At 39.4% G+C, this 234,249-nt stretch overlaps 11 protein-coding genes and 1 long non-coding RNA gene across 14 annotated transcripts; 8 read left to right on the top strand and 4 right to left on the bottom strand.

The window, feature by feature from the left end:
- The first annotated feature begins 45,376 nt into the window (after positions 1-45,376).
- On the top strand, positions 45,377-46,857 carry pomca (proopiomelanocortin a). Its single transcript, XM_053509921.1, has 3 exons — positions 45,377-45,453; positions 45,793-45,932; positions 46,066-46,857. Exons 2-3 carry the CDS (start codon positions 45,795-45,797, stop codon positions 46,567-46,569), a joined length of 642 nt encoding a protein of 213 aa, XP_053365896.1. The 5' UTR covers positions 45,377-45,453; positions 45,793-45,794; the 3' UTR covers positions 46,570-46,857.
- Positions 46,858-50,549: 3,692 nt separating this feature from the next.
- On the top strand, positions 50,550-59,596 carry dnajc27 (DnaJ (Hsp40) homolog, subfamily C, member 27). Its single transcript, XM_053509190.1, has 7 exons — positions 50,550-50,911; positions 52,022-52,104; positions 52,713-52,782; positions 53,945-54,109; positions 54,230-54,352; positions 55,388-55,548; positions 57,052-59,596. The coding sequence occupies exons 1-7, from the start codon at positions 50,825-50,827 to the stop codon at positions 57,182-57,184; spliced, it is 822 nt and encodes a 273-aa protein (XP_053365165.1). The 5' UTR covers positions 50,550-50,824; the 3' UTR covers positions 57,185-59,596.
- A 6,744-nt stretch (positions 59,597-66,340) lies between these two features.
- xdh (xanthine dehydrogenase) lies at positions 66,341-116,846 on the top strand. Its single transcript, XM_053509189.1, has 36 exons — positions 66,341-66,581; positions 66,759-66,816; positions 68,010-68,106; positions 68,373-68,481; positions 68,576-68,702; positions 68,897-68,958; positions 69,635-69,706; positions 69,968-70,054; positions 70,776-70,917; positions 71,177-71,269; positions 73,388-73,539; positions 73,774-73,867; positions 74,159-74,268; positions 74,376-74,560; positions 75,148-75,310; positions 76,225-76,314; positions 76,412-76,581; positions 82,315-82,441; positions 83,156-83,278; positions 84,529-84,625; positions 84,768-84,892; positions 86,823-86,956; positions 87,034-87,121; positions 87,247-87,333; positions 87,466-87,657; positions 87,890-88,035; positions 88,187-88,268; positions 89,698-89,793; positions 111,206-111,334; positions 112,406-112,480; positions 112,689-112,741; positions 113,954-114,068; positions 114,307-114,372; positions 114,456-114,644; positions 115,668-115,835; positions 116,652-116,846. Exons 1-36 carry the CDS (start codon positions 66,522-66,524, stop codon positions 116,700-116,702), a joined length of 4,014 nt encoding a protein of 1,337 aa, XP_053365164.1. The 5' UTR covers positions 66,341-66,521; the 3' UTR covers positions 116,703-116,846.
- Positions 116,847-119,268: 2,422 nt separating this feature from the next.
- On the bottom strand, positions 119,269-120,372 carry LOC128535334 (adenosine receptor A2a-like). Its single transcript, XM_053509205.1, has one exon. It carries the CDS (start codon positions 120,271-120,273, stop codon positions 119,269-119,271), a length of 1,005 nt encoding a protein of 334 aa, XP_053365180.1. The 5' UTR covers positions 120,274-120,372.
- A 12,802-nt stretch (positions 120,373-133,174) lies between these two features.
- Positions 133,175-142,719, top strand: zgc:162964 (uncharacterized protein LOC560569 homolog). Its single transcript, XM_053509961.1, has 8 exons — positions 133,175-133,467; positions 136,942-137,083; positions 137,261-137,401; positions 138,329-138,436; positions 138,809-138,956; positions 139,455-139,599; positions 139,848-140,111; positions 141,184-142,719. The coding sequence occupies exons 1-8, from the start codon at positions 133,239-133,241 to the stop codon at positions 141,405-141,407; spliced, it is 1,401 nt and encodes a 466-aa protein (XP_053365936.1). The 5' UTR covers positions 133,175-133,238; the 3' UTR covers positions 141,408-142,719.
- Positions 142,720-143,582: 863 nt separating this feature from the next.
- LOC128535333 (epithelial cell-transforming sequence 2 oncogene-like) lies at positions 143,583-161,611 on the bottom strand. Its single transcript, XM_053509204.1, has 21 exons — positions 161,483-161,611; positions 161,263-161,375; positions 160,020-160,182; positions 159,214-159,466; positions 158,907-159,028; positions 158,726-158,808; positions 158,079-158,163; positions 157,704-157,872; positions 154,720-154,848; positions 154,540-154,632; positions 154,071-154,247; positions 153,790-153,893; positions 153,565-153,684; positions 152,749-152,954; positions 152,427-152,574; positions 152,198-152,271; positions 151,956-152,112; positions 150,719-150,784; positions 150,484-150,572; positions 149,521-149,693; positions 143,583-144,235 (listed from the first exon to the last, which is right to left on the bottom strand). Exons 1-21 carry the CDS (start codon positions 161,609-161,611, stop codon positions 144,108-144,110), a joined length of 2,781 nt encoding a protein of 926 aa, XP_053365179.1. The 3' UTR covers positions 143,583-144,107.
- Positions 161,612-166,139: 4,528 nt separating this feature from the next.
- Positions 166,140-171,966, bottom strand: ccdc28a (coiled-coil domain containing 28A). 2 transcript variants are annotated; one of them, XM_053509371.1, is made up of 6 exons: positions 171,801-171,966; positions 170,788-170,949; positions 168,768-168,925; positions 168,513-168,667; positions 168,132-168,154; positions 166,140-167,223 (listed from the first exon to the last, which is right to left on the bottom strand). In XM_053509371.1, the coding sequence occupies exons 2-6, from the start codon at positions 170,946-170,948 to the stop codon at positions 167,166-167,168; spliced, it is 555 nt and encodes a 184-aa protein (XP_053365346.1). In that variant the 5' UTR covers position 170,949; positions 171,801-171,966; the 3' UTR covers positions 166,140-167,165. The 2 variants fall into 2 exon arrangements, with proteins under 2 accessions (XP_053365346.1, XP_053365345.1); XM_053509370.1 differs by having other exon boundaries at positions 166,141-167,223; positions 170,788-170,952; positions 171,801-171,964.
- Positions 171,967-172,699: 733 nt separating this feature from the next.
- On the top strand, positions 172,700-175,794 carry LOC128535315 (uncharacterized). The gene is made up of 3 exons (XR_008361846.1): positions 172,700-172,881; positions 173,064-173,105; positions 175,505-175,794. It is a non-coding gene; the product is annotated as an uncharacterized LOC128535315 (long non-coding RNA).
- A 2,166-nt stretch (positions 175,795-177,960) lies between these two features.
- On the top strand, positions 177,961-193,050 carry LOC128535659 (synaptosomal-associated protein 23-like). 2 transcript variants are annotated; one of them, XM_053509699.1, is made up of 8 exons: positions 177,961-178,080; positions 185,171-185,282; positions 186,896-186,937; positions 187,018-187,066; positions 188,635-188,752; positions 188,903-189,061; positions 189,538-189,682; positions 191,805-193,050. In XM_053509699.1, exons 2-8 carry the CDS (start codon positions 185,226-185,228, stop codon positions 191,862-191,864), a joined length of 630 nt encoding a protein of 209 aa, XP_053365674.1. In that variant the 5' UTR covers positions 177,961-178,080; positions 185,171-185,225; the 3' UTR covers positions 191,865-193,050. The 2 variants fall into 2 exon arrangements, with proteins under 2 accessions (XP_053365674.1, XP_053365673.1); XM_053509698.1 differs by lacking the exon at positions 177,961-178,080 and adding an exon at positions 178,137-178,363.
- A 796-nt stretch (positions 193,051-193,846) lies between these two features.
- rin3 (Ras and Rab interactor 3) lies at positions 193,847-205,841 on the top strand. The gene is made up of 10 exons (XM_053509745.1): positions 193,847-194,425; positions 195,355-195,999; positions 196,091-196,190; positions 197,148-197,220; positions 197,325-197,416; positions 197,518-198,906; positions 199,110-199,418; positions 200,512-200,643; positions 203,830-203,993; positions 204,159-205,841. The coding sequence occupies exons 2-10, from the start codon at positions 195,433-195,435 to the stop codon at positions 204,495-204,497; spliced, it is 3,165 nt and encodes a 1,054-aa protein (XP_053365720.1). The 5' UTR covers positions 193,847-194,425; positions 195,355-195,432; the 3' UTR covers positions 204,498-205,841.
- A 3,217-nt stretch (positions 205,842-209,058) lies between these two features.
- Positions 209,059-210,644, top strand: pth2 (parathyroid hormone 2). The gene is made up of 3 exons (XM_053510453.1): positions 209,059-209,338; positions 209,831-209,928; positions 210,014-210,644. The coding sequence occupies exons 2-3, from the start codon at positions 209,831-209,833 to the stop codon at positions 210,369-210,371; spliced, it is 456 nt and encodes a 151-aa protein (XP_053366428.1). The 5' UTR covers positions 209,059-209,338; the 3' UTR covers positions 210,372-210,644.
- Positions 210,645-212,666: 2,022 nt separating this feature from the next.
- Positions 212,667-213,745, bottom strand: tmem121aa (transmembrane protein 121Aa). The gene has a single exon (XM_053510399.1). It carries the CDS (start codon positions 213,743-213,745, stop codon positions 212,795-212,797), a length of 951 nt encoding a protein of 316 aa, XP_053366374.1. The 3' UTR covers positions 212,667-212,794.
- Positions 213,746-234,249: the final 20,504 nt, after the last annotated feature.

Raw genomic sequence — 234,249 nt, 5'->3', positions numbered from 1 at the left:
AACTCGTCTTTACCTTTAAATCTTGTATAATCCACAGGCAGCTGCAATTGCATTTAAATGCAATTAAATCTTTTTTGATGTTTCTGTAAATCAGTATTTTCAGGAAGTTAGCACTGTGTCCAAGAACCTTCAGGATCCAGGTTCGATTCCCGCCTCGGGTCTGTATGTGTGGAGTTTGCATGTTCCCCCGTGCTTGGTGGGTTTTCTCCGGGTACCCCAGTTTCCTCCCACAGTCCAAAAACAGATTAGGATAATTGCTGTTCCCAAATCGCCCATAGTGTGTGAATGTGTGTGTGTGTGTGTGTGTTTGTGTGCACCCTGCGCTTGATTTATAATGAATTGGCACCTCGTCCAGGGTGTATCCCACTTACATTTACAGCATTTTGCAGACGCTCTTATCCAGAGCAACTTACATTTTTATGTCTTTATACATCTGAGCATTTGAGGGTTAAGGGCCCAACAGTGCCAACTTGGGGGTTGAACCTGGAACCTTCTGACCTTAACCACTGAGCTACCCTTGACCCCACTTCATGCCCTGAGTCTCCTAGGATAGATAGGCTCCATGCTCCCTGCGACCCCGTATACAGGATAGAGCGGTATAGATGATAAGAATGAGTATTTTCATAATTTTTTTGAATATTCGGTCGATCGAATATTTTACAATATTATATGGTTTATTTACAATCCTTTTATGTTGAGCTCTATGACGAAGCTCTAATACACGTTTATTTAAGCCTGGGTATTTCTTGGGGTTTGTTACAAGTTCATGTACAGGGTGTTTTAATGGGCCACTCACTGGGCAACAGGCTTTTATTTTTTTTTCTATGAAAAGGCTCCTGTGAGCTAATATGAGCCCTGTACTTTTGACACCTATGTAAATTTAAAAGTGAGTACTTTGGTACTTCTGCTCAACTACACAATGGAATTGAAGACATCTACTTTTACCTAATTAATACTTACTCTCTATTTTAACTCTATTTTAATTTGCCCACTTCTGCTTTTATTGGGGGGAGGGGGGGGGGAAGGGGGGGGGTCACTAGATTCTACAAGTTATACAAGTTAAACAGCAAACAGCCTCTCAATCAACTTCACCAGGGAATGATGGAAGTGTTTGTTGCTCGGCAACATTGGACTCTAAACTCTGTACCGACTATCTTTTTTTAGGTGGAGAGTGAAAGAAGCAAAATTAGATTGCATAAACATAAACACACCGTCTGGTGTCTTTAGACGCATTTTGTTGGTAGAAGAATTGTTGTATAAAAGCAATACTCTTATTCGTTGAGTTGACAAAGGAGACGCCCGTGCTACATCTGTAATAATATTAGGCCCTGTTATTTATTTTGTAAGGATAGACAGATATGAATATAAAAGTCAGGAAAATATAAGCTTAAATACTTATTGGATAAAAGTCCACTTCCAACATCTATGTAATGTTGACCAAAATTTTTTTGCAGAGACTGTAAAGTCAACAAAAAGGCAAGCTTAACCCCCGAGCTTGTGCTTCAAAAGTCTGGGGAAAAAAATAAAAGAGCTTTTAGCTGTCAATCACATCAATCAGTCGTGCTTGTTATAAGTCTTTGATTAAGTGGATCGTCGACCGTGTAAGTCATTCTTCTGTTACTATAGAAATGACAACGTGATAATCCATGTTAAATGGGTAATAAGTAACGTAACAGACAGTTGTGCTTCCTCTTGTTGAATAACCAGCAGCCGTCTCTGGTATATACTGGTATTTGTTTTAGATCAATCATCATACAGTCTTATCTTTACTACACAGTTCACCGTTTTTAGGAGAGTAATACATCACTAATATCACTAACATTAATTGACTGGATTCAAGATAAGAAAGACAAACATGGAAACATCTATGTTTTTTCCGTCATGTGGCTCAAATGCATATAAATAAATAAATAAAAAATTAAAAATGACATAGTTCCAAATTTCACCCACCCATTTCCAAATCAAATAAAAATCAGACAACCATATGTGCCTCGCCTACAAACAGCTTATTTGGAAGGTGATATAATATTTCTCCTGAATACCAAATAGTGTAAAGTCATAAACGAATCTGAAACTGTGTAACTGTCTGTCAGCAATGTCTACGTAAAAAAAAAAAAAAAAAAAAAAGCCTGAGAGCAGAACCAAAGCAAGACACAGGAAGAACTTAATAACAACAACATCATCGACCGATTACCGGCGTAACGGAAACCTCGTCGGGACTTCATTGATGTACTATAAGCGTGGGGCAGATGGAAATTTATTGTGACTGAGGTGTCATTTGAGTTGTGATCATGTGCACGATTAAATTAACAACAATATGATAGACGCGTTCAGAACCTGGAGGGGACGCAGCTAGGAAGTAGCTTGATAAATTCCCTGCTCTTGCTGTGTTCTTAGATATTTTTGGATGCAATAGTAACTTCATGGTCTTCATCAGGGTTTGACGGGGCCTTAGTTTTATTAATGTTAAGAGATTATTGTCAGGGATAACGTGCTCTGTGATGCTCCGTGCCCCATAGAGTTTCATGTTTTTTTTATAGTTTTCATGGTCAGTGGTATCTAAGTTGTTACGGCAAGTTGTGGGCAACTTGGGAACGCCAATTAGCCTAATTTACGTGTTTTTTGACCCTGGGAGGAGACCGGAGTACATGGAGAAAACACACCAAGCACAGGGCGAACATGCAAACTCCATGCAGAACTGAGACAGGAATCGAACCCATGAACTGGAGGTGCAAGGCAAGAGCTCTAACCACTAATCCACCGTTCCAACATGTACAATTCAGACCATTAAATTTTTCCGTTTTTTTTGTGTTGTTGGGTTTTTCTTATTACATTTACATTTAGGCATTTGGCAGATGCTCTTATCCAGAGCGACTTACTTTTTTTTTTTTCATTACACATCTGAGCAGTTGGGGTTAAGGGCCGCGCTCAAGGGCCCAACAGTGGCAACTTTGTGGTTGTGGGGTTTGAACCTACAGCAGGATCTTCCGAACTGTAGTCCAATGCCTCAACCACTGAGCTACCCCTGACCCTTTATTACATACCATGAAGTGAACACAGAATGTCAGTATCTACTCTAACACAAGTGAATATGGAGGACCAACAGGCACATCATTCCTTGAGCATTCGTCAGTCACATCAAGTGTCCCTTCCTGTTCCAAGACAGAGCAAAAACAACATTCTCTGGATCAGCATCGACAAGCATGCCACAATCACTGATCTCAAAGTTTATTTTCTTTTCCATTCGGATGTTTGATGTGAACATAACCTGAAGCTCCCGACCTGCATCTGCATGATTGTATGCATTGTGCTGCGTCTGCATGATTGGCTGATTGGATAATTGCATAAATGTGCAGGTTAAAATGATAATTTTATGGCTTAGAAGAATAGGCTACACTGCTGCATTTTTTGTTTTTTTTGTTGTCGAATGAATACAAAGACGAGTGTCTATGTGTGATATAGAATTTGCTCTGGTTATTGAGTTCCAGAATTCAGCTAAAAGCTTAAAGACGGTCGCAGAGTGCATGAGCACGAGGCTTATATGAATCAGAAGTTTTCCCTAAGAGATAATGGCTGGAAGCGTTCTTTCAGCACAAGGTCACAGTTCAGCTGCATGCCTCAGGATCTTCCCGAGCAGTTTACAGGTAAGCAACCCAGGCACATCATTCATCACTTGCTAGTCTATTTCCAGCTGATTAGCCACTCCACAGATGTCCTTCACTAGAGCCGCAGAGACTGTTCACTACAGCAGACACCTTTATTGAACACACCTTGATAAAATGTCCTCTAATCACTCCAGTCCTTCAGAACAAACGTCCCACACACCGACCTCCACTGATGAATACTGTTACCTAAATGTAAACCTTGTACTTTTTCCAGTCTAGTTTTCCAATGACGTTAAAACATGTCATGAAAAGGAAGAGCGTGAAAAGTGATATGCATTAGGGAACCTGTTGAACTGTGATGAAGCCCATGCAGCTCCCACGGCATCCTACAATGATCAAAGGAACGCAAAGGAATGCAAACGCCTTTACTGTTTATACTCCTTCATAGCTGCAGGTTCTCGATGCCTTTATCATGTTTGACTAATTTGTGACCATTGTATTTATTACCATTTTCACAACCGAGGTAGGACCTCCGTTAGCATTCACAAACTCCTCATGTCTTTGGACTGTGGGAGGAAACCGGAGTACCCAGAGGAAACCCACCAAGCACGGGGAGAGCATGCAAACTACGTGCACACAGACCTGAAACAGGAATCGAACCCGGACACTGGAGGTACGAGGCCAAAGTGCTAAGAACTACACCACCATGCCGCTTATAAATGTACCTAATTTAAACCTTCTTTAGCAAAAGGAAACCAGCGTATTTTATTCTGGTTTACCAAGCATACAAATTTCCTATTGTTCTACAAATAGTCGGTTCAATTAAAGAGATAAAAATACATGCAAATAATGTCTTCTTCAAACGAGTCTACTGTACATAAGATTCTTTCAATGAGTTCAAGATAAAGAATTGTAAAAGACGAAAAGAAGGCAGTACAAAAAGGACTCTTCCTGCCCCTCTCCTCCAACCTTGGTGTGTAGAAACACCAAGAACTCCAAACACACACACACACACACACACACACACACTGCACATAGTTCCTGAACCACTTTGCCTAATCCCCTGATGTTTTTTTTTTGCTTCTTATTGGAAATTGAATGTGGAAGCAGTACCTTATAAAAGATAATTAATTAAAATAAATTTATAAACTGTGCTTCATTCAAATAAAAAAAGAGAAAGAGATACCAAATTTACTGTCCTTCTCAAACTTTTTAATTAAAATACTGGGAATTAAAATATTTTTTTCTTCCATCCATAAAGCAGAAATTATGATTGTCTTTTTTAGCCCTTGAAATTTGTTTAGCCAAGGATCTTGGCTTTATTGCAATATTTCCCTCTGTGTCTTTCAGTGCAGAGTGTTGGGATAACTTGCTTTCACCCTGTATGTGACTCTTTTGAGAGCATTCTTTACTTGCTAATGAGTGAGTCTCCCATTCATTACAACACAGCTTTCATTAGTTAAATGCCTGCTCCTTGGGGACGTAAGATTTTAATTACTGTCAGGCAGTTCATATTTCTGATTACTCTGAGAAACATGCCTGGAATAGTCACCTCTTGTCTTTATCTTTATTTATTACAGCTGCATCTTTGTATTGAAGAAGAACTTCTCAGAAGAAATTCCTGAAATGTCCTGACTATTTAAATAGATATTTACATCAAATAAAAACTATGGAAATGTGTATAAAAATTTCTAAAGGTATTTATTAAATACCACATACTGTACATATGAGGTGTAATAAAAAGAAGAAAAAAAAACTTAATCAAGTTTGCATTCCGGAATCTGAAATATGTTGTCTTTAAGTTACAGAGAGTTCAGACTCGCCTGACCGAGAGCCACAACAGCGACGTTTCCAAAGTCACTAAAGTATATAAAGTTTACAAAAAAAAACCCAACAAAAAACACCAGATGAGAACGGCTAGATGGGTTCAAGGTCACTGGAAGGCTACATTAACTCAAACCTCCACTGAGATGCAGTAGGGAATCTCTTGAAAAAAACACAACATGCCAAGCCTTTAGAAAGCTGAGCTACAGCAGCACGAGATCACGCCGGAGTTCACTTCTGTAAGCCAGGAGCAGGAGCTTACTATTAACTACTTCTTCTTATTATTTCTTCATTTATATATATATTCGCATTTGACGTAGTGAACTGTTGCTGTTCTTCTATAATCCTAAACTATTTGCCAAGTTTGTTAAGAATCGTACGGAAATCTGAAAAATGTATATGCCGGGTTCTTAAGGTGAATTCTTTAGGCGGAATTTTGTATTGCGAAACTTTTCTTCCCATAGGAAATAATGTAAATGCAGATAATCTGTTCCAGCCAACCGACAATATTACCAATATTACCAAATTTCCAACACTATAATCATATTTTTTACACATGAAAACAATTAAAACATTTAGAAAAGGTATGTAAACAAAGTAAAATATAAAATTAGATAAACATTAAACTTGACTTAACCTTAAATTATAATTCCTCTTGGCATCGGCTGCTTTAAAAACCAAACTGTAAGCGGCTCTGTTTTCTTCTTGCCACTGGTCTTGCTAACGTTCTTGGTGCTACGTCTTCTCTAAATCTTGCACAAAATACAAAAAAATTGCAAACTGTGAAATGTGAACTCGCTTCACTTGGCTTTTTACTGAAACAAACAAGTCGCATAAGGTCTAAATCGCATTTTACAGAACGTATTGCAGATGCTATGAGACACATACCTGTAATTAATAACTCCTGGAATGACTGTAATAACATAAACTATATAAAAATGCCTTTTTTCTTGGCTTCAATATTCTCCGAAAAATCCACTGAACACATTTGAAAAAGTTGGCACCTACAGTACAGTATGGTACGTATCGTGCCTTTGTTCCAAAACATAGAATTTGAAAGCTTCAATAACAAGGTTATCCAGCAGTTTTTAACTTACAATGAGTAAAATAACTGTTTAAAAAAACGGCATTTACAGCATTCCGCTGTGAAACTAAGGAGCTTAAAATGTCCTGTTATTCTCTCCAGGGGAAGCAGTCACAGAATATTTGTAAAAGCACTTTAATTTATACATTTAACCATAGTTGAATATTTTTTTCTACATGGTCCCCCTTTATGTCTGAGCACAAAATATCTCTTGTTATCTATAAGTATTCTTTTTTGTGTCACTCATGGTGTGTTTTTCAAAAGCTTTACTACCCATTACATAAAATTTAAATTTATATTTTTTGTATACATTGTCATGACATGATTGATGCCTGGCCATGTCTTTTGACGTGACCTTGTTTTGTCGGCGTGGAACCAAGAGATCCATGTGTTGTGTTCTTTTTGCTCCACCATCAATAGACATCAAACAGGCAGCACTTTACAGACTTTAACAATGTTGGACTTTAAAAAATTAAGCTTTTCAGATTGTCACGTTATCCTAGTTTAAGTTGTCGGTTTCTCAATTTTCAAAAAATTATAAATGCAAAACAGCATTAAAACGCTTCCCAGCAATACAGACGGTACTGTATATACTGTACCATTAGCATCCTAGCAGGTACATTTAATAGAATAGTTTTTTGTTTGTTTTAGTATGTTTGCATGTTTGTGTGTTTCTTTAGAGAAGCATGTGCACAGTTTGAATGATTATCACAGCCATGCTTTTTTTTTTCATTGGTACAAATCTTTCTAAATTACCAAACAGTCATTAAATCATACAAAAAATACAAAAATACATGAAAGGGAACAAGATAAAAGGGAAAAAACCCCAAGAAGAATAATTTTAGGCTAAATGCATGTTGTGCTTCGCTGGCATCAAACCAAGCAAGAAACTGAACAAAATTCTCCTAATTGTGTGTGCATTATCCAGTGATTTCCAAACTGTTTGTAATTCGAAATTTACAAAGGATACGGGTGCTAGCCTACTGCATTTGTAACACTTCCGTCTAGAGTAGCTGTAGGCTAAAGCTGAAGACTGGGCAAATGGGCACTGACCCTCTTCAGCCTTAGCAGATGGATGAGAAGCTGGCGCTGCTCAGTTTGGCACCGAAAGTGCCAAATCAGAGCAGGAAGCCAAGATGTATACCCTTTGTCTGTTTTCATAAACAGTCATCTGCCTCCTGTCACAAGTGTGAGACTTTCCATGTAGCAGGTAAATGTTTCTTACTGTAGTTGGGACTTATAATAAAACTTAATAAAAAGCTTCTAAGATCTATAATAAGTTTGTATGAAAACTTTAATTGAACAACAGTAGCTGATTTAGTTATATTACTCCTGTCTTTTTGGAGTAAATATTTGCTTGGGCCTTATACATGTAAAATGTTTGTTATGGAATTCATCAGAAGTACAGTAATAATAGTCGTGCGTGTCCCAGTGGCATAGTGGTTAGGACTAGGGCCTCGCATCTAAAGGGTCAATGGTTTGATTCCCATCTTAAGGCCCTGCTAGTGCCCCGAGTACCCCTGGGATATGCTCCAGGTCTTCCTGCGACCCTGTACAGGACAGTCGCTATAGAGCATCATTGGGCATTCAGATATTTACCCACAATGTGTTTCTACTGTCAGGCAAATCTGTTTAAAAAGCTGAAACCGCAGAGAAGCCCGGCTGTGTCCATCCTGCTGAAGGACACTTTAGTGAAGCTGCTCGAGTGTCGGCTGGCGGGAGGAGTCATGGAGAATAAGTGGGTAATGGGTGAGTGTTTACATCTGTGTGTGGTATATGGTGGCCTATTTATGTGTGTTCTTCTCTTTTAGTTTGCTGCCAGATGTCAGAGAGAGACAGAGCGAAGTGTATCTGATCTATCCTCAGCTGGGCTGAAATGGAGCCAAGCACAGGGACGGAACTGTACTGTATGTGTATTTTTCTCTATGTACGTTTCCCCCATTTTCTATTTCATGTCCTTGGTGTTGAACTTCCTGCAGTATGATAATCACATCCCCTGCCAGCCTTGACAACAAATAGATCTTCAAGTGACTAAAAGGTAAAACAATCAACAAAAAAAGAAAGTAGATCAACACAAATGCATCACAATGTGGAGGGAGGCAGTACCTGGTACTTTTCTATGAGGGGAGGACATGCATGTCCACTGGGTTAGGAAGGAGATAATAGAAGAAGATCCTTCTATTGCTCAACAATATCATAAGGAGAGATCAAGACTATCTTGTTCTATCTTAGGACAACTTGTGGGTGGTCTCATCTCCTTACAATATGTCCAAAGATGTCCCTCACCATTGGTGGAAATCACTTTGTCAGATGAATATGCCAGTGAAGCATCCTTCTGGCCATAACTTCTCGCAGCTTTCTCCACTATTGAACACTTGATCATAAACAGACCCAAACCCAACTTTTTATGCAAGGCAGCTTCATGACTTGTCCACATGGGCAGGTGAGAAAGAACCCCACCATATACTATATCAGCTGTTCAACAACTGTTGATCCTAATAATCTCTTCTGAGTGACCAAGCACAAAATTAAAGTTTATAAAGAATATACAGTATAAACTATGGTGATGTCCCACAATCAGGGTGTTCATTACTCCATGTATGTCCTGCGATGCTGACTAAATTCTTAATATTCAAGTGCACAGACAACTGGCATCATCAATGATAAGGGAAACATTTACTGGATAGAATACTGGATACTGTGCAAAAACCATAATACAGTATAATATTGTACATACTTGGTGACATGGTGGCTGAGTGGTAAGCATTGCTGCACAGGTTCGATTCCCACCTCTGAGTCTGTGTTCATGGAGTTTGCATGTTCTCCCCGTTTTTGGTAGGTTTCCTCCAGGTACTCAGGTTTCCCGCCACAGTCCGAAGACTGGATTGAATGTTGACCGGAGGTCTCACTACAGGAATAAAATGGGAATAAATACAACTGTACTCACCATGGACTCCACAGTTCCTAGTTGGATTCCAGAGGTTCCTGGATGGATGGATGGATGGATGGATGGATGGATGGATGGATAAATGGATGGATGGATGATGGATGGATGGATGGATGGATGGAATGCACTGTAGACTTAATAAAGCCATGGTACGATGCATTGTATCTTCAGATCATGAGAGCAACATGTTGAAATTGTGAGCTACTGTATATCATTTACTGATTGTTCTGTTCCGCTCTTCTGTTTCTTTGCTTCTCCACTTGAGGTTTCTGATCTACTGTATTTATAAAAACTTAAGAGGTCACAAATGTAATGTGATTAGACATTCAGATGTTAAAGTAAATATGATAAATATCTGAATATTGCACAGTACTCTGTATATGGGACATTAATGGAGGTGTTCAGATTTACAATTACTGTATCTTTCTCACTTACTCACTCACATAGACACATCATCATGTTTACTTAATGAAAAAAATGTGGAGGGAATTGAGAGAGCACCTACAGTACAAAGGGGACAGGCCTCATATTGCAAAGTGTATGTGTGTGTGCATCCAGTGCAAGCGGGCCACACCTGAGCCCCTTCTGTAGGACAGAGAACAACTAACATTTTTCATAAAAAAAATAAATAAATACAGTCACTGGCTCAATAAGACATGTATGTCTAATAAAGTGGCCATTAATATATTTTCTTTATAACTCTGGTGCACCATAACGCAGCTATTGTCACTGACATGCTTTATTTTTGCAGACAGATTCTTAGTTCTTCACGTGAACCAAGTGTAGCCAGTCTGTTTAACAATAGCGACACACATTGTTAATATATCTTCATGCATCCATCTTAAATAAAGACAGCTGCACACCATGTGCTCCCCTCTGTGAATCACGAACAAACTACTGAATGGCAGGGCAATGATAAAAGGGAAAGAAAATTATGCCCGTGATTCCTGCTCTTCTTCTGAAGTTCCTGGTTGCCCAAGAACATTGTTCAACTGCTTGTCATTTACTGTATATACTTGTTCCAAATGTGGGGCATTGCTTGTTTTATTTATTTAACAATAATAAATAAATAAATAAATAAATAAATAATTGATACAAATAGAAAAATCTGCCTTTTTTATTGGGGTGGGTGTCACCCTCTGGTCAGACAGTGTGCAAGTCAGTGTAGTCAGTGCAAGATAGAAAGAATAATCATAATAATAATAATAATAATAAAATATTATTATATATTTTTATTATTATTGATGTTGATCGAATTAACTCCATAAAGTGCAAAAAAAAAAAAAAATCTCTTTTACCAGGGCCCCAAAACAAGTGATACAAATCTGTACTCGTTTACACATTTTGATTCACTACTGCTCAATACTGCTTCTACAGGGCGGGCAGAAGGAAGTCTTCTGAAGGAAATCGTTTAGGATGTTACTGAAAACCTGCTGGATCCGTGCCTCCAAGTCCTCCAGTGTGCGAGGCTTTGACCTGTACATCTTCTCCTTTGTGCAGCCTCACAGGAAAAAAAAATCACATGGAGTGTAATCTGGACTTCTTGGAGGTCAATCATGAGGTCCACATCATCCCAGGCAACGTCATGGAAAATGCTGGCCTGATAATCTGATCCTAATTACTATTGTCTATTTCGAGACTGTTTTCATCATGACTCCAGTAATACTACAAGTTCTAGCTATTCAATTAAATATTGCCTAGTTAATGTTTCCCCACCCGGTATATTAATAATACACTTGAGTAAAGTATACATACTGTAGGTTCAGAAGGTGAACAAGTGGGGAAATCCCAAACTTACCAATGAAATTTGTCTAATCTGCATGTCCTTGGACTGTGGGAGGAAACCCGAGCACGGGGGGAACATAATAGTTCATGCAAACTCCACGCACAAAGACCTGATATGGGAATTGAACCCTGGAGCTGCAGGACCACTGTGCTAACTGCTATACTGTACCACTGTGTTGTAGCTGAAGAATGTTTTCTGATGCACAACCCTGGACATCGGAGGCTCAAGTCATTTAACCTCATCCATGTGATTTGACGAAGGAGCATTTTACTTCATCCGTAAGTCGCTTACTGTATGCTCCCTTCTTTTTTACCCCAGTAATGCCCAGTGAAGATCCTGCTGAGGGACTGGCCTGTGAATCACCTACAGCCCACCTGAACTTGTACTGTATGCACCTTGACCTCCAACATTTCCTTCAACAATCCTCTCCCATCCCTGTGTATTTGTGTTTTTATTTTCCTGTACTTGCCTCATCTTCTTCCTCCAGTGCACAGTGAGCTCCTGCAGCACGATCTTCTTCAATCTTCAGCTGTCTTTCCATGTCTGGACAGGTCTCATACAGTATGTCCCAGGCAACCATGGATCCCTTTGTTCTGCACTGATGTGTCAATCTCACAGTTCATCAGTAGGAGGTCTGACTTTGCAACAATGGCAAAAACATTTTTACTTTCAATGCTGAGCAGAGACCTAATGCAAAATTAGTTTATACTCTCCAGTCGCTCCTTCTTGGGTATGCAAACTCTTTCCGTGTGTTTCCATGCCTCAGCAATGTTTCTTCCAGGGTTACTGTAAGTGAAATTTAGGAGTTTGGCAGGCTTGTCAAGAAGGAATGTCCTTCTTCCCCACATCTTTCTCTGCCTCCTTTTGTGCCATTCCACTTAGTCATACCTAGTGACTGGAGCTTCTTACTTAGGACTGTCCAAAGTTCTATCAAAGCAGACCTCTCAGTTTCCCTTGCAGACCTCACAACTATCATGGTTGCTACCTCTCTAGCTGTTTGGCTGTTCGGTGTGATGTATCATCAGGAAACATCACACCGGAGTTTCAGCAACTTGAGTTCTGTGCCCTTCCCATCTTCCTCCAGACTCAGAGACCTTGGTTTACAAATGAAATGTAAATTTTGCTTTCTGACTTTGGACAACTTTGGTCCAGTTCTTCTTCTCCTAAGCCCAGGTAAGATTAATTTTAATTCTATTAAATTGTATTTATATACTGTAGCACTGTATGGTCATTGTCACAGAGCGGATGTAAGACACTTTTAAACACTCCTGCCATTGTCTATGGTTCGTTAGTGTCTACCCAGTAGGAATGCAACGGTTGTAGACTAGTTCCTGAAGATGGCTGTGTGTGTGTGGTGGCTCTTGATGAACTGACTCCAGCCTCACTCCACTCATTGTCAAGCTCTTCCAAGGTCTTGAATCAGCAATGTTTAACATTTTTCTTAAGACTGTGGTCATCCCTGTTGCTTGTGCAGGTTTTTCTTACCCTATGTTTCCTTTCCAGTTTCCTTTTCATGAATACGCTTCAATACCGCACGTTCTGTGGCTTACTCTCCTAGTGGAGGGAGTCGATGTTCACCATCTGGAAAACTATCAAGTCAGCAGTCTTCCTCATGCATGTACTGAACCAGACTGAGAGATAAATGGTATTTATACTGTATGAATAGTGATTACAGGAACAACAATTGAAATATTACAATATTTTGAATACTCGATTTTCATGAGCTGTACACTTCAAGTTTCAAGTGTACCTCCAACGTTTCAAGGTTCACTCCGAGAAGCTTTTCTGCTCCTCACAGTTTATAAGCATAGTTACAGTATTTATTCATTTATTTATTTATTTATTTTGGTTTGTTTTAGTTGCCATAGCTTTCCTGTCATCTCAAACGAGGATGTTTCTGTGTAAACTCCAGAGACAGTCATTTGTTAACATCCCAGGAGATCAACGTTTTTCTGAAATAGTCAAATGAGTCCGCCTGGCATCAACAGCCACAATCAAAGTCGGATCCAAGCAGGTGGAGCATAATCCACTAACTGCCCCCTTGGGGTAAGGCAGGGTTATGTCCAACACCCTACGCATCCGGGCACTGGCTGACTGCAGTGGAAATATGAGCAGATAGATTCAGCATGACAGGTTAAGCCTGTAACATCTAATGAGTCTGTTATTTCTTATTGTATTATGTACATCATGTCCAAGATAAAGAAAAGTTTAAAGTTGGTAAAATTATACATAATCTTCTTTTTCTTCTTCTTCTTCTTCTTCTTCTTATTATTATTATTATACTTTTTAACATTATTATACTACACGCTCAGGGTTTTAGACACATTTTGAAGATGGAAAAAAATTTATGTAATTATTCTCATTATTCTGTCTTGCCCACGATAACCGTTCACCATTTTCTTGTTTAATTTTTATGATCACAGTATGGTCCCTGTCTGTGAATGAGCACTTCAATAGCTGGCAGATAATCAGACACAAACCCACACAAACAAAAGGAGAGAACTGGAGAGGATTTGGGTCTCTAACTAGTACATAAAGAGCATCCAGCACATGTCTCCCCCTGCTGGTGATCAGGAGTCATTGCAGGCAAAATTGAAAGAGAAAGAATGAATGATTAAGTGTGGATCAGATACAGATACAGTCTTGTCCTGAATATGGTTTTACAGACTCGAATCACTTGCAGCTGATAGCATTTAAAAACCTCTCCACGATATTTTCATGGCTAACATTGTAGAAGGTGGCACATCAGGTACGGGAGCTGCGTCGTGGCTCCAGTGCTGTGGGCTCTGATCCCGCCTTCAGGTTTCTGTCTCGGTGGAATTGTTCAGGTTCTCCGCATGATCACATAGGGTTACTCGGGTTACCTCCCAAAAACATGCCAGTGGGTGCAATGGCTAAGATTAATCGGCCCAGGTGGAAATGTGTGTGTATGTGTGTGTGGTATCCCATTTTGGGTAAAATCCAAAAGTCACATAAAATCTTGAATTTGTTCAAACTAGTGGTATGAAATGTCTTGTACATTTTCTATATAATTATGTGATGAAAAGATTCAAAATAACGAATGCTCAGAGTGTGAAGAGCACAGTGTGTTCACTAGGAGAGAGGAATATGAAGAAGGAGTTTCAAAATCACCTCGAAATGCCCGGCGCGGCATCACAACGGCTAGACGAGCAGACTCTCAGATGATGTAAAGGAACAGACGCCGGGCGGTGTGCTTCTAATGACAGAACAAAGGTGACTGTGTAAGTTTGAAGGTGTGAGTGAGAGAAAGAAGAAAGACAGTTCAGCTGGAGCTGATAGATGGAAATTGGCTTGGCATAGAAACAGAGGGAAGCAGCAAAAAAAAAAAGAGACCTTTGTCTAGTTGCATTACAAATTCCTTCTTTTTCAAAGCTATAAGATGTTGAACATGCATATTCATCTATTCATTTGCATGCAAACTTTTGGCTTCATCCAAAATTACAAGACATTTTCAAAAAGCCCTTTCATGTTGCCAGTGGTATCCTACAGTACCTGGGGCAAACCTACTCGCCGTTTCAATTAAACCTTCAAAAAGCTGTTTTGTTCAAATTTTCCTTTTGCTTAAGCGACATGTTACTGTAGTTTATACACAATCAGGTGTAACTCACTCACTCACACTCACACTCACTCACTCACACTCACACTCACACTCACTCACTCACACTCACACTCACTCACTCACTCACTCACACTCACTCACTCACACTCACACTCACACTCACACTCACTCACTCACACTCACTCACACTCACACTCACTCACACTTACACTCACTATTGTGTTTATGCTGTATACAGGGTCAAGCGACGCCTGGAGTCTACTCCAGGGGACTCTGGGCACGAGGCGGGGTACACCCTGGACGGGGTGCCAGTCCATCTCAGGACACACACACACACACATGCATACACACTACGGGCAATTTGAAATTGCCAATTAACAGCCTAATCTGCATGTCTTTGGACTGTGAGAGGAAACCCACTAAGCACAGGGAGAACATCTCCACACACACACAAACACACACACACATGCAGACTCGAGGCGGTAATGAACCCTTCATCTTTTATATAGAATCAGAATAAGTTTATAAGCAGAATAAGAATGCTCCTTTACTATTAGATTGACAAAATCTAAATAAAATAGTCAGTATTTCGCTTGAACCTACAGGGTCGAGGGTTCGAATCTCACCTCGAGTTGTTGTGTGTGGAGTTCGCATGTTCCCCCCGTGCTTGGTGGGTTTACAAACTCTGGTTTCCTCCAACAGTCCAAAGACATGCAGATTAGGCTAATTGGTGTTTCCAAATCGCTTGTACTGTGTGTGTGTGTGTGTGTGTGTGTGTGTGTGTGTGCGCACTGCAGTTGTCTGGCACCTGATTCAGATTGCCGTGTACCCCAATAAAAGTAAAAGTAATACGATGTAAAAGTATTTTTCATGAAATAATTATAATAATAATAATAATAATAATAATAATAATAATAATAATAATAATAAACATCATGCATATTTTCACAAAATTACTTATCAATTATCAAGTACACAGTGGCTTTAAAAATACACTGTTTAATTACATTTTATTATAGAGTCAGGGTATTGATACCGTATAAGGCACACACTGTTTCATCGTCACACATGCACTGGACACCATGTTGCATACTGTAATTAAATCTGAAAGATTTATCTAAATATTAAAATGTGTGTGTGTGGGGTTTAAAAAATATTGTTTGAATAAACTGAATTCGCATTATTATTTCAAATATTTATAAATATCTATTATCTGAGCATAATATACTAACTGTGTACAAAATAAGATGCGATTATGTAGACTACAGTATTACACTCACTGTGGGGTGGATAAACTTTTTCATAGACCAGAAGATGAGTAAGATCTGCCATAAAACTGCTCAGTTTTTGTTGCCTCGGTGTAACTAAATGAAAGTAGTTGACAGAAATCAAATGAAAAAAAACGTGCAAACATGTCCCTAACCTGAGCCGGTATAAACGTTAATTAGGTCCCATGAACATCTTTATACTTTTTCCAGCCCTTTGTGTATCAAAACACATCATTGCACATAAATGTTCCTGGTTCCAGAGCAGAACAGCTCAGATAAAGTCAGTGATACAGTAGATTATATTTTATTATTGCATTTTCAGACTTAAGGACGTACTGTATGATTCTTCCAGTGGTAAAGTGAGGATCATTCATTTATTATGATTTAGATTTGTCATATACTATGTTCACAACCCTCTGGATGCAAAATGATCTGTGGGATGTGTTTTTCTTTTTGAGAGAGCTTTTGGTCTGTGTGTGTGTGTGTGTGTGCTGAGTTTGCATGTTTTCCCCGTGCTTGTTGAGTTTCCTCTGGGTTCTCCGGTTTCCTCCCACAGTCCAAAAACATGCAAAGTTGGTGTTCCCAAACTACCTGTAGTTGTGTGTATGAGTTTGTGAGTGTGTGTGCGTGCCCTGCTATGGTTTGGAATGAATTATACAGTAGTTTTGCCTTTGCCACATTTTTTCAAGGTTCATTATGTTGTGCATTTTGAGATGCTTTTCTGCTCACCACTGGTGTAAAAGGTGGAAAGTTGAACTACTGGACCCTGGTCTCTGTGTATTCCCAACTAGTCTGGCCTTTGTTCTCTGACCTCTATCATTAACTGGCGATTTCTGCCCACAGAACTGCTGCTTACTGTGTTGAATATTTTTGGTGTTTGAAAAGCCAAGGAGCTCAGCGGTTTATAAATCCTTAAACCAGCCCGTCCTCACCTGGTCCAAGAATGTGGTGGTGATGGTGGTGATGGTGGAGCATCTACAGGACAAATGGAACTGATGATATGTATATCAGATAGGAACATCATATATCATTCATTCAACAAATATTTATCTTTATAAACTCTATATTATTCACAGAATTTTATTTTATGGAGTAATTATTACATATATTGGCCCAAATTGTGAGCTATAGCCCAAATATTATTATACATACACACTGATCAGCATTAAAACCTGGTGAAGTGAATAACACTGATATACATCTACATCTATATATACACACACAATTTTCTTACACACTTTTCGCTCTCCTGTTGAGAATAGGATCATACCCAGTGTTGTAGATTTGAATACACCAAGCTGACAGGACGAATCCAAACAGTTTGTCTCTGCATGCGGTTCCAGCAGAAGTGAACAATAATTATTCCTTTGTAGCTAAAAACAGTATCATTAAGAATAATGGCATCGTTAAGTACTAGAAGCTATTACTGCGGCCAAATTTGCTGCATTGATAATGAAGCTTCAGACAGGAAATGAAGATACTAATTATGGGCTAAAACGCCTACTCAGTTAATTGGAAGCAAAGAGCACGGTGAAAAGAAATGCATTTGCACAGGGGGAAAAAAACACACACACACACACACACACACACACACACAGAACGTAAGTTCTCGACCTTTCCTAGGGAGAGTGATGGCACAATATAGATCACAATATATAATTCAGCTCTTGGCAGAGACATTAGAGAACATTCTGCATTATCTGGAGTTTGTGTTATACATAATCTAACATTTTATACTGTATATTCTTCCATTTGCGAATTTAAAAAACAATGTTTCAAATGTATTTTATAAATATTTAGGATAACTACATTGCCAGGATTTGCAGTGTGAGCTGTCATGCACCTGCTTCTCATGTTTGTTTAATAGGAGACTGTTTAGGGGACCAGATTTATGGTAAAGCTGTAACATACAGTAAGACAGACAAAACACAGTAAGAGAGAGAGAGAGAGAGAGAGAGACAGTACAAACACACAAGAGATTTTACTGCGAGTCTGTTCTAATCTCAGGACCGTGTTGGGTTTCTGTATGTGCAGTGCTGTGGGTCTGTAATTAGCTGATCCTGATTGTTTGTTTATAAAAAAATGGAAATTCTTAAAAAACACTGAACTGTTTTATTTCATATCAGCCGTTAACCCTGATCGTGGAGTGTGAACATGGGCGTCCTCATGACCAATTTATTATTGAAACTTTACATAAAAGCAGACGGTTTTAATAAAGGAGATACACATATGTGTTAAAGAGTTTTTTTATTTATTTATTTATTTATTTATAGCAGAATTGAGAAGCAGAATCAATTCCACTAATCAATTCTATGCTTAAAGGTCATAAGATGGGGAACTACGTACAGTATATGTATACATGCCTGAAATAGTACAGTATTTAATTTTTAGCTAAATATATTGTTAATTATTCATTAATTATTTTTTCTTTTAAAACAATTATTTGGTTCATTTGGGATTTTATTTATTTATTTATTTGTTTGTTTGTTTATTTATTTACTTACTGACTATTTCTTTAATTATTCTTCATTAAATTTGACCTTGACCTTCTTGAACGTTCCTCCTGGAAAAGTTACGTCACAATATATTGATAACATGTTGCATATTTCTTATTAAATAGTGTTAAACTGTCTGAATTCTACTAATGTTGTAAAGAGTGTGTGAGTTTATAAACAGAAGGCCGGGCATTAATGGTCTAATCAGTATGAACAAGTGTGTACAGTATTAATGAGTCTAGAAAAGAAAATATGTCTGGTTAATTAAAAAGGTTGTACAACTTGAAACCGAGTGGTTATTTAGGCACCAGTGATGCTGCATTGATGCACTTTCCTGTGCAACAGTCCTTAATTAACACACTGCAGCTGACCATCATCTACACACAATACACACTCACACTCACACACATTTATGCAGATGTTCTAAACGTGAGCCAAAAAACGTGAGCAAGCTGTCCAGTTCAGAGGAAGATTAGACATCAGAAAGAGTCAGATGAAATTAAATAGGTGTGTGTGTGTGTGTGTGTGTGTATGGGGGGGGGGTCATTTTGGTAGAGCTGAAATCTTTAGTACTTTTGTCTAAGGTTCTTTATTTTATTCACTTTTGGTAACACTTGATTTGTCCCCTGAAACACCGGACACCAGGTGGGAATACACACGCTACACACCAACAAACACTCACACACATTGGTCTTTATTCATGTACTGTGCAAAAGTCTAGAGCCCCTGATTTCTGATTTCTTCATATTAAATTTAATAATGTAGTTAAAACATTAAACTGCAAGAGAAGTTTAATAAAGTGGCTAAATGTACGATTTAAAAACTGCTTGTTTCTGTACCAGCCTCAGCAGCGACCTCATTTCCCCTCTCGTCTGGTCCAACCCATCAGCATTCAGCATCAGCAGTTACTAATCACCTCCTGATCATCTCTCATCATCTGCACCTGATTCTCACTGGGTCAGGATGTTTAAATGATTCATAGGTCAGTGTGTGGCTTAACAAACCAAACACATTCCTCTGAAACTGCTCAGGTACAGCGACTGGAGTGGTGAAGAGAGATAAAAAAGTCCTTTAGTTGGAGAACGACAGTATGCTGGTGCTTCCTAACTAACATGTTGAAAATTTCTTCCTTTCTTTATTCATTTTTTTTTTGCTCTTACTGAATACTACTTTACTTACTATAGAAAACATAGTATACATATTATTTCTTATATATGTTTTATATATTTTTTTAAATATATTTTTTAGGGTGTTTAAATACAGTTTATTGTAAGGTTTCTTACACACTCGCCGACGTAAAAAACTGTCGATCTGCTGGTGCCGTACAGACACTTGGCTTCACTGGAACAGATTAATAAGGACATCATGTGTGCTTTCTTCAATGAAAAAAAAAATTCTATTTATATTTAATGAATGAAATGTAATTATTTCCACAACAGGTGTACCTAATAAGTTAAAAAGTTACTTTCATGTGTTTATTTGTTTGTGCGGGCCTACGTGATTAAACTGCTCGGGTTCTTTCCTTTTTTTTAAGTTGCATCACTTATGGGGTTTCCATGTGACGATGGCATGAGCCCTGGACTGTGGACCACACGGACCCAGATTTGACGTAGTGGTTCACACCGTATACTGTATATACATTCATACATTTGCTACAACCAACATTCTGTTGAAAAGCACCAGCAGCCACTGGCGTTCCACTTGTTAAGACTTTTAACGTCTTTCCTGAGATTTCATTAACATCTCCATACTGTATAAAACCTAATACTAGGAAACTGCATGATGTGTGATTTGCAGTATGCATGGATTTCTGTTAAATAAATATGCATCTAAACACTTGGCTCTATAAGCAAAACCTTATGTATATAAAATGTTCTGTATGTTCGTTTTACTGGTTTACTGGAATTATAGAAAAATAACAAGGATTTGAACATCACTACCGTTTTTTTTGTTGTTTGTTTTTTTTACAAAGAGGTTTTACATTTTAATTCCAAGAGCGAGCGTTATGAAATGCCTGCACGTTGTTTATGTGCCAACTTCGCCCCGAACAGTTGCAAAGCATCGCATGTGAAATGGAATGTAAAAGCAAAACGAGATAAGGTCAGCCAGGAATTCAAATGGAAGACATTTGCAGTTCCAACAAGACTGGGGAGTGTGAGTGCACTTCTGAACCTGAGTTCTTGCTGGAATAATTGTGGAAGCACATCTGGTGCACTTTGAAAATGAATTGGCCCGGCACTGCTATGATAATGACGGCACAGTAGTTTAATAATTTAGGGAATATTGCATTCCAAATGTCAGCTCGGGCTGGTCCAACACTTAGTTCGTTTATTGCAGGAAGTTTCGGTCCAGTTTTATCCCCTTATGGCAGCGGTTTCGTTCCAGATTTTGGAAACGGTCTTATTATGACACGCAGGTGACAACGCGCTTGTATTTATAAATCCATGAAAACTAGATGCAGCTTCATCTTAAGCCAGTGATTATATGGAATGTATGTTTATCACTGTCAGTAAGTGGAACGTTTAATGACAAGAAGGTGCTGAGAACATTCAAAAAGACGCCTCGGTGCCTTGTACTCTGATTTTCCAGCCTGACGGGCATCCTCGGGTTCAGTCATTAGTCTGACTAGTGCTGCAAGTAATCTTGCAAGAATACCTGCCACCGAGTTACACAGCTGACCTGCACCGAGTCTCTGTAATCAAGCAGAAAACCTCAGGCAGGTCTGTGCAAGGAAAGTGTGTGTGCATGTGTGTGTGTGTGTGTGTGTGTACTGATCACAACCTGTGGTGCCACCTGCTGTAGGGGACTGAAGCCCTGTGTCTCGATGCCCTCTCAGTAAAACATCTGTTCGATCCTAAGGCAAAGTGAGAGGAGTAACAGAGCAGAATAAGGAGAGAGAGAGAGAGAGAGAGAGAGAGAGAGAGAGAGAGACGAAGGCCCCTCGCAGCAGTGCCCCTTCTGTCAGACTGCACTGACTTTGATGTGCCATTCCCCTGATGCCTTCTCGCTAGTCCATGCAGTAAATTAATATAATTAAGCACAGTTTTCATCTGGGTCCATGTGGGTATTGTTCTGAATACGTGTTCACTGGAACCTTAATTCACAAAGCTTGATGTTTTTCAAGGAGACAGGAAGGGAGCGAGAGAGAGAGAGAGAGAGAGAGAGAGAGAGAGAGACAGAGAGAGAGAGAGACAGAGAGAGAGACAGAGAGAGAGAGAGAGAGAGGTTATGTGAGGTGGCCAGCCTTTTGTTTTAAATGTGACACAGATGTGTTCATTTGCAAGATGAGCATTAAAGGCTGGCTAATCTATTTGTGTTCATGTACATCTGGCAGACATCAAGCAAGGTAAATTAAACACCAAAGTTGCGCGGCCAGACTTAGCAAAACCCTCACGCTTCATGTCATACAGAATCATCCACTGGTGAGCAAAACGAGCTGTTAATTATGGGGGAATTGTCACTATGACCTTCTCATGCTACCTTTGGAATCATTTATATGGCATTCTTCCCAAAGTGTGGGCAAAACCAGGTGCCAGTGGGAGGTCATTAGAAGCTGTTGTTCTATCAGCATGTAAAATTGACTACTGGAAATGTTTGTTCCACCTTTGCCGCTTGACATGAGAACCAATCAATGAGGAATAATAGAATCTAACCTTTTTTTTTTTTCTTTTTTGCCTCCGAGTCAATATTACTGGCCGCCACTCCCTGGGTACTTAGCAGATGTAAACTATCCCACAGTCAAGCTCGCACTAGCCTTAACCTTCATTTGCTCAGTGTGCGTTTAAGTGTGTCTTTTTCCACCCCGCCAGGAGCTATAAAAAAAGCAGTGGCAGTCGACAAGACACAAACAGTGTGAAGCACTTAAAACAAGCTCTCCTTTCCAGACGGGTGCCACTTCCACTTTAGTTAAAAGCTGCCAAGACCGTGAAATGGAGGGAGTTTGACATACAACCCTATCCAAGATGCCACCACGCTCACACCACGCGGCTTCTTTAAGACTACAATAGAGGTATAATATCAACATCCCGGTCACCATGGGGTCATGAAAAGGTCTGACGATCCTTTCCATCCCGGGAACGAGAATGAAAAGGGCTGAAACAAAAGCAGCAGCGACTAATTTAGCGGCGCTGCTGACCCAAGCATAGCGCTGAGTCTTTGCGGAGTGAGACAATGTGGTCCTGCGGAGGGGATCTGTTTTCCGGGGCTCACCATTCTTCAGAATGATGGTCATTTTTGTACTTTGCCGCCCCCTCTCCGCAGCGTCCCCCTCTGCCCCTGACAGTGAACAAAAAGGTCAGTTGTACCCTTGGCTGCCTTTGGAGCCCACTGTGCACCATGTTTATCAAGCGCGCTAATCTATTCTTGTTACTTTCCACTTCAGAGGCAGGCGCTCATCTGTGCCCCCCATCATCCCCACGATCGTCTCCCTCCTCCCCTATCCCTCAGGGGTGGGGGGATGTATGGGGGGGGGTGTCGGGGGGAGGGGTGGTGGTGCTGATGGCATCTGGCTGGCATCCAGCCATTGCAGGAACGATGGCACAGAACTGCCATTAAAATCAATTACATGGGTCAATGTTTTTATTAGAGGATTTCTACACAAACTAACTCATCAGCATGATGATAGAAGATGTTCTCTCTGTCACCTAAACTCAACTTCTGTGCAACCCTTCTGTATACACGCTAAAGAATTAGCAAAGTATGGACACACACACACACACACAATAAGGACAATTTTCTTATCTCCTGTTGTAATACTGTGTAGTGTTTATTTCCTGCAGCGGTGGCCCCAGATGGACACTGAACATGATCATTTTGTTTGTAAAATAAGTGACTAAAACCAGAGTAACGGACTGCAATGATTTATCAGTCTATTTAGAAATGTGAATTTGTATTTCTTGACAGCTTTTAAAAAGGACATATGGTGCATCTTCTTCTGCTTTCATGTCCAGCTTCAAAGTTAGAAGGGTCAGATTATTGTCCTGCATCAAGGGGAAAGAAGAAAAAAAAAGATAATTTGAGAACTGTCCAATACTTTAAACAAAATGAGATAAAGCACAAAGTATTGCAAACTCATGAGCGTGTGAAAACCACACATGCTAAAATATATATTTTTTATTATTATATTAATATATTTTATTATTTTATTTTTATAATATTATTTTGAAAATGTTCCATTTTGTTCCATTATATCAGTTTGAACTTTGCATAATTTTGCAAAAAGCTACAACTCCGCCTGCATTATATACATATATATATATACACCCTATGTCCTTTAAAAAAGCTGTCAAGAAATGCAAATCCACATTCCTGAATAGACTGATAAATCATTGCAGTCCATTACTCGTTTTTTTTTTTTTTCACAATGCATAAATCAGACTACACTTTTGTTTTGTGTATGCACTAATTAAATTTTTTTGTGAATAATATGTTGGTTTTATGTTTATTGTACATAAATCAGTCATCCATCTTATAGGTATTATAACATTATTTCTATGCTTTTCAGAATATATATATATATATATATATACTATAAGTGCATTTCTCACATATAGGAAAAACCAGTGCAAATTAAAGCAGTAGCAAGCGTGGGGGGGGAAAAGGGTCATATCATGAACTAGCACTTTCACCACAGTGCTTATACTGTACTACAGTGTCTCATATAATTTTGTTAAGTATAACACCTATTTACAGAACATATTATGGACTTCAAGCAACAATTCATTACTGTCGAGGTGACTGCAATGGCAGTAAAAGTGTTAAACATCCTTTTTCTGGCCTTCAACATTCTTCAAAAACTCACTGAACACGTTTAAGTCGTTCACGGCAGCTGCTGATCACACGACAGACAGAAGTGATGAGTTGGTAAAGTTTCATTATCTTTTTTTTTTTTTGCTGCTTTTGGCCAGGCTGTGCCAGGCTCTTCACAAACACTATATAGATCTTTATTAAATTGATCTGAGCACCACAGGCAAATTGATCACGCAGAAAAAAAAAAAGTGTTAAAGGATGTTTAGGATGTTTAGGATGTTAACTATGTTTTCCTGTAAATGAAAGTCATACAGTTCTCATTTTAATGAACCCTTGACCATGATGTCTCGGACCTCCTCAGCCGTCCATTTCTTCACATTATGGAGAAGCGGATGTGTTTAAGAAGCATGTTGCGGCTGTGAAGAAGCGGCTGGAGAAGCTGAAGTGCACTCTTTCCCTGCTGAGCGAATCCCTCCCGCATGGTGCGGAAGAGCGTGCTTCAAACGGACCCACTCAGCGCCCTGACCTTTCACAAAGAGTGTGTGTGAGCTTGAGAACGAGTACGAGTACGAGGGAGGGAGAGGGTCTGTGAGAGCTGCAGCTACGCTCAAAGTACTACACCCAACTTGCTCGCTATGAGCCTTCACAGTGGCGACAAAAATCCTGTCAATAACTCAACATGAGAGGCGCCGATGATGACGGGTTTAGACCGGCATTAAAGCACCATATCAAAGCACGCTCCACTCAAAGATTCTTTTTTTCTTCGGGCCTGTTTGTACTGCACCACCGCCTTTTTCTTTCTTTCTTTTTTTCAGCGCACACCTGTTTGCTCTTTCAGACAGCTTACAGCATTCGAGACTTTCGCGGCACTCCACACCTGGCCCCTGACCCGCTGTATCTTTTTTCACCTCACTGAAACAGGTGTTATCTAAATGATTATAAATCAGGAGCTAAGTAAACATTCATCATGGATACACACAGGGCCGGCACTAATATAATTAGAATTCAAACATCAGGGCAGTGAGGCCTCCCCATCTGTCCGTTTTGTTCATCGCCGTAGAACATTAAGACAAAAAATGGATGAAAGGATGGGGGAGAAGACGAGCGCCAGTTTCTTCTCACCCTTTGCCAAAGTGTTGGGCAGCACACTCAATCTGAGACTGGTGACAGCTGGCCTATACCTGCGAGCATCTTGAAGCCGGGCACTAATTCTAAATGTGTGTGTGTGTGTGTGTGTGAGTGTGTGTGTGTGTTGGGGTGTTTTTCGCTGCCATGATTTAGAGGACAAATGGCAAAATAGAGTCCTGAGGGAAGTGGGGGAGATCAATCTCAAGGACAGGCAATGTTCATCACCCATGCCCCTCCACTACCATCACCCCTCACTGCTGCACTTCTCCCTCACCATGCTTCACCTTGCCTGCTTTAAATTAGATTTCATCAAAAAAAAAAAAACTTATTTTGGGTCCAGTCTCCCAAAAAGTACGTGGGACTTTCACAATGTGAGGCTTTTTCTCAATCATCAGGGCAATTTTCGAGATAAAATCATATCCCGTTTTTTAGACAAGGACAGTAAAAAAATGGACACTGGAAAATGTCTTTTTAATCAGCAACCCGACCGATTAGTAAATAGTTACATTAGATAGAGCTTATCTATAGATGGCTCTTGATGGCATTTAGGTGTCTGACTTTCTCTCTCTCTCTTTCTCTCTCACATGGAGCAAGGCAAGGTCTTCTGCACTGCTGAGTCTTCATTTGATACACTGGCAGAAAAAAACCTTCGGAAATTAACACCAGCCTGACCAGCAGAAGCCTGAAGGTCCACCATCTGCCACCGTGCTTGAGTCTCTGCAGCCACCTTCAGAACATATGCATCAAAGCCCTGGGTGAATGAAAGAGTCCTGCAGAAGGCCGAGGTCGAGTACACCAAGGCCAGTAGAAAAGGAGCTGGTGGCTATCTCCACTTGCCCACTCCCAGTGGTCTCATTTCCTTTTTCTTTCTGTCCCTCTTTCATTTTCCAGTGGGGCCCACAAAGGTCAGACAGGACAGTGTGGTGATGGGGACCCGGCAGCAGAGAAAGTAGTTTGGCAGAGGTACACTAAGTCTCTCTCTCTCTCTCTCTCTCTCTCTCTCTCGCTCTCTCTATCAGCCCGAGGCATGCTTTTTAACAAAAAGCTCACAGAAGGTCCAAACACAGAGGGATTCCTTTATACTTCCAGCTTTCCCTCTTTCTCTCCATCCTGATAGAATGTTTGAAGGAGGCACTGGGCAGGCCATGACAGCTGAGCCCATTTGTTTAAATTACAAAAGAAGTATGTTCATGTGTTATCAATACAATAATGAATAATTATCCTTGTTTCCTGCCTTCAGTACTTGCCCTTCTCAGCTCTTTGTTCCGCGTCGTTATGGCACCAGTATAATTTTAATTATAGTGCAGGTGGGGACAAAAAAAAGTCCTGCTTGTTTACAAACCCTCACCCTAACCATTTTTTCCCCCTAAAACAAACAACTTTATGTAAAACCGATTAGACCTGCCAATGCTGCTGCTAGTGATATATAATTTATCTGTTAGCAAGTCCTTTTTTACAAAGATGAGGAGGGTAAAGTTGAAGTTACTGCTGTAATTGTTTTTTTGTTGTCGTTGTTGTCATTGTTGTTGTTGTTGTTGTTTTGCTGTTTTACACCTTCATTAGGTACACCTGTGCATTTAGGTTTGTAGACATGGTCAAGACGATCTGCTAAAGTCCAAACCGAGCATCAGAAATGGGAAGAAAGCTGATTTAATGGACAGTGTGGCGGGGTTGTTGGTGCCAGACGGGTCTGAGTATTTCCTAAACTGCTGACCCACTGGGATTGACACACACACACACACATACACACACACACACACACCTCTCTAAATATCTAGGGTTTACAAAAAAAGGTGTGAAAAAGAGAAAATCCCCAGTGAGGGCTGCTCTCTGGGTGAAAATGCCTTGCTGATGGCAGAGGTCAGGGAAGAACAGCCAGACTGGTTCGAGCTGATAGAAAGGCAACAGGAACTCAAATAACATCTTGTTAAATCTGAGGAGCAGACCTTATGTTCAGCAGCAGAAGATCACACCGGTGCTGCTCCTGTCAGCTAAGAACAGGAAACTGAGGCTACAGGTCAAGAAAAACAGGTGTAAGAAAAACATCTGATGTGTCTCGATTTCTTCTGCGAAATCATTTGGATGGTCAAAATTTGACGTAAACAACATGAAAGCGTGGCTCCATCCTGCGTTGGTCCATCAGTGGTTCAGGCTGCTGCTGATGGTGGTGCAATTGTGCTGGAGAGATGCAGTACTCATCCTTGGGCGCCTTAGTACCACTTTAGCATGATTTAAACCTTTATGGCCACAGGAGCACACGCCATGTCACAAAGCTAAAATCACCTAAATCTGGTTTCTTGAACATGACAGTGAGGTCACGGTACTCACACGGCCTCCAAAGTCTCAATCCAACAGAGCACCTTTGGGACGTTTCACATCGTGGATGTGCAGCCGACAAATCTGCAGTAACTGCGTGATGTTTTAATGTTTGTATGGAGCCAAATCTCTAAGGCATGTTTCCATCACCTACAGGTGAATCTATGCCATGGAGAATTAAGGCTTTGAGGAGTGATATCACGGGATTTATAATAATTATACTGTATTGTTATGCTTGCTTTTCTTTAAGTTTTCTGATTTCTCTTTGATCATAAAAACCATATGAGAAATCTGATCAAATATTCATCTCTCTCTCCCTCAATCTCATCGCACAGGTAAAAATGCTTGCCCTATGTGGCACTGAATAAATCAGCACAACCTTTGGCGTGCCCTTTGCTCATCCCACGAACTTTGCCTGACCTACAAGACATGCTCGGATTAAAGGCTCCTTTTTTCTGGCTCCCCGGTAACCTGGCACCTCCACTCCTCCTAAAGACCACCCTCCTGACTAGGCTGCCTTCTTTCCCCCTGTAGGCAAATGAATCCAGCCGCAGTTTTGTTTCATATCCTTAAGATCTTTCACTTCAAAAGCCCCCGAGCCCACAGTGGCCACCACTGAACACCCCAAGTGGCCACTCAAGACTCACCTCGATCAGCGCTGCCGGGACCCCGAAGACCTTCAGCTCCTCAGTGGGGGTACCGCCCCTGTCTGCCTCTAAGCCCTGTGGCTCACAGGAGCCAGCTAAACATTATCAAAGATGAAACATCAATGGGAGGCACTTGAAGGATGTGAAAAGGTAGAGGAAAGGCCACATCAAAAAAAGCATGACGTCTGAATGAACATCAGAAAGCCTGGAGAGAGTGAGAACAACGCTTTTAGAAAAGGAGCAACAATAATCCAGCAATCGTATTCGGTGCGACATCAAGATAATGACACGTACAGAAATATAGAAATCGAATATAGAAATATAGAAAGTAAATTAAACTCTCAAGGTTGATGTAGTTATTATTCAGGTTCTGTTGCAACAAGTGAATGAAACCAATGCAACATCACATCACAGTGTAATGCCGCCTTTCATTAATTCTGACAGATGATAGAACACAAGTCGTTTGATTTTAATTGTGAGTCACACAGGGGCTATAAAGCGTATCTACTCTCATATACGCGGAATACTCACATCTGACCACCGAGGGTGCGGATACGTTACTGATGAATGATGATCATACAACCATTAGTGATATATTTCAAGTAAAGGATGCCAGTTATAAACCAGTTTTGTATTTTAAAACATACTGTATTTCACTTCGCTGTCACTTTCACAGCCAATTTATTAGCAATAATCTGCTCGTCATGCGGCAGCGGCACACAGTCGTGCACACGCAGAGCTTCAATTAAAGTTCACGTCAGACATCAGATCATAGTGCAGGAGCGCTGTTGCAGTTCGACCGTGGCTAATCTCCTTGGATTTTCATTGCAGAAATGCATTTAAGACTGATTAAGACAAAGTGATTATCACTGATAATTCCAATGATGAAACGTTTATTCTGATATGATGGGGTTTTCCTCAGGCCACAGGGGCTCAAACTTCAGCCACTGCAGGCCTACAGTAAATGCCCGTGGGAGAATTTAGATTTAGCAGTTTTATTAAGACAGCTCTCTTCATTAACATCATCAAAAATAACTCCAGCTCGGGGATTTTTTTTTTCTATGACTTTTGCTACCGTTTTCCAACACAGTTGTGATGCGATGTAGTTCCGGTATGTCATGTGAGATCCGTTAGCGTGCTGCACATTGTCAGATTCAGGTTCAATTTAAGTGATTTCTTGATTCAACGGGTCTGGCAGTAATCAGACTTGGGTGTGACAAGTAAAATTTAACTCGGCTTTTTAAAAATGTGGCTAATTACTGTTTATTCATGATTTGGGTTGTGGGTGTTGAATGTTAATTCAGGCAGGTTTGGACAGCTTTATTAAATAAATTAATTTAAAAATTAATATTTTTTCCCTTAAACACACTGCATTATGTATTTACTCTGGTTATCTTTGTTTAATATAAAATTTTAGTATCATTTAAGTGTGGCAAACATGAATAAATGTAAAAATGAAGAAAAGGATAAATACTTTTTCATGGCACTGTATACTGTAGCTTTCACTTTAATTAAGTATTCCGTTATTATTATATCCAGTATTTCAAATGTTCCATTGTGACACTTAACTGTGACCAGGGACCATTTTGCCCAGTTGCAAAAACAAGTAAATTACATTATGATTTTTTGTTTTGTTGTTGTTGTTAATATGATTATAAAGATCATATTTTACAACTACGCACATTAAAATTTTTTAAATAAATCAAATAAAGAATAAATCTTATAATAAATAAATAAATACCTAAATTTGTGAGCCAAGATAAGGACATTGAAAATGCTAAAGTCTACTGTATATCCTGTCATTAAGAACAGATAGGTGTTCACCGCCCAGCTCGGTCTAAACCAGTTGTTTTACTGCCATTCAGTTATATTTTCAGTAAAAAAAAAAAAAAAAAAAAAACTGCCAGTGTGCATGAAGCAGCTATGATTTGCACAAATAAGCATAAAAACAACAAACAAACAAACAGTCCATTATCACTTTCTGAAATGTATAATGTATAATTTCTTCATCTTGCTGATTTTGTGACTTTGTGCTGCTTCAGTGAAAAACCTCACGCTTTCCCGTCTACGAGCAACAGGAACCACAGAGGAATATAAAATTCTGTGTTTAAAAACATGAGGGTGGTCAGACACCGGAGTGGGGCGATAATAACTTTGTTAGGATGATCCTTTTTGCCTCGGCTCCATTTTCTCCAGCTGCATCGCATAGCTTTTCTCTGCATGAATGAAGGTGAATCTGCAAGAAACCTCCCACTTATTTTATTTTCAGCTCGCTTTCCCATAATTACTCCCCGCTAAACTGTTTGCACAACAATGCCACAAAACATCTGCAAAAACAGGTAATTATTGTGTCAAGGCAAACTAATGCATTTTGTATGGAGACTATGCTTCACCGACAGCAATTATAACACATTTCCCTTTTCTGTCCTCCCAAACCACCACCACCACCACCACCCCACACCGCCCCCCCCCCCCCCCTTCCTCCCATACACAACAGAAATGATTGCCTGTTGGATAATGCTTGGCATCACATATGAACAAGTGCTTAGTGAAGTGTATCAGCTTAGTTGCATTTGCCACCTTGATAGTTTACTGAGCACAAAATACACACACTGATCAAGCCAGCACCTAATGATGGGATAAAAAAAAATGATTATTATTTATCATTTGGTGATTATGTTATAAAGGTACTTTAAACAAGAAAACTGTGCTTTTGGAAAGTTTAAACTGACCCCAACATACAAAGCGCTTATAAATTCTACTGTAGATTTTCATGTAACATGAAATAGTTAGTGTTATTTTAATATTTAAAAGGAATTACTATACAGAAATTCTGATAAATTAGGGTAATTTATGCACTTACTGTAACTCTTGGCATGGCATTGAGACAATCAGCCATTAACTCAATCTGCGATACTGAAAACCAGGTTGCTTTTATATCAGCCTTCAGCTCGTCTTTATTTTTAGATCAGGTGTTTCTCATCTTCCATTTGGCAACAGCCAATCAACTCTTAGTTATATTTTGCAAATCGTTTAATGTTAAGCATATTTAACTAATATTAAATGATACTGTGATTATATTTTTATTAAACAAACCTCTGAAAAGCATAAAAAAATAATAAAATGTGAAACTGCTGATGCACATTTTAACCTCTTAATTTGTATTAAAATAAGTAATATTTATTATGGGATTGTAAGCAAATACAATATTATTCAGCATTTAACATGTTCCAAGCTTTGAATATTTGACAGACAATTTAAAACATTTTAAAAATGAATGATTAATAATTTTGGGGGAAACAAACTGCTAATAGATACCTATTTAAATGTTTAAAATAATGTGTAATAATAATATATTTGTTTTGATTTATTAATATAAATATTTTGTGAATAAATTCTCTATTATAAATATATATAAGTCTTTTTTTCAGTATTGAGCTATAAGGTGTTGAGATACAGGCATGTTGTATGTGTTCTGACGCATGGTACCTATGAGGTGTATTAAAATTTTAAATGTTATTAATATCAGTGGTAACCGAAGGTAGTTATTTTAAAATTAAATTTTGCTACAAAATTAAAATATTAAACCCGGGTCAATGAGTGCCTTTTACAAAGTGCAAAGAGCATAAATAATTAGTTAAAAAACAAAGAGCATAAATGAGACACGGGCAGAACTCAGTGTTTTAACACAAATCATGCAGAACTTGAGGTTTAATAATTGACCTTCAAATATCACCAGCAACACTGTCAAGCCCATTATTGCCATTTGTTTTTGTAGATCATGAATAGTGGTGCTGAAACACAGCACTCAGGCTGTGTTCCTGTTGAGAGAATCATTTGGCGTGTGGCGGAATGTGGGGCAGCCAGCAGGGGAGGTGTCCAGGCAAACCGTAGTGCCAGCTGGGGGTTGCACACTCCTGGGGTAAAAAGCAACTTCAGCTTCCACCCCCTGCCACTTACATCATTCCAGACCCAAAGGTGGATTTGTTTATAGACTTTTGCAGACTCTCATTGCAGGATAAGCAGAGTGAACTGTCTGTCTATCTGTTGATCTTTCTGTTTACCGATGTACTGTAGGTAGTTTATGATACGATAAGAAGAAAAAAAAACACAACATAAATGTGTAGTAATCTATTTGGATGCCACAAGCTGCCAGCTTCCGTTAGCCTTGGCATAGTTTTATATAAATCTCGGGGATCGTACTGAAGGGGCTGAACAACATTCTTTTTAAAAAATTCCTTTTAACTGCTGATTTAATGATTGCACTAACAAGCACTGGCTAAAACATAGACACAAAACTTCTCTTAGTTGTTATATTAGTTGAGATCTGGTGACTGGGAACAAAGCTTAGCTTGTGATTTACATTATTTTTATCCTAAAAAGAGCACTCGTATACTGTAGCGTCTGCATTCGGCACACAGTCTGGCCAAAAAAAACACAGATTTTAAAATGGTCTACCTTTACCTTCTGAACCTTATGAAACATCACAATATTTAGTTCCATCCAAAACAGCACAAAGTTTTGGCCAAGATCTCGTATCAATGCCAAGACAGTCGAACCACATTATAGTCTTTTCCAGCATCCCAAAATCTTTCAATGGGATTAAAACTTAAGGACTTTTTAGGTGTAAAAATGACTCCTCATAATCCCAGAACCATTATTTCACAATTTAAACCTGATGAATCTTATTATGGAATCCACCTGCCCATGTCATCAGGAAAGGGGAAAACTCCATAGATGTGATGACCTGGTGATTCAGTACATTCAGGTGGTCAGCTGACTTCATTTTATTGCCCCATAACGTTACTGAGTCTAGACCTGAGTAACTGATCAACCCCAGATCATAACACTGTCTCCAGAGGCTTGTACAGTGGACACTATGCATGATGGGAGCATCGCTTCATGTCCTTCCCTTCTCACCCTGACACGCCCATCACTCATCAGGTCACATGACCTTTCTCCATCACTCCAAAGTCCAGTCTTTATGATCCCTAACAAACGGAAGCCTTTTATCTGATGAGTCTCACTAACAAGTGGTTTTCCACTCAGCTCTTTAGTCTCAATCCTGTGAGTTCTCATCACTTTGGGTGCGCGTATGGAAAAGCTCTTGCCTTTACTATTAAAGGCAAAACTATCAAAGTTCTGATTTAAAGTCCATTTTTTATGATGCAATTTCACCATGTGTTTAAGTGATATTCATGACTCTTGGGCATTTTTTGGGCAAAGTTAAGGGTTCAGCACGATCCCTCCAGGTTTAATAATGACTCCTATTCAACCACATCCCAAAGGTGCTCTATCAAATCGAGATCTAGTGACTTTGGAGGCCGTATGAGTCCAGTGACATCACAGTCATGTTCAAGAAACTAGTTTAACAACTTTAGCTCTGTTAACCCATGTTGTTGTTTACGCAAAATTCTGTCCCTACCTTCTAAATGTCACAGCAGAAATCGAGACCCATCAGACCAGACAGTGTTTTTTCCAATCCTCTTTTGTCCAGGTTTGGTAAAGCCCACATTGTAGCCCTGGGTCTCTGTTCTTAGTTGACAGGAGCGGCACCCGGTGTGTTCTTCTGCTTCAAGGTTGTTATTGAGTTACTTTTGCCTTTCTATCAGCTAAAACTGATCTGGCCATTCTGCTCTGACCTCTGGCATCAACAAGGCATTTTCACCCAGAGAACTGCCCTCACTGGGTATTTTCTGTTTTTCACACTAGAGATGGTTGCGCATGAAAATCCCAGTAGATTAGCAGTTTCAGAAATACTCAGACCGGCCCATCTGGCACCAACAACCAAGCCACGCTCAAAGTCACTTAAATCACCTTCCTTCTCCATTCTGATGCTTGTTTTGAACTTTATCTGATTAGATACTTGTGTTAAAGTGCAGTTGAACAGAGCAGGTGTACCTGTCGACCAGCGAGTGTGAGTTATGTCTATTCATAACACAGTCACTGTAGAAGATCCTTTCCAGCCTTAGATTGTGTTAAAAGTCCACATTAGTAGAAGATATTTACGTGCAGGCAATATGTAAAGATGTGTTACGTAATAAAATATAGAAAATAAATGCACTCCATACAGTGTCTTTACCGTACGCTATCTAAAATACATTTCACCAAAATCACCATTGACTCCCTGCAACTCACTGACTCCCTTCAACTTTAAAAAATAATTATTTTTAAGTGCAGGCCCTCGTGTCAGTCCGGACATCCATAATAAACCATCAGTAAACTCACTGGAGACTTCATGGTGACACAGGAAGAGAGCAGAAACCAAGGGCAATCCATATTCATAAATAAGAACACAGGCGTGGGCCTCGATATGGAACATGGAACAAGAGAAACAGGACTGTGCAGCTACAATCGACAAGGTTTTGTTGTAAGACAAAGGAACAGGAGGGGAGATAACGACAAATAAATCAAGGGCTGAACCGAGAACAGGTGCATTTATTGGGGAACAGACCAATGACGGGGTGGAGACAAGACGAAAATCTAAACAAAGGCTTTTAAAAAAAGGCACTTAATGTGGATTTAAATGAAAATATAAATATGGTGCTCTTCGTGCTCTTAAATGGGGAACCGGTGACATTTGTGAAATAAAAGATTATATAGGAATAGAGAGAAATACTCGAAACTAGTCTGAGCTATTACATTTTATTAGTAGTAGTGGTACTGTAGTAGGATCAGTATTAATAATAGTAATAATTAGTGTTAGTAATAATATTTCAGACATTTTTATTATTTATTGTGATGCTATTAATTATGTTTTATTATAAGATAAAGATATGGGCACATGGTGATTTTGCACTAACCTGTGCTTGGTGGGTTTCCTCCGGACACTCTGGTTTTCTCCAACAGTCCAAAGACATGCAGGTTCGGCTCCCATTGGTGTTTCCAAAGTGTGTGAATGATCGGACAGAAATGACGGATAAATCTCCAGGGTGGGGAGAACCCGTCGCCCGATGTGCTGGATGGCATGTGGACAAACCAAAATACCAAATAAACAAACAAACAAACTAATTAATTAATAAATAATTAAATAAATACACATCTAAATGTTAAATCTGTGAGTCTGGGAAAAAATCTTCATGGACTTTGAAAGATCTCCACACAGACAATAAAGAAAACTCAAGATCGAACCAGGGACCCTGGATCTGTGAGGCCTTATTTTAATTCAAAATGCTTATTTGTAATTAGTTTTTCAGTTTGGGATTGGTGTTTAAAATAATTTTTTTAAGTTATAAATATTTATTGCTATGATATGATAATCTGTTTCTCTGAAGTCGCGCTGTATCTCAGGAATGCTAGAGGCATCGAAAGTCTGCACGGCTGCATTCACACACACGTGAGTCACACCGATGAATCAGAGTTAAGAGGAAACCAGACAGCCCAGAGTACTAGAGTTAGTGAAATTAATGAATGTAAATGTTGAAATTAATGTTTTTCAATATTTACATTTATATTGAGGCCGACGCTCTTATACAGAAACAAAAAGTTTCAGATCTTTGTAAATGTGTTTTTCATGTTTTATGTTGTTTAAAATGACCCTCAAATAATAATAATAACCCGACATTTTATTTTTTTTATGACACGTATCATCATTTTTTTTATCACTCGTGCATCACAGGTTCATATAGACAATAGCCAACAATAGGAACATCTGAACCTCTGATTATCCATGCAGTTATCCGAACAGCCAATCACAACACCGCAGTACAAAGCATTGAATAAAGTGTGGACTGAAAAGCACCAGAGAAAAAATACTGTAGCATCAGATTCATTGTTCAGGGCCGACAGGAGCAGATATTCCCCCGCTGCCGGTACCCCGTCCATCTTAACGTTTAACATGTAACTTAATATTTGTTATAGGTTGAAAAGGTTGTGCTAAAAAAAATCCTTGCTAGAACCTAAACATAAATTACAATAATTGTTGATTTTGTTGATTCTAAAATATTAAAGAAAGAAAGAAAGAAAGAAAGAAAGAAAGAAAGAAGTACTCAGTAGGCCATTACACATACAGTACACAGTTTAATCAGAAGATTCGCGCTATGGTTTGTTTAGGCTGTACTCTTTTTAAGTATGTATAAGGAAATAACTTGAGAGAAATTTTTGCGTTAGCTAGTAACAATACCTTAAATCTAGTCGATTTCTACTAATACATATAGTTATTATATATTTGATTAGGTAAGTTTAATTTGAATAAATATGTCTTAATTATTGTCTTGTATTTCCATAATAATAATAATAATAATAATAATAATAATGTTTATTCAATATATCATCACTACTGATATTACACCAGCTACTAATATTCAGTGCTCAAATAATTTATTAACTTTTTTTTCTTTTTTTTTTGAGTAATGGGTTTTGTAAATGGATCCACAGGGCCATCTACTGTTGAGGAAGGAAACGTTGGCAAAAAGTGAGAAATGTCTGATAATATCTTATATATCTTAAAAATCCTTTATTATTTATATACTCTTATATAGGCAAAATGAACATTATTTCATATAGTGTATAGAAAATGTTTGTTTGTTTGTTTGTTTGTTTGTTTAAAATGCCCTTGTATATTATAGTAGTTTGTATTTTGCTGTTCTTGTTTATTAGTCAAGGTTATTTGCTACATGCCATATTTATGTGGCATAAATATATATATATAGATATAGATATAAATGACATTTTCTTACTTTACTATATTTTTGTCTATTACTTCATTATTTTATAAAACCATTTCATAAAATAAATCTATCTATTTGACATTGTGCTATTGGCTGAATTCATATGTAACGGGTTCTGATGTCAAAAGTTATTTCAGCTTGGGAATAATGTTTATTAGATCTATATTTTGTTCTGGATGATTTATATCTGGATAAATTATGAGGTTAAGGAATGTAGCTATTTCGTATTTAATTAATAAACAGCATGCATACACCTAAAACTAGGAAATATTCATAGGCCGATCATACATAAAACACAACTCACTCAATTTTAATCTTTAATGAATCCACACTGCAGTGGAGTAGTGATGTAGTGGTGTAGGTCTTAGGTCACGCACCTGCAGGGTCGGGGGTTCGAGCCCTACCTTGGGTCTGTGTGTGTGTGTGTGTGTGTGTGTCTTTATGTGTGTGTGTGTGTATTTCAAATTCCCCGGTGGGTGAGTGTGCCCATGCTTTTGTGCCCCAAAATGTATTGGCTCCCCCTCCAGGTTGTACCCCACCTTGGGAAAGGTTCCTGGGCCCCTGTACAGGATAAACACTATGGAGAAGGAGTGGGAGAGAGAGAGCCTGAGTAAATCCACTGATGTAACAAAGCCGTGCTACAGCGACCTCTTCTGGATGAAGTTTATACTTAATCATAGTTTTTTTCCTGCCCATTTTTTTTAAATTAGAGTCAGAATTCAAGTGATCTTAAATTAAAAAAATTCTGTCCAATTAAAATAAGTTCTATATTTATTTTTTTATATATACACCCTGTCCAGGGTGTACCCCGCCTCATGGCCCAAGTCTCCTGGGATGGGCTCCAGGCCCCCGCGACCCAGAATACAGGATAAGGTAGTATAGACCATGATGAGTAATAATTTGAACAGTACTTTATGTTATAGTACAACAAAAACTATTTAAATAGGTTTACAGAATAGTGTGGTTTTGATTTTTTTTTTTTCTCCTTTGTTTAATTAATTTATTTATTTATTTATTTTTAAAAAGGGAAAATATTTAAAATTCTAGCAGGATAAGTTTTCCAGAAGGTCATTTGTCTGAAGTACCTTCTAGACTACAAATCTAAAAACAATTCAGGTTCTTGATATAAATCCTCGAGAAATATTCACATTTATAATGAATCTTTTTAAAGGTGAAAGAGCTTCATAAAGTTCTCAGGGACAACACGGTTAAACAACACACGAATAATAAAGCCCTGGATTTAGAAGATTTCACGATGCAGGTTAATAAGGAGATCAGACACAAGAAGCCAGCAGTGATCTGCAGAAATATCTCTGGCCCTAAACACTCTGCAAGAACTTCACAACCCGACAAGTCCTAACCCAGTATACACTCTGTTACCTGTGATCAGCTGTCATATGTTCTCACAAAAGCTGTAACATTTAGACTATAGTTATTTCAACAAGTATAAAACCGTAATGACTCTATTAAAGGTAATAAAATGAAAAGCATGATGTCCAACTCGGCTCAGAATCAATCAGATTAGATGATTCAATGCAAGTTCTTTCACTTCATCAATTTCAAAAATGTTGTATTTTATATTTTTGACTTTTGATAGAAAGAATTAATGTAAACAGATGAATCAGAAACATTTGCTTGAGACGGTACGGTTTAACAAAAGACAAACTTTCTTCAGCTCAGTGAACCTTCTCATGCTGGGTTTTGGAGTTTGTTGTCTTGTAATTTTTGTCTTTCTGTAGAACTGCGAGTGATTTGATTTAATTATTGCTTGTGCAACTGTCCCGTGCCACGTTTTTTATTGTTCTGGTTTGTAATTACTGCTGCACTGACATCACTTCCTGTGTGTATCACTGACAGAGCTGTAGATTTGGGCATCGCTATGGCCATGTTCTACATGTCGGAATGAGCTTTGCTTTACTGAAGGACGGTGAAGCGAAGAGGAAAAAGGCACCAAAAAGTCACACAATGCAGCAAGATTGAAGACGAAAGACCATCCAGTTAAATACTTCTTAAGATATTTTAGATTGATATCAGTCAGCAGCATTAATCTAAAGATCTGTAGTCGCTGAGACTATTTGTCCCCTATAATCTTCTCTACATTAAACAGACAAGCAAGCAAACAAATAAATGAATAGCATTAATGTGAATTGTGTTACTTGTGTATAATGCTTTTGTGCCAGACCACTATAAATAGCTAAGCTTTTTTAAAATAATTTATTGCAACCCGCAAAAATCCATCCATAAATTTAGTTGGTTTAAAAATATTATCCTGTTTAAAAAAAAACATTTGCCTTCTTTCATCTTTACATATTTTATACCTGAATTTTTAAATTATTATTATTATTATTATTATTATTATTATTACTGTTGAGCACATTGGGTGATGGGTTTCATCGTTTCTATGGCAACGCTGGTTTTGACAGGGCCAGGTTGCTACCCTCCTCCTTTTTCATCCAGGCTTTAGGACCAGCAAGAGCAGAGTAGTTTTAAATGGGTGTGGGGTTAAGGGCCTCGAACCCTGACCCTCTGATAAGCAGCCCAGAACCTTAACCTGCTGTTGCCCCATTGCCCCTGATAATAATAATAATAATAATAATAATAATAATAATAATAATAATGCCATTTTCAGACATATATTTTTTTTATCAAGATTGTAATATATCTAATAAAATATCTACTAAATATACATTTAGCTGAAATTGGTTAGATTTAATGTATTGTTAATAGCTAAGACATTAATTATTTAAAGTGTAAATGTCCTCTGAAGTGATTTCTTCACTCTCAAAACAGACTAAATCCTAAACAAACCATAATTGAAATATTAAATTAAACTGTACATGATTTTGGTGAGACATGAATGTTTTTTTTTTTTTTTGGATAAAATCTGGAATATTTTTATTATTTATTTATTACACTATTTTAAATAAAAAAGGCAAAATCTAAAGAATCTGGATTTGAATAATTTATCCGTGAAACATTTAACATGATCTAATTTGCTTGTATTAACCACACTGACACTATTTAGTGGGAAAAACTAAACCTGGACCATGAACTTCAGCTCTGGTGTAATAAGTTATAGAGAAGATTGCAGTGGAGATTAATTTAAAGTTATGTGTTGAAAAGAAATAGTTCCTATTTGAAATATAATATTCTTAATATTAAAATAAATTTAAGACACACTTTTTACATACTGTACATTAATCATCCAAATCATTAGGATCTCAATCTAAAACTGTGTGAGCCTTCAGAGATCTGTGTCTGTTTACAACAGAGTCTTTAACATGAACCATGAATCTGATCATTCTCCTCTGAGTCTTTCATAAACTAGTTGTTTCTAGTGTATCAAAAGATTTGATCTCTTTACAAGCTTTGTTTTTTTGTTTTTTGGTATGTCCACACTCAGACGCCTTAAAACCTGGCCTAAAAATTAGCTATTTGACAAATTCTCTATGCACATTCTCCAATAAGTCATTGTCCATCACATGCACTTGGTCAAAACCGTTCCGTAAGACACACCGACAAAGGCAGCACTGTTATGGATTTTTCTCTGACGATCATCAGACACAAGTTGACAATCGGTTTCGACATTTTCAAACAACTTTCACATTTTCTCTTTGTTTTAATTTGCTGTGTGTGATAAAATAACAAACGTGTTAAAGTCACATGGTCAGAACAGCACCAGTCGCACAGCTCCCGATGTACACAGGACAGTATACTTTGGCTTCTGAAGCTCGGTGTTGTGCAGCCGTGTGCTGCCATCTGTTGGCGTGTTACTGAACTAGTCTCGAAACTTTTTGATACTCCCTCGTACTGCCCACTGTATGCATGTATTGTGCTATGTGTGGTTTTTTATGATTGTGTGTTAGAGAATGTTATGCATCAAAGTCCTAGGAGATCCACTGTTTTCAGAAACACAAAAAGCACCAACAACCAAATTCCTGTCAAAGTAATTTATAATCACTCAAATACAGGACATTTGCAAAAAATATATGCACAATAAATATACAAGACAATAAAACTGCAGATTATGGGAAACCTGCATTAGTTTGTTTGGCACATAAAACAAATGTGTACATACTATATATACACACACTATTCCAGCTGCTGGTTGGAAACTGACTAAAGGAAAATTACAAAGATGCACAGCAGACAATATTTAAAAATTACAGATCACATTAATCATAAATGTTAGGCATTATTTTATCGCTTTTGGTGTTACAGCTCTTTCTGCAGTTAGAAGAACGTGTGCTTTGGGATGCGGTTTGTTCAGAACATGTCAAAGTGCTGGCCAAAAGCCGTAGCTGTGTAATCCCCCAGAAACAGAATGATTCACTGATGTTAAAGGCGAACTGACAGCGTACCGATAAACACTTGAGTAACCTTGTGTTCCAGATAAGTTGGTATAAATGGTTTTAAGCGTCGGAGGCTCAAAGAAAGCCTAATGCTTTCGCCCAGTGATGGGTCCGGTCCTATGGCAGACCCAAGGTTGGCTCCATTGACAAAATGGACCATTAAAGTCAAGCCTGAAGGACGGCAGAAAAAAAAAGAATTCAAAAGACTTGAACCTTTCAGGTCCTCTTGTAGCCACTGCAGGTCTTTTCACCCTTCTCTCAGCGCGTAAGCTAGAAGATGTTTTCAATAGTTGAGTACAATAAGTCCATTTGCTGACACTTATCCATTATTGACTTGTCTGTTATTGACTTTTATATAAATAACTGCAGTAATGACGTCACTGACTGTCGCTTAGCTTTGTATATGAAATCCTTAGTACATAAATAATTGATCATTTTTCTATACATTCTCTAAAGGTATGAAAAGAAAAATAAAACACAGTGTAAATAACTTGAAAAGAAAATATGCGGCCGTTCTGTTCTAACGAAGTTCACAGAAGACCGAACTGGATCAGTCAGTGTGTTTACACGCACAGTTAAGTGGAGCTGTGGTTATGGCTTGACTAGACCTTTTAATTGTACTATGGCTCTTATCACGATATAAAAGCACAGCATTGACCAAAGTAAACCACAAGTCAAAAGTTTGTACACCCTTTTTCCACCTCCATGTTCTTTCCTAATGTTTATTTCTCTCTACACTGTAAAACAATACTGAAGGCGTTTATCCATAAATACACAATAATCTCCTCTGAACAGTTGATATTAAGATGTATATCTGCTCCTTCTGCTCTGTAAAGCTTCATAACGGCTCTAATCTGAGGTGCTGGTTGTTAATTGGTGATTTCTGAGGCTGGTGACTCTAAATGAACTTCTCCTCTGCAGCAGAATTTTTCAAACTAATTTTTACAAATTCTATTCCTTGTGTTTATGGTTTATCAATTTAGTTAGAAGCTTCATCACCTGTTACGCATTATGTTTGACTTCCGGGTAAAAGCTGGGTGGGGGCGATAGGCAGGAACTAAGGAGCGTGCTGATTTCAGGATCCACGCAATGGAGGCTGTTGAAAAAAAAACCAAGAAAAGTGTCATTTCATCATTTTTATATTTAATTAAATATATTTGTTTAGAAATATACAAATACTTTAGATATACTGTATGCTACAAATTAGAAACAAGCGTCACTGTTAACTTGTTTCCCCAAAAAAGAATAAAAAACTTTTCTATCCTTAGGATCACCAGAGCGTAATGGATAAGACAAAAAAAAAAAGAAGAAAGAAAATTTCTTTGATTCTCTCAGTTTTATTTAGTTTATGATTTTTTTAAACTAAAAAATAAAGTCGAGGCGGGTTTTTGGTTCAAATCTGGCAAATTGTCCCTGTGTTAAATTAAAACCCTCAGTTAAAATAAAAGAAAGAAATAAAATCCTAAAACAACAATTACACACACAATTACACACACATTTGGTTTATTAAGGGGAAAATACAGCACATATTAGTATAACCTTGGATTACGAGCATAATTTGATCCAGAAGTGGGCTCGTCTTCCCAAACACTCGTAAACCAAATTTCATTTTCCCATAAGAAATAATAGAAACTCAAATTATTGGTTCCACAGCCCAAAAAAAGTATTACATAAAAATAAGTAACACAAAATATAAAGAAATAATAAAACAAATTAACCTGCACTTTACCATTTAAAAAAAAGTTTTTAAAAAATCCCGACAGAAGTGTTTCTGTTTAAGTATTATAATAATATAATAATATACATCTAATTTACTGTATTCTTATATTAGTTATACTTAGAGTGGGTTAGCAAAAAGCCCACAATTTTTCTTATGATTTCTTATAATTTTTCTGATTATTTTTGCCTGCAACTTAAAACTGGTGGCAAAAATACACAATCACGGAATATTCCAAAGTGTAGTAACCTTAGCAATTTGTGGACATATGTTTTGTAGAAGATAGTCCAAAAGTATGTGGACACTAGACCATCATTCTTGTATGTGCCCATTCCAATGAAGTTGTTCCTCCTTTTACTGATGTAATACTGTAACTGTTTGGAAGGCTGTAGAGTTTGGAGTGAATCCGTGGGGACACAATTTAATCCACAAGAGCATTAGTGATGGCAAGCACCACTGTTTGGTGAGAAGGCCAGGAGTGATGTCAGTGTTCCAGTTCATCCCAAAAAGGTCAGGGCTTTCAAGGTCTTCCACACCAGCACTGGCAAATCACGTGTCCATGGGACTTGTTTTATCCACAGGCACACTGACATGCTGGAACAAGTTTTGGCGCTTCTACTTCAACTGAAGGCAAATCTTAATGCCACAGCACGGAAAGTTTATATAATACTACATACTATACCAATATATACATATATACAGTATATACTGCATATATGTATAAAAAGTTTTCTTTTGTAATTTATTTCAAATGGATTAGTTTAAATACTTAAACAGAAGTAGAAGAATTCAAATAGTGAAACTCTCATACTGTATGTTCTGGATTTATTACACTTTTTCACTTTAACTTTGATGATTTTGGCGTACAACTTATAAAAGTGAAAAAGCCAGAAATTTAACATTTCTATAATGTAAACACCTTTTTTTATTGATCTTAGGAAATATTCTAACATTTTTGATATACTGGGTTTTTGATTTTTATGAACTTTAAGCCAAGAAAAAGCTTAAAATATTTCACTTTCCATGTACTGTAATGAATCTAGAATATGTGAGTCTCACTGCTGCAATTAAATAAAAAAATAATAATTGTGGTATTTCTTTTTTTTTTTTTTTTGCATGTTGTACATACTAAAACTAAAACAAAAAAAAAGAACAATTAAAATACAATTTAAGAATTCATTATCATGTAAGGTTTAGTTGAAATGTAACACCTAACTATTATTTGAAATGTTAAAAATAATTTTCTCTTATTTGAAATCAACAAACAGGCTCTGGACATTTATCTTTCCCAACTCTTTCTCATCGTTTGCCACTAAAAGCTTTTCCATTTACCTAAAAGTATCTGGGTGGCTCCTAAAGCACAAAAGAGCAATATAAAAGGACTGCAAGGTCATAATTCCAATATAATGACGTTACTTGAGACAGAGATTATCCTTCAGTGGTTGTTCTTTAGCAAAGCTACAAGCAGCAGCTGGTCATCCAGCAGGTTTAATTCTTAGCCTAATATTTATTGTCATGTTTAAATGTGGAAATATGTTTTTACAGTCATGTTTTTCATAGTCCTTAAAGGACAGTATTTTTCATTTGTACCTTACACGATCGTAAATTCCACAAAAAGTGTTCTGAGTACGCTGAAGCACCAGGTCAGCAATAACCGATCACATCACGTTGATGTCATTCATTCAGAATCCCACCGAAAATACGATAAGGAGGAATACATTTGTCAATTTGACCTTTTTTTGTCAAACCAAATCCAGGAATTAGCACATATGCATCACTAATTGAGAAAAAAAATGACCTTCCTGATTAACAGCAGGTGGATTTCATGCTTTATAAAGGCTGACATGGTCGTGGCGTAAGTAAGTCGTGTAAACCGACCCTTGTGCCCTTAACACAGTGGAAAACAGCATCATGATTTTTTTTTTTTAAATGACAAACACATGTTAATCCACCGCAGCAGGAAATGAACGAGCGGTGACATTTTGATGTTGTTTGGGAAATTTCCGCGGATTATTCTTTGGCACGGTTCATGATTCGGTTCCCCGGTGTGCCTGGGAGCCTGAGGAGCGATTTGTGTAGCGTTGTACCCTTGAAAGGTGTGTCACTTAAGGGGTCCTTATAAAGGAAAAGCAGAGGGAGAGAGGGTTCAGACATCAGAAACACACACACACACACACACGCACTTACATAGCCGGACGTCGAGTGGAAGAACTTGAGTTCAGGTGCGCTGTCGCAGAGGGAGCTTTCACACAAACCGGAGAAGGGCGACTTTCTTCCTGGGTTGCATGTAAGTAATCACAAATGTATGTCTTCACATCTGAATTGTAACTGGGTCTCAGACATTTGGGTCAGTTTTAGTACTTTTTGTTTTGTTCTTTTATTAGGTTCCACAATTTGGTTGGATTAAGGATGTGTAGCCAGAAAACATGATTTGTATTTAATTATTGTAAATATAACACCGGAGTTTTTAAATTTTTAGTTTTTAATTTAATGACTAAATTGATAAATAGATTGTACTACATTTGCACAATCATGAATGAATAGATTTGCATTTCTTGCTTGGAAGCATAGTTTTTAATTGACTTATTATTATTATTATTATTATTATTATTATTCTTTTTCCCAGTAATGGCTAAAGAAGTGAGAATGGGGTATCCTGTGTGGATGTTAGCTCTGGCTATGCTGTGTGCACGTGGTTCTGAGGTTAGAGCCCAGTGCTGGGAGAACACCGACTGCAGAGATCTAAGCTCTGACAGAAATATCCTGGTGAGTATCAGCTCTAATGGAAGATTCCTTCATTTGTTTCTACTGTGTTTTAATGTTTAGCTTACCTTTTCAAAGATTCACACAACTTTATAATTGCAACTACTTCATTCTGCTGGTTGTGCTTCTTCACCAGGAATGCATCAAGCTGTGCAGATCTGAGCTCACAGCAGAATCTCCCATCTACCCTGGAGATGCCCATCTCCAGCCCCTCTTGTTCTTGCCCAATGAAATCCCCGCTGCCACACTGTCCACTCCACAAGACGACGAAGCTCCAGAGTCTGGTCCACAACATGAAGACAAGCGCTCCTACTCCATGGAGCACTTCCGCTGGGGCAAGCCCGTGGGTCGCAAGCGCCGACCCATTAAGGTGTACGCCAACGGGGTGGAGGAAGAGTCAGCCGAGGCCATGCCGGCGGAGATGAGGCGCGAGCTGGCTGCTCCCGAGGAGAGCACCATCAGCCAGCAAGAGAAGAAAGACGGGCCCTATAGGATGAGTCACTTTCGCTGGAGCAGCCCACCCGCCAGCAAACGCTACGGAGGCTTCATGAAGTCCTGGGATGAGCGCAGCCAAAAGCCGCTGCTCACGCTTTTCAAGAACATCATCAACAAAGACGGACACCAGAAGAAGGACCACTGAAGAACTGTTCATTAACCTGCATTATGCAGAAAGGTGTTTATTTCCCCATAGATGAATCATATTAATTGAAGATTAAGCCTGCTGTACTGAGTAGACGTTGGATTAAGTTGAGAGACTTTAAAGTTAACTAATATTACTTTGTTCTTTGTTGTAGTCAGCAGTACATTCACCGTATAATCTAAAATAACTGCAGAAGTAATATGTTGATCACTTACTGCCGCTGTATTTAATAAAATGTACTATATTGTAAAATATGAAAATGATAGCTATAAAAGAATTGTTTTTCAAGCAGGAAATGTCAATGTAATTATTTTCAATGGAAATCCACTGATGGCATTAAAAACGTTTAAGCGCATGATCTAAAACAAAATCGTCATTTATCTATGTCCTGTTCACCCCAGGCGACGTTCCTCACCCGTGACCTCGGTAAAGGTCGAAATGGTAAAGGGCCATGTGCCTCATCGCACCAAATGTGCTTTATAACTATGATTACTTGTCGTGCTGTTGGTATCTACATATTGTGGACAGATTAAATGCTGGCGAGGACACTGTAGGGGTCGAAAAACATAAAAGTATCACACAAATGTAAAGACAATTTTTTTTTTTTTAAGTAAACACACATATATAAATTAGGGTTGTCAAGCAAATAAAAACTCTGATTAATTGAATTAGTTGCAGAATTAATCCAAAATTATTACATGATCTGTGATTAATTAATCCAAATTAAATACAAACTTCATTTTTTTTTAACACGGAGGTGATAAAAAGTCCAGTCAGCGCAATATACTGTATTTACGGCTCCTGTCGCTACTGTACATCTTCTCCTGTTCCCTCTTCTGTGCTTTAAAGCTGCTGGATTTTGTGTGTGATTTGTGTTTAAATACTCGGTCCAGTGTGGTCAGGTTTCTCCTGGCGTAAGCATCAGAACCCGTGTTAGTCCGGACCCTACTTTCACAGCCTTATGTATGCATATTATATTACAGGGCGTTATTAAGGTTATTTATGAGTAATGTCACATCAGTGATGCATATAAGAAGAATTAAAATAAACATTTTTTATGGATTTAATCAACTTATAACAGGTTTTTATATGGAGTAAGTGATTCAAACAAAAAACCATAAGGATGATCCATGAGATCAGTGTAATCGAGATCAGGGAGCCTAGGAAGCTGTGCGTTCGTGTCGGGGACGACCCTGGCTTGATGAGGACGGCTTAGAAAGAGTTGTTTATTACTAATGTGTTATAGTGATCTATTATATTGATTGCTTCGCTAACTTTAGACACATGCATATTTATATATAATATATTTTTAAGATGCACAGGAACATTTAGTTTTAGATTATAAAGTTTTAGATCGTATTGGGGAAAAGTAATCTCACTGATATTTCAACATCTTTCTCTCTCTCTTTCTCTCTCTCTCTTTCTCTCTCTGTCTCTCTCTCGCTCTCTCTTGTGCTAAGGTACCAGCTTCACCAATTACAGATGTGCCAACACTTAAAAGCAGGGCTAAAACATCAGTATGGAAACGTGTGTAGTGGGCAGGGAGGATAAGAAAAATGTGCAGTAAGTGTACAAATTAAGTTCAAGTGAACACCAAAACACTTCTAAACATTTCCTTGTACAACCCATTTTAAAACACACACCCGGCCTCACCATAGAATTACAAAAGTCTAATACATTAAATATTTATGGGTATCACCATCCTGGGAAAGTAGAGCACATTTTATATAATTAGGAGAGAGCGGGGTAAGTTGTCACACGGGTAAGTTGTCACACTGTTCATAACTCCAACACTAGAGGCTCTATCTCAAAAATGAAATAGCACGGCAGTGAAGCAGCAACTAGAAAAAGAAAAGAATAAAGCTGAATCTAGCAAAAAGCTGTTTCAAAAGAGAGGGAAGCGAGGGGGGGGAAACATCTGGACCTACGAAGAACAAGGCAGCTAAAAGAAGAAAAATCATTCAAGAGTCATCATCAAATGATGAAGAGTGCTTCTGCCTTGTCTGTGTGGAGCCATTTTCAAACAGTCGTCCAAAAGAGACCTGGGTAAAATGCGTAAAATGCAACAAATGGGCCCAGGATGCTTGCACCTCAGGCCAGGCAATTTATGTGTGCCAGAACTGTGACTCTGAAGTTGAGTCTGATTAATCAGAAATAGGGCATCTGTTTTGTTCGGAGGATAAACATGTTAAGTAAAGCAAGTTATTTGCAGCATTCCATTAGTTACGATGGATTTATGTGCAAGCCAGAGAACATTTAAGTTTTAAGGTTAAACTAAAGTTTTCTACTTAATGTTTTGATTAAAATGTGTATTGGATTGAAATAATTGTTTTTTTTCGAATTCTCTTGGCATAATTGTTTAAATTTCCAGTTTTGGTTTGAATTTAACAATTAAAATCAATATCCACAATTAAGTATTTGTGTTCTTATTTTCAGATAATCTAGTGTGACAACTTACCTGCCGATGGGGCAAATTGTCACAATTGCACATTCTCCATTCAACAGTCCACAACTCCGTAATGAGATAAGATATGAAAATGTAATGAATACATCATATCTGCCCAAACTTCTTTCTTTCATTTGGTGAAAGATTTATTAGGTTGTGATGTATGGTGCTCAGTAAAAGTTAGTCAGTGTGAAAAGTGTGACAACTTACCCCGCTCTCCCCTACTGTACAGTACATACTATGAGAAGTGGTCTAGTAGTAGACATTGATCACGTTTCCAAGAAAGAAACCAGTGAGAAACATGTGCAGATGATGACAGATGATCAGGTGATGATTAGTAACTGCTGAGCGGTTGGAACAGACGAGAGGGGAAATGAGGTCGCTGCTCAGGTTCTTACATTAGATTAGATTAGATTAGATTAGATTAGATTAGATAAGATTCAACTTTATTCTCATTGCACATAGTTACAAGGCACTGAAATGCAGTTAGCATCTACATGAACATACAGTTTTTAAATTGTATTGTTTCAGATAGGCTCGTACAGTATAACACCATTTTTAATAACACTTAATGATTATTATCATCCATGCTTTTTTATTTGTAAATATGCATACACGTTTATGTTTTTATCAGATAAAAAGAAACACATTTGCTTAATACAAATTCATGCCCTTTTATGTTTTACTGTCTGTAACTTTTTATTATTTAAATCTTTCAATGATCTTAATTGTCATTCAGATGAAACTTGGCAAATATAGACTTCACATGAAAAGACATAAACCTGAAAAAAATTTATTATTATAAAATAAAAATTATTAAGATATTCCAACATGAATGTGACATGGTTATGGACACTACAGATTTTTTTCTTTTTGAAACTTTTACCAAAAACCAATTTAAGCAACAATTTTTACAGGTCACATGCTTCTAAAAGTTTACACCAATTTTAGTATCAATACTCATAAAGAAATATGAATAATTTGCATTTTAAATGATTATTGTTTGAAGCGAGACAGTAAAACGCTGAAAAATGGCGTTTTTTTGGGGCTCATATAAAATCATCTCTTCAAACCGGCTGAAGTTAGCAAATTGTAATTTTACGGAAGCGAGATCGGTCACTTCCATGTTGTATAAACTTTAGAAGTAGCTTCTTTGGCCACTCACATTTTCTGTATTATACAGTATGTACAACATAAAAAAAAATAAAATTAGCACCAATTTTGCGTTTTTGTTTTATATAACAATATAACAATATATATATATATATATATATATATATATATATATATATATATATATATATATAAATGATAGTGGAGGGTTTAAGAATCTTAGCACAGTACTGCATGTAAGAAGAAGTAATAACACCCTGATGAAAGAAATAAAGAACAGATTTCAACCTTCCTTGGGGTTCAGCTGTAGGTGTGCAGTGTGTGTGAAGTTTATTTGATGTGCCAGTAGGGGGCAGTGCTGCTCTCTGCTCTGAACTGATCACCAGGACAACGAAGAAGGCGTGTTTATACCAACTGAGGCGAGTCTCGAGCAGCACAGGGAACAGAAAGATCCAGAAATTTCTCAAGCGTTTGTTTAAAATGTCATGAAAAAAAAAAATCATTGTTTAGAATTTACAGAGAATAAATGATTAAACGAATGAATGAATGTGTTTAGTCAGGAGACTCGCACTGCCATGTGTGTGTGCTAGAGACTGGATGCTAACTTTACTGTCAGTAAACAGAAGAGAGAGAGAGAGAGAGAGAACACTACTGAGAGATTTTATTTATTATCCATTAAAGATCATCTGAGTGAAAATGGACACGAATGTACAGAAAAGGAGAGAGAATAAGAAATCTCTGCGGATCAAGGTTATTAGCCTGGGAAATGCAGAGGTTGGTAAGGTGGGTATAAACACCTGAACAGAGACAATAAACCTGTAAATAGAGTCAGCTTGGTGCTGCAGTTACAGTCTGATTAGTGGACTTTCTGTGGATGTGTGGTGCTGTAGAGGTGAATAAGTGTGTACAGGCTCACTAATGAGTGTTTACTCACATTGTGTTAGATATAACACTCTTAAGGGCATGCTGACACAGGAAAATAATCAGTGACCGGCTGATCTGACTGTGACCGGGCCAGACATGATCATTTTAATGGAACAGAAAATTGAGTCATGAAGAATAAGGGATGTCTCGATGCGATATAATCACGATACCGCTGTGCTGATTCGATTAAAATTGCGATTCTATAAATATCATGATTCGATATTACATATTACCCAGGTTTTTGTTACAATTTGAAACCTTTAAAAAACATTAAATGATTAATTAAACATCACTCGTTCCTTACAACATTAGTTTTCCCACTTTTAAACACTACAGACTAACTTCTAACACAAGAGTTTAACAGTATGAATTTTTTTTTTTTGATATACATCAATTACCACAAGAAAAAAAAATCCTCTTGCCTCCTGCCTCTTTTTTATTTTTCTTTTAATTTGTCTAAGCACACAGTGTCGCATTACTGAGAAACCTGGAAAGCTGTCCTGTGGCAGTAAGTGTCCCATCCGTTAGAAAGCCCTGACACTGCAGACTCCTTCCATAAAAGTCATAAAAGTATAAAAAATAGTTTTAGATCACGCCTCTGTGGTGAGCTCTTACTATAGGAATGGTAGCGTGTTAAAATAAGCACAGTAATATAAAGCCGTAATATGAGTTACAGCTGGAACACACACACACTATTAGAGCTATTTTATAGAAAATAAGTCATGTAATTCATACCCAGTTAATCTGTCTGCATGATTCAGTTTATTCAGCTCCTCGTCTGGATGTCGTGTGTGATTCTGTACGCCAGACAGTAAGCACTGACCCTGTCTAGTCGAGTAGGTACAGTACACCAAAAAAACAAGCGTTCTTTATAGACCTTATGATCAGATATTGATCAGTTAATAAGAAAGTTGTCCTGTTTACACTTGTCGATGTTTTGATCTTTTTTTTTACCTTTTTGTCTTTCAGAGCTGCATCATTAAGCGATACTGTGAGAAACGATTTGTACCCAAATATCTGGCCACGATTGGGATCGATTATGGTGTGACCAAGTGAGTGAAGTGAAGAGATTGAGGATAAGTTGTTATTTGTTATTCCGTTTTATTTTGCTGATTATTTACTGTATATTTTTTTTATGAATTATTGAGCATGTTGTATAAATATTTTAAGGGACAGGAATCACCAAGGAACAGACAATACGATATTATCACGATATCCGGGTGTCGATTTGTATCGTGATATTTTGTTACGATTCTACACAAATATAACAGATAATTCTCTTTTACCTGCCTGCCAATGTGTGAATAGTCTGGAGTGCACCACCTGCAGGATGATGGACGAACTGCAACATTTTTCAACCTCTAATGCAAACAAATATAAATATAAAAAAATACATATTTTTAAATAAAATAAATCGATTTTAAAGTCAGTGTGGTGATACGTGAATCACCACACAAAAGACTCGTTATACGTGAAATTTATTTAGCATTTAAATGAGGAAAATATGGCACTAAATGTTGTAATGGTGATTTTATCTACCAGCAACTCAACGTAAATATTACACGAATACTGTAGATATACTGTAGATATCTTTTTACATAAATTGTCATGATATTACATCTAATGGTTCTCTCTCTCTATTTCTTGTCTCTCCTTCAAGGGTTCAGGTACGGGACAGGGAAATAAAAGTCAACATTTTCGACATGGCCGGACATCCCTTCTTTTATGAGGTAATGTAGTAGCAATTCTAGTTTCCATCTAATTTGTCTTGATGAAAATCTAATTACAATCATGTTAGCATTAGACTGTTTCAGCAGAAGGGGCAGTATAATAGGTACAGTATAATTCAACAGAAACTGGAGGCTGAGCTGCGTTCTGATCACTCAGTAGTAATTTCCTGAGAAATGGACAACGTGAGACATTCAGCCATGTTGAGTACGATGACAAACTCTGGGAAGCGAAACAGCTTAGTTCAAAGGAAACAACTAAACAATCATTGTTTATCATTTCGCCAGAGTCTGATTACCCATCAGTACCCAGAGAAAAGGAGTTTATCCCTCACATTCATTATCAGTAGTGGTGAACGTGCATCCATCCATTTTCTACCGCTTATCCAGGACCAGGTTTCAGAGGTAGCAGAGATGCACAGACTAAACAGACACAGGCACACCCAGGCGCTCCCAGGTTAGACGTCATCTATAATCTCTCCATCTAGTCCTGGTCCTTCTCCCTGTCAGACAGGCGTAAAACACCTCCCTAGGCGTCCTTATCAGATGGCAGAAGAAAAAAAGTAGCAGCTCCGCCCTAAGTTCGCCCGTGTGTCTGAGCTCCTCACCTTGTTTCTCAGGCTAAGAAAACCATAAAAGAGCTACCAGGGATGATCTTCCTGTTGGGTCTCCACCTAAAGCAGGAGTAGTGAGAGTCCGATGCATTATGGCAGGCGGAGCCGGAGGAGGAGGCGGACCAATCTTCAGCTAAGCGATGAGATTACATAATAATATTATACCTAATGTGTATAAACCTGACGTAATTAATCAGTTAATTTTTTAAAATTACATAAACTGGTAATCTTTACAGTAAACTGCATCATATTAATCTTTTTAGGAATTACATCATACATCTTTGAAAACTGGTTTACGTTACCAAGGTAACGCAGTGATGGAGTGATGAATCGAATGAAGATATTTTGTTGAGAGAAGTTCCCTTATGTGACATTCCCTAAACAGGGAGTAGGGAGTAAAAATCTGAGTTTCTGTTCCGTGTGGAATAGAACGCAGCCCTAGCCTCAGTGTAGACCTGTACATGGATTTGAAGTCAATTTAAACCTAAATGCCTTGATGTAAATACGCCATGACTCAGATCATGAACAGTGAATTTATCCCGGTTTTCCAGGTGCGCAATGAGTTCTATAAGGACTCTCAGGGTGTGATCCTGGTGTACGACGTCGGACTGAGGGAGAGCTTTGATGCCCTGGACAGCTGGCTCACAGAGATGAAGCAGGAGATGGGCTCTCAAGCCAATATGGAGAGCATTATTTTTGTCGTTTGTGCCAACAAGGTCAGGTTTACCCTCTTACTTCTTTATCTAATGTGTTCTGTTCATTAAAAATAAATACAGTAGTGAACTGTTTATCCCGAGTTCTGTGTGTGTAAATGAAGCTCTGACTCTTTCTTGCAGGTCGACTTGACTAAAAGGCGAGTGGTAGACGAGAGTGAAGGCAGGTTGTGGGCGGAGAGCCGGGGTTTTCAGTATTTTGAGACCTCCGCTCAGAGTGGAGAAGGCATCAGTGAAATGTTTCAGGTTTGTATTCTGCCTCAGCTCAAGTAAAGGCTGATACAGGCACCAGTTGCTATCAGTAGTCCTAGTGGTACAAGTAATACCAGTTCCAGTCTGGTTCCTTGATGTTATCTCATTGTTTAATAAGTCGCTTATTATTGTCCTGCTTGTGTGTAGATACGCTACATGGCCAAAGGTTTGTGGACACCTGACCACCACACCAATTTGTGGAACCCCTAGTTAGGGACAGGGGTAGCTTTGGGGATTAAGGTTCTGGGTTACTGATCAGAAGGTCATTGGTTCAAGCCCCAGCTTCACCTCCAAGCTGTTGCTGTTGAGCGCAGGTACAAAGCCCTTAACCCTAACTGAACAGAGAAATTTACGGTTTATGTGACAAAGTGCTCAAATAATTTCTTCCTCACAAAGTGCACAAAACAAGCTCCATTAAGTTTTGAAAGAGTCCTGAGCTGAAATTCCACTGAACATTAACGGGATGAACTGCAATACTGACTGCACCCCAGTTCTCTTCTGATCTCAATACTGCTCATGTAGCTGAGTGAACAGCAAATCCCTACGGACGCAAGTAGGGGCAGCGGTGACTCAAGCGGTTAAGGCTCTGGGTTACAGATCTGAAGGTTGGGGGTTCGAACCCCAGTACTTCTAAGGAGCCACTGTTGAGTAGCCACTCTTAAGCAAGACCTTTAACCCTATCTGCTCCCGGGGGCGCTGTATCCTGGCTGACCCTGCCTTCTGACTCCGGCTTCGTAACTGGGATATGCGGGGAAAAATTATTTCACTGTGCTGTAAGGTACATGTGACAAATAAATGAATAAGACGTAATCTTAGTATTAACTGTAACAGCAGAGGTGTCCACATATTTCTGGTCATACAGGGTATTTTAGAAGTACGAGAATGAAGTAAAGCATAATGCATTTTTTTATATTTGTGTGATTGGAGTTTGTATTTACAGAATGAACAGAAAAGTTTAAAAAAATATGGGTATTAAGTTTAAGGGTTGACCGTGTGTCTAAAAGTCTGTGGCTTGTTGTACTCGATCAGGCCTTTTTTTCCTCGATTACTGATATGTGTGAGAATGGAGGGAAGAGACCAAACCCAGAGGTCAGTATCGGCTTCACCAAGGAACAAGCTGACACAATCCGGCGTATCCGCAACAGTAAAGACAGTTGGGACATGCTGGGGGTAAAACCCGGGGCAACAAGGTAAGGGACAGGATTACATTTTTTTTTTTTCTTGAGAACTACTATTAGCAAAGTTCCTTTAAAAGTGAGATCAAAATGTGTTTTAGAGATTTATATATTATTTGTACGATTCTTCTATTTTAGACTTTGTCCATGAGGTGAAGGATTATTTTCATTCTCAGGACTTTGATTGTTTTCTGAGTAAATGCACTGCACGCTGTCTGCTGTTGCGCAATACTAAGGCCATGTTCGAATATTTTTTTACCTTACAGTGCACTAATAGAAAGATAAAGGAGAGCAGTGATGTCACTAATTATTTCTGGATGAATCTGGATGAAGAGTTGTGCTAATTACAATCAGCTGGTTTAGTTACTGTAATGGCTGGAACAAAAATGACTTTCTGAAGCCGGGGTGTCCATGTCTGCACAAAAATTGGTAAATCAGGCATTGAATAATTAAGCGAGCGACACCAGAGTACCGCAGACGTCTTTTTAACTCTATGCCCAGCCAGATCCAAATTAAAATAAAAATTCTACTTTTATTTGTCACATACAGAGCATGATGTGCAGTGAAATGCTTATACCATCACCCGTGACCTAAAATTTAGGAAAGGAAAATAGAGTAATCAAGTAAAGAAATAAAATATGAAATAAGAGAAAATTATATAAATATAGAAAAGTTGGACAATTAACAATATTTACAAGGTTGCTAATAAAATATAATAATAAAAAATATAAGTTAAATGTGCAAGTTATACAGGACACATTACAGCTGAGTGCAGTTAGTCCTCATTTGTGTGAAAATGACCAATGTCCAAACGCGAGCAGAGCCAGGATCCAGCAGGTATGGAAGAACAGAAGACTTCATACTAAATACTGATTGTTGAAGAGCAATTTCATGGTATTGATTTTCATAATTTAAAAAAATTTGAGAACGTCATTAAAACATTAAATTTCCCTTTTGTCACCACTGTAAGACAAAGTGAGGACACAGCTGAAGGACTGAAGGAGTGCTAACATAAAAACAGACAATAAATAATATAAAGAGATTATTATTCCTTGTTCTTGGTCCTGGAGTATCGCCCCAGCCACATTTTGGCCTTTTATCACCTTATTACCAACTCATTTTAATATTCTTCAGGCTTGTTAATTAAGTTTTTGTTTAATTAAGATAAATAAATACTTTAGATCAATAAAACCATAACTGGTGATCCATACAGATCCGTCTCCACGGTTTGGCATCCATGTGTGAACTTCAGATTTAAGAGTTTAGAATTTACTGCAGTTGTATGGTGTTATAATGGTGTTATAATTGGGCAGATTCCTAAGCAAAACAACTAATTTTTTAGGTCCTCATGTCATATTTTTCTCTTTTATGCACTTACTTTGTACAAAAATAAATAAATAAATAAGAAATGAATAATTGCATCTTGAGCTGCAACTACAGCCATCATGCCTCAATGTGTAAAATGGGTAAAGATTTAAAAGCTGGTCCTGATACTAACTTTATCACCTTTGGTTACAGAGAGGAAGTAAACAAGGCATACAGGAAGCTCGCGGTTCTTCTGCACCCGGACAAGTGTGTGGCCCCGGGCAGCGAGGACGCCTTTAAGGCCGTGGTCAACGCACGAACATCCCTGCTGAAAAATATCAAGTAGTCCGCATATAAACACGAACATACCGGTGTGAAGAAAGAGTTCGCGAAAAAGAAGGGCACGACATTAACGGTGTGAACGAATGTCATCCAGCTCTGTTTTCATCCGTGTGCCGCGCTAACTGTGTTTAGTGAAGTGTTTGATTTAAGGTTTGTTTTTAGTTAATTCTTTTGCGTGTGACAATTATAAAACATAAGCTATATATTTTAAAGTTTTTTTATGAGAAATTTAGTTATATATGATATGATATACGGTATATGAAAAAAATACATTCATGCTTGTATTTAATAACCTGTTCTGGTTTATGTAGGTCGGATCATTATATAATTTATTAATTTAACATTTAACCTTTAAATGTGACGGGTAGCTACTTAAACAGGAAAGTTTAAGACACCATGGTTTACATGTCTCATTTTTCCATCTGATTATAGATTAATATACTGTATATTAGTTTAGTATTAGTATACTTTATATTAGTATATTTTGTAGTAAAACTACTGGATCAGCTTTATGGTGCTGCTATTTTTTTTTAACTAGCCTCCCCGCCTGCGTCCATAGCGCTTTTTTTGTGTCCAGAACAGGAAGTAAATTTTAGCGAGTTTAGCCTAAAGCCAGTCTACAGTTGCCACCTCTGGATGTCATACACGTAATCTCAATTTCAAGACAAGATTGTGTCACCATTTTATATTATTTATTCTCAAAAAAAAAAAGCAATGATGCTATTATTGCTCTGCTATACACTAATCAGCCAAAACATTATTATTATTATTGTTAACATTACATTAATATTAATTACAGTGGTTTCCCTTTTGAACGGGTGATTCACAGACTCCACTAGACCTCTGAGGGTGTGTGTGAGCGTGTGTGTGTGTGTGTGTGTGTGTGTATGGTATCTGGCACCAAATACCAAATGGATCCTCCATGAATCAGACTTGTTTTTCCAGCACATTAACAATCCTGCGGAATTGACATCTGGTGAATATTGAGAGGCCAAATCATCACCATGAACGTTTTGTCACTGTCCTTGAACAATGTGTGTGTGCAGTGTGTCTTAGTGCTTTATCCTGCTGAAAGAGGACACTATATGTAAAAGAAACCGTGATTGATCAGACCAGGCCACCGGGGTACTCTGTGGTCCAGTTCTGATGGCCGTTGTAGGAGCTTTTTACGGGTCAGCATGGGAACCCTGATCGCTCTGCAGCTACACATCTCTATATGTAACAAACTGTGCTGCACTCTTTACTCTTTACCTGACCCCTGAACACTTAAAACTTTCCATAAGAGCTTTTTTTTTTTTTTTTTGACTTTGGGGACAAAATGTTCTCTCGCTGTATAATAGTGTATCCCATCCACGTCCAAGTGCCGTTGTAACGAGATATTTAATGTTATTCACGTTACCTGTCGGTGAACATAATGTGATGGCTGATCGGTGCGCATTTGTGCAGATTTAAATTACTTCTCTATAAAAACAATAAAACACTCTCTCAGACAAACTTGACACAATGGAATTTCAGTTGATAAAAATATATATTTGGGGTTTTTCCTTGTCGTTAAACCACAGGGAATTTTAAATTACAGTAAAATTTATTCCCTAAAAATATATAGATACATATATTTTTAATGAGTTGTTGTGGCAATGCAATTGACAATGAGTTGCGTTCCCTTTTAAACGTTCTCTTGTGCTCCGTTTTTTGCTCGCATGTCGTCTCCTCATGGGTAACCTGATATCGGTGCCAAGTATGATTTACTGTTTTTGATCTAATGTTTTTGCCTTTAAGTACAAACTGTGGAGTTTAATCTGAAAGTTAAAAAAAAAATGATTAGGAAATCTAATTGGTAAGAGCACATGACTTTAGGTTTTCATACATTTTACCTCACTGTTCCACTGATAGAACTGATTTTCATCTCCGATCTTGTTTGGTAAGAATATATATATATTTTTTTTTAGTTTCTTTAACACTAAGAATGTGCATGGTGTATAAATACAAAGCCACGATTACAGAAACGAATTGTTTTGATGTGACCTCGTGGTGAACTCGGTTTCTTTGAGAAGGACATGTTCATGAAATATTTCTTTTAATAAACCCATTAGTCACTAGTGCATGCTTCCTCAACTTTCACTGGTGAGTAGAAATGATTTCTAATATGCAACAGCCTCGGGTGATTTAAATTTTATTTTATTTTATAAAGTTGTGTAAAAGTTTTATAAATCACAATGTGATGATGATAACAGACATAATAAAAAATGTTAAAAGGAAAACAAAGGTCCTCAGTAACGTGTTCTACTTAAAGATGGCGTGTTCGTCACGTGGATACTGTACTGTACGTTTGAACAGTTGTAAAATGTTCGTGTAGGTCATCACTGTAAAGCAAGCGTGTATGTATGTTGCATGAAACTTCAGAGCCTGTATTGTGTATAAAAAGTGTAAGTTTAAGGAATGTACTGTCCTGCTTTGTTGGTGTATTATTGATTATTTTATTTATTATGTATGTTCATATAAAATATTTATTCTGGCTGCAAATGTCTTATTAGATTAATTAGTGTGTGGTTTATTATCTGTATTTAAGCATCATTGTTTGAGTCTTTACAAAAATGGACTTTGCTTCAGCAAGATTCAGTCGGGATTGGGGGGGGTTCCACAACAATTAGCTAATGAGTAAAGAGTTTTTTTATACACACATGTATACAGTACATATGGTATCAGGTTGGCCACAGCTTCTAATTCAGTGTTTTTTGTTTAGTGATTTATTTTCTACATGACATCTACTTGAGAAATACTGGATTTTTGCAAAACTGAAATACCACATATGGCATTCGGTTATTTAAGTAACAACAACATCAATCAGTTATTATGTTAAGACACGAAAGTCAGCTGTTCTTGCAAAAAAAAATATTGTGCATCAAGTGCATTTGCAAAACTCATCAAGTACCATGATAAAACTGGCTTTCACAAAGACCTTCCCAGGAAAGCACTGTGGTTTGCGCGGTTGCCTCGCACCTCCAGTAGTGAGGGTTCGAATATCACCTCTGGTCTGTGTTCGAGAGTTTACATGTTTTTCATGTGAATGCTGGGTTTCCTGCCACAGTCCTCAGACATGCACTGATGGCCTTCCAAACATTTGTATTTGTAGAATTTGGCCAGGATTATAGTACCTGAACACTCCACAACAACGTGCCTTAATGACTATCACCCAGTAGTGCTCACCCCCATCATCACCAAGTGCTTTGAGCGGCTGGTCCTGGCACACCTCAAAGCCTGTCTTTTTGCCACCCTGGACCCCCACCAATTTGCGTACTGTCATAACAGGAGCAGAGAGGACACAGTTTCCACCACGCTGCACTCAGTCCTCTCTCATGTGGACAATAAAGAAACCTTTGCCAAATGCTTTTCCTTGATTTTAGTTCAGCATTTAACACTGTCTTTCCCTACAAGTTAGTCACCAAACTTGGACACCTGGGCATTAGCGCATCACTATGCGACTGGCTTCTGGCTAGTCTATCTTCGCCCATAACTATATACATGGTTCTAATACAATAATCAAGTTTGCGGATGACACCACAGTGATTAGACTCATCACAGACAACGATGAGTCAGCTTATAGAGGGATGGTGGCCTGTTTAGCTGAATGATGCGCTGGCAACAACCTGCTGCTCAACACCAAGAAGACCAATGAGCTCATAGTTGATTTGAGGAAGGAGAAAGGTGACACATACACACTCATTTACATCAATGGAGAGGTGGTGGACCGTGTCATAAGCTTCAAATTCCTGGACATCCATATATCTGAGGATCTCTCCTGGACCACCAACAGCTCTAGTCTGGTCAAAAAGACTCACCAGTGCTTCTTCTTCCTGAGGGCTCTGAAAAAGAACTATCTCTCTTCAGACATTCCGGTGAACTTCTATCGTTGCACCATTGAAAGCATCCTGACCAGCTCTATCACAGTCTGGTATGGGAACTGCACTGTGTCACACCAGAAATCGCTGCATAAGGTGGTGAAGTTCACCAGGATGTCTGAAGAGAGATAGTTTTTCTTCAAAGCCATCAAGAAGGAAAGAGGTGCTGGCGATCCTTCTTAAATTGGAAAAGTTGCTGCTTAAGTTTTTATAATAGCAATTTGCATATACTCCAGAATGTTATGAAGAGTGATCAGATGAATTGCAGAGTCCTTCTTTGCCATGAAAATGAATCCCAAAAAAAACGTTTCCGCTGCATTTCATTGCTGTCATTAAAGGACCTGCTGAGATCATTTCAGTAATCGTCTTGTTAACTCAGGTGAGAATGTTGACAAGCACAAGACTGGAGATCATTATGTCAGGCTGATTGGGTTAGAATGGCAGACTTGACATGGTAAAAGGAGGGTGATGCTTGAAATCATTGTTCTTCCATTGTTAACCATGGTGACCTGCAAAGAAACGCGTGCAGCCATCATTGAGTTGCATAAAAATGGCTTCACAGGCAAGGATATTGTGTATACTAAGATTGCACCTACAGTAAATCAACAATTTATAGGATCATCAAGAACTTCAAAGAAAGAGGATCAATTCTTGTTAAGAAGGCTTCAGGGCGTCCAAGAAAGTCCAGCAAGTCTCCTAAAGAGGATTCAGCTGCGGGATCGGAGTGCCACCAGTGGAGCGGAGCTCGCTCAGGAATGGCAGCAGGCAGGTGTGAGCACATCTGCACGCACAATGAGGCGAAGACTTTTGGAAGATGGCCTGGTGTTAAGAAGGGCAGCAAAGAAGCCACTTCTCTCCAAAAAAACATCAGGGACAGATTGATCTTCTGCAGAAAGTATGGTGAATGGACTGCTGAGGACTGGGGCAAAGTCATATTCTCAGATGAAGCCTCTTTCCGATTGTTTGGGGCATCTGGAAAAAGGCTTGTCCGGAGAAGAAAAGGTGAGCGCTACCATCAGTCCTGTGTCATGCCAACAGTAAAGACCATTCATGTATGGGGTTGCAAAAACACAGCCATGAATAAAGAATGGCACCAAAACACCCTCCAACAGCAACTTCTTCCAACAATCAAACAGTTTGGTGAAGAACAATGTATTTCCAGCACGATGGAGCACCGTGCCATAAGGCAAAAGTGATAATTAAGTGGCTCGGGGACCAAAACGTTAAAATTTTGGGTCCATGGCCTGGAAACTCCCCAGATCTTAATCCCATTGAGAACTTGTGGTCAATTCTTAAGAGGCGGGTGGACAAACAAAAACCCACTAATTCTGACAAACTCCAAGAAGTGATGATGAAAAAATGGGTTGCTATCAGTCAGGATTTGGCCCAGAAGTTGATTGAGAGCCCAGTCGAATTGCAGAGGTCCTGAAAAAGAAGGGCCAACACTGCAAATACTGACTCTTTGCATAAATGTCATGTAATTGTCAATACAAGCCTTTGAAACGTATGAAGTGCTCATAATTATATTTCAGTACATCACAGAAACAACTGAAACAACGATCTAAAAGCAGTTTAGCAGCAAACTTTGTGAAAACTAATATTTGTGTCATTCTCAAAACTTTTGGCCACAACTATACATAACTCTTTTCTGTGTATATGTTCATATGCATATAATTTTATCATGACACAACTTTCTTAATTGCACTCAATGTATGCAAACCCTTCTGTATATAACCCTTTCTGTGTACAGTAACATATACATTTACTAATTATTATAGTATACAATATCTTCTCAGTGCATACATCCTTATCATAGTATATAATTACTTCCCTTCGCTCGTTTGCACTCATAATATTACCTCCCTCACTGTATAATGTTTACATACTGTAGGCAAATTCTTTGTCATGGTATACAGTACCTTCCTTACTGCACCACCTACTGTATAATCGTTTATCATTTGCACCCATTGTAATTTCTCCACCTCTATATATACTATTTATATATGCAAATTAGTCTGCACTGTGAAATAGCACTTCCAGTTAGATGTTAACTGTATTTCGTTGCCTTGTACCTACATGTGCAATGACAATAAAGTTTAATCTAATCTAATCTAATCTAATCTAATCTAATCTAATCTAATCTGAGGGATTGTTTATTGCAGCAATAAAAAAGGTGGGAACTGGACTGTGTTGGTGTTTCCCATCTGATGCAGGAGGTTAAAGAAAGCTGAGATGAGAGTGTAGTAATAAGGTTGTGTGAAACAAGTGTTGCAGCTGCATTCTGCATTAATTTTAGGGGTCAAACAGGGGACAGATGCAAACCGGGCAGGGGCCAGTTGCTGCAGTAATCCAGTGGAGAGCACCTGAGCGCCCTCTGTGGACAGAAATGGATGAATAATCCAGATGTTGTAAATAAGAAATCTGTCTTCCAGAGTCACTTTGGTGATGTGAGGCAAAGGCAAGAGGCATAGACATAAAAGTCAGAGAAAATAGAGTAAAAAAATATTTTTTATTTAGTGAGCTTGAAATATTGGGGTAGTTATTATTTGTGTGTGTTTTGGCAGGGGGATAGGGGTTTTCTCTGTTACAAGCTAATAATAATACTAATAAGTATTAATTCAAAAGCAATTTAAGTTGAAGGACTGATCTGAAGTCACAGAGAAAGAGAGACTCTACATAAGATCTCGCTCGACACCAGGCGCAACCTAAAGTGTTTTCCTCTACGCTGCTAAGAAATCAGAAAGTAAAACTTTTTTGCTGAACAATTAAAAAAAATCATTGCCATTATTTTTTACACATTGTGATTGCAATCTAAACTAAAAAAGTCAGAATAAAGAGTAAGTAATTTTTTTTATTTAAATTTAAATTTTTATTTCACACTTAAATTCAAATTTTATTTGTCACATACATGACCATACTCAGTACGATGTGCAGTTAAATGCATATATACGACTGTACGTGACCTAAAAAGAAAGATAGGATAGAATAAAAAGATACTGTAATTAGGAAAAACTGCATTAAGAGAAATGTAAAATTTTACTTTCTCACTCATCGTTTTTACTGCTTTTTCCTGTATACAGGGTCGCAGGGGACCTGGAGCATATTCCAGGAGACTTAGGGCATGAGCAGTCCATCACAGAATTGCATCGCAGTCCATCACAGGGCACACACACACACCTGCTCATTCACACCCTACAGGTAATTTGGGAACACCAGTTTGCCTTACTTGCATGGAGTGTGTAAGAAAACCGAAGAACCCGGAGGAACCAAGCTCGGGGAGAACATGCAAACACCATGCACACAGACCCCGAGGCGGGAATTGAACAAAGACTATGGAGGTGCACGGCAACAGGGCAAACCATTACATCACCGTGCCTAAATGTCAAAGTTAAAAATTTGAAATGAATGTCCCTCTGTTTTTTTTTTCTCTGTCTGTCTCCTTCTCCCACGTTTTTATATACTCTACTACACATATTTCTACTGATTATAGAAATAATAATTAAATAATAATTTATGCATACAGGCAGACTGAAATAACACTAAAGCCTAAAGGGATTTTGTTTACTTGATGTTTACAGTATATTTACCCACATTCACTTTAATATATAGAAATATGCTCAGTATTTTAAAGTAGCTTTTTTCATAGAGCACATTCTTACATTCTGCTTAAATTTGCACATTTTTTATGTTTACAACAAACCAACTTCAGGAAAAAGATTACCCTGCTGCCCAATTACCCAGGGGGCTAGGGGGATTACCCAGGGAGGTCTGATCTGAGGAGGTCTGAAGATCTGAGGCAGGGGTGGATTGGACCAAAAAGTGGCCCTGGACTTTCTGGCCCACAGCTGCCCACCACATCCCACGTCATAATACATTGGCTCATTAATATGGAGATTTATTTTTAACACAATTTACTAGTATAAAAATATACCGCAATACAGAAATAAATGCTTTTTAAGCATATTATTTGAAGTATCACTAAATATATATTTGGTCGTATTTGTAAAACAAAGGAAACGACATTAAGACAAACAACATATAAAACTATAAAGACAATATTTTAGCTATTTAAGATATATCACTCATCAGTGTATAAGATACACCACTCATCAGTGTAAGCTGCAAGTGCAGCAGGTCAGTGATGATGAACCAGCGCCTGCTGATGATGACCAACACCAACCCCCTGATCTACCAGAGTGAAAATGATGCCAATCAAACAGAACAGGTCATCTGGTATAAAATCAGTAGCAGCATCAGCTCATGCTAGTAATTATTATTGTAGTCAATATTAATTCAAAATAATATTTTCTCAGCCTTTTTTTGAATTAATATTGTCTACAATAATAATTACAATGAGTAACTAGTTTACTAGCCCGAACTAATGCTGACTCTGATTTTATTCCAGTTTATCTGTTCAGTTGATTTTCACTTGGCTCAGGTACAGAAGGGGAGAGGTGTTGGGTACAGAAGGGGAGAGGTGTTGGGTACAGAAGGGGAGAGGTGCTGGTCATCATCCCTGACCCTGAGGCTGCTGGATTTAGACTCTCTGTCCCTGACCGTAATGTTAGAGCTGTCAGAGCCTGTGGAACTGTAACTTCTCCTCATGCAAAAGGCATAATCTGTTAATTTAAAGAATTTCACAGCATCTGCTTTTAAAGCTTTTTCTTCTTGTCGCGTAAATTTTCAGCTCCACCTTTTGATTTTGATTTTTCTCAATTTTCATCCATGGCATTGATTCATTCTTTGCTGTATTGAGAAATGATCCATATCTCTCCCTCTGTAAATTAAAAGTGAAAGGGGGCGTGGTTTCAGAACACGTATGGAATAGGATTACAATACATTCACACGCACACAAACTGATAGCCGGGAATAAAAGAGCTCAGAGCCAACAATAGCGTTCAGCACAAAACCTTCATCAGCGTCACAAAATTATAACACAACACATACAGTAAAAGTAAAGACAAGGGTAAAACTATAGAGTGTTTCGGTCGGAGGAGGGGGGGGGGGCAGCACAGCTGAGCTCCTGCTCCGTTCTCTCCTCCTCACGCGCACACACACACCTCCTCAGCGGACACGCGCAGCAACTCATTAAGGGCAACAAACATACATGATGTGATGATATACAACATAGTGGTGGCCGTTACAACACACGCACTTGCGCGCGCTCGCTCGCCACCCACAGCGCGCGCCTGCTCCTGCTCCCGTACCAGAGACTCCGCGTGCCCTCTCACCGCCCCAGGGCCCCACGGCGCGCGGCTCACTCTCACCTCTGCCCAGGTAGATCAAACACAACTTCAACCGCAGAAATAAGAGCTAAACTCTACCGCGCGCTTCCTTCGCGCTCTCCACCCAGCGCATGCGCAAACACACACAGAGAGAGAGAGAGAGAGAGAGAGAGAGGTCTCTCTTGTGAAACGCAGAGTATCAGGACAAACCTGCAGTATGGAGGAACCGCGCAAAACACACCGAGATGATTTGGTTCTGTTTGTAAATGGAAAAAAGGTAATTCCAGAAATACATTTCTTTATACTTAAACTTTATACGTCATATAATTGACATGACATTTTAATTATTTTATTTAAATTATGTCTATTAGTGGCAGTGTTTTCGTGTGTGTGTGTGTGTGTGTGTGTGTGTACTGTATATATATGTAGTGTACATTTTGGTTTATTTCTATAGATCATTGAACATAATGCTGAGCCAGAGATGACCCTGTTGACCTTTCTCAGGAGAAAGTGTATCCTCTACCTAGAGTCACACTCACACACTTGTGTACACATTTGTGTGTGTGTGTGTGTGTGTGTACAGCATTTATTTTAATAACATGTAATTATAATTATTGGATTTCAGCATTAGACTTAATAATATTATTCATTATTATTATTATTATTATTATTATTATTATTATGAATCAATTATTTACCTAACTTAAGTATAACATGATTCACATTTGTCTTAGAACCACAAACAAAATAAAAACCCTAAGGCGGGGTAAAGTTTGAATCCAGACTCATTAAGGCTAAATGTAAGATAGGGAAGGTTACTTTAAAAAAAAAAAAAAAAAAAAGAAACAGTTTACTTTATCTTTGTGATTGCAATAGTAACTGGGCAAACAGGTTAAATTAAATGAAACTGGGTGTGACCCTTGACAGTAATGTGCGACCTGGATCTTTTGTGGAATAAAAAATAAAATAAAATAGAATGTCGAAAATCAGCCTTGGCGCCGAAGTAGGGTAACCTGTTTAAACTCTGCTTTACAACTTGATAGAATGTACAGTAGATGAATGAAGGATTAATAATATAGTTATACTCCTAAAGCTGCAAAGAACTTAGCAGCTGCCTGTATTATTTCTTCTTAATGTAACTGCAAAACAGTTTCCCTCCTTTAGAGCACTGAGCACTCAATAATAGTGATTTAAGATGAACGCCTTCTTCTAAGCCCTCAATTACTTTGAATTATTATTATTATTATTATTATTATTATTATTATGGATTGGTACAAATCTCTGTAATTTTTTTTGCACAAAACATCAAATTTTACATTAAACTTAATTAGTTCCTGCAAAAATGTGGCTTAAACCCAAAGTGTGTATTTATCTTTAACAGCTTGATTTTAATATTATTATTTGTTTTCATCAAAATTGCAAATGCAGCGCTCTTATAATCATAATTGTAATTTTAATAAACCAAATATAAAATTATTAAATGCCTTTCTAGTCACGTTTTACTAAAGTAATTATAATTTAATTAATCTTTATGTATAATTTACAAAAAAAATCAAAATATTTGTTATTTAAATTATAAAATTATTATATTAATTATATCATATTATTTTTATTTTTATTATTATATAACACTGCTATAATGGCAGCATTTGCAAACCTTGTGATTGCACTTTTTTATAATTTTCCTTAATATCGATGAACTCAGTGGGTTTAAAAGGGACTAAACTGGGATGCGCTGAAGGTGGATGTGGTGCCTGTACGGTGATGGTGTCCAAATTCCACCCACAACATCACAATATTGTGTATCCTTTCCATTAAACTTCAAACATAGTGTGACTGTTTGATGATTAGCCATCTTCTGGTATGTGCAGTTTAAAACATGTTGATTTACAGCAGAAATAAAGGCCGTATTTATTATTATTGTTTAATTAGTTCATTTTTATTATACATATGTTTTTCAATCAAGAACACTGAGTCTGTATAATGAATAACTGTATAATTTATTTTAATACGTACAGTACAGACACTTCACTAGTCAGATTTGTTATCCTTGATGGCCCTGTTGCAGTCACCAGGCTGTTAATGCATGTCTGGCACCGTTATGCTCATTGCACCACTGCGCAGTCACTACAGTGGAAGGAATCGGCAGCGTAGCCAGTAAACTTCATCCTGTTCAGGTATGGGGAAGGAAAAAAAACAATGATGTTTTTTTTTTTTATCACGGCATGCTGCTTAATGTGTTGTGTCTTTTTCCATGTTGTGTTTGAGCAGGAACGGATTGCTAAGGCTCACGGATCTCAGTGCGGTTTCTGCACTCCGGGACTTGTCATGTCCATGTATGCCCTCCTGAGGAACAGCGCCCAGCCTACAATGCAGGACATCGAGGAGGCCTTTCAAGGTATTACTTTAATCATCATCCAAAACAGAAAGCCAAATTATTAGGCTTTAGAAGGTGGAATCAGGTGTGGTTGGTTCTGCTTGGGTGGAACTGAAAACCTGTACACCGACACAACTCTGGATCTAATTGATCTAAAAACTCATTAGCCATAAGTTAAGATCATTTATGTCTGCTGTTTATGTTTATTCATGCAGGTAATCTGTGTCGTTGCACTGGGTATCGACCTATACTGGAGGCCTACAAGACCTTCACCAAGGTAATATACTGCAATAATATAAAATATTATAATATTATAATGCCTAATAATAAAGATAATTATCTGACGAGATGTTTTTGCTTTTTGAACTTAAAATTCTTGATTGGTCTTTTGCTTTTTCTCTTGTCACTGTGTATGCGCTTGCTGTTCCTTGCGCCTGCCGTTACTGCTGCATGTGGAGGATGGGTCGGGCGCAACCAAGTGTTACACGGGCGAGGAGGATGTTATTCTGTGCTGGCCAATTACGTTTAATAGAGAAAGCCACCACTTTATTATGTTTTATAACAGTTATTCATTTAATTCATCATTATGTTATTGAGGCGGGGGAGGTTGTTAAACTGGCTGGTTTTGATTACTGGGGGTTACAACCCTCATCTCCTGTAAATTATAGGCATCTTTGACTGCCATCATATTATGATTTAATACTTTTACCGAAGCCTACAGTAGAGTATTTCAAGGACTTTCTACAACCTGTTTAAAAACTAAACCATTTTAGTCAGGAGTAGAGGAACCAATGACATCCAAGCCTGGGTGCATCATCATGTCACCTTAAGCAACTCATATTCTATTATATGGTCAAAAGTATCTGGACTCCAGAGCATGACAGCAGTATGTGCTTGGCATGACGTTACGATAATGTTGTCCCATTTACAGTGTATTATCTTTGTATGACCAGGGCGGAGGATGCTGTGGAGCAAAAGGAAAATCCAAAGACTGCTGTTTGAACAGTGAAGACACAACGGAGCAGGTGAGTGTAAAATGCAAAACCGCGTCATTTCTGTTCTAATCAGTTCTAATTCCGACTCCGTAGCAGTAATCAAGGCATCGTTGCTTATTTATGAAATCAAGTGTGCTTGAGAGTGTTTACAGAAATGTAAACCAGGTGTAAACTCATGCCTACTAACATTTCACTTCTTCTTGTTCTTGGTTTTGCACAATGTAAAATTTGCTAACTGTAGTTCTATTTAACACAGACGTGTGGTTTATTAATTCTCAGTATGTTTTACAGGGAGATTGGGGACAACAACTGTTTGACCCATCAGAATTTATGCCACTGGATCCAACACAGGAAATCATCTTCCCTCCAGAACTGATGGTACGTTCAACCAAAATTAATGTTTTGTAAATATGCTACATAAATATAAGCTTTAAATTTAGTCTTAGATGAACTCATTAAGTTAAAATTGAACAAAATGTATTATTATTATTATTATTATTTGTCTACCTTTTATTGTAATTTATGAGGGGTGTTCAGGTCAAACCGGGACTCTTTTCCGGAATTTCCGGGATTTTAGCGGGCTTTCTGGTGAATCAAGGCGTAAAACAGGTGAATGACATTTACAAAAGACTTTAGTCACCGTACGGTAATGAGACTCTTAGTCGCAGTAAAACATCTGAATGGTGCAAACGTTTTAAAGAAGGCCGCACGACTGTGAACGACGATCCCGGTGGAGGCCCGTGAAGATTCATGTGAGTGGAACGCCTGATCTTTAGACATCATTTACCAACACATTCACAAGTTCGAGCCATTAGAGGAGTTCCTGGGAGGCCGGCGTTTCAGACGTTAATCAGAAAACGTTATACCTTGCCGTTGTCTAAGTACAAGTTAAACACTGGGGTAAGTGCATTAGTGTAGCAGAGGATTATATACAGAAATAAAGCGAGTTTTTACTCTCCGAACTGTGTTCTGTTCTGTATTCTGCACTGTTATCGAAAGTCCCGCTTTGACTTGAACATACTGTGTTTGTTTAAATGATTATTTTACCTAAAACAAACTAAATGCATACCTGAAGTGTAACTGAAATATTGCGCTGCAGAGTCTTTATAAGACCCCGCGACGTCAGCTGAGATTTCATGGTGAAAGAGTTTTATGGATTCAGCCCAGTTCTCTGGAAGAACTTCTGGAGCTAAAGTCATCGTATCCTTCAGCCAAGCTGGTGGTGGGGAACACTGAAGTTGGTGAGAACTTTAGTGAAAATCTTTGTCTTCATGTTATATTAAGAATGTTATTTTACAGCTGCGGCATCTTTATTAACAGATTAAAATAATCGGCTTGTTACTGTATATCGGTTATTTTACCTTAAACGGATAGATAGATAAATAGATAGATAGATAGATAGATAGATAGATAGATAGATAGATAGATAGATACTTTATTAATTATGAAGGAAATTCCAAATTGTGATTAAATTGTTGTTCCTAACTTCTGCTTTTTAAGGTATTGAGATGAAATTTAAAAACCTCCTGTACCCTGTGATTTTGGCACCAGCCTACATCCAAGAACTCAACACCATCCAGTACACAGAGACTGGTAAGTGTACATTCGTGTAATTGCAGTCATTTGCACTGCATACACTAATTGCATCAAGGACCATGAATTTAATCCCACTTTAATCTCTGCAAAGAAACAAGACCTACCTGTAACCAAAAGACATCTTTCTATTTCAGCCTGACTGTTGTTAAAACCATTCGTTTAAAGTTAAAAGTTTTTTTTTTTTCCCATGATCACAGCACATGCACGAAAACAGGGCATAAAACATTATATTATATACTGTATTTCAGCACGGGGGGACATTAATGCTGTGGATATGAAGTTTAACGAGCAGCAGAGGTATAAAACAGGGTTGGGATTAAATTAACACACTGTCGAGGGGTGGTGAGGTGTTCAGCTCATCATCATCGTCATCATCATCATCATCATCAGATTCTGTTGTTCCCTTTAAGAAACAAGTCCTAAGAAATAAGAAATTCGACTACGATATATTTCACTTGAATTTCTATTGATTTTTAGTCTAAACATCTCACTTGACTTACAGATCATTTGTCTTCTGCACTTGTGTCTCTTTAGCTTTTATGTTTCAGTATCAGTAGTAATGTCTGAACCACTAAGAGATTTTTTAAATTTGTACATTTTAATTTTAAATATGGTAAGCCAAAAAAAGAATTAAGTGTATACATACGGTGTCTCACAAAAGTAAGGACACCCCTCACATTTCAAATGTAAAGAGACAAACCTGCAGAAATGAAAATTGGATCTACTTTAGAGTCGTCAGTGTGCAGCTTGTTTAACAGTACAGATTTACTGTCCTCTAACAATAACTCAACATGCTCAACATAACTATCAACGAAAAAATGAGTACACCCTAAGTGAGCATGTCAAAACTGACAAAAATGTCCAAAAATCCTCCTGGGCCTGGATTGACCAGAGCTGCACATGTTGTTGCTGGGATCTTCTTCCACTCCTCCATAATGACATCACGGAGCTGCTGGATGTCAGACACCACCTCCCGCTTGAGGACGTCCCACAGGGACTCGATAGGGTTCAGGTCTGGAGACACACTCGGCCACAGACACACACATGATGAAGATGATGAATAGGTCCTGTGACTTTGCACGGTTAAAGATGTACAGCTGTTATCACTGACCCTCAGTACTCACTGATGGTTGCCAGCTACAGTAGTTTGACAATAATGGCTGTTTGTTGAGTTATATTCAGAGGACAGTAAAATCTATACAGTCATGTTTCCGCAGCATAAAAACATGCAGATACAAAAACTCACAGAATATGAAGAGATCAAAAGCTTGAAGAAACGCCCAAATGAAAACATCAGAATGAAAATGAAAGACGTGAGGAGGCACGTTCGCCTGTGGTGTCGTTGTTGGAGCTTAAATAGAAAATAGTAAGATAAACAATAATCACATAAAAGGAAGTGTGTGTGTGTGTGTGTGTGTGTGTGTGTGTGTGTGTGTGTGTATTGAGGCAATTCACTTACAATATAAAGAATCTGGGCGCTGTTGCACATCTGGCCTCATGATAATAATCCTCTGAATCAAAGTTAAAGAACAAAACTTCAAACACAAATATTTTTATATTGCCTTCAGCATACGTTGTCAGACGCCTACAGTACCCTACTGGAGTCTGGGTGTACATTCGATCTCTAGCACTAATAAATAATCGAGAGGTCTAGAGGTGACAGTATCAGACTCTCTGCCTTTTATGTTTTTAATTTAATGTCATATATATTTAATATACATGTCATTTGTTTAACACATTATCAGAGTGAACTTCAAATGGATCTGTTTGAAGTCTTTTATGAAGTCATGCTATGTATTTGCACCCTCGCCAGTGTGTACCCTGTCTCGTACCCTGGGATAAGCTCCAAAATGTGTCCAGATGGTCAGTGTTAGGACCTGAGTTTGTTTTGTCGATGTAATTCCCACTTCCTTGACACTGCGGCGCGTCTTGTTAAAGTCTGTGCCTTGTTTTATTTGTCTGTGTTTTACTTGTTTTCTAAATATGTATTCTTCTTTATTTAATATTGTCTGTTGGTCTCTAAACGTTGATGATAATGCATCGATAACTATCACACTGAGAACTTCATGCACTTGTGTCCAAACGGTTCCTTATGAGCACTGTGTACACTTTTAGGGATCGAGTTTGGTGCGTCTGTGACACTGACTGCGTTGAAGGAGGTGCTGAGTGCGGCGGTGAAGAAGCTCCCCAGCTACCAAACAGAGGTTTTCCAGGCCGTACTGGAGCAGCTGCACTGGTTCGCAGGACAACAGATTCGAAATGTTGCAGTGGGTTATTTGGCCATTGATCAGGGTTTTTCTTTCTTTTGTTTCTGATGATCACATTAACACCAAACATCAGCCTTTGGGTTTAATAAACTTAAAATTACTATAAACATTAGAAATGCTTTATTAAACTGTTGTTGATGTAGATAAATATGTGAACTATATTTCCAATGTTTGTTAAACGTACGTGTGTGTGTGTGTGTGTGTGTGTGTGTGTGGTGCTGAATGTACTGTCAGGCTATTGGTGGAAATATTATCACAGCAAGTCCTATCTCAGACCTTAACCCTGTGTTCATGGCTGTGGGTTCTAAGCTAACTCTAACGTCCAAAGGTAAAATAAAGACTTTTTTTTTTTCGTTTATGTTTTCGTAGTTGCGTGATCAAAGGTTGACTGTCTATCTGCATGTCCTGTTAAAAGCAAATATAGTGCAGGCTGAGAAAACAGTATGAACTGATATCATGTGCGCAAATGTTATTTATGTGTGCTTCATTCTCATGCAGTATACTAGATATATACACAGAGATATGTACGATATTGATTTTGCATTAGTTGTTGTTTAATAACTACTTTTATGGTTCATGGTCACATCTTAGGGATAGAAATCTTGCTTTATTTTTGCAGAGGGCAAACGTGTGCTTGAGATGGACGACAAGTTCTTCCCCGGTTACAGGAAAACTGCTTTAAAACCAGATGAACTTCTGTTGTCTATTGAGATTCCATATACGAAAAAGGTCTGTTTTAGCACAACACACAAAGGTCTGATTAACTGCACACATGGCTGAACGCCAGAACTGGATAAACACATATTAAAAAAAATAAAATCCTTTTTGTTTATAAGGGCCAGTATTTCTCAGCCTTTAAGCAATCACTTCGCAAAGAGGACGACATCGCCATTGTCACGTGTGGGATGAACGCGGTGTTTGAGGAGGGGAGCAGCGTGGTGCAGGACATCCGACTCAGTTACGGCGGAATGGCGCCCACCACTGTTCTCGCAAAAACGACATGCCAGAGACTAATTGGCAGGTAATTTAGATCCTGTGCATTCATAAAGTCAAAGGTTCCCAACCCTGAAGTTCTCTCTGACATAACACGACTGAATTTACTTTTATATTTATTGCATTTGGCAGACGGCCTTACCCAGAGCAACTTACGTTTTTTTTTTTTTATTGCATTATTGCATCATACTGAACATCTGAGCAGTTGAGGGTTAAGGGGGTTAAGTTTTATCTGCTGCATAATAATACTGTATATCCCTTTAAGAATAAATGTTATATCATTTTTCTTCTATTTTACATTAATACATATCGATACTCCAACCCATATAAATGTACCCATATGCTCTCTGAGCATTCAAAACAAATATTTGCTTGACCTTAGATAGGAAAAATTCAATACGAATCCAATCGATTATTTGTGAGCTCACAATTCATGAATGTTTTGTGAACGCAACAATAATAAATCGTAGTACTATGGAACGTGTTGCAATACTTTAAGCACCACAACAACATGCAGCATTCCAGTGTTATCTCAAAAAAAAAAAAAACGTATAACTATATCTAGCAACTATACCTGAAGAATTGATGTTTCTCTGGCTGTGTCCACGTGTACAGACAGTGGAACGAGGAGCTGATGCAGGATGCGTGCTCTTCCTTGGCTGAAGAGATGACCCTGTCTCCGTCCGCGCCGGGTGGCATGGTGACATATAGACGCACACTGACGATCAGTCTGTTCTTCAAGTTCTACCTCACCGTCCAGCACAAACTGGCTCAGGAGGTAAGAACACAGTATGTTAAAACTACAGTCGAATAATATCTGAAGCAATCTGCAGCTGACTCGTAAATCAGTTTTGTTCAATTAAAATAAACATGTTGAAGCAAATTGCAGTATTTATTGCGATTAAACAATTGCCCAGGACCACACTAACTGATAGCGATGTACCAGGTGCTAATTTATGTTTGGGTAATATCACACTCATGGTCACGCTGTTGTACTGAATATCATAGGAATGAGGCTGCAGAAAATATCATAGCCGTGCTGATATTCAGCACAACAGCACGACCTTGAGTGTGATATTGCTTTTATTCAACAGTCACACAAACACCATTTATTATCAACAGATTATGATTTGTTTCTTGATTTACCCATGTAGTATTTTGCTCCGCCCACACATATGCCTGGCTAACCACGACTAGCGAAGATGGCAACCACCAGTTAGTGACAGACGGTTAGTGTAATTAGGGATTGTAGAACACACGGAATACAAAGTGATACATATAGTTAAACATCCCGGTGCTGTTATCATCCATTATCAGCACTCGTTGAGCGCCTCTCGTCCAATTAGATTACACGGTTGGAACGTAATGTTGTATAATTCTACAGATTTATCAACATTAGACCTAACAACATTAAACCTAACTGTAAATGGTTACAATTATAACATCATTCAATGATAAAAAACTGATATTCAAATAATATATTTTAAAAATAGTCGGGATACAAGTGAAATAAAACACTTTGGGTCCTAAATGAAAAAGCTTTGGGGTGTCACTGATTATTTTTCTGAAAACCCAGAATTTTACATATAAAAAAATCCAGTACACAGTTTCTTGGTAAACACCATTTGAAATGCAGGTTGTTGTTTGTTTTTATATTAATTACACACCTGATGGTTAACTGTGTTTCTACAGTACGTCTTTGTACAGGATGTCAGACCAGATTTTGCCAGTGCTATCGAAAACTATCACCAGGACTCACCGTGCAGTGTTCAACTGTACCAGGTGCACATAGAAAAAAAATCAATTGCAAACGGAAATTGAATTACAGTTTTGTATTTTTCTGTATAAAGTATTATTTTCTCCTTCAATTTTAATAAAGGCGGTCCCTCCTGGTCAGAGCCCAGATGATGTGGTGGGTCGACCTGTAATGCACCTGTCTGCTCTGAAGCAGGCCACCGGAGAGGCCGTGTACTGTGACGATATTCCTCACTATGAGAACGAGCTCTATTTGGCCCTCGTCACCAGCACTAAAGCTCATGCTTTTATTAAGTGAGTATCAACCAACCGATCATTCGTACGTTGTGTCAGATACAGTAGCACTTAATAATCAGCTGTTGTAGAGCTTAACTTCTTAGCTACTGTGAATGGTATACAAGTTATTTCTATTTCTAACGATTGAATCAGTGTTCAAGAGAATTCTAAAGGGCAGTTAATGAAAGGAACCTTTGCCACTTTTTACATATATATATTTTACATAATCTTCATTTTAGGGACACTTAAAATACAAAGAAATCATGTATCTATTTGATAAAAGTGTGGCTTTCCATTTCTTTTATGATTGGTTCTAGAATCCTAGAGAAACTTACCTTCCTACTTAACATTACACTTCATTTTATTGCCCCATAACGTTACTGAGTCTAGACCTGAGTAACTGATCAACCCCAGATCATAACACTGTCTCCAGAGGCTTGTACAGTGGACACTATGCATGATGGGAGCATCGCTTCATGTCCTTCCCTTCTCACCCTGACACGCCCATCACTCTGGAATAGGGTCAGTCTGGACTCATCAGGTCACATGACCTTCTTCCATCACTCCAAAGTCCAGTCTTTATGCTTTCTAGAAAACTAAAGCATTTTTTTCTGATCAGTCTTACTTACTAAGTGGTTTTCTTATGGACACACAGCTGTTTAGTCCCAATCCTGTGAGTTCTCATCAGGGAAATGCTCTGACCTTCACTACTTCAGTACAGAGAGCTAACAGATATAACAGTAAGTTTTAAATCTCCTTAGTTGTTTTCCTTGATGCAGGTGAGTAACAACACAGCTAAAGATACTGAAGGCCAAGTCACTTATGTTATAGTTTTAAGTGACACTTTTATTATTGTTTTTTTTTCTTATTGTCCCCAAGCCTTAATACCAAACAGCTGCCCAACCACACTTTAGCAGGTACAACCAACATACTGTACAGTATAGGTACATATGTCTGTTTTATGATCTGAGTGATCTTCCTGAATAGAGTCTAACAATCTGAGGCATATTGGAGCAAGATTTTTAAAAAATCAGTAAAAGTATAAAAAAATATATATATATATATTATGAGCCACTGATAGAGAATGCAGCTGTTCAAGAAAATGTACATGTAGATTTCTCCTCTTATCTGGTGAATCAGATAAGAGCGCTTTGATTCAGGGGAGTTGATACAAAGTAGTGATTGATTTTCTTATTATCAGAAGTTGAGAGAAGGTCAACAGACTTTGGATTTGTCTCTGAAGTGAAAGGTTGAGGTCTTGTGGACGTTACAGATCCAGCATGTATGTTTTCTGGTTTCCGATCCCAGTTAGACGTATATTGTACAGTACTTACATACACTCATCATGAACATGGATTTTTTGGACCTGGTTTTTTTCTGGGAACGAATGAATGTTTAACATACTGAAGAAGAAAAAAAATGAAAACAAATGAAGCATAAGGGTTTATTTCTTCTGGATTTGTGTTATGGTCAAATGTCCCAGCAAGTTTCAGTGATACTTTAATAGTCCTCAGCAAACCTCTGGCAGAATTCAACAAACAGTTTGTTCTTTAGTTGTTGAGGACGTAATAGACATAATGCTACATATAATGTATCTGCCCTATCTGTAGTTAGGAAACTTATTGTGAAGGGGTTAATATTTATGTTTTTAGAATTTATTTCACTTCTAAAGAGCGCTGCAAATTACACTTCTCAATACAGATACATTTTGATGGTGCGTGAGTGTCAGTTATCAGCCTAATTATCGCATTTCCAAAATACTGTACTTAGACAAATGATTCAGTTAACTTCGGAAAGAACATAGACAGTCAAAAGTGGAGCAAGAGGAAGCAGTTCTGTAAATGATTTAAGATATGAGATCATCATAAGACATTGTCATTTCTTTAATAACATCATGTCGTACAGTATGCCTTGCACATCTGCTAGATTAATGATTACACTGAGTTTTACTTAACAGAATGAAAAGGTCAGAATGTCACTTAGTTTTGAGAAAGAGAGAGAGAGAGAGAGAGAGAGAGCAGGACAGTGAAACCACATGCACGGTAAGATAAGAGCAGTCAGGTGAGAGGTTTTTATGCAGTGTGACTACATACGTATGGTGAATTTGTCCTTTTTGTCTGACAGACTATATGGAATTGAGTTTAAAGTTCTTTCTAGGGAATTCATGTACATATCATATTGTTCAAGAAAAAAAAACAAAAAAAAAACAAGTGTTTACTTAAAAAAAGTTTTCTGTTCCCCTTCTACCACCAAACTTCTGACCCCTTAAGTCAGGACCTCTGATGGTTTGCTGTACACTAGCGCGGATCCTTAAAGTTCTGTAAGGTTCACAATGGGGCTTCCGTGGATCGGACTTGTTTGTCCGGTGCATCCCATGTATTTGGAATTTAAGGGCCGGATCAAAAACCTTGAATCTTGAGATGCTCTGAGTGTTCTGGTGCCTTTCTAACCTGAATTAACAAATTAGCGTCTGTGGCGTACTGCTTTATCCAGTGAACAGGGTCATGGGGCCTGGAGCCTCTCCCAGGAGACTCAGGGTGAGAGGTACACCCTACTGTGCTGCCAACCTGAATTAATTACATAAGTACACTTATGTATTGGGGCACTGACCACAGAGGAGCGCGCTAACTGATATTTACATTTAGGCATTCGACAGACACCCTTATCCAGAGCGGCTTACATTTTCATCCCATTATACATCAGAGCAGTTTAGGGTTAAGGTCCTTGCTGAAGGGCCCAACAGGGACAACTTGGTGGTTGTGGGATTTGAACCTTCTGAACTGTAGTTCAATGCCTTAACCACTGAGCGACCCCTGACCCTATATTAGACTGTGGAAGATTATTGTGGTGATTAAATTCTCACATTTTCTTAAAATAAACAAACAAAACTGATTATCCTAAAAAAACTGTTCATGGATAAGTCTTGTCGCATCTTCTCTGCAGGCCTGGCTGGAAAGAGGCCATGAAAAAGAAAGTGGATCCGCTCAAACTACAGCAATTAAATATGTTCCGTGTTAGTCCTTGGACCCAGAGGATGTACTCACTTGAACTTTGTGATAAGATTCATGTTGTAACTTTAGAGTTTCAGTTTCAATTAAATAAAAATATATTTGTGTAGTTATCAACATCAACATCATATACCTATTAAAAAAAACATATACTGTACATGAAAACATGACCCCTTGGAATTAATAACTGGTTGACCCCGCCCCCTTGGCAGCAATAACCTCAACCAGGCGATTCCGTTCAGGAGGAATTTTAGCCCATTCTTCCCGGCAGAACTGCTTTAACTCTGTCATATACTTTGGGCGTCTCATGTGTGTGTCTCTTTTCAAGACATTCCACGGCGTCTCTATTGGGTTGAGGTCTGGGCTCTGACTCGGTTGATCCAAAAAGCGGATTTTGTTTTTTTTTAAGGCGTTCTGTTGTGGACTTGCTCTGGTTTTTCGGGTCATTGCCCTGTTGCGTCACCCGACTTCTACAGAGCTTCAGCTGATGTACTGTACAGGCACTCTCACATTACCCTGAAAATGTTTTTAATACACTTGGGAATTCTTGGGGAATTCTTGGGGAAATCTTCCCCTCTATGACTGCAATCTGGCCACACCCTGATTCATCAATGCAGGCCCAAATCATGATGTTTCCTCCACTGTACTTTACAGTTGGGATGATGTTTTCATGATGATATGCGGTGCCCTTTTTACACCAGATGTAGTGCTGCGTCTTCAATCTTAGTTTCATTAGTGTACAAAACATATTTACCAATACCGCTGTGGAGTGTCAATGTGCGCTTTCACAAACTTCAGGCGTGCAGCGCTGTGCTTTTTAGTAAGCAGCGGCTTCCTTTGTGGTGTCCTGCCTACTCGTTCAAGGTTTTACGTACTGCCGGGCGCACACTTTTTGGTAGAGTAGCCACAGTCCCAAAGTGTTTGCCCAACTGTAGACTAGTGAAGTTTTGGAAATCATTTTATAACCCTTTTCAGCTTTATGTACGGTAAATTGACAATTCTTGATTGTAGATCCTCTAAAAGCTCTTGTTGGCGATGCGTGGCTCACATTAGCGTATTATATTCATCTTGTGTGGCACAAACTCAAAAAGTTTAAATGGTTTTAATAAGTCAGAGTAGCTGTAGTCCACACCTCCAAACTGATTTTCTTTACATGACTCCAGGTACTGTATGCTAACACCCAGAGGTATCAAGTAACGAAGTACAAATACTTTGTTACCTTACTTAAGTAGAAATTTTGGGTAATTATTTTTTAGCTGACTTTTTCCCTCTACTTCTTACATTTTCACGCAATTATCTGTACATTCTACTCTTTAAATTTTAAAAATAGCCTCGTTACTCCTATTTTATTTCAGCTTGTCATTTAAAAAACAAACAAGAAAAAAAACTTCCGGATAAATCGCGCCATCTGGATGGAGCGAATTTGATTGTGGTTGGGTGAGAAGTATAAACACACCATTCCGACACCCTATTAGTTGGTACGCGATCCATCGCACCTGCACATGACGTCACGTCACACACTTCAGCAAGGACGTTTGAATAAAATAGCATTTTCGGTTGATAAGGTTGTGATAAGTAGATGAAGATGTCCGTGATAGAGACTCAAGATTCGAGCGAAATGTCACAGGAATGAGATAGATATATATTTCATATGTGTGTATATATATATTTGGATGAATCACTTGGAATAATCCTTCATTCTGACAGCACTAATGTTTATTGTAGACAACCATACAAGGGTAATTGTTACTAAGCCTGCCCTGGGTGCACTAATTTTCCTGTATGTTGCCCTCACAGATTCCTGCAGCTAATCTTGGATGTACATTTACATTCCAATAAAAGTTACTGATGACACGCCTCTGAAGTTTGACTTTTTGCACCATTAAAATACTTATAGGCAACTAGTTATCATATCTTCTTCTCCATGAAACATGTTAATGCTCAGTAGTACACTTATATGGTTCTTTAATGTATTTGCATTGTACTAAAATGCGTTCTTTTTCAATTGCCATATACAGAATCCCAAATCACTATGGCCGTTAAAAATACAACAAAAAAACAACACATTTTTCTTTTTGTTTATGAGGTGTTAGTGCAGTATATAGGCCCGTGGCACAGCCTAAGCTTTTATCCTTAATGCTCGGAATAAGCACAGAATCGTATGGTCTTTATGAATCTCTATGGCATGTTTTAACATGAGCTGGATTCCAGCATGTTGGTGAACCACTTTGTTTGCCAGTGTGAGTTAATGTATGTGTGTGTATGTGAGCTCATTACTGTGTAGAGTAAAGTGGCTTCAGTGTAAACGTACAGTAGCAGTTCGCATAATACTTAATAAGAAACATCGGCTTGCTAAATTCAATATGCCTTGAATATTCACTTATCGTTTGTTCGTATGAAGAACCCACATGATCCTGAGAACGGTAGCAAAAGTCTATCTGGGGTTTCATGAAATTATGAAATTCTGTTTTTCCTTTCTGTCTTATCTGTGTTGCATAGCTCCTACTTTCCAAAGCTTCATGTGTTGGAATGTTGGCAGGCCTGTTTGCATGGAAAACACATCGGGGCGGGAAGGAATAATCTAAATTTCCTGCTGTGGAACGGCACGCTAATGCATCTCTAGCAAACATTTATTAGCTAGAGAGCTCTGACCATATACATTTTTATTTATTGTATTCATTTTCCTCCTTTCTCAATTGCATAGAATTATGTGTATATGTCAATTTATCTTGTCTTCTGGCAGATCTATTGATATTGATGATGCCATGGCACTTCCAGGAGTGGTTACATTTGTCTCTGCCAAGGACATTCCTGGCAGCAATAAGACCGGCCCGGCTGTGTATGACGAGACTGTCTATGCTGATGATAAGGTTACCTACGTGATTTATTTATAATGTCTATTTAATGTCCCTAATAAATACAAACATTTTAGGAATTTGTGAATTTATGAATATTGACTGTCGTTAAACAGTGGTAAAGGGATAGTTCAGAGTTTTTCAAGTTTCAAGTTTTTTTCATGATATACCTTTATTCGTCCCACAATGGGGAAATTTGAGATTCTAATTGGGGCCAAATTCCACAACCCTCGTTCCATACAAAAATGCATTTCCATTGCAAGAAATAAGTTAAATTTGTATTAAATGTAGCGTAACCATAATTCTATAAATATAATCCCAACTCGATGTAGCTCAGTGAGACATGCAGAAGCATCATATGGGTTTCAGCTGAATTTAGGAATGCATTTTCTTTGGAACAAGGTGCGTAAATTTTGTACCTGCGCTCGCATTAAAGGTGCCAAACTTCCCAGCTGGTGTGCAGAGCAGGAAAACTCCAAACAACCAAGATCTATTGTAATGCACCTCAATTCTGCTTTAAGACAGACTTGAAAAACCTGAACTGTCCCTTTAAGTCTTGATAACTAGACTTGTTTTCATGCATTTGTCATGCATAAGGACTTGAGCTTTTAATTTGAGCCTCTACATTGGTTCTGTTTTTTAAAGGATTACACAGATATTTATAATGCTTATTATTATGGCGATGACAAAGTCTATAAATCATTATAAATAACGTTCCTCTTTGTCCAGGTCACATGTGTGGGTCATATCGTGGGAGCCGTTGTAGCAGACACACAAGTCCACGCCCAGAGGGCGGCCAAAGCTGTGAAGATCTCATATGAAGAATGTCAACCTGTTATTGTCACCATACAGGTGTGAAACCTTTCGAAGCTCTTTGTTGATCTAGTTTATGTAATGCTTTCTCTGTTTATTATTACATTTGCATGTGACTAATAATCAGAATAATCAGTAATATCAGAAAGCCAGTGAAGAGTGCAGTGTGAGTGCTTTGTCCTACTGAGTATCTCCGTGAAGTAACCAAACCCAAAGGTTATTGATGGTTTTCATGTTTCTAAATAAGCAAACTCTCAATCTTAATGGACGACTAACAAATAGTTATACTTCAAAGCTGTAGTTTAGTTACTTCTAAACAGGACATAACACACACACACACACACACACACACACACACACACACATTACAGACTCCCTTACTGTATACAGTATAGCTGACATTACCGGTTTTACTGGCTATTGGAGGCTTAGATAATTATAATTAAGCATGCGTCACCTTGTTGTATACATTATATAATCTTCCTGTTACGGTACAATAATACTGTGAGTCTGGGGGTAAGAGATGGACAACATGTTTACTTATTATGAACCTTTAATCTGGGATTGAGAAGAGCTTTTATCGTGTTCTTCTTTAGCCTTCAGGAGGTGAGGTCTCTCCGATAATCATTAACCTCGGGACATTACTTCGCTTCATGCAGTTTTGTTCATTCAGTGTCAGAAGTGTCCTCGGGAGTCTTGACACCGTATCTACAGTCACAGTCACAGTTATATAATACAGTCATTTGGGTTTTTCACAGAAACGGTGAATGCGGGTTAAAGATATGCACTAAAATGAAGACGGACACAGTTATTGTGAAAGACATCGACATGTGGAAAAAAGTAAAATAAAATAATAAAAAGATCACCTTTCTAAAAATAACTTAACTCAATCAGGTGAAGCTTACAGTATCACCTTCCCCATTGCACATAAAGTTTTGCACGTCTAGACTTTGCAATATTTGCCTGCTCTTCTTTACAGAACTGCAAAGAAGTTAAATTTGATGGTGACCTTTTGTGGGTTAAACACCCCATGTCAAATACCCGTCAAATAATTGTCATCATAACTATCCGTCCATTATGCCGACTCACCCAGAAGTTGTTCACCCCGTCTCTGCAAAATCTTTACGTCATTGCTGTTAAATAAATTGGCCTGAGCTACAGTGGATTAATTCCGTTACATTTCCAAAGACAATCCAAGTGCACACATCAACTCAGTGTGTGTGTGTGGGTGTGTGTGTGTGTAATTATAAACAGCTTCTCAGCTTTGTCTTTATCCTTCTTGTGTACAGGACGCCATTGCCAATCAGTCATTCTTCCAGCCAGTGAGAACAATAGAGCGAGGAGATCTTACGCAGGGCTTCCAGGAGTCTGATAGCGTCCTACAAGGTATATCATACTACATAAAAACATAAGGAAGACCAGTGAAGCAGTAATAAAGTGCATCTAAAGATATTTTTGTATAAGTTATATTTGTAAGAAACCGTAATTTCTCTGAATCCTGGAAGATTCTCTGGTTTGGTGTTTTCAGGTGAAATTCACATGGGTGGACAGGAACATTTTTACTTGGAGACAAACTGCACGCTCGCTGTCCCTAAGGGAGAGGACGGAGAAATGGAGCTGTTTGTGTCCACGCAGTCGGCCAGCAAAACACAAGTACTCAAAAACTAATTTGCAGTTCGTAAATTTATATATTGTTTACCGCAGGACTTATAACGTACAGGTGGTCCCCAACATTCAAGTTACAGATGCGAATAAACTGTAGTTCTACTTCCGGTTCAATCACAGAAGTAGCTCACGTGTATCGTACAAAATTGACACTGCAGTGCACCAGATACTAATATTTACAATTATATACAATATTTTCAGTGTGTGTGTATGTAGTGAATGTATAAAATAGCAAAAGATCCGGTATATTTAAATTTTTCTTGTTCCTTGGCTGCATTGAGCATGCTTGTGACAAAAGAATTTTCCTTGGGATAAATAAAGTTCCTCTTATCTTATCTTATTTTATCTTATATTGTATGTATGTGTGTTTGTTGTTGATGGGTTGTTTGGTGTGTGTGTGTGTGGGAGAAATAAGTTGGCCTCACCGGTTTCAGTGAATCAGTTCGGGAGCACAATGATAGAAAATGTCTGTCCTGTACAGTATTGGGTGTTTAACTAGAGTTAGAGTACCTGGATTACTTTTTTAATGTAACGAGTAATCTAATGCGTTGGGTCCAATATTTAAGTACTTAGTTATTTAGTTTAAATTTTAAAAATGTAATCCTTGAGCCCCCGATAATAGGGGAGATAGGGGTATTAGGGATAGGGGGATTAGTAGATGAGATGGGGGTATTAGTAGGTGAGATGGGAGATTAGTGATGAGATAGGGGTATTAGTAGGTGAGATAGGGGTATTAGTAGGTGAGATGGGGGTATTAGTAGATGAGATAGGGGTATTAGTAGATGAGATGGGGGTATTAGTAGGTGAGATAGGGGTATTAGTAGGTGAGATGGGGTATTAGTAGGTGAGATAGGGGATTAGTAGGTGAGATGGGGTATTAGTAGGTGAGATGGGGGTATTAGTAGGTGAGATAGGGGTATTAGTAGGTGAGATAGGGGTATTAGTAGGTGAGATAGGGGTATTAGTAGGTGAGATGGGGGATTAGTAGGTGAGATAGGGGTATTAGTAGGTGAGATAGGGGTATTAGTAGGTGAGATGGGGGTATTAGTAGGTGAGATAGGGGGATTAGTAGGTGAGATGGGGGTATTAGTAGGTGAGATAGGGGGATTAGTAGGTGAGATGGGGGTATTAGTAGGTGAGATAGGGGGATTAGTAGGTGAGATGGGGGATTAGTAGGTGAGATAGGGGTATTAGTAGGTGAGATGGGGGGTATTAGTAGGTGAGATGGGGGTATTAGTAGGTGAGATGGGGGATTAGTAGGTGAGATAGGGGGATTAGTAGGTGAGATAGGGGTATTATTAGTTTAGTAGTTTAGTAGTTTGTTAGATTATGGGCCAAACTTGACTGAGTGATGATGGTAGAATAATTATAAAGGTCTTGACTAAAACAACATGCATGAGGAATCACAAAGGAGTTTTCATTTTCCTCAATGGAAAAGTACTGAACTAGTTACTTTTATCAGAAAGTAACTCTGTAATGTAACTAATTACTTTTTAAAGACGGTAATTTTGTAACGTAATTAGTTACTTTAAAAAGTAACGTCCCACAACACTGGTCCTGTAAAGCTGTCCTGGTGTTGAATAATCCTAATTTTGGAAAATCCTCAACAAAACAGAGTTCACAGTCCAATACAGTGGAAAACAGCTCTGAGATAAAATGGCGTCTGGGATTTCCCCTTTTATTTCAAAGGCGCTGAGGCAACACTGTTAGATTTGTGTGAGGTTTCCTTAGGCACGGTTACAGTTACTAATACACATTAGTGTGTTGACTTGAACATATCTGGTAAAAAAAAAACACACACTCATTACCACTTAACTTTAAAGCTAAATAGCTTCATTTTTAGTATATTCTGCTAAATGATCTGTGATTTAGGCAGCTGCTTTTATATGGTTAAGCAATTTTTATTATTTGGTTTTAGAGTCTTGTGGCCAAAGCGTTAGGAGTACCAGCCAGTCACATCGTGTGTCGAGTAAAGAGAATGGGAGGAGGATTTGGAGGGAAAGAGTGCCGCAGCACCATGCTCTCAACAGCCGTGGCTGTCGCTGCTCACAAGTAAGAAAAGAAATGTTGTAAATAATCATTAGTGCTCAGAATTACATACGTGAACAGTTCCAATTCCCTTTCTGTAGAGTCAGGAGACCAGTCCGTTGCATGTTAGACCGTGATGAGGACATGCTGGTTACTGGAGGTCGACACCCATTCTTTGGAAGATACAAGGTGAGATTATTACATAAATATAACGTATTTAAGGCTGCATTTGCTGAAAGTGGTAATCAACATTGATTAGATGATATCAGTCGTAATTGCCTTTTTGCCCGTCTCTTTTTTTATGGTTTGTGAAGGTTGGATTCAAGAAGAACGGAAAAGTTATGGCTCTGGATGTGACCTACTACAGCAACGCGGGAAATTCCCTGGATCTCTCCCTGTCTGTCAGTGTCAGAATCATGATGTTAAGTCATAGTTTTATATCCAGATGTTTGATTAGTCAATCCAGGCTTTTGCAGTTAAACTTTATGTTCAGGTTCCAGCATGAGTTTGTTTGTTTGTTTGTTTTCCTTTAGATTATGGAAAGAGCACTATTTCATATGGACAACTGCTACAACATACCTCACATTCGTGGCACTGGTTACATGTGTAAAACTAATCTGCCCTCCAATTCTGCATTTCGGGGCTTTGGTGGGCCTCAGGGAATGATGGTAGCAGAGAGCTGGATAAGTGACGTCGCTCTATCTTGTGGCCTCCCTGCTGAACAGGTTTGGATTGAAATATCAGACTTTTAAAAGTATCAATTAATGTCTGCTTTAAGATTAAAAAAATATATTTAATATCTCCTATTGACAGTTATACTCTTCTATACTAATTCTGCATTGGTAGACTAGAGTTTGGAGATATTGCTATATGCTGTCACCTGATTTAAAGCCCTGAAGCTCATTTTTGTTTCATCACTGGCAAAAAAATTCTGATTGAATCTCTTTGAACTTGCAGGTGAGGAAGATGAATCTGTATAAAGAGGGAGACTACACCCCCTTTAACCAGTGTCTGGACCAGTTTACCATACAGCGCTGCTGGGATGAGTGCATGACCATTTCAGACTTCCACCAGTGGAAGGCCAAGGTGAAACAGTATAATGAGTGAGTGACTACAAGTCTTTTTTCTAACCGAGGAACAAAAAAAAGTGTGTCAGTTGGAATTCTTAAGCTTTAATGGATAAAAGAATTTAGAAAAAAGAAATTGTTTTGAAGAAACCTTCTGAGTGGTGTTATTGTAATTTTTGTGATGCAGGCAGAATCGCTGGACCAAAAGAGGGTTGTCCATCATTCCTACCAAGTTCGGCATCAGCTTCACTGCAGTCTTCCTCAATCAGGTTCTCTTTTTTTTTTCACTGTGTGCAATGCCGTGCATTTGTAGTGCTACGACCTGCAAGTAATTTGTACATAACTGTGATATTCTATTTAAAGGAATATGTCCAACATCTCACTGTTACACAAAGTTTTTTTTGTTTGTAGGTTCTTAGTTTCGAAGCATTGGCGTGTCGCTGTGAGAGTGTGCATAAGGCCTTGGTCATGTTAGAAGGTTAATCTACTCCCTGGCCTCACACAGTACACTCATACAGAATGATGGCGATTTGGTAAAGCAGAGGCGTCAAATGTTCTCCAGAAAGGGCTGGCGTATGTGCAGGTTTTCATATCAACCATAATACACTTACAGAGTATTATGGCTTTAGATGTTTGATGAGCTGACTTTCACATTCTCCTTCAAAATTACAGTAGTTTTGGTCTCTTGGTGGGTCTTTGGCAGATAACCATAGATTGTAGTATAAAAAGAAGCTGACAAACCCTCCGTGACGTCACCAAAAGATTGAAGCTCAATTGTGGGAGCTCTGTTTATCACCATCTTGCAGTGACCCTCTAAAAGGCCATAAATGGCTTATAAATCGCGTTCATCTTTACTCCACTTTGTATTTATTCGAACTCGGTCGTCCGTCGTCCCCTACAGTATGTACCTTGCGGTGAGTTAAACTACAACTATTCCAGTTAGCTAAAGTGATGCACAGCAGACAGATAACAGTTTTACACCTACAATGCAGCTGTCACTCAAATCAGCCACACCCAAATTTTATATCAATTTTATAACTTAATATAATTTTATCTGATGAGTTACATAACCATTCACCCCTGTACAGTTGTCATAAATTGAAAATCTAGCTTTTAGGGCCACAACAGGTTTTGTACAAGGCTGTAAACCTGTTTATTTCTGTTGTAAAGTTGGACATTTTAACATGGGCCTGTATGGGGATTGACTTGCTTTTGGTCATTCGAGGAACTGAACATTTTGCCACTTCCTGGTTGGCCTTATTTTCCAGAACTGAAGGTTAGCCTTGCAGATAACCTTCTTTAGGTATAATCACAGTTGTGCTATATAATTTACATGTTTTAAATAATAAAATTCAAAATTCAAAATGACCTCGATTGGACATTTTTATAAATGGTCTCGTCCTTGCATTGTCCCCTCCTTGGTTTCTATGATGATTGTTTCAGTATAAGAAACCAGAGGGCTTTCCTGAAACTAGTGACTTTACAGTCTGTCGATATTATGTGACATTTAATTGCACACAGTTTGAGATTATTTCACTAATTATGTGACAGGGTGGCAAAAAACATCGAGTTTTTTAGTAACTTTGAAACAAGCTTAATTAGTGATTTATAACAAATTAAGGCAATATCAGTTCCAGGGTGTCATTACTTATGCAAGGAAGTGAGAGTTTTGATAATACTGTATATGATTTTTTCCAGGCAGGAGCACTGGTTCATATCTATACAGATGGTTCAGTCCTTCTTACCCATGGAGGAACAGAGATGGGACAAGGCCTGCACACCAAAATGGTTCAGGTAAAAAGAAAGAGACACACAATCTTCTACAGACACATCTGCTGCGTTTTAGGAGATTTCTCTTCTTATTTCTCTTCTTCTAATCATATTTGCAGACACATAGTGGGCGGGGTCCAAACGTCTAAGACAACATTAAAAATATGGAATCTTTAAAAATTTCAATAGAAAGTAAATATAAAGATTTAAAAGTAAAAAATACAAGAAAAAAAGTAAATGTTCAGCATGTTGTGGACAGGAGGACAAAGTACATAAATCATGTGCTTGAGTTAAAGTAGAGGTAGACTAGGTTAAAAATTACTCAAGTACAGCATAAGACATCTATTTATCTATTTATTTCCACATGAGTAAAAGTATAAAAGTCCTTGTCATTAAATTTACCTAAGTATGAAAGTATCTCTCTCTCTCATTCTCTTTCTCTCTCTCTCTCTCTCATTCTCTCTCTCTCTCTCTCTCTCTCTCATTCTCTCTCTCTCTCTCTCTCTCATTCTCTCTCTCTCTCTCTCTCTCTCATTCTCTCTCTCTCTCATTCTCTCTCTCTCTCTCATTCTCTCTCTCTCTCATTCTCTCTCTCTCTCTCTCTCATTCTCTCTCTCTCTCTCTCATTCTCTCTCTCTCTCTCTCTCTCTCTCTCATTCTCTCTCTCTCTCATTCTCTCTCTCTCTCTCTCTCTCTCTCTCTCTCATTCTCTCTCTCTCTCATTCTCTCTCTCTCTCTCTGGTGCATGCTGGGAGGTGGTGTGAGAGTAGCGTGTGGAGTGTGGTGTGAGAGCGAATGAGCGTTTTCTAAACTTTTGGAAAACTTTTCTAATACTTTTGAGCTTTTCTTTTTCTAAAGCACAATATTATTATAAACATCTATAAACAGCAGCGCGCGCGGTGTTATTAGTTTAAACCCGCGGGTGTGTGGAGCTGTTGACTCCCGTGACGGGGTGCAGGGATGGCGGCTCACCCGAGCGGTGCGGTCCGTCCTCTCTCACTCCGTCACGGGGTGCGCTGTGAGGTGAGCGCCGTGGTGTCGGTGGAGCAGGTGTTAATGGCGGTAGGAGAGTGTATCGGCTGTGAGAACATCGTGTCGGCGTCGCGGATGAACAAGGCCGTGGTGGTGTTCGTTAAGGAGAGGGAACTCGTACATCAGCTGATTGAACACGGAATAAAGGTGAGTGGAGAACTTTATTCCGTTACTCCGCTGGGTGTAACAACAATGAAGGTCACCGTGTCGAACATTCCTCCTTTTATCCCCGATGAGGATATAGAGAGGGAACTGTCTCGATTCGGGAAGATAGTGAGCAGTATAAGAGTGGTTTCTCTGAACTGTAAAAACCCCGCGCTGAAGCACGTCGTGTCCTTCAGGCGTACAGTGCTCATGTTCCTGACTGAGTCCACTCTGGACATCTCATTCAGAGTCACACATGAGGGAAAGTCATACATGCTGTACGCCAGCACTGGGAACATGAGGTGCTTCGAATGTGGGGACATCGGGCACAAAAAGTTCAGCTGCCCACATAGAGCACAGGGCAGGGAGGAGGCGGGGCCTAGTGGGGTCAGGGCAGTGGGGCAGGACGGAGCGAGGTCCAGTGTGGAGCAGACTGGTGGTGTAGTGGTGCAGGGTGGGGTTGTAGTGGTGCAGGGTGGAGGTGATGTGGTGCAGGGTGGAGGTATAATGAAGCAGGATGGAGGTGTAATGGTGCAGGATGAAGGTGCAGTGGTGCAGGATGGAGGTGTAATGGTGCAGGATGGAGGTGTAATGGTGCAGGATGGAGGTGTAATGGTGCAAGATGGAGGTGTAGTGGTGCAGGATGGAGGTGTTGTGGTGCAGGATGGAGGTGTAATGGTGCAGGATGGAGGTGTTGTGGTGCAGGATGGAGGTGCAGTGGTGCAGGATGGAGGTGCAGTGGTGCAGGATGGAGGTGTAGAGGTGCAGGATGAAGAGAGCTCCGGCAGGGAGCGTGCAGGTGGAATGGTGGTGTTGGGTGCAGTGAGCCCCAGTGTGCAGCAGTCAGCTGCTGCAGAGGGGCAGGATGGGAGCCAACCCACTATAGAGAACAGTGAAACAACTGAAGATGAGCAGACAAGAGACTTACGAACAGACAGTGAACTGGTGATAGTTAAAAAAACAAAGCAAGGGAAGTTAAATGATGTGTCATACAGGGAAAAAAGGGCCAAGGAATGTGAAGAGGTGGAGAGGGCTGAGGAGCCCAGAGCAAAAAGAAGCACTCGGAACACTCAGAAGGAATCGACCTCATTGGGGGGATTTAATAGCATGGGTGGGGCAAGTAGTATGGAAGGACTAACATCACCCTTAGAGCAAGATGATGATTTTATAGATGATGATTATGAGGAGGACAGGTATTCTGATATATCAGACATTAGTGTGTCACAATTTGGGGGAGAACAACAACTCTACACACTTGAGGACATAAAAGAATATTTGAGAAAAACATATAAAAAACCAATAAGTATTGAAGACCATTTCACAGACGTTAAAAAATTTATAGCATCAGTGGCACACTTACAGCGTACCACAAGTCATGATCTCTTGAGTAAAAAAATGAGATGGCGTTTAAAAGATCACATACTGAAATGGCAGCGGTCTCATCCCAAGCGCAAATGAACACACCACACTGGGTGCTCTCTGTTGTTCTGATCAAACTTCATCACATGGGTGTTGTCTTTCTGTATACAGCTGTTCTCATATGCGTTTCTTTCCTTATACCGCTCTTCTTCATAGATAGGCTAAGAGTAGGTACCCTAAACATTAACGGGGGCAGGGATAGGAAAAGACAAGCCGTAGTCATACAATACATTAAACAGAAAAACATAGATGTTGCTTTCCTACAAGAAACACATAGTGACGTAGACAACATGACAGAGTGGCAGATGAGGTGGGAAGACCAACTTTTTTTTAGTCATGGGACAAATTTTAGTACCGGGGTAGCAATTTTAATTTCAAAAAGAATAAAAATAAACGTAACCAGAAGCATTGAGATAGAACAGGGTCGTGTAATAATGGTACAAGCCGAGATTGAAGGCCAAAACTTTTTACTTTTTAATGTCTATGCCTCTAATAAAGGAAGTGAGAGAATGAAAACATTTTATAAAATAAAAGACGCAATCACACAACACGGTAACAACCACATTGTAGTCATGGGTGGAGATTGGAATTGTACAGAAGATTTTACAGTAGACAGGAACACAGAAGAACCGCACTCTCAATCTTCTGATGTACTAAACAACATAATCAAAACATGTGGACTAGTAGACCCTTGGAGAGAAAAGAACCAGGGAACAAAACAATACACATGGATAAAAACCACTGAACAAAGAATAAGTGCTGCAAGACTGGACAGAATTTATGTTACAAAAACTTACAGAAATAAAATCCTAATGAGCTCTATTCATCCTAGTGGTTTTTCCGACCACCACATGGCTGCAATAGATCTTACACTGTCTGAAAACACAAAACCTCGTTTTTACTGGTGTTTTAACTCAAAACTACTTCAGGATCAAAATTTCTGTTTTAAATTTTTAATCTTTTGGGAAGAATGGAGAAGGAGGAAAGGGGATTTTACATCCTTAGGCACATGGTGGGAGGTGGGGAAAGTACAAATTAAAATATTTTGTAAACAATATACAGCTCATACAAATGCAATAAAAAAAGGTGCAGTTGAACAATTGGAGAGGGAGATAATAAACATAGAAAGTGAGATACTTGCTAAAAATAAAGGGGAAAAAAGAAACTTTTTAGAACAAAAAAAGAAGGCACTAAGCTCCTTTTTACACGAACAAGCCAAGGGAGCCCTAATAAGATCACAAATCTCCAACATCAAAGACATTGATGCCCCAACCACCTACTTCTTTAAATTGGAACGGAAAACCCGACGACAGAACCAAATGCTGTACTTAAAACGTCCGGATGGCAGCACAACTACATCCTGTGAAGAAATGAGAAAGATTGCAGTGGATTTTTATAAAGACCTGTACCACAAGGAGATCACCGACCCACAATGCAGTGAGGAATTAACAAAGGATTTACCAAAACTAACAGAAGAGCAAAGGGAAGCATTAGACACGGACATCGAGCTGCAGGAACTGAGCACAGCAGTAAAACAACTCTCTACTGGTCGAGCACCGGGCATTGACGGTCTCCCAGCCGAATTTTATAAACATTTCTGGGAAACACTGGGAACAGATTTACACGAGGTTTTTAACTGGTCTTTTAACAACGGGAAATTACCGACAAGCTGCACACGGGCGGCTCTATCTTTGCTTCCAAAAAAAGGAGACTTGGGTGTTTTAAAAAATTGGAGACCTGTAGCTCTTTTATGCACAGACTATAAAATTTTATCAAAGTGCTTGTCAAACAGACTAAAAGAATATATTAGTGAAATAATACACACAAGTCAGACATACTGCATACCTGGACGCACGATAATAGACAATGTTTTTACAGTACGTGACATGATAGAATTGTGTAAAATGAATTCTTTTGACTTGGGTTTTTTATCTTTGGATCAAGAAAAAGCCTTTGATAGAGTGGACCACACGTACTTATTTAACACACTAAAGGCATTTGGAATGGGAACAAGGTTCACAGCGTGGGTCAAGCTTTTATACACAGATGCATGCATCATATTGAAAGTTGGAGGAGGGCTTAGCTATCCTTTTAAGATACAACGGGGGATTAGACAAGGGTGCCCACTGTCAGGGCAGTTATATAGCTTGGCCATCGAACCGCTTTTACAACAACTAAGAAAAAACATGAACGGGTTATCAGAATATGGCATGCCAAATAAAGTAGTGACATCGGCCTACGCAGACGATATAATGGTTTTTATCACCAAACAAGAAGACATGCATGTCCTCTCCAATAGCCTAAGAAAGTATCAGGCCGCATCCTCAGCACGTGTCAATTGGAGCAAATGCGAAAGTCTAATAGCAGGTCAGTGGAAAGAAAAACAGATTCCCAAACTCCCAGAGAACCTGCAATGGGGAAGAACAGGAATTAAATACCTGGGAATACATTTAGGGGACGAGAACTACATGCAGAAAAACTGGGAGGGCCTGGTGGAGAAGGTAAGTGCAAAGTTGTCTAAATGGACCTGGGTCCTGCCCCAGCTGTCCTACAGGGGGAGAGTACTGGTCGCCAATAATTTGGTCGCCTCGATGCTGTGGCATAAGTTCACAGCTCTTGACCCCCCGGAAGCAACAGTCAGAGAGATTCAGAGAAGGATGGTCGACTTTTTCTGGAACGGACAGCACTGGACACGGGCACCAGTTCTCTACCTGCCGATACAGGAGGGAGGCCAGGGCTTAATCGACATACAAAGCCGAATAAAAACATTCCGTCTTCAGACCGCACAAAGACTGCTTTATGAGAATGAAACAACATGGACTCACACAGCAAGTCAGTTATTTCAAAAAATCGAGGATCTCAAATACGACAGACAGCTGTTCATCATGAACTTAAACGAGATCAATACATCCAAAACGTCAAAGTTTTATCAGACAGTTTTAAAAGCGTGGTCTTCACTACTGAAAATCAGCAGAACGGGGGGCCAGCCGTGCCTTTCTGTAAATCAAGAACCACTTTTTAGCAACCCACTGATTCCAGCAAAAATCCTGACATCAAGGAACATACGTCGGCGTTTCCAAGAAGCTGGTATTATGAAACTTGGGGACTTGAGGGCTGGTAGAACATGGAAACCCACAGCTACACTAGTGGAAGAGACGAAAATCCAGTCTCATAGAATACTGCAGAGAATAATGGGAGAGGTGATTCTAGCACTGCCTCGAGAGTTCAAGGAGACTTTAAAACGGGACTCCGGAGGGGACCAGCAACCTTTCCCCCCTCTCTCCATCTCTGCAGCAGCAGAACGACCGGAAACCAACGGAGAAATACTGTCCTTCAAGATACCACAACTGACGGACTTTGAAAACGCCACCAAGAGAGCCTTATACATTACCAGTGTGAAGGTGACCCATCAGAACTCTCTGGCCGGGGTAAAAGAGTCGAGGTGGTCGGATCTGCTGGCGCCGGGTTCTTCCCCACGGGGCAGCTGGAGGTCCCTGTACAAACCCCCTGCGGAGAAGCGTACAGCTGATCTGCAGTGGAGGATCGTGCACGGGGCCGTGGCCACAAACAGACACGTAGCACATATCGACCCTACCGTAGCTACAGCATGCCCATTCTGTGGGAGGGATGAAACTATAGAGCACCTCTTTTTAGGATGTGAGAGGTTAAGGTCAATGCTCAACACCCTGAGAGTATGGACAGCAAGTTTTGAGCAAGCCTTAACAAAAGAGTTGTACATTTTCGGCCCAAAATACTCAGCTAACAACAAGAAAAAGATCTGCATAATAAATTTTTTAATTGGCAAAGCAAAACTGGCCACATGGCTTACAAGAAAAAACAAAATTAAAAACGATGGCACCCTAAATGCAGAAAATATGCTTAAAATTCTTGTAAAAACCAGACTAAAAATTGAATTCGCATATGCAACAATGACACAGAAGCTGCAGGATTTCCATGAAGTTTGGGGACAGGGGGGAATTTTATGTAGTGTAGAAAATGACTTGCTTTTTTTAACCTTTTAATATAAATTTATGCACTATACATGGAAATGTCATCTTATCTTACTGTATTTATTAACCTTTTATTGTATTTTGAGCGTGTCAATGCTGTTTTATGAACTCGTGATGATTTTACTCCACTACCGTTTCACATGGACTATAAGATATCTGTGCTCCTCTTGGAACATGACAAAATCAAACCAATACAGACCGATATCCTGTGATTATACTTTTATTGATGCTCTGTCTACTATACAGGTTTTATTTATTTATTTATTATTATTATTATTTTTTTTTTTTTTTCTTACACTTACCTATTTCATGAATGTTAAACTGTCAAAAAAAAAAAAAAAAAAAAAAGGGGGGGGGGGGCGACCTGGTATTACTAGGTGCAAGTATGTACATGTGTGAATGTGTGTGTATATATGAATGTATGTGTGTGTACGTTTTTTTTTTTTTTTTTTTTTTCCCAGATCTTTGTCTTTATCTGAACACTTTTAGTTTTTTACCTAGTTTTTTTTAACCCCATATATATATCCAATGGGATGGATATGACATGATTGTTTAAAAATAAAAGACCCCTAAAAGTCAAAGTCTCTCTCTCTCTCTCTCTCATTCTCTCTCTCTCTCTCTCTCTCTCTCTTATTCTCTCTCTCTTTCATTCTCTCTCTCTCTCTCTCTCTCATTCTCTCTCTCTCTCTCTCTCATTCTCTCTCTCTCTCTTTCTCATTCTCTTTCTCTCTCTCTCTCTCTCATTCTCTCTCTCTCTCTCTCTCTCTCATTCTCTCTCTCTCTCTCTCTCTCATTCTCTCTCTCTCTCTCTCTCTCTCTCTGGTGCATGCTGGGAGGTGGTGTGAGAGTAGCGTGTGGAGTGTGGTGTGAGAGCGAATGAGCGTTTTCTAAACTTTTGGAAAACTTTTCTAATACTTTTGAGCTTTTCTTTTTCTAAAGCACAATATTATTATAAACATCTATAAACAGCAGCGCGCGCGGTGTTATTAGTTTAAACCCGCGGGTGTGTGGAGCTGTTGACTCCCGTGACGGGGTGCAGGGATGGCGGCTCACCCGAGCGGTGCGGCCCGTCCTCTCTCACTCCGTCACGGGGTGCGCTGTGAGGTGAGCGCCGTGGTGTCGGTGGAGCAGGTGTTAATGGCGGTAGGAGAGTGTATCGGCTGTGAGAACATCGTGTCGGCGTCGCGGATGAACAAGGCCGTGGTGGTGTTCGTTAAGGAGAGGGAACTCGTACATCAGCTGATTGAACACGGAATAAAGGTGAGTGGAGAACTTTATTCCGTTACTCCGCTGGGTGTAACAACAATGAAGGTCACCGTTTCGAACATTCCTCCTTTTATCCCCGATGAGGATATAGAGAGGGAACTGTCTCGATTCGGTAAGATTGTGAGCAGTATAAGAGTGGTTTCTCTGAACTGTAAAAACCCCGCGCTGAAGCATGTCGTGTCCTTCAGGCGTACAGTGCTCATGTTCCTGACTGAGTCCACTCTGGACATCTCATTCAGAGTCACACATGAGGGAAAGTCATACATGCTGTACGCCAGCACTGGGAACATGAGGTGCTTCGAATGTGGGGACATCGGGCACAAAAAGTTCAGCTGCCCACATAGAGCACAGGGCAGGGAGGAGGCGGGGCCTAGTGGGGTCAGGGCAGTGGGGCAGGACGGAGCGGGGTCCAGTGTGGAGCAGACTGGTGGTGTAGTGGTGCAGGGTGGAGGTGATGTGGTGCAGGGTGGAGGTGATGTGGTGCAGGGTGGAGGTATAATGAAGCAGGATGGAGGTGTAGTGGTACAGGATGGAGGTGTAATGGTGCAGGATGGAGGTGCAGTGGTGCAGGATGGAGGTGTTGTGGTGCAGGATGGAGGTGTAGTGGTGCAGGATGGAGGTGTTGTGGTACAGGATGGAGGTGTAATGGTGCAGGATGGAGGTGTTGTGGTGCAGGATGGAGGTGTTGTGGTGCAGGATGGAGGTGTAATGGTGCAGGATGGAGGTGCAGTGGTGCAGGATGAAGGTGTTGTGGTGCAGGATGGAGGTGTAATGGTGCAGGATGGAGGTGCAGTGGTGCAGGATGGAGGTGTAGAGGTGCAGGATGAAGAGAGCTCCGGCAGGGAGCGTGCAGGTGGAATGGTGGTGTTGGGTGTAGTGAGCCCCAGTGTGCAGCGGTCAGCTGCTGCAGAGGGGCAGGATGGGAGCCAACCCACTATAGAGAACAGTGAAACAACTGAAGATGAGCAGACAAGAGACTTACGAACAGACAGTGAACTGGTGATAGTTAAAAAAACAAAGCAAGGGAAGTTAAATGATGTGTCATACAGGGAAAAAAGGGCCAAGGAATGTGAAGAGGTGGAGAGGGCTGAGGAGCCCAGAGCAAAAAGAAGCACTCGGAACACTCAGAAGGAATCGACCTCATTGGGGGGATTTAATAGCATGGGTGGGGCAAGTAGTATGGAAGGACTAACATCACCCTTAGAGCAAGATGATGATTTTATAGATGATGATTATGAGGAGGACAGGTATTCTGATATATCAGACATTAGTGTGTCACAATTTGGGGGAGAACAACAACTCTACACACTTGAGGACATAAAAGAATATTTGAGAAAAACATATAAAAAACCAATAAGTATTGAAGACCATTTCACAGACGTTAAAAAATTTATAGCATCAGTGGCACACTTACAGCGTACCACAAGTCATGATCTCTTGAGTAAAAAAATGAGATGGCGTTTAAAAGATCACATACTGAAATGGCAGCGGTCTCATCCCAAGCGCAAATGAACACACCACACTGGGTGCTCTCTGTTGTTCTGATCAAACTTCATCACATGGGTGTTGTCTTTCTGTATACAGCTGTTCTCATATGCGTTTCTTTCCTTATACCGCTCTTCTTCATAGATAGGCTAAGAGTAGGTACCCTAAACATTAACGGGGGCAGGGATAGGAAAAGACAAGCCGTAGTCATACAATACATTAAACAGAAAAACATAGATGTTGCTTTCCTACAAGAAACACATAGTGACGTAGACAACATGACAGAGTGGCAGATGAGGTGGGAAGACCAACTTTTTTTTAGTCATGGGACAAATTTTAGTACCGGGGTAGCAATTTTAATTTCAAAAAGAATAAAAATAAACGTAACCAGAAGCATTGAGATAGAACAGGGTCGTGTAATAATGGTACAAGCCGAGATTGAAGGCCAAAACTTTTTACTTTTTAATGTCTATGCCTCTAATAAAGGAAGTGAGAGAATGAAAACATTTTATAAAATAAAAGACGCAATCACACAACACGGTAACAACCACATTGTAGTCATGGGTGGAGATTGGAATTGTACAGAAGATTTTACAGTAGACAGGAACACAGAAGAACCGCACTCTCAATCTTCTGATGTACTAAACAACATAATCAAAACATGTGGACTAGTAGACCCTTGGAGAGAAAAGAACCAGGGAACAAAACAATACACATGGATAAAAACCACTGAACAAAGAATAAGTGCTGCAAGACTGGACAGAATTTATGTTACAAAAACTTACAGAAATAAAATCCTAATGAGCTCTATTCATCCTAGTGGTTTTTCCGACCACCACATGGCTGCAATAGATCTTACACTGTCTGAAAACACAAAACCTCGTTTTTACTGGTGTTTTAACTCAAAACTACTTCAGGATCAAAATTTCTGTTTTAAATTTTTAATCTTTTGGGAAGAATGGAGAAGGAGGAAAGGGGATTTTACATCCTTAGGCACATGGTGGGAGGTGGGGAAAGTACAAATTAAAATATTTTGTAAACAATATACAGCTCATACAAATGCAATAAAAAAAGGTGCAGTTGAACAATTGGAGAGGGAGATAATAAACATAGAAAGTGAGATACTTGCTAAAAATAAAGGGGAAAAAAGAAACTTTTTAGAACAAAAAAAGAAGGCACTAAGCTCCTTTTTACACGAACAAGCCAAGGGAGCCCTAATAAGATCACAAATCTCCAACATCAAAGACATTGATGCCCCAACCACCTACTTCTTTAAATTGGAACGGAAAACCCGACGACAGAACCAAATGCTGTACTTAAAACGTCCGGATGGCAGCACAACTACATCCTGTGAAGAAATGAGAAAGATTGCAGTGGATTTTTATAAAGACCTGTACCACAAGGAGATCACCGACCCACAATGCAGTGAGGAATTAACAAAGGATTTACCAAAACTAACAGAAGAGCAAAAGGAAGCATTAGACACGGACATCGAGCTGCAGGAACTGAGCACAGCAGTAAAACAACTCTCTACTGGTCGAGCACCGGGCATTGACGGTCTCCCAGCCGAATTTTATAAACATTTCTGGGAAACACTGGGAACAGATTTACACGAGGTTTTTAACTGGTCTTTTAACAACGGGAAATTACCGACAAGCTGCACACGGGCGGCTCTATCTTTGCTTCCAAAAAAAGGAGACTTGGGTGTTTTAAAAAATTGGAGACCTGTAGCTCTTTTATGCACAGACTATAAAATTTTATCAAAGTGCTTGTCAAACAGACTAAAAGAATATATTAGTGAAATAATACACACAAGTCAGACATACTGCATACCTGGACGCACGATAATAGACAATGTTTTTACAGTACGTGACATGATAGAATTGTGTAAAATGAATTCTTTTGACTTGGGTTTTTTATCTTTGGATCAAGAAAAAGCCTTTGATAGAGTGGACCACACGTACTTATTTAACACACTAAAGGCATTTGGAATGGGAACAAGGTTCACAGCGTGGGTCAAGCTTTTATACACAGATGCATGCATCATATTGAAAGTTGGAGGAGGGCTTAGCTATCCTTTTAAGATACAACGGGGGATTAGACAAGGGTGCCCACTGTCAGGGCAGTTATATAGCTTGGCCATCGAACCGCTTTTACAACAACTAAGAAAAAACATGAACGGGTTATCAGAATATGGCATGCCAAATAAAGTAGTGACATCGGCCTACGCAGACGATATAATGGTTTTTATCACCAAACAAGAAGACATGCATGTCCTCTCCAATAGCCTAAGAAAGTATCAGGCCGCATCCTCAGCACGTGTCAATTGGAGCAAATGCGAAAGTCTAATAGCAGGTCAGTGGAAAGAAAAACAGATTCCCAAACTCCCAGAGAACCTGCAATGGGGAAGAACAGGAATTAAATACCTGGGAATACATTTAGGGGACGAGAACTACATGCAGAAAAACTGGGAGGGCCTGGTGGAGAAGGTAAGTGCAAAGTTGTCTAAATGGACCTGGGTCCTGCCCCAGCTGTCCTACAGGGGGAGAGTACTGGTCGCCAATAATTTGGTCGCCTCGATGCTGTGGCATAAGTTCACAGCTCTTGACCCCCCGGAAGCAACAGTCAGAGAGATTCAGAGAAGGATGGTCGACTTTTTCTGGAACGGACAGCACTGGACACGGGCACCAGTTCTCTACCTGCCGATACAGGAGGGAGGCCAGGGCTTAATCGACATACAAAGCCGAATAAAAACATTCCGTCTTCAGACCGCACAAAGACTGCTTTATGAGAATGAAACAACATGGACTCACACAGCAAGTCAGTTATTTCAAAAAATCGAGGATCTCAAATACGACAGACAGCTGTTCATCATGAACTTAAACGAGATCAATACATCCAAAACGTCAAAGTTTTATCAGACAGTTTTAAAAGCGTGGTCTTCACTACTGAAAATCAGCAGAACGGGGGGCCAGCCGTGCCTTTCTGTAAATCAAGAACCACTTTTTAGCAACCCACTGATTCCAGCAAAAATCCTGACATCAAGGAACATACGTCGGCGTTTCCAAGAAGCTGGTATTATGAAACTTGGGGACTTGAGGGCTGGTAGAACATGGAAACCCACAGCTACACTAGTGGAAGAGACGAAAATCCAGTCTCATAGAATACTGCAGAGAATAATGGGAGAGGTGATTCTAGCACTGCCTCGAGAGTTCAAGGAGACTTTAAAACGGGACTCCGGAGGGGACCAGCAACCTTTCCCCCCTCTCTCCATCTCTGCAGCAGCAGAACGACCGGAAACCAACGGAGAAATACTGTCCTTCAAGATACCACAACTGACGGACTTTGAAAACGCCACCAAGAGAGCCTTATACATTACCAGTGTGAAGGTGACCCATCAGAACTCTCTGGCCGGGGTAAAAGAGTCGAGGTGGTCGGATCTGCTGGCGCCGGGTTCTTCCCCACGGGGCAGCTGGAGGTCCCTGTACAAACCCCCTGCGGAGAAGCGTACAGCTGATCTGCAGTGGAGGATCGTGCACGGGGCCGTGGCCACAAACAGACACGTAGCACATATCGACCCTACCGTAGCTACAGCATGCCCATTCTGTGGGAGGGATGAAACTATAGAGCACCTCTTTTTAGGATGTGAGAGGTTAAGGTCAATGCTCAACACCCTGAGAGTATGGACAGCAAGTTTTGAGCAAGCCTTAACAAAAGAGTTGTACATTTTCGGCCCAAAATACTCAGCTAACAACAAGAAAAAGATCTGCATAATAAATTTTTTAATTGGCAAAGCAAAACTGGCCACATGGCTTACAAGAAAAAACAAAATTAAAAACGATGGCACCCTAAATGCAGAAAATATGCTTAAAATTCTTGTAAAAACCAGACTAAAAATTGAATTCGCATATGCAACAATGACACAGAAGCTGCAGGATTTCCATGAAGTTTGGGGACAGGGGGGAATTTTATGTAGTGTAGAAAATGACTTGCTTTTTTTAACCTTTTAATATAAATTTATGCACTATACATGGAAATGTCATCTTATCTTACTGTATTTATTAACCTTTTATTGTATTTTGAGCGTGTCAATGCTGTTTTATGAACTCGTGATGATTTTACTCCACTACCGTTTCACATGGACTATAAGATATCTGTGCTCCTCTTGGAACATGACAAAATCAAACCAATACAGACCGATATCCTGTGATTATACTTTTATTGATGCTCTGTCTACTATACAGGTTTTATTTATTTATTTATTATTATTATTATTTTTTTTTTTTTTCTTACACTTACCTATTTCATGAATGTTAAACTGTCAAAAAAAAAAAAAAAAAAAAAAGGGGGGGGGGGGGCGACCTGGTATTACTAGGTGCAAGTATGTACATGTGTGAATGTGTGTGTATATATGAATGTATGTGTGTGTACGTTTTTTTTTTTTTTTTTTTTTCCCAGATCTTTGTCTTTATCTGAACACTTTTAGTTTTTTACCTAGTTTTTTTTAACCCCATATATATATCCAATGGGATGGATATGACATGATTGTTTAAAAATAAAAGACCCCTAAAAGTCAAAGTCTCTCTCTCTCTCTCTCTCATTCTCTCTCTCTCTCTCTCTCTCTCTCTTATTCTCTCTCTCTTTCATTCTCTCTCTCTCTCTCTCTCTCATTCTCTCTCTCTCTCTCTCTCATTCTCTCTCTCTCTCTTTCTCATTCTCTTTCTCTCTCTCTCTCTCTCATTCTCTCTCTCTCTCTCTCTCTCTCATTCTCTCTCTCTCTCTCTCTCTCATTCTCTCTCTCTCTCTCTCTCTCTCTCTGGTGCATGCTGGGAGGTGGTGTGAGAGTAGCGTGTGGAGTGTGGTGTGAGAGCGAATGAGCGTTTTCTAAACTTTTGGAAAACTTTTCTAATACTTTTGAGCTTTTCTTTTTCTAAAGCACAATATTATTATAAACATCTATAAACAGCAGCGCGCGCGGTGTTATTAGTTTAAACCCGCGGGTGTGTGGAGCTGTTGACTCCCGTGACGGGGTGCAGGGATGGCGGCTCACCCGAGCGGTGCGGCCCGTCCTCTCTCACTCCGTCACGGGGTGCGCTGTGAGGTGAGCGCCGTGGTGTCGGTGGAGCAGGTGTTAATGGCGGTAGGAGAGTGTATCGGCTGTGAGAACATCGTGTCGGCGTCGCGGATGAACAAGGCCGTGGTGGTGTTCGTTAAGGAGAGGGAACTCGTACATCAGCTGATTGAACACGGAATAAAGGTGAGTGGAGAACTTTATTCCGTTACTCCGCTGGGTGTAACAACAATGAAGGTCACCGTTTCGAACATTCCTCCTTTTATCCCCGATGAGGATATAGAGAGGGAACTGTCTCGATTCGGTAAGATTGTGAGCAGTATAAGAGTGGTTTCTCTGAACTGTAAAAACCCCGCGCTGAAGCATGTCGTGTCCTTCAGGCGTACAGTGCTCATGTTCCTGACTGAGTCCACTCTGGACATCTCATTCAGAGTCACACATGAGGGAAAGTCATACATGCTGTACGCCAGCACTGGGAACATGAGGTGCTTCGAATGTGGGGACATCGGGCACAAAAAGTTCAGCTGCCCACATAGAGCACAGGGCAGGGAGGAGGCGGGGCCTAGTGGGGTCAGGGCAGTGGGGCAGGACGGAGCGGGGTCCAGTGTGGAGCAGACTGGTGGTGTAGTGGTGCAGGGTGGAGGTGATGTGGTGCAGGGTGGAGGTGATGTGGTGCAGGGTGGAGGTATAATGAAGCAGGATGGAGGTGTAGTGGTACAGGATGGAGGTGTAATGGTGCAGGATGGAGGTGCAGTGGTGCAGGATGGAGGTGTTGTGGTGCAGGATGGAGGTGTAGTGGTGCAGGATGGAGGTGTTGTGGTACAGGATGGAGGTGTAATGGTGCAGGATGGAGGTGTTGTGGTGCAGGATGGAGGTGTTGTGGTGCAGGATGGAGGTGTAATGGTGCAGGATGGAGGTGCAGTGGTGCAGGATGAAGGTGTTGTGGTGCAGGATGGAGGTGTAATGGTGCAGGATGGAGGTGCAGTGGTGCAGGATGGAGGTGTAGAGGTGCAGGATGAAGAGAGCTCCGGCAGGGAGCGTGCAGGTGGAATGGTGGTGTTGGGTGTAGTGAGCCCCAGTGTGCAGCGGTCAGCTGCTGCAGAGGGGCAGGATGGGAGCCAACCCACTATAGAGAACAGTGAAACAACTGAAGATGAGCAGACAAGAGACTTACGAACAGACAGTGAACTGGTGATAGTTAAAAAAACAAAGCAAGGGAAGTTAAATGATGTGTCATACAGGGAAAAAAGGGCCAAGGAATGTGAAGAGGTGGAGAGGGCTGAGGAGCCCAGAGCAAAAAGAAGCACTCGGAACACTCAGAAGGAATCGACCTCATTGGGGGGATTTAATAGCATGGGTGGGGCAAGTAGTATGGAAGGACTAACATCACCCTTAGAGCAAGATGATGATTTTATAGATGATGATTATGAGGAGGACAGGTATTCTGATATATCAGACATTAGTGTGTCACAATTTGGGGGAGAACAACAACTCTACACACTTGAGGACATAAAAGAATATTTGAGAAAAACATATAAAAAACCAATAAGTATTGAAGACCATTTCACAGACGTTAAAAAATTTATAGCATCAGTGGCACACTTACAGCGTACCACAAGTCATGATCTCTTGAGTAAAAAAATGAGATGGCGTTTAAAAGATCACATACTGAAATGGCAGCGGTCTCATCCCAAGCACAAATGAACACACCACACTGGGTGCTCTCTGTTGTTCTGATCAAATCTCATCACACGGGTGTTGTCTTTCTGTATACAGCTGTTCTCATATGCGTTTCTTTCCTTATACCGCTCTTCTTCATGGATAGGCTAAGAGTAGGTACCCTAAACATTAACGGGGGCAGGGATAGGAAAAGACAAGCCGTAGTCATACAATACATTAAACAGAAAAACATAGATGTTGCTTTCCTACAAGAAACACATAGTGACGTAGACAACATGACAGAGTGGCAGATGAGGTGGGAAGACCAAATTTTTTTTAGTCATGGGACAAACTTTAGTACCGGGGTAGCAATTTTAATTTCAAAAAGAATAAAAATAAACGTAACCAGAAGCATTGAGATAGAACAGGGTCGTGTAATAATGGTACAAGCCGAGATTGAAGGGCAAAACTTTTTACTTTTTAATGTCTATGCCTCTAATAAAGGAAGTGAGAGAATGAAAACATTTTATGAAATAAAAGACGCAATCACACAACACGGTAACAACCACATTGTAGTCATGGGTGGAGATTGGAATTGTACAGAAGATTTTACAGTAGACAGGAACACAGAAGAACCGCACTCTCAATCTTCTGATGTACTAAACAACATAATCAAAACATGTGGACTAGTAGACCCTTGGAGAGATAAGAACCAGGGAACAAAACAATACACATGGATAAAAACCACTGAACAAAGAATAAGTGCTGCAAGACTGGACAGAATTTATGTTACAAAAACTTACAGAAATAAAATCCTAATGAGCTCTATTCATCCTAGTGGTTTTTCCGACCACCACATGGCTGCAATAGATCTTACACTGTCTGAAAACACAAAACCTCGTTTTTACTGGTGTTTTAACTCAAAACTACTTCAGGATCAAAATTTCTGTTTTAAATTTTTAATCTTTTGGGAAGAATGGAGAAGGAGGAAAGGGGATTTTACATCCTTAGGCACATGGTGGGAGGTGGGGAAAGTACAAATTAAAATATTTTGTAAACAATATACAGCTCATACAAATGCAATAAAAAAAGGTGCAGTTGAACAATTGGAGAGGGAGATAATAAACATAGAAAGTGAGATACTTGCTAAAAATAAAGGGGAAAAAAGAAACTTTTTAGAACAAAAAAAGAAGGCACTAAGCTCCTTTTTACACGAACAAGCCAAGGGAGCCCTAATAAGATCACAAATCTCCAACATCAAAGACATTGATGCCCCAACCACCTATTTCTTTAAATTGGAACGAAAAACCCGACGACAGAACCAAATGCTGTACTTAAAACGTCCGGATGGCAGCACAACTACATCCTGTGAAGAAATGAGAAGGATTGCAGTGGATTTTTATAAAGACCTGTACCACAAGGAGATCACCGACCCACAATGCAGTGAGGAATTAACAAAGGAATTACCAAAACTAACAGAAGAGCAAAAGGAAGCATTAGACACGGACATCGAGCTGCAGGAACTGAGCACAGCAGTAAAACAACTCTCTACTGGTCGAGCACCGGGCATTGACGGTCTCCCAGCCGAATTTTATAAACATTTCTGGGAAACACTGGGAGCAGATTTACACGAGGTTTTTAACTGGTCTTTTAACAACGGGAAATTACCGACAAGCTGCACACGGGCGGCTCTATCTTTGCTTCCAAAAAAAGGAGACTTGGGTGTTTTAAAAAATTGGAGACCTGTAGCTCTTTTATGCACAGACTATAAAATTTTATCAAAGTGCTTGTCAAACAGACTAAAAGAATATATTAGTGAAATAATACACACAAGTCAGACATACTGCATACCTGGACGCACGATAATAGACAATGTTTTTACAGTACGTGACATGATAGAATTGTGTAAAATGAATTCTTTTGACTTGGGTTTTTTATCTTTGGATCAAGAAAAAGCCTTTGATAGAGTGGACCATACGTACTTATTTAACACACTAAAGGCATTTGGAATGGGAACAAGGTTCACAGCGTGGGTCAAGCTTTTATACACAGATGCATGCATCATATTGAAAGTTGGAGGAGGGCTTAGCTATCCTTTTAAGATACAACGGGGGATTAGACAAGGGTGCCCACTGTCAGGGCAGTTATATAGCTTGGCCATCGAACCGCTGTTACAACAACTAAGAAAAAACATGAACGGGTTATCAGAATATGGCATGCCAAATAAAGTAGTGACATCGGCCTACGCAGACGATATAATGGTTTTTATCACCAAACAAGAAGACATGCATGTCCTCTCCAATAGCCTAAGAAAGTATCAGGCCGCATCCTCAGCACGTGTCAATTGGAGCAAATGTGAAAGTCTAATAGCAGGTCAGTGGAATGAAAAACAGATTCCCAAACTCCCAGAGAACCTGCAATGGGGAAGAACAGGAATTAAATACCTGGGAATACATTTAGGGGACGAGAACTACATGCAGAAAAACTGGGAGGGCCTGGTGGAGAAGGTAAGTGCAAAGTTGTCTAAATGGACCTGGGTCCTGCCCCAGCTGTCCTACAGGGGGAGAGTACTGGTCGCCAACAATTTGGTCGCCTCGATGCTGTGGCATAAGTTCACAGCTCTTGACCCCCCGGAAACAACAGTCAGAGAGATTCAGAGAAGGATGGTCGACTTTTTCTGGAACGGACAGCACTGGACACGGGCACCAGTTCTCTACCTGCCGATACAGGAGGGAGGCCAGGGCTTAATCGACATACAAAGCCGAATAAAAACATTCCGTCTTCAGACCGCACAAAGACTGCTTTATGAGCATGAAACAACATGGACTCACACAGCATGTCAGTTATTTCAAAAAATCGAGGATCTCAAATACGACAGACAGCTGTTCATCATGAACTTAAACGATATTAATACATCCAAAACGTCAAAGTTTTATCAGACAGTTTTAAAAGCGTGGTCTTCACTACTGAAAATCAGCAGAACGGGGGGCCAGCCGTGCCTTTCTGTAAATCAAGAACCACTTTTTAGCAACCCACTGATTCCAGCAAAAATCCTGACATCAAGGAACATACGTCGGCGTTTCCAAGAAGCTGGTATTATGAAACTTGGGGACTTGAGGGCTGGTAGAACATGGAAACCCACAGCTACACTAGTGGAAGAGACGAAAATCCAGTCTCATCGAATACTGCAGAGAATAATGGGAGAGGTGATTCTAGCACTGCCTCGAGAGTTCAAGGAGACTTTAAAACGGGACTCCGGAGGGGACCAGCAACCTTTCCCCCCTCTCTCCATCTCTGCAGCAGCAGAACGACCGGAAACCAACGGAGAAATACTGTCCTTCAAGATACCACAACTGACGGACTTTGAAAACGCCACCAAGAGAGCCTTATACATTACCAGTGTGAAGGTGACCCATCAGAACTCTCTGGCCGGGGTAAAAGAGTCGAGGTGGTCGGATCTGCTGGCGCCGGGTTCTTCCCCACGGGGCAGCTGGAGGTCCCTGTACAAACCCCCTGCGGAGAAGCGTACAGCTGATCTGCAGTGGAGGATCGTGCACGGGGCCGTGGCCACAAACAGACACGTAGCACATATCGACCCTACCGTAGCTACAGCATGCCCATTCTGTGGGAGGGATGAAACTATAGAGCACCTCTTTTTAGGATGTGAGAGGTTAAGGTCAATGCTCAACACCCTGAGAGTATGGACAGCAAGTTTTGAGCAAGCCTTAACAAAAGAGTTGTACATTTTCGGCCCAAAATACTCAGCTAACAACAAGAAAAAGATCTGCATAATAAATTTTTTAATTGGCAAAGCAAAACTGGCCACATGGCTTACAAGAAAAAACAAAATTAAAAACGATGGCACCCTAAATGCAGAAAATATGCTTAAAATTCTTGTAAAAACCAGACTAAAAATTGAATTCGCATATGCAACAATGACACAGAAGCTGCAGGATTTCCATGAAGTTTGGGGACAGGGAGGAATTTTATGTAGTGTAGAAAATGACTTGCTTTTTTTAACCTTTTAATATAAATTTATGCACTATACATGGAAATGTCATCTTATCTTACTGTATTTATTAACCTTTTATTGTATTTTGAGCGTGTCAATGCTGTTTTATGAACTCGTGATGATTTTACTCCACTACCGTTTCACATGGACCATAAGATATCTGTGCTCCTCTTGGAACATGACAAAATCAAACCAATACAGACCGATATCCTGTGATTATACTTTTATTGATGCTCTGTCTACTATACAGGTTTTATTTATTTATTTATTAATTATTACAATTGGGTTTTTTTTTTTTTTTTTTTTTTTACACTTACCTATTTCATGAATGTTAAACTGTCAAAAAAAAAAAAAAAAAAAAAAAAAGGGGGGGGGGGCGACCTGGTATTACTAGGTGCAAGTATGTACATGTGTGAATGTGTGTGTATATATGAATGTATGTGTGTGTGTACGTTTTTTTTTTTTTTTTTTTTTTTTTCTTTCTTTTTTCCTAGATCTTTGTCTTTATCTGAACACTTTTAGTTTTTTACCTAGTTTTTTTTTAACCCCATATATATATCCAAATGGGATGGATATGACATGATTGTTTAAAAATAAAAGACCCCTAAAAGTCAAAGTCTCTCTCTCTCTCATTCTCTCTCTCTCTCATTCTCTCTCTCTCTCTCATTCTCTCTCTCTCTCATTCTCTCTCTCGCTCTCTCTCATTCTCACTCTCTCTCTCTCTCATTCTCTCTCTCTCTCTCTCTCTCTCTCATTCTCTCTCTCTCTCATTCTCTCTCTCTCTCTCTCTCTCATTCTCTCTCTCTCTCTCTCTCTCTCTCATTCTCTCTCTCTTTCATTCTCTCTCTCTCTCTCTCTCTCATTCTCTCTCTCTCTCTCTCTCATTCTCTCTCTCTCTCTTTCTCTCTCTCATTCTCTCTCATTCTTTCTCATTCTCTCTCTCTCTGGCTTCTTAAACATCCCCTTGTTCAACATGTTCAACAGTTCTGGAACGCCCACATATGGGCGTGATGTTCAGGTTTCACAATGTTTGGTTCTATAATAAACTACCAGCATAAATATTGTCATTATTTATTGAATATTGTAGAAGTTATACTAATTTTGTTGTACACTGTATAATGACAATAAGGTAGTCTTATTATTTAAAAAAATAATAATAAAGTGCTACAGACTGTGTCCCATACACTTTACAATTAAAGTATGTTTTTGCTTCATTACATTGTGTAAATAAGTGCTGGCGTTAACAGCTGTCTTGCGGGATCCAATCATAGCAAAGCATGTAACTATTAACATCTGCCAGTTTTAGTGCTTTTCCAGTGACCTTGCTGCGTTCTGTAGGTCGCCAGCCGAACTCTGGGAATCCCCAACACGAAGATTCACATCAGCGAGACCAGCACTAACACGGTCGCAAACACAAGCCCTACTGCTGCATCGGCTTCATCAGACCTCAATGGCATGGCTGTCTATGTAAGGGTCACTCTACGCTACAGTAATTAAAGGTTTAAAACACAGCAAAAAGTTGAAGCAGACTTCAGGATCGATGTAATGCCAGATAAGAGATATTGGTTGTTCAATTCAGTTTAATTTTGTCATTGTCTCAAAGCAGCTTTACACAATCAAAAGAATTATTTAAGTTTGTATGGAATGTGAATGTGTATAAATCAAAATGATCAGATCGTCCCTGATGAGCAAGCCGAGGGCGACGATGCTGAAGGAAAATCCCTGAGATGGTAATAGGAAGAAACCTTGAGAGGAACCAGACTTAACAGAGAACCCCTCCTCATCTGGGTGATAAAAGATAGCAGGGATTGATCTGCACTCATACTGTGTCTTAGTAGGCTGGAAGTTCAGTATAACAGGAGATGTGGAGAAGTTAAAATTTAGTCCAGTCTGTTCCTGGAGCCTCGGGTAGACTGTAGGAGACTCCAGTCCTGAACTATCGAGAGACTGCAGTCACGAGTCCTCAGAGAACAGCTGTCTTCATCAGCCGAGGACAGGACCGTCTTCATGGTAAAGAGGAACCGTCCCCAGTCACCACATGCATCCCTAGCAGACCACACGGGGCGTCCATGTGACCAGATCTCCAACCAGAAGCAGGACACCAGGACGAGTCAGACAGGTCCAGAGGACAGAGGGTGTCAGGATCACTGGCAGCTCAGGAAAGACATGTATAGTGAGACGGAGAGAGAGAGTGAGAGATAACAGTTAGGTCTGGTCACAGTCTCACAATGTAAAGTGTAAATGTATATTTAGTGCAGAGTGCAAGCAGGGACTCCGGCAGGACTAACTATGACATCATAACTAAAAGGGAGGAGCCAGAAGGAAACACAAACATGAGGGGGAACTGGGATGTAAAGCGATTAATCACCCCTCCGTCAAACATCAATGATATTGATGAATTAGAAACAGCTGGATAAAGCATGATGTTATGTTGATGTTACGGTATGTTACGTTTAAACGGGTTGACATTGAACTGAGTGCATGAAACACTGAACAGTGAATGCAGAAAATAACACTTAATCCTGCAATGTGGTACAGAATGCATGTCAGACGCTGCTGCAAAGACTCGAGCCATACAAAGCCAAAAACCCGAAGGGAACCTGGGAGGACTGGGTCAGTAAAATCATATTTATATATATTTATACTCTATATTGACAGTAAAGGCAAAGTTTTCCCTGAAGAAATGCATTTGTTGAAATTCAAGCCAGAATTTAATGTAAAAACATGGGACAGGTGTACAGAAATACCATCCTGTAGGTGTTTTGGGTGTTATTACATCTAAACTCTCTCATAGTAATTATATTTCCTTTTTTTTTTGTAGGTGACGGCAGCGTACTTTGACAGGGTGAACTTATCAGCCAATGGGTTTTATAGGTACTGTATATATTAAAAACTTTTCATGTTTAAAGATTGATTCAGACTAAACACAAATACACGATAAATAAAGAGAAAATTCATAAAAATGACGAGTGATACCAGTATCGTCTTGGCCTTGCACATCAATCTATCATTATAACTACTTTTTAGTATGCTAATTAGCATAGACAACAGACACACACACACACACACACACACGCACATATTCACAATCACGTTTTTTTTTTTTTTCAAAACCACTATCAGGGTGGACACAGACAAAATTTGCCAAAAAAATCTTCACTTGTTTGGGTTCAGACATCTTGTTTGTTTTGACACTTTGTCATGTGACCATCGCATTAGCATACTCATTAATATACATTAGCGTCTACCAAGGATGGGCGTGTCCACAGGATCAGCCTTGTCTGTGTTGAATTTTTAGGGCCCAAGTATTTTTTTTCCCCACCATTCAGGGTTTTGGGGGGTCTTTGGGGGGTCACACACACACATGCACACACACATCACAAATATTAACTCACACACTTATATCTCTCCCTCTCACACAGACACACACACGCACAGACACACTCATACATCACAGAATTACATACACACACATCACAAATGTTAACACACACTCACATCCTTCTCTCTCATACACACACGCAGAAACACACACACACACTAACATATTTAAAATATTTAATAATTAGTCACGTCTCACACACACATAATTACACACACATCACAACTGTTAACACACAGACTCACACACCACACACACAAACATGCACAAACACATTTACTCATCACACACACACACACACCTCTCTTTTTTACACTCACATGTCACGCACACACACACACACACACACACACACTAACACACTGAACTGACATTAGCCCTATATAGTGTGTGACGTGTGAAAGTTGTGCGGTGCACCCGGGTGGCGATGGCTTTTTGTAACACACTCAGGCTGTGCGGTGGACCCGGGAGGTGACGGCACAAGGTGCTTGGGCCCGTCATTGTTGCTTGCAACTATCTTTACCACATACAGTATTTGTATTTGCTATAGTGACTTTACTATAAATTTCTCTTCATTGTAACACACATTCTTACACGTGTTACATAGATTTGGAGAACCATGTATGGTCTGTGTCAATCTACAAAACCAGGACTTTAATTTTAATTCTTGTTTATTTGTTTGTGTATACCTCCTGATTTTGCAGGACCCCAAATATTGGCTACGACTATAAAACTAATTCTGGTCGCCCATTTAACTATTTCTCTTACGGCGTGGCGGCCTCAGTGGTGGAGATCGACTGCTTGACTGGCAGACACAAGGTAAAAAGCGCCTTCACATCTGCCATTAATCAGTTTATAATAAACTTCTGCGAGATGTATTTAATGCACCATATAGGTGATTGTTACTGCGCTGGTGTCATTTGGATAAAGATCCTCTAGAACATTTCTGGCCGTGGTTTCATCCTGGTCATCTACTGATGATATTAGGTGTTATATGTTGGTGATGTGTTTTTTACGTCTGTTGACAAAATGATCCAGAACATCTTAACTTCTTCAGAACCTGCACACTTCAGTTGTTATGGACGTGGGCAAAAGTCTGAACCCAGCGCTGGACATCGGTCAGGTACGCAGGTTGTCACTCTCAGCTTGACCCACTGGCTTGACGATGCTCTGCGTATGGGAGCTCACCTGTAATTTCATGTGCAGGTGGAGGGTGCGTTCATGCAGGGCGTGGGTCTTTTCACACTTGAAGAGTTGCGCTACTCTCCAGAAGGTTTCCTCTACACCCGTGGACCTGGGATGTATAAGATTCCTGCTTTTGGAGATATTCCAACTGAACTTAAAGTCTCGCTACTTAGAGATTCCCCAAATGAGAGGGCTATCTTCTCCTCCAAGGTAATACTTATTGCTTTTTATTGTTTGTTGCTCTGCTTTGGTCTTTCCCAAAGGTCTACATATGAAGCATTGCTTAAGACAGAGCCTTTAATTATTGTAAGTTATTTAAGTGTTTTTGTGGCTTTAAATGCCACCAGCTTGAGTTAAACAGGTTATTATGTAAAAAAAACTCACGAGGATTACAAATGAACAGTTTGACAGCAGAACAGGCTAAACTGCATTTTCAGACTTTTACTCGTTTCGGCAAATTCCCGTATGAGGGCTGTACCGGCGCTGGGAGCTGTCATCATGTACCAAAGTACAATCGAAACTGGGAGAGTTAAAGGTTATCTGTTTCATGAACTGGTGTTCAACAAAACTCAACCAATTTGCCCAATTTGCTGCCAATGCTTTCTGTTTGACAAAATCCCAATCAAAGCTTGAGTTTGCATACAAGTAACCAATGCATTAGTGATATTAAACTGCATCATTAAATAACCACAAACACAACTGCAGGCTGATGTATGTATTGTGCCAAATCTGTGGCAAGAGGATTTATAGCTTTTTGAAAAAAATCACACAAAAAATGTATATAATATTTTGCCATTTGTTCTCTTTAACATCCCTGTGTCTTAAAGAAAACATGCACAAAATATTTTAAATTAGTGCAAAATGCAGTACTTCATTTTTTCTAAAAATGGATTTATCTCATTTCGCTGTCAAACTGTTTAAATAATGTCAGCTTGTATCTCGTTATAATTTAAAAGCTCCAAGAGCTCTAAAAGAAATATGCAAAATATTGTACAGATTTAAACAATGTGCCTGTTATTTATAAACTATCTATGTACTTTACTTTTAGTTTATTTGAAATGTACAGTATAGGGCACTCAGAGGGTTTAATATATCTGTAAGATTATACGCAGTATTACTGACTTGTCATAGTCACATTTTCAATAAAGTAATCCATAATTCATTCTTTTGTTAATGTGAAAATATCAGTGGAATATATATTTTATTAATTTTTTCCCCTTTCACTGTATTCAGGCGGTTGGTGAGCCCCCGCTCTTCCTGGCAGCGTCGGTCTTCTATGCTATAAAAGATGCCATCACAGCTGCCAGGGCGGAGTCTGGCCTTACAGGAGCCTTTAGACTGGACAGCCCTGCTACACCCGAGAGAATACGCAACGCTTGTGAGGACAGATTCACCAAACTCGTACGTCACTGAAGCTTCTCTTGTAATAGACAGGTTTAGTTTATTACAGTATCAAAAAGTAAAAACTGCAAAACTATCCTATACAGTCGTTAGACGTTCGGAACTGACCAGGATTTGCACCTTTTCTTTTTTACTTGAATCTTAACACTAAAGGCTGAAAAAAAAATACAGACATGATTAAGACCTTAAAGAAGGAAGTAAATAAAACAGGTTTTAAACAGATTTGTCTTTTAAATTTGTGACTATTCATTTATAACTTGTAAAAACTATAAATTAACGTAATTTATTTAAATAATAATCTAGTGCCACTTTCAGTCATGTTTGGTTCAGTATGACTTTAAATAATGATTTTTATTTAAAAAAAACGTTCGGTTACAGAAAAGATTAATATGAAAGACGTTACCTTCGAACTACTTTAAGTGAATGCAATGAGAAAAAGTGAACAAGGTGTGCTGTATACACGGCCTGATATCTTATTAATGATATATTGGTCCATTTATTTTTAAACATTTCATGCATGTACTGTACTGTATAAAGGTTTCTGAAATCAGTACAACAACAGCTGTGTTACTGTATGGTGTTGCCTGATGTGTACTATATTGCATTTCCCAAAAAAAAAAGGTTCAAGTGTTAAAATCATGTGCAGAAAAATGTCTACAATTTTAAAATAATTTTGAGTGAGTAATATTTTAGGTCACATCTAATGACTTGAGACATGGAGTTTCATTTATAATTTCAGTTTTTTTGTATTCAAGCATTATGTAATCATCATAAACTATATTGTGTGAATATCTGACGCTCTTTGTTTTGTTCCAGTGTCCTCCTTCAGAGCCGGGAACTTACACACCGTGGGATGTCAAGGTTTAAGACACAGAAGTCCTAAATGTGTGGTGCTTACTGCTGAACATTCAGTGCCTCTTACTGCTCATATCTAAATCCAAAGACTCTTGTTCTGTACAATTACTGATGACCAAAATTGATTCGAATATTCATTAAAATCATATGACTTTGTGTGCCGAGTGTCGCGTCCACACCGGAATCAACATTGCTTCACGACATCCACTTGCGACCACAAACTCCAAAATGTTCATGCTCGCCATCTCCTACTGATCACACACACACCTGGACACACCTGGAAAGGTATATTTAGTAAGTGAAGATTTAGAAGAAAAAAAACATCCTTGTTTGAATTTCACAATAAACTTTGCAACTGCAGTACTTATTATCTTTAAAATCCAAGAGGAAAAAACGCCCAGAACATTTGTCTTGCATTACTGAGTTTAATGAAGGGTTCAGAACGTTTATCCCGTATCACATGTAGCTTTCTGAAAAGTTTGTAGAGATCATCTCATCTTTTTTTGCAGATGTGGATTAATTTGATGTTTATTTACATAATAAACATTGTAAATTCACATAATACATTTAGTTTCATCTGTACAGACGATTTGTACTTTAGAAGAGGAATGTGAATACACACACACTTTTAATCTTGCCAGTAATAAAGCCAATACCGCCCACAAATTATACATTTCTTATTCTTTCAAGACAAAAACAAAATGTTTAGTCATGTTTACTCATGTTTGGGACACACACTTTAATTGTTTTTGGTTTAAACATAATGCTTATTAAAGTTAATAAATCAGATTTATTTCATTAAACCTTATCCAAATGTGTCATCACAGTAATCCAATATTCTCTGAACATAAAAGAGTACAATTATTTACAGCAGAGGTATAGAGAATCATTATTTTCCAGATTTATAACCAGTTTTTGAAACATTTACTATGTACATACAGAAGTGTATTATTTAATTTATTGCAGTAGCAGCATAACTCACTATTTAAAAAAAAAATCAATGTCAAATTATATGAACACAGTTCAGTAAGTAAATGGTTCGAATACTCAGCTGTAGGTATGAGTAACATTCTGTGCTTTCCAGTCCATCTTATTGCCCTGACCAGATCCTGAATAAGACATTAGATCTTTATAGAACAGCAGCTTAGAATAAAAACATAGAGACTCACACCGTAGAAGCCTCAAATGAAAAGTATTTTAAAAACAGTGGTTCCCAAACTTTTTTTCCTTGGAGCGTCCCCTGCTGGTGTCTATGAAAAGCTGAGCCCTCTCACAACAAACCCCACCCGACCCAACCCCACACCAGCCCGGGCCATATGCATTTACTTTTACATTTACATTTAGGCATTTAGCAGACGCTCTTATCCAGAGCGACTTACAAAAAGTGCTTTGAAGTTTCCGTCACTGGAGAGATACTTACACTGGGTTACTTCCTGTTAGTTATTAGTCCAAGTATCGAAGAAACAGATACATTTTATGTCTATGTGCAAAACAAAATAACAGATTGATTGTTTTTAAATAATTATTGCAAGTTATTAACATTTATTATTAATTATACTGAATGTCTGTAAGTATGATCTTATTTAATACGTCCAAATCTAACTCCGACAACCTCGCGGCCTCCGAGCAAACAAAGACCTGTCCACCTTCTGTGATTTTTTTAGACCTCAGGTTGGGAACCGTGATTGTAAAAGAATTTCAATGTAGGATGAGGGTTTTCGGGTTTCTCAGTAATATGACACACTGCATTATTTTTTTCAAGCATCAAGAGAAACAAAAAAGAGGGGATTGTTCATCATTCTGAACAATGAGGGATGGTAGAAAAGAAAAAAATGAAAATGCATTAAGTTTGATTAACATGCCAGGCTTAAAACTAGCCTTTATTAAATTAATAGAGCAAGTTGACCGTACTACATACTGTATATACAGTAAACTCACAGAAGGTGCAAACCCGCTGCTAAGTCCTTCCAGGTAAATGACATGTGTTGTCAGAATACGATAATTAGATAAACCCACAATTTCATGTTTCTCCTCCATTCAGTTTCTATCCACACAAAGTAAATACTCGCCTGTTGCACACAAGCATGAACATAAAGATATACTTTATATGTTATTTATTGGAGTAGACGTTTATAGCACTCACATCGCATTCTGAGTGTAGATGAGTTCTTTCTCATTTAGCCTCTCAGTGATAATTATTCTCTATTGTACAGTACAATAAAAGATTTTTATTTACACCTTAACAGAACTTTACAAGTTTAAAGCAGCTTGAAGTTCTTATATAAAATTAAACTTGCCTCAGAGCTGCTTCATATCATGTATTGCACCACCAGTGCCGTTGTCTGCGTCTGTACTGTGCTCGTGTGTGATTTCAGCCAGAAGTGGGCGTGGCTGCATTAAAATCCTGAACCTTAGCTAGATCATTTTTATAAGAGTTCATAATCAGTCTCGATCAGATGCCATGTGAGGCTTTAACGTGACTATAGGATAATATAAAACATTAGCATCTTGAAAATAATGTAATTTTAATCATTAAAGTAAATACGGTATTGATATTGTTGTGTACATTATTTCACATTTATGTTTTTTTCGACGTCCCGTTGCTGTCAGTAGTATCACTTATTGGAGGAGCAACTCGACAACAAAGGAACATGCCTTTAAACGCCTGACGGAAGGATTTCATCCTGTAGGCATACAGCAGAGGGTTAATGGCCGAATTGGCATGAGAAAGGATGACTGCTGTCAAAATAACAGGCAGCGGCACGGCGCACTGCGGGCAAAACTGCTGCAAGCAGTTGGTAATGTGGATCGGCATCCAGCACAGCACGAACAGGAAGATCAGCAGGAAAATAGACGTGGCCTTCTTCGCTTCACGTCGCATCGCTGAAGTTTGCCTAGCTTGCACTTCCAACGCGCTATGCAGTGCCGCGATGCGCCTCACCTGCCTTCTGACGGTAATGAAGATGTGAGCGTAAACAAAAAACATCACCAGCAGGGGAATCAAAACACAACCGAAGAAGTTGAAGTACACCAGTAAGGCGATGTCCACCACACAGGAGAAGAAGCAGTAGTCTATATGACTGGATCTGTCCTGAAGGCCCAGCAGCGGCACCGAGCTCAGAAGGAAAGCAAGAAACCAGGTTAGCACTATAACTAGCCTAGCGTTGCTCGGCTTCAGGAGCCTCTGGTAGTGAAACGGCAACAGGATCGCCAAATAGCGCTCGATGGCTATGGCTAGCAGGCTGAAGACAGAGATCTGGGTCAGCGTCATGAGCATGTAGACAATAACAGTGCACAGGTATAGATTATGGTGGGGGAGACCCAGATCTGCCATGATAGCGCAGGGGATGGCCAGCGTGCCTACAAAGAAATCGGCTGCTGCCAAAGAGACCAGGAAGTAGTTGGTGACTGTTCTGAGCTTCTTGTTTCGGCAGACTGCGATGCAAACCAGCAGATTTCCGGATGTAGACAGGACGGAGATCGTTACTTCGGCTGCAATGTAAGGTCCGTGAAAAAACTCTTGCTTAGCCGGGATGAGCGCCCGAGTCGATCCGTTCGGAGTAATCACCAGGCAGCTGTTCATACTTCCATGAGCGTGGACCTCCTCAGCTCCAGTCCTGAGTCCAGGCCTTAATCACTGGAATAACAGGAAGAATTCAAAAGCGATTAGGTGCAACGTGAACTTCATAATGGACTAAAAAAAAAAGGAACAAACATATTGTTATTAAATAAGCAGACACTTTTTGTCTTTTTGTAAGGATATTTGCTCTTTTCAGGTTCAAAACATTTATTGTGTCTTTTTGTTGGCTGTTGATGTAGATACGTTTATTAGATTTTGTCACGTTATCCAGGAGCAATATGTTCCTGATCAGGTTTCTCCTGGCCTTTGTGTTGTTTGTTTATTCAGCCTTTAGTGCCTTTGTGCCTCAATCTGTTCCCGGACCACCTGAAGGTGAGTTGTCATGTTATAAACATGTAATTATGCACTCTGTTTTGTTTTTAAAGAAAAAGCCTTACAGTAATATCACTTATAAATAAATCTCAAATCTGGTGCATACAACATTACAGTGTTTCTACAACTGAAAAAAAATTACTTGTGAGACATAGTTTTGGTTTATAATAATTCTGAGAGTGTATTAGTATAACTGTTCATGTTTATGGTTCCTATATTCTACTATATTATCCAACTAGCTCTAACGGAAAAGTTCTAAATAGAAATGAAGTATTAAATGTAGACTAACATACACAGGTGACAAATTAAGTAGGAAAAATGTATTCATATTCATCATGTTCTTTCTGTGGTTAAGTCATATACACTCATTGGCCCCTTTAATAGGAACACATGCACAACCACGTGCAGTTACAGCCAACCATGTGGAAGCAGTACGATCAATATAATCATAAAAGTTTCAGTTAACATTCATATCATATAATAAATAGATAGATAGATAAATAAATAAATAAATAAATAAATAGATCTCTGTTGTAGTAGCTGCATATGTGAAATTTAATGTTTTAATGTTAATTAAATTTATTTTATTTTAACTGGAAAAGTTTTTAATCATCAGTATGAGAATATATCCCAAAAGTTTATAATTCAGTAAATATACCAGACCTGCTCGCAAACAAGGAATATAACACGATTACCTCTGGCTCCCATCTGAAATGTCCACAAAGGTAATGTCGGATATGATCTGTCTGTAGCCCTAAGTCCAGCCGATCATACACGTAGTCTATAATCGCACTCCAAATATATGTCTATATGTTTATCCACCTTAACAAATGGCTAGAAATAAACAGAAGGTCTATCTTAAGCCAAATCTCTGTGGTGTTACACGAATGAGAGGTTAAGTAGGGTGATCTGATCTTGGATGCCTCCTCTTAAGTCCCGCCTCTGGATTTTATTTTGCCGAAAGAGCCTCTATAAGGAACAGTGTAACAATCGACAGTCTGTTAAATATGAATAGGTCACGCCTGAGCATTATTAAAGCAGAAGGCACGGTACAGTGTGTTGTGTTTGTGGAATTAGTGTGTAAATTCAACTAAATGTGATGAATCCTACATTAGGACTCGTCCTTATAATAATCAGTGTTGAGTGTAAGGCGTTACAAAGTAACACGTTAGAGTACTTTGATAACTTTTTTGATGTAACAAGTGATCTAACGCGTTAGCTCCGCCATTTAAGGACTCGGTTATTTTGTTATTTAAAAAAAAATGTAATCTGTTATTCAGACAATTTATGTAGTTCTGTTAGTGTGTGTGTGAAAGTCGTCCTAAAAGCCCCGCCTCCAATAACCCCTCTCCCTCTGTCATTCCTGCTGTCTCACCTATATGGTTTGACTATGCGAGGGCCGACGCGTGGAAATATGGAAACCTAATCACAGCGCCAAAACTCGCGGTGAATCATAATGAACCGTACTTACGGCCACCGCGCGAAACCGCGTAGGTGAGATGGGGGTATTAGTAGGTGAGATGGGGGTATTAGTAGGTGGGATAGGGGTATTAGTAGGTGAGATGGGGGTATTAGTAGGTGAGATGGGGGTATTAGTAGGTGGGATAGGGGTATTAGTAGGTGAGATGGGGGTATTAGTAGGTGGGATATGGGTATTAGTAGGTGAGATGGGGGTATTAGTAGGTGAGATGGGGTATTAGTAAGTGAGATAGGTGTATTAGTAGGTGAGATGGGGGTATTAGTAGGTGAGATAGGGGTATTAGTAGGTGAGATGGGGGTATTAGTAGGTGAGACGGGGGTATTAATAGGTGAGACGGGGGTATTAGTAGGTGAGATAGGGGGATTAGTAGGTGAGATGGGGGTATTAGTAGGTGAGACGGGGGTATTAATAGGTGAGACGGGGGTATTAGTAGGTGAGATGGGGGTATTAGTAGCTGGGATAGGGGTATTAGTAGGTGAGATGGGGTATTAGTAGGTGAGATAGGGGTATTAGTGGGTGAGATGGGCGTATTAGTAGGTGAGACAGGGGTATAAGTAGGTGAGACGGGGGTATTAGTAGGTGAGACGGGGGTATTAGTAGGTGAGATGAGGGTATTAGTAGGTGAGATGGGCGTATTAGTAGGTGAGATAGGGGTATTAGTAGGTGAGATGGGGGTATTAGTAGGTGAGATGAGGGTATTAGTAGGTGGGATGGGGGTATTAGTAGGTGAGATGGGCGTATTAGTAGGTGAGATAGGGGTATTAGTAGGTGAGATGGGGTATTAGTAGGTGAGATTGGCGTATTAGTAGGTGAGATGGGGTATTAGTAGGTGAGATGGGGGTATTAGTAGGTGGGATGGGGGTATTAGTAGGTGAGATGGGCGTATTAGTAGGTGAGATGGGGTATTAGTAGGTGAGATGGGGTTATTAGTAGGTGAGATGGGGGTATTAGTAGGTGAGATAGGGGTATTAGTAGGTGAGATGGTTGTATTAGTAGGTGAGATAGGGGTATTAGTAGATGGGATAGGGGTATTAGTAGGTGAGATGGGGTATTAGTAGGTGAGATGGGGTATTAGTAGGTGAGATGGGGTATTAGTAGGTGAGATGGGGTATTAGTAGGTGAGATAGGGGTATTAGTAGATGAGATAGGGGTATTAGTAGGTGAGATAGGGGTATTAGTAGATGGGATAGGGGTATTAGTAGGTGAGATGGGGGTATTAGTAGGTGAGATAGGGGTATTAGTAGATGGGATAGGGGTATTAGTAGGTGAGATAGGGGTATTAGTAGATGGGATAGGGGTATTAGTAGGTGAGATGGGGTATTAGTAGGTGAGATGGGGGTATTAGTAGGTGGGATGGGGATATTAGTAGGTGAGATGGGCGTATTAGTAGGTGAGATGGGGTATTAGTAGGTGAGATGGGGTTATTAGTAGGTGAGATGGGGGTATTAGTAGGTGAGATAGGGGTATTAGTAGGTGAGATGGTTGTATTAGTAGGTGAGATAGGGGTATTAGTAGATGGGATAGGGGTATTAGCAAGGTAAGATGGGGGTATTAGTAGGTGGGATGGGGGTATTAGTAGGTGAGATGGGGTATTAGTAGGTGAGATAGGGGTATTAGTAGATGAGATAGGGGTATTAGTAGGTGAGATGGGGTATTAGTAGATGAGATGGGGGTATTAGTAGGTGAGATGGGGGGTATTGGTAGTTAACAGATTATGGGCCAAACTTGACTGAGTGATGATGGTAGAATAATTATAAAGGTCTTGACTAAAACAACATGCATGAGGAATCACAAAGGAGTTTTTATTTTCTGCAGTGGAAAAGTACTGAACTAGTTACTTTTAACAGAAAGTAACGCTGTAATGTAACTGATTACTTTTTAAAGACAGTAATTTTGTAATGTAATTAGTTACTTTAAAAAGTAACGTCCCCCAACACCGGTGATAATAATGTCCTTTAATAGGTGGACAGTACATGCTTTTTTTACTGACCTAAATTATTTGTTTTCCAATTCCAGTTATTAAGCTGATTATGACTTATTGTAGACGCTACAGTAAGTAATAAGTCTTAGAGAAGTTTATCAGAGACTGTAGTGTTGAATCCGACGGCAGCATGTACCTGGACTAGACGTTTCTCCTTCCTATTGTACGGTTTGTTTATTCAGTATTTAGTGCTTCCACGTGTCAAGCTTTTACAGAAACACCCGCTCCTTACTGCTACTGCTATGTATTAGGAACTGTCATGTTATTTAGCATTATGTTTCATTTAACTGATCTACTTTATCCTGTCCTGTGCTTTGTTTCTATCCAGTTTAACACACATGGAAAGAACGCGCTGTTAGCTTTAGGACTGAAATCAGCTCTGAACAGGTTTGTATTCGAGTCTTCATCAGGAAACTGCTGGCAAACTTAACAGGGAGGACTTCATGTTAAACAAATTTCCTGAAATATACATTTCCTGTTATACTATTCCACTATTTATTCCACAGCACACAATGATAGAAAGGATTTAATTATGGTCGCACTGTCGGGTGTCACCCAAATAATGATGGGTCACCTTTGTCTGGTTCCTCTCAAGGTTTCTTCCTTAACATTTCCTCGCCATGTTGCCTCCAGCCTGCTGTTTTAGGTATATATATATATATATATATATATATATATATATATATATATATAGATATATATACAGTAAAATCACTCATCATCTATACTGCTTTATGTATGTCTTTGGACTGGGGGAGGAAACTGGAGAACCTGGAAGAAACACACCAAGCAAGGGGAGAACATGCAAACTCCCTGAGCACAGACTCCAGTCATTCTTGAGAACTGGGACGAAATGATTTTAGTTGGGGAAAAAAACGTTATTATTTCTAAAAAATGTTAAATATATTATTATTATTGAGACGTGGGTTGTAACATTTTTGTTCAAATGACAACCATTTCAATGTATTGCAGGATTTTTGTCCACCATTTATTGTCTAATAATTAAGTTTTTTTTTGTAAATGTCATATAATTATTTAAAATTGAATGCAGCCCCTTTTAATGGGATTTAATTAGGATAAAAACTGACTCCCTCTAAGTTATGTTGGTGCTAGTTCAGGGACGAAGATGCAAAGACCATTTTGGAGACCAGGGATGTTGAAGCCAATAGATTTTATTCTTTCCTGAATACAGTTGAGCATTTCTCTGCAGGGGAAAGGCTCTCGTCTCGTCTAAGATGCACGCTTGTATACATTTACATCACACTTTATCGACATCCTGTTCCCACCAACACAATACTCCCATACGTGTGTGTTATGTTTCTAACAAGATACAAAGCTCCAACACATCTTCATCCTACGGCTAAAGGAAACATAACTCACTAAACTGGACGGCTTTGTGTTTTACTCTGTGGGGCCATGTCTCATGTCTCACACTAACATACACACACACACACACAATGCACACAACGATATGGGCCCAAGGGCCCAATCTGACATCAGCCCTATATAGTGTGTACGGTGTGCAGTGGCGGCACAGGGTGCTTGGGCCCGCTCATCGTTGTTTGCCACTATATTTTATTATTGTTCTTTAAAACCAGCAACAACATAGTGGCAATTAGCTAAATGCAAAGTTAGGGATGATCACAGCCAAGTGCAAGTATTTAACCTTTATTCATGTATATGTCTATATCTTAATAATCACTGATGTCAATCTAAACACTAACTCTCATGATATGGTAATGTCTCATTATCTTCTTGTTGTTTTTTCCAGTGTATCCAAAAGCACGAGCTCTTTGCCCTTTGTCTCATTCTTACTCCACGTGAGACAAAACGGATCGATTTTCATTTTCACCACTAGAGGGCGTCAGTAGTCTACTTGTACAGATATACTGTAGAATATTGTAGGTGTATGGTAGATTATAATGCGTTTAAGGTTCATTTGTAATATGTATACACTCAGCAAAAAAAGAAACGCCCCTTTTTCAGGACTGTGTATTTCAACAATAATCCAAATAACTTTACAGATCTTCATTGTGTGACCGAGCATTCGTGCCGGGTTCGCTTACACACTTTGCAATATAACAAAATAATAAAGACGAGAGCACACAAAATCCTCTTCAACTGTTTATTCTCCTTTTTCTAATCAAACTTTGCGACACCCTAAAACAGGACGTGCGCATGCGCCTTTCTTGCCCTTCTACGGCAAGCCCCGAGGGGATAAAACCTCACACACACACATATGCACCTCATGAGCGCCTGTGCATCTAACCTTAGCACAATATAACAAAATCAAATTAGGTCTGTTACATACGTCCCCCCCTCACAAAATAAACGTCCCCGTTTATGTACCCAAACATAGTCAGGAACAGTAGCATCAGTGAACAATATGACACTAAAAGTACAGAACACATTTCAACTGGCTTTTTTTTTTTTTTTTTTTTTTTTGAAACAACAGCAACATAGCAAATAGTGACTAATCCGAAAATTATCCTTTTAATAAAGAACAAAATCCTTCAAATGGTCAGGAGGCCTATGAATTCTCCCAGTCCTACTCACACTAGGCTCAGATTCTCTTACTGAACAATGTAAGTCAGACAAAGAAGTAGTATCTGTCCGGGGAGAGACAGATTGGGCTCCACTAGAAACTCCCGTCCCCAGGGGAATCGACACACGCTGCAAGTCCGGAACATGAGACGGTGTCCGGATTCGTGAAACAGGTAATGTGTATGGCCGCAACCTATTATAATGCACGACCTGTGCCTGTTCCCCAATGTCCAAAGGATTTACAATCCGATAGGTCAGTCCCACTTCACCACATGAGTCCATAACTCGCACAATCTCGTAAGGTCCCTTCCAATGAGGTGCCAGTTTCATGCGGCTCTCCACTGGGTTGTGAAGCCACACCATAGCACCCACCCTATAAGGCTGGTGACGCAAACCAACATCATGGTACAGTTTCTGATGGTCGTGCGCTGCCTCAATGTGCATCCTTGCGCCACTGAAGGCAGAATCCAATTTTGTCAGCAGTGAAGAAACAAATTCAGCATGCGATACCGACATCTGAGAGTCAAGAACACGAGTGGGCACCAGTACATCAGCGGGAACACGTGCTTCACGACCATGGGTCAAGAAGAAAGGTGTGAAATGAGTGCTGGAGTGAGTCGTCGTGTTATAGGCGAATGCCACATGTTTTACATACTCGTCCCATTCTCCACTATAAGTCAACAGTGTCTTAGCTAGTTGATCAATCAGAGTCCGATTAAAACGTTCAATCATGCCATCTGACTGAGGATGGTAGGGCGTGGTGCGAGTCTTCTTAATAGACAGGAGACGGCAGAGGATTTGAACCACTTCAGCCTCAAACTGACGACCCTGGTCTGAGTGCAAAGTCTCTGGAACACCATGAAGCAGAACATAGTCCTCGAAGAGACAATGTGCTACTGTTTGTGCTGTCTGATTAGGCAGGGGATATAAATTGACAAATTTTGTGAAATAGTCTTCAACAACCAGCACATACCGATTTCCTTTCGAAGTCACGGGCAGCTCTAAGATGTCCATAGCCACCCTTTCAAATGGCCGTACCGCCTGGGATCCACCCATCGGTGCACGTTGGGCTGGAACAGGACTGCGCCGTGTCTGGCATGCCTTGCACTGCTCACACCAGTTCTTAATGTCCCTGTACATGGAAGGCCAATAACAAAATTGCCTCGCCCGTTCCCACACGCGCTCTGAAGAGAAATGGGCAGCAGCTGGTGCTCCATGCAACTGCAAAAGTATGTCAGGAATCAGCACGGAGGGGACAACTATTTGGATTACAGGTTTATTTGTCAGGGGGCAGCAAACTAAGCGGCACAACAGTCCATCAAGGATAGAAAGACGGTCGAATTCAGTCCAAAGCTTCCGTAAACACTGTGAAGTCACTTGTATCTTTCTCCTGGGAGGTCTTTGGGCGTGTGTCACCCAGCTCAACGCAGTTTTAATGTCAGGGTCAGCAGCTTGCATAGCCCTGATATCTGATAAACTGCACGACAATACATTAATATGAGACATGCCCTCAGAATTTTCAAGCGAGTTCTCCGCAGTCATGTTGCCAGTGGAATCTTTGACTTCAGAGGAATGTGTAATGTCTGTCTGATTAGAACTCACCACATTTACTTGAAATGCCCTCCCAATTTTGTTCTGCGCCACATTCGTGTCAAGTGTCTCAGGGCGGCGAGAAAGCGCATCCGCGTTCTTGTGATGTCGGCCATCCTTGTGAACAATGACCCAATTCAACGGATCGAGCTCCAGTATCCACCTCGCTCTTCTCCCCGTTGGGTCATCATCAACTGACATTCGCCGAAGAGCTAAGAGTGGACGATGGTCTGTGATAATGGTAAATGAGGAAAGTCCAATGTAGTGCTTGAATTCCCTTACTGCCCACACAATCGCCCACAACTCACGATCAAAAGTGGACCAGCGTTTCTGTGTAGAATTAAGTGCTCGGCTGGCATATGACACCACATGTTCACGTCCATCTCTGTCCTGCGCGAGAACTGCACCAACTGCCAAGTTGGAGGCATCAGTATAGATTTTAAATGGCATCCTGAAGTCGGGTAATATCACGACAGGCTCAGATGATAACACATTTTTCAGGTGATGGAATGATTGATCACATGTATCGTTCCATATGAAGGGCACATTTTTACCAACGAGTTGGTTCAGTGGCGCAGCAAGCTTTGAAAAGTCCCTGACAAAACGTCTATAATAAGAACACAGTCCCACAAAGGCTCTCACCTCCGACGGAGAACGAGGAACCGGCCAGTTCAAAACTTTGTCAGTGTTCTTAGGGTCGGGCTGAAGACCCTTACAAGAAACTACATGGCCCAGGAAAACTACGTGATCCCTGGCAAGGTGGCACTTTCGTGGGTTCAGTTTCAAACCTGCAGACTGGATCCTCAAAAACACCTCTTTAAGGCTTGACATGTGTTCCTCAAAGGTTTTATTGTAAATCAAAATATCATCAAGGTATACCATGCAGATGTGCCATGGGAGCCCTCTAAGGACAAGCTCCATCAAACGTTGAAAAGTAGCCGGAGCGTTGGAAAGGCCCATCGGCATAGATCTCCACTGATATAGGCCCTGTCCCGTTGTAAAAGCCGTCTTTTCCCTATCCTCCTCTGCAACTTCCACCTGCCAGTATCCATTAGAAAAGTCTAATGTGCTGAACCAGGCAGCGCCTGCCAGCGCGTCCAAGGTGTCATCGACTCTGGGCAGTGGATGAGAGTCTTTAATAGTCACACTGTTCAAACGTCTGTAGTCCACACAAAAACGCCATGCGCCACACTTTTTTTTCACCAGGACAACTGGCGATGCCCAGGGACTACAGCTTTCCTCGATCACACCATCCGCAAGCAAATCAGCTACTTGTCTTTCTATTTCAGATCGTTTATCAGGAGATGTACGATGAGCACGCAGTTTAATTGGAGCCTGTTCGCCAGTTCTTATGTGATGTTTCACTAGCTTACACTTTCCAGCATTCTGTTTGGAGGAGCTGAAAATGTCATGAAATTCACACAGCATGGCATACAATGAAGCCCTCTCCGAGTCAGAAATAGGGGACTCGTTCAGTGATATAGGAGGCACCGCAGTGGACGAAGTCACCGCAGCTACATCAACCGGGGCATGAAACAGTTGAATATCCGATTCCTCAACGGAGTATAACTCACCCAGGTGCATTCCTTGTTTTAATGAAATGTCATGTCCAGTAGGGTTCAAAATTCGTGCCTTCGTTAGTCCATTGTGAACTCCTGCCAGCGTATGCGCTACTATTAAATTAGAAGATGCTGCCACATTAGGCTCTAGATATCCAACAAAGTCACCTGTCACATGAGCCGCATTGGGTAGACATACTTTAACTGGCACCACTGTCTCACTGAGGGGCGGTAGATTTGTCGTGGTCGCCAGTGACACATTGCAACATGTCGGAACAAATTCAGTACTGTTAAGCAGAGGAACTGTGATGTCCCACAGTTGGAGTTTAGCATGGCTGAGGTCCAGTAATGCGTGATTCTTCAACAGAAAATCCCAGCCCAGCAGCACAGTCTGTGTAGTTTCTCTCAGCACATGGAAAACCTGCTGCCATGACTCAGTTCCTAGCTGGAATGTTACGGTGATAGTACCCAGTGTATCCAGCATTTGTCCATTCACTGCATGTGCAGAAACATAGTCCTTTCTCAGTGGGCGATTACGAAGTGTAGGGATTGACATACGAAAATCTGCACTCATAAGGGACACACTGGAGCCAGAATCGACTAACATCCGAACCTCCACACCTTCAATCACTCCTTTCACATACGACACTAACAGCTCCTGATCAGTCTCAGAACTGAACTCATTGTCTTTTAGCACAGAATTACAGTCATCTTCATTATCAGTATAAAGGCCCATAGGAAACATAGCTGGCGTTTGGGCCGCAACATCAGCTACAGTCCGTTTTCCGGCTGATAGTGGCGCTTTTCTCTACCAGGTGACCTGAAATGCACTCCCCTTTTTCTTGAAGCATCCTCATAGCTGTTCCATCTGCGGGGGCCGGGACTCGGGCTGCGTCTTGTAGAAGACAAAGGAGGGTGTGATTCTTTATAATTACGCACATCCATACCTGACGCGTGCTCATCCCTGTGCTGAAACTTCCTCTCAGGTGAGCGGCCTCTCCAAGCACCATCAAAGACGCGTGACTGACACCCTCGACCTCCGCAGGCACACTGACACCTTCCATTAAACTGGGAGCGGCCTTCATCCCACTCATCCCTTGCTCTAGAACTCACTCTGGCCTTCAGTTTCTGATTCTCATCACCCAAGCGCCTCAATTCCATTCTCATATCCCTCATTTCCTCAGTCAATCGATCCATTGCTCTGTGTAGTCCTCCATTATCAGTCACAGAGTAAACAGCAGCCACAGCTCCTACATCACTAGTACTTCCTGCAGCACTACCAGTCATGTAATCAGTCTTTATTGCATCTCTAGCATTCTCACACCGACCTGCAATTATCACAGCCTCCTCCAAATCCGTTGCTCCTTGTTCATGACATTTAGCTCTGAGCATAGGATCCAAACCAGCAAGGAAACGACGAAATCTTTCCTCCCTCTGGGCTCTTTCGCCGTATTCAGGAAAAGCCTCGTCCACCAGCCTACTGATTTCTGCCGCATACACTTCCAAACTTTCCCCCAGAGCACGAGGTCGGGCTGATAGGCTGGCTCTGAAGCGATCCATAAATTGCCGTTGACCAAAAGCTTCCTTAAGCCGTTCTTTGGCCGCTGTATAATCCGCCTGAACAGTATGAGCAAGGCTGTCCCACAAAAGAAATGCCGCGTTAGTCAGCCGTGTCGGTAAAATCCGTGCTAGTTCATAATTATAGGATGCAGTGTCATCTCCCTCCGTAAGCGCTTTCACAGCGACCTCGAATTGCCGTGCCCAACATAAAAAACTCTGCTTCTCGTTACCGGAAAACGGCGGCGGCAACTCAATCCTCACGTGTCTGTTAATCTTATCGCGGTCCCTTCTTGAAAATAATTCGTTCTCTTCCTTACACCACATGATGGCCGCGCCCACGTTAACTCGCGCGTGCTAACTCCGCTAAGAACTTTCAACTATAAACTAACTAGTTAAACACCCGCCGTCACACAGACTTACGTAAACGCTAATAAAACAAAACCGCTGCCACCAATGTGACCGAGCATTCGTGCCGGGTTCGCTTACACACTTTGCAATATAACAAAATAATAAAGACGAGAGCACACAAAATCCTCTTCAACTGTTTATTCTCCTTTTTCTAATCAAACTTTGCGACACCCTAAAACAGGACGTGCGCATGCGCCTTTCTTGCCCTTCTACGGCAAGCCCCGAGGGGATAAAACCTCACACACACACATATGCACCTCATGAGCGCCTGTGCATCTAACCTTAGCACAATATAACAAAATCAAATTAGGTCTGTTACAATTGTAAAGGGTTTAAACAATGTTTCCCATGCATGTTCAATTAACCAGAATCAATTAATTAACATGCACCTGTGGAATGGTCGTTAAGACCTTAACAGCTTACAGAAAGTAGGCATTTAAGGTCACAGTTCTAAAAACGCAGGACACTAAAGAGACCTGTCTACCGACCGTATAAACGCAGTGTGGCTAGGGCGATAAATCGCCATGTCCGCACCATGAGACGCCTAAGACGGCACTACAGGGAGACAGGAAGGACGGAAGACCATGTGTAACAACACCTGCACAGGATCGGTACATCCGAATATCACACCCGCGTGACAGGTACAGGATGGCCACAACAACTGCCGGAGTCACACCAGGAACACACAATCCCTCCATCAGTGCTCAGACTGTCCGCAATAGGCAGTCCATGAGGAGGAGATGCACTGCAGTACTTCAAGCAGCTGGTGGCCACCATATACTGACTGGTACTTTAGATTTTGAGCCTCCCTTCATTCAGGGACACATTGGGAAACATTTTTAGTTTATGTCTTATAGTGTTGATTCTTTTAGTGTTCATACAAATATTTACACATTAAGTTTACTGAAAGTAAAAACAGTTGGAAGTCAGAGGACGTTTCTTTTTTTGCTGAGTTTATTTATATATTCTATTTATGAAGCCCATATTCAGTGTGTGTATATATATATATCTCCAAACATATGTAGTATTCATGGTGTTTCAGGGTACTGAATATAGGCTTCATAATTGGAAAAACAATTAGCCTATATATAATAATAATAATAATAATAATAATAATAATAATAATGTGTGTGTGTGTGTGTGTGTGTGTGTGTATAGTCCATACTCCGTACCGCCTCACTAATTGATTAATCAGCTCTCAGGTCTAATTGTGAGGTTGGCACTATGCAGGTGTCTGTGTAGTGGAGGATTACAGCACAGTGTGTGTGTGTGTGTGTGTGTGTGATGAAGTTCCCCAGCAGGGTGTGATTGGCTCTGTGCTCCAGGGGCGGACTGGGACGCGATTATTCCCTCCAGGAAGTCTGGTGTTTACTATTACTCCGATCGGGGACAGACACGCAGTGTGTGTGTGTGTGTGTGTGTGTGTGTGTGTACTATAGTGTGTAACACACTGACGGTGCGCCGGTGCCGCGTCATGGCGGGAGTCGGGCTCGGGGGTTCGGACCAGGAGCGGAGAGCTGGGGAGGAAAGTGAAAGTGAAAATCCAGCGGAGAGAAAAGAGGGAGAAGAGAAAGAAGAAGAGAGAGAAGAAGAGAGAGACCAGGGAGAGGAGAGAGAGGAGGATCGGAGGGACTGGAGCCTCGACAATCACTGGGGCTTCGGTTTAGAGGGAATATTCGGTCTCGCGCTTAAGTTTTTTAAAGGTAGGTTAAAGTATAGATTCTACATTTACTGTATTAGAGAGAAAGATTTTCTCTGTGTGTGTGTGTGTGTGTGTGTGTGTGTAATAAATCCCTCTGATGCAAATCTTTTATAAACATGATCAGATCTCCCAGCAGTTCAGTTCCCTGGAAACTTCATATAAATTTCTTAGATATTTGGGTAAACAAAACACACACACACACACACACACACACACACACAAATACATCCACCAAAAAAAAGAAAGAAATAAAACCCTGACAGTGTGTGACTGATGGCCCAGTGAGTCACCCAGTGTAAGAATCTCTCCAGTGATGGAAACTTCAAAGCACTTTTGTAAGTCTCTCTGGATGAGAGCGTCGGCCGAATGCCTCAGTGTTAAAGCATTGGAACTACAAGGTCAGGTGTTTGTTTGTTGACGATGGATAAGGATTCCAGGGTTTATTTTCTGTTTCAGAGGTTTCAGATTAACAGCGGGTGGTGTAGTGGTTAGTGCTGACGCCGTGCACCTCCAGGGTCCGGGTTTGAGTCCCGCCTCAGGGTCTGTGTGCATGGAGTTTGCATGTTCTCTCCATGCTTAGTGGGTGTTCCCTCAGGTTCCCCTGTTCCCTCTCACAGTCCAAAGACATGCAGTTTAGGCTATTTGACGTTCACAAATTGCCCATAGTGTGTGTGACCTGTGATGGATCGGCATCCTGTCCAGGGTGTACCCTACAGTACGTCTCCCGCGATAGGCTCCACGCCCCGCGCAGCCCTGAATACAGGTTAATGTGGTGTAGATGATGAGTGAGAGAATGAGCCTAACATTTACAGCTGGAGCCAGATGTTTACAGACACACACACACACTATATGGACTAAAGTATTTGGCCAAACCTGCAGTGACATTGTATTCAAATACACACACTTCAGTATGGAGTCGGTCCCCCTTTTCCAGATCTAACAGCTTCCACTCTTCTTGAAAGGCCGTCCACAAGGTGTTGGAGTGTTTCTGTGTGACTTCATGGCCATTCATTCTGTAGAGCGTTCATGAGGTCAGGTACTGATTCATCCCAGGTCAGTTCCTCCCAAAGGTGCTCGATGGTGTTGAGGTCAGGGCCCTATGTTCGGGCCGGTCGGGTTCTTCTACACCATGTCTTTATAGTCCCTTCAATATTTAACAGATTTGGGCAGATACTTTTGTCAATTTACAGTACTGTAGGTTGAATTTGTTAGAACTGATTTTTTTTAAACCACTGTAAAAAAAAATATTATATAAATGAATATATATATAGTTATAAAAAATATATATATAGTTTTGCTGACTCAGCTCGTCTACTACACACATGACGCGTAAATTTTTCAACAATTGATTACAGATGGATTATTTCACTTATATCACATTTGCAGTGGTTTAGACTTTTACACTCAGTTGACTGTTCCGTGAATAATCCCAGAAAGGGACGTTATGGCTTTAGTAGCTTCTGATATTCTACTTTAACTCATTTGAGTCACTCTCTGCACCTGTGGATGTATTTGAAGGCCTACCTACAAACTCTGTCCCTCTTTGTTTGACATAATAGGAAAATCAAAACAAATCAGCCAAGCGTCAGATAAAAAACAATATTTGTCGACCTCCACAGGACTGGTTGGGAGCGACTTCACGTATCACCTGCACAAACACTTCTACACGGGTTTAAACATCATTAGACCACAGAGCAATTATACCTCTCAAGAAGGAGACAGATTCTGTTCTCCTAGGGATAAACATGGGTTGTCAAAATAAGTACGAATCAATCCCAGAACAACAGTACAGGACCCTGTAAAACACTGAAGGAAACAGATACAAAAATATCAACATCCACAGTAAAAAGAGATCAATATCTACTGTACTGTACTGTGTGTAACCTGAAAGGAAGCTCAGCAAGGAAGAAATCACTACTCCAAAACCTAGACTAGGGTTCTGTAGCAGGTGTAAGGACAAATAATTTACTTTTTTGGGAGAAATGTCTTCTGATCTGATAAAACGAAACAAAAATATTAAAAATAAATAATGTAGGAGGCTTGCAAGCCTTGACATTGAAGCAATGTCAGCCAGGAAGGTAAAGCTTGGTAGCAAATGGGAAATGACCCCAAGCATGTTTCCAAAGTTGAGGCAAAACGGCAGAAGGAAAATAGAGTTGAGGTATTGGAGCGGCCCTGACCTCAGTCTGGTAGAATATTCGTAGACAGAACTTCAAAAACGTGTTTGAGCAATGAGGCCTATAAACCTGACTCATTATAAACCTGACTTATTTACACCAGGAGGAATGGGATCAATTCCCCTGATCTAAAAGCTCTAACCCAAGTTAAACGATTTAAATGGAACGTTACCAAATCCTCACTACTGTAAGTGTACACTATGTAAACTTCTGATCCACTGAAAATGTGGTGAAAGAAATTAAATTCTACTATTATTCTGATATTCCACATTCTCAATTTAAATGACGTCTGATGTAAGACAGGGAATGTTTACTGGGATTGTGAACTGAGCCCAGAGGTATTTGCCTAAGGTGTATGTTAATGTCTGACTTCACCTATAGATGTGTTAAACAGTTTAGGACACGGGGGGTGCGGGGGTGCGGGGGGCTCTGCAGGGCTGTGCAGGGCTGTGGGCATAAGTATAGGAACAGATAGATAAAATAAACACCACTTAATGTCTGGTTTCCAACTGTCATGCTTGCAGACAACTGCATCAGATCAGAGCCCCACTAACGTCTTAAGTTTTATCCTTTTATGTCCAGTAACCAGTTTAATCCTGGTCAGGGTGGCCTGGGATCCAGATCCAGTCCAGGGAACACCGGTGCAAGGTGCACGAGTACAACCTGTTTTAAACACCACGCACACACCCATTCACGTCTAAGAGCAAGTTAGCATAGCCTGTCTAACGTGTTTGTTTAGAGGGCGAGGAAGCCTAAATGAGATGCATAAGCCTACAGGGAGAACATATGAAACCCACATATGATAGGAGTTAACCCAGTTAGGGATGGAGGCAACACACAGCAATGCCCTCCACTGTAGGAAGTGTTTGTATGATTCCTACCTCGGGGTGTGTGTGTGTGGAGTTTGCATGTTCTCCCCGTGCTTGGTGGGTTTCCTCCAGGTTCTTTGGTTTCCTTCCACAGTCAAAAGACGTGAATTTGGCCAGTTGGCATTTCCAAAGTTGCCTGTAGTGTGTGCATGCTTGTGCCCTGTGATGGATAGGCACCGTGCCCAGTGTGTGCCCTCGCTCGTGCCCCGGGTCTCCTGGGATGGGCTCCAGTCCTACCTTGACTCTGTACAGGATGAGCGCTACAGAGAATGAACGAGTGTGTGTGTGTGTGTGTTATTGTATGCGTGACCCGGTTGCTGGCTTTTAGTTTTAGATGTAGAAAATGTTGTGTAGAAAAATATCTTTCTTGGATTCTTGGACCAAACAACCATATTTGTAAAATGTTTTTTTTTATTGTTTTTCTCACAGAGATGAACGGCAAGGCTTTCCACCCGACATATGAAGAAAACCTGCTGTTCGTTGCGCTTCAGAAACAAATTTTCCTCGGTCCTTATAATCCAAAGGTTTGTCCTGAGATCGGGTTCTTCGATGTTCTTGGAAATGACAGAAGGTACGTTTACAATCACCACTGTGGACACATTAAATGTGACACATTAGTTACTTTGAGCTTACAAGCAAATTCCTCCATGTATGTTTATGCAAAGCAGGGTTTGTACAGATACGGGTTTCTCTGCATTCAGAGCAGTTAGAGATGCTGCTTTTTACATAACGAACACTGTTTTGGCAGGAAAAAATGGGCAGAGCTGGGCAGCACGGCTAAAGAGGATGCCATGAAGGAGTTTGTGAAGCTTCTGAACTCCTGCTGTAGTCGCTTTTCTCCCTACGTCACGTCTCATAAGATCGAGAAGGAGGAACACGAGAGGAGATTGTAAGTGTGATTTGAGATATTTTTAGATACAAGCTCTCTGCATTTTAAAGTCTTTATTAAAAAGAAACTAATATGCATCAGAAATGCAATACACTTACACTGTACTGTATATTGTTAAAAAAAAAAGAAAGAAAAAAGAATCCACCAGTGAGCTCAGCAACAACAAAAATGCCTGGAAGCCAGCTAGTGTATCTTATCCTCGTTTAAAAAGAAAAAAAGGAAATAAAAAAAAAATCACCAATTCAAGAACACCATTAACGAGGTCGGTGTATCGTTATTAAGGTCTGCAATCAAGAACTGCCTTCAACCTGGGTTCAAGGACTCAACAGTGGCATCTACTGTAGGTGGTGTTGGGGTTTGTACCTATGACCTTCTGATGAGTGGTTACAAAGACTAAACTAACCCCTGCTCACTGATAAGACATTAGGACAGAAGGCCAGGTTTATAAAGCCTGCTCAGTCCTGGAACAGGGTTCATTAGATGGTACCTGAAGGTGAAAAGAGCCGCAAGCGAGCAGCGAGTGAGTTATAGAGCGGTTGCTATGAAGAGCGTGCAAAGCATCTGAAAGAAGGAAACTGAGCATTTTCTGATGTCCATGGGTTCCTGGCTTCAGGACGTCATTAAGGATTCATAGTCAAGAAGCAAAAGCAATCTTTATGATTATATTCAATGTTTTCAATTACTTTTGAGCGTTATTTATTTATTTATTAGTTATTTATTTGTTAGTTGTTAAAGCCTTTAAAATATAGCTAAAGATCTACACCTCAAATACATGATGATTGCTTTGTTTTAAATTCGGTAAGGTGATGTACAGAGGCAAAAAATATGAAAACTGTGTCCGTGTCCTATAAAAATGATTTTATTATTATTGTTATGTATCTATTTTCTTGCAAATTGGTTTGTGCACGTGTTTATGTACATGCTCAGAAAAGAGGAAGAGGAGCGTCTCAGGGCGGAAAGAGAAGAGCGACAAAAGCAAGAAGAAGAGGAGAGGAGGAGACAGGAGGCTGAACGTTCACAAAGCATCCAGCAGAAGTGAGTCACTGGTATTGGAGAAGACGATAGATTTATCTCCTTATCGTCAGCTACATGTGTTTATACACTTTCCATAGAATTTGTTTAAAAGAGCTCAAAAGCAAATTATTTACATGTCATTTTTTACAGTTTGTTTTATTTACTCGGATAATGAGGCAGTTTTTCTACTATTAAATATTTATATGAAATCATGCTGATTGCTCATGAAGGTCATTTGTCCTCAGGTTGATGATAAGACAATCTAATGTCTCCATCATCAAACAAATGTTACACAGAGCACAGCTGATCGGAAATGGTGTATAATGGTTTAATGTTTCTGTATAAGCGTATTTTTATAAAAAAAAAAATTTATGTGTGTGTGTGTGTGTCTAGGCAACAAGCCACGGTTGCTCTGAATGTATCGCCACCGTTTCGGCAGAATGCACAGACCCCGAGCACTAAAAGCTCAGAACATCAGCCTCCAGAGCAGCATTCTCCAGAGAGCCCACAGCGAGCCCACCACACACACCCAGTCAAACAGGTTCTGTATCTACTGTTTACTGACGTACTGTTCATACATGCTGTACACTGACCTCCTGTCCACCCTAAGTCCACTTCCTCTTCCATATGCACTCCAGGAGCACGCAATTATGTTATTGTTGTTGTTTTTTTAAAGGCTGCAGTATCGTGTTGTATAATCATTGGTCAAATATTGCGAAATACTGCTGAGTGTGAACTTATACTTACTGTACTTTATAGCTTACGGTTTATACTGTAACTTGTCCTGTTCATTTGTTCTGGTGAGGAAAGTAATGTATGCAATAAATGTACTATTGGCTCACAGAGCTATGACCTTTGACCCGGTTTATCCTCCATAAAATGTGCTTTCGTTATATTTGCAGCGGTGTTTTAATCTTGGTAGGGATCACAGAGATGGGAAAACGTCCTTCAGATACCAAACTGTTTCCTGTAGTATAGCATTATAGTTTACATATTGTATTATGTGTGTGTGTGTGTGTGTGTGAATTTGCATGAGTAGCAGGACACGGCTGACGCACCATCCCCAGATTCAAATGACGTGTCGTCAGTAACCGATCCCATCAGCCCGTCCGAGTCGTCGTGGAAGATAAAGTCTGAAGGAAACCCCAAACAATATCATCTGTTCATAGAAAGCAATTCAGGAGGTATGTGTAAAAGCGTACCTTTTATTTTGTCCAGTTCTGACTGATTCCTCATGTGTTATATGAAATGAACCAAACTATATTTTCTTATGAGATAAATTTGCTTTAAACTCTCCGTGTATTTTATTATACTACACTTCACACTTGATAATTCCAACACTGCTGATAATAAAATGATTAGGCTTGGATTGGTTTAATACCAGCCCCAAACACCCCCCCCTTCCCCCCCCCCCCCTTCACGTCTGACGCAGACTTACCCATCATGGCTCCGTCCATGTGGACGACGTCTCAGGTGAACGAATTTAAGCAGAAGACGCAGCAGGACGCGGAGTCCGTGGTCACAGTCGGGAGGGGCGAGGTGCTAACCGTGCACATCCCGACTCGCGACGATGGCTCGACCTTCTTCTGGGAGTTCGCCACGGATTCCTACGACATCGCCTTTGGCTTGTACTTCGAGTGGCCGAGCTCAGTAAATGGTGCGAGAGCTGAGTCTGTATCTGAAGCCCAACAGGCAGGTAGGAAAGAGATATAATAAATGAATGTAGTGATTATTGAATGACCTACACGTATCACAAACATAATATTAATTCCCTAATGAAAGCAAACTAGCTAGAATGGCTTCCTATCATCTACAAACTGATTTATCTTGTTCAAAAAAACAAAGAAAATCTAAAGACAATGTGGTCTAAGAAGTTAGTGTACGATGCTGTGTACTGTAACTACTTTCTAATATGTATTACTGTATTACTAACATGTGTCCTGTTGATTGCTTTTTATGATAAAATCATACATTACTAAAAAAAAAAATATGAACAGTGTTCAAGTCAAAGCGGGACTTTTGATTGTACAGAATAACGTGATATGAAAGTAAAAACTTCCTTTATTTCTCTATATAATCTCCTGCTACACTAATGCACTTATCCCAGTGTTTCACTTGGGCTTGGACACCATTAAGGGAGAAAGTTTTCTCAGTACGCCTGAGCCTTGATTAGACTGGTTCACGTCTGAGACGCCGGCCTCCCAGGAACTCCCAGAAAAACTCCCTTAATGTGCCAAACATGTGGAGATGTCTTGGAGCGAGGTCAGGACTGTAATGTGCGAGTGGTGTTAGGGAATGGGTGTGTGTACAGTTCCAGGATCAGACGTTCCACTCGCTAAATGTTCACGGGAACGACTGCAGTGAGCTTAGGCGGGATCGTCATTTACGGACGTACTGACTTCTTTAAAAACGTTTGCACTGTTAACCGCCGTTGCTTTAAGTCTTCTTTAAATGTCAATCGATGCCCTGCGATGGATTGGCACCCTGTCCAGAGTGTACCCTGCCTCGTGCCCTAGGCCCCCTGGGATAGCCTCCAGGTCCCTCGACCCTGAATACAGGATAAAGCGGTTTAGAAGATGAGTGAGTGAGAGTGAGTAAATGTCAATCGCTTTTACGCCTTCATTCACAAGTCCCGGTTTGACTTGAACGCCCCTCTATGTAAGATTATGAAGTGCTAGATTCACATATTTGTCTCTACACTGTATGTGAATATTATTTATAATCATTTTTGCAAGAAATAATCTTAGCGTGTGATTCTTTCAATGCAGGCGTGGCTGAAGAGGCGAATCGAACGTCCGAGAAGAAAACCAGACAAAGCGTCGCCCCTCGGGTTAGCGAGGTGGTGCCACTCTTCCGTGGGGACAGTCACGAGAACGTCTACGCAGGCAGTCACCAGTACCCAAGTCATGGAGTTTACCTGCTCAGATTCGACAACTCTTATTCACTCTGGAGGTCAAAGGTCGTGTATTACAGAGTCTACTACACCAGATAGACTAATTACAGACACACCTAGATCTCACAAAGTTCGGGCTTTTTAAACTCCTCACACACAACATCATAAAGTTTCTAAAGAAGTTAGAGTGGTTAGACAAACAGCACAGTGTGTGTAGACCGGCCTAATCCCTGCTTATCTTTCAGATGAAAAGAAGGAGAGACAGAAGGCTGGGGCAAAGTCCAGTGCTGCTTGGTTTACTAGAGGTTAAACAGATCAGAAATAAGCATTAAACATGACAAACAAGAAGGCAGCAAAATACTTCTAGATATTATTAAAATGTTTATTTGAAAAATTATGGAAGTGAAAATACTACAGATTTCATTATTACACTAGGGTTGTGTTGAGCTCTAAAGAAATCCAGTGCAGTAGAAAATTACAGCACTGTGCAAAAGTCTTGACCCCCACCTCATCTCTTCATACTTTGCATTCAGACTCATAGCTTGAGCCAGACTTTCTTGTATTTTAAGTGCAGCCTCGAGGAAAAGTTCTCCAGGCTTTTTGTCTCTCATCATATTCACTCCAGTCGCTGTACCTGAGCAGTCCAGAGGAATGTTCTTTGTTTGTTAACTCACACAGTGATCTGTGAATCATTCAAGTGTAAAAAACATCTACATTACGTCCTGACCCAGTGAGAAACAGGAGCAGATGATGAGAGATGATCAGGAGGTGATTAGTAACTGATGATGGTTGGAACAGACGAGAGGGGAAATGAGGTCGCTGCTTACTATACATAAACAACCGATTTTTAAATCGTATCTTTAGGCCCTGTTCCAGATTCTTCACTTTAATCTACAACATTTAATTTTATTTAATATGAAGCAATGAGTGCTCGAGACTTTTACACAGTACTGCATGTCAAAAGCTAAAAAAAATGAAATTGTGCTAAACTATACCATACTATAAACGTGAGTAAACCACACTGCCTTGAAAGTTGTACATGTATTATTCCCATTATTTAAATAATGAATTTTTGAGAACATTTGAGATTCCATTTACACCTAGATACGTTCTCTCCAGAACGTTGTCCTGACAGCTCCTTGGACTTCATGATGCTGTTTGTTAAGCTGTGTTCTCTTATAAACTCTGGGGTCTTCCAGTAACAAGTGAATTTCTACTGCAGTCATGTGACACTTTACTTAAACTCCATTATTTACCTTTAAGTCTTCCAAAACAGTATTGGTGCTGATTAGATTTATTTTTATGTAATACATATAATACAGACAATGTGAGTGACCAAAGAAGCTGATATTAAAGTTTATGCAACATGGAAGGGATCAATCTCACTTCCCAAAAATGTCAAGTTCATAACTTCAGCCAGTTTGCCGAGATGATTTTATATGAGCCACAAAAATGGCTTATTTTTAGCATTCTACTGTCTCGCTTTAAACAATAATCATTTAAAATGCAAATTTGTTTATATTTCTTTATGAGTATTGATACTGAACTTGGTGTAAGCTTCTAGAAGCGTATGACCTGCAAAAACTGTTGCTTAAATTGTTTATTGGTAAAAGTTTAAAAAGCAAAAAAAATCTGTAGTGTCTGTAACCATGTCACATTCATGTTGGAATATCTTAACAATTTTGCATTTTACAATAATACACTATTTCAGGTTTATGTTTTTTTTTTTATGTGAAATTGAAATTGGTCAAATTTCATCTGAATGACAATCATGTTCCGGAAACTAAACCATGAAATTGTATTTAGCAAATGTGTTTCTTTTTATCTGCTAAAACATAAACGTGTATGAATATTTACAAAAAAATGAGGCATGTATCAGGAGATAAGAAGTGTTAAGTGTTATGAAAAAATAGTGTTATATGATCCTATCTGAGAATTTACTTTTTTACCTAGGTGAGACACGTTTTTGCACCTGAGTGAGAACTGCTTGCAGGAGGTTCATCAAGGCTCGATGAATTCTTATCCATTTGCAATTTATTAGGCTTGTAAGCTTTCTTATCTGTTTACTATTTTGTATTCAATAGAAATCTATACTGAATATTCAGTTCCAGTTGAAGCGCTACAAAATTTGAAAAACTCAGGGGGGTAAATACTTATGCAATACACTACAGCTCACTGGGGAGTAACTGAATATTTTCATCCCAGATCTGTAACCAAGATCTCCAGCATTCCTGCACAGAACTACATAAATAAGTACCGTAGTCCTTTCTTTATAGTGTTTACAATAACATTAACAAAGTGACATCACGACCAAACACAACTACTACAGTGATTCCCTTTAAAAAATATGTTTTTCTTTTATCTTTTTTTCCTACTGTATGTATACATGTTAGGACTGTAATACGGAAACATGTTTTCATTTTGCGGTTCTATGAAGAGATGTTCTGTAAGACCACTGATTAAATGTAATAGATGAAAGTGTGATTTTATATAATTTATGGTTACTATGTATAGAATCTTGTCTTGTAAATAAATCGTATTGGTTATTGGTTATCAGTGTACATCCTCTGTGTGTTAAACAAATCATATATCAGCTGCACAGCTATTTCTTTTGGTGTGTGAGAACATTTAAACAACAAGGATCACGTTGTCTTGAACACAATCGAGTGGATTTTACTGTTATGATTACTGCGTTTGCGTCATGCTGGGGATATTTCCATGATGAAGACCTTCTTGTTGAAGATGATGTCCTTGATGCTCTGACCTACTGTAGATGCACATTAAAGATCTACAGCTGCTTTAATTGTGTTTAGCAGCATTTATAGCACTGCTTAAAGCACACATCCACCTGATCTTATCCTCCTCTCTGTCTGTGGCGCAGGTCCACTGGCGGTTTGGGCTCTCCAGGAGGAACGAATTCTGCACATCTGCAAAGGAAGGATTTACATGAAAGAAAGTTCTGTGGTTTCTGATGGTTATTATTACAAGACTGCTTAAATGTCAGACAATCTGTCCAAATAACCACCGGTCGTCTGCATGTGATATCTCCTGCAAAGATGAATAAGATATAAGTTTCATCAGGCTTTTTTTGTATATAGATCTACAAATAGTAGACGGAATAACAAATAGAATAACTAGATTGGTGCTGGATCCATAATTAGGCAGAGTATAGATCCCTGAAAGCTGTAAGACCTGATTAAGTCATATACAGCGCTACCTCTGCAGAAGAATTTAATCTGTTTTGGAGGCGAGTTCTTAAGGCGGAATTTTAAGCAGAAAATCCGTTCCACACACCCAGACATATAAGGCAAATATTACCTATTTACAATACTTATAATCATATTTATTGCACATAAAACAAGCAAAACATTTAGAAAAGACATGTACAGTAAATGAAGTGAAATATGAAATAAATAGACATTAATCCTCACTTAACCTTAATTAATTTATGATTCCTTTTGGCACCGTCTGCTTTTAAAAACAAACTGAAAGCTACTCCCTTTTCTTCTTGCTACCGTCTTTGATAGCATTCTCAGGACCCATGGTGCTGTGTCTTCACTAAATCTTACACAAAATGCAAAAAACCCACAAAAATACATGTAAATTCGTAAGGTGCGGGCCGTTCGTATGCAGGGGCACCACTGTATCAGGAACATGAACCTACTTTAGTAGATGTTTGGAGGATCACCATCACAACACATCTGGAATACTCCTCATTCCACTATCAGGTTCATTCATGTATAAACCAGGATAAACTACAGTACTTCATGGTGGATGGCAAATTACTAGATTACTAGATTTACTATTACTTAACGCACAACATTGGGGACAGCGGTAGCTCAGTGGTTAAGGCATTGGACTACGGTTCGGAAGATCCCAGGTTCAAACCCCACAACCACCAAGTTGCCACTGGTGGGCCCTTGAGCGCGGCCCTTAACCCCTCAACTGCTCAGATGTGTAATGAGATAAGATGCGCTCTGGATAAGAGAGTCTGCCAAATGCCTAAATGTAAACATCACAACATGGTGACACTTTTGCTGAAGTTAGCGGAGGTTGAGAGGCGGAACTGTTGGAAACTGAACCATAGATTACATCTAGAACTCAGAAGCTCAGGTTAGTAAGCTTAAAAAATGCAGGACATCGTTCTGCAAAGCTACAAACAGTCTTATCTCTAAAATCCAAGCTTAATCAAATATTGTTAGGTAAAATGTGTGGAGGCTTCGTGTTTGCAAAATAGAAATACTTTGAGTTTGGAGACAAACCCCATAAAGCTCAGGCATCAGGCCAGTAATTACAAAAGACAGAACGCGATTGGACAATGCATTAAATAAAAGCAAAAACATTTTTCATGGGATCAAAGAAATAAAAGATGTAAACAATTTTACCAAAAAAAAGGCTATACTTTCCAAACCTATAAAATTATGTGTTTTTAATGCAAGCACATGAAAGAGATTTAAGGGAACACAGATAATCAATCAAAAACTATTGCTTTCAAATTGCTTTGTATGTAATGGGCAGGGTCTAAACTAATGAATGAGAAGTTCGTTCCATGAAATTGATAATTAGCACAACATATCGATAAAGGCTATACGGAAAAAAAGGGTAATTTTATTTGGGAAAATGGGGAAGGAAAGGGATAAAGAAGGGAGGACGGAAAGAAAGGGGATGGATGTGCACGTGCAGATCTGGTGGGCAGTGCCCAGGCTGGTGAGCGGTGGGCAGAGTGGCAGTGTGGGCCCGCGTGGACAGCAGCTCCTGCCTCTGTCACTGGGTTGTATCATGAGAACCTCATAATTTTACTTGGACGTTTACTTGTTCAAACAATAAAAATGAGGATATGGGAGCTTTGATGAGGCGATGAGGCAAAATCAGGTTTTTGTTTTTCGAAAATATATTTGTAGCATATACAGGAATAGTAAGAGGTAGCACAGTGGCTTAGTGACCTGATGCCTTGCACCTGCAGGGTCTGGGTTTATTTCCTGACCAGGTTTTATTTATGATTCTGTGTGCTCGGAGTTTGCATGTTCTCATGCTTGGTGGGTTTCCCCCCATTGTTCTAAAACATGCAGATTAGGCTAATTGGTGTTCCCAAAGGGCCCGTAGTGTGTCTGTGTATGTGTGTGTGTGTGTGTGTTTGTGTGCCCTGCAATGTATTGGCCCCCTGTCCCCCACCTCGTGCCCTAGGCTTCCTGGAATAGGCTTCAGGCCCCCTGCAGTATAGATGATGAGTGAGTAATAGTAAGAATATTATTAATTTTATCGGCCATAACAGTGCTTTTGGAAATAATAATTACGTTTAAGGCTCTAAACTGTTACTGATTAACGTGTCACTTCACTTCAATAAATATTAAATTAATAAAAAAGTCTCAATAAAGTACATGCAGTGTCACATGTGCTGTTTAATTAGTCACATGACCAGAGCTATTCACTTCCTGGTTGCACTATGAGAAGATAAAGGGCTGCATCAAAGCTCCCAAACAAAAAGGTTGTTCAAGTGTATTAACAAGAAGATACGACAGAGTTTTGGTACCCGCCATCTCTCAGCTCTCCAGTAATAATATGTGCATTTGAAATGACTTGAGTTTGTTGACTGTGAGCACAGGATGTGTAAACATCTTAAAGATGACCAAAGTAACCAGTGAGGTACTAGTGCATGAAGGTAACGCATCCTTATATGCATGTGGAGTTCATGTTCTAACATTCTACTCTTAACGTTTCAGTTTAAGTCGGGTTCTGGGGATTTAAGGTGTCTTTAGGAAGAGAAGTTGAAAAAAAAAAACAGGTGAAAGATGATCTAAACCAATGAAATGTTCTCGAAAGCAAAGGTCAGTTGTATGGCAGCGCAAATGTTATAAACACGTTACGATATTAATATTTCGATGTATGTTGCACTAAAGTAACAATGCTGAAACACATCCATGGTGGTGGTATTTTTGTCTTTACTCTCACTATTCTATGGGTGTCTCATTCGGATATTTGATACTGTATGTAAAATATTCGCACTAGAACGTGATAGAGCTGGCGGATGCCAGTGGGTTTTAAATGTACCAATAATTGTACTTATATGTAGTAGATGAGGCTCATCCACATGAGCTACAGGATCCCAGCAGAGTGTCTTGTTCCCTAGAGCTCGTCACCATTATATACTGTAAGTAACCCTGAACAAAGACTACAGTAAAAATCAGTGACTCAAACCGGGAATATGACACTAACCTCTGGGCCGTCAAGTCACTTAGAGCTTAATTTATGACTCAAAGCAATTAGTAGGAGCAAAACAACTAAAGGCTTTCTTGAATCCTGGAGACTTGGCTGGGATTTAAACCAGCAACCTCTCCAACCACAGGGAAGGGCTCAAGCACATAAGCTACAGGAAATCATAACATGGGCCTTGTCGCTAGAGCTTTTCACGTTCATATACGTAACCCTGAACGCCAGCTTCTCTTTGAGTCTCAGAAACTCTGCCGCTTAGCACTAACACGTCACAAGACAGGTCCACTGTTGTGCTTATTGGAGTGTTGTTTTAATAACCAACTCAATGCAAGTCAATTATATGCAGAGCAACTCAAGGTACTTTGCATTTTGGAGTCCCAGCTGGGATTTGAACTAGTAACCCCTTAGTAAAGTCTAAGTGCTGATCCACATGAGCTACAGAAACGCTAAATACCAGGTGACACAAAACATGTTGCCTTGTACGTCAGGGATGTGACACACCTGATTATGTGACCCTAACCACCACAGTACTGGACCGTCAAGAAGACTGATCCAATTTCATCTTAATTAATGGCTCAAAGCAATTAGTGGGCGAGACACAGCGCAAGTTTTTTTGTTTTGTTTTGTTTTTTTGCAACCTGGAATCCTGGGTGGGGTTTGAAACAGTTGCCAGATAGAGACAAAGGCACACCCACATGAGCTACAACATTTCATGCTTGCATGCTGTTGCACAGGTTCCACTAACCGCTATACTCCTGCAGGACCAGGCTGTTGTGGCGCTTACTGGAGTTCTGTCTTAATAAATGACTCAAAGCAAGACAATAAAGGGTTTAGCAGGTGAATCCTGAATACAGGATAAAACAGTATAGATGATAAGTGAGCGACACTGGAGGACCAGAAACCAGCCTCAGCGAAATTTCTGTCGAGTCAGTTTGTCACAGCATCACGCAAAACTGGCTGGACAGAAATTAATAAACCTTTGCCAGTACATAGGTGTTTAGTTAAACCTGCACCATAAATGAAATTAAAATGAGTTAAACTATGGGCGTGTCTTAAATCTACCAATAGGCAAAATGTAATATATTTTTTGCAGTACTTGGATATCTGCCTTAACTTTAACCTGCACCATAAGTCTAATCAAAATGTTATGAACAGTTATGTGTGGGATTTAATAATTCACTTTAAAATAATCTACTAATGCGCTACTGTCTCAATGTAAACAAACACCTGCACCAATAGATATTAATTAGAAAAGATAAAGTGAATATTTTGACTGGGATTAGTTCATATTTTCACTTTGGCTGAAATAACAGCGCTGAAGTGGTATAAGTGAATTTTAACACGCTGGAGTGGTTTTAAGACAAAACTTCATCTTTATCCTTTTATCTACTTCTTCCATTTCTCATCTGTGATTCACTCTCCGATTACCGAACAGGGAGTGTATTTGTCTGAGCACCAAAGAAGGACAACTTAGTGTAAACAAGGCGTAAGATACTCAACCTTACAGAATGGGATTTCTTTGTATTAATAAGTTAGACAGAGAGTTCTGCTGTACAGAGAGACACACAGACATGGACGTGGGCTTTAACCTCAAATAATAATAATAATAATAATAATAATATCACTGATTGCATTAACGATCAGCAGATTATTATTAGATTTAACATTTTAACTTTAACTTCTACAAACATCTTTACCTGTCTGCATTCGGTACTAATTCCTAGAATGTCTTGATTTAAACCAGGGCCGTCCCACACCAGACACTTTAACACTGTCACAGGACATCCATTTTCCTTTGTGGCTGATTTTCAGCAATTAATGGATTGTTAAATAGGATTGTCATTAGAATCACTACTGATTTAGGCTAAATCCTGCAAAGCTGCCCCACTCCGTCTATTTTACACCAAGTGATCGATGGCTCCAATGGCGTGGGCCAGGAAAGTAAAAAAAAAAAAAAAGAGAAACTTTAAAAACAGTTGGGACGCTTTCTTAGTATACTTACACTTCGTGTCCAGTACGTCAGAGACGGCGAGGCTGTGCAGGCTTACAGACGCCAGGAATGTGTGAGATGTGTTCACTGCCAGACTGAAGGGTGCATGAGTCTCTCGTTTCTCAGTCAGCACCACAACATCATTAAACAGGAACAGTCCCAGCTCCTTAACACACTCGTACATCCTGACAGGAGGAGAGACTTTTAGATGCAAACTTCCTTGCTTCATTACTGATACATACAGTATTAGGGCCGTCCATATTAATGCATTAACACAGGATTAGTCTAGAAATTTTAACGCATTACTATTTTAACGCAAATTAATCATATGACCAAGTTGGACCCTAATGGCTCACCATAATGTTGGAAGAGTTACCCAGCTGTGTGTGATAACGGTACGTTTAACATGGACAATAATACGACTGAGACTGAGACTGAGACGACATCACCAGGTGTGCCGAACAGCAAGTTTCATTATAAAAAGGTTCTAAATGGAAGCTGTGTGTTCGAGCTGCCTTAAACGGAAACTATTTTTTAAAGACGACATTAAATGTAAGATGTGTGAGTGGTGGCTCGGGTGGCTACGGCTCTAGGTTGCTGATTTTCAAACCTGAGGATCCGGGTTAAAGCCCCGCCCTCAATGGGTTGCCACGCCCCCCATACTTCCCAACCACTTGGTCCCATTTGAGAGATCTTAATTAAACATTTGATATTATAAAACTGCACAATCTGCTTCCTCTAACCAGTTTGTCAGCTATTTCTTTATTTCTACACTGAGCGTTTGTAATACAAGTAAATCTGAGTACATTGTGACAGTGATTAACTAGATTTAAATTATTTATTTTATATATATATATATATATATATATATATCAGATTGCTATGTTGAAACAGGAAGACACTTGAAAGCACCCCTGCTGTGCCTGGAGAGTGTTGCCTGTTACCTGATCTGTGTAAGGAAGCTGTCAGTTGTACCTGAGTGACGGAGAAACGTCTTCACTGATGCAACTCAGTAATGCCGCATCCTGCTTGGTGATCAGATATCGGCCTCCCTCCTGTAGATTCTAACACAATAGATTTATCTCAGTGTAATTGTGTCCAGGCGCTCTTTGTGTACACTTGATGTTTCAGTTATCAGAAATGCTAATGATCTTTATCAGACCAGGAGAACCCGATCCTCTTCATGAATAATTGTAACAGTGCGACTCACTGGGCAGCTCTGAATGATCTTCTGCACTTCCAGTATTTTCTCCTCCTGATTCGAACTTTTTTTCAACTGAAACAGTAAAAAAATTGTAGAATTATTATTATAATCCTTTTTTTTTTAAAGAATACTTTGATTTATGTAGTTAAAGGTAAAGGCACCCTGAAACACTACATACTGTATGGTTAAATTCAAATATACAGTATGTGCTGTACTAATTTGATCATCTACGATGGTGTTAATGCCATCTTTAAAGCTTTTAAAGCTGATTTGTTTCAGCAGAAGGTGCAGCTCAGCCTGGAGGACTGAAGCTCTGAACCAATGTGAATAAATATAGAAATGCATTAACTAATATAAAAAAAGATCCTATAACAATCACTATGCAATTCCTTCAGGGTGAGTTTTCCCTTTAATACGAGGCGCGTTCAAGCCAAAATGGGACTTTTGATGACAGAATAACAAAGCTCTGAAAGTAAAATCTCCCTTTATGTCTCTCTATAATCCCCTGATACACTAATGCACTTATCCCAGTGTCTCACTAGAGCTTGGACACCATCAAGGGAGAAAGTTTTCTCAGTACGCCTGAGCCATGATCGGACTGCCTGCTTCACACCCAAAACGCCGGCCTTCCAGGAACTCCTTTAATGGCGTTTCCAAATTTGTGGCAAAGGCTTGGAGCGAGGTGAGGACTGTATGGAGGCGTGGCGATAACTCCCAGCCGAGTTCCTGTAATGCGCAAGTTGGTGACGTTGATTTTCAAGGAGCAGGTGTTCCACTCGCTGAACGTTAACAAGAACAACTACAGAGAGCGTACGGCCTTCTTAAAAATGTTTGCACTGTTCAAATGTTTTACTGCGGCTAAGAATCTCATCAACGTCCTGTGCTTGAAGTCTTCTGTAAATGTCAATCACTTTTAACCCCTTCATTCACTAGAAATTATCACAAGTCCCAGTTTGACTTGAACGGCCCTCGTATGTACAATATCTTTTTGTATATGGAAAAAAAGTTTCAAGGAAATCTGTAAAAAAATATATATATAGCCGAGTCAGCCAAAAAACGTAAACACACTTGTATAAATATTTTAATACTAAATTTATTAATATACTGTATGTTATAGATTGTATATATACTGTATAAATATATATATATATAATGTTATATTAATATAATATACATCATACTGTTTTTCCTTTCCTAAAGGTGTGTAGAGATTTTTTGGGCGGACTATATATAAAAGGGTTACCTTCTTGATAAAGTTCCCATAATTCCATAGTGTGTTTAAAGCCGATGATACGTGTGTGTGATCAGGGTGTTCAGGTGGTGTGTTTAGCATCAAAGACTGCAGCAAAGTCACGTATTCCTCCACCCTTCCCGAGGGACTTAGAAACAGCTCCTGGAGACTGGGGGCAGAAATCGAACACAAGATGAAGCTGCAGTTGTAAAGCTTTTAGTTTCATGATTAGACTGATTTCAGCGTTACTGTACCTTAACATCCGAGTAGCAGAGGTCCGGCTGTTTCTCTTTAGAAAAGCTCGAAATACAGGAAGCACCTCTTTGCACTACAAAGCAAGAAGGTGAGCCAAACACGACACAACTGAAGTTGGTTCTATCTTCACTTACATCGCTCAGGACATTCACGGCAATTTTGCTTTACTGAACAAAGGTTTATTTATTTATTTATTTATTTAATCAGGGTTACAGGGCACCTTCCCACCTTATCTATGGTCCTGATAGCAGTGGAGTAGTTGTTGAAAAAGTTGGTGTATGCCCGTAGTTTGCCACAGAATCTGATAAACACGTCACCGACACACTGCACAGGACTCCACCGCCTCGACCTCTCTGTGAGGTCCTGCAGGAAAACACTAGCATCCACACACCACGTAAAAACAAGCGTTATAACACAGAAAGGGCATAAGGGATTAACAGAGAGAGAAAATTTCCAATATGAATCTAAAATTCATTCATTTAGTTGTAGAATGTTTGTCCTTACTGGCATTAATCATTAAAAAAAACTGACATATCTCAAAACTTTTTACTTATTGGCTTCAAGGATGTCCAGGATGGGATTAAAGAGCATCACGAGATTGGCGGAGCTGATTATAGCTCGGTTGGAGTCGAGAGCAGCTCGTAGTGGGAGGTAGTACACGGTGTGTACGGCCTGCAGCAGACGCACGTAAGCGTTCTCACTGTTCAGCAGCTCCATAAACACGGCACGACGCCGGTCCGCTTCTCCCAGCAAACTCTAAATAAAATAGAGAACACAAAAAACACTAATTTAAACCTGCATTTCAGCCTCTCTCTCTGGCCACTTTATTAGGAACACCTGTAACCCTTTCTGATGCAAGCACTTCGTGTAAACTCTTGCAGTTACACTCAGTTACATCAAATTCTTTAAGTAATGATGTTTCCAGTTTTAAGTAAACAGAACTACAAGTTTTTGAGTTTGTTTAAATATTGTTCCTTTACTTGCATTATTGAGGAGCCTAACTCATTTTTTTAAGTTGTTGCAAATCAGGTCTTTGGGCTGCTCGGCTTTATCTGGGCTCGGGACCGGCACTTCATCCAGTTGTTGGGAATCGAACCCGGGCCTTTCACATGGCAGGCGAAACACCTACCACTGAGCCACCTGTTGCCCTGATGACGTCAGACACAAAATCGCTAGTCTGAAGGATTTTAAGTTGGTGGAACTTTAAGGTGACAGTAACTGTACAATACTCATCAATTTCTATTAATTTGAACTGATTGTAATTATTTAAGTTAACAGGACTCAATATGTTTAATTACATTGAGCATTAGGGTTTACAGTGTGTATGTGAGTGTGTGTAAATCCCCACGCACATACAGTACAGTACCTTTGGGACCTCGTGCTTCATACTGTAAGTTCTGCTCTCTGTTAAAACCTCGGATTTTTTCACAGCGCCATCCACATTCTTCCTTAGTAGGAATTTTCCCAAGAACTCCAGCGGATTCTCCTCCAATATAATAAAACCAGCACATACGATAAGTGGTGCAGGATGACTTTAAAGGGTTGATTTTGAATATACAACAGCTTAAATATGTAAAGACACTTTACTTACTGTTGTTTCTTTGAAAAGTGCCACAAGACCCTCAATTACAACCTGCATAACGTCTGAGTTAAGCCTCACAACGGGCAAGTTTATATGATCCCAAAGGAACAGACCTGTGGGACAAAAGCATCGAAGCGCTGTAATAACGTTTGCAGCAAGTTAATAAAAGTGGTTTTACATTTTAGCTACGGAAATATGAATGAGACGGTGTACTGATGCTCCAGACATCTCTTCGCCCTCTGGCTTCACCCCGTGCACAGCTCATACACGTCACCTTCATCCAGACGTACCAAGGGTGCGGCCTCTTGTCTCGTTACTCAGGATGTGCAGCTGTGGTTCCAGTTGTTTCCTCAGAACCTGGAGTGTCAGCTCTATCCATTCCGCCTGCCTGCACCATGATACCAAGGGTTCTTCACTCAGGTACAGCAGCGGAGGGAGGTCACCATCCCCCAACCATTCACTCAGAACTGACACAGACACACAACAAGATTTTAATTCGACCAAGCTCAGGGAGAACATGTAAACTCCATGCACACGGACCAGCAGGCAGGAATCAAACGTATGTTAATCCATTCAGTTTTACACTTCTAAAATTACATCTTTAGATCACTAAGGGGAAATACTGTACACTGGAAAGGAAAAAAAAAACCTGAGATGACATGATGAAGAACCTTCATACAGGAACCAGATACAAAAGGGAACCCATTCTCTTCTGGGTACCACGATGCAGTGATGAATAATAAAGAGGTTGATACTCACTGTGCTGGTACGAGCCGGTGCAGATTCCCGTAGGAACCCTGACGCTCAAACCAGTCAGCGTGGACAGTCTGTTTATTAGCGCCATCCCTGCAACTAAAAACAGACCTTTTTAACTAATGGTTTTTCTACAGTTTTACCGTAAACACTAACACGTGCATGGGGTTTGGACTGAACACACACCAGAAGCAGCCAGAGGCACAAAAATGTTGAGAGAGCCCGCTTCTGATGCAGGTACCACCCAGCCAGAGAGCTTCTCCCAAAATGTTCTCACATCAGGGTTTAGGATGCTCTTCTCTGTGATGCTCAGACCTGTAGGCAGTGAACAGAAATCAGGTTTATTCTTGGTTAACTGTCAGTTAAGTAATTAACTACACACTATATATATATAACAATATAATATATACAACAACAATATGCAGAAGCTATAATTCCGTGTTCAGGTTACATGTGTACAATAATAGCTAATATTGATCCTGCACATGGTGTAACACTGGTGTCACAGGCTTCTCCGATCCACTTCAACAGTCTCCTCTTAATCTCAAGTCATTACTTGCCTTGGTAGTGTTCAATTGTATTGGCACCTCTAGGTGTTAGAGGTTTCCAACCTGCTTTCCTTGAGCTTCTTCAGCTACTTAGTTATCTCCAGTATCTTGCCTTTCTTGGCTTACTGGTTTTGGTATGCGCTTGTGTGGTGGCTTTGGCGTTTCCCATTCCTGTGATGTTCCCTTCCACTATTACGGTCATGAAAGTACAGTATGTGCGAGCATTAACAATTATGTAGAGTTTGTTTGCTTATTATTTATCCCATAATAAACTCATTCTGACAAAAGATTCTGACCTAGCATGATGTTTCACCGACTGAACCAGGAATAAATATTGTAGCAGGATCTGTACAATTACGCAATTATTATTTTACGCCAATAAATGAATTACTGATTGTTAGTATTAGAGGGATTGAATAGGTACAGGAATCACCAGGGATCACCCGATACAATATTGTGGCGTGGGCGGGGCGGCGGCTGACGACCAGCATGCCTTGCGGGAATGTCGGTGTGTTCACCATGATGGGGAGGGGTGTTTGGGTTGGTGGCTTCGGCCCTGTTTGTGTGAGTAGGGTGTGACGTGTTAAATGTGCTCTAGTTCAAGCTAGTGCTGAATTGGATGTAGGCTCCTGAGTGAAGGTGCTGCTCATTCCTTACATGCTGTGTGCTTAATAAAGTACTCCCAGCCATTGCATTGGGTAGCAAATAAGCTCACTCGTCTCTCCAGCATTCTTCCCGGCGTAAAAACGCTACATTGGTGTCAGAAGTGGGATGGAGAATAACGGGTTCGAGCGCACAAAGGAGGACCTTCTAAAAATCCAAGCGGGCCGCCGAGTAGCGGAGCGACTACTCGCGCAGAAGAAGCGTTTTCCTGGTGGAGCTAGCGCGAGCACACCACGTCAACCAACGGGGAGTGGGAAGCAGAAAATCCCGGCGCTGGATCTCGGGGCGGAGGCTGGCGCTGCGCAAGCGCCGGAGCAAGATACAGCTCCGTGCGCTGTTAGCCGGCAAAGCGACCTGCCGCTGCGCGAGACATCGCTTCCGAGATTCCGCGACGACGCCGAGGCCAGGGACCGCCGGACTACCACTGCAATCTTCTCAGGCCTGAGGGACAGCCAGACTACCGCTTCAACGTTCTCAGGCCTGAGGGACAGCGTACACCAGCAGCCGCTAAACTAGCGCCGGGTGGACGGTTGGGGAGCCCCGCGGGGCTTTACATCGACTGTGTGCCGGACGGCGTCTTACTGCGGGCGCTCGTGGGCACCGGCTCCACTGTTTCCCACGGGTTGTGGAACTGTAAACCGCTCATCGCCAGGCAGAAGGGCCTCGCGGGCACCGCTGCAAGACTTTTGGGTGGGGGCACCTATGGGGCGAATGGGCGTGGACACTTACAGCCAGCTCGGCTCTCCGATGTCATCTACCGGGTGCGGTTGGCAGGGCGGGCACGAGTTTTGCTCCACCGGGACCGTCTTGCGCCTTACCAGCCGCACGCCGGGGAAACATCGAACTATGTGGAGGCCGGACCGCCTCAGGACTACATTCGCGTTCATCCCTCACCTGCCAAAGGACGCTGGCGTTCCCAGCGCCGACCGCCTCCACGCCTTCAAGGCAAAGTTCATCATGGTGACCAGGGACGGTCACAGCTCGGGTGGGGGCAGTGTGGCGTGGGCGGGGCGGCGGCTGACGACCAGCATGCCTTGCGGGAATGTCGGTGTGTTTACCATGATGGGGAAAGGTGTTTGGGTTGGTGGCTTCGGCCCTGTTTGTGTGAGTAGGGTGTGACGTGTTAAATGTGCTCTAGTTCAAGCTACTGTAGTGCTGAATTGGATGTAGGCTCCTGAGTGAAGGTGCTGCTCATTCCTTACATGCTGTGTGCTTAATAAAGTACTCCCAGCCATTGCATTGGGTAGCAAATAAGCTCACTCGTCTCTCCAGCATTCTTCCCGGCGTAAAAACGCTACAATATTATTACGATACCCAGGTGCCGATTCGATTCTGATTTTTTATAAATATCCTGATTTTGTTGTTTAGATTTCTTTACAAGTCTAGATAAACGTAACGAATAATTTGCTCCTATCCCAGCTGCTGTGCCAGTGTGTGAATAGTTTAGCGTGCACCACCTGCAGGATCATAGAGGAACTGCACCATTTTACAGTCTCAAATGAAAACATACACGATAAACATAAAAAAAAATTCTTAAAAAATACATTTTCGATGAATTCTCACACAAAAGAATACCAATACGTAACTAAATAGATTTTTCCTCCCCATCTCCAGCATTTAATATGAGTATTACATTGTGACTGTATCACCAGCTTTAATACTATTAATTGTTTATTAATTTATTTTAATTAGTTTTTCTAATGTCATCCCAAAACAGCTCTTTAACTTCTTTAGGAAAAAGGCAAATGCAAGACCTTTTAATAAACTCCATTCTATTAAGGATGAATTTTATATTTACTGCAATAAACAAATGTACAGTGTATGTGAGAGCCATGTGATTGCTATGTATGTAATGTATTCATGTGGGTGAATTAAGCCCGTGAAAAAGCATTTAGGTTAAAACAGACCAGTTTGGCATGCACACCACCCCAGACATCATCACGACTAGAGACACAGCACCTTCGATAAGGTGAACCTCTTCAGAGTTTCCTTCGGCTATGATTCCAACGCTCTGTACGGCTCTGCCCTTTATAGCTCTCTCAGCCAGACAGAGAAGAGCCTCTAACGTCATCCCGCTGTAGTCGTATAACAATGGCACCACGTTGACCAGAGCTCCACAGAGCAACATCTGAAACAGAAGTAAGAGTGTGTAGAGTGGTAGACGTCCATATTAATATATTTATTCATTTATTCATCAGTAACTGGGTAGAGCCACGATGGATACACAGATATACCGCAGGGGCACTGAGCATGGACATTTTTAATTAACCGTCCAAAGGGATAAATAATTTAGGATTGCACATGTGTTTTTTTTTTTTATAAAAAAGATTTTACCTCATATGCAGGAAGTCTGGATGACAGAAGCAGTAGGTGGGATGGAGGGTGATTAAAGGAGCTGGTGCATGACTGTAAGTGTGAACTGCAAGAAAACACCTGCATTGTGATCATTTAATTTCACTAACCAAAGACTTAATGGCAGAGATCCGGGCCCGTATTAACGAAGCATCTCAGAATCACTCCTAGGAATCGCACTCAAAGTTCATTTAGGACTGAAAATCTCCCTAGCTCAGAGTAGGACATCTATGAAGCCGTAAAGTCGGCTGCACTTTTCAGTGGGTGTAGTAGAGGTAGATGTAATAAAGAAACAATTAAAGGAGAATTCTTCCATTCTCTTTTCTCTAAACATTAAGAGTGAGTAGGCGGCATTAGTGCCACCAGAAAAGCATCAATGCCCCCAGAGCTAACCCACATTTTGGTAGAGGTACAGGTAGGAGTGATTTCCTACTTTAAGAATGTTGAAAAGTAGCCCTAACTTCTACACCTATAAGAAGGTCCAAAATTGCATCACTCTGGGAATTTTTGGCCACTTTTTGAGCGATTTCCTACACTGAGACGCTTAGTAAATGTGGGCTCTGTTGTTACAACACTAAAAATGGCCTAAAACAAATGTGACACATGAGTGAGCGGATGCTGTTACTGACTTCATTGCTAAGGTGTTCATCGAGTTGGTAGCAAGTGATGTCTGAAGTTGAAGGCTCTGCCGCGTCTCTAATCGACACTTATCCTTAATAGAAATAAGCACATCATTATAATACTGTACTTTCACCTGCAACAGGTGTGATATTGTATTGTTGTTTAATGGTATATGATGTGTTATCTTACCCCTAGCTGGACGAGACTGATAGTACGACTGAGAGGCAGGAGGCTGGATTTCTGTCTCATACTGCTTGCATATGTTGCTTTTGAGTTGGTTAACCACGCCCTCCTGTTCTTCAGATCAGCTTCTGTTAAGATTCGCAAAAAAAAACAAAAAAAACCACCCATAATCTAATCTTTAACACGATATTACAATACATACAATCATTTATCAATCACACATCAATAGTGCAATCTGGGCAAAAAAACATGCATTCTGTGTATCATCATGTCACTATAAAAGCTATTACTATAAGAAATGCCTTCAGCTCACTTTTATGCTCTACAATCTTCTCGCAGATGGTTCGTCTGATTAGCGATTCTGTTCGTTTCTCTTCTTCCTCTTCCGATTCAGGCAGCGGTTCATTCAGGGTACCATAGATGTCCGCTGCTTTCCGTGGAGACAAGAAATCCAGGTTGCAAGCGCAAGCAACATAGTGTTTCTTCCAGGCACCATATTCGTTGTCGGATGTTCCGTAGGTGAGAAACCAGCCCTGACGGATACACTTTGGAGCCCAAAGGCAATCCTGAGGAATAACACAAGAGGTAGCACTCTGGTCTTATATGTGACCATTTCATAATCCTTTATTTGCAATCATGCATATGAATCACTTTTATAATCAAATGCGTTTACATATAAAGCACAGCTTCACTTGACATTGCAGAGGATAAATGCGTGAGTTTTAGGATATCCTTTACGCATAGCCTTCCCTATACAGGGTGGGTGAAGTGTAAGCATTACAAAAATGGTAATAAAATCCATATTTTTATTAAAATTTATTAAAACAAACTGTACATGTAATTTATTACATAGAAAAATGAAAGCAAATCTTTTAATTTTAACTTAGACACCGGTGACGTGGACCAGTTTTCTCAAACGGCCGGGAATAGCGCTTCAGTGAAACTAAAGTTCTATAACCATTAAATATTGCCTAGTTCATTTTCACCAACCTAGTAGAATTACCGGCTTAATCTAGCTCATATATAAGGTTAGCGCTTGTTGATACTATGTGACTATGGATCTGTTGTGACATATGATTTATCATGATTTATAAAAGTGCTTTAGTAAGCAATAGTCACCTGCTCGGATAGGAACCTCCAGTGCCAGCAGACCTGAGCTGCAGCACACAAGTCCATAGGGTTCAGGAAGGACAGGATGTACAGGGACAGCGCCCGCGGCAGCACCGTGGTGAAGTCCAGCGTCACAACTGGAGCAGATTTAATAAAGTGGGCACTGATGGATCTGAGTTAGAAAGTAAGTGTGAGAGTTTACTCTGTATTTAGCACCAACATAAAAAAAAATCCAGAGACTATAAAGAGAAAAGTATGTGGACACCTGGCCAATTTGCTTGTTTAATTTTCCATTTCAGGATGCTAATATGGAGTTGCTCCTATCATTTTTCTGCGCTATACTGTCTAGGATCATATAACACCATTTTTTATGATACTTAATGACTCGTATCTCATGATCCATGCTTCGTTTTTTTTGGAACTATGCATACATATAGTATTGTATATTTTTATCAGATAAAAAAACATTTGCTAAATTATAAAGAAATGTTGCTTGAAATAAAGCACTTTTTGAAAAATAAATGAATAACTTTTTTTTTCAAAACAAAATCTGTAGTGTCCGTAACCATGTCAAATTCATGCTGCAATATCTTAACAATTTTGTATTTTAAAATAATACACCTTTCCAGGTTTATGTTTATGTGAAATCTAAATTGGCCAAATTTTATCTGAATAACTGGATCATTATAAAATGATAAAGATCATTAAAAAAATTAAAATGTAAAAAAGTTACGGAAAAATAAAAGTGCATGAAATTGTCTTAAGCAAATAGATTTCTTTTTATCTGATAAAAATATAAACGGTTATACATGTTTACAAAAAACGAAACATGGATCAGGAGATAAGAAGCGTAAAGTATAATAAAAAAAATGGTGTCATATGGTCCTATCTGAAAATTCACTTTTTCACCTATACAGTAGGGGTTAGCACTGTCGCCTTGCACCTCAGGGTCTGTGTGTGTGTGTGTGTGTGTGTGTGTGTGTGTGTGTGTGTGAAGTTTGCATGTTCAAGCACGGGGGTTTGGTGACTTTCCTCTGGGTTCCCTGGTTTCCCCCAGAGTCCAAAGACATACTGATTGGGCTAGCTGGCGTTCCCAGTGTGTAGTGTGTGTGTGTGTGTGTGTGTGCCCTGTGATGGATTGGGCCTTTAGACTTGTGTGATGGCCTTGAGGCCCCCCCGCGAGCCTGTATACAGGATAAAGCGGCGTCCACATACTTTTGGTCATATGGTATAGAAGTCTGGAATGATTTACCTGAGCTGAGACTTGGAGCATCTTCTTAACAATAACTGGAAAACATGTTTGCGCTGCACATCTGTCCAGAGGTCAAACCAGTGCAGAATGAGGGTCAGTCTCTCCTGAAACAGCTGCGCACTTTACCGTTACACACCTGAGCTCAACTCCCAGTCACGTGATTATGATTATTATTATTATTATTATTAACAGGTTAAACACGGTGTATTAACTCACTCACCTGTTGGTTGGAAAGTTGGTTCGTTAGAGGAGTCCAGGCACTAAAGCGCGTGCCCGCGGCTCCGGAGCTGGACGGCGTGTGTGCGCGCGCTGCGACACGGGGACCGCGGCGGGACGGGCACGCGCTCATTCTCACCCGAGTTACACTTGGACAAACATCTGATAACTGCGTTATGTCCGTGTGCTGAGACTGAGACCCTACAGCTGGACTCTTCTGCAGTTTAAAGGCGTTGAACTGTGTGTGTGTGTGTGTGTGTGTGTGTTCGCGGTGTGTGTGTGTGTGTGTGTGCCCTGACCGCCCCGAGCCTCTGTCCTCACACCGTCTCCTAAGAGACCGAGTAACAGAAAAGAAGGAGTCAGACTGGAAAGTAAAAAAAAAAAAAAAAATCTGAGTCTCAGCAAATCGAGTCGATTAACCAGAAGAGTCACGTGTTCAGTTCTTTATTTCTGCCCAAACATGGTATTAGTGCTGAAAAGTCTCTCACTTATAGCTGGAAAAGTCAACTTTTTATATGCTTCATTTTTTGTAAATATTTATACACATTTATATTTTTATCAGATAAAAAAGAAACACATTTGCTAAATACAATTTCACGCCCTTTTATGTTTTAGTAACTGTAACTTTTTTTGAATTCAAATGTTTCAATGATCTTAACTGTCATTCAGATGAAACTTGATGACCAGATGAGAAAGTGTTATTCTAAAATCTAAAATCTTTATAGATAAAGTGTCACAACATGAATTTTACATGGTTACGGACACTACTATTATTTGTTTCTTAAGCTTTTACCAAAAGCTAATTTAAGCAATAATTGTGGCAGGTCACATGCTTCTAGAAGCATACACCAATTTTAGTATCAATACTCAAAGAAATATGAATCATTTGCATTTTCAATTATTATTGCTATACTGTATATTTGTGGCAAATATAAAATCATCTCTTTAAAACGGCTTAGGTTAGCAACTTATAATTTTTTTAGGTAAGCAAAGTTGGTCACTTCCACACTGCATAAACTTCAGAAGTAGCTTCTTCAATACACACATTTTCTGTATTATACAGTATGTACAATAATTAAAAAAAAAAAACATTAGCGCCACTACTGTGTTTTGGTTGTTTAAGAAAATGTTGAGACACATTATAATTTTTATATAATTAATTATTATAATTATTAGTAGTAGTAGTGGTATTTCAGGAATGTATACAAAATAAAACCTCTAAACAACTGTGGGTGTTTATTGAGCACCTCCTAGACACCTCAAAGGAACCTTAATGAGAGCTTGTATAATAATAATAATAATAATAATAATAGTTTAAATGTCTCCACAATTATCTGTCTCCACTGTTTAACACGTTGTGACTATTCCTGCTGTGGCCATCGCTACACTCGATTTATTAGCTTTACGCATTCAGTTGACCTCCTTCATCATTTAGTTTTCCAGTACGCCAGTCACATGCCAGAAATCTATGCAAACATTAGAACATTTTCTGGAACAAGCAGTTCCTGCTTAAAAATAACTACATCAGACAGTTTGTTAACTTCTCTAACACAATCGAATCCATATCTTGAGCAAATCCAACTACAACGTCGTGTTATAGTCTGTTCAAAGCTTGCTGTATGTCTGTGCATGCTCTTTAGATGTTTGCTTGTACTAGTACTTGTCTGAAGTTTTCATGGGATAAAGTGATAAAAAATGTATTTTAAAGGACCCATATTTTACTAATTCTTTAACAAGTTAACCCAGGTCTCAGACATCCTCGAAAATGTGTTGATGCTCCAGCTCTCTCAAATAATGCACTTTTCATATCTGAGACCTTTCATACATTTATTTAACTTCTCCACAGGCCTGTTCTAGACACAAGGCTCATCCCTCCAGAGAACAGCAGAGCTGAGCAACATCGTTTTCTTCATTGTTGTTTAACAGTGGTCTTATATGAGGTCACAACAGAGGGGGGAAATCTAATTGGCCTGTTTAACCCCCTGGCCAGTACATGGGCATTGGCGGTTCAGGGGTAGGTTTCTCACCTGCCATGAAGTCCCAAGTCTGAATAAAATAGGAGGATTCGGTCAGGAAGACCGTCCAGTGTATAAGCTCAGTCCCATCAGTAGTATATTAACTGTATTTATCACACTTATTTTTAGTGCTTATGTTTTAAGGGACAGTTGATTGTGATCATAATTCTGATAACTTCTGATAAGTACCAAGCATGCAGTTGTTTAAAACACTGCAAAAGTTTTTAAAAATGAACTGTTTACGTTCTTTAAGAGGTAAACAGATAGAAGAGGTTGCCTGTTGACGATCACCTCTGACAAACCAATGCTAGAGGAATGATTAAAAATCTGTCACTTGTACTCTCATTATCCAGTATAGCACCTTTAAGAGTAATCCAAACAAGGAAGACAGAAGAAGGTTGTTAATCTTCATCCTTCAGTCATCAAACAATGTAATGAGCACATGAACCTGTGCTTACGTACTGTATCTTTACAGAATTGCCACGCACTAAAAGAAAGGGTGTCGTAGACCATATGTGCCGGACACACTTATAATCTGTCAACATGGCACCTGTCGGGATCGGTTGTATACACACTGTACTCCTCCACTAGTGAAGAATGAATATAAGTGCAACGGATATCACATGCACTATGATGTTTGCTCTGACAATATTGGCCGAATGTCTTCAGTACACAATGTGGTTCCTACATTATAAAGTATCTCCTTCTTAGAAATGCATAAAACGTGGCATCTTTGTGCCTCATCAATAACACACTACAGGGCTTCGTGCTGGTAGAAAAAGCAACTGTTAGGACAGAGTTCTTTCTAGGAAGATTTATTGTGATTGCCGATGTGTCTTATTTTTAATTTATAATAAACATGTCATTAAAAGAAGGAAAACTAGGGACCTCATTTACAATTCAAGCACGACTTCAGTGGGCTTAAAATTCTTAAAAGCTGAAGCTATGAAAATAGTTTTATTTTAACAGGTTTCCTTTCCTTTTATCTTTACATGATTGAGTTTTGTAATTTATAAAATAGGTGTCATGTTTAAAATAAGTGTGTGAAGGTTGACTGGCGGTCCTACCAGTCATAAAATAGGAATAAATCCACTGGTAATCACCATTGGCCTCCGCGGTGCCTAGCTGGACGACAAAGGTTCCTAGAGGGATGGATGGAGGAAAAGGGTTTATAATTATTATATTTATTTTTTGTTCATCATCCACTGCTGGACTGCTACAAAATAATTTTTGTAAAAAAAAGGGTAAAACAGCTTCTTTTGTGTCCACTTGAGACCCCTAGCGGTCAAAAGAAGAATTACATCTGCAAAGTGCATCAGGCAAGATTGTTCTTCCAAGGTCGCAACTCCAAGGCCCTGTTTGATTGGACCAGTTTTGCAGTTCTAAAGCTTAAATTCTAGATTCTTATTATTCATTTAGACATAGGTTTCTAAATTCTAGGAAATTTTTTAAAACTTTTAGATATGGAGGTACGAGCTGCAGCTCAGAACTGGTTCCATGCGATGAATAAAATGTTAAAGGGCAGATACAGTAGCTGTAAAAGTCAGATAAGGGTAAGGACAGAGTTGGGTTAAATCAGATGTTAGACTCTTATGCTAACAGCAATGGTTTAACCAAGACAATATCACGGTACTTGTACATTCAGTGGCCACTTCATTAGGTGCACCTTGCTAGTACTGGGTTGTACGGCTTTTGCCTTCAGAACTGCATTAAATTTTTGTGGTACGGATTCAACATGGTGCTGGAAACCTTCCCTAGACTTTGCGGTCCATCTCGACAAGGGCATCTCACAGTCGCTGCAAATTTGTTAACTACAAATGCGTAATGCGGATCTCCGTTCCACCGCGTCCCAGAGGTGCTCTGTTGGATTGAGATCGGGTTACTGTGGAGGCCGTGTGAGTACAGTGACCTCAGTGTTTTGTAAAAAAAAAAAAAAAAAAAAAAAAAACAGTTTGATGATTTTAGCTTTTTGACATGGCATGTTATCCTGTGCTCATAAAGGGATGGATACGTTTAGCAACAATACTCAGGTAGGCTGCGGCATTTAAACCATGCTTAAGTGGTACTAAGGGGCCTTGCGTTGTATAGATTTAAAAATAAGTCAAATGTAGAATCTCGCAAATTGTGACACACGCTTTCAAAGTTTGTGTATTCAGCAAAACATTTCCATCCCAATGCACGGCATTGGCCGTGTAAGTAACAACAATTAAATTCACTTTCCTACACTGTTTACAGTTTCTAATTCTAATTTTAATTCCAATTACCTTAGACATGCAACACAAAAACCTTAATAAATAGTTATGCAGAGATTCTCTTGTTTTGGAAACCTCCTTTTTTGGATTTGTCTGCATCACATGATTCATTTTACCAAATACACCACTCAGAGATTGGGGAACACTGTGGAATGTGTAAATCCTCCATAAATACTGGAACTTAAATAGTAGGTGACCTTTCGTGCACTTTGGAGAACATTGTGCCACTTGTGATTACATCTAGTGCTGTGAGAAAGTATTTTTCCCTTTCTTAAATTTCACAGTGTGCCCCACTTAAATGATTGAGATCATCAAACAAAATAACATTTTAACATTACACAAAGACAACCCACATTAAAACAAAGTTTTAAAATTATGATTTTATTTATTAAAGGAAAAAAAAACATCTAAACATGCCTCGCTCTATGTGAAAAAGTAATTGCCCCCACTCCCCTGCTAAACAATGAATGCCTGATTACTGTCAGACGTGTTGAATCAGGAAATCACTTTAAATCGCTGCGATTTAAAGAAATAGATGAGAAACAAAGTAATTGACATGGATCAGTCTGGAAAGTGTAACCTAGTCATCTCTAAGGCTTTGGAACTCCAAAAAGGGGCAAATACTGTCCACAGCACTGTAATTAGTCTAATGAATAAATAAACAGAGACTGTATTTATAAATATGTTTAAACACGTTCATAAATACAGGCTCCGTTCATTTATTCAGGACCGGGGTGCCAACACTTTGTTGTCTGTTATTGCAAATTGTCCATACAGAAGATGAATGTTTACTACAAATTATATTATTTAGATCAAAGGTCATAAGTAATTAAACTTTATTAATCACATAGAGGCTAACACACATAAACCATTAGAAATCCCCAAATTATACAAGAATTAAAATCTAATTAAGAAAAATATTAAATACTTAAATTAAGAAAATTTTTTTTAGTTTAGACTGTTATAAAAACAATAATATTTTCCCAAGCATTCTGAGTCACACGATCCATTCCTCTGCATTAAGGCAAATACTCCTTGGCTTAACTAAAAGCAACAGGCTTCCCACTCTCCTCCCAATACCTCTCTGTTAACAATGCCAAAACACAGTGTTCAGTTAAAATGCTTAAAATATTTATGTAGGAAAATAAGAAAAATAAACATGGTTATTAAATAAAGTGAATAGTCATCTGCATATTCCAAACATTCTCATATTGCACACCTGTAAGGCATCGTTCAAGATCCAAGGCAAGATCCAAATATTGTGATGTAGTAAAGATACAGAATCTGAAGACAGTCGCAGGAAATGTAATACAAATGATGAGGGTTATGTGACATTTAAGACCAAACTGTGTAAGTAAGCCCGTTCAAGACGTTCACAAACGCAACAATACTGGCTGAGACGCGTCTGACCCGCAACATTTCACACGTTGGAGGACGGTCTCTGGGCTTCTTGGTTATCAGCGAGGTTGAGCTTTTGTCTGGAAAATCATCATTAAGGAATGTTCAAAACTCTGTAAGAGCAGCTAAGACATTGTTTTTATTTTTATATTAATAATCTGTGTGAGCAGTTAAAAGCTTGTAATACTGGATGCATGATGGGAAACAATTCTGTAAACAATCTTATGTTGATTTCAGCCCAAGTCGCCCTGGTCTTCAGTTAACTGTTTGCTCTTATATCAAATACATTAAGGTTGAGTCAAAAATTATCCACACTCCGGTTATATTAAATGCCCGAGTGTAAACGCCAGAGTATGGAACAGAAACATGCTGTGTCCCTGCTAAGAAAAAGTTCAGAAGTCAACCATGAGCTAGAAAATGGCTAGAAAAACCATCAATGCTTACAGTTTTCTAGGACTCTCAAGGGCCAGAAGTATTGGAACATCATCAGAAAAAAAAGGTTTAACAATCGACAGTGCTCGTTACAGTGAGACACTTATTGAAGAGCTGAAGACTTAACCCTGGATTGAACACAGAGGACTGATATCCGAGGGCGCCATGATTCCACGTGACGATACACGTCCACACACTTCGCCAAAAATTTAGTTTTGAGATGTTAAAGCGTCCTCCCTGTGGTGCTGATCTTGCGCCACCTGTCTGGTCCCCTGAAAGCTGACTTACGGGGATGACAATTTAATTCTGATGAAGAACTAATGGTAGCGGTGCATTCGTGGCTCACAGTTTAGACTAAAACAAGTTTTAATGAGGGAATACGAAAGCTTACTGACAGAAGGACAAAGCGTATTAAAAAGCAAAGAGATTATGTATTTCTTAAAGTGAATTACAATAAATTATACAGCCAGAGTGAGGATAATTTTGGACTCACCCTTGCACGTGTGCGTGTGTGTGTGTGTATATAAATAAACCAATTGAAACTTGGAAAGGATACATCGAAGAGCTCAATTCTTCCAGCTGAGATAAAAAAAGAAAAAGAAATGTCATGAAAAACTATAAACAGGGAAATGCATCAATGTCATTGTTAATCTTTTTTTTTTTTTATTAAAAAGACATTCACATAGGAATATACTGTAGGCATACAACAAAACATGGTACTGAAAAATATACACAATGTGATTCCTGAAATGTTTCAAATGCATGTGAAGTAGTAGTTCAGTAATACTCTAAAATGTGTATTAAATGAATATTACACACAGTTGGGTAAAAATAAAAAAAATCCTACGAACCTTGCCTAAAGACTTACCTAGTTCTATATATTACACAACTAATATAAATGCAGAGAATTGCACAGGCATAAATAATTAGTACTTACATTCAGTAGAAGTTTGTCCATATTGGTATCGCAGGCGAGCTTGCGCTGGTCCGCAGGTACGTCGTCCACCTCTGCGTTGAGGTCGAAGTGAAGTCGAGCGAGTTTCTCCTGCATCTCTCGAACATGCTCCATTTGATCAATGGAACACTCGTTGCCTTGTACATAAAAGGAAAGATCACACTTTTTTCCTCTTTTTCAGTTTAATTCCGCTGCCAAAACATCACAATACGATTCTAGTTTAAAATACCAGCTTACCAAACGCCTGAAGTTTTCCAGAGTGAAAGTCATTGAGGAGACTAAGCAAGCCTTTCTCCATCTCCTGCACGTCAGAGACGTCTGTGAGGAACGAGTGCTGAATAGTGGAGTCCTGGTTACTCAGTTGACTCTGTAGCTTTGGCTTATCTCTCACATTTCTGCATATCATCAAAAAGGGACAGCCATCAGTCTATGATTTGGAATTACTGTACGCTTAGGGCATTTTCCATTGAATTGGAAAACGTTGATTATGTGCCATCTGGTGACAGGATCATGGGCACCCAAGACTCATCTATGTCCAAGGGGACCAAAGGTATCAGAACACATCACAGCCTGCCGTGCACAGAGTTTATTTAGCGTACAAAGATTCCAATGCCACCAACCCAGGCGCCAAACTCCCCAGATCCGAAAAACACAACAACCCCACAAAGAGTCACATCTGGAGGGTAGCACAAGGGAAACCTGCTGTTATGGATAATGATTGTATAATATATGGCTAAAGGTTTTTAGACACCTGACCATCACACAGATCTGTAGGCCTTCCCCAAACATTTACAAAGTTGAAATTATATAACAATGACATTTTAGCATTACAGTTTCTCATCACTTAAACGAAAGGGCCTGAATGTGGCATAGAAATGCACAAACACAGGTCAATGAACACATGGTTAGCCGAAAAACTTGAGTGGATGGCACAGAGCCGTGACCTCAACCCCAATGAACTGAAATACTGACAGCATGTCTTATCGTTCCTGACATCAGTAATGCTTTTGTGGCTGAATGGACACAGCAATCTTACTCCAAAATCTAGTGAAAAGTCTTACTCAGAGGAGTAGAGAAGGATTAAAAAAGGACTTAACCTGGAATTGGATGTTCAAAAAACACGTATGGTTAGGTTTCCACAAACTTTTGGCTGTGTATAATAGTATTATAACTTAATACTAATACTAAGTTAAAATTAAATCTCATTACTGTACAGTTAGTTAGTTAGTAGACATCTAGACTGAGCAAATGTAAAAAACATTTGCTCAAATGTTAAAACGGGTTCATCGATTTTAATAAATTTCCACATGGGTTTACTCCAGGTTCTCTGGTTTTCTATCAACAAGAAATATGCTTGTACTGTAGGTAGGGAGCTGCAAATGAGTGTGTAAATAGGAACGGGGTTCAAAGTAGTTAGCAATGTGCACCTCCACGATCACGGACTCATGTCCGTGTGTGTGTGTGTGTGTGTGGAGGTTGTATGTTCTGGTTACACTAGATTCATCCCACAATCCACTTGTAGTGTTAGAGGGAATGTGAGAGTGTGTGTGTCCTGCGATGGATTGGAACCCTGTCCAGAGTGCACCCTGCCACAGGCCCCTACAGTAAGTCCTCTGGGATGTGCTTCATACCTTCTGCGACCCTGTACATTATAAGTGCCATCATGCCTAGTATAACTCTAGATCTATCACCACTGAGTTGGCCATAATAATGCAGTTACTGTGGTGCAGTGGTAAAGTGCTCGCCCTATCATCCGGAGATCGTACCATCCCCGGGTGATGCTGTTTTCCTCTCACAGCCGGAGGTCTAGAGAGAGCTGATTGGCCGAGCTCTCTCAGGGGGGAGGGATGGGAGGTACTTGCGCTCCCACATTAATCACGCTTTACAGCCAATCAGGGGCGTCTGTGAGCTCGCGCACGCGGAAGGAGCGGCTAGCGCTTTACTCCGAGTGTGGTACTCCGCCCCTAACGGTGCGTGAGCGAGCAGTACGAATAGATGCGGTCAGCTGACGTCACACGGTTCGGAGGAAACAGGGGATAGTCTTCGCCCTCCCAACTGAGTGATAGTAGTAGCCTTAATGTGGGAGCCCCCTAGTGACGGGGAGGAATTGGCTACGACTAATATTGGGGAGAAAATTGGAAAACCCCCCCCCCCAAAGAAAGAAAAAATTATGCAGTTACTAAAGATGAACGCATGTTGCATCAATGCATTAATAAAAAAAAAAAAATAAAAAAATAAAAACTTTGCCACGGCTCACCTGCGAAATTTTGTCTTCTGGTTTGAGTGGGTGCCAGTGCTGGTGCCAGTGAACCCTAAAGTCCTGCCGCTGGAGCTGATGTTCTTGCGCGCCGTGACTGGCGGAGCAGCCTGGTTGGTCGAAGGTCTTGGACTTTTTCGTTTCAGTTTCCTCTCCTCCATGCTGCTATATTGTACAACATCCATGTCTTAATCTCAGTATTAAACACTGAACACGTTACACAAGGAGTTCAGAAGCAGCTAGACGAAACTAATCATCATCTCAATAGATAAGAAAAGAAGTCAGTTTGTTTAAGGAATCTGTTATTATTTCTTTAATGATCAGCAGAGGGCAGAAGGAGCACGAGGACAGGAGGGCAGAAGGAGCACAGGAGGGCAGAAGGAGGACAGGAGGGCAGAAGGAGCACGAGCACAGGAGGGCAGAAGGAGGACAGGAGGGCAGAAGGAGCACGAGCAAAGGAGGGCAGAAGGAGCACGAGCACAGGAGGGCAGAAGGAGCACGAGCACAGGAGGGCAGAAGGAGCACGAGCACAGGAGGAGCACGAGGACAGGAGGGCAGAAGGAGCACGAGAACAGGAGGAGCACGAGAACAGGAGGGCAGAAGGAGCACGAGCACAGGAGGAGCACGAGGACAGGAGGGCAGAAGGAGCACGAGGACAGGAGGAGCACGAGCACAGAAGGGCAGAAGGAGCACGAGCACAGGAGGGCAGAAGGAGCACGAGGACAGGAGGAGCACGAGGACAGGAGGGCAGAAGGAGCACGAGCACAGGAGGGTTCCTACTCTACATCCACCAGCTGGTTTGTTTACATTCAGAGCTTCGACCTTATACACACTTCAGTCTAACTATATTAAACTAACAATAAAAAGTTTTACTGTAATTATTAATAAATGAGTATTACTCGGTAGTTAATCGCGTCAGTGGGAAAAAATAAACATTAATTATATAATCTATTGTAATATTTAGCGACTTAATAAACAAATGTGTACAATGACAGCTACAGATAAACAATTACCTCCAAATGTAGACTTCTCCGTTAAAATGAACAAGAATAGTTTCTGAAACACATGCCTAGAAAGCCTGAAAATGCTCCTTTTTACAGATATAAAACGCAACTCCTGCACTGGATCCAGGAAAAGTTTACAGACGCTACTTCCGGGTTGAGGCGCGTGACGTCATGTCCTTTATCTACGTCACACAGAGAAAAAAAATACAAACTGTTTTAACTCTTTAAAAAGAAAAGTTGCATTTTTATCACAGAAAACGTTATTTCAGGGTCTTTTAATTTTATATTATTTATAGTAAACCTATAAACCCTGTGCTCTGTTTAACAAAAACATGACTTTAAGAAGCTGAGACATATAAATGTTTTAGTTTTATTTATTTATTTATCTGGACATGCTGTGGGTGTGTGTAACCGGATCTGATAAAATAAATAAGAATGTAAGTCTTTTTTTTTTTTTTTTTTTAATAGCTGATTATGTCGTCAATATAGTTCTGCCTTTATTCCACTTTATATTTGTCACTTTGCACCCACGGGGTCCAGGTTCGATTCCCACCTCGGGTAGCGTTTGCATGTTCTCTCCGTTCTTGATGAAGGGTTTCCTCCGGGTACTCCGGTTTCCTTCCACAGTCCAAAGACAAGCAGATTAGTCTAATTGGTGTTCCCAAATTGCTCATAGTGTGTGTGTGTGTGTGTGTGTGTGGCCTAAAATGGATCGGCACCCTGTCCAGGGTGTACCCTGTCTCGTGCCCTAAGTCTACTGTGATAGGCTCCAGGCCCACTGCGACCCTGTACACAGGATAAAGACAATGAGTGAGTGAGTAAATCATGCTGATATAACATTAATATTTAATAAACATGATATTCAACATGTTGTGCATTGTGTGATGATGCGTTTCAGGCCAGCGCTGTTGTAAAGAGTGTTTTTTGTCACTTTGACCTACCCTGACCTCCTCCAACCTCTTCTATGGAGTAAACTGAACCAGCACAACCCTGCGTGGAGTCTGTTGTCTGCACAATCAGCAGTTTCTGAAATAAACACAAAAGCAAGTCTGACACCAACAACCGGGCCAAAGTCCAGCACTTTTTTAATGTAAATATTAACTCGAGCTCTTGACCTCTGTGTCTGGGTTGTTTGCCATTACATTAATGACACATGACTAAATATGACACATATATAAATATTTAATTATTATTATTATTACATGTATTATTACATTCATAGTTTTTTTCCATCGAAAATAGCAACTTGTCTTGCCTTTTTGTTGCCTGTAGGTGGACCTCTTGTCTATGGATTAAGGCATGTACGCATATGAGGTGTGTGCTTAAATAATTTGTACATTTTTAGTTTTTGCCACTTTGGTAATTCATATAATTTGTAATGTTATGCTTAAACAGTGTAAAGAGCAAAGTAAAGATGAATTGTTTTCTATTTTTGAATCTCAATACAAAATTTTGACTGTCACAAAGTTGTCACAGTAAGTTTCTTCACAGCATGTAAAGAAAATACTAACTAAACTATTTTTCTGTCATTATAAAACATTGGTTTTGCCTTTGCCATTGTTAAGAAATATATATATATATATATATATATATATATATATATATATATATATATACACAATTTTTCATGAGATGGACTTAAAGATCTAAAATTTATTCCAGATGCACAATATTACCATTTCTCTCAAACATTGTTCACAAATCCGTCTAAATGTGTGATAGTGAGCACTTCTGCTTTGCTGAGATAATCCATCCCACCTCACAGGTGTGCCACATCAAGATGCTGATCTGACATCATGAGTAGTGCACAGGTGTACCTTATACTGCCCACAATAAAAGGCCACCCTGAAATGTGAAGTTTTGTCTCACAGCAAAATGCCACAGATGCCACAAGCATTGAGGGAGCGTGCAATTGGCATGCTGACAGCAGGAATGTCAACCAGATCTGTTGCTCATGCATTGAATGTTCATTTCTCCACCATAAGCCGTCTCCAAAGGCGTTTCAGAGAATATGGCATCCAACCAGCCTCACAACCGCAGACCACGTGTAACCACACCAGCCCAGGACCTCCACATCCAGCAGGTTCACCTCCAAGATCGTCTGAGACCAGCCACTCAGACAGCTGCTGAAACAATTGGTTTGCATAACCAAACAATTTCTGCACAAACTGTCAGAAACCATCTCAGGGAAGCTCAACTGCATGCTCGTCGTCCTCATCGGGGTCTTGACCTGACTCCAGCTCGTCGCCGTAACAGACTTACAGACGTAACAGTGGGCAAATGCTCACATTCGATGGCGTCAGGCACGTTGAAGAGGTGTTCTCTTCACGGATGAATCTCGGTTTACATTGTTCAGGGCAGATGGCAGACAGCGTGTGTGGCGTTGTGTGGGTGAGCGCTTTGCTGATGTCAATGTTGTGGATCGAGTGGCCCATGGTGGTGGGGTTATGGTATGGGCAGGCATCTGTTATGGACGAAGAACACGGGTACATTTTATTGATGGCATTTTGAATGCACAGAGATACCGTGATGAGATCCTGAGGCCCATTGTTGTGCCATGCATCCATGAACATCACCTTATGTTTCAGCAAGATAATGCACGGCCCCATGTTGCAAGGATCTGTACACAGTTCTTGGAAGCTGAAATTGTCCCAGTTCTTGCATGGCCATCATACTCGCACACGTGTCACCCGTTGAGCATGTTTGAGATGTGCTTGACCGGCGTATACGACAGCGTGTACCAGTTCCCACTAATATCCAACAACTTCGCACAGCCATTAAAGAGGAGTGGACCAACATTCCACAGGCCACAACTGACAATCTGATAAACTTTATGCGAAGAAGATGTGTTGCACTGCATTAGGCAAATGGTGGTCACACCAGATACTGACTTGTTCCGAGTCCCCAGACCCCCAATAAAGCAAAAAACTGCACATTCCAGGGTGGCCTTTTATTGTGGGCAGTATAAGGTACACCTGTGCACTACTCATGATGTCAGATCAGCATCTGGATGTGGCACACCTGTGAGGTGGGATGGATTATCTCAGCAAAGCAGAAGTGCTCACTATCACACATTTAGACTGATTTGTGAACAATGTTTGAGAGAAATGGTAATATTGTGCATCTGGAATGAATTTTAGATCTTTAAGTCCATCTCATGAAAAATCGGAGCAGAAACAAAGGTGTTGCGTTTATATTTTTGTTGAGTGTATATATATATATATACACACACACACACAATAAAAGTGCTACACCTTCACAGTCCCCGTCAATCATGAGTTACTGCCCGTGTAGGCTCCTCGGAAGTTTCGGTCTAACAAATATATTTATTTTATAGTTTATTTTATTTAATTGTGAGCAAAAATGGAGCTTACTGTAATATACTGTATATGGAGGGTACCTACAGTATGGTGTATACACACGCATGCACGCACACACACTGAGACCATTATAACTGATAATTATTATGATAAAAAATACCTCTGTCTACAACCATGCAAAAACATAAAAGAAGTTTATTTACGTAATTAGGGACATTATAAAGGTTTAGACATTTCTATCGACTAGTATTATTTTGTTATGGTTATTATTCAATTTTATTTATATAGCAATATTTATATAACAATGGACATTGTCACAAAGCAACTTTACAGAAATTTATAAAATATATTTTAAGATAAAAATTTAAAATCTGTAATTTTATCCTTAAATAGCGAGAAAGGAAAGCAATGACAGCAAGAAAAAACTTTTTGAGACGACATGAGGAAGAAACCTCAAAAGGAACCAGACTCAAAAGGAAACCCATTATCATCTTGGTGTCAGCACATTGTGCAATATTGAATAATTCCCTTCTATCACTGTGTAAAAAATTTTATAGTGAAACTAGGAAGCTTATTATAGTTTTAATATGAAGTTATTAATATTGAGTGCAAAACTGTCAGTGGACACATCATTAAATTGTCCAAATAAAATTATACAAGTCTATTTGATGGGCTGATTACAAGGTTAATGATTGTATGCAGTGTAAACTAACTTTTAAAATCAGGAAGTGATGTTAATGTGATACACAGGGTCTAAATTAGGTCGACATGAGTGAGAAGATCAAGAATAACAAACAATATCTAATGGCTAAAATAAAATACAATTTAATGCTTTGTTGTTTCTTTTCATCAGTTTTCTTAAGATTTGAGTTTATCTGTGATCAGTGAGGTTTTTGAATTTGAAGTGAAGTAAGATGTTTACATGTTTATCCTTGCACTGCAGTATATTCCACCCATATTTATTTTGTGTATACTGTATCATGTACATATGTACTGTCTATGATGTATATATATATATATATATATATATATACACATATACACCCACACACCATATACACTGTTTAACACATTCACTGCACAATGTCTATGCATGCACTGCAATGTAATGCACAAGTATACTATTAAATACACTCACCCAAAGGATTATTAGGAACACCATACTAATACGGTGTTTGACCCCCTTTCGCCTTCAGAACTGCCTCAATTCTATGTGGCATTGATCCAACAAGGTGTGGAAAGCATTCTTTAGAAATGTTGGCCCATATTGATAGGATAGCATCTCGCAGTTGATGGAGATTTATGGGATGCACATCCAGGGCACGAAGCTCCCGTTCCACCACATCCCAAAGATGCTCTATTGGGTTGAGATCTGGTGACTGTGGAGGCCATTTTAGTACAGTGAACTCATTTACAAGTTCAAGAAACCAAGTTGAAATGATTCGAGCTTTGTGACATGGTGCATTATCCTGCTGGAAGTAGCCATCAGAGGATGGGTACATGGAGGTCATAAAGGGATGGACATGGTCAGAAACAATGCTCAGGTAGCCCATGGCATTTAAACGATGCCCAATTGGCACTATGGGGCCTAAAGTGTGCCAAGAAAACATCTTCCACACCATTACACCACCACCACTAGCCTGCACAGTGGTAACAAGGCATGATGGATCCATGTTCTCATTCTGTTTACACTAAATCCTGACTCTACCATTTGAATGTCTCAACAGGAATCGAGACTCATCAGACCAGGTAACATTTTTTCCGTCTTCAATTGTCCAATTTTGGTGAGCTCGTGCAAATTGTAGCCTCTTTTTCCTATTTGTAGTGGAGATAAGTGGTACAAGGTGGGGTCTTCTGCTGTTGTAGCTCATCCGCCTCAAGGTTGTGCGTGTTGTGGCTTCACAAATGCTTCGCTGCATACCTCGGTTGTAACGAGTGGTTATTTCAGTCAAAGTTGCTCTTCTATCAGCTTGAATCAGTCGGCCCATTCTTCTCTGACCTCTAGCATCAACGAGGCATTTTCGCCCACAGGACTGCCGCATACTGGATGTTTTTCCCTTTTCACACCTTTTTTTGTAAACCCTAGAAATGGTTGAGTGTGTAAATCCAAGTAACTGAGCAGATTGTGAAATACTCAGACCGGCCCGTCTGGCACCAACAACCATGCCACGCTCAAAATTGCTTAAATCACCTTTCTTTCCCATTCTGACATTCAGTTTGGAGTTCAGGAGATTGTCTTGACCAGGACCACACCCCTAAATGCATTGAAGCAACTGCCATGTGATTGGTTGATTAGATAATTGCATTAATGAGAAATTGAATAGGTGTTCTTAATAATCCTTTAGGTGATATATATATATATATATATATATATATATATATATATATATATTTATTATTATTATTATTATTATTATTTTAACACATATAAGAATATATTTAATGATTGGTTACATTTACATTTACATTTAGGCATTTGGCAGACACTCTTATCCAGAGCAACTTACAAAAAGTGCTTTAATGTTTACAACATTGGATACATACTTACACTGGGTTAACTAGGTTAATAACTAAGTGCCATTAGTCCAACACAACTAAGAAGAGTTTTTTTTTTTTTACTATGTTTTTTACTATATTACTATGTATATACACACGCACACAGTACTATAACTTTATTACTTACTGCATAACAGTTTATTTGTTGTTAATATGCCACTTGTGCACTTCTGTTTAGATATGAACTGCATTTCTCTGGCTCTGTACAATAACAGTAAAGTTACATCTACGTCACGTCACTCTCTTCGGTAGCGCAGTCCCTGGAGTCACGCAAGCGCAGTAGGTCAGTGCTGTCATGTGACCGGACATGCGCAGAGATGTCAGCAGTCTGAAGGAATTTACTCGATCAGGATATTTATCTCTCTCACGCTTAGCTTCGGCTTTAAAGCGGAATCCTGTTTGACTCCACAACAGTAAGTAATGAGTTAACTCCTCTGTCTGACGTCACAACGTTCATTATATCGAGTTATAACAATAATCGCGACAATAACGATAAAGTCGGTAATATTGGGCTGCGCGCTGAAAGTGAAGAGGAACTAAAGTTCGCTGAAGTTAGCCGAGTGCGTTAGCATTGCAAGCTAACTCTGACTAGCACCAACTGGGAGTGCACGAGCCGAGTGCTTTAGTTTGCCTGTGTGAAAACAAACTTGTTTTTATAGAAAGAGTGAAGAGACGGTGAGACACTATGAGCAAGGAGTAAGTATATAAACACAAAACCGTGTGGAGGAGAGGAGAGGAGAGGTGACGGGCTGGAGAGAGAGAGAGAGAGAGAGAGAGACTCGGGGTCTTTCCGCACTAACACGTCGAATCTGAGCTCCTGCTGGGTGTGTGTGTGTGTGTGTGTGTTCTCACACTGTAAGTCTCTCTAACAGCCTGAGGTTCTCACTTTATTCACACTGTGTTTAATTATCTACTGAATTAACATCACACATGATTTACACTCTCACTGCAACATGCTGAAAACGAGCTGAGAATCAGTTTAGATGCTCTGTACACACACACACACCGTATACGACACAATTACATTTCATTCATATAGACTCTAGACACACACATTATACATAAAGAGGAAATGAAAACCTCAGTTATGATGTACAGTACAGCTGATACACTCTCGCTTTGTGCTTGAACCTCTGCCCTTCTGGTTAATAGATTAGGTTGATTATAATCCCAAACTGAAAGTGTAATTATTACAGCAGGCAAGTCACAGGTTTTACAACATACACACACACACAAGCTAAATTAACATGGAGACTTTTAGTTTATCCGCACTCTGTTTAATTAACTACTGAATTAACATGGCACATTATTTACACTCGTACGGCAACACAGTGAAAACGAGCTGAGAATCAGTTTATATTGTTCACTATACACATATGTTTACACACATTAGGAACACATTACAGTACATTAAACACACGCACACACACATGACAAAATTACCTACCTGTATATACACAAATAATACTTCTGAAGAGGAAATGAAAGCTGTTGACCTTTTGATAGGGTATTTCATTAATCCTAAACTGAAAGTGTAATGTTACAGCAGTCAAGTAACTAATTAAAGGTAAATTAACATTAAAAATCACAACAAGAAAAAGGGTAAAATTATCATTAAAGAAAGCATGACACTATTTACTCATCAGTAGCCCAGGACATTAAGATTTGATACTATCAATAATAAGACTAAATGTTGTTGTTAGGCTTTCGGCTGCTCCCATCAAGGCATCCAGTGGACAGTCCGATCCACACACAACTTTGCCACAGATCATCAGTAAGCTGGATGCTCTTACTCCTATTTTAATAAACATGATATCCCCAATCCCCCCCAAACGATCTTTTCATCTATTTTTTTTTGTTTGAGTCTGTCTGTCCCTGAGAACTTGTGACGGGCAAGTCTGGATACATGATATCTTTGGACTGTGCTTATAAATGGCGTACCCAGAGAATACAACACAGCTCAGGCGGAACAAGCACAGACCAAAAGCAAGATTGGAAACCTCGAACCCTGGAGGTTTGAGACAACAGAGAGTAACACTAAGTCACCACTTTTTATTATTAATATAAAAAAAAAAAGCTTTAATCTTGCAGGGGTTAAAAATAAGTAGTATTAATGATGGTGATACTATTGATATGCAAGTGTCTAATGCAGGAACCAGAAGTGCAATTATTTCAAAAGATTTTGTGCAAGGTTGCTTGGGTATTAGAGCGATTAGCGATTTCACAAAATAGGATGATCTAATATTAGCGGTGTGCATCATTGCGTCTTTTATAAGAAGTAGTTTAATAAAGGTATTGTTCCTGTTTTACAAAGTATTTTTAATTTACTTTGAGTTGTAATGCCATTTTGTTTATTTATTTTTTTCAAATAATAAGTCACACTATTATGTTCAGTGTTCAGTGAGTGAGGTGAAAGTCAGTGGAAGAGAAATCCTGGGAAACCAGTTTATGTAGAAGAACCAGAAATGTTTCTCAATACAGTAAGGTCTTACAGGGGGAAAGTGTGTACGTGTGTGTATGCAATAACAAAGCAAGTGAACATGCATTTTGACTTAAATAAAATCATGTTAGGTCTATTAGTTATTTATTTATTAAAATCTTCAAAACTCTTCCAGTCTTTAATCTACCTACATTTTAAAACCCATTAAAGAAAACTTTATCTAGTCCTGGAAGCCTTTAAAAGTAGGACATGTTTTCTTGTGGTTCCTTTATTGCATGGTAAACAAGGTCACTGTGCAGTGTTTTATCTGTAACATATCTATATTTATTTATTATTCTTTTCTTTTCAATCATAACTCACAGAGATGGGGTCACAATTCAGTTATGTATTGCAGTTCATTTGTGTTTAAAAAAAATAAATGAATAAATAAATTTAAAAAAAAATTATATATATAATTTAAAAATATTTTTTTTTATCTATTTCCATTTGCAGTGGTAAAAAGGGCCGCAGTTCCTCTATAGTCCTACAGGTGACACTCTAAACTGTTAACACATTGGCAGGGAGCACAGCGCCCCCTGTGGTAGGAGCGAATGATTTGCTAAAGTTGTTTAGAAATAAGAGTTCAAACAGATGACAGATGATTTTAAGTGGGCAAGCTGTTTAAAAAAAAAAAAAATTTGTCTACAGTGCTGATGTTTGCATTTTATTAAAAATATTTGCTTTTTGGTCCTCAGGGACTTGCCTTTTCTCCTGAACTGAAGTGAATTTGAGGTTAAAACATGATCTTGATCCCCCTAAACTAAACACACTTGACGAAGTTCAATAATGGTTCAATTGTATAATTGATTATATGGATCTGTACAGTTTATATGTCTTTTATCCAGTGTATACATTCTTTAATCCTTTCAATTGAAGGTGATCAATTCATTTGAGTTTTTTTGTTTTTCATTATCTGTAGTGTAGCTGTATTGAGAAGCTTAAGATAATAAATCCCTTTTAGGTTAGCTGGAAAGGTCAGTCACAGACACTGCAGGCCTACTGAGATATGCAAGTATATGATTAGCTCATGGTACAGGACCATAGAAAGAACAATACAAGAAATGAATGTGATACTTCCTTGACACAGGTTAGTAATGTGACGTGGCCTGGTGCCTGGTGCGACTCAGGAAACAGGAAAGGGAAAACCAAGTCAGGAAATAATAATTCTGCTCAGCACAGCAAAGCTGACCATGTGTGTGAAACTTCTAGGCCACGATCTGCTTTCATTTTCCACTAACCACAAGGTTCCCACTGGGCTCGCACACGCCCAGTCGTGTAAATAAAATTTAAATAAAATAAGTAAAAAAAAAAAAAAACACTATTGGAATCAGAATATTGGTGGAGTAGTTTAAAAAAAAAACTACTCTGTAAACCTCAAAAGACTAGATGATCCAAATAGAGGAAAATAAGGATTTTAGATCGATACTGCCAGTGAGATTGCAATGCATACTCTTTGTGTGTGTGTGTGGGAGAGAGAGAGAGAGAGAGAGAGAGCCTTAAATATTAACACTTTGGAGCTGCTTTGAATCCCGGAAGCCTTGACGAAAGCATATGCAAAACATAAAAACAACCTTCACCCAGAGGTGAGACTGCATTAAACACAGACCTGTTGCATTGCGTTCTATTGAAGCTCACACATGCTCCATACTTTTGGATGGTTCAAGGCAACAACAAAGAAAACTTTACTTTAATAGCAAAGAAGATCTCTACCCGCTGTGGCTCTGAAGATGATATTCAAGTGAGATTCAAATGATTGCTATGTGATTGGCTGAGGAAGACTCAGGTTGTGATTGGTCTCTCCAGCAAACGTACAGTAGTGTCTAGAGAAGGGGGGGGGAAGAATCTATTCAGTTATTTATCGTGATTCTTTTTTGTGGAAAAGGAAAAAAAAAATTAAAAGTTGTACAGCAAGTCCCAGACTTATGAATTTTCGCAGATACAAACAGATTGCAGTTCTATAAATATTCGTAGATTCGAACAAATCACAAAACAGTTCCTTAAAGACCCTCGCCTTTTTCCTCATAAGCCTCTGTGATTTATTTCTAATCATTTGATACTGAAGTTTTTTTTTTTTAAAGATTTCCATCAAATTTTATCCCCACTGTGACCTCAGTGGTGCTGTATGCTTCGCCCTTCTCGCATGTTACGGCGCATGGTCTCGCAGTGAAAAACTCTCTAAACTTTGGAGCAGGTCACTGAGTTCCTTGGTGTGATGTGATTCACTGAGAATGTTTTCCACTCCGTTACTCCACAGCATGTGGCCGACATTATGAAGCTTGCCAGATTCACCAAAGTGGAGTAACGGCTTTTGTTTCGGGTCCTTGGACTGATCACGACAGCTGCAGGAATAATTTTCCCAATCGAGCTGGAGCGATGAGACTTCAGAACTGGGTTATCATGGAAATAACATGAAAGGCGGGTAAAAAGAAGGAAGGTGAGGGAAAGGAGGCACGAGGATGCTAAAAATGCAAAGCTTTTCTAGTGGAGATGGTTTGCCTAAGACGGGCATCTCGAACCGGGTCACAGTGGTTAAGGTATTGGACTACGGTTTGGAAGATCCCAGGTTCAAACCCCACAACCAACAAGTTGCCACTGTTGGGCCCTTAACCCTCAACTGCTCAGATGTGTAATGAGATAAAAAAAAATTTAAAAAAATGTAAGTCGCTCTGGATAAGAGCGTCTTCCAAATGCCTAAATGTAAATGTCTGTATCAGCCTTTGCGTTTTTGTAAAGGGGAACGGTTTCTGTAACCTGTAGAGATGTCTAACAAATTTGGCAATGCCCAGATCAGACTCTAATGATAAGATAACACACTTTCTTCCTGGCAGACGATACAGTGGGGCACAATTAGTCTCATTTTCATGCTTTTCATTTATATTCTCTTCATTGAACATTGTCATGTGTTGCACTGACATCAGTAGATCTCCAAAAGGATGTGTTTCCCCATGCCTGTAGTCTTGGTGCCCTAGACTGACTTGTCGACAATAGCTGCAACCCGAAAACACTCCTGAACACAAGATATCGTGGTACATACATGCGTCTTGCATGCTCAGACGCCCAAGCTCCATCCTCGTATAGGATTTCCTTTTGTGCTGGAATTTCTAAAGAAAAAAAAAAAAAAATCCCTGCTTTTGTTCTTTGGCTCGTACTCCGGACATTAGCTTGCCTTGGATGTCTTAGTGGTGAGAGAACTCCTGAGAGACCTGTGTGCAAGATTATTTTACTGCATGGTATATTTTATTGGTCATTAGAGATGGGGGAAATTTATTCAGTTATAAATTGTGATTCATGTATTGTCACATTGACTCAAATCTTTATTATTGTTATTGTTATTATTATTATTTATAACAGATCAGCCACTAACTGGAATTGGCTGGTTTTTAACTTGATCAGAGCGATCAGCCTCGGATAGAAACAATTCTGGTTGAGCTTCCCAGTGACACAACAGAAACACATGTTTAGCAATAGTCACATACAGTTTGATGCAGTTAAACATCACGTTTTCTTTATAATTGTACAGGTACATTTAGAACTCTTCACAAGTTAGCATCCCGTGTGGTAGGAGTGAATTATCTGGTACGGTTTTTTAGAAGTAATAATCATGCTGGCTGACAGAGAGATGAGCTGCTCAGTAATAGTGTAGCTTTTTGTTTAAATTAGGATGGATACGAAGGTTCGAAGGCTAGTTCGGAACGTGCAAATGTGAAAACGGCAGCAAGTTGCATTCAGGTTGAATTAAAGTAATGCTGAGACGAGTGTAATTAAATTTCCGGTACTGACTTGCGTTCCTGTAATTACTGTTAACTATAATAACCTGTTGTTTAATTCTCTTGGTATACGTTGAGTTATTAAGTGATGTGTGTCCTACACATTCTTTCTCTCTCACACACACTCCACATATGACTTCTCACGTGTTCCTCATAAACACTTCAATGACGTGTGATTAGTAAAGAACATTGGCAAAATGCAAAAAGTTTTAAAGAAAGCATTTGGGTGTGTCTGTCTGTGTGTGTGTGTGTGTGTGTGTGCGCGTGTGTGCGCGCGTGTGTGTGAGAGAGACTGATATCGTTCTGGTTCCGCTTCAGTTTGTTGCACTACATTTCTCATTTCTGTTAACCCCAGACTCTCCAACTTTAAATTGTGTTTTGTTTATGGGTGTTTCGTGCACAAATTGTAGCACAAACCCAAATCAAGCATTCGTGTCTTAGGTGAAGTCTGTGTCTTTTTAATGTGAGAATGTAAAACAGATTTAAGAGCACAAAAAAAGCTTACATAATTGCAAGTGTTTTTTATTATTATTATTTTTTCATCATTACCTGAAATATTATGAATTTTGATCATGAATTTGATCAGATGTTTGCAAATAAAAAAACCTTCCGCTTGTAAAGAAGGAGCTTTTGCAAGTTATGTTTAATGTAATGGGCGTGGTCCATGCTGACGGATGAGTGGTCAGCCTCACCGAGTTAATACTTAGCATAATCTACAGATATACAGGCTATAATTGGTTTAAAACTTGCAGACGGGCGAGGACGGACGTTACTAACAAATTCAAATTCGTGACGTACTACATTATGAATCAATTTATTTAAACAGAGGGACATGCGTTCTCCTGCTGTCTGCGATTACTGTATTTGGATATCAATAGGTTGTGCTAAGTATCATCTTCGATAAGCTAAACTCTTATCTATCTGTCAGTGTAAACTCCGCCCATTACATTCGACATAATTTGCAAGCAATGGCTTTTGATTTACAAAAATCAATAACATTCCAAGTAATAATTTTTAATAATCTCTTTTTTTTTTTTTTTTTTAACCTGTTGTGTAAGACATGATAAACAGACACAGATTTCACTTCATATCTTTTGAAACTCACAGGTTCTGAAAGACTGAATGTAAATATCCTACTTCTGGTTATGGTTGTTGGGTCGTAATTTTATTCGTCGTTGTTTTTTTTTTTTTTTTGCTTTGTTTTTTTCCCCTTTCTCCATGTACTGACTTATTTCTCTCTCTCTCTCTGACCCTCAGACCTCAGAGTATAGAGCTTGGTGTGAAGAAACCAGCCAGTTTCGAGGGCAGCAAGATGGCCGACATGTCGGTGGAGGAGATGACCATGAGGGCGAATCAAGTGACTGATGAGGTAGGCGTGTTTTCTCTTCCTATGTTGAATGATGCATCACTTTTTTTTAATAGTCAACATTAGTACTTATTTAATCATAGCCTTGCTGTTTTTTATTATTATTTTATTATTATTATTATATCTTTTTCTCTTGAGCTAGTCTTTCTGCAATATGTATTCACATTATGTACAAATTATTCCTTATAAGTGTTACACTTCTAAAACTAAAACTCTAATCTAATCTCCCTAATCTGTTGTTCTTCTGCTTTTCTCCTTCCTTTCCTGCGTTTCTCTGTCTGTGCCTATTGAGGGATTGAGCTGAGCTTTTTCCGCTGTGCAATAACCCGACTCGGGTACTAACAACACCAAAGATGGTCTTTGGCCCTGAAGGAAAATTTGGGTAAACTAATAGTATCTCACCTTTACTTACCACCACTCACAGGGTGTGTTAGTCCTTTTCGAGTAACTGAAGCACATTGTGCACACACACACATCGCGTAAGGAGTGTACTTTACATTTTTCACTGTTTTCCCCTTTAGTATCATGTTGCTTCTTTTGAGTCTTAGTTAAATCTGTAGTCTCATTCCGTTCTATTGAAACCTACTTGAGTCTTTTATCTACTCCATTTCCACTTCTTCTTCTTCTTCTTCACATTTATCAGTTGTTCCATGCCTGCGCTTTTGATTTTTTTGAAGCGACCTGTTTGGAGCTGAAGTACAGCCATACTTTCACTTATTAGTTACTTAATAACTTCTGGGAATTAACCTCTGGGCCTGTTATTTATTATTATTTTTTTTACTGGTTATTGCTTTCTAATAAAGAGGTGATGAGAAACTTGATGTCCAGCCGCACATACAGCAGTGTTAAAATGTTTTACATGATCTTTTTGAAGATTACATTTTTCATTGGACTGCTGTCACCTCAACTCTATTTAGTCCAGTGATGTCCAGTCTCTTCTCCAGGAAGGGCCTGTGTGTGTGTTTTCATTCCAACCAAGCGGAAGTCACACCAGTTAGTTTATTAAAGTCCAAGAACGACTAACATTTGGAATCAGGTCTGACTTCTGCTTGGTTGGATTGAAAACCTTGGTTGGATTTTTTTTTTTCTTCCTAATTTTCATCCGTACATTCAGCTCCAGAATTATTGACACATTTGTTTTAGTTTTCCAAAGGTGGCAAAAATTCTGCATCACTGTTGCTGCATCAATCCCGTGTTTAAAAACTATTTGAAAGGTTTATTTCCTCAGAATTTGCTCTGCATGTTTAGCATTTGCTCTGCATGTTTGTGTTATTCACATTTCTTGCATTCTTGAAACGTTATGGCTTCATCGTGACAGGGACAGAAACTAATTTTGGGGATCTTGCGGTACAGTACAAGGGAACAAAAACATTAGCTTTAGGTGCTGACTCACCTCACGCAGGTGCATTTCAGAATTCAGAAGAGTAAGACAGCGGACCCACCCAGTCTTAGGTCACTGTTTAGCAGCAAACAGTCTTACTAAGAGCTTAACAGTTGATCGCTTTAATCCTATATATTTACCCTCTGTAATTCCCTCAGGATGGGAAAAGGGGGCGCTGTGTGTATGTAACGCTGACTTTTTGTTTTGTTTTTGTTTTGTTTCTTTCTTCTTCCAGTCTCTTGAGAGCACCAGACGGATGCTGCAACTGGCCGAGGAGGTGAGAGTTTGTGCCCCGATTGTCCAGTCAAATAAAAGGAAAAATGTAGATCTAAAACATTGTTTTGTTCACGTTTTCAGACCAGAGAGACGGGAGGGAAAACCATGGTCATGTTGGATCAGCAGGGAGGTGAGAGAGCTCCGCTCGTGTCATCCGTCATAAAGCAAAGGCATCACATAAACATCACTATCTGGCATAGTCACACTTTTTCTCTGAAACCATTCATAGGGATTTGACCCAAACCTTGTACGAGTTCTTCAGACAAAATATAAATACGAATAGCCACTTGGTGACACTTGTCAATATTGACCTTAATACCAAACTGAGCAACCTCCTCCTTATGTCAAGCAATCACACACATCCTGTTTCTACTGGCCATAAAGAGTGCACACGTGTGTGACAGCTCTACTACTGCTCTATAATCAGAGCTGTGTGATTTAGTTCATCATTTGTTAGTCGTTTTTTAGATTTACAGTCAAGTCACGCTTTTTAAAAAATTATCACAGCAATCTTCCTAATATTAAATGGTCAAAAATCTGTGTAAAAATAAATCACAATTTTTGCAGAAAATACAAACCCCTTCCATCTTCTGTGTTATGCAAACTTCTTTTAAGTTTATAAGCAGTTAGTGCTTTACCACCACCTACAGGACTGGAGTGTTGAGCATCAATAGACATAGATTGTCATTTTGTACAAAGAAATTTAAAGAATTTATGATTCTTTAAATTTGTCATTTAAAGAATCAACAACACAAATTACACAGCGTTTTAATGTTTAAGATCGGTTTCTAAATAAAGAGAGAGAGAGAGAGAATCAAATTGTAGGGCCTCAAAATCTAATCAAATCGCCAGTCTTGGTTTGAAATTTAATTTTATTTGTCACATACACAGTATGATCTACAGTCAAATGCTTGTACAGCTGCCTGTGACCTAAAATAGAGTATTCAGATAAAATTCAAATATAATAAAAAGAAAAAAAAGAGTATATAAATAAAGATCATAAAATAAGAATATAATAATAAACAATTATACAAATATAGAAAATGATTCTCAGCTCTAGAACTAGATAAAACTTCTTGACACTTTTTAGTATCGATACTGATAACAAAATGAGCATTTATAGAATAGAATCATAAAGAAGCAATCACAGTGTCGTGTTTCTCTGGTTTACGCAGTTACAGTAAAGTGCTAGGCTACTCGACCCTTTCTTGCTCGATTCTAAATAATCTTAAAGATCTAAAGATAATGTTTAGCTAGTTGGTAATGAAGTTTGTCAGTTATTCAGATCGTGTTCATGTGCAGTTGCAGCACAGAAGAGCAGGTTGTGTGTTTTCGTGTAGCTGTGAGCATCTCTTACAGTCGAAGACCGGTAGTGGCTTATGGTCTTGAACAGTAGACTTGCTAAGAGCTTCTGTTATTTTGATTGATCTGGGTTTTTTCACAGACATTTTTCTCACCCATCAGCGTTTCCTGTGCTGAGGTTTCTGCTCTGTACCGCTAACAATGAACCCTTGTTGAGTTTTTAAGATGCTTGATAAGCGTAATCTTTGCATTAGAAGCAGCAATATACACTATATACAAATAATATACACGGATAAAGAGCGAGTTTTTGGGATTGACCCATGACCCCAAAATGAACACGTGTACAAGCATCATTCCTCTCCTGTGCTTCATGCTTCCTTCTCGTTCGTCATTCAGAACAACTGCGGCGTGTGGATCAGGGCATGGACCAGATCAATCAGGACATGAGAGCGGCTGAGAAGAACCTGACCGACCTGTCGAAGTGCTGTGGCCTGTGTGTCTGTCCCTGTGATAGGTAAGAGCTCAGCTCATGTAGAAAGCTGTATTTTGGAACCACGCAGCAGATATTGTTTACTACTTTTACTAATAAACTTAGTGGTTCTGTATAAAATGAATCTCTCGTATCTGATGGTTTTGTCTGATGTTATTCCTGTTTGTCTTTCAGAGTGAGCTCTATTGAGAATGACAGCCGGTACAAGCGCACCTGGGCCTCTGGAAGTGATAATGCCAGCGCAGAGGGAGGCGACGGAGGCGTGGTCTCCAACCAACCAAGCAGCCAGCGCAACGGCCAGACAACAGCAGCTTCCGGGCCCTATATAAAGAGGTACACAGTAAAAAAAATAAATAAACAATGTCACCAAGCATAGCACATACACACTGTGCACTAGTAACTTGTGTACTAGGTTTAAGCTTAACCAATATATTTTAATCTTTGGAAATCCTGCAGCAATATTTAACATACTGAACTGAGTTATAAAGGGTGTTCAAGTCAAACCAGGACTGTTGGATGTGATAGTGAATGGAGAATGAAAGGGGGCAAAAGTGATTGACATTTACAAAAGACGTCCGGCAATTAGACTCTTTGCAGCAAAACATTTGAACGGTGCAAAACTTTAAAGAAGGCAGTACGTCTGTAAATGACGGGGGGGGTGGGGGATGGGGGGTAGTAAATACATAATAAAAAAAAAAAAAAGGTCCCGCTTTGACTTGCCCGCCTTTTGACTTACTGGGAAATGACAGTGTTAATCAATTTATTCGTTTGTTTTTCTTGTTTGTTTTTTCTTTTCTTTTTTTGACCAGAGTAACAAATGATGCACGTGAAGACGAGATGGAGGAGAACTTGGATCAGGTCGGCAGCATCATTGGAAATTTAAAGAACTTGGCCATGGACATGGGTAATGAGATCGACAAACAGAACAAGGTTATTGACCGCATCAACGATAAGGCAAGTTTACTGAACATCAACTTATTATTTTTTTTCATTCAAGCAGTTATTATTTAGTCTTTGTGTGTGTCAGTAAGAAGATAAAGAACCTAACTGAGCATTAGATTCATTCCGGTTATGTAGTGCGCCATGTGGTTTAGTGCGAATTAAAATAATTTTCAGGTCTTAAGGGACATGTTTGTCACAGAAGGTGCGTGCTGGCGTTCACCCAATTAAACCGGTGTACTGCTGAGCACCAGAGTGCACCAGTATCACATTCTCAACACATGCAGTACAAGCTTGAAATAAGTGTATTATTGGTTGCTGTATTTGGGTACCAGTGCTTGAAATGACTGACTGATCAACAGCAACAACAGATCAGGATGTTCCTCAGGACAGAATGGCACAACAGAGTACAATGACGGTGCACGTGGAGGGCGCACGTCTTGGGCTGTGATCAGACGCCCAGCCCGAATCCAAATCTAGATTCCAGTCAGTTTGGAATCAGATTGCTTTCATGTAGAACTGGTTAAACAGTGTAAATAAATAAATAAATAAAATTAGATTTTTGCAAATGCAATCTGAAGCACATCCAGAGGTGGTTTGAAATCAGATTCAGATTAGATTCCTAAAGATGTGTCTGTCTTGACGCTCTACTAGCTCAGTTCAGATTTCGAACTGTCCGTTATGTCACTCACACGGATCCATGGTGGAAAAACGAGCGGCAAGACGATGGAAGAAATAGAGATGTATAAACTTTGGGATCACTTTTGTTGTTAACCAAGAAAACAAACATTGTCGGAGTTATAATGCCACAAATGATGAATGTGTTCTTTAAACTTTGCCATCATAAAAACAAAATTTAAAAAACACCTTTTGCAGCAATTACAGCCAGACAGCCCAGGCAGGCATTTTAGCTGTCAATTATTTAGGATAATCTGATGAGATTTCACCCCAGAGCATCTCCCAGAAGATGGATTGGCTTGATGGAGTCTTCCTCTGAACCATACGGTCAAGCCGCTCCCACAACAGCTAGATAGGATTCAGATGCGGAGACTGTGCCGGCTGCTTTATTACAGTTAACTTTGATTGTTTGTTGAATAAATAAAATGATTTGTGAATTGCATGAAAATTATTATTATTTTTTTTTTCTGCAAGTGATCCCAAACTTTCAAGCCGTAGTGTAATTATAGTTTTGTAGAAAATTTGGTTGCGGAAGTTAATTTTTCCACCTTTGGCTCTATTACTGCTGCATATGTAAAAGCCCTGCCTTTGATTTATTTATTTTTGATTTTTTTTCAGCGCAAGTAGATTAACAATGTTTTCAGGAAGGGCATCTGATTTAACCGCAGTATAGAAATGGAGAACAGTAGTCCCTGGACAGAGGAGGAAGTGAAATGTCTGATAGCACTTTGGGAGGATACGTCAGTACAGGCAAAGCGAGAGGGAACGTACAGAAACAGGCCGATATATGAGGAAATGTCATGCTGCGAGCCTCCGGCATTGTTACCGTAGCAACCGATGCGCAGATACGCCGACACTGTGACGGATTTGGGCTGCCGGTCTGAACGGAGCTAAATCCGATCTGATCTCTCTCACATAACCGTGTCAGAATCCCTGTCTTAGGTTCAAGTGGGATAATGTCAATGTTTTGCCTTTGAGAAGTTACTGTTACTACGTTTATATATTTACACACGTGGGCAGTTTTACAGAACATAAAAAATGCACATTTAGCGTACATTAAAAAAATAATTCCTTCTGCTTATTAATATTATTATCCAAAGGCAAATGTGTTTTAAATGAAACTTTACAGCAGATGCTGAAGTTGACGATCTCTCACTAACACAAGGACATGAAATGTTTAAGCACATCAGAGCAGAAGCTGTTACATGCGGAGATGATTTCCTGCTTTAGTCCAAAGATAGTTTCTGGTCCACTTCCAATAGGCTTTTGAATTCAGATAACTTTAAAGGAATAAAATCTATGCCATCTTGTGTGTGAAATAAGGAAAATAAATAAATGGATAAAATAATTGCAGAAATAAAAAGATGCCTATGGGTCCAGGCTTGTGAGTCACTATCTGTATATGTGTCTAATTTTCAGTTCGGCTAACGTTGTCCTTTTTTGTTTTGTTTTTTTCCAGGCGGACATGAATAAAGCTCGCATTGATGAAGCCAACCAGAGAGCTAACAAGCTCCTGTAGAGAAGCGATTTCAACGGATGTGAACAAGCAGCTTCTCTTTCTTCATCTCTCTATTTCTCTCTCTTCCCTTATCGTGAACGCATACAAGCACCTATTCATTTGAAAGGCAAAGCTTTAGAAGTGTTCTTCAGTGCCACCTGTGCCTTTGTCATTGTTTGATGCTATTTTGTAAATAAAACTACACACACACACACACACACACACACACACACACACACACACACAAGACTCACACACACTGCCTCAATCAGGTCTTTATCACTAGATGTGAGAGAGATGATGCTGGACACAGCGTGTAATGCAATATGCTCTGGTCATCGCTGTCCTGACTTTCTGTAATATTCTCAGCGGGAGGTGCTGTTTAAGCGGAACGCGCTCTCCTTTACTGCGTAAGCGTTTATTACTTTTTGGACCAGAGACCCGAGTTTGGTGTTTCCACACTTCTGTGTGTATTTGCTTCATGTAGGTGGTAATCTGAATTTAGACGAACCCAGTCGTACTTAGGGTCATTATATAATTGTTTACTTGTTTTATCCATCTGTTTGTTCTTGATTGTATCTGTATTTAATTATAAAATGGCAGTGAACTTTAAAAAAAAAAAAAAAAATGAATGAAGTCGTGTGTTAATGTCCCACTGGCACACCATGTTCTTGTTAAAAAAAGACTTGAGTGTTAAAAGAAAAAACAAAAAAAAAGTTTGCACACACATACACACACTAGGCATACAAAAAGAAAAATCTATAGTTATGTCACCATATATTATTGCACATATCGTCATTTTAATAAAGCAACAATTGTGCCTTTAGATTTAAATAGTTTGTCCTTGTTTTAAACTTATTGATTTAGACCAGCAGGGGGCAATGTTGGTCCTGTCTGGAGCTTTGACATTGTAAAGCTATAGCTTCTTTTTGATTTTAATTTTTTCCCAACTTATTATTAAATTACATTTCCATATCACCTTGGACATATTAACCTGGTTTATTCAAAAAGAAAAAAAGGATTTAGAAAGGAAATGCCAATTCTTTCTCCTTATTCATACCTACTTGTTATCCATGATTGTACTTTGTATATAGTTTTAAACCTAAATGTTATTCCGTTACACTTGTTCTGCAAAACTCTGTCACTTTCTCAACTATTATGAAAACAGTCGCCCCTTGTTAATTAATAAAATTTAAGGCAATCTTAATTTTTTTTGTCTAACTTGTTTTCAATTCTCTATATTTTTTCCAACAAACAAAAAAATATATACTGGAAGCTGCCCGGTTACGGGATCTAGAAACTGATTGGATGAAAGAGCTGCTGGGATTTAAGGGGAAGACTTTGAGCTGACCTGGCAGTAGCGTTGTAGGAGGAATTGGAAAGAGTGACTGGTTCATTTGGAGGAGAAAACTGAGTCAAGCTTCCTCTGAAATTCCATGATAGTCATCAACAACTTGTATCTGCTATTTATGACCCACAGGAAGACTTCTCACACACTTTGGGTGGAAAAAAAAAGCTTAAACAGTAATTTTTGTGTGTTGAAATTATTCGGTGATCCTTAAACATTTTTTTTTACATTTATTGACACTTTCTGGCAGCCTTCAGTGTTTTAAGTCTTCTTTGTTGTTGTTTTTTCTTGTAGTTTGGCTTTTTTTCACTCCCTCATCACACTCAGTTGAGTGTGAAGTCACGGTTTGCTAACAGGAAACATCTGGTGGCATGTCTCTCCTTAGGGTGTAAGGACCCGTATAAAGTAACTACATTAACCACAACTATATTAACCGGGCAACACTACTGTACAAACTACTGACTTAATGAAACTTATCGCGTCATTACATAAAGGTGTATATCCTGGTCTTGTATAATGCATGAAGCTTATTCATCTAGTAAAATTCCCAAACAATGTCACTCCCTCTCCTTCTGTGCAAAACCCCTTACATTTGAACATGTTCAGTCATGAGCTGAAAAAAGCAATGGGCTGGGCTTCAGACCTTCCACTGAGACTTCCCACATGTGCTGCATTCTTTGTGGAGCACTTTAGAGTCTCTGGCACATCTGGAGCAGCTTAACTTAAAATACACAAGGAAGACGTTCGCTGCTTACGAATGGTTTTTCATACTTTTACACACTCACACCATCCAGGTCTGCTCTCCTGACGCTTAGGCCATCTGGAGACCATGTTTACTGGCAAGTTGTAAAGTTTAAGTGCTTATACTGTATGTGCATCTCTCTCTGAGTGTGCATATGCCTGTGTTAGGGGGTTGGCTGACCACTCTGGACAACCCCTTCCTGAGAACACCGTGACAGGAAGTCAAAAGAAGGACAATAGAGAAACGAAGAAGTTCTCTGTGAAATCTCTTTTCTGCTAGGTAAGGAGAAATTATTGCTTAGTTCAAAGAAAACTGGACAAGAGTAGCTGCAAAGGGCGGTGATGGACGGGTTCAGGGCGACCATATGAGAGGTGAAGGGAAACGAGAAGAACGAAGGTCTCAGACGGGAAGGAAAGAAGGGGGCTGTGGTGTAAAAGACACAACGATGAAGAAAACAGTTGTCGCAACCAAGAGCTCTAAAACATCTAGCGGGTGAGTTTCTAAACACACGGTTACATACACATGAAAAAAAAAAAGCATAGGCATGAATGCCTCTCGATGTTCTCGTCGCTGTTCTACATCTAATCCTCGTCTATCCAAAGGTTAATATTTTTTGTTTTTTTGTTAATATGTGTTGTTGGTAATTTTTATTAACACTTCTCTGTATGCATTATGTTATAAGAGCAAGAATAGACTCTGTTATATTAAAATGCAGCAGGAAATAAACAGCACCAGTGTTTCAACACTAATGACATCATTCCCTCGAGAGGCATATTTATGTAGTGAGAAGCAAAAAGCTTGCCAAGAGAGAAAAAAGAAGAAGAAGACGAGAAAAGACCTTTAGAGAACCGACTACAAGTACGCAAGAAACAACTTGAGGCAACATTAAAACATGGAAAATAATCAGAGCCTACCCGATTCTCCGGTCATGTCCTACGTCATGTCCTACGTCATGTCCTACGTCATAACTTACATGATTCCACCATCACATTTTGTATATTATTTCCACCATAATATACAAAATGCGATTGACTATTGGTAATATTATTATAATTATTAGGCATTGGTGCCTCAGTGGTAGGTTTCTCGCCTGCCATGTGGAAGGCCAGGGATCGATTTCGGTCCCAAGCCTGGATAAAATGGGAGGGTTGTGTCAGGAAGGCTATCCGGCATAAATACCGTGCCAAGTTGTTGTTTGGACCAAATGGTCCACTTTGGTGACCCCTTAACAGGAGCAGCCGAAAGACCAACATTATTATTATTATTATTATTATTATTATACAAGTGATATTGGTTTACCAAAGATCTTTCATTTCTGCTTTTCTGCTCCACTCCATGAATTCCAGAGCAGGTTAAACTCATAGCAGACGTGTGGGGTTTCATCTGATGGTTTCATCTTTTCTCTCTCTCTTTCCTTTCAGGTTGTTTCTCTAAATCACCAATTCCGAGATACCTTGTTTCAAATTTCAGTCTTTTCCCCTTACTCTTAAGTATGCACCATGCTGTCTCCGGCTACTGCGACATCACCTGCTGTCATCCCCAAACCTACAACCCCATCCTCTTTGCTTTCAGACCGTCCCTCCTCACCGATGTCTACAACCCCGGTTCAACTGGTAGACGTCTCGGTTACCCCGACTCCCCAAAAGCCCACCCCGCCTCCTCTGCCCATCTCGCCTCCTTCCTCTATTTATCGAAAATCCCCAAGTTCATACCCAGCTCCCAACTCCAAACCTGCCGCCCCTCATCACAAAACAAAGGCTCCTAAGCCCCCATGTCCACCTCTTCCAGCACAGCAGCCGTCTGCCGTCCCTAAAGCTTCCTCTTCAGGCCTGCAAAAGGCTCCTCCACGGCCAACCTCGAAGCCCTTATCGCCACCTCTTAAGAGACCGCCACCGCCACTCACTTCGAAAGCTCCTGCAGTACCGTCCCTGCCTGTCCAAACGCAGAAATCGGTCCATCCCAGGATCAGCATCTTGGAAAAGCTGATCAAGACATGTCCAGTGTGGCTGCAGCTGGGAATGCCCAAGGAAAGAGCTACTCATATACTGAACAAAGAGATGCCTGGGGTGAGAGTGTACAGTATATAGAAATATTTCCTAATATTATAACTTAAATGCATAATAAATGTAACTGCTGGACTAAATTATGACTTCACAGATCTTCTTAGTGAGGAGGGACCGTGGGAAGTCGTCGATGGTGGTGTCAGTTCGTCTCGCAGACCAGATCCAGGACTTTCATGTAAAAGAAGAAAGGGCCAGTGAGTCTACTTTGATTTCTATGAATGCCCTTAAAATTCTCTTCTAAATCTTAGGGTCATAGGATCGACCTCAGGAAAACACCAGGGAGAGTATCTGTAATGACGTAAAATTGACTGGCTGCCTTTTTTTTTTACTGCACCCTTACCTATAATAGCGAATCATATTGTTATAGATGTGGTTCAGTTTACGAGGATAACCCGGTGCAGTAACAGTAACACATGAACACTGACATCAAACAGACAACCTTTCAGACTTCGCAGGTCTCAAGTGTAACCTGAACTCAAGTGTAAACTGCGTTATATAGCTATACCAACTTTTAGCCCTGCCGTATTCTTCACCATATACAGTCACTGCAATTTGATCATTACAAATATGAAGCACAACTAAAGAAAAAACCTGTTTAATTTTGTCTGAACATCTCACACCTTCGTTCAGAAATGGCAGACAAGGTAGTCTGTGGAGGAGGGGAGATGACCACAGGTTTCCTGTCCTGATGTTAACAGTGTCCGACTTCCTGAACTCCACCTCATGTCTTTGTGTTTGTGCTGCTCTGTGTATACAATATGTGTATGTTCGTGTGTTGGATGAAGCACATCTTTTCGTTTATCATGCATGATGTCATTTATCTTGTCATAATAGAATCTCTGCCCTATTTTGGGTCTGCTGATTAACTATTGCTTTTTCTAAACATGCTTAAAAGCATGCATGAAAGTCAGTATCACAGTGAGGCAGAGCGAGGTACGAACGTTGTTGGCTACTGTGCATTACATTCAGGAAATGATCTTCAATTTCACACTGGGTGTTTTTTTGTGTATTTTTCTTACCAGTGGATGAAACAATTATTCTGATAAAGTGCTGTTGTTCAACAGCGTCACTGTGGTATGCTCGAGATAACATCTACAGTATGTACTCAACTTATTACCATACACAGCTTTGTTTCCGTTTTTCTCTTACAGTGTTGTATCTTGAAGGATCTGTCCTGGTCTTCGACAACATATTTAAACTCATTGCTTTCTACTGTGTTAGCCGGTAAGCTAATCTAGGCCTCCAGTAAAACATAAATTAAATATGGCTCTCAGAAACTGAACCTGCTTTCAGGAGAATACAGTGTCCTTTTTTTTATTGTTATGCAGGGACATCCTGCCCTGTACCCTGAAATTACCTCAGGCCATTATCCAGGCAATTAAATATGAAGACATGGAGGTGATCTCCACACTAGGAGTAGGTAATAAGAAGCACAAGAGCCACATGTCATTTTATTCCACAATATTTACACGTTTCCACATCTTTACAGTTACTCTAACATGCGCTGAACCTTGTTGACAGAATTCTGGGGCTCGGAGCTGAACAGTCACATTCGTGATGATTTGAGTAAACCTGCAGAAGAGATAAAGCTCTCCTCTGGAAATGGCCATCTCTGGTACATCAACCCCATTTCCATTGAAGAATACCATAACAGTCTGCCTCCTAATTCTCCCACCCCGATCCTGAGGTCCCAAAGCCTCAACGTGCCTGTTCAGGCTCAGCCGAAGTTCAAGAGGCCCCCGCCACTACCTCCACGTCCACTCACCATTTCTGAAGACTCACTGACGCAAGTGTCAACCAAGGCAGCCAAAGAGAAGTTGACGTCAGAGGAGTCTTCACTTCTCTTGCTAAGTTCTTCTCTGCCTTCAGTGCAAAAAGAGGAAGGAAGTCATTGTGGGTATAAAAAGGCAGAGGGAACTCTATTACCCAGTGCTGAGGCAGAAATGTGGAACAAACAAGATGCAGCACAACTATCTCTAAGTGAAACAACAAAACAGGGCAGCAACGCCCCTTCACACAAAATTGCTCCAGTCCCACTTAGACGCCGGATATCAGAGGGCCAACCACCAGAAGAAGACGGCCAACTGGAACCGATAAAGGAAACTCTCTGTGCATCTGAAGCAGCAGAGACCAATGAGGACCCTGGTACTTCTGTGTCTCTCATTTGCCTCGATGACAGTAACATGGACCAGTGGGTGAGTGAACATTGTGGACAATCTAAAACACCACAAGAGGAAGATCTGGGTGAGAAATCAAAAGCTGCAAATGGAGTTTCCACTGCGAATATGGTTCCTGTACTTGAAACAAGGAAGCCAGATGCTCCAGTGCCACCTCCGAGGAGAAAACGTACCTCTCAGAGCCTGATTTTCCAAGATGTCACAAATAACTCCGAAGGTGTTAATCAAGAGCTAAGCCACATTAATCCACAGCCGACTCCAAGGCTCCAGAACCTTCCAGAGCACCCCAAAGTTCCAGATGTGTCATTATTTTCCCCAGAAGGAGGTGCTCCCCAGCCGGATCATGACTCCTACTCCACAAGCAGCACAGAGGAAGAGGCAGATCCTACCCCAGTGGGTGCCTTGGCGAAGAGGACATCCACTATCATTCTAGACCGTGCCAAGCAGCGCCTGTCCATGGTTAACTTCTCTACAGTCTTCACAAGCTTCATGAGTGCTGACCGCAAGCTTCAGAAACGGATCGTGGAACTCGGTAGAGATGGAAGCACGTATTTCGGTAACCTGGTACAGGACTACCGGGCCTTTACGCTGGACACTATGAAGAGGCATTCCACCAGTACAGAAATGCTCCAAGAGATCAGACAAATGATGACGCAGCTCAAAAGCTATCTTATCCAAAGCACAGAACTGCAAAATCTCCAGGAGGCAGCTATTTATTCTGAGGACAAGCTGGGTAATTTGTCTACATACTTCCTTGACAGTCTGAATTTTAAGAAATCTGCTTAGCTCTGGGTGTTTTCTTTTAGTATGTTATTCAACATAACTTAACTATGTGTCAAGTGTAAAAAGAAAGAAGCTGTTTTACATGTTTGCTGTGGTATTTTTTACATATATTATGGCTGTTTAAGGAAATACATGCACAAATTTCCTTTGCAGAGATAATCATCGAAGCATCACTTTATAAGAGTGTCCTGAAGCCCTTACGAGAGGCGATATATAACGGCCTGAGGGACATCCACTCCCGGGCAGGCAATCTCAAGAAGCTCAAGGAAAATCAGCTGACGGTGCTGGGCACCACCACGACAGATTTGGGTGTGACCACCTGTGTTCCTGACTTACCTGTCATGGAGAAGATCCAGGGGAAGTTGGGAAACTTGCACCAGGAATACTCACCTCAGAAGAAAATCAACCTACTCCTCAAGACATGCAAGATCATATACGAGTCCATGTCTGTGGGCTCCCCAGGTCAGTGTTCTATACTTTGAATATCTTGGCATGACTAAAATGCTATTTAATGCGAAGCGGTTTTACAACAGAGTGGTTTTACCCCTTTTATATTAAACATCTAAATCAAGCCGGTGGGGTGGTGAGCTTAGTCACGCCAATAATTGGCCTGGTTGTTGGTTTGAGTATTTCAGAAAACTATAGCCTTAGATTCGTGTTCTTGGGTGACATGTGGTTGTCTGCTGTTGAAGCTCATCCTTCTGAGAATTTGATGTTGTGCATCCTGTTACACTTGTAATTACTGTATCCTTCCTGTAAGCTTGAACCAGTCTGGTCATTCTCATCTGCCCTTGCTCATCAACAAGGCATTTCCACTTGTTTCAACTCACTGCATGTTTTTGTTTTTTTTGCACCATTGTGTAAACTGTAGAGCCGAGTTTTGTGTTAAAATCCCAGGAGATCAGCAATTTCTAAAACACTCAAACTGACCCATCTGGCGCCAACAACCATGGCACAGTCAGAGATAATATTCATCCAACCATGATGGAAGTCAAGCATGTATCATGGTAGTGGACCTACAGTGCAAATGATATTCCCCTTAGCGTGCTACAATAGAATCTATTTTTAATTTTATTCATATCTAAGAATTTGTATTTTTCAGCACAGCAGGCAGCCTGTGTTCTTCATTTTCTCCATTCCTAAAACAGAAACTATTTTGGCCTTGGAAGGAGAATAAGTCCCATGCTGCTTACACGTGTGATCTTTAACAAAAGTTCCTTTTTTTGTCTGGTTGTGGAGAAAACAGGAGGATTTTTTCAGTTGTTTAGTTGCTAATACTCAGCTCCACCCTTTCCTTCTTACACCAAGCTTTGACCCAATACCACAGATGTTCTCATTACTCACATCAAATCAGGAAGTAAGGCCCTTGCAAAACGCTGGTCATGTGTTTAATAGTAGATTAGATTCTGTTTATCATTCGCTGTGACTCATCCGAAGGCATTCTGACTGTGGTCACACATTAAATGTCACAACACACATTTATACTTTGAGATGTCTTATCTTACCTTATATATACATATAAAAGATATGTGGAATTCTATCTTGGGCTCTATAGGAAAACCTTATGGTGCAGATGATTTCCTGCCGGTACTAATGTACGTCCTGGCTCGTTGCAATATCTCTGCACTGCTGTTGGATGTGGAGTATATGATGGAGCTGATGGACCCTGCGCTGCAGCTTGGTGAAGGTCAGTACATAAACATACTTCATAAATGTAAGCAAAAGCAATAATGTGCAATCAGCAAAACTATTTAAAACATTTTATTTAGTATAGTAGCATATGGTTTGGGGTAATATTTGGAGTAAACTGCTTGCTAATCTGATAGAAATAAATTATCGGCTACAAACCATTAAGGGCTGCCCAGCTAGCTAATGCTGTTCTCAACTCAGGGAGGAAGTGGGAAGTCAGAACTGGAAATCTATAAAAAAAAAAATAAAAGAAACATTTTGTCTGTACATTGCTCAGAACTCGCTCTTTCAATGATATCTTTATGTTTCATAAATTGGGAAACCCGGAACCAGTCTTATAAAAATTTATGTCTGTCTGTCTGTCCTGCCAGATTTTGACACAGCGTCATGCAAAACTGACTGGACAGAATTTAATGAAACTTTGGCGGTAGTTTGGTGTTTATTATATTTAAGTTAAATCTGCACCATAAATGAAACAAAAATCTTAAATAGAAGCTCAACAGAGCTAATCAACGCGATAGTTTATCATGTTTACACAGAGTTTGCGAAAGAGACAGGCGGTTATGTACCTTCAAGAAAATGAAACTAAAGCGCGACAGCATGGCTTACTCCAAAAACAAGGAAAGTAGACTATGAAAACTGAACATTCAAAGATGAATGGACTTTTTTCCTGCAGGAAGTGTAAAACCAGTCTCTCTCATATGTTCAGAAACCGTGGTGCTAATAAAAAGCAGTAATGTGAAGCGGCACTATGAGATAAAACATGGGTCGGAAATACCATGTAATGTTGTCACACCAAACATAATTTACTGAAATTACATTTTTTTTTAAATTAAGGGTTTCATCTTTGTTGCAGGCAGACATGTACTGTACGTGGGCTTCAATAAGGATGTCACTGATCACATTGAAGATGATCAGATTCTTTTTAGTTCTTACCTTTTAACTATTTCTACAAACTCTTTTCCCATGAGGACTTACATGAGTTAAATATTTACTGCTGTATGTTGGCGCTACGCTGGATACCAACATCATGTTTGTCGTGTCTTAGCAACAATCTAGTAAGCAAACTGTGCAAAGTGATATATTTACAGTAGTTCCTCAAAACAGCCAACTGTAAAGTCAGTATTATTATAGATCTATAAACTAATATCTCAGTATGTTAATCAATCTTAAACAAATGCAAGTTTATATAGAAAAAAACTTAAACTTACTTAAAGAAAATTAGTGGTACGCTAACTCTTTATCTTGCGAGCAGCCATGTTGATTTTAAGGCCGTTACTCTCCATGGGGTTGCAGCGACTGTCCAAAGTTTCTGAGTAGGGATTCAGATTATAGAGAGGGCATTTTCTTTGTTTTGGGTTGCTTTTTTCCTAATTGGGTGTCAGACATTCTGAGTTGGAGCAAAACAATGTATTTGTTCTGCTTCAATAAATAATAGTTGCTCCACTATAATCTTACAGCGTGCCATCGAGTGAATAGAGTATGAGGGTTTTCCCTAAGGCTCTTCGCAAATCCACTGCTAATGCTAGGAAGATGTCCTGCTACTGCTGGTTAGCTAGCTTAAAATACAGTGTAGGGAACGCTATATAAACTATTATATCCGGTCTGTAAATGACTCTTGCATAACAATGATGATTTAAATGAGTTTGTAAGTATTTGTAATGTTATCTCTTTAGCTAAAATAACTTTAACCACATTACAATACAATTTCCAAAAGATAAATTAGTTTCTTACACTTTATCTACAGAAAGCCTAAAAATACCTCAAACCTGCATCACTGCTAAATCTATTGTATTTATTAACCATATTGATTCTCTCCCCCTTTTTCTGTCCCTGATTCATCTGTCTGCTATTGGGAAGTTGGACTTATGTATGATGTATGCATACGAATTTCCTCCTCCTGCACTGTTACAGCTTTTATTGGTATTAACAGTATTCTTAGAGTGAATCATGGCAGATAAGGAACATCATAATATTGTTCCATGACTTAATAAACATTTACTTTTTAATTTCTTTTATTACACCCAGGCAGTAATTAATCAATATCACGCTTGAGGTTGGCGCAGCCCAAATACTGAAGATATCACAGCGGTGCTGATATTCAGCACAACAGCCTCAAGACCCTCAGTGTGATATTGCTTTTACATAAGAGTTGCATAAACACTATTAATTATAAACAGGTTATGATTTCTTTATTTATTTAACCAGGTATTTTGCTCCGCCCACACATACAATTTTGTGACTCATGGAACTAACGAACCGCGACTGGTGGAGCAATTAACAGGAGGTGTAACTAGTGTTAAACTCCTAGCGGTACTCTGTAGCCAAAAGGTGAGGAGAATAAACCATGGAGGTGTTGGACAGTCCTGAGAAACTCACCAGATTTACTTTTTATTTCCACTTCAGGGTTCTGGGGTTGAATCCCAAATTATATTAAATGGAAAGCTAGTGCTCTATGTAGGGTGTACAATCCCCCTTGTTCCACACAAGTAGTGCCCTTGATCAGGGGTTAGAGAGGGATTTGGGATTCAGCCTTGTGTTAGAAACTAGTTGGCTTTGTATCTGGCGTTAGCCATGAAAAGAACGACACGGCAAAATGACATGGAAGCGATTACTGCGGAGACGGCGTGTTGTTTAAGACGCCATAACGTTATCAGATGTGTGTTCTTACTGAAAGTGCTTCTGTGACTGGGTGTGAATGTGGGTTTTGGCAGTCGGCTGCTCTCTCCTCAGTACTGCGGACCGTACAGACCCAGGGTGATACATAGAGTTAAACATCCTGGTGCTGTTATGCTCTGTATCACCACTCGTGAGGAAGCTCCTCGTACATTCATATTACTTTATTTGTACAAACTGTTGTATAACTAGTGCTAACACATGACTTTAGGTCTTATGATGCAAGCTCAGGCATTGCATGTTGAAATAGGGCTTCTTTTGTGAAACTCGTTCAAATAGTTTATTGTTACAGACTTGACCTTTAATGGTTTTGCAAGTCTAAAACTGTGGTCTTCAGGCACTTTCTGCATTTCTCACCCTCCTCATCACTTTTAAAGTCACTCCATGAACACTTACTTGAACCTCCACCAAGAGAATCGTCAAATAATGTTTGTCTAGTAGGAATTTCTTGCTTGTCACAGTCTAAGGTTTACTTATTCCTCAAGTAATTTATCTTTTGTATTTCTAGGCTCGTACTATCTCACCACCACATATGGAGCTCTGGAGCACATCAAAAACTATGATAAGCAGGCAGCTTCCAAGGAGCTGAGTTTGGAAATCCAAGACTCTATTCATCGGTGGGAGCGTCGCCGCACTCTGAACAAGGCCCGGGCCTCCCATTCATCCATACAGGTAGAGTGTACAGACGCTTGTTTCGCCAAAACCTTATAAATCTCTAAGATTATTTAAACCTTCGATAAGTGTGAAAAAATGCCACTTCCAAATTGTGACTAATCTATCTCTACATCTTGCTGTGGAGGTTTTCTAAGCCATCATCGCTTTTTTTTTAAATTGCAGGATTTCATCACCGTGTCTTTCCTTGAGGCGTGTTCGAACACCAAGACGCTGGGTGTGGATCAGAACACAACTGCTTGTGAACTGAGTGCACAGTGTGCTGAGAAGTTCGAAGTGCTGGATCCTGACTCCTACTGTCTAAGCGTGCTAGTGGACGGCGACTACCGACCCCTGACTCCCGAGGAGTTACCGCTCGCTATCAAATCCAGCCTGCATCGCAGTGAGCCACGCAAAGAATATTACTTTGTGTATCAGCATGGACGCTGGCCAGGGCAGGAACCTGACAAGCAAAGACCGTCTACACCTGAACCAACACCTGTCCAGGAGGAGAGTTTGATCTGAAGGAATTACTTTAAGCCAGTGCGCCTGACAGATTAGTGCTTTCTAATCTACGAGTTCCTGTTTTTGAGATTAAAACAATCTGACGTAGTATCACTATCACCGATCGGAATCCCGTTAATGACTTGGTACGTTGTTGTTCTTCCATCCTGGCACCAAGTGTACTCTAAAGTTGCACTTTGACCTACGGCAGAACCGTAAGAATGAGCTGCATCGGTCATTCTGTGCTTTAAAATAAGCCATATTATTAACAAAAACAAAGACAGGTTGTCATCTGTATTCTATATTTGTACTTAAAGGTCAGGTTTTACAGCAAAAACCCTGGAGCAGGACACAAAGAGGAAAAAAAAGTTAAGCACTGGTCTGATTAATGGAGCAGGAATTCTCTAGGATCAAATAAACTGACTTTTTCCTCTTTTTTATTTGTATTTTTTTAGTTATCGTGACTCCTTTTACTTTAAAAGATACTGACAGGGACCCTCACCTCACACTGCGAAGGTGATGTTTTAAGACAATACCAACATACCTTTTTCAGGAGTGAATTCAGACTCTAATATTAAACAGTTAAAATTATTTTTTCACTGAAATATCAAGCTCATAAACTCAAGCTCATATTTACAGTAGATTATAGCCGACAAACCAGTGGTGAGGTTTTTTTCCTCTTTATTATGCATACAGTATTCTCTTATTTGCATGACAACTTTACCCAGGACATAAAGGCATAGTTCGGGTTTTTTCAAGTCTGTATAGTGTTTTTAGAACAACTTTTAATATTTTCATCCACAAGATGTATGGTGAAGGAAAAGAATTATGATAAATAAAAATAAATTTAAATAAAGTAAAAAGACTAGAAGATTCCAAGTGAGACTGCAGAAGCTTCATATGAGTCTGAGCTGAACTTTGGAATGCATTTTTGCACGGAACGAGGGATGGTAAATTTGGCCCCAATTCCTTACAGAGTACTCGTCGTATTCTGGGTGACAAACTTTCACAATCTGTGTGCAGAACATGACGGTTTATAACGACCAAGACCTATAGCAACGTACTCATATACACCTCAATTTTAATGTAAGACAGACTTCAAATATTTGAACTATCCCTTTAATTGTCAGTATTTACTACTCCTGAACTCAGATGTTGTCTGAGTAATACTGCCATAAACAGTGAGCACATGAATAATGTTTGTATGTAGGCTATGACTTATATTGCGTATATGTATGTATATATATGACTCAGGGGGACTAAGTGCATTTTCAATATCTAATGTATCACAATTAAAACATTTTAAATACGTCCAAAGCATACAGGGTTATTTTATCTGTATACAATTAAAGTGTTCTTTCTTAACATGTTGTTTACTTGTGTTTAGTTGAGTGACTAAGATACAGAACTTTTTGTTTCCAGACTGATGGATGCCGTCTTGCACATGTTAGTGTTTTCCCTGCTGCTGTGTTGCACTCAGTTCTATTCAGAAAAGATTGATATATTTATCTGATCACGTAACTAATTTGTTAAGCTGAGAAACCCATAAAATGTTTAGGGAAGGGGTTTGCCCGGTTGTAGGGTTGAGAACGACAGGTTTAAAGCCTTTTATTAAGAACATGGATATAAAAAAAACATATTTATCTTTCATCTTAAATCTCCACAATATGAATATGATCAAATATTACCATTAATTCAAAATTCAATCACAAAAATATGAATTAAATATTCTTTTTTATATAACTCTGTAGAGTGACCTACTATAACAGTCTTTTTTAAAACCCAGTGAAGAATATAAACCACTATGTTGCAGGCGTCCTGAGCACACCAGAAGGTAAATTTAAAGGAAATCAACTCTTGTTGCAACATTGGAGGTAACATGCTTACTCCATAACCACGTTGCTTCAATTGCACAGTGTGAACTGTAGGAATGTAAGTAATGACGTGTAGTCATATGACCCGTTATTTTATAATGCAAAACAAGAATAAGAGTTAATATGTGTTCCTTATCGAAAAGTAGGGAAGCGAAGAGCGCATTAGCTGAAAATGCACATATTTGTATTTCCCTTATGCAGTGATGAAGGACAACAAATGAAAACATATTAAACAAAACAAAAAAAAAAAGGTTCTATTGCCAGATACATTATGTGTTAAAGAGTTATTTTTTTATTCTGAAAAGAATATGTCTTAATGAAATGCCTGAAGTAAGAAGAGTACTAAGATATTCTTTTGGGGTTTTGTGAAATACTGGGCAACACAGGATGTATAAGTTCACAGGTGCTTAGTGTTAAATAATTCCTTTAAAGCTCCTGTCAGTGAAAATTGTTATGTTTTAAATGCATCTTTTAGACTTTATAAATTATTCATCAAGAAGCAGAAAAAATCTGAGTTGATCTTGCTGTGCAGATTCCAAAAAAATATAATTTTTATATTTATATTTATTATATATTATATTATTTTCTAAATATTAAGTTCCATAATAAAAAAAAAACTTTGCATTTTCACTCTGCCAAAAGATGGTATCGGTGCTAAAAAGTGTCACCCCTAGGTGAAAAAGGTGAATTTTCAGATAGGATCATATGACACCATTTTTCATAAGACTTAACGCTTCTTATCTCCTGATCCATGCTTTGTTTTTTTGTAAATATACATACACATTTATAATTTTATCAGATAAAAAGAAACACATTTGCTAAATAAATTTTAATGCCCTTTTTTGTTTTAGTGTCTGTAACTTTTTTAAATTCAAATCTCTCAATATTTATTTAGACTGTCATTTAGTTTAAATGAATTTAGATGAAACTTGGCCGATTTAGATTTCAAGTCAAAAACCTTAAAAAAAAAATGTCAAAAACCTACAAAAGTGTCTTGTTCTAAAATGCCAAAATCCTTAAGATATTACAACATGAGTTTGATATGGTTACAGACACTACCGACTTGTTATGCCTTTTAAGCTTTTACCAAAAATCTGAATTCTTTAATTTAAGCAACAATTTGTACAGGTCATAGGCTTCTAGATTCTTTATTGATACAAATTTAAGTATCAATACTCATTAAAAAAGTATAAATAATTTGTATTTTAAACTATTATTTAAAGCAACACAGTATAAAGCTGAAAAATGGCCATTTTTGGGTCATTTATAAAATCATCTCGCCAAAAGTTGGCAAATAAGACACTTTTTTACGTTTATGACTTTTCATGTGAAATCTAAATGGGCCAAGTTTCATCTAAATTCATTTAGACTAGTTGAAGTTTTTAGGGAAGCAAGATTGGTCACTTCCATGTTGCATAAATTTCAGAAGTAGTTTCTTTGGCACTTCGAATAATTGAATTGAGAAATGACGGCGATGTGAAATGAATGAGAAAAGCAGCAGACACACCGTGACACCAACAAGTGCAAGTATAGACGTACAGTATGTATGACTAACGGCTGTATATGAGCGTCACAGGTATGACATTTAACATCCTGATAGTTCTACACATGAGAACAAACCCCTCACGGCCCATGTGTGTCACGGTCTCATCTGTCTCATGGCCCCTTCTCTTGCCTTGTTCTGTCCCCTGCTTTATCTGGAGACCAGAGCGTGTCAGCGCTGCCTCACTCCATAATGACTGTCAGGTTCCGCTTGTCTGATGCTTACGCACTTCATGGCTGCCCATTATTTTAAATGAGGGCTGAATGAAGTTAACCCACACTAACGAGGACTCTCTGGACCCCACCTGAATGAGTGTGTTATCCTTAAGGCAAAAAAAATGTGCTGCTTTTTAGAAGAGAACAATGACCATGTCTTTGGTCGGTCTTCCGCTCCTGGCTCCGACATTTAATCAGCGCGGCATTACGAACAGCGGCATCCGGTTCTGCAAAAAGAGAAGTTTTATATCGCATAAAAATTCGGATTTGTACAAATTTAAGTTACAACAATAAGCTGTTTCAAATTTTAATATGTTTTTTTTTATAATGAAATGATAATAATAAAAAGAAATAATAAAAAATTCACCCATTATCTTTTTCCACGTGTAAGTTTGAAGCCGTTACGATCCTCACATGTCGGTCAGTTGAATGTGTTGTGGGAGATTTGGTGCGTTTGACAGCGCTTCCTAAGGGGTCCTATCAAATTTAATGAGACTAACATCTTGCATGCCCTTCAATCCCAACATGTGCGTAGGCTGCCTGAAGAGACCAGAGACATAAGTTAAAATAAAATATATGCTGGAACTTAGATTACGCCTTATGTTAAGAGGTCAAAGGGCAAAGGGATCCACGTAGCACCAGCAAGAACGTCCATCTAGACGAGTGTTTCATTTACACGGTTGACGACCTGATGACCACATTTGCTTCTTTCCATTTTTTTTTTCATACTTTTTTTTCTGAGACATCATTAAGCACAATGATGTCAAAACAGGTTCCATCTTTCCTCTGATATTTCTCTGATATTTTAAGTCTGCGGCCAAACAGGACATTTAGGGGCGTGTGACAGACGTCATCTCAATGTTTTTTTTTTTTTATCTCTATACACTTGGTGTAGATATAAAGCCTGTACAGGTACGCTCCGGGACATCTATTCCAGCACTTGTAGCGAAAGCATGTTACAGCTTTTTCCGCCGTCTCTACCTCAGGATACGCTGGCTCTGAAAACCCATGCTTCGCTGATTTAATTTTAAAAAATCTCAATAATTTTAAGGTGTTTTCACAAAAACGACATTTCGAGAGGATAACACAAAACTTACCAATGCATTATTTTTGAGAATTGTTCACCTTTTTTTTTTTTTTGGACTCCATCAAATAGAGCGTAGTTTTCTACTCCTAGACGACCACCTGAAGCCGGCGCAGCAAAGACTCACTGGCAGCCTGCAACAGAAGGTGAGAGACAATTCCACTGTTATGAAACGGTTTCCAAATGCAAAAGCCCTGTTACTCTGCAAAGAAAGAAGAATTATTCGAAGCAGCTGTGTTGAATAATTGGTTCTTAATCACACTGCAATAGGTACATGTCCATAATTAACATCAAGGGTAGTTTAAATTAATTGTTTGTTTATGATATACCAAGTCAACCATCCATCTGTTTATTCATTAACGCGATTGTTTGTGAAAGAAAAATTAATCTAAGCATTATATACAGAAATATTTACCACCGATTTGGGAGACTTCCTACAGAATTCAGTTTCAATCTAAACAGGAGTTTGTCCAGCTGATCAAAGTTAGAGATGATCTCAAGCAGGAATACAGCATTAGGAGTCTTCTATATCCTGGAACATCTGATAAGCCTACTAATAAAACATAAATTAATGAAGTTTACGAAAGGAAGAATTGTAGGCAGCGCTAATATCAGATTTACTGTTACACGTCCTACAGATGTTTTCTCTAAGTCCAGCTCCTCGTCCTGCACTGTTACTGCTTGTCCTGATGCTTATGAACCTGAACATCTCTGCCTTCCCTCAACCCTTCCAAAGGTAAAGTCTTAGACGTTTAGACTATAGTATATGCCTAAAAACATGATATATGAAAGAATTAACTCTTTTTTTTTTTAAACCACAGAATATCCCCTTCAGATGGTCAGGATTCTATACAGGAGCAATGGAAGATCCTTTACCCTTCCATCTCACTCCGTGACTGGAGCGTCCAAATGTTGTCCAGCCCAGACTTCGCAGGAGCAGAGACAAAAACGGAGCCTGTGGATGAGTGGATCCCCCTCAGCCAATCACAGATGGAGGAGAAACTGATGAAGGAATGGCCAGGAGACTGGCAGCAGCGGGCGGGCAACCAGGCGAAGAGGAACATTGTGGTGGCAGATGATGCAGCATTCAGAGAGAAGAGTAAGCTTCTCACAGCCATGGAGAGGCAGAAATGGTTAAACTCATACATGCAGAAACTGCTCGTGGTTAACTCGAAGTAAAAAAGCGTAAAATATGTAAAATGTATTATTACTCTAAATCAAAACAGACAGTATGCTTGATCATGTAAAATATGTGTTCATCAGTGTAAAGAAGCCAGACACTGTCTAGTGTGATGAAATGCTCCTATGTATGAGTGTTTGCTGATGCTTGTTTGTTGTTGTAAGTTAATAATGAAATTGCAAAAACAGTTGCTAACTTGTTTGATTTTACTTCTGTAGAATTGTAAGATATTTTAACCACAAAACAAATGTAACACATAAAGCATGATTTGCAATATCTGTTTGTCATTTTACCAAAATATGCCTTCAATAAACGTGTATTCTAAACCTACTGTATACATCCCTGGAGAAAAAAAAACTGAACATTTCTTTAAGAAAAGAACTTCCAAGGAACATACAAGAACATTTACATAATAAAAAAAAAAAATCAAATCCACAGTCATTTTTTAAGCATGAATGTTTTTAAGATTTAACAAAAGCTTGTACCCAAAAAGATTAAGAAAAAAACAAACAAATATTTTAAAATTGCTTTATATATTTTGGTCATCAGCCCACATGATACATTAAATTGCTTCAAATCACTGCAAAAAAATAGACATCTTAGCATGTAAAATATCCCAGCCAAACCTATCTATAATTTTTTTTTTACAACAAACCAGATTAAAAAATTTTTAGCTTCTTTTAAAATTCTAAAAACCAGCAAAAATCTTGACCAAGAAAAAAAAATAAATTTTAAATAAATTTCTTATTTGCAATTTTAGTAACAATTGACTAAAAATAAGCTTAATAATCTTATATTTGGTTTGTTGTAAACATATTTTAAGAAATTATACAGTAGGTTTCGTTAGGTTCAAGAATATTTTATTTGTTATGATGTCATTTTTTGCAGTGATCTTGAAAACAAAAGTAAAAAGTATGTTATCGAAAATAAATAAAATAGAAACAAGGACGTTTTTTTACATTCTATACCAGCAGAGAAAAGGCCTTTTTTTCTTCTTTTGGATCCACACACTGACGTACATTTTGAAAGGGTAAAAAAGGTGGAATATACAGTAGATGCAGTGTAGGAGTTGCAACGAGAATATGGGCAAACCATGTCATAAAAAGTTTAAAAATAAGTTTATATGTTCTTAAATTTATATTCATTTAATAACATTTTTAAATGATGTATAGAGACAATTGAAATAATAATAATAATAATAATTATAATAGTTATTGTCATCATTACCTCCCACACAGATATGTACTGTAAATAAAGTTTGCTTATACAAAATAATTTAAATGGCTAAAATTCCAAATGTATACAAGTCACATGTTTTTGAATCCAACAAAATTGATGTTTCTACATGTCATGTGACGAGCGAAGTTTTTTTCTTTATTACAGTTTATCATCTTTCTTGGTTTATTCTACAAATCACATTTAAGAAGTAATCAGGTTGTAACATCACTATGTTTAGAAACATTATTATATAAGCTCATAAAAGACAAACAGTTTGTTAAACAGAATGTAATTACTGGTGGTAACGATACTCCATCTGCATGTAACAAACATCACATGAACTATTTAAAATTTTCTGTGAATTTTCTGTAAATAACCCCAGATATCTGTTGTAAACTTTTACAGAGGTTCTGTAATGAAGCATTCGAAGGGGTTAAACTAAAACACATCAAATCTGGATCATTTTTCAAAAGAGGTACAAAATAAAATACTCAGGTGTCACATATCTTCTAATTAACACACTAGTTTTCACAATATTTGCTTTTTTAAATGATACAATTTTTATCGACACAATAAACCTGTCCACATTTATAGCAAGAGTCTTAATGCTGGTTCGATCTCACACAAGATCCATTCTACACTTACAGGATCATAAAAACTAATTAGAAGGTCCTGAAACGTCAGCCAACACATTTCACTTTGCAGTGAATAGCCACTAATCATTAATTCCCCTTAAGGCATGCTTTCAGTTCAGAGAATTAAAATAAAAAAAATACTTTTTAAAAAGGAAGTTCAGCATCAAACTGTGTATTGTATGTAACCTGCTTTTGGTTCGGTCTACCAGCAGGAATAGAGGAAGCCATACATACAGGAATGTTGACGAAGCATGAGAGATTGAACATCCGAAACTGAGCTGAAACTAAATGCCATTTACTCAATCCTATGCCATAAGAACTGAGCTATGAATAAACATGAGAGCATAAATAAAGCATTTTTTTATAAATTTTTTCTTTGTATTAAATTCTGGTGCCCCATTTTGGTTTGCCGTGTTTCATTTTAACATATTTTTCTCTGCAAATAAATTGTTTAAGAGTACTTTTCTTTGCAGGACAGATGCATGTGGATTGTAGCTTGATATAGATGACTTAAAACGCTTACATTGGAAACTGACCCTGGGAATTTAGTCTCTGTCTTTCAGTTTTGGTCATGTTTCCGTGATCTCATGAGCGGGCGATGGCTCTGCTGGAAAGCAAGTGGTGGGATTTGGCAGCTTTTGAACGTGTTGCCCCGAGTTCTGCTGTAACTCCATAGCAATAGTTACTGGGTCTTGTGGCGGGAACGCCTTATCCTGCCGATAATATTCCAAAAATGTGCAGGCCTTGGTGGCGATGGCCACTGCGTTCTTGCCGATAAAGATAGTGGAGACACGGCTGTCTTGGAAAAGCACCATATTAACCCCACGGATGAGAATGGTAACAATATTGATGGAGACGAGGCTGAGGACAGGGTAGAGCATCACCTTCTTTGGGGACATGTGCTCAACCTGCATACTGATCTCGCTGAGAGAGACACACGGCAGAATCAGTAGAAGAATGTAGCAGTAGAAGAACATTAGTCCCTCAGCCCAGATGGGCAGTCCTGTTCGCTGTGGTTCCCACAAGTTGGACTGGATGTCCAGTACGTCCAGCAGGTCCAGTGCCACCCAGAACAATCGACCTCGCATGTCTTCCTTTTTCCGAAAAGTTCTCATGTACTCCATGCTGTCCAGCGCCACAAGGGCGAAATACAGCCCTGGGATGCAAACCGAAAGAAGCAAAGTCAAAACTTTCCGAGCGACAGTCTCAACAGTCTGGTGCTCGGCTTTGTAGTTTTGGAAAACAAAGTAGAGTTTTATCTCCAAAACAAAGATGTAAAGGAACCACAGGATCATGGCATAGCCACGCCTTGCAGTCCTCACCTCGGCACCTACCCAGACAGCAACGTAGCGCAGAACTATGAGGAAGCAAATGTCCCCTACCAGTACAATGATGCAAACCCCGATCTTACGCGGACCCTGGTTCTGCTCCACCAGGTAAGCGTCCATGACAGCCATGCTGGTCATGATGATGACGGTAGTTAGACACACGTGCTGCTTGTCAGGGGGAGGTAAAACCATAGTGAGGGATCTATTGCTTCCACCTTACAACAGAACAATTATAAAACACAAAAGAATTTGGAACTCCTATTAAAAAATACACACAAATAATAAAAAAGTTATTTCATTCTTCCAAATGCTGATGCAAGTCTCTATGTACAGTGCACTTTAGGAGTACGATAGAGTCTGCTGTCTGTGCTTAGTAATTTCCAAGCTTTGCTCCATTGCCTGTGTATTTCATATCAGTCAGTGCCCCTACGATTGCCTAGTAAAATACTTTCGGCTGAAGCAAAATCAAGCCTGGTGCATACAGACCCACTTATCTATGTCAACTGGACCGCATTATCACTGTGGCAGAGCTGCGTGGCCCTGGATCCTTTCAGCCTCTGTTTGAGAAAATTATGATTGTACAGGATGCATACAATTTTAAATTCCCTCTGGTTCAGCTACTCTGGTGTTAATCAAAGCTGTGACCTTTGGTGGGGACCCAGCGTTATGTGGGCTTGATATGAAACCTCGGGCAGTCTTTGGGATTTACTGGTTCATGGATTCTGTCAATAAGAGAAAAGGAAGTCAGTCAGGTAGATAAATGGTACAAAGAATATATACACACATTTATTAAAACAACAGGGGTCCCTGGCGCAATATGGCTTCATCTGGGTCAGCAAAATACCATTTTCAACTCATCTACAAAAACTTGTACTTTTTTTTATTTAGCTAAGCTTAATCATACATAAGAAAAGGAAGTCGTGCAGTATAGATTTTTTACACAAGTTAACTACATTCTTGCTTTTTACTATTAATTCACAATGGTCTGGAGACAGGATTATGGAGGATAATGGGTATATTCCAAAAACACAGGGTACAGGATGGGGACCGGTCCATCACAGGTCACCCTGTACACACACACACACACACAATAAACCCACTCATTCACACCAAGGGCGATTCAGCAGAGCCAATCATCCTACTGGAGAAGCTACAGTATGAGAACATGCAACACCTCAACCTGGGATCCTGCGTCTGCGACAGCCGTGTCCCCATTGCACCAGGTTAATTTAATTCAAGTTTATCTATATAGTTCTTTTAATAATTTGCTTGGTCTCAAAGCAGCTCTAGAGAAAACAGGATGTAGATTTACAGTTAGATCCCTAATGAGCAAGCCAAATGCAAGGCCAAGGGGAAAAAAACTACCTAATAACCATCACTGACCAACTGATTTATTTCTTACATATTCTGTGGGTCATTAAAACTCCTCATAAGTAGGTTAAAGTCATGTAAGGGCAGTGGAGGAATTTAGGTGCGCCAGTGTACAGTATGCATTCAGAAATATCTCCACCTAATATTTCAGCACTACCGGCTTCCATAGCAACCATTTATATTAAGAAGTTAATAATCAGGGATGATGAGCCCTGAGCAGTGGGAGACTTCTGAACGGTGTGGGCAAGTACAAGAGCACTGCAGTGGGGATATTTGCTGGGCAAGAGCAAAAGGAAATAAGATAAATTTGTTTCAGGGATGTGCGTTAAGTCTTCACTTATACGTGATGATACGCAAAGGAAACACTGGCTAATGATTAGACACTGACAAAATTAATAAACAAGTGTATTTTTGATAACGTAGAAAACCGGAGAAAATTATTATTTTTTAAATAGACAATTTCTATAGCATTGGCACTGCAGGAACCATTGGAAAGAAATGACGATCTCTCCAACAAGTGCATCATTACAGCACGCGATAACACTCTGTATGTGAAGCAAATTTAGTTAAAAATCCTGTTCAAGGGGGTTAAATAGAATTAAATAGTTAAATTAAAAAAATAAATAAATCACTGCAGCAACAACTCACCATGTCGCACAAGGAATTACTCCCTCTCTCTTTCAAGGAAATCTGCCTTATGGTTCCTGTAGCGATAACAGAAATAGAACAAGGTGTCCATAGATACTTTTATAAGGCTTGTGCATTCATCATGCAGACATTTACAGATAGTTTCTATCCAATCATTTGCTCTATATTACACACACACACACACACACACACACACACACACACACCAGAGTACTGTACTCAGTGAAAAAGGATGTCGAGTTGCCGTTTTAAATCAAGAGCTTAATTAAAAAGGCAAATCACAAGAGATACAGGAGTGTGTGGAGGTACAGAACGAGCTCTTCAGGCCAATCAATGCACACAAAGGGCGCGTTAACTTCTTCAGAAGTGCACTGAAGGACTGCTCTCTTCACTCCCTTCAGCTAAGTCATTATATTATTATAGTGAAAAAGAATCTGTGTATTATTTGTTCATTTGTTTTTTGACAGACTTGTTTTCTGATTTGTTGTGACTCGTTCTCTGATTTACAGATAACACGCTCTCATACGTATCTCTTTTTGTTTTGTTTTCCGTCTCGGCCAAAACACAGTATTGAGGCTGATTTTATTTTATTTTTTTATGTTATGCATATAATACAGAAAATGCGTGTGGGCCAAAGAAGCTACTTCTAAGGTTTATACCACATGGAAGTGACTAATCTTGTGACCAGGTTCAGCCAGTTTGGAGAGATGATTTTGAATGAGCCACAAAAATGGCAATTTTTTACCGTTATACTGTCTCGCTTCAAATAATAATTGTTTAAAATTACCAATCGTGAAAAATGTGCAAAATTGAGGATTTTTACCAAAAAAAAAAGAATGTAGTGTCTGTAACCATGTCAAATTTACCTTGCAATATCTTGAAAATTGAGCATTTTAAAATAATAAACTTTTTTCGGTTTATGTCTTTTTATGTAAAATCTAAGTTTAATCTGAATGACAACGAAGATAATTGAATTCAAAAAGGTTACAGACACTACATCTAGGTGAGACACTTTTTAGCACCAATACCGTGATTTAGCCGATTGGATACAGCTAGCATGACCCAGGGGCAGAAATTGGAAAATGAACCATTTGCATTCCATCTCAGATCTGGAAACAAGAAACAAAAACAATGGTTTATTTATTTGTTTATGATAAATAAATAAACTCATATGTAGTCATTTATTCAGTCTCTTAATGGGCCAAAAGAATTAGACAAGATTTCTGTTGCACAGCAAATATTGTCTGGGAGCTTCCATTGTTACAAAGGAAAAACTAACGTTAGTTTTTGGTTACGTAAAACAGTTCCTCTTATTAAATTTCGACTCCTCTCCAGGTTTTTACTTTATTTTCCATTGAAACTCTTTCCTCCAGACTGGATAATTTTGTTGTTTGACTCAGTCACCTGTCACGGGTTGGGTTTTCTGATAAAGGGGAAGCAGTTAATGTGTCACACCAGCACGCAATCTGAGACACGCTACAGTGTGGAGCAACACATTCTTCTAATCAGCACTCTTCTAACTTCCACTGTAATCTTCAATGATGTCATGAGAAAACTGTCAAAGAGAAAATTGTTGATACTCATGGGGATCAACGTACCAGTTAGATAGATAGATAGATAGATAGTTTTATCCTCCACCATTTTTCACCCCCCTCCCTTAAAAAACAATTCAGATGTCCACCCGGGTGTCTGTCAGATCTCTCAGAAACACTAATAATCATTACTGTTTAAGATGGTTGATATCAGTTGAACCTACATTTATGTGAACGATTGGATTACTTGTAACTAAGCAACAAGGGGGGTTTTCTAGGTCCTGAGACAGTGTGTAAATAGATTAAATTATCTGCATGCGTATTCACGCTCAGGCTCGCTTTACACAGCTCAGGATCCTACTGTGACTTGCAAATTTACATTTTACATTATTTAGTAAATACACAAGTAAGATAGCACTGTAAAATAGAAATCTAATATTACTGTCATTTGTTTAAAAGGACACACATTACACGCTTACATTTATTAAACTGCAGAAATAATTTGCATTAAAAAACGGAATGAATTCACACACTTATGCTGTACAGGGTCACGGGAGGCACAGGAGGCAGGGTAGACCCTGGACAGGGTGCCAATATATCACAGGGCACAATTTCCAAATTGCATGGGGTGTGTGTGCACGCGGACACACACACCCCATGCAATTTGGAAACACCATGTGGCCTAATCTGCACACGCAGACATGAGGCAGGAATCGAACCTCCAACCCTGGAGCCGCGAGGCCACACTGATAACTACTGAGCCACTTTTTTTTAGCATGGCGCCAGTTTTATTAGTATGACAGGAAATAATAAATGTGTTTCAGTACTGGTGGCATAAAATCGATTATATCCCTCAAACCGTGCTCTCAGTGGTGAAAGAATTGTTATGATTTTTAAAAAGACTCTTTGAAATGTCGAAAATTACATTTCCCAGCATTAAATATCAAACAATTTGAAAAAAAATACCATTTGCGTTTGTGAAAGATGACATCCACACAGGATATACGTATAAACCATTTATTAATCATTTCATATATGAAGAGCAGCGGAACTACATCTTACTACACACTTCACTATTCTGCAAAGGGCAAAACAGCAACAATTCTGATTCACCGCATGACATCCTGACCACAGTATGAATCATTTTGTTGCACCGTGTGAATTAAATGGTCTGTCTGTGAAATCAAAACAATACAACAGTACAGACTGATCTAGCTAAACGGTTGCGTCTGGTGAGACCAACTGTAACACAAACTGCTGTCAACAGTTCACCAGTTGTCCTTCCATGGATCACTACTGGTGAGTTTTAATCACATCACACCAGCAACGCTCCAACAACACCTGTGGTTTGAAGTTGCTCAAGATGTCGTCGAGCCATTACAATTCGGCCCTGGTCAACTTCGTTCACATCCCTACGTTTGCCAATTTATCCCACTTTAAACACGTCATATTAGGATTTTTTTTCTTAATTCTTCTCAAATAATAATGCATGAATGACTCCAAATATATAAAAAAAAAAAAAGAGGAACAGAAACAGACAGTTAGGGAAATCTGCAGAGGACAGTGAAGCAAATAAATCAACAACATAAATTAACATAAAAAAGTCAGACTAAAGAAAAAGTTTATCATTATTATTACTAATATCATTATTATAATTATTCTGACAGACTGAAGAGGACATTATATGGTCCCTTAACTTTGGAAAAGTCATGAATTGTTGGAGTAGAAAAAAAAGTCCTACAGAAGGAGCTACCTCCTTGTCCTGTTTCCCATCAAAGACACTTAGAAAAAAATTAGTACATCATTAGTTTTTGAATGCATACCATTTGTGTATAATAAAGGAAAATGAGACAGGGCTAAAGAACGCACTGCTGGTGCTGGGGTTAGGGTTATGTATGTGTGAACATCTGGAACAGACATCTGGAACAGCCTCGTTAATCTATTTCAGCAGCAGCTCTTAAAACACTATAAATCCTTGTGTATCGGTTATGGATGGAGCTTGGGGTCAACAACTGCTTTTGTGTGAACTTTATGTTATAAAATTTGTACACAAGTGAATGTCATGCTTCTCAACCAAATTATCTGCTTTTTTTTATCATAAAAATTACACAACAAAGCTTGTTTTAAGACTACGCTAATACTGTTTAATCTGATTTGACAATAAAGGCTCTCTGAGTCAAAGATAAGAAAACCATATACACGATTATTGGTTTTAGGTTGTGTGTGTCTTTATTTTGTTTAAAGAATAATACAATCTTCTGTGATTAGCCTAAGCAGCAAGAAAGATTAAAGGCATAAATCAGACGCCACTCCTTCAAGTGTGTAATGACCTTATACTAATAAGCTTCATTGTGTTCTTAATGACTTTACTTATAGATTATATGAGAAATTTAAAAGGAATGAGAGATACAGATAAGTGAATAAAATGTAGAATTTCAATTTGAGGTCCAGGATCTCATTCCATGCAAGATTTAAGGACTTGTCTGTTACATTTAGTGGATTTGCATTAGGAAGCATATTAAACCTGATCTAGACATTTCAAAAAAGGATACCAAAATGCCAAAGGTGTTTAATCCATTTAACCATCACGCTGTGTTTCCTTTGTTATGTTGCGTATGATTCTGAGCACACAGCCATAAGTGACCAAGAACTAAGATTGCAAAACTGCCCGTGCTCGCGGGTTAGGAGCGATGACATTACTGTCCCTCGCTATCAACTGGAGTAACACTGATGGCTCTCTGTAAGCTCCTGTATATGGGAGACGGAAGAAGAGCTTTCCTCAGAGTGCATTATGCTGTCCTGTGATGCAGTGAGCAGCAGATTGAAAGGATGTGGTTGGCTAGTTTCACATGTTCAAGGTAGCACGTGTTTTCCATACCTCTCACCGATGGTTGGGTAGGAAGTGACAGGCATTGCACTGCATGAAACCTATAAAAGGAAAAAAATTATATCCCTGGTAGATAATTCTAAATCAGAAATCACCCAAATCACCATGTACACTGCCTGGTCAAAAACAAAAACAAACACTCTATTATATAATTTGATTTACCTCCTTTAGCTTTGATCATGCCGTAAATAGCATTACAACATGCTTCAAAGATTGCAGGTAAAAAAGGACCTGATGAGTCCAGACTGATCCTATGGGCGTGTCAGGGTGAGAAGGGAAGCACATGAAGCGATGCTCCCATCATGCATAGTGTCCACTGTACAAGCCTCTGGAGACAGTGTTATGATCTGGGGTTGATCAGTTACTCAGGTCTAGACTCGTCTAGTAACGTTATGGGGTGACGACCCGAACGTACGGAATCACCAGGTTATCACATCTATGGAGGTTTTCTTCCCTGATGACACAAAAATGAAAGAACGGTTTGGGAACACGAGGAATCATTTTCACACATGAATCAGCCACCACAGTGTGTGTAATCAAGGGGACTGAGTAAAGTCTCAGCGTGTGTGACTATCAGACGGCTCTCACAAATACCAATCAGAGACGATGAAGCCATGAACAGACCATATCCCTATCTTTTTGAACTTTGTGCTATCTAATACTCGTATAGGAAGGTTCTATCAACCCTCCTTCACATTAATGAGCTCCCAGACACACCACGAGTGGTTAGTGTTGCTGTGATTGACAAAAGGAGAGTCAGAACTTCATTCCTCACACCCAGCCAAGTTTGCCCTGTTGAGTCCGGGATTGTTTTCATTTTCATTTTTGTGGCCTGGAACTTGCGAGATCCGCATTATGGAGAGTCTTTTCTATTTCACCACTTAAAAGTAATTTTAGATGTTTTGTTAGTTTGTTTGTTTTTAGCCATAGACATAAGAGATAACATACGAATTCACAAGCAAGGCGGACTTACTGACTGACTAACCTCCAAGACCCACTGTGTGCAGAAAAGTAGCAGTAATCAAAGTACATCGATTATTTTTGCTTCTTTCACTCTGACTGCCTTTGACAATTATCAGAAGAGTTTGTGTGGAAACGCTGTCAATATTTTTTCTTTAAAGCAGTGCAAAATAGTTTCTTACATGACTTACACCAAAGCATTGAATTTACTTCTTGGCTAACTGCCATGAAATTTACCAATTTAGTCAAAAGACCCAAACAGAACGGCAGACCATGTCTCGGATTTATTTGTATAATACGTTTGTAATTTTACGCTTGCAAAAGTTAGACAGTTGGATTCAGTGTTCTTTTTATTTTTGAACTACACAATTATAAAACACAACGGCTGCAGCAAGAATATATCCAACTGTTCTTTGTCCTCCATCATGTTATAAGCTACAGGATAATCTGTAGAGCTTTTGGATTTAACCAACCAGTCATGCGTCCCTGTAGCTCAAATGCAAATGTTGTATTTTGGCACGTGACCCATGATAATTCTACAATACTCGTGTTCTTGTTTATTTTATATATATATTAAATAGAAGGATATTGTCTTAACTTAATTGCTCATGTATATGAAAGGCTAAAAGATGATGAATATTTATATTGATCACAGTTTACAATCTAAAATGTAAAAGTATCAGTTACAATATATTTTATGATTCCCTTTTTTTCATGCAATAAACAAACAGCCCTATTGACTCTATAATTATGTCTATGGGAATTCGAAATTGTAAGACATTTCCAATTATGTAAAATACTGAGAATTATTGACATTTTTTTCAACAAGTCAAGAAAAGTCAAAAATATTTAAGCCTAAGGCATATAATTTTAACATATCTTACTAAAGTAGTTCATAAAGACTTGTGTTGAGAAAGCTAAGAATAAACTAATTAGAAATTGCATTACTTTTAACAGAGAAAAACATATGATCCAATATGTTTGAACATATAAATCCCATGTTTGGACTTTTACTCATTTCAGCAAATTATTTTCCTCAGGTACACCAGTTGCTTTTAAAAATGTGGCAAAACATAACAGTGAATGAGCACAACATACTATAATGTGTTTCACAAAGTTTTTGTGTCATGAGAAAGACTTCACGATAGTGTGCAATTTCTGATTTTATGGCAACAAACTACTTAAAACTTAAACTAAGGAGTGAAACTAAGAAGAATGAAACACTTAAGGACATATGAGCCCATTGTCAGTAAACATTTTTTCCCTGGTCAGGGTCACGGTGTATCTGGTGTCCATCTCGAGAATACGTATTGTATTTGATGTCGGTCTCTTCCAAATCACCATGCACACATTCATACAACATACTGTACATATTCACAACTTGCAGCAGTTTGAATTTGAATTAAAAACTATGAATGACATCATATAATAATTTATAGCCACATAGAATATTTTGTAACATCCGGGAGACAAGTTCATTTGATCACTTACTTTATAGCAGCCATAATAGTCGTGTCATTTTCCTATTTTTTCCCCTATCTCTTTAGGTTGTTGAGTTTGTTTTTTTTAGGTGGGAGAAACCCAACAAGGAAGACAAACATTTTGCACAGAGTCTAGGACTGAGTTGGATAAGGAATGAAATCTACTGAATGAAGCATGCTTATAAAGGAGAACAATCCACTTTTGCTTGATGTGGAAGATTTTTCACATCGTCCAGCTGTGGATTATCTTTAGGAGCATTGCCTTATCTGTTGAGTTTTATTAAACAAATCATTATAAATGCATTTTTGTACAAAGACTAAGCAACTATCCTAAGTTTCGGTTTTTTTTTTTTTTTTTTTAGAGAAGCTAGCCATGCAAATGATCCAGGACACATTATTAATATAGTAAAAGTTTCCACATAAAGTTGTGAATATATGTCTTTTTAAAAAAAAAAAAAGAAAAGAAAAAAACGCACCGTTGTCATGGAGACGCGTTCCTCCAGCTGTGTACACTACGGACACATTTTATATACGGTTGCATTTGCACGAGTTAAAAAAAAAAAAATTCAGAACATATGAGCAGAATTTAATCACATGAGGGTTAGACCCAGTTCAGGGGAGAGACAGCTCCTACCACAGACTGCTGCTGGTCTCCTGATGTCTCCACAGAGCTGAAGCGCACTGAAGGCTGGATTCAGGGTTTAATCCCGAACAAGATGCCTGGATCCGACTTCAGAACGCGGCAGATTCGAGACACACAACATGCAGAAACAAACTAAAATCATGACCAGCTTCAGAATAAAGGCGCACGAGCGCGCGCATCGGCGGTCCGCCGCGTCTCTGATCCGGTGTCTCACTAACAGACCCCCCCCCCATACCCCCTCCCCCCCCACCCCTCTCACTCCCCTCTCATACCCTCGGCAGGGAGCCTAATTTACTGACAATTTTCTTATGTCAAATGTCAGCCCCCCCCCCCCCCCCCCCGCCTCCTTATCCCCATCATCAATGAACACACAGGGTACCTGATCTAAAACCCAGTGACACAGACCTCATTTCAGCTGTAGATAAAAATAAAAAAATCCAGACTGGAACATCTGTATTAATAAAAGAAAGGTTTTGTCTGTGCATTGGGTCAGAACTCGGTCTTTCAATGAGATCTTTACGTTTCATACACTGGAGGACCAGAAACCAGTCTCAGAAAAATTTCTGTCTGTCTGTCTGTCTGTATGTCCGTATGTCTGTCCAGTAAGATTTTGTTGCAGCATCATGCAAAACTGTCTGGACAGAATGTAATTAATCCTCTGCAGTCCTGAGATCTCTGCCTGAAGTTTAACCTGCACCATAAGTGAAATCTAAATGTGAAGTAAAAGTGATGGTATGAACAGTTATGGGTCGGATTTAATAATCTCCTTTAAACAGGGAGTGTATTTGTCTGAGCACCAAAGAAGGACAACTTAGTGTAAACAAGGCGTAAGATACTCAACCTTACAGAATGGGATTTCTTTGTATTAATAAGTTAGACAGAGAGTTCTGCTGTACAGAGAGACACACAGACATGGACGTGGGCTTCAACCTCAAATAATAATAATAATAATAATAATAATAATAATAAAAATAACTAATAGTATACTACTATAAATAATAGTAACTACTGTAGGTTATTTCTTAATTAGTCCACAGGCAGAGTTTGGTTAAACAATGTCCCAGGAGCGTTCCATGTATATCCATTCAATACAAGCTTTGATATACCTACAAATATCAAGACAGTAGCAAGTGTAACAAGCATTAACAACTCCAGGATCACCAGTTCAATACTAAACTGGTTTTGGAATTTTGGTTCCCTCTGGGTCCTAGGTTGTCCACTAAATTTCCAAGGATAAGCTGAATTCACCAAAACCCTGACCAGGGGAAAGTAGTTACTAAAAATACATGAATTACTTTTTGTGTGCACTTTACCAGAATACACGCCTTAATTTATTTTAAAAAATGTAAGAATTATTTAGACATGAATATGCTTTCATAAACACTTTGACCTGTATATATATATATACAGGGGTTCTTGGTCACCTCCCTCCACCAGTCACTCACTTTAGGAGGAAAAGTCCTGGTGGTTCCAAACTGTTGATGGAGGCCACTGTGCTCATCTGGACCTTCAATACTGCAGAATTTTTTCTCTTTCTCACTCTCTCTCTCTCTAAGTCTCTTAGTTTCATGTCTTTAAATATTTCCTCTTTATAAAAAATTATTGAACTAACCTCTTTCTAAATAAATAGCACAAACAATAATTTCAAAATTAGTTTCTTATAAAACCTGTTTAATTGAACAGAGTAAAAGCAAGGCTCTGCTGCAAGACCATTAGAATGAGAAATTAAAAAAGAAAACACTTTAGACTGGGATATAGAAATAACAGAAAATTAAATAAAAGTTAAGAACTATGCACTGAAATTGTAACTGTCATAGTGCTAACTACAATAACAATGGATCGTTATTTATTATTGTTATTAATTATGGCTCAACATGGCAGGTTAAAAAGTAAGTGTCTGTATTCAGAGTTGAGTTCAGTGCATGTAGTGAGGAACTGATATTGAAAGTGTGCACATCAATATTCTGAAGACCGGCATTCAGAATTCATCGGAATTCGACAGTTGCACAGGAGGTGTGTTAGTAAGGGGGTGTGTGTTAGTAAGGGGGTGGGGTTTGGTGTTTGCTAAAAACAAAGGTTGCCTCAGTTATGCACAATCCTGACCTTGGACATAATTCAATTTATCTTGAGGAATATCAAATTAAATGGAAGACAGTATTAAGTCCAGCATCGCTGTCTGTTTGATGAAACCACAATATTTTGTGCTGAAATGTATGTTTTGGATTAAAAAAACACAGTTTAGAATAACATCTAAAACCATAATGTTTGATAGATTAATGAACTATATCATTATAAAATTATGCTTAAACAGCCCTAATTGACCTCTTTACATGTCTCACTTCTACATAGGAAAAAGTAATTACACAAAATTGATGCACTTGCTCTGAACACAATTCACATTACATGCTACACAACCCTGCCCCAGGTGCTACCAAGCACATGTTAGCTTCATGTTTTTTTTTTCCGTTTTTTTTTCCCCTAAAGCTCACAATGACTTTCATTCCTGTTTAGCAATTCCCATTTCTTTTGCTCCAAAATAAGTATGAGAAACAAATGGAGTGACTAAATCACGCTCTGATAGAGTGTTGAGAATTGTCCCCACTTATTTGTCCCTCCTTTGCCCCTTGACATAGAAATATAACTTCAGATAGAGAGAGGTTAAAACAAGTATAGATCAAGGCAGTGAAAAGATTAGGATTGGGGTATGGTGGAGACACGGAGAGACCTTGAGGCTTGAGCACAATGCGGATGTCTCTAAGCAACATGCGCACTACGCTGAACTCTATCTGTACAATCTTGAAAAGCACTGGTGGCTACACGGGCAATTAGATTTAGACAGGCTGATTGTCTCTGCAGTCAGGGACGAAGATGAACCAAAAACGAGAGACGATTCATAAACAGCAGTGCTTTTCTTTTTCCTATTTGTGAACTCGTATTTCCTAATTAGTTCTGTGTCTCCTGACAGGATGGAGATTGTGGCACAGCGATAAGCAAAATCAGTGACAGAACAATAAACTAACATAAAACCAGAGACTCTCTATATAAGGTCACATTACTACCAATAATACAAGTGATAGAAATATTATAAAAACAAATAGTACATTAAGTTATGCAATAAAATTCAGAGTAACCCTTAGAGAAGTGGTAACCCTTAGAGGGTTTTCTTCTCTTTCTTAAACCTCAGGTTTCACATCTTTGTTTAAATACAAAGCAGTAATCTTCCTGCGTCATCCACATCCTACAACTTAATAAAACAATATTGAGTGCTACAGTAAATCTGAACGAACTAAAACATTATAAAACACCTTCTTACTCATTCACTCTCTCTAGCATTTATCATGTAAATATTCCCTGGAGGTCTGGAGTGTATCCCAGGGGGGTACGAGGAGGGGTACACTCTGGACAGGCTTTCACTCCATCGCAGCACACATGAGCACACACACACACACACACACACACACACACACACACACACACACACACACACACACACACACTCTGTGGAATTTGGAAATGCCAATTAAAACCCCTGGCAAAAGTGCATGGAATCACCACTGTTGGAAAATGTTCATTCAGTTGTTCAATTGTGTAGAAAAAAAATCACAGACATGCCACAAAACTATTTTCATTTAACATTCAACCTTCTGGCTTAAAAAAATTATATATAAAAAAAAAGGAAAGGAAATTGTAGTCAATTGAAACTGTTTTTCAAGCAGAGTAAAAACACAAAACTCCAACACAAGAGATGTCGGTTGAACCAAAGGAGAGGATTAAAAAACTTCTTCAAAAAGGTAAATCATCATGGCATGTTGCAAAAGATGTTGGTTCTTCAGCTGTGTGTCTAAAATCTGGACCAAGTACAAATCAAATGGGGAGGTTGTAAAAGTGTACCGGTAGACCGAGGAAGACACCAAAGCATCAAGATAGAAAACTTAAAGCCATTTGCCGTGAAAACAGTAAATGCACAACGAACCAAATGAGGAACAAATGGGTGGAAACTGGAGTCAACGTCTGTGACCGAACTGTAAGACATCGCCTAAAGGAAATAGGATTTACATACAGAAAAGCCAAAAGAAAACCATCATCAACACCTAAACAGGCAAATCCTGAATCTGCAAGGGGCAGGGTGATGATGCTGGAACTTCTAAATAGCTGAGTACCTTAATGGCAGACCTAATGCGTTAGATTACTTGTTACATCAAAAAAGTAATCCAAGTACTCTAACACATCACTTTGTAACGCCTTTCACTCAACACAGGTCGAGAGTTAAATCCAGATGAAGGTTTCAGACACTTCAAGCTATTATAAAAGCCAGATGTGGTGCAACAAAGTACTAGTGATGTAATGTTGTGTTTTTGTTTTGAGTCTATAATATCTTCCTCAGAATTAAGTTTTTTTTTTATCTGCAAAAAAGTTGCAATTGACTAGTTTTTTTTTATTTTTTAATTTTTCTTTAAGTGTTTTTTAAAGCCAGAAGGTTGGAATATTAAATAAAAATCGTTTTGTGGCATGTCTGTCATTGGTTGTTTTTTTTCCCTACACAATTGAAATGCATGTCTTTACTCTGTGGGAGGAAACCAGAGTACCCAGAGGAAACCCAAAAGCATGTGTAGAACATGCAAAACCCAGCACACAGTTCTGACCTGAGAATCGAAACACCAACCCTTGATGCAGTTAGATTAAAAATGTTTTTTTTTTAATTATTATTATGAATGGATTATCGTTTTTAATACATATACAGTATAGTAAATAAAAGTCAGGTTTTACATGAAAGAAATAAAAGCAAATACAAATACACAAAACAATCAATTTCAACTGTATTAGAGCAGCTAATTCATATTTCATTTATAACAATTTATTTTGTCTAGTCATTTATTACAGTAAGAAAAGTAAGTGGTGTTATGTTCCTTACTTAAGCATGTCTTTTCACAAGGCACAGAAAGGACAAAATGAAAAAATAACACGTTGCACTGGCTTGTTTTTTTCTCAAGCCAGTATATGACTGTACATTTCCTGTATTCATATTTTGTGGTTAAGGTGGAGGGTGACAGTGGCATACTGAACCCAGAAGATTCAGTCGCTGCTGGAGAGTCTATAAGGGCTTTTCAGTTCATGACACCAGTCTAAATTCAATGACATGTAAGCATGGTTGCCATGTTATTTATTCTCAGCAGAGCCACATGTCTGTAGACAGAGAGGAGGGAAAGCGAATAAAAGAAAGAACAAAGGAAGTGATCAGAAAATGTGTCTTTGTTAACCATCAGCATTAACATTAACCATCAACTATGTGTTTTATCTGATTTATACATTTTAAAAAAACAGAGACGACTTCAATTTACCCCAGAAGTTTTCATCAAGAGAAAGATGGAGAGTCACAAACCATCAAGCAAAGCTGAGCTGTTTGTGTTTTTTGCAAAAAAAAAAGAGTGATACAGTATAAAGTTATCCAACAGCAATGTGAAAAACTGGTGGGGAGCCAAAATGCATGGAAGCTGCGATTACAAATCGGGGTTATCATTCCACCAAATACTGATTTCTTAATGTCATTTAACACAATAACACAATTCCTTTTTAAATTATTTGCATTTTTGTTATTCGAGTTATTAAAGCTCTGTAAATACTGCATGATCTTGGGTTATTTTGACATGTTGTGATGATATCATTTAAAAAAATATATGTACTCCAAATAACAATAGTTATATTTTGAGTTTAAGAGAAATATTGTCAGCAGTTCACAAAAAATGAAACAAAACTGTATATATAACACCAATACTGTATATGCACTTATGATTATTGATTATATATGATTATTTTGCAGTGCTCCCTTTTTTACTTGAATTGCTCGACTAAGTGAGTTCTGGTCTGGTGACTAACTTTTCATATTGTCATGTTTGCTGTCATCTGTCGGTGCTCTGCAGATATTCTTTTACAAGCAATTTTTTCTTTTCTCCAGTATTGTGTAAGTAATGCACAGCTAGCATGGTTTCTGACATATTTAGACAAACTGACTATTTTTTCATTTAAAATGGCTAGAATTGCTCCTTAGCCAATCTGATCTTTGCAGAAACTAAAGGTAAGAGTAATGCATTTCACAGCAATAATCTTTGATCTTATTTACTATATGAAGTATGATTAGGGATCTTATTTTACTTTGCAGTACAATGATTACGTGCACTGCATCCTATTTGCATTGTTTACCTTGCTCAATAATTCATCTTGACATATTGCAAGACTGCTTGGCACATTACGTTAAACATTAAAAACAATGAACAGCCACAAAATTAGTCTAGCCATAGCTGTTTGAACACAGGAGAAACAAGGCCGAGATGTTTTATATGCAGCCAGGAGTTGCAAGATCACGGTGGCAATCAAGTACTGCAAATATTAGGAGCTAATTAACACAATTCCCAGCAGGAGAAACAACAATCTATTAAGACTGTTTTTTATGCATCAGATTGGCAGCCAACCTAACTGTAATTCACTTCCCCCTGTTCAGTACTGTGTGCTTTCCTGAAGAGTGAATTCAAGAAGAGCATTTTGGGAAAAGGGAAACCAAAAGTGGATGCATTAGGGCTTTTATTCTACATTATACAGTATACAGGGCAAAAATGATAGCAAGTGAAAATATCTTGAATATAGTCAGATTTAATTTATGATTATAAGATTGCAAAAAATGTACAATTATTAACCATATTTATAGAACAAAAAAATGCTTTATTTCTTTAAACATTAAATTCTTTAAACATTTTTAAACAACAAACATTATTTTCTTGTTTTATTGGGAGATAATTCTGCTAGTTTTAAGCTTTTTTTCTTTAAAAAAGTAAATTATCTGTATATTTATATATTTTTAATGTGTCTATTAATTTATAGGATTAATAATTTTATACTTGTTTGATTTAATTTTATATTAAGAAATTTTAGACAAAATTTTTGCAGTTTTTTTTTTCCTTAGTTCCTTTTTTAGTTAGACATGGTTGATTGTTTTACATTTTTGTGGTCTGCATTTTTTTTAAATGGCATAATCATTTAAAATATTATAATATTAAATACAGTAAATATTATTTGAGGGACAGTCAGGGACTTACAATTAATTTACTCATTTAATTGCAAGTAGTCAAGTGTCATCTGTCATTCAGATCTACCACCTAATACATCTTAAGCTATTCCAATACCTCTAAATGTAGATATGAGTCCTGTAGGTCTCCCTAGTGGTCAGAGTGGTTTATTTAGTCAGACAAGAACTGAAGAGAGAAAAGAACAATAACCCAGAAATGCCTTGTACAAATCTGTAATGTAGTATTGTCTTATTGAGTTTATTGGTTACTTCTGTTAGGGATCACTATAATGGTTTGTTCTGCTTCATCTCAATTTGTCCTCTGCACCTTCCTCTGTCCTACCTACACCACCTACATGTTCTCTCTCACCACATTCATAAACAACCTCTTTCTACCTGGTGACTCAATGCTCAGCAGTCTTATCTGCCTTTCTCTTTTCCATTACACTCTTACCCTGCCTCCTCTCCCACTGTCTCTGGACCACTCTCCTCACCTTTACTTCTCCTCTTTGGTACAACCACAGCATAGTTTCCATAGGTTCCCTCAGTGGCAGACTCGGGGTGAAAGAATATAAAGGGCACCTGATACATTAAATGGCCCACATCAATGCTGACACATACTATATACATTAGTAATTCATCCCAAATAACATTCTATCTATAAGCTTGTTTTTAGTTGAGAAAAAGTCATGTCATGTGACCTACATCCCAAACTGGTGCAGCTTAAACCGGACTGATGTAAAGACAGTAGAGCAATGCGTACTTTATTGTGTTTCCCTGAAAGGCATTTTAATGCATTTTTTAAAAATATTTATTTGTTTTTCACTCGAACCCATACTAAACCTACAGCTCGACGTACCACAATAGCAGCTCATAAGGCAATGCGTAACAACTTCTTTATTTATAAGACATTTTATCTGTTGATTTATCTGTACTCACACATTTATCACACTTTTCACTGAAAAGTCACCAATGATGGCGCTTCATTCTAGATGTCACATACGGTGTAGCAGAGGTTTACATACATAGAGTATATATATATATATATACTCTATGGCCAAAAGTATGTGGACAAAAGAGTCGTCACACCTATATGTGGTTTCATTCCTGCACCATTCTTGGTGGCTGAAAGAGCACAAATGCTTATAGCAATGTTATTAAATCTAAGTAAAAGCCATCTCAGAAGAGTGCAGGTTATTATAATCGCAATTACGGTCGACCTCTCACTGCCACAGAGTAATACCAGGAATTTGAATTCTTGCCGTAATAACTGTTAAACATAGTTGCTTGCAGCTTCTGAATTATTGAATTAACCCGATATAATTTTTTGTCATCTAAGGAAAAAGTATTTGATCACACTTATCAGGGTCTCTGATAATATATATTATTCATACAGTTTGTTTCCCCTGTGTGTCTGAAAGTGTTTGTGTAGCGCATTTATTCAGTGCTCCTATTTTCGATGTAACACAGTCTGATTCCCTGTTTTAGATGAAACCTCAGGAAACAGTTGCTGGTGGCTTGGAACTGAGGTCGACTTCATGTTTCTTCCACTTGTCTTGTGGTGTACCTTTGCATCCTGGTACTTTACAGTCCCCCGTCTTTTCAGCAACCATAATTATCCAGGGGCCTGTGGTGTCCGAGCTCACATCAGGGACTGCAGGAAGACCTTCCCAGGAAAGCAAGACCAAAACCTAATTCTGCTGTTCATTCAGAGTCACCAGCCTCAGAAATCAGCAATTAACAAACAGCAACTCAGATTAGAGCCGTTATGAAGCTTTACAGAGCAGAAGTAGCAGATAAACATCTCAATATTAACTGTTCAGAGGAGATTATTGTGTTCTTTGAATAAACACCTTCAGAGTTTTTTTTTACAGTGTAGAGAGAAATAAAAATCAGTGAGGAACATGGGATTAGAAGGTGTGTCCAAACCTTTGACTGGTAGTGTGTATAAAAGCCCATTACAGAAAACTTATAAATGTGCAAAAACATAAAAATGTGTAAAAATATACACAGTGATTACAATAAAATCTGGTTTGTTGCCCAATTAAAGATGTGGTAAGTTCACTTACTTTGATTTGCAACACAAAGATGACAACATTAAATAATTTTGAAAACAATCAGTGAAAAAAAAGGCTTGAAATGTTACATTTATATATATAAGGTAAAATAAAGACGATAACAGAAGAAAATACAGAAAACTACCAGACTTACAGCACAGTATACTGACATCGTGTTCGCTATGGAACCTCCATGTTGGATCAAAACAGATGTTCATGAGGTTCATGAAAGACCAAACACTTTACTTGGGTAACATGTGGCGAGATGTTTAAGAGCTTTATGGATCAGTCGTAGTAATTTATAATCAATGCAAAATAAAATACCAACTCCTGTGCAGTAAATGAGAGTGAAAGTAGATGCCTTTTTGCATTTTTATATCGAAAATATCAGCTTTCTGTCATGTCTAAAGAGAACACTCTTTACTCCAGCTTTTATTTATAACATTTTTAATTTACTTTTTAACACTTGATGAAGGGGAACACTAGCCACACCTTCCTTCATCCTGCCAGCCCTCGATATTCAATAACAATTAGATGTACTGTATATAATAATAGGTAATTTCTTGCCCTCTAAGTCTCAAAAGTGACAAGATTAACCTTATGGTTATGGTCTCTTAATTGTACATGTCAAACCAGACAGCGACTTTACCGGCATGACGCAAAACATACACACAAAAGTGTTTTGGAGGTCTACATACACACAAACACCAGTGAACTCGGTTTATTCTGTGTTCTGAGCAATGCGGTTTGACTAAATGCCACAACTTTTAATGAAGTACTACAGAAGGACGCCGGGGTCTGCCTCTAACTGCCAAAGGAGTCTTGTTAATGCCACCCAGCATGTGCTTCAGCCTGGACAAATGAGGCTATAAACATTGTAAATCCGCTGGTGATGGTGTCTACAGCTGCCAGAACGTATTTATTGTTTATGCACAGGTGAGAGTTTGCTGTCCTTTGGGCCAGGGTTGACGTCCCGCCTCAGGACACTGCAGCAGTCATAAATCCTTTGAGAAGGAGTTCAATTCAAAGTGGAAACAAGTTTAGATTCAATTATTATTTTAGTTTTTATGAGACTCAGTGATTTAAAGCAAGATTAATAACCTGTTTATTTTTTTTACCTAACTGTAATTTCCTTGTTCTCTTTACCTTGGCTGGATCCAGGACTGGAAATACTTGGTGACAACTATTTTGTTATAATTACTTACTCACTCTCATCCACTCACTCATTCACTCGCTATACCACTTATCCTGTACCACGGGGGTCACAGGGGGCCTGGAGCCAATCGCAGGGAAATCTAGGGCACTGGGCGCGGCAACACTTTGGATGGTAGTGTCGAGTCTATCCCAGGAAAATCAGGGCACTAGCGGAGCATCGAAAGGCTCCAGACCCACTGTGACCCTGTACAGGATAAGATCCATCACAGGGCATGCACACACACACCCACTCACTCACCCATTACCCTGTTTTTGCGCTGTGCATGGAGGAAACCAGAGTGCCCTGAAAAGGAAACCCACTAGGCATGGGAAGATCATGTAGCTTTTGTTGCAATTATTTTAGCATTAAGTTTAATCATAGCTTGTGGTTCTGCATACAGTAAACCAGTAAACAATGGGTACTCAATGACATCATACACATACATTTTGTACATTGTGAGCTTGTTGCTGATTTATAATTTGGCTGCTTACTCACTATACTTGGTTACAAGAAAGCACTGCTATAGATGTAAAAGTTCTGTAATCACCGGATAACTGCTGGGTGGTGTTGTTTAACACCCCTAGTGTGGGTACACACCATTTTAGGACTTTGCAACAGTCACATGGGGTATTTGCAAGAAATAATGTGCACAGTAAGTTCTTCTGGAACCTTTAAAATTTTATTCCAAATTGCTCATTTTTTATTTAGTAAAATCCTCTCCTTTAATGTGGCCAGAGCAGCTTATTGCTCAGAAAAAGGGAGAGGAAGAGAAAGAAAGAGAGCGGTCACAAATAGTCATGACACGTTATGGTTTAGGCGTGCCACTTTAGCCATTACCACTCAAGCAATCGAGCCACTCAGGCTA

This window comes from Clarias gariepinus, chromosome 13 (genome assembly GCF_024256425.1).
Source record: "Clarias gariepinus isolate MV-2021 ecotype Netherlands chromosome 13, CGAR_prim_01v2, whole genome shotgun sequence".
NCBI lineage: Eukaryota > Metazoa > Chordata > Actinopteri > Siluriformes > Clariidae > Clarias > Clarias gariepinus.
Note: the sequence above shows the minus strand (reverse complement) of the source record. Positions and strands in the feature narration are given on the sequence as shown.

Coding starts and splice junctions, on each gene's coding strand:
- pomca (XM_053509921.1), top strand. CDS start 45,795: ATGGCTAAAGAAGTGAGAATGGGGTATCCTGTGTGGATGTTAGCTCTG. Junction 45,933..46,065: donor GCTCTGACAGAAATATCCTG/GTGAGTATCAGC, acceptor CTTCTTCACCAG/GAATGCATCAAGCTGTGCAG.
- dnajc27 (XM_053509190.1), top strand. CDS start 50,825: ATGGACACGAATGTACAGAAAAGGAGAGAGAATAAGAAATCTCTGCGG. Junction 50,912..52,021: donor GAAATGCAGAGGTTGGTAAG/GTGGGTATAAAC, acceptor TTTGTCTTTCAG/AGCTGCATCATTAAGCGATA. Junction 55,549..57,051: donor GTAAAACCCGGGGCAACAAG/GTAAGGGACAGG, acceptor CTTTGGTTACAG/AGAGGAAGTAAACAAGGCAT.
- xdh (XM_053509189.1), top strand. CDS start 66,522: ATGGAGGAACCGCGCAAAACACACCGAGATGATTTGGTTCTGTTTGTA. Junction 66,817..68,009: donor GACCTTTCTCAGGAGAAAGT/GTATCCTCTACC, acceptor CGATGAACTCAG/TGGGTTTAAAAGGGACTAAA. Junction 68,107..68,372: donor CCACAACATCACAATATTGT/GTATCCTTTCCA, acceptor GCCCTGTTGCAG/TCACCAGGCTGTTAATGCAT.
- LOC128535334 (XM_053509205.1), bottom strand. CDS start 120,273: ATGAACAGCTGCCTGGTGATTACTCCGAACGGATCGACTCGGGCGCTC.
- zgc:162964 (XM_053509961.1), top strand. CDS start 133,239: ATGGCGGGAGTCGGGCTCGGGGGTTCGGACCAGGAGCGGAGAGCTGGG. Junction 138,437..138,808: donor TCACAAAGCATCCAGCAGAA/GTGAGTCACTGG, acceptor GTGTGTGTCTAG/GCAACAAGCCACGGTTGCTC. Junction 139,600..139,847: donor CATAGAAAGCAATTCAGGAG/GTATGTGTAAAA, acceptor CGTCTGACGCAG/ACTTACCCATCATGGCTCCG.
- LOC128535333 (XM_053509204.1), bottom strand. CDS start 161,611: ATGAGCGCGTGCCCGTCCCGCCGCGGTCCCCGTGTCGCAGCGCGCGCA. Junction 161,376..161,482: donor ACCAACTTTCCAACCAACAG/GTGAGTGAGTTA, acceptor TAAAGTGCGCAG/CTGTTTCAGGAGAGACTGAC. Junction 158,809..158,906: donor TCAGTCTCGTCCAGCTAGGG/GTAAGATAACAC, acceptor ATTTCTATTAAG/GATAAGTGTCGATTAGAGAC.
- ccdc28a (XM_053509371.1), bottom strand. CDS start 170,948: ATGGAGGAGAGGAAACTGAAACGAAAAAGTCCAAGACCTTCGACCAAC. Junction 168,926..170,787: donor CAGAAGACAAAATTTCGCAG/GTGAGCCGTGGC, acceptor GATGATATGCAG/AAATGTGAGAGATAAGCCAA. Junction 167,224..168,131: donor GAAGAATTGAGCTCTTCGAT/GTATCCTTTCCA, acceptor ATGATTTTCCAG/ACAAAAGCTCAACCTCGCTG.
- LOC128535659 (XM_053509698.1), top strand. Junction 185,283..186,895: donor CGAATCAAGTGACTGATGAG/GTAGGCGTGTTT, acceptor TTCTTCTTCCAG/TCTCTTGAGAGCACCAGACG. Junction 189,683..191,804: donor TTGACCGCATCAACGATAAG/GCAAGTTTACTG, acceptor GTTTTTTTCCAG/GCGGACATGAATAAAGCTCG.
- rin3 (XM_053509745.1), top strand. CDS start 195,433: ATGCTGTCTCCGGCTACTGCGACATCACCTGCTGTCATCCCCAAACCT. Junction 197,221..197,324: donor GCTTTCTACTGTGTTAGCCG/GTAAGCTAATCT, acceptor ATTGTTATGCAG/GGACATCCTGCCCTGTACCC. Junction 199,419..200,511: donor CATGTCTGTGGGCTCCCCAG/GTCAGTGTTCTA, acceptor TGGGCTCTATAG/GAAAACCTTATGGTGCAGAT.
- pth2 (XM_053510453.1), top strand. CDS start 209,831: ATGTTTTCTCTAAGTCCAGCTCCTCGTCCTGCACTGTTACTGCTTGTC. Junction 209,929..210,013: donor TTCCCTCAACCCTTCCAAAG/GTAAAGTCTTAG, acceptor TTTAAACCACAG/AATATCCCCTTCAGATGGTC.
- tmem121aa (XM_053510399.1), bottom strand. CDS start 213,745: ATGGTTTTACCTCCCCCTGACAAGCAGCACGTGTGTCTAACTACCGTC.